The sequence below is a fragment of the Cibotium barometz genome, chromosome 37 (assembly GCF_041138505.1).
Source record: "Cibotium barometz isolate CiBa-2024 chromosome 37, ASM4113850v1, whole genome shotgun sequence".
Lineage (NCBI taxonomy): Eukaryota > Viridiplantae > Streptophyta > Polypodiopsida > Cyatheales > Cibotiaceae > Cibotium > Cibotium barometz.
The window spans coordinates 37,299,982-37,585,710 of NC_141082.1; the positions used below are offsets into that span (position 1 = coordinate 37,299,982).

General features: G+C 44.0%; 3 protein-coding genes and 1 non-coding gene across 13 annotated transcripts; 3 read left to right on the forward strand and 1 right to left on the reverse strand.

The window, feature by feature from the left end:
• The first annotated feature begins 1,405 nt into the window (after window positions 1-1,405).
• Window positions 1,406-39,017, forward strand: LOC147617244 (Endoplasmic reticulum vesicle transporter protein). Of its 2 annotated transcripts, XM_086776868.1 has the most exons (14): window positions 1,406-1,513; window positions 1,625-1,684; window positions 1,789-1,820; window positions 3,799-3,898; window positions 4,922-5,004; window positions 5,787-5,862; window positions 13,628-13,695; window positions 14,334-14,415; window positions 37,108-37,238; window positions 37,389-37,472; window positions 37,602-37,748; window positions 37,922-38,030; window positions 38,158-38,277; window positions 38,674-39,017. In XM_086776868.1, exons 4-14 carry the CDS (start codon window positions 3,808-3,810, stop codon window positions 38,742-38,744), a joined length of 1,062 nt encoding a protein of 353 aa, XP_086632994.1. In that variant the 5' UTR covers window positions 1,406-1,513; window positions 1,625-1,684; window positions 1,789-1,820; window positions 3,799-3,807; the 3' UTR covers window positions 38,745-39,017. The 2 variants fall into 2 exon arrangements, with proteins under 2 accessions (XP_086632994.1, XP_086632995.1); XM_086776869.1 differs by lacking the exon at window positions 1,789-1,820.
• Window positions 39,018-46,693: 7,676 nt separating this feature from the next.
• TRNAL-AAG (transfer RNA leucine (anticodon AAG)) lies at window positions 46,694-46,774 on the reverse strand. The gene has a single exon. It is a non-coding gene; the product is annotated as a tRNA-Leu (tRNA).
• Window positions 46,775-86,279: 39,505 nt separating this feature from the next.
• Window positions 86,280-119,456, forward strand: LOC147617246 (uncharacterized). 2 transcript variants are annotated; one of them, XM_086776867.1, is made up of 10 exons: window positions 86,280-86,494; window positions 86,573-86,677; window positions 115,894-115,955; window positions 116,144-116,227; window positions 116,329-116,360; window positions 116,455-116,536; window positions 116,651-116,879; window positions 116,959-117,186; window positions 117,707-118,239; window positions 118,384-118,540. In XM_086776867.1, the coding sequence occupies exons 1-9, from the start codon at window positions 86,459-86,461 to the stop codon at window positions 118,232-118,234; spliced, it is 1,386 nt and encodes a 461-aa protein (XP_086632993.1). In that variant the 5' UTR covers window positions 86,280-86,458; the 3' UTR covers window positions 118,235-118,239; window positions 118,384-118,540. The 2 variants fall into 2 exon arrangements, with proteins under 2 accessions (XP_086632993.1, XP_086632992.1); XM_086776866.1 differs by having other exon boundaries at window positions 117,707-119,456.
• Window positions 119,457-128,670: 9,214 nt separating this feature from the next.
• LOC147617247 (protein GAMETE EXPRESSED 3-like) lies at window positions 128,671-243,327 on the forward strand. 8 transcript variants are annotated; one of them, XM_086776871.1, is made up of 15 exons: window positions 128,671-129,008; window positions 129,251-129,385; window positions 129,520-129,684; window positions 129,879-130,163; window positions 130,562-130,675; window positions 130,772-130,880; window positions 175,728-175,894; window positions 204,402-204,758; window positions 204,846-205,095; window positions 205,222-205,512; window positions 211,666-211,752; window positions 222,976-223,008; window positions 223,211-223,273; window positions 242,117-242,280; window positions 242,397-243,327. In XM_086776871.1, the coding sequence occupies exons 6-15, from the start codon at window positions 130,772-130,774 to the stop codon at window positions 243,153-243,155; spliced, it is 2,280 nt and encodes a 759-aa protein (XP_086632997.1). In that variant the 5' UTR covers window positions 128,671-129,008; window positions 129,251-129,385; window positions 129,520-129,684; window positions 129,879-130,163; window positions 130,562-130,675; the 3' UTR covers window positions 243,156-243,327. The 8 variants fall into 8 exon arrangements, with proteins under 8 accessions (XP_086632997.1, XP_086632996.1, XP_086632998.1 ...); XM_086776870.1 differs by lacking the exon at window positions 129,879-130,163; XM_086776872.1 differs by lacking the exons at window positions 129,879-130,163; window positions 211,666-211,752.
• The last annotated feature ends 42,402 nt before the right edge of the window (window positions 243,328-285,729 follow it).

A 285,729-nucleotide genomic window follows, 5' to 3' on the forward strand; every position in this document is an offset into this window, starting at 1 on the left:
CAAGGTTCAAAAGCACCCCCTTCACAAAATGACGAGTAGCAACACCCAAAAACCTAGTGAAGTCCCTTGTTTTTTTTTCTCTAAGAAAATTTGAGGATAGCAATAAGGCATGGTATAATAGATATCTCACTCCAAGCCCCTACTTGTGTCTAGATTTTTGTCCTAATTGTAGAAAACCATACAACCCTAATACAATCGAGAAGTTGCATAAAACATCAAAAAACCCTTATCCGAGAGAGAGAGAGAGAGAGAGAGAGAGAGAGAGAGAGAGAGAGAGAGAGAGAGAGAGAGAGAGCATTCTATCAACAATTACGAAAGCAAGAAAGCCAATTTTAGAAGGCTCAAAGGAGGATTGAGAGACACCTACGTTTCATTGGCTATTTTGCACTTGGCCAATGAAGTCGAACCTAATTTGGTTGCCCACGAGCTCTGTGTTTAGGGTCACAATGTGGCAATCCTACTATTTTTTATGTTGTTCTTGGTGGTGGTGCCTACTTAACCATTTTCTTTCTATTGGTTGCTAGATGTTTAGCATGGCAGATATGCAGGGGCCGCTGTGTGCAACGGGCCTTAGATACATACACATATACATGTACATTCACACATATCTAAGGCCCTTTTTACATAGTATTGTCCAACTTTTTCCTTTGCCAATCAAAAGACTCCAATGCATATTTTGGGCACTCACCCTTTATTGACGAGGATGCCACCTAGAAGGTAATAGCTAAAAGTGGCTGGACATAGATGGGCATGCTAAGGCTGGGTTTAGACTGAATGGTAGCAACAACAAAAAGGCACAGGGCAAGGGCGTTGCATGTGAGTTGGTACATACAGGAAGATTGGAGAGATCCTCATCAACGGCACATCAAGGAGGACTGCTCGCCTCACCCCCCCGGCACTTCACCGGCCACAAGCAAGGTTCAACGCATCACACGGGGATGATCTCCCTCCCACTGCAAGAAGCCAAAATGAGTGTGGCACGTCTCGAATTTGCCATTCCACCTTACTAGAACTCACCAAGGAGGGCCGTTGCGTGTGAATTGGGAAGGGGCGGCATACTTGTGCTGAGAGCTGGCTGCCGCCACGAATGTTTGAACCCACCCTAAATCAACACAAAGCCCCCTTTTTGAAAAGAGGGTTCTATTGTCCCACTTTTTCTTAAGAGCATTTGGCTGTATATAAAGGGTGCCCAAATATATTTAAGGAGAATGATGCCTATGTATAAAAGGGAGAATGTGTTCGAGTCCAGGGACGGCTCCGGCCGCCCGTGCTATGTATAAAAGGGAGAATGATAGCTCTGTTCGAGTCCAGCGAGACGACGGCTCCGGCCGCCCGTGACCCCGACTCGAAAAACAAAAACAAAAGGAATGATAGCTGTGTGTAAACGGCCTAAAATACTTGGCTGAGTCTCCTACGATAAATATTTATTGAAGTTCAACCCTCTTTTGACCACTTCGCTTGGAAGTTTGCAATTAGCATTTTGCTTGAAGTATTTTGTGTTCCGCTTACAGAGGTTTGTGTCTTCCGATCTGCTAAGCCCACTTTCTGCACATAAATTTGAGAATTTGATTACAGTCTTAATTACGGTATTAAGCCCTGCCGATCCCCTATGTTCAATTTGCAGGTTCCTCTTCTGTTGCAGACCGTTTGGATTAACTGTCCGAGCGAAGTAATTAAGCAGCTGGTAAGTTCTAATCAAATCTTCTAAGTGGTCTTAATTGATTGAGTTAAGCTAAACCTAGATCAACTGCTTACCATCAAGCTAATATTCTGGGTTCTTGGCTGCAGCGTTTTTTAGGTCTTTTTGCCTACGAGAGACGGTATGGCTTATACCCTCAGTTGTTTGCACATGGTTTTTATTTGAATTATAAGCTTTTTTATTAATTTTTTTGCAAATTTCAATTCACCTTTTCAACACAACACAAGCAAAGCTGTGTTTGCTACCATAGAATTGTAAACCAATGAGCCTCATTAGATGCTTCAAATGATTTAGGATTTGCTACAAGCTAGACTGGTCAGTTGGAAGATTGACTTGTCCAAAGATTTTCACGTTGTTACCTTAGTGAAAGTGCAAATTGTTATTTATGTGGAAGGGAAGCTTTCACATGCATCAGCCCAAGGCAGAATGCATGTGCAATGGCTTTTGGTGAACTATGAGAGATAGGGTGAGGGTTTCATAGAGTGCTGGCCATTGTGAGTTTATTTGTAGGGATCACATGATAGATTTTGTGCAAAATCACGGTGGATCAAAGTTTAGGATTAAAAACGTGATTAAGACTAATGATGAAGATGAGAGTAATGAGGGAACGAAAAAACTAAAACTATCAACTCATTCCACTGATTCGAGACTTTTTGAAAAAAGACCTACATGATTTTATTCCCTTCCATGAAGGCTTCAAGAGCCCACACAATCCTCATGTGTCTAGCCGAATAAATGAGACTATGTTACTACACACACTACCCATGTGATTATCATACAACATTTGTCTAGCCCATGTGGCTTGTCTTTTACATTCATGAATCTCGCCAACAGTCTTTTCCAAAGTAACCGTTCGGTTCTCAACAATATATACACAAATACAAAGAGTTATGATTTCCCTTCATTCATATAGGATCACAAGATCAAATCTCTAATACTCTCCCTTAATCTAGTAATCCTAGATCCCTATTCTTTAACATAATTGTATTAGTGAAGGATTGATTTGAGGCCTCTAGCTCCTACACAATAACCTTGACCTACTAGTTTGGCATTTATACTTCTTACAAACAAGATAGGAGAACAATTCCATAAATACAAGAGGTTAAGAGCACTGCCTTTTGACATGGACTGAAAACAAATGCTAATCTTCTCTTTGATGAGATATGTCGGTGTTTTTAGCATGCATAGTATTTGCAGTGTGTTTATTTTTCTTTTTTGGTTTAACAATCTTGGACCCAATGTCCCATTTTTAAACAATAGATACATTTCTTGACATCCTTCTGGTTAGTACTTTGGAAGGTCTTCTCTGTGCTGATGTAGATTGCTCTTTGAGTCGCTTATCTTTCTTCATGCGAGAATTTTCAATTTCTTCAAGAGTAGGGTTGGGTAAATTCTTTAATGTAGTTGTAAGATTGCGAAATCCTTTTGGCATGCTTGAGAAGGATGTCAAGTGCAGTATCATTTGCCACGGGTGCACCAATGCTTCTAAGTCTAAGTTTCCTGTTTTTTTGGGGTCTTAAGTTAGTTGCATTCTTACCAGCTTATTAGTGAGCTGAAATCAGCATTTTTATAGATCTGAATAAGCCTCTGCTTAGTGAGCTAGCTTGTCGTGTGCATCAAGCCTCAGATGCATGTGTCATGACTACTGAGGCCATGCACAGGATAGTTCAGGAGGTATAGAAACCAATGATAAAGCACAAGGTCATTGAGTGAGTGATAGGTGAGGATTAGGGTTTGTACAGGGTCAATGCAGGATGTAAGGCCGTGAAGGGATATTCAGGACAAAGGTATGAGAATGAGCAGACTGGGAACAAAAAAGCAATAGAAGACATATGTTGGACATGTTTGGATAATAGTGTTACGACAATCCCAGTATATTTGCAGGGCAATTGGGGAGCATTAAGCAGTCACGCGGTCAGGAGCTGGCCATGGGGAAGTCCCTTATTAGGGACCCAGTGCCTTTGGGACCCTGTGATGGTGTCATACGTGGATCAATGCTTGCTGCCTAAATCAATTCAGTGCCTAAGTCTGTATGTTAAGATAATTATGTCCACCAGAGTATCTGACATAGCTTCTCCCTGTTTTGAGTCTTTTTGCAGGTCGTAAGAATGGCACTAAGACTTCAAGCATTGAAAAACTTTGATGCATTTCCACATGCCGAAGAACATTTGACATCGAAGACTAATTCTGGTGCCATAGGTGCGTAACAGTTGTTAGAAGTCTGAGTACCATCTTTGGTCAATATGTAGTGTCCATTATTTTTATGCCAAAGGTTTTGTTCTTGGGAGTGAAATAAAGTTGGCATGTCAGCTCATGCATAAATGCATGAAGAAGTGTTGATGCTTTGAATGTTGGGGTAGTAATTTTAAAAAAGTGAAGATTGTGGCTACCATGGCTTGCTTTCACATCATCTACTGCAGAGAGTAGAAAATTGAGGACCACACCATTAAGTTAGTGCGGGATGCTTAGCCTCACTGTAAGTTTTTGTCAGAGGTCAGATGTTTCTGGGCTCTAGAATTCCCTTAGTGGTGTATAAATCCCTGTGCATAACCATCCTCACTACACGTAGGGCTTCTGTCTTTTTATCAATAGGGCTCACAATGGCCTGCACTCTGCTAAACCCTAAACTTGGTGTGAATTAGTAGACATGGTACATAGGTTTTATGTCTAGGACTGATGCATAATGCTGGTTTGTTCTGTGTATTTGGAGTACACGTTGGTGCTGTAGCAAAATTCCATTTTTTCTGGTAAAGACCTTTAGCTTCCTTTTGTTGTCAAAGGCACTCGTTTGTCTACCACGAAGAAGGTAACAGAAGTGTGTTCGGATTAGATGTAATACAAGGATTATGGTCTTAATGATAATGTCTGCACGTGTTCATTAAAGAGAGAGAGGTGGAGTGCATAGAGTGGGAAGAAGGGGGTGGTTTTTTTTTTTTGGGGGGGGGGGGGGGAGGGGGGAGGTAGTGAAAGAGGAAGACAAAGTGTGGAGGAATGCACACCCCCCATCACCTCCACTCTGTATGCGGCACGGTACCCTGATTACTTATCCCTCATGATGTGTATCACCTCTTCTCACCCCCCTCCATGAGGCATGCCACCCCAACGAGCTACCATGTGTGTGCTTTAAAGAGCGTCCACATTTTTGGACTTTAAAAGTCAGTCTAGAGACATGACAGAAAACCAGGATTCTCATATTACACGTGTTCGGTGGTTATCCTGCAGTCTCCCTAGTTGGACTGGTCATTATGGTGACGCTGTTTGTACACGAATTAAAGTTCTATCTCACAACGGTAACAGTGCATCAGGTAGCTCCATAAGCCCAGCTTCTTTTTTATTTCTTGTTTTTGTGCGAGTTTTTATTTCAGTGTAATGTTTCTTATTAAAGTTGCATACTTACAATGCATACGTGCACACACACACACACACACACACACACACACACACACACACGAGTACTCTTACCTTCATTTTTTTCAACACTACACTCTTCCAGTGATGGCCAGCCTATGGGATTCTATATGCACATGTGCTGGTGTGCCATCTTGATAGCAGGGGTGGTGGCTCTGGGACATAATATATGAGGCTGGCTCTTAAGAGAAGGCGAGTGCTAGCAGATCTAAGTGGAAGAACACTGGAAAGTATGGTAAGCTCAATAAGGACATTTGACGGTTTGAGAGGGCAAGACTGGACTGTGGGCAGTAGAAACAGGGTGGCAGCGGCTGGGCCATGTTGTATCAAGGCAGGGCAGCAGCCAGCACCAGGCAGACCTGCCTACAGTGGTGAGCTGGCTGACAAGCCTGGTTGATTGGCTTGTTAGGCTGGTCATGAGGCATGACCGCTGTAGTTGGGCCAGCCCCAGCAGGTCGGCTTCTGGAGGCAGCTTGGGAGCTATTTTAAGCCTTGCCATTGAAGTGTGGGGGTCTCATGAGCGCACTGATGAAAAATTGCAGCCATTTTATTTAACTTAACACCATAATGATTTTGTTACTTTGTATGTATTACCATTTTTTCATGTGGATTTAATGGCTTTTTGTTTGTATTTGATTTTTATTCTTAGAGTTAATCAAGCCTTTTGCTCACTTGGTAGATGGCGGTTGATCACACACAAGGAGAGACTCTTCCAATTCACATCAACATGACATTTCCAGCACTTCCTTGCCAAAGTTTGTCTGCTTCTCTAATTTTTAATAGGAATTTTAGGAGCAACATGAGTTTTTTCAAAACATTTTATTAAGTTTTACATTATTGCCACCATTAAATAGCGTCATAAAGTCTTTTAAGCCTCTACTCTCTTACAGAAACAAGCACACCATTCACAGCAGAAGCCCTGAAAACATCCTAAAGGCAGGATCTTCAAAGTCATATCTTTTGTGCAAGAGAGAGAGAGAGAGAGAGAGAGAGAGAGAGAGAGAGAGTTCTATTAACTTTTACAAAAGACCAAGGGTCTATGAGACCAAAAGTGTTGCAATGTGTCCATGAAATGACAGAATCATGGAAAAAACGTGTTAAAAATACCAACTAGAGCTGAAAGAAAAAAGGGGAGAGAAGAAAGAAAGAAAGAAAGTCATATTAACGTCTCTGCGGAATGCCTTGAAGGCATATGGGACCAAAAGACATGACATCACAATCATTACAATCCACTTCGGGGTGCACTTAGGCGCAACTGCGCATAAGCACGAACATTGAAAATAAAAATAAAAAGCTAAGGGTCAACTACCATGTGTAATATGAATGCTTGTGGTACGTAGGAGAGAGCTAGTTAGTGGGGTTTAGGCTTCCGGAAGTCTTTAATTATTGCTCTTCCTTCGCGGAGAGAGAGAGAGTTCTATTGACGTCTACAAAAGATCAAAGGGTCTATGAGACCAAAAGCGTTGCAATGTTTTCAAAAGACCCTGCAGCCCTGTAAGAAAGAAAGTTTTATTAAACATCTTCAAAAGACCCTCCTCTATGCCCTCGTATCTCCTTGTCTCTATGCTCAAGATCTAGGATGATACCCAAATTTGACCAGTGGCTATCCTCATGGCATGTGACATGTGTTTCTATAGGTAGCTTGGTCTCTGTATGAATCCATCTGGTGTGAGCTTGCGGAAGTGCTCTTTGTAGAAGTGGGATTTTGGGGGTAGCTCCTACGGGCCCAACGATGTGGTGTCGGTGTCTAATCTAACCAAGTCTGTGTGCATGAGGTGATTGATCAAGAGGCATCGCATAATACTCCCCTTGTTAAAACCCTAAGATCTCTCTAGATAATTGTTATGCATAAACATGCATAAATCAGGCATAAACTCAACCACCCAACCACCCCCGAGTCCAAGGGATGCACACATGAATAATAATGAAATACATCATACCTCTACCTTGATGTCCCATACCATCAAGAGGTATAACACAATCCAATAGCATGTAGCTATGGTGTGAAATGGTAGGTGAGTAGATATGGACCTATACACAAGAGACCATAGCATAAGCCTCCAAGCCCCCAAGCCTCCTTGAGTGTGTCCCATGCCCCTAATATATAGGAGGGCCCTCAAGTGACTCGACTTTCCATTCCCCATGTGTGACCCTTGGATGCCTGACCCTAACCTTAATCCTTAAGGTTAGTCCTAACCCATGCTCCACTAGAGCTTGTTCCCATGCTCCCATGCTCACAAGCCTAATGTGGGTTAGCCTCCTAGTATATGCACACATTATGTGCATATAACATAGCACACATAATGTACATATAACATACTTCCCCTCTCTCAAAACATTGCACTCTTGCAATGAAAAGAAGGAGAACTACGCTGAACAATCTCAACCGACTCCCAAGTCGAATCCTCAATTTCCCTATCTTTTCACCTAATTTTAACCTCAGGGATTAGTCAACTAGAAAGTTTCCTTTCCCTGAATTCAAGAACCTTATCAGGTTCATGTGGAACACATAGGATAAATCTTCGACTTCAACGAGTTCTTGAAGAGTAACTGTGGTATCCTCACCTCCCAGTTTTCCTTTCAATCTATTAATATGAAAGACTGGATGAACTCTAACATGTGGAGGTAGTTTTAAGTTCAAACGCAACCGTGCCAATCCGATGTATAACTCGAAAATGGACCACAATATCTAGGAGATAAATTCGAGCGTTTTTCTATTGACAAAGTCTGAGAATCTTTAGGAACATTAAAATAAACCAACGCTCCTGGTTCAAAAGACCGAGATGAGCGTCCCCTATCAGCATAAAATCGTGCCCTATCTTGAGCACTCCTCCTGATAGAATCTCGAGCTTCGGTCAGCATTTCCTACATATCACGCAAGAAACCCCTCGATGCATCAAGCTCGATGTCCTTAAGACCGACATCAATAGGTGCCTTGGGTTGATACCCATACATAAGTATGCACGGACTAAAACCTGTAGCCGTATATTTAAAAGTGTTATAGGCAAATTCCATCATTGGAAGATATTTTCCCCAGTATGATGATTTTCTAGAGACATATGCACGAAGCATATACTCTACAATCTGATTCATACACTCTGTTTGCCCATCAGACTGCGGATGATCAGAGCAATTCACATTCAAAGTAACTTCCTCGTTGTAAACCATTCGGATAAAGTAGGAAAACATGGCATTATAACAGCAGAAACCAGGGATTCATCGGCGCCTCGACATACCCACATCTGCATATAGAATAATCGACGTCTCGAGTTACCCATATCAACATAGAGAGTCATCAACGTCTCGATGAGTCACATATGTCCATCCGTAAACAATCAGGTTGACTATATAAATCACCTAAAGTACGGAACTAGAGAAAGGAAGAATCCAAATTTCCTTATCCGAACACAACAAGATAAACTTGTTTGAACTCTAAAGAAAGAGAATTCAATAAGTGAAAATGCCGATGAGATTACCCTCATCAAAACATGCAAGCTATAGATAAAAGAAGTTTATCTAGAGAATGCCCACACTATAACTTCTAGTGAATTTAGAAAATGAGATTGTCTTTGAATGTTGAGAACAACATGCTAAGTGATGTAAGCAAAGCAACAATCTTGAGCCCAAATTATCCCATAAGATAATATATGTGAGGGATCACTAGCGTCCCATACCACCATGATACCACCCATACATACCTTAACAATTTGAAACTCCCTAGTATGCTGTCTAGGAAATATGAATAAAATCCTGTATAAAAAGAATAAGATGGCCTTATCCAGACTTTCACATACTAAACCTGTCTCTATATACTTGAGACTACATCAAGGAATAACTCCTTCTGAGTACATCATTAGAAAAGAAATTGAATTATTGACGCCTTTCTAATGATAACTACCCAAAACACAATAAAGTTAGGGTAGAAAAATAACTCACCTAGATACATAAGCAACTAGGTATCCGAATTGGAATATGTACAAGAGTACAAGGAATATAGTCTAAAATTACGTCCAAAAAATGAAGGCAAATGCTTCCTTTAAAGCATATGTAATTATTCAAAAGATCAAAAGATCCTTATAAAACCATGGATAAAAGCATAGAAGCTCCTCGAATCCATAAAGACCATAGTTGATCATAAAAATCAATGCATACCATCTAATGGACATTAATCATGCCAAAAGACGCATTAAAATTGATGGCCAACTCATCAATCCGGAGTATATGAACAGTGTGTCGTTCAAGCAAAACTCCAAAGTAAGCAAGTGAAACACATGTGTGTAACACTCAATAAAAAATTCCTAGACACAAGTGATCTAGGTAGAACCTGATGAGTCCATATAAAACTTGGAAAACATCCAATAAAAATTCACCAAAACAAACCGATCAACTAACCCATGATAGAATTTGTCTTAGGCTTAAGAAATTAAGCACAAATCACACTTAAATAAGTGCAAAATAAGTTATTATGGAAAAGTGGTGAAACACACTTTGAACGCAAATTATAGCCATCAAAAGAAATTAAGGAACATGTCCAAAAAGAATGGCTAAACAATGGTAAAAAATCATGAATATATCGTTTAGAATTAATCCAAACATAAATATCCATTAATACGAGATATAATCGTATTCATAATATGCGAATAACCCGCATCTATCTAATGTCAGCACGAGAAAACGTACCTCAACATTAAATAACCCTCGAAAATATTAAATTCTTGAGAAAAAGAATTATCATGATTTTTTTCTAATTTTTTCTAATTTTTTAGGACCTCAAAATATAATAATTTTAAATTCCACCAAACTTATCTTATGGCATTCTAAACCTATATTTTTTCAGAAAACTTTTAGCAATTAATTTTGCTAAAATATCATTGATATTTTAGAAATATCAACTTTTAGGATTTTTAAAAATAACATCTAGAATATTCCTAATTTTTCCTGAGAATCCCATCGTTCACGAAATTTTCAATTCCGCTCGACAATTCTTAAATCGAATGAAAATTTTTAATTTTAATGGATTTTTTAATTTTCTAGGTCAAAAAATATATTTTAAAGGAATTTGAATGGTCACGGGCGTCCGAATGGACACACCACATGCCAAATACCAACCCCACATTTTTTCGAAATTTAAAATAACCTTTGTCTAATTTTTCACTAATTTTCAAGAATTTTTTTGAAATTTTTAAATTACTCCGAACGCATCTTAGAATACGAACGGTCAAAAAATTTCCAAATTCTAACGGTTTTCCCGGAATACGGAAAGCCAAAAGTTTTGAGAAAATGAGAAGGCAAAAAAAATCGGAATGTGAAAGGTCAAAAGTTTCCGGAATACGGAAGGTCAAAAGATTTTCCGGAATTCGGAAAGCCAAAAGGTTTCGCGAAAATGGAAAGCCAAAGATTTTCCGAAAGATGAAAGCTAAAAAAGTTTCAAGAAGAAATTTTCAGAAATTTTTGAGAGATTTTTTCCTCAAATCCCATAATTTCTCACTATTTTTCAGGCTTTTTTTGAAATATTATCAAAAGCTTTTTTTTAAATATAAAAAACTTATTTTTAAAAAAAATTTAAAAAAAAGCTTAATTAGGCTTTTGTGGGTTTTGATTTTTTTTAGGCGGGAGGGGGGGGGGGGGGGGCGAATTTTTCGCCAGCGGGGGCGGCTGCACCTCTCCCCGCGTTGCGCCTGATGGAGGTGATGGAGAGGGAATCCTCCCTCTCTCCTCTCTTCTTTCTTTCTCCATCCAAAATACAATCCTCCTCTCCTCTCTCTCCTCTGTTAACCACAGGGAGATTAACTTTAATCTTTGATTAAAGTTTTTAATTAAACAATACTTAATCATAATCATTAATTATGATTAATGTTTAAAAAATCATTTTTAAGAGAATTTCTCACAGAAAAAAGAAGGAAAAATCAGATTTGAGAGGCGGAGAGAGTCCCATGCACACAGGAGAGCATTTCATGCATCAACACGTTGTCCCCTACTACTGAATTTCAGTTGAAAATCGACAGAAATTTGATCGCATATCTGTGGAAAAAACCCGCAAAAATGTGTAAAAAATACATTTTTAATCATAAAAATGCTCAAAAAATTAGGAAAAAACTCCTAAAAAATCCAGGAATTTAGGGAATCCATTCTACCAAAAATATCCACAATAAAATATGTGGTATTTTTGTAAAAATTTCCATTAATGCTTGATTTAAACCATAAAAAATAGGAAAAAATAGCATTAAACTCATGGAATTCCCCGCAACGTCGATTCGTCCATTGAATTGTAGTAACGCACGTTCCAATATATCGATGATCCACGTGCAATTCATCAACACAAATCAACAAAATAGCATTTTTATTAGTAAATATTAAAATTTACTTCAAAAAAAATCAACAACAAGAGATTGCTCTGATACAACTGTTAAAACCCTAAGATCTCTCTAGATAATTGTTATGCATAAACATGCATAAATCAGGCATAAACTCAACCACCCCCGAGCCCAAGGAATGCACACATGAATAACAATGAAATACATCATACCTCTACCTTGACGTCCCATACCATCAAGAGGTATAACACAATCCAATAGCATGTGGCTTTAGTGTGAAATGGTAGGTGAGTAGATATGGACCTCTACACAAGAGACCATAGCATAAGCCTCCAAGTCCCCAAGCCTCCTTGAGTGTGCCCCATGCCCCTATTATATAGGAGGGCCCTCAAGTGACTCTTGACTTTCCATTCCCCATGTGTGATCCTTGGATGCCTGACCCTAACTTTAATCCTTAAGGTTAGTCCTAACCCATGCTCCACTAGAGCTTGTTCCCATGCTCCCATGCTCACAAGCCTAATGTGGGTTAGCCTCCTAGTATATGTACACATAATGTGCATATAACATAGCACACATAATGTACATATAACACCCCTGAAGGCAAGTACCAAATGCCAAGCTGAACTGCATGTAATCCACATCAATGCTCTGTAACTGCACCAGTGATAAGCATAAGAAGAGGTAGCAGATATACGCATGTGTAAAGGCAACAGGATCGAGAAGTCATGCCTGTGAGACATGCAATGTAAGCTGCAAAAGTGAAACTCATCAATGGAGGATCCGATGAGGAAAAATCAGCAATGGGAAGAGCTGAAAATGGGGAGAAAAAGTGGGGGCTCGAGGCGGGCATCAGCCAATGCTATGAGAGGATAGGTAAACTCTCAGCGATGCCATAATGAGTGGCATGTATGGCAAGTGTAAAGATGCATAATCCCACAATGAATAATATACATGTAACATGTCAAAACCACGAGAGCAAGCCAACATTGGCCAAGTGTGTAGAAAGCACTCCCAGTTAACATCACATGTGAGAAAGTGACAATGTCAACACTGTAGAAACAATCCCGCTGCAAGGAAAAACAACATAAAAGGCATCTCCAGTAGACATCACATCAGAGAAAGCGTCTAGCATAGACCAGCATAAGGGTCAACAAGCATAAGTGACCATGAGGCATCACCAACTGCATGTGGGCAAGTAAAAACCCCCCTGAAATGCATCTGCCAGACAATGCATACCATGGAGTACAGACTATAAAGCATAGTCATCAAAAGCAATGGCATCAGAAGACATCTCTGCAGGTGATGAAGATGTAAGGGTCAAGGCTGACACATGTGTAGCCAAATTGGCTTGATTTGCACCTGTGGAAGAAGATGCCAGCTTCTGTTTTTCACTCTCAATACGCTTCCTGCATTCCTCTATGGTGTGCCCTGTTTTCGTGCAATAGTTACAACGCTTTTTCTTTTCAGGCTTGTCCTCTGTCTTGGGAGGATCCGATGGGCTAGGTTTAGGCCTAGATCTATTTCCACGAAAGGGAGCAGCCATTGCTGACTCAGCAGACATCATGTTCCTGTTGGAACGAGATTGCTCTTCACTGAGCAAGAGTGTCACAAGGTTGTCAAAAGTGGCCGCATTAAGTGCATTGCCAGCCAACAACCGCAAAGTGCCAACAACCGCAAAGTGGTGCCAAATGTCTGATAAGAGTCAGGCAAGTTGCGCAAAACTGTTTGAACAAGATAGCTATCTGTCAAGACCTCATTAGTGTTAATGAGCTGCTCTCGTAGGTCCTTCACATGTGTAAGGTACCGATAGAGTGCGGGAAGGCGGCTGCAGCCGACGTCGTATGGAGGGTGGCTGCGAGCTGTGTGGTAAGCTCATCAAGTGGGATGTGGGGGTCGAGGTTGGAGAGGATGCGGTAGACGTGATCAGAATAGATGGAATATATATATATATATATATATATATATATATAGAGAGAGAGAGAGAGAGAGAGAGAGAGAGAGAGGGAGAGATTTGCAAAAGGCCATTATGGCCACTCGGACCCTAAAAATACAGCATATACAATCTGTAGTAGGAGCTGTCTAGATCATTCCTCAAAATAAAGAAATGAAAATGTGATATGGTGCATGCTAGAAAAGCACTGGTAAGTACTAATGTGTCCTGACCATATGCTTCTCTACTAAGGCTGCGTTCTGATGTTGGCTGCAGTTTTAAGTGTTGATGCGATTGACATGTCAGGAAAGCATGAAGTCGATCTTGACACCAACATATGGAAAGTAAGTGTTGCTTCTTTATTCTAAAATTGTAGGAGTCATATTTCTTTTGCATATCAATCAATGCTTAGCCTGTACCTTTCATATGTTCTTGAAATAGAAGTGTAAATTTGTTTCACTTGTCTAGGTTTAGAAAGAATAATGCATTTCAAGTTGGTGTGTGAAATGGTGCTCAGTCCATTTTGGCATGAACTGTTGGCATGAACTGATGGTATCCAATTACATGTTTCCTCGTGGTGAAAAGAAGTTATGGGCATTCAATATTCTGATCCTCAAACCTCATCCACCAGTGTTCCATGTCCACCCAGGAAACTCATCTTTAAAGAGCTCATCCAATAGTGGGTTTCACAATCAACTTTTCCATCTTGATAACCTAGGCTAATACACCAACAATTTTTCTTTTTGGGGGGGATTTGGCTCCTATGCCCTTGTCCTATACCTTAAAGATTTACCTTGTGTTCCTCCTTGATGAGTAGCATTGCAGAGTTGAATTTGTGAGAAGGTAAGTAATGTGAATTTGAAGATGCAACCCTTGCTCGTGTTGAAACTTAAACTTCTTTGTTTGTGGTGTGCTACTTCTGACTTGTGAAAGACAATCCCCTAATACGTTGAAAATATTTTTGTTGTGATGATGTCCACAGCTCAGACTGCATAAGGATGGTTACATTCTTGGCTCTGAATATTTATCCGACTTGGTAGAGCAAGGACACAATGAGGGACATGGTACGCATGTGGAATGCACTTCATATGCTATACATGTAAATGTTTGTGGAAATATAGAAATCAAAGTAATTTGTTGTCTTTTTTATATAAAGGGGCTATGACACTATTCTATCCTTTGAGAGAAAGAAAGATATATTAAGCGTCTACTAAAGACCTAATGGGTCTATGAGACCAAAGTGATACAATACTGTCCATGGGCCTATGAGAGAGAGAGAGAGAGAAAGAAAGAAAGAAAGCTGTATTAACGTCTACTAGAGGCCGAACTTGACCTATGAGACAAATCAATGTACAACTGTCAATGTCTTTTGGATGTCCAGGAAAAAAAAAGGACAAAATGAACATGAAATAAAGTATGAAAGTACTAAGCTAGTGGGGGGGTGTGATGGATGGAGCACTACTGCTAGAGGCGCAGTATGCAACCTATATGTGTAGGGTATACAAGAATGCAATGCAGATCTGTCTAGCTCCAACCAGTACCATAATGGGGGTGTAATATGTGATACATAGGCGATGGCGAGGCAAAAATACCTCGGAGCATGATCTCCGGGTGTGAGTGTAAGTGAGCTAGCCGCTCTTGGATATGGTGCTGATGTCGAGCCCGTATCTCTGTGATCTTCCTCTGATGTAGTGTGGTAGCTTGGTGCTCTCGGTCTCCGTCTGGCTCGGAGGTCCGCAACGCGCTGAAGTGTAACCCCCTCTTGTGTCAAGGTAGGCACTAGGATAGATCTCTGGAAGAAATCAGTGAACTGGAGCTGTCGCCCACCTCTCCCTGTGGTATGAGTCCGTATCAGTGTCTCTGTGGCGCTGTCTCTCTAACAAGAACTAGCCAAATCTGCGCTGGTCTGCGGACTCCATGATCTGGCGGAGTGAGGGATGTCCACTGAAGATGGTGGTGTATCTCTCTCTAATGACACTATATGCTCTACATCTGCATACATAATGTTCCTCATTCTCAACCTCCTCCTGGCATAGTCTGCATATCCTCTCTGCTCTGGGGATCCGTGTTGCCCTACCTGCCTCAATCTCAAGCTAGTGTGATGATACTTTGAGCTGGCCAATCGCCACTCGGGCACTGTGAGGCATGTACACATCCATGTATCCAGGTCTTTGTATCAATCCATCCGCTGAGATACACATAAACTGATCTCTGTAGTATAGCATCTTTGGCGGTAGAGGCTGACTGGGTGTAATCAAAGTCTCTTGAGTGTATCGTTGCCATGAATCCTGCCGAAGGACTCTGTTCCTCTCACTGTGAGAGAGCTGGATGTGTGGTGCATGTATATCATACTGGAAAGGTGGCAAGTGATCTATGTCGAGACCATGCTGAGTGAGCCACTGTATTATCTGTGAATACCATGATCTCCTATCTCCACTCTCTGCGAGCTACCTGGACGCCGCAAAAGCTCTATGTGAGAGTCGATCTGATGGCATATCTCTGATCCTTTGTATGAAGCAGATCGTCTGGAAGAGGGCCTCTACTAGCATAGGAGGTGCGACAAACTCCGTCCGGACAATGTCATGTGGGACGGAGGGTTTGTTGCGGATCATCCGTGAGAGCATGAGAATCTGAGGCCTCTCTATCTGAGACCATGTGGAGGTGGCGAGCCCAGGTGCCCATACTGCTGCAGCATACATCAAAGCAGGGGTGACTAGTGTGTCAAACAACCACCCTTCGTGCGGGACTCTTGGAAGTGTGCCTGATGACACTGTCTCTCTAGCATGGCCAGAGCTGCATACCCTCGTGTGAGTCTATCCCTGGCTGCCTGTGCCATAGTAAATCTTCCTGGCGGAGTCGTAAATGTAATCCCCAGGTACACATATGAGTCTACCACCTCTGCCTGTCCTCTTGCTAGTGTGAGGATGGCCTGTCGTCGAACGAGCCCCGAGGTGTGGAAAATCATGGCCTTGGTTTTCCCAAGGTTCACTGTAAGCCCCCTCTAGAAGTCATCGAGTGCATGGAGATGGTGCTGAAGTCCCATCCGCGACTCAGAGACTAGAATAATATCATCTGCATATAGCATAATGTGGACTGTGGTACCTGAGATGTCTACCCCATCCCCACCACCGTGACCAATGAAGTTAGCCACCTCATCGATGTATAGCCCAAATAGTGTAGAGAGAGTGGGCATCCTTGCTTCACACCTATGGTGCTAGCAATAACATCAGATAGCCCCCCCGGGGCATCGTATGCGCCCGAGGACATGCTCATATAAAGCATAGATGCCCCAAACCATCTTTGATGGGATCCCCAATGACTGTAGGCGCTGGAAGAGTCTCTCTCGTGGCACTGTGTCAAATGCTTTGTGGAAATCCACAAAGCAGCAATATAATCTCTTATCCCGCGCCCTAGCCTAGTCAATCAGACATCTCAGAGTGAATATATGGTCAATAGTGGAGAAAGCTCGTCGGAATCCAGCTTGCCTTGTTGGTGCTCGCAGTCCCTCCTTCTCTGCATATGAGCTCAACTATGCCTCGAGCACTACGCCATAAAGTTTGGCCAACGTATGACCAATCATGATAGTCCTATAGTTGCTGGGGTCTAGCACGTCTCCCGCTTTGTGGAGAGGCACGATGGTGTGCATAGTCCACTCAGCTGGTAGGCCCTCCACTAGTGCCCTATTAAAGAGGTGAGCAACAAAGGGTCCCAGTGTGTCAGCTGCATAAATAAGATGCTCACTCTGTATACCTGTGTGGTCAGCCGATCTCCCATGCTGTAACTGGCGGATAGCTCTCTCTACCATTGAGGCAGTAAAGAAAGTAGAGGTGGTAGGGCGGGACTCCTGTGGTTGTGGTATGGGCGGCTGCTGAGGGATATGGTAGAGGCTCTTTGCATATGTGTGCCATGTGTGTGGATCCTCAATCGGGGTACGAGGGCGAGGCTCTCTCATCCTGCGCCATGTAGTGGCTGCATCTCTGCTCATGAGTAGGTGGTATATATCCCAATACTGTGCCTCCTCATATGCACGCTGTTGGGGTAAAGGCATAATGCCCACCCTTATAGTGTGTACAAGCCCATAAGTTATAGTACATAGTACACTTAGTACTTTTAATGTACTAAGTGCACTATGTGTACTAGTGCAATATACATGTGTGATAGGGGAGTCACACACTCATGCCTCATGAGTTGACTTATCCCCACAACTCTCTCTCTCTCTCTCCCTTGTGCTTCTCTGTGTAAATCTCCCACATAACCTAACCCTAATTCTCCCATCAACTGGTATCAGAGCTTTGGTCACCAGGTTCTCCTCCCTCTTCTGCTCTGCTGGCCGCCCCCCCTTTGTGCTGGTCGCCTGCTCTTGGGCCTTTTGATTCCTGGTCGCCCTGCTGATTCCTGGTCGCCCTGCTCCTTGCAGCACAAAAGGGGCTGGCCAACCAGCTGCCCCAGCCAGCATACGTGGCTGCCCACGACAGCCAACGCAGCCCAACAAGGGCTACCCAACCAGCTGCCCCAACCAACCAGGCTGCCCAGGACAACCCACGCAGCCAGCCCACGTGGCTGCCCAGGCTGCCCAACCAACATACGTGGCTGCCCAAACTGCACCTGGCACCGGGACTTCGCTACGTGACTTCGCTACAGGCTACTGTGCTGTACCCGACTGCCTTGTTGTACTCACCGTGCAAACGTGGCGAAGGCAGCGTGAGCAAAGGCATGCGTTGAATCAAGCGCACAGGCGGACGTCAACAGCGCGAATAGTGCCAGGCTGCGTACAAGAAAGCTCTCATACGCGTGTGGGTTTCGTTCATCTCCTTTGCGCTCTTTTGCTCGCTTTTAACAGTAGCGAAGCTGGGGTTTTGGAATCTCTTGAGGCTGTGCAGAAGAGGGGAAACCAGGAGTTTGTCACCCAGCCGTCCCTACCTGCACATCTGCAGGAGCATCAGCATCAGCATCAAGCATCAGCACCAAATTCGCCTGCAAATCAGAGAAAAATCAGAAAATTACAAGGTATTTTGCTTCAATTTTTTTTTGGGACTTGCAATTGAGCAGGTACAATTATCAATTGAGCAGGTACAGGTGCCCAATTGCTCAATTTTTGAGCAAAATTGGCAAAATTGGGTGACATTGGTCACAATCAGGATCAATTTGCAGGAAATTGGATGTCGAAATTTGGGGCTTTTGATGTAATTGTGCAATTAAGCACTCATACATGCTGTATGATGTGAAAAATCGCACATTTGGGCAAAATTGCAGCAAATTGCAGTGCAAATCAAGGGGCTTTTGTGCCGATTTGGTTGATTTGCATGCAGGCAATCGCATTTGATGCTGTGGATAATGTGTTGATGCCTTACAAGCACTCAATGTGCCTGTAAATCAAGGGGGTTTCATGTATTTGATGTATATGTGGCCAGGGGAAAGCATCGTGAACACTCTGGATGCCTTCATGTGCGTCAATGTACCATGTATGATCAGAAATTGATTTTAAATCAAGGGGCTTTTCAAGTTCGTATGCTTGTTGAGCTTGGCAAAGCAGCAGGCAAGACATTTATGCCTTGAATCCTCAAAAATCAGCTTGCAGTCAAGGGGCTTTTGCCCAATTTCTGTTCGGAACTGTTGTATGCAATGTTCGGGACTGTAAAAGTGTGATTTTCACTCATTTGGACAGCCAGGAGAGCATTTATTGCTACTGTACCTGCTGGTATAGATTTGGCACAGCTTTGTGCAAGTTTTGGCATGGCTGTACACTGATTTGAGTGAGGAAAAGGTTCAATTTCAGTTGCTGTACTTGCCGGTACAGGTTTGGTACATCATTGGTGAGCACTTGGTACTGCTGTATAGTACTTTGGAAGGGCAACAGAGCACATTTAAGGTGCTGTCCAAAATCTGCAGCAACCAGATTTTGGTGATTTCATCACATAAAGTGGGAGAAAAGTTGCATTCTTGCTTCCGCAGTGGGAGATAAAGCTTGGGAGAAAAAACTGTGAGCACTTTGTGTGCTTTTGGTGTAGTGTTTGCACATTTTGCAGGGAGTCAGGCATTGACAGGTTGCATTTTGCTATGGCAACCACAGGTGAGAGCTCTTCATTGCTTCACATCAAGAAGCTTGAAGGCTCACATAACTATGATATTTGGCAAACCCAATGCTACAATGTGTTGCTCCAGAAAAAGCAGCACAAGCCTATCAAAGAAAGGGGTGTAATGCCCGCTTCTCTTACTGCTGAAGAGTGGGAAGATATGGATGAGCTGGCAAGATCTACTATCATGTTGTCTGTGTCAGACTCATTACTTTTCAGCATTCGTGAAGAGAAGACAGCTTGGGGAATGTGGCAGAGATTGCAGGACTTGTATGCCCAACAAAGTGCCTCAAGCAAAGTGTATTGGTTGAAGAAACTCATAGGTCTTCAGATGAAGGAAGGGGCGTCTATGACAACCCATCTAAATGAGTTTAATGGTATTGTCAGCCAAGTTATAAATCAAAAGTTGGCGATGGACGATGAGTTCAAAGCCACTTTTCTGTTATGCACTTTGCCAGAGAGTTGGGACACATTCAGGACAGCCACTAGCAATTCGCATGCTATGCTGTCATATGCAGATGTTGAGGGTGCTCTTCTTCAAGAAGAGATGAACAGGAAAAACAACTCTGTTGGAAAGTCCAATGCAATGAATGCACGTGGGAGATCCCAGCAAAGGGGAAAAAGCCAAGAAAGGGGAAGGAGCAAGTCTCGCTCCAAAAAGGATTTGGAATGCCATTATTGTGGCAAGAAGGGACACATTAAAAAGCAATGCTACAAATGGAAAAATGATCAAAAGGAAAAGGGAAAAGGCAAAGACAAAGAGAAAGATGAAGCCAAAGATGTAAAGCCAAAGGGCAAAAGTGGAGTCAAGATTGAAGAAATCAATGTGTCACATGCAGGTGGCAGTGAGGATGAGGTCCTCTTTACTTCTTCACTTAATGCCCATTCACTTCTTACAGGTGGTCATGGTATGCACTCATGGATCATTGATTCAGGTGCCTCCTTTCATGTCACAGGTTGCAGAGACTTGTTTGTCAGGTATACTGCTGGCAATGAAGGAGTGGTTTATTTGGGTGATAACCATGCATGCAAGATTCTTGGCAGAGGTGATGTGAGGCTTGTATTTTCAGATGGCTCACAGCTTATGCTCCATGATGTCAGGCATGTGCCTGAGATCAAGAAGAATCTGCTTTCTACTGGACAGCTTGATGATGCTGATTATGTTACCACATTTGGTAGTGGAAAGTGGAAAATTAGTAAGGGCTCACTGGTTGTTGCCAGAGGCTCTAAGGTGGACACTCTTTATTTCATGCATGCAGGTGTTTGTCACCATGCTAATGTAAATGCAACTGAGCTGCCGGAAATTTCTATGTGGCATAGCCGGTTGGGACACATGAGTGTCAAGGGAATGGAGCAATTGTCTCGTTTGGGTTACTTGCCTTCTCTAAAGTTTTCAAGTTTTCAATTTTGTGAGCATTGTATATATGGTAGGCAACTACAGTGCCCCCACAAGAAAGCTCTTGGACAGAAAGATGCTCAGTTAGAGCTTGTGCATACAGATGTATGTGAGATGCCTCAGCTTTCTTTGGGAGGGGCAAAATATTTTGTGTCATTTATAGATGATGCCACACGCAAGGTGTGGGTTTATCCTCTTCGTTTGAAGAGTGATACATTCTCAGTGTTTGAGAAGTTTGTTGCTCTTGTTGAGAATCAAACTGGCAAAACACTGAAGGCTTTGCGTTCCGACAATGGTGGAGAGTACATGTCCAAACAGTTTCAGGACTTTTGTGATGCTAAAGGCATCAAGAGGGAGCTCTCTACTCCTTATGATCCTCCACAAAACGGGACAGCAGAGAGGATGAACAGGACCATTCAGGAGAAGGTCCGTTCTATGTTGTCACATGCTGCATTACCTCATGGTTTTTGGGCTGAAGCTGTTATGACAGCCGTTCACCTTATAAACAGGTCACCTAACACGAGGCTTGGTGGGAAAGTGCCAGAAGAAGTATGGACAGGGAAGCCTCCGTCATACAAGCACTTGAGAGTGTTTGGTTGCGTTGCGTACGTGCACATACGCAGGGAAATGCGCACCAAACTTGATCCTAAGTCTCACAAATGCATATTCCTAGGATATGGTGACAGAGGTGAAATGGGGTATAGACTTTGGGATCCCATGAATAGAAAGATCATACGCAGCAATGATGTCATTTTTGATGAAACATGCATGTATAAGGAGCCTGCAAGGCAACAGGAGCCTGGCAGAGTCATCTTTGATGATGATGGACATCATGGACAACAACAAAGGGCTGTAAATCAGCCATTACAGCAGGAAAACCAGCCCTTAAATGGTACTGAAAATGGTCCAAATGGACAGCCAGAGATGGCAGAAGATATCCCTATGGATATACCACAGTTAGAGGAGATACTGGGCATTATATTTCAGCCTTATGGCATGGAACAGGAGCCACCAATAGGTGATATGCAGGCTGGACAGCAACCTGCAAATGATGGTCATTGGGTACGGAGGTCCACAAGACCCTCCAGAGTCCCTGACAGGTTTGTTCCAGGGGTTGACTACTTGATGCTCACTGACTGTGGGGAGCCCTCATGTTATAAGGAGGCTTTACAGAGGGCAGACAAGGCTCTATGGGAGCGTGCCATGAAGTCAGAGATGGATTCTCTGCACAAAAATGGAACATGGAAGTTGGTGCATTTGCCTGCAGGCAAGAAGGTTTTGCCATGCAAGTGGGTATACAGGCTCAAAGTTGCACCAGATGCAAAGCCAAGATACAAAGCCAGGTTAGTGGCTAAGGGCTTCAAGCAGGAATATGGTGTGGACTTTGATGAGATCTTCTCTCCAGTGGTCAAAATGACCACACTTAGAGCTGTGTTGGCTTTGGTTGCGCATGATGATCTGGACTTGATTCAGATGGATGTGAAGACTGCTTTTCTTCACGGTGATCTCCATGAGGAGATATATATGCAGCAGCCAGAGGGTTATGCAGTGAGTGGAAAGGAGAAGCTTGTATGCAAGCTGAAAAAGAGTCTTTATGGGCTCAAACAGGCACCAAGAGAATGGTATCATAAATTTGATACATTCATGAAATCTCAGAAATTCAGGAGAAGTGACATAGATCACTGCTTGTACACCAAGAAAGCTTTGGATGGCAGTCTATTGATTCTCATTTTGTATGTTGATGATATGTTGATTGCCGGGAAATCTCGTAAAGAGATGGATGCCTTGAAGCAGAGGCTGCATCAAACCTTTGATATGAAGGATTTGGGTGATGCGAATCACATTTTGGGTATGCGGATACTTCGGGACAGAAATCAGCATGTGTTGTATTTGTCTCAGAAGGAATACATTGGCAAAGTCTTGCAGAGGTTCAATATGGACGGGGGGAAGAAGACTAGTACTCCTTTGCCTCCATATGTGAAACTCAGTGCTATGGACAGCCCACAGTCAGATAGAGACAGGGCTGATATGGCCAAGATTCCGTATGCTTCAGCTTGTGGCAGTCTCATGTATGCCATGGTTGCTACTAGGCCGGACATTGCATTTGCAGTGGGAGTGGTTTCTAGATACATGGCCAACCCTGGCAAGAAGCATTGGGAAGCAGTGCAAGGTGTCATGAGATACCTGAAGGGCACACAGGATATGTGCATTTGCTTTGGCAAACAGGATGCATTAGTGCATGGTTACACGGATTCGGATTATGCCGGTCATCCAGATAACCGGAAGTCTACTACCGGTTATGTATTTACATTCACAGGAGGTGCTGTGTCATGGATATCCAGGATGTAGAAGTGCACAGCCTTATCTACTACAGAGGCCGAGTATATTGCAGCCACAGAGGCTTGCAAGGAGGCATTATGGCTATCTCGGTTAGTGGTTGATTTGGGTTATACAGGGGATATTCCATTGTTGCATTGTGACAGTCAGAGTGCCATCCAGTTGGCAAAGAACCCTGTTTTTCATGCAAAGACGAAGCATGTGGATGTGAAGTATCACTTCATCAGAGAGGTGATAGAGAACAAGCAAATTCAGCTTGTTAAGGTTCATACGGATGACAACCCGGCTGATCTGTTGACGAAGAGTTTGCCTCCAGAGCGGTTTGCTCATTGCAGACACTTGATGGGCATTGGATGAGGCCAGTTTCAGCCTTGATATGGCCTTGTATATTATCATGTACATGCTGATTTTTCTTTTCCTTTATTTAAGGGCACTTTGCCTTTAAATGGGAGGTTGTTGGGGTAAAGGCATAATGCCCACCCTTATAGTGTGTACAAGCCCATAAGTTATAGTACATAGTACACTTAGTACTTTTAATGTACTAAGTGCACTATGTGTACTAGTGCAATATACATGTGTGATAGGGGAGTCACACACTCATGCCTCATGAGTTGACTTATCCCCACAACTCTCTCTCTCTCTCTCCCTTGTGCTTCTCTGTGTAAATCTCCCACATAACCTAACCCTAATTCTCCCATCACACGCCTCTTATGGCGTGTGAGGGTCCTCATCTGTCGGCTCGCTTGTCTCTGTGTAATGGTCCCCAGTGCTCTTTGGGCACAGAGGTGTCTATATAGCTCTCTGCACTCATCATCATACCACCGATTCTGGGGCATGCTCCCATATCTATATGTGTGCAATGTGTGTATGATGGGGGAAGCTGCGGGTGGCGGCCGTATGTAGTAGAGATGACAGCTGGGTGGTGAGTGTGTCTAGAGGTGATAGGGGATCCATCTGGAATAGCCCGTCATATACATGATGCTCATATATGTCTGCCAAGTCATGGGTGAAGTAGAAAGTTGTATGCGATGCCTGTGTGGGCTGTGTGGGTGCTGGTGTGGAGCTCGCCAGTGACAGTAAGAGGTACGTGTGATCCGCACCAATAGGACAGGGGGGGATGGTGAAAGATGTCATTGCCTGTGTGGTCTCCATGGACCCCATGATGTAGTCCACTCTGCTACCCCCCCCCCCCCCCCCCCCGCGATTGTGGAAAGCGTGTCAGTGCTCTTGAATCCTGCCACTGTCTCATCCCGTTATAAATAACGAGATGGTGTTGCACTCCCAGCTCAAGTAAGTGATGACCATATCTAGTGTTATCTAGCCCCATGTCCACTGACACCCTGCAAGCTCCCGTGTCCTCCACCTCTAGTGTGTGCATCACCTCGGGGTGCTTGAAATCATAAATGTCGCACTATCTCTGTGTCCGTGCATTGAAGTCCCCCATAAGGAGGAGTTTCTCCAGGTTGGAGTAGTGTATGATCTCATTTGAAAGGGCTGCATATGGTGACTCTCCCAATGGCCCTATGTCCTCCTCCTCCCCTCAACTCTCCTCCTCTGCTGTCATGGCATATCTCGATCCTCTAGGAGAGAAGTAGCATAACACCCTATCTGCTGAGAGCTGCAGTCTAATCCACATGTATCTAGCCTCCTAGTCACGTGCTACCATCTGTAGGCGCTCCTGTAGCTCTCGCTTGAAGAGTACCGCTATACCTCCAGATCCCCTCGATGTGCTCTGCTGTGTGGTCCCCCTGTATATAAACTCCCACTGATAGCCCTCTACATTGGGTAGCCCCCTCTTTGGGCTCTGGTGCGTCTGTGTAAGTAGTATGATGTCCCGTCCCTCCATAACCTCCTCCGTCCTCCTAGGATGTGTCCAAAGTGCTCCATTGCAGTTCCAAACTGCTGAGTGTATTTGTGAATCTGGATCCTCCATAGCCGATGTCCCATAGGCTGCCTGGCGCTAATCGGTGGCCTTGCCATCGATGATGACACGGCCATCGCGATAGAATGCTCTCTTGCCCTCTTTCCGGGCCTGTGGGACTCTCGGCATGCATTTTTTTCTAGTGTTCTATCTGCATCCTTGTAAGGTCGTCATCCAAATAGATGGGATCTCCCTATAATCCTCGTAGAATCCTCCTCTTCCTCATGAAGGTGACCCTGTCCGTCTCTCCTGCAAACTGTAGGATGAGGGCTCACTTGCATGTTGAGTCTTTCCCGGCTCTCCATGCTTTGGTGAAGGGGAGAGGGTCCTCTTCCCTGTAGCTAAGCTTCATGCATAGAAGTTGTCCATCTTTCTCGGGAGTGGAGTCGGGTGTCTCGGCTATACCTGTGACTCGAATGTTGAGGCGGCGGGCATGCCTCATCTTCTCCTCCTCAATGGTGGTGTGAATGATTTGGTGTTCTTCCCTTTGTCTCCTCCCTCACTTCTTTATGGATGTTCTTCTTTACCGCTTTAACCCATCCCGACTGCTTGGCTTCGAGTTTTCCCTCCATGTCCTTTGTGATCTCCTTGGAGATCTCTTCTTTGATGGCCGTGAGAGTTTTGTCATTGATCTCCCCTTCTTCCTTCTCGGTGTTCTTGACGGCCACCAGTTCCACTTTCAGTGCACTCACCTCCTCCTTGTGCCGTGTTCTCTTGTTCAAGGTTCGTGACCCGTGCTTCGAGGGCCATGATATGCCGGTGTAATTTGTTCTCCACCTCAATGAGGTTGGAATCAGATATCTTCTTGTTCTCCTTGATTAGTGCCTTCATTGCCGTCTCAAGGGCCTCGAGCTTCTTGGAGACTCGGAGCCATTCCTCGTGATTACTTTGCAGTGCTTCCCACAGGCAGGGAGTAGCGAGGGGGAGAGAGAGAGAGAGAGAGAGAGAGAGAGAGAGTTATGTTGTTGCTTGGGGGCATGAGGAGGGGTGGGTGGGATTAGAGAGGCAAAGGGACTAGCGCACAGGCGTGAGGAAGGGTGGCGCAAGAGAGAGAGAGAGGGGCTGCACACACAGAGGGGGCGAATGCAAGCGAACACAGGAGATGGCGAACAGGTGCGATGGGTGGGATTAGGGAGGCAAAGGGACTAGTAGGGTGCGCAAGAGAAAGAGAGAGGGGCTGCACACACAGAGGGGGCGAATGCAGGCGAACACAGGAGATGGTGAACAGGTGCGATGGAGAGAGAGAGAGTGTGTTTTTGACAGCGCGAGCACAGCAGCGCAGAATAGTAGGGGTGCGCAAGGGTGGGTGGGATTAGGGAGGCAAAGGGACTAGCAGGGTGCGCAAGAGAGAGAGAGAGAGGGGGGCTGCACACAGAGAGGGGGCGAATGCAGGCGAACACAGGAGATGCCGAACATGTGCGATGGGGAGAGAGAGAGAGAGAGAGAGAGAGAGAGAGAGAGAGATGAATGAAATGAAATGTTATATTAACGTCTTCAAAAGGCCAAAGTGACCTATGAGACCAAAGTTACAACCATGTGACATCTGATACACTGTCTGGAAAAGAAAAGAAAGAACTGAAGGTAAGTATCTAGCCCTACGATACATCAGTAGGGAGCATCCGGAAGCAGCAACTAGGGAGAGTGGGAAGCTAATGCTACTAGTCAAAATGGGGTACATGAGTACATGGATACATGAATACATGAATATGGGGGAGTACAAAAGTGACAGTGAGTATAACAGTATATGGCTGGAGTGGTAATCATCCTAGGAGCTCTAGCATGGGTCTCTGCCGGATGGCCTGGATATCTGCCATAGTGAGATGCCTGGTCGGACGAGCCCGATGCCTTGCAATGATGCTCTGAATCCTCCGGTGTAGGCACCGTCTCCGATGTGAGGATCCGCGAACCCTCGGGCGTTTGGATATGCCCAACTGGATAGCTCTCTCAACTAGAGTCCCACGGGGTGCCCACTGCTGGGCTGTCGGTTGTGTCCCCTCCCGGGTAGTCCCTCTAAAGAAGTGAGTAATCTGTCTCTGTGTGGACTCCGTGCCAGTTGGGCGTCTGCTCCTGATAATGGACTCTCTGAGCCTGCGGATCTCTAGGAGATAAAAACCCAAGCATCGCTGATCACAATAGTCCATGACTCTAGCCAGTGGTCCAAATCCCTCTCTGAAAAGGCAATGGTAGCGCCCTCGAATCTCATAATATGCTATGCAGCGACAAATGTAGTGCTCCTCCGTCTCTGGTTCTATCCAACAAATCTGACAAATCCTGTCCTCTGGAGGTATGCCTCTAAATCCGCCTGTCTCTATCTCTAACTGATGTGAAGAGGTGCGGATCTGCCCAATGGCACACCTCAATCCATGAGACAGATGGGTATCCATTTAGCTCGGTCTAAGTATAAAGCCATCCTCAGTGGTGCGGAGAAGATGGTCTCTATAGAAAGCCATCTTCGTCCCCAACTCTTGTGAGGGCTCTAGCCATGTCCTCCTAGTGTCCAACTGAATGAGGTCCTGTCTGATGACTCTACTAATCTCAGAATGTGTCAAGGTGAGATAGGGCGCCTCCAGAGAGTACTGGAAGGGTGGAAGTCTGTCTAAACTGAACCCGTGAAGCTCAAACCAGGATGCTATCTGCGCATACCAACATGAAGTGTCTCCCTCCATGGCTAGCTAATGAGAGGACTCTAAAGCAAGTCGTGCATACCGGTGTCGGGGAAGCTCCCAGGTGCTATGAATGAAGGACACTGATTTGGCAAGAGCCTCGACTACGGTCGGTGGTGATCCCATCTCGGCTCTGATAATCTCATGGGGTACCGAGGCCTTAGCCCGAATCATCCCGGAGATCATGGACACAAGTGGTCTCTCCATCGATCTCCATCCATCGTATGTGCGTCCTAGTTGACTGTGGCGATCTAGGCTAGGCCCCCAGATCTGTACTCCATATAGCATAGCCGATGTGATCAGCATGTCAAAAAGCCACAGCTTAGTGCGTGGCTCTTGAAACTATACCTGTGAGCACATCCTCTCTAGACCTCCTAGTGCTGCATATCCTGTAGTCAATCTGGCCTCTGCTGCCCCCCTCATGGAAAATGTGGGCCCAGTGAACACCACTCCAAGATATGTGTATGAGTCAACATACTCCACTGTCTCGTGCCCATATGTGAAAATAGGCGCTGATCTCCAGACCCACTGAGCTGTAGTGTTAAACACCATAACCTTGGTCTTACCAAGGTTAACTGAGAGCCCACTGTCCTGTGCATAAGCATGTAAAGTATCCAAGTGCCTTTGCATACCCTCTGGTGAGTCTGCTATAAGCACAATATCATCAGCATATAAGAGCAGAGGTATCCAAGTGCCAGCCAACTGGGCTCCTCTGTCCCCTCGTGTCCCAATATAATCAGAGATCTCATCAATGTATAGTCCAAATAGAGTCGGAGAGAGCGGGCAGCCCTGTTTCACCCCTATAGTGGAGTGTATTGGCTGGGAGAGATCCTCTGAAGTCCGCACCTGCCCAACTACTGTCTCATAAAGTGCCATAATACCCCAAATGAGCTCACATGGAACTCCAAGTCTTGCAGCCTGCGCATCAGTCTAGCTCTGGGCACTGTGTCAAAGGCCTTGCGGAAATCCACAAAGTCACAGTAGATCCTCCTCCCATGTGCTCTGCCCTCCTCAATGATAGCCCGGAGGGTAAAGATATGATCCAAAGTAGAGAATCTCCTCCTGAAACCGGCCTGTCCCTGAGCTCGGACCCCTTGTCTCTCTGCCCATCCGCTCAACTCCTGCTCAAGAATAGAGGCATATAGCTTGGCCAGCGAGTGACCAATCATAATGGTGCGGTAGTTAGTCGCCAGGCTCGGATCTCCAGACTTGAGTACCGGCACAATCGTGGAAGTACTCCAAGTCCCAGGAAACCCCTCACACATGGCTCTATTAAACATGAGAGCCAACAAGTCTGCAATCATATCTCTAGCATGTATGAAATGCTTGGCTACAATGCCCTCATGATCCTGTGCCCTCCCTGTATGCAATCTGTTGATGGCCCTCCTCACCATCTCTGCTCTGAAGAAGGTAGAAGTGGGTGGACAAGGCTCTGGAGGGTTCGGTAGTGGTGGCTGCTCTGGTACTGTGTAGAGGGAGGCTGCATACTCGCCCCATGTATTTGGAGAGGTAATGGCCAAAGGAGAGAGAGAGAGAGAGAGAGAGAGAGAGATATTAAGCGTCTACTAAAGACCCAATGGGCCTATGAGACCAAAGTGGTACAATAATGTCCATGGCATATCTCATCATGGAATGGAAAATAAAACAGAATGAAAACATAAATATAGCTATCTCACTGGGGTGATACAAAATTGTCCATGGAAACTCGTCATGGAATACTAAGAACATAAAAACATGGGAGCAACATCAGCTCCAAGTAGATGGTATACCACTCTCCAAAATGTCAAGCATGGGGTTCACGAGTATGGCCGAGAGGTCTCCCTCAGCTATGTCACGTGGAAAGGTAGCTTGATGGCGGTGGAGCATGTCCTGGATCTGGAGCTGATGAGGTGATCGTGGCCGACGGGGGGGTGTAGAGGCTCGGTCCGAGGTAACTCCTCTCGGGTGGGGTAGGTCCAGAGTAGCTCGTGGAGGGTCCACAAGATCCACTATTTCGGTGTCCTCCACCTCTTGGGTCCGGAAGAAACTGGTGATGGTTGGTTGCCGAGGGAGGGGGCGGGGTGGCTGGGGCTTGTGTCTCAAGAAGGTGTCCGTGTGTCTGCGGAGCTCAAGCAGGAAGAGGCTCAGGCAACGCTGGTCCTGGAAGTCAATGATCCTGGAGAGTGGACCGAATCCCTCACGAAATAGATAGTGAAACCTCCCGCGGATCTCATAGTATACTGGGCAGCGGCATATGCAATGCTCCTCCGTCTCAACCTCTGTGTGGCATAGTCGGCAGATCCTCTCCTCTCTGGGTGTCTGTACGAGCTTCCCGGCTCTAAAGATGCGCTCAGCTCTGCCTGTCAGCGTATTTTTGGCAGCGCGAGCACAGCAACGCAGTACATCAGGGTGTGCAGGGATTAGGGAGGCAAAGGGACTAGTGCACAGGCGTGAGGAAGGGTGGGTGGGATTAGGGAGGCAAAGGGATTAGCAGGGTGTGCAAGAGAGAGAGAGAGGGGCTGCACACACAGAGGGGGCGAATGCAAGTGAACACAGGAGATGGCGAACATGTGCAATGGAGAGAGAGAGAGAGAGTATTTCTGGCAGCGCGAGCACAGCAGGGGTGCGCAAGGATTAGGGAGGCAAAGGGACTAGCGCACAAGCGTGAGGAAGGGTGGGTGGGATTAGGGAGGCAAAGGGACTAGCAGGGTGCGCAAGAGAGAGACAGAGGGGCTGCACACAGAGAGGGGGCGAATGCAGGCGAACACAGGAGATGGCGAACATGTGCGATGGATGGAGAGAGAGAGAGAGAGAGAGAGAGAGAGAGAGAGAGTATTTCTGGCAGCGCGAGCACGGCACAGTACAACAGTGGTGCGCAGTGTAAGCAGGGCAGCTCGGGTGGGGTGGGTACGAAGGGCAGCGCCAGGCACAGCACAGCAAGGGTGCGCAGATCACCAGCGCGTAGCGTGAGACCACCAGCGCGAGCAGCGAGAGGGTGTTGAGACAACCAGCGTGCAGCACGAGCAGCGAGAGAGCAAAGACGTCACGCCATGGACAGCGCGAGCAGCTAGAGGGTAACCACTAGTGCGAAGAGAGAGAGAGAGAGAGAGAGAGAGAGAGAGAATTGTATTAACATCTACAAAAGGCCAAAATGACCCAGGAGACCAAAAGTTTACATCATGTCCATGAAATACATCATCATGGATACTAAAAATAAAAATCAAAGAAAGTAATAAGAGCTGAAATGTCAGATCTGATATGAGAGCTGCACACTTTTTGAGAGAGAGAGAGAGAGAGAGAGTTCTATTAATGTCTATGAAAGACCTAAGGGTCAATGAGACCAAAAGTGTTACAATGTATCCATGAAGTGACTGGATTATGGAAAAAAAATAAAGAAGAAAACCAACTAGAACTCAAGGAAAAACATCCATGCGAATGTGTATGCTACGGTGATATAATGGGGTGGGATCAATGTGGGTCCCCGGCATCAATGTCTGCATGGAGGGTCTCCACATCCACTATCTGAGGTGGGGCACTTCTGTGTCTCTAGAGGATCTTTCGGATCTGAAGCTGTCGAGTGGAGCATCTCCTCATACTAGTACTAGTGGGCCTGTGGTGTCTAGCTTGCTGGAGCTGGATCGACACCAGGGAGGCAGGGTGGTGCCGCTAAGGTGCACAGCTCGGAGAGAGGGAGAGAGAGAGAGAGAGAGAAAGAAAGAAAGATTTTATTAACGTCTTCCAAAAGACTGAACTCGGCCTATGAGACAAATCGGTGTACCTGTATGGGGTATCCTCTGTCATCCCAACAAAATGAAAAAGTACTGAACTAAAAAGCTGAATCTGGGTGTGCAATAAGTACAATGAGTGGGGGAGGGGATGGAGCTCTACTACTAGGAGAATGCCAAGCTATATGCATGGAGTATACAATCATGATATGCAACCTAGCTAGCTCCATCCTGTACCATACTGGGGGTATAAAATGGTATACATCAATGAAGGGGGTGTCCACAGCTCCGTGAAGAACATGCTTGGGTGTGCTCTGAAGCGAGCCAATCGCTCCGCACCCTCCCTGTGAAACTGAGCTCTGATCTCTGTCATCTCTCTTTGGTATAGGCGTGGTGTCCGAAAGCCAGGTGTCCTCTGTCTCCTGCGGGCTCTGAGTGTCTCTGCTCTCTGGAGAGTAATTCCCTGCCGTGTAGGGGCTGGGAGCGGGATGGATCTCTGAAAAAATGTAGTAATCTGTGTCTGTCGTCCCCCCTCTGGAGCTGTCTGAGCCTGTAATGATGTCTCTCTGTGGCGCTGTATGTCTAGAATGAATCTCCGCAGTATGCGCTGGTCTGCTGCCTCAAAGATCTGGCGTAGGGAATATGGCTCTCTGAATAAAATGGGATATCTCTCTCTGATGGCTGTATATGCTCTGCATCTGCATACATAATGCTCCTCACTCTCCACCTCCTCTCTGCACAATCTGCATACCCTCTCCTCTCGGGGGACCCGTGCTGCTCTAGAGGCCAGTCTCAATCTCCAATCGGTGTGATGAAACTCTAAGCTGACCAATAGCCACTCGGGAGCCATGTGGTAAAAAGCCCTCCATGTATCTAGGCCTCTCTATAAATCCATCATCAGTGATACTCATGAAGTGATCTCTGTAGTATAGCATCTTTGGTGGAAGAGGCTGTGTAGGCGATATCCATGTCTCTCGTGTATAGAGCTGCCATAGGTCGTGTCTCAATACTCTGTTCCTCTCACTATGAGAGAGACGGATATGTGGTGCATCCCTGTCATACTGGAATGGTGGTAGATGATCCATGTCTAGGCCATGCTGTGAGAACCAATGTGTGACCTGTGCATACCATGATCCTCTGTCTCCTGCCTCAGCCAGCTGTCTCAATGCCTCAAAAGCTCTGTATGACAATCTGTCCTGTGGCATCTCTCTGAATCTGTCTAGCAGGCATATAGTCTGAAATATGGCCTCTACCATCATAGGAGGCGCAGCAAACTCTGCTCGGATAATGTCATGAGGTACTGACGGTTTGCTGCGTATCATGCATGCCATCATGAGGGCCTGTGGTCTCTCTATCTGTGTCCACCAATGGGTAGCAAGGCCCGGCGCCCATACCGCTACTCCATACATCAATGCCCTTGTGACTAATGTGTCAAATAGCCACCCCTTCGTCCGGGGCTCCTGAAAATGCGCCTGGTGGCACTGTCTCTCTAACATAGCCAATGCTGCATATCCCTGTGTCAATCTAGCTCTGGCTACTGAACCCATGGTGAAGCGGGTGGCTGCTGCAAAGAAGGTAACCCCTAGGTACACGTATGATGTCACCACCTCCACTTGGCGTCCTGCGAGAGTGAATGTCAGCTGACTCCTGCCCTGTCTCGATGTATGAAAGACCATAACCTTGGTTTTCCCAAGGTTCACAGTAAGACCCCTCTGTGCGCAAAAATCATCGAGTGCATGTAGATGCTGCTGTAGACCACGTGGAGACTCAGACACTAATACAATATCATCAGCATAAAGCATAATCTGTACTGAGGTACGTGCTAAATCAACTCCATCTCCGCCTCCCCGTGTAATGAAGTCAGCCACCTCATCAATGTATAACCCAAATAGCGTGGGGGAAAGTGGGCATCCTTGCTTCACACCAATGGTGCTAGCAATAGTCTCGGACATACCTCCTGGACATCTGACTCGCCCAAAAACCTGATCATATAATGCATAGGTGCCCCATGTCATATCTGCTGGTATGCCAAGAGACTGCAGGCGCTGAAAGAGCCTCTCTCGTGGTACTGTGTCAAATGCCTTGCGGAAATCCACAAAGCAGCAATAGAGCTTTCTCTTCCTCACTCTAGCCTGATCAATCATACATCTCAAAGTGAATACATGGTCAGTGGTAGAGAAAGCTCTCCTGAAGCCTGCCTGCCCTGATGAGCGTAAACCTGCTCGCTCAGCATATAAGCTAAGCTCTTGCTCCAACACTGCACCATAGAGTTTGGCCAGCACGTGGCCAACCATAACCGTCCTGTAGTTGCTCGGATCAAGCATATCCCCTGTTTTGTGAATCAGCACAATGGTGTGCATCGTCCACTCCGCAGGCAAACCCTCTGCTAGTGCCCTGTTAAACAAGTGTGCAAGAAAAGGGGCCAAAGAATCTACTGCATATATGAGATGCTCACCCTGCAGGCCCATATGGTCGGCGGCCCGTCCATGCTGTAGGCGGCGGATAGCTTACTGTACCATCGAGTGGGTAAAGAAGCTAGTTGTGGTAGGTCGAGGCTCCTGTGGCTGAGGTATAGGTGGCTGCCGTGGGGCATGGTATAGGCCCTCTGCATATGTGTGCCATGTCTGTGGGTCTGCAATAGGTGTCGGTGTCCGAGGCTCTCTGAAGTGCTGCCATGAGACAGGGCTATCTCTACTCATGAAGAAATGAAAGATCTCTAGCTCCTGTATCTCTGCGAAGGCCCGCCTTTTGCGGCGAGTAAGTCTCCTCATCTCTCTCCTCGACTCCTGCTCTGTGATGGCTCCCAAGGCTCTCTGTATATGCGGAGCCGTGAGTATACGGCTCTGCACTCGTCATCATACCATCTGTTATGGGGCATAGTCCTAGATCTCGCAGGCTCTCCTGAGTGGTCACGATGTGGGAAGCTCTGTAATGAAGCGTGTGTAGGAGTGATGCCAGCTGGGCTGTAATGGTATCCATAGGTGCCAGGGGATCCATGAGTAGGAGCCCATCCTCTACTCTGCCAGTGTATATGTCTGCCATGTCATGTGTGAAGTAGATGGTAGTGTGTGGCGTCGGTATGTGGGGGGCTGGTGATACTGATGATCTGGCTAGTGAAAATGCCAAGTATGTATGATCTGCCCCAATAGGACGAGGTGGAATGGAGAATGAGGTGACAAGCTGTGATGCCTCCAAAGACCCCATAATGTAGTCTACCACCGTGCCTCCGGTCCGTGTATGACCCCCATGTGGGAAGCATGTCAGCCCTCCTGATCCAGGCCACTGTAGCATCCCGTTATAAATAATGAGACGATGCCTGGCTCCCATAATGTCCTCTGTCTGGTCCAGTGTCCTCTGATGTCCGACTAGCCCCTATCTCCTCTGGATCCACAGGGTGGAGGATCTCCATGTCATCATAGTCATACACCTCACACTGTCTGCTCTGTGTGTGGGCATTGAAGTCGCCCGAAAGAAATACTTCCCCTAGTGTAGAATAATGCATAATCTCCTCTGACAGACAAGTGTATGGCGAGGCTCCTGTCTCCTCTTCCTGTGGCATGTCCTCTGTAATGACATAGGAGGATCCTGATGGAGAAAAGTAACATAGAGCTATGTATATAACCCTGTCCTGTGAGAGCTGTAAGCTGATCCACATGTATCTGGCCTCTGGATCCTGTGCTACCACTCTCAATCTCCCCTGTAGCTCCCATCTGAATAGAACTGCTACTCCCCCCGACCCTCTCGAGGTACCCTGGCGTGTGGTCCTCCTGTATGCTGACTCCCACTGGAATCCCTCTACTCGAGGTAGCCCTCTCTCTGGGCTCTGATGTGAGGTCTGTGGGTCTTCAAAAGACCCAGTGGGTCTGTGAGACCAAAAGTGATACAATAGTGTCCATGTAATCTCATCATAGTACAAGAGAAAACAAAGACGAGAGCTATGAGCTCAGTATGTCAAATCCGAGCCATATGATACAAAGAGAGAGAGAGAGAGAGAGAGAGAGAGAGAGAGAAACTTGTTGAGCTGCCAAAATTCAATAGAATGGCTTGATTGGGACTAGTGAGAATTATGGATGCTTTGTTGCCATGTGTGTAGGGGCCGCTTATCGTCTTTTCGGAAAATCTGTCAATATTTTCGAGTTCCACGTGTGTATGTACAGTTATGGTAGAAGGTGAGGGCAAGACTTACACTGTTTGGTGATATTCCTCAGTTGGAGGATTAGCAACCTTAGTTAGATTGGGCATTTAGAACGCCACAGGACATTATCCAGTGTACAACAAATCAAGTGTATCATATGATGGTGAAAGATAAGCGTTGGATCAGTGAGAAGGCTAATAGGGTATGGAACATCAGGAAAAGTAGGGCCCGGTGGAAAGAAGTAATCTTACAGGGCTAGTCGTCTAAGATTCCATATCAAGGGAATATGTTCCTATGGCACATGCTAGTTGGAGGCCTACCATTGGGGGACGAGTTGCGAAAGAGGCGGATTGCTTTTGGTAATTGTGTTTTGTACTACATACTTGGAAACATGCTTGCATCTTTTCATTTCATGTCTAGTGGCAAAGAAGGTGTGGGATTTCCTTTCTCGCGTATGGATTCTGTTGGCAGATAGGCCCGTAAGGTTAAAGACTGGATTTTTGGCAAGATTCCGAATGGGCCGGATAACCAAAAACATTTAGTTTTCTTTCATTTTTTTAGGTGGACAGGTTTGTGGCATATCTGGTTAACTAGGAATGCCTTCATATTTGATGCTAAAGTTGCTATTACAGCTCACATAGGTGGTATAAAAGGGCTACTATTGTGGCAAGTCTCTTTCTTGCGGTCAGCTCATTTGGTAGAGAATGACATGGCTATATATTGGATGAGGGACCAGGGTACTTTGAGCTACACCTGTGGTTTGGAGTAATTAGTGAGGGAAAGCTAGTACATCACATGGTGGCCATGTGGCCATTTGTAAAGTAATTTTTGGTAATATATCTTCTATTACGAAGAGAGAGAGAGAGAGAGAGAGAGAAAGAGAGAGAGAGAGAGTTTATTAACATCTACAAAAGACCCAAAGGGTCTATGAGACCAAAAAGATGTTACATTTGATCCATGAGTAAACTGGATGTCAAGACACCATGAAAAAGAAAAACTAGATGCCAAAAATAAAACAGGGTCAAGGTACTATGCAGGCCTGAATCTTCATAGCCCTCAAGAAGGGCTCCTCTCCTGTAAGTAATACTGTATCGTTGAGTACCCTGCAGATATTTGCCAATCCAAAGAATGATTTTCTGGAGGTTGAGAGGAAAATTGACTCAGCATGACCAGTGCATAACTGATATCCTGTGTGGCACAGCTGGGTGAACAGACGGTTGGCAGATGCGTAAGGGGGCACAGCTGCAGGAGCAGATGATGGCGGATGGTGGGCTCCTGCACGAAGCGCAATGGGGACGGCTGAGAGAGAGAGAGAGAGAGATTTTATTAACGTCTTCTAAAGGCCAAAAAACGGCCTATGAGACAGAACCTGTGTACATCATCATCATGTCTCAATGGACATCAAATGGATACAAAAGAAAAAAAAAAGTAGAAAGTACTCTAATGTGGAGATAAATCACATACAGGGCTCTGGATATTGATTAGTGATTTTCTTTTTCTTACATGCTTGTTGGATTGGAGAGTAGCTAGTGATGAACATCACAAGGAAGGTGGTGGTGATGGCCACCAGCATTCTCATTCTCATACTTTCAACAAAGATCCAGAAAAGACAATTAAGGAGGTGAAACAAGCAATGCGGGATCAAGAAGGTTGCAGGGTAAGTTCATCTGGTAAATCTTTGCACTTCTAAAGTTTTCAAAGCTTTGACAGCCATGCCGATGTCAGGGCTTGTAATTTGAGTATGTTTTTGATAACATTGCAATGTTTTTAAGAGGTTTAGGTATACTGATGGAAGCGTTTCTGGCAGGTGTTTGGAGTTCTGGATGTGGAAAGAGTAGCTGGGAATTTCCACTTATCGATTCATGGTTTGAGCATTGTTGTGGCTCAACAGGTCCCTTTTTATGGCACCCTGACACTAATCATGACATTTTATACCTTTTTTTAAAAAATTGACGAAGTATATTCCGCCGACATTTGTGTACTAACCAAGCCAGACATATTTCTTTGAAACCGGGAGCAGATCTTTGAGAATGTTAAGCAAGTGAATGTGAGCCATGTAATCCATGATCTCTCATTTGGGCCCAAGTATCCTGGTATTCATAACCCTTTGGATGGGACTGTGCGCATTCTCCATGATGAAAGCGGCACCTTCAAATATTATCTTAAGGTTTGCACTTTGATCCCATGAATTTTTGTGGGCACACACAGGCACGCATGAGGTGCGCGCACACACAGACGCACAGATGCACGCGTGCATAGCATATACATGTGCATGCATGTATGTGTAGATTATCTCTTATCAGGGGTTATTTCAATTATCCTGTGTTTATTTGAAACCAGATTGTGCCCACTGAATATCGGTACCTCAAAGGTGACATCATGAACACCAATCAATTTTCTGTGACAGAATATTTTACACCACTAAAGAACTACGACCGAAATTGGCCAGGTTTTTGACTAAATACAGCTGATTTTACCATTTACAGCTTGATTTTATAGATGTGCCTCCTGTTTTTAACTGCAATTAGTTTTTCAGTCATTCTGGGTAAGAGCTTGTTGGTGATTTTTTGTTCCAGCTGTTTATTTCCTCTATGACCTTTCCCCCATCATTGTCACCATCAAGGAAGAGAGGCGGAGCTTCATGCACTTCATCACACGCCTTTGTGCAGTACTGGGTGGTACTTTCGCCCTCACAGGTATGTAACTTGAATTCTGCACAAACTAGCTGCTGGCTATGAGGGGGCAATGGGGACATTTTGTGAGGTAAAGGGTCGTTATGGCTAATTAACTCGGGGCATTGGGATAAGGTTGGGGACCCCAGGATGTACTCCACAACACTGAGCATTGGCCTGATTTTAGGGATATATGAGGGGGGCGGCCTTGATATCCTGTGAGAGAACCACCGTAACCACTGTCCACTTGGGTGACAGGAGTAGATGGTGAGGGGGGCAACCAGGACATCCTGTCTGCAGGCATTTCTGGCACTCGTTGACAGTAGCTCTGCAGTTGATGAAGCGTGTACACGTGTCCAATTTTGCTGCACGTGCTGAAGCACTGCATGGTTTAAATGGCTTATTTATTGTTATGGACAGGATTGTTGGACCGCTGGATGTATCGGCTTATCGAGATTGTAACGAAGTCTTCTAAAGGTCTTGTGAGGTGATGATATGACTGTCAATGGTGAGATATACCAAGTCACAAGGTTATGTTGCAACAGTTGATGTCATGCAAGCTAACAACATAGCTTTGCATTTACCCTTAGCTATGAATGAGCTTAAGGTTGTTGAATCTTTTCTTGGTCTTGAGCATCTGCATCTTGTAACTTTCAAGTGACAAATCTTCCACCTGTTGTTTTCCTCTTTAATCTTTACATCTGACAGTGGAAGGGTATGAATTGGCTTAATTGCAAGCCATAACCATAGTTCATTTCAACAAATCCCCACAGCCCTGGCCTTTTTCTCAGTATTTACTTGATTGTTCCGGAGTTTTGCACTCAAAGGCATAGATAGGTTAGCATAGGACAGGATTGGACTCATATTCCCCCATTATTTGTCAATCGTCCAAGAGTATCTTCCAGAACAACTGGTGTGTGTGTGTTGGGTGGGTGGGTGGGGGGTGGGATCGGGGTGTTTTTGAATGCAAGCATACAATGGTTAAGTGCAGTAGATCTTGCTTGAGAACCCTACTAGTGGCACAGCTAGTAGCCATTTTTAAGCAGCGATTTTCTAGCGCATTATGGCTTATATTTCACTCTTTCACAATATAGTAAGCTCTAACATATTGCGTTTGAGCTGGTGGTATTCAAGTAACCTTGAATGCTATCATAAAATACATTGCAACTCACTCCAATGCATAAGGATATAGAATAAGCCAAGGTCAGAGCAGCTTGTAAAGAAGGCAATTGAGTGTTGTATCGTGAAGGTAGAGCGCTCATTGAGGATTTTCGGAAATCCAAACAAAAACCAGAGCCAAAACCGACTTTGTTTTTTAGCAAAGGTGATTGTACTTGATATGTAGATCAATAGGATGTTTTCATGTAAGAATTCTTTTTTGGACTATAGGTTTAGCTCAAGACCTACATGGGCTTTTACTTACGTATTTGGCTCAAGACCTTTTGCAAACACTTTCTTGCTTTCTCATTGTACGACCACATTTTGTCATCATGTAGTATCATCAGAAGCATACTTTAGCTTGTCTCTCAAGACCTTTTGCAAACACTTTCTTGCTTTCTCATTGTACGACCACATTTTGTCATCATGTAGTATCATCAGAAGCATACTTTAGCTTGTCTAGCTAGTTTCACACAAATTTCCTTTTCCATGGATATACGATACTATCTTTTTGGTCTCATAGACCTTTTGGGTCTTTTGAAGATGTTAACACACACACACACACACATACATATACATGTGTGTACTTGCACATTAATATGTATATGTATCACGCATGCTCACACCCACATACATATACATACATGCGTATGAGCACACATGGGGATTGCTTTAATGGTCAAATCATGGGGTATGTGGATGGAATTTGAACATTTATTAAATATAGTTAATTTACATGCTTTCTTCAAGTTTGTGCTTCTAAGTTTCTTCAACAAGTTGTAAATATTTGAAATCCTTATCAATTTGGCCATCAAATTAAGAGTTGTGTATGCACATATACATACATGCCTATGAGCACGCATGGGGATTGCTTTAATGGTCAAATCATGGGGTGTGTGGATGGAATTTGATCATTTATTAAATATAGTTAATTTACATGCTTTCTTCAAGTTTGTGTTTCTAAGTTTCTTCCACAAGTAGATGATGTTTGAAATCCTAATCAATTTGGCCATCAAATTAAGCGTTGTGTATGCATAAATGTATGCTTTTTGAAGTCGTACGTAATGATACATCAATCAATGTGTGCTCTCATGGATTTTTTCCATGCACTTAATTCAATATATTTCATTGTTTTAGGTATATTTTTTGAAGGCTTGTTTGTTTTATGATAAGACTCATGAAGCACTATAGTGCATTAAACTTGAGAAAATCTTGCAAAGTCTTGAAAAAAGTATGTTGTAAAAAGAAGAAGAATGGTGTGTGGCATCTACTATGGGAGGTTTTGGTTGTATTGAGGATTACCGAAATCCCAGTAGCCAGAGGCTGTTGACTAAGCGTCAGCGGACTGAGTGGGTCTATTATTTCTTGAATCGTAAATTATTACAACATACTAATTTAACTAAAATTAGGTTAATATATTGAAGTTATCTTATCTGCAAACCAAGATGTCTACACCACATGATACTTAAAAATTTGCACCCGTAAAATGTTTACAAGGAATGTACTTCTCTTTTCTTGCCTCCTATCTCATGAAATCTTTACACACTTTTGGAAACTTAGAGATATGTGTTGCATATGTAACACCTTTGGCTTTGCACCTGTCTGTATAAACATGGAAAACATGCATCTCATTAGGCACAATCCCATCTTCTCTCAATACCTCTTCCTTCAATTGCATGGCTTGTGCCATTCTCTGCTTGAAGTCCTTGCCAATCTTGGGACGCCATTGCACGTCCATTTCTCCATGTGGGTTTGTCATTGCATGGTGGGCATATTGTTGATTCAATGCCTCCCTCCAACACAAACCCACATGCTCCAAGCATAGCGTACTTGTGTGGTTAATGTTCTCTTTGGCAGCCTTATAAGTTTCTGGAGCATATCTTTGCATACCTACTATTGATTTGTTTTCTTTCCATGAGTGATTGACATCAGTACCACAAAACCATACAAATTGTTGTGTTATGCTACCATTGCACTGCCATCTAGAGCACATGGAAGCTTGTAAACTACATCCCATCAAAATGCTTCTACAGGTGAACTATGAAGCTTCTACAGGTGAACTTACTATGGCTACACTTCAAAGTGCTCTATTACAATGCTTACTTGGCAGCAAGAAAGCATGTAGGATCTGGGCTATCTTTGGAAAAGATAAAGGAGTGCTTTCAATCAAGAGATGCAACAAAGTCAATTGCAAAAAACTACTTGATGTAGTTGTGAAAGTGGCAGGTATATCAACACCCGAAATGCAATGATGTGCAATTGAGAAGCGTAGTGTGCGTCAAAGAAGAAGATCAACAAACCCGTATCTGATTTTGGAGACGGACAGGCACATGCCTAAGTTTGAGATTGTTATAGTGGAAACACCACTCCAAAGAAACAAGCCCTGCAACAAAGATATAGATCAAGTGGTGGGTGTTGAGCATGAAGTCAATGATCTCAATTGAATAATTCAGCATACTCCACTAGGGAGCACAATCACATCTTTGGGTTTCTTGCAAATCAAAGGGCATGATGGGAGGTAATGATATCCCCTAGGGATAGAGGTGTAGTGATTGGGATTCCCACCCCGTGCTTTAAGGGACATTGTTTTTCTCTTCCTTTAGGCATGGAACGAAAATATGACAGTCATCCTTGGATAGAGTATGCTACATGCACAAAGGACAATTTCTTAGACACGATCAAGAGAGGTAGGTGTGGTGGACATCTTAGATGTAGCAATTTGGATTGCCCATACTTTGAGAGGATTGGACTAACTAACTAGAAACAGCGAAAATGAAAATTAAAGAAAGTCTCCTTTGTTGGAAGATAGTGATGGTACACTTGCATACAAATGCTAAGTTTAGGGGTTTCGTGTGGCAGATGAGGCAAGTGCTAATTGGTTGGTTACTCGTATAGTGTTCCGAATAGGATCATGAAAGGGAAAGAGAAATCATGTGCCTTCCATTGGGACCAAACCGTGGTTTTGCACATCAGAGGTTGAGTACCAAGAAGACCACAAACATCTTTGCAGGGAGTGGAGAACTGCATCATCACAGGTTGCATCTAAGTAATGCAAAGATACGCTCACTTCATGGTGGTTTTGCCTATGTTTAGAAGGATGAGATTCCTTCTTTGAAAACTTGGTTGGCTTGGTGGGATGTGAGTGGCAAAGTGGATGCCAAAGTAAGATGGGAAGAGTCTAATGTAAACCTTTCACAGAACAAGCTCTCACCATGAGAGCAATCCTACACCATAGTATGAGAAGCATGCAATGGACGTAGGAGGTTTGTATCCTACACCATAGTATGAGAAGCATGCAATGGACGTAGGAGGTTTGTAGACTATGTGGTACCTGTTTAAAGCCCACCTTGTAGCTTGTATTCAATGATTCCATCCTCTAATATTAGACTCACGAGGTACCATAACAAAAATTGCATCATCACAGTCATGTAGTAGATTAAAGTCTGTTTTACAAATCAAAATATGCTTGCCTTACAGCCTCGCTCACACACTAGCGATGGAGATTTGTGAGGAGGTGCAAAAGATGAAGCATGGCGATAATGCCATGTGCTGTATGAGCATGGCTCAATTGGCTATGAGCTCGAAGAAGAGGCAAGGACCCAGAAGGTTTTGGAGAAGTTTGCTTTAAAGTAAAAAGCTAGTAGGTGAACATGAGCTAATATACATAGGATTTCAATTGAGTTAATCAACCTAATCAAAATTAGTTAACTTAGTTAACCTAATTAGGGTTAGCTAATTTGATCTCTTTGCCGTTTCAATCAACCCTAAAGGGGTCTTTGGTTTAACAATTAAGTCCTTGTTTTGGCTTCCTTGTTCTTCTTGTCAACCCCAATATTGCTCAACTTGACTACTATAAACTTCATATAATGGGGTTCTAACATCACGACCTCCTCTCAATCCATCATATGCGATGGATGTTACATCATCTATTGAGCATAGGGAGGGGTGTTTATTGAGCATAGGGAGGGGTGTTGTGATGTCAAAAACCCTTTGTAAGGTCCCCGCCTTAGCTGGGTCAAAGGGATCCTTTTGATAAGTCTCGTGGTCCCCAATTAATGATACCTCGATCTCTCGAAAATATGAGGATAGGAGAAAACGGAGGGACCTAACTCTATCTCGAAGGGAAAACGTAGTCATTCTAAAAGGAATCTGTTCTTTAGATCGAACGGCACTCAATGTGCGTGATCGAGGATGGAACAAGTCCCGCACTTGGTTCATAGAAGCTGACGCCTTTTTCCTCTTTTCTTTATGAGACAATGCCCCTAGCTCATTCCTCTAAAATAGAACTTGTTTGGGGCCCTATTCTAACGATGATCGTAATAAATAAGTCGGTCGAAAAGTTACCCGACTCATCGGGTTCACCCATCCATAAGATGGTGCCGTCGGGGCATCCATCCACACAATTTTCACCCACTCACACGATTCATTTTTGTTATCTAATTAGATCTTACTACATTGTGAAACACATAAAGAAGATTCTTTAATTAAAGATATTTCATAATGTTCCTTGAGGACCATTACTGTACTAAAGTTGAAGCAACAATATTTACATTATAACAATACTTACTACAACAAAATATTTACAAAAGAGACCCTGAAACCGGGTTAGCAGCCATATCCAGGATTCCATATCCATGTTCATAAACATCTCTAAACCAAATTGAACCACCGATGATCAAGAATTTGGTCTTCTAGCCTCAATCTGTTGGCATACCCCGCGGACCATACTCCCTCATCGTCGGCCAGTCTCTCAACAACGAGGGCTGAGCCACCTTGTCGCTCTCTCAGGCGTCGCCGCTTGTACCAAACCCTTGCACTCCTGAAGGGGATAGCTACTAATGAGATGGTGGGCTAATTCACTACACTAGCCTAGGCCTGTAGTAGAACTAGGTAGCATCCATAATCAAAGGGAGAATTAGGCTTGGGTACAGCTAGCCATGCTGGGAGAGGCTAAGAGGGTGACTCTAAGTCATGATTCACATGGGGGGAGAAGAGTTGTAGGACGTGTCCCAAAGGGATACCTGTTAGGAGGGAGAGGAGGGGGTTTATATAGGTGCGGGGAAGAGGTGATTGCACATGGAGAGATTGCCAACAGGGGGCCAAGTGCATTCAGGTGGGGGTGCCATATGGACAAGGTGCATGGACGCTAGGTGCGTTGGGGAGGGAGTACCACTTGTCCAACAGGGGGGGAAGTGGTAAGGGAGGGATACGTGCACCAGCTAGAAGGGGTGTACATGGGCCAGGGGAGTGTGGCATGTGTCGGCGGGAGGAGTGCCCTAGGGGAGCATGGGCATTGTCCGGGGTGTTGTTGGACGGTGCGTCTGTGGATGTGCGTGCATAATTTGGCAAGAAATGACTCTCGGGTGTTTGGGGGAGGCATTTGTAGGTGTCATATGTCACTCGGACGGGTGTCGTGGGCGGGGCCCTACCACGTTTGTGCCCAAGGCCGTACGTCGGGCCGTCGAGTCCATGCAATGTTTTTATTTATGTAGGTTAAATTTAATTTTGTTAAATTGATTAACATGGAAATATGGATTGTTAAATGTGTTTGCTTCTTTTGAGAGAGATTCTAATCAATTAATCAAGTAAGGATTATATAAGATGGGAGATGGGGATTATATAAGATGGGAGATGGTGTCTATGATGCTAGATGCAGGTCATGTTGAGTGTGGTCCATGGAAAAACGCTATCCACATTGATTCTAATGCTGTTATTTGTTTCATGAGGCAATGTTGGCTAGACCTAAAGAGAATGTAGAAAGTGTGAGAGTGTATGTGTTCCCACTTAGTCCATGCTTGCTTGGTTTCTATCTCCACTCAGTACTTGCTTGCTCGGTGTTTTGACTGCCTTGGTCATATTGATGCAAAAGTAACATTGGATTGGTTTTTAAAGGAGCAACATTATACATTTGCAACATGGCCATGTGTTTCTTGTAGGTAACATGATCCTCGTGGAGCATACTCCAAAGGGATTGCAAAAGCTTATGTGCAATTTCATGAACATCAGGTTTTTAAAACATAGAAGTGGCATGGTTGTGAGTGCATACAAATTTTAAACTATCAATAAATCAAGACAAGACAACTCATGAAATATCATCAAAACACTTCACTTGTGCCAAGAAGGAAAATAATATGTTATGATGGGTGTATCCTCTAAAGATCTCCAACCACTGACATGAGCCTTTCATATGGCACATGCCTCCATTTGACTTTGATGCTCTACAAAATTTATGTTTGTCTAGTCAAAACATTATGTTGAATCACTTATATATATTTTCAAGCATTCCAATGAGCTACATGTTTGGTAGTTCTATATCAAGCTTGAGTTTCAAAACTCGAATATGCTACATCAAGTCATATGTTAAAGTACCAGTAGTATGTAGGCAATCAATCTTAGGTGGTTTTAGTCTATGATCCATGTATGAACAATAAATCTTGTCTTAGGCTAAACCTCGTTTAAAGTAAAAAACTCAATATATATATGCTTTTTGGTAATGTCCATTCCCTTGTTCCCTCCTTAAAAGGATCCCTTATCAAGGGACAAAAATCCCACATAATGTAATGGTATTGCTTAACAAACCATCAAATTTTCATTGCTTTTCTTGGCGTGGATGCACAAGGTGCAACTTGTATAAAGCTACATAAGTGTTAAGGTCCTAGTACTGAAACCTCATAAAGATATTGGAGTTAAACACTAGTAAAACAAGAAAAAAATGTTCTCAGAACAACCAAAAATACAAAGAGATTGAATGTTACTCTCATGATATTAACAAGCAACTTGTTTCACATGAGCAAGGAAAACCACACCAATAGATCAGAGAGGAGTAGTGTATCACTCTCCACTTGTTAAAGGAAGTCAAACCCTTTTGAAATGAAAGATTCCTAAGTTGTTTCATAGAAAAGACATTTAAACATAAATTGAGAGTAATGTCCTTAAAAGTGCACTTTCACTCCATACATTGAAGGTAACTAGCACAAATTGCGAGGGTTATTTTAGAGATGGAATTGACAAACCACATGCCATTAGGCATGCGGAAGAAAAGGGCAGGTATTGAACCCAGGCTGTCGCGGTGTAGGGCAAGAGCCCTTACTGTTAGAGCTCTAAAACCACTCACTTTTGATGTTATAAACATTGTGGCCAATAATGATTTAGTGATGTACATTAAATGTTCATTTTAGTAATAATCCTTGAATTGAGCTAGCAGTAATCTAAACTTTATGACTTCAATCTTATTTGATAAACTAAGAAAAAAATTGCGAGAACTACCAAAAGGAATTCAAAATGTCGAGAGTGGGATTTGAACCCACGCCCTTTCGGACCAGAACCTTAATCTGGCGCCTTAGACCAACTCGGCCATCTCGACTTGTGCACACGGAAGCGTCCAATTAATTTAGATTTTATTTTTTAAAATATATCTCCATAACTTACCCACCCATTCATAATAGAATAAACTACTCCTTGAAGAAAACAGGTTACTTAATCCGAAAAGAAAAAAAAATCCCCAAAAAGTTACACCAGAACCTAATGTCACATGTGCACGGTCTGAAATCAAATAAATATGAGACGCTACTTTTCTCTCTCCTGCATGCAAGCCTGATCTTGCATGGTATCATGGTTGTTCACATCCCAAAAGACCTATTTCTAAAGGTTATCTTCCATGCAAGCTTATCCTACTTCATGGGGCCTCTTTTCTATGCATGCTATGCATGATTGCATTTTCTATGCAATCATCAACAGACATTCAATGTTTAAAAAGGGAGTAATATATGATATCATGTATATGCATGAAATTGTGAGATATTCATTCATACATGTGTCCACACACAAACAATATGCAAATTATTAACACACACACACACACTGTGCACACACTATATAGTGTAGACGTATGCAGACACACTATATAGATTGATATCATCTTGTTCTTACCACTCTTATAAACTTGCGAAGTATTCAAAAAATTAGTGATGGATGCGTTATTGTTGAGGAGCAGCATGCACCTTTTGATTCATTATTGTTAGGATATGTTTTGTTTGTTGATGATTTAGGCAATTTAGGACATGATTGAGAGATCTTTGGAGTTGAATAGGATATAATTTTGGAGATATTTAAGGAGCTCATCTTGTACCTTTGCTATTTAATGACACATGGATGCTTTGTTGTTGAGGGGGAGCATGGGCCTTTGAGTCATTATTGTTAGGATGTGGTTAGGATATTAATGATTGAGGGAATTTAGGACATGGTTGAGAGATTTTTGAAGTTAATTAGGATATAATTATGGAGATATTTAATGAGCTAATCTTGTACTTTTGCCTATTTAAGGACACCTTGTTAATGGAAGAAAGAGTGATGTGTTCTTTAGAATAGATGGAGTTGCTATAGAGAGTACTAGTCTGGGCATGAGGAACCCATGTCTTTGGACCCTTGATCTCCATCTCATGAGAAGCCACTCAACCTCCTATTTATGCATGAAGCCTATATAAGTAGCAATACTAGAATATTAGAGGGTAATAACATCACCCACTTTGTGGACAAGATCTAGGTCCCCTTAGCTACTCCTAAGTGCGATAGAAACACTAGAAATGACATCAAAGGTTGATTGGTCTCTTCCCTATAGTAGCAGATGTGATGGGCTTCATAGCTAATCACATCTTAATAGTAGCAACAAATAATCCATCAATTTGACACAACATGTATGATACATATATATATGTTATATGTATATATGTATGCATGTATATATATATATATATATATATATATATATATATATATATATATATATATATATGTATGTATGTATGTATGTATGTATGTATGTATGTATGTATGTATGTATGTATGTATGTATACACACACACATATATGTATATGTGTGTGTGTGTGTGTGTGTGTGTAAATATATATATATATATATATGTATATATATGTATATGTATATATGTATATATATATATGTCATATACATATATATATATATATATACATGTATGTATGTATGTATGTATATACATACATACATACATACATACAAGACACTTACAACATGACACGTTTAAGACACAACATGACAAAAATGAATGTACAATATTACCATGACATAATGAAGACATCGAGATTATGATGAACATTGTGAATATGGATTGTTTGTTATAGATTCATGTTGATGGAGCACTCAATGTTAACCAAAGTGGTTAACATACCCCCTTCCTAAACTCACTCATGTCTGTGTGATCAATATAGAAGGTATCTTCCATGGGCAGGTGGCAATGTTGGAGAGGATGTAGGAGAAGTTATAGCACAATTGGTCTATTTCCCTCTAAAAGAGACATGGTGGAGATGTTTGTGATGAAGGAAAGAAGTTGTAATGAAATCGGATTAGTGGATTTCTTGTGAGAGTTTGCCATAGATTTATCTACTTGTGGGTAGGAAACCGATTTATAAAATTATGATACCCGTGTTTGAGAGGATTTTTCATCTTCTCTCTTCTTTTTTCTAGGTTGCCTCTGTGTTTTGTTATGCTTTTGCATTTTTTAATGCTTAGATTCTATTCTTTTGGAGCAATCAATCCACTGGCACTCTTACTATTATTGAAAGGACTAATAAAAGTGATGTTAGTAAATGTGGAGTTAGAAGCGATTAAAAAAACATTAGTAAAGCAAGTGGAAAGGGGGATATGGAGGAACAAGGATGTAACCATCAATACAAGAATGAAAGTTCTCGTTCCTCACATGGTTTGTTATTGTAAATTGCTACACTTGTGCTAGAAATCTTTGATTAGAGGTGGCGATGATTCTCCATGCTAAGATTGCTCTGGTTTTGCTTTTGTAGGTAATAGAATGTTCTCTCTCTCTCTCTCTCTCTCTCTCTCTCTCTCTCTCTCTCTCTCTCTCTCTCTCTCTCATTTTTTGGTATAAGATTTATGTACATGTTGACTTCTTATACTATCATAGCTCATGTGACTGGCTTCTTGTTGGTGCTCCTAGATATAGAGGTGCAAAACATTGCAGGATATGTAGGAGATTGGTTCCTTGAGTTATTGAGTAATGAGGATTTGATGGTGGGGGCAAAGTAGAAAAGTAACAATAATAAATAGACCAAAACGGCTAATTAAGGTGTGAGCATTGGGCTACTTAAAAATTCCTTTGAGAATTCCTTTGTAATAAGTTAGTGTGCAGTAAAAAAACTGACAACCTTTGGTTTAGAATCCTAGAAGATGCACAAAGGATAAATGGCACCATGTCACATGGGGCTAAATTGATGAAGAGGGTGATTATGGCTATGGTACCATGTCGCATGGTGCTAGGTTGATGAAGAGGGTGATTAGGGTTATGGTACCCTTGATGAGGATTTATGCACAGGGATTTTGGCTAACACAAAAATAATGAATTGAAGACAAAGTTAGCATACTAGGACATATTAACTCATTGTTAACTTGTTGGGGATGCTGGTAGCAAATAAGAGGAGCCCCCATGTAGTGGGGGTATGGGAAAAATCACAGACACTATCTTTTGGCCCACAAGTTTGTAATCTTTGTGGCTCACTAAGCATTGTTATACTTTTTAGTAAGCCTTGCACTATGGGAAGGATTACATGATGCTCTTACTCTTGGAATTTGACTTTACAGTCACTGTAAGAAAGGGACCACTACATGTCTTAGCAGACCATATGTCATGAATTTTAAATGGCGAACCCACCAAACTAGAATTGACGATGATCTCCTAGATGCATGCTTGTTTAAGATTGACATGGTGCTTAAGTGGAGTGATGAAATATCTCAATACCTTGCTTATGGTTTTCCACAAGATTGACCCTTGAATAAAGATAAGATGCGATGACTTATCAAGCTAGCAACACCATATCAACTGATACCAAACAACTATACAACCTGGGTAAAGATGATGCTTTACGAAGATGTGTTCAAGAAGATGAATTTGTGCATGTGTTGGAGGAGGCACACTTAGGAATTGTAGGAGGACACTTCACTAGGTTCTCTAGATAGGATTATGGTGGGTCCTAGTGGAGTGTCCTACAATTCCTAAGTGTGCCTCCTCCAACACATGCACAATTTCTCTAAACCGGATTATGGTGGACCAATATTGTTTGTGATGTGACTGAATTTGTCAAAGGTTGCAATGAACGTCAACGGTTTTCTATACTACAATAGATGGAAAGGATGCCCCCCTCACCCTAGTAATAGTCCAAAAATCCTTTGAAAAATAGGGCATTGATTTTGTAGGACTCATTAGTTCTTTTGTGCGTAAAACCCAAGCCCAATACATCATAGTGGCAACATATTATTTCACAAAGTGGGTAGAAGCCAAGGCTTGCCAAAAAGGCCAATGCTTGTACCTGTTGAGATATCGAGCTCATCTAGTGAGGCAGTGGACATTCATGACCCGCCTGGTGGATAGGCCCCACACTTACACCATTGGCATGATGGTTGGTGAGATCATGGGTGATATGCGGCGAGTGGGATGACAGGCTGTGTGACAGCCATTCTTGAGACTGGCATAGTTATAACGCCAGCTCATTTAGTTGGGTTCACACTATAGAGAACCCTAGTATGTATTTGGTTAAGTACCTTTTCATATTGTGTGTACTCTTATCTTTGTATATGGTGTGTTGATTGTTGTGTGAAGTAGAAAAAGATTTTCAGCCTCTCACCTTGTGTGTTCTCTTTTAGGGTTTTGTGAGTGTGTGTATGCTTACAAGAGCTCAAGCTCTCTTCTCCCCTGCATCTTTTCATGGTATCAGAGCCTGGTTCACGCTAAGGGCTAAGCTGCAAGCAAGAGAAGCACAGGAAGCGGTATGAGGGTAAGAGCTTCGTCTACTCTTTCCTATTTGTGTTGGCAACGACTACACCCTTGTCGGGAGCTCTACGGGAGGCACCGGCAAACGATCTCTGATTGAGGAGCTTTCTTCGTGGGAGTAAAGCTATAGGGAAACTATAGAGTCCTATTGGTCAGAGTTTTTCAGGCCAAAAACGCGTTTCAGGCACGTTAGGACCTCCGTTTTTCGGAAAGCAAGCGATTTCGAGCACTACAGCGGTAAGTCATCGATTCTATACAGAACTCTGTTTAAGAACTGTAGGAAGACAGATTGGTTGTGCAGACATAGTGTGTGGTGCAAGGAGATCAAACAGTTGCCATTGTATGTATGCACATTGAGGTCACTGGTTGTTTGTGACATTTGAGTGTAGTACAGTACCGCTGCAGAAAATACAGCAGTTTGCTGTTCTAGTAAATTTGTGTGTCTGGCAAGATGTCAAATGATGGCATAAACCAGATTGTTGTTGAGAAGCTTGACAAGAACAACTTCCATGCTTAGAGGTTCAGGTTAATAAATTTTTTGATGGAAAAGTGTTACTGGGACTACATAGAAGGTGAGCATGAAGAGGCATCGGAGATATCGGAGATCAATCCGACTGCTGTAGATGTGAAAGAGTTTAAGGATTAGAACCAAGAAGCCAGAACAGTTATGTATTGGCTCTATCAGTATACATGACACCATGATTGGGCACATACAGGATGCCAAGTCCCCCAAGGAGGCGTGGGACACCTTGGTAAACTCTATGAAATGAATACCAAGGCACGAAAGATACAGTTGAAGAATGAACTTCATACTGTGGAGAAAAAGAGTATGTCTGTGATGAATGACTGCATTGAAGATCAAGGGTATTGTGGAATCTTTTGCATCTATTAGTGTTTCAGTAGATGATGATGATAAGGTGGAAGTTTGTCTACATGGTCTCGGGCCACAATACAAGGCGTTCAAGACGTCTATTCAGACTCGAGAAAACGTTCCCAATTTCACAGATTTGGTGTCTATGTTGATTATAGAAGAGAAGAGCTTCGGTGAAGACCAACAGTCTTCACAAAACAAAAACAATTCAGAGCAACAGGCCTTCTACACAAGTTCAGGAGGAGGACGAGGTAGAGGAGGCCGTGGACGCGGTCAAGGAGGTGGCCGAACAGGTAATCAAAATTATGGCCACCAGCAGCAGCAACAACAGTCCCAAAATCCACAATAACAACAACACGCAGGTGGAAGAGGCCAATTCAGAGACAGGGGGAGTTAAAGAGGTCGTGGAAATTGGCAAAGGTAGTATAATGATACACGTGGATGCTTTTATTGTGGTAAGCCTAGACATGTGCAGGCAGATTGTTATAAGAAGCAGGCTGACATGCAAAATGGGAAATTGCAGCAAAACAACTATGCATCCTCGAGCAGAAACAATGAGGATAATGAAAGGTTGTTTGTTATGCAGCATGTCGTTAATGCCATGTCTGAAAATGTTGAAGCAGCACATAAAGATGATGTATGGTACGTTGATTCAGGTGCTTCGAACCACATGACAAGTCATGGGGAGTGGTTCAAGGAGATGAAAAACCTTGAAAGACCAGGTTTTGTGGAAACAAGGGATGACACTGCTCATCCAATTGCCCATGTTGGAGATGTGCCATTGTCTATGCAAGATGAGGAGTGGGGAGTGGTTCAAGTCATGGGGAGTGGTTCAAGGAGATGAAAAACCTTGAGGGAAAGACCAGGTTTTGTGGAAACAAGGGATGACACTGCTCATCCAATTGCCCATGTTGGAGATGTGCCATTGTCTATGCAAGATGACAAAGTGAAGTACCTTGCAGATGTCCTTCATGTTCCGAACATAACAAAGAATCTGGTTTCAGTTGGCCAGATGATTGAGCAGGGTTTGCAGGTTCGGGTTAACCCTGATGGTTGTTATGTTGAAGACTTTAAAGACAAGTGCAGGAGGTTGGTTGCAAAAGGCAACAAAGTGGGCAGAATGTTTACATTGAATGTAAACATGCCTGAAGTGAGTGCTGTGATGTTTGCAAATGGTTCGAGAATTGTTACAGACACAGACATTTGGCATAAAAGAATTGGACATGTGAATGTATAGACAATGAAGTCTATGCAGACTAAAGGAATTGTGACGCGGCTGCCAAAGTTTAAAGTTGAAGGTATGTAGAAAATATGTGAAGCATGCCAATTTGGAAAGCAAACAAAGCATGTATTTCCATGTGACAGAAATGTGAGCAGAAATGCCTTAGATGTTATGCATTCAGATGTATGTGGGATCCTACGAAGACCATTCTATGGGAGGCTACAGGTATTATGTGACATTTATTGATGACCACACAAGGAAAGTGTGGGTATACTTCATGAAGGAGAAGAGTGAGGTGTTCACTCATTTTCAGAATTTCAGAGTTATGGTTGAAAAGCAAACAGGAAAACATGTAAGTGCCTAAGGTCAGATGGAGGGGGAGAGTACTTCTCCAATGAGCTCTAAATTTTTGCAAAAGAATGGTATTCAAAGACAGTTTACATGCAGATACACTCCACAGCAAAATGGAGTTGCTGAGGGAAAAAACAGACACATTGCTGAGATTGCACGAGCATTGATGGGAGAGAAGAATATGCCACATAGCTATTGGGCTGAGGCTGTTTCTACAGTAGTTTACATCATGAACAGGACTCCAACTGTAGCCATACATGATGTAACTCCAGAGGAGAGGTTTACTGGCAGAAAACCTGATTTGTCTCATCTAAAAGTCTTTGGATACATTGCATATGTGCATGTGCCAGATGAGCTGAGAACTAAGCTGGATCCAAAAGCTGAAAAATGTGTGTTTATTGGGTATTCCCTTGAGCAGAACGGATACAGGTGTTATAACCCTGCTACACGTGAGTTGAGGGTAAGCAGGGATGTTGTTTTTTATGAGATGATGTTGGGGCTGATGTGAGTGGAAATGTGGTTGCACAGAATGCAAGTTAGCAATCACAGTCTTTGAGTGGACCAGGAGAGTCCTCATCTAGTGGTTCAGTTGATAGACCATGGAGTGGCAAGCTGCGTCATAATACCAGTCTTGCAAATGTGATTAGTACATCACATAAAGGCAAAGAGAAAGTGGTTGAGGCCCTTAGTATGCCTGACGTATGCCTGACATTTCTGTAGGGCATTCTCATGTTGATGGAGAGTCTAGTGGCTTAGAGATGAGCCTTGATGAGGATCTTGGGATACCAGCTATGAGAACACCTGGTGTAAAGAAGGCTATGGAAGCCATGAATGCAAAGCTGCGAAGATCTGGGAGAGTGAAGAATCCTGTGCAGCAGAGGTTTACCTATGATGGTTATGTGGCACATCACTATGCATACATGGCAAAAGTTGTGCAGGTTGTAGAGCCCACATGCATTGATGAGGCTATTGGAAATGTGTGTTGGGAGAAAGCTATGGAGGATAAGGAGATGGATGCACTATATGGAAATGAGACTTGGGATTTAGTGCAATTACGTGAAGGTAAGAAAACCATTAGATGCAAGTGGGTGTACAAAGTAAAACATAACAGTGATGGAAGCATAAGCAGGTACAAGGCTAGATTGGTAGCCAAAGGATATGCACATACATATGGCATTGATTATGAGAAAACTTTTAGCCCAGTTGCCAAGATGGCAACAGTGAGAGTTGTGATAGCAGTGGCTGCGTCAAAGCAATGGTCTTCACATTAGATGGATGTAAAGAATGCATTCTTGCATGGGGATTTACAAGAATAGATGTATATGTTGCAGCCACCTGGTTATGAGGATGTGAGTCACCTCGAGCATGTTTGCAGGTTGAAGAAAGCCTTGTATGGCTTAAAACAAGCACCAAGAGCATGGTCTGACAAGATTTTTGAATATCTTGTCACTATTGGCTTTCATGTAGCCAATGTAGATTTCTCGCTGTATGGCTGTATGTGAGACACAATGATAGAGGGGTTGTGCTTTTTGTCATCTATGTAGATGACTTGATCATTACAGGGGACTATGATGCAGAGATCTTTGATGTAAAGATCTTGCTAAGACAGTAGTTTGAGATGAAGGATCTGGGGGAGCTCAGATATTTCTTGGGCATTGAGGTGATTAGGTCACCACATGGTATTGGATTACTGCAGAGACAGTATGGCTTGGACATGTTGTCCAAGTATGGTATGACGACAGGCGGTAAGCCTATCTCAATGCCATTGGATCAGAATGGCAAGTTGAGTGTGCAAATTCAGGAGAGATTTTGGAGGATCCTACTATGTATAGGCGCATAGTAGGAAGCTTGATCTACATGACGATCACCAAGCCAGATTTGGCTATGCTATTGGTTGGTGAGTCAGTTTATACAGGTTCCTCGGAAGCCGCATTTGGATGCATTGAGATGCATACTGAGGTATGTGAGGTCTACTTTGCATGTGGACTATTTTATGAAACTGGGACAGAGATATGTGTACATGGGTACACAGATGCTGATTAGGCTGGTAGTATCTCAGATATGTGTACATGGGTACACAGATGCTGATTGGGCTGGTAGTATCTCAGATAGAAGATCTACTAGTGGCTTCATGTTTTCTTTGGGGAGTACTGCTGTGACTTGGAGCAGCAAGAAGCAGCCTACAGTTGCTCTATCTAGTACAGAGGCTGAGTACAAAGGTGCTGCTATGGCAGCATGTGAGGTAGCTTGGTTGAGAAAGCTACTTTTTGCAGATTTGGGTCTATCAGTGTGGATAGACAAGTTGTCATTTTGTGTGACAACATTAGCAGTATACAGTTGGCCAGGAACCTAGTTTTTTATGCTGGCACACGAAGCATATAGAGGTCCACTACCATTTTGTCAGAGAGAAGGTTTTGGTGGCAGGAGACGTTGACCTTGTTTATGTCAGCACACAGGATCAAGTCGCTGACATCTTCACCAAAGCATTGAGATGGAGTTGAGCTCTGGAGGGGAGTGTTGAGATATCAAGCTCATCTAATGAGGCAGTGGAAACTAATGACCTGCCTGGGAGATAGGCCCCACACTTACACCACTGGCATGGTTAGTGAGATCATGGGTGATATGCGTCCAGTGGGATGACATGCTGTGTGACAGCCATTCTTGAGACTGACATAGTTATAGCGCCAGCTCATTTAGTTGGGTTCACACTATAGAGAACCCTAGTATGTATTTGGTTGAGTACCTTTTCATATTGTGTGTACTCTTATCTTTGTATATGGTGTGTTGAGTGTTGTGTGAAGTAGAAGAAGATTTTCAGCCTCTCACCTTGTGTGTTCTCTTTTAGGGTTTTGTGAGTGTGTGTGTGCTTGCAAGAGCTCAAGCTCTCTTCTCCCCTGTATCTTTTCAGTACTATTACCAACTTCTTATATAAGCAAGTCATTTCTAGTTTTGGAGGCCCTTTGGATCTTGTGAGTGACCAAGGGTCACATTTCCTTACTGATTTGATTGATTGCCTCATGAAATACTTCATAATACTATCTAGGCTAGCATGCAGAGAGCATGAACAAAAATTTATGTGGCATTCTAATAAGAACAAAGATCATTCAAGCGAGTAGAATGGATTAGATACATAAAATTACAACTGTGCTATGGATATGCATACCAAACATCATACAAAGTAGCCAAGTTGATATACCCCATTTCGGTTAACCTATGGTTGATATTGTAATGCCCATGCAATATATAGTTCCTAGCTTGACAATTGTAATTAGTGAGAGGGTGACTAAAAATGATATGACTGAGAGGTTAATTGACCTGGAAAAACTAAAAGAGACCAGAATACTAGTCATACATGGACTAATGGTAGAGAATATTTGATGAAAAAAGTGGTTTAACCAAGATGTTAAGGGGACAAAGAATGAAACCTAGTGTTGTTATTCCAGAACAAGGAAAAATAAATTTAAAAAACTGAAACTCTAGGGATTGGGACCCTTTAGGATCACTGAAATTTCTCCACAAGGGGGTTAGTCAAAATTGAGATGCATGATAGCATCAAGACTGTTGGGTAAATCAATGGAAGTAAGTTGAAAAAATATTATGGACCCTTGACCCAAGATATGCTTATGTTGATAAACTATTATGGACCCTTGACCCAAGATATGCTTATGTTGATAAAGGGCAAAAAGAAGTAAAGCCAAGCAAGAACTCAATGACAAAAGGCAAAAGCATCAAGCTATGCCAAAGGAAATAAATGCCCATCTTGATGTAAAGAAATCAAAGTTCAAAAAAAATGTTAGAAATTCTAGCACATAGGGCAAAATCTAGGAGACTGAAGGAATAGGTACTAGGTATAAGCCAACAAGAAAAGCAATTACAGGACATCAAAGAGAATTATGAATAGAAATTACAAAAAGAGAGAAAAAACTATAGTGAGCTAAAGGCAAAGCTTCAACAAATAGAGGCATACTTTAAAGCTAGTAAGAAATTGGTTCCAGACTAGAGGCCTTCACTCTTAGATTTGCACCATACAGGCCCAAGTGGAGCCCCATTATCCAATTGTTCCAATTGGAACAAAAACCAAAGGAAACCTTATGCGACTACATAGCACCACACATTAAGTACCTCGATTCGCATTGCAAAGAAAGGGAATGATTGTGTGGTGACAAGCAATTATTGGATCGTTTCCTCTTGGGTTTTCATAATCCAAAGCTTCACGACCATCTATTAGTGTGAAGGACCCCTTGACATTTGATCAAGCGTGCAACAAATGGGTAATATTTCTCAATGATAGTATGTGAGAAAGCCACGCAATTGGCCACCGAGCCAATGACAACCCAAAGCTCATTTGTAACATTACCCTCATTTTCTCCCAAAGCACCATGCATTAATGGTGGTACTGACCCCAACCCCCCACTCGCACATAGCACCACCACAACTTTCTCCAGTGCCCATCTTGCTATTCCAACCATTACCTCTCAAGGCAAACCCCATTTATCATAGAAAGATTAAAACGTGGTCCATTCCTAAGCCCATGGAGCCTATCTACTCCAACACCCCTGAGGCACCCATTACACATCATCTTCCTTTGCTTGTGCCTTACATGGACCCTAAACCACTAGCACACACCATAGCTTCAACCACAAGGAAACCACCTCTTTAGTGTTTCATCTACCATGGACCCCATAGAGTGGTTGAATGCCTTGAGAAGAAAAGCCTGCCATTGACACCACAATGTCACGACTATGGGGATCGGCTATTACATCAAGGATTTCCCTCTGCAAATCAGTTTCTAACTCCATGGTCATCGAGGGTATGCCATCCCTCAACATGTTGAGCGTTTAACATGGGAATATATACATTGTCCCATTGATGGAGGCCAAACTCAAGAAGACCAAAGAACCAAAACAATCCAACACCTTAGCTACCGAATGTGCCACATCCAAAAAGAAACAACGTTTAAAGTGCATTGGCAAAGGTGAAGATTGGGTTACCACATCAAAAGTGGCTCAACAAAGACCACATCATCCTCCTCTGGGAGTGATGATCATGCAGCCCCAAGGAATCGAGCCACATTACCAAAGCGACTGGCCGCATATCCCAACCCCATCTTGGAGAATAAACGTCTTCAATAGGCCCAAGCACTAGTACGAGACTACCAAGCTCAACTCAAAGAACCGGCATTACCATAGCTAAACGTAGGCATATCCTTGGACAGGTAATTCCTTGTAGAACTATTTACTCCATGTCTGGGAAAAGAACCTGAACTTCACCAGGTAAGGTAGGAGCCCAAGCTTATGCTCGAGGCTGAGCAAGATGTGTTCGCCAACATGATGCTAAAACAAACAACGATCTTGCCCCACCAGTACCTCCTAACCCTCCACCATTACCTATTCCACATGCACCCAAGACCAAATCCCATGTTTACATCATCGAAGAACTTGATGTGGACTGAGACGTAGAGTCTGACAATGACTCACAAGGTACCCATACAAAATTTGTTGAAATACTTTTCCCTCCTACAGCACCCAAGTCTCAACCTAAAGCCCCGTCAAATAAGGAACAAATTGAACTTCCATATACCATTGCTGGTTCAACCTATGAACCAAGCCCTGAACATAAGGAAGCTCCGCATCAATGTGACCTTGCTGGCCTATCAGCTTTTCTTTCCTCCTAAATCCAAATGCCCATTTGAACCTTGTTACAAGGCAATCTGAATTTATGGAATGACCTCAAGGATTAGATGGAATGAAAACTACAAGATCCTATAGCAAAGATGGACAAATCAAATTCCTCACATGAATCTGAGCCCCATCATCCTGAATTCATTCATGAGAAAAACCAACAACCCAAAGGCGCAACAATTCGAGTAAATGTGTTGGGTCTCTACTTTGAAAGTGATGACACAAATGTAGCCTTACCCATTTCCTACTACAAAGGACATGCAATCACAACCATCCTAGATGGGGGTGTTGGCATAAGCATCATCACAAGGACCAACTGGGAAATCCGGGGACAACCACCCCTTGTTGATCACACTAAATTGATATTAAGGCTTTGTAGATCAGAAATCCGCAAAACCCCTTAGACTAGTGAAGGACCGCAAGATTAAAGTCAATGACATGAGCTTCAAATACACATTTGTAGTCATGGACTTTACTTGCAATAATTGCTATGACAGTATCATCGGAAGACCCTTCATGAGACTACCACGACTTGTCCATGACTGGGACACAAATCATGTCTACCTCCGTAATCGGGATTACACACTCAAAGTGAACTTATATACATCGAAGGCACATCCCATGATGAGAGGTCCCTTTTCCAAAGATTATGTGACCATAGACAAGACTAACGATCTCTTTGTTTGCAAAGCTTGTCATCAAATCCTTGATGATGCGCAGGAGCCATACACAGTCGCTTCTTCTATTAATGACAAAGAAGCCGACCATGATTGGATGAAAATCCCAGCCACACTTGATACACTCCCAAATCGCAAACCCGGAATGCGCCTTGGGTACTTTACCCAAACGGTACATACTGTCTCTAAGCCATTGGCTTGTAAGTTTTATGTGGTTACCACAAGTGAGACCAAAGAAGCAGTTATCGTTGGAGGGATCTGGGTCAAGAACGCCCCATGTATAGTTGACTCAGTTGACAACACAAGGGAAAGGCAACAATTATCCTCTAGGATGGGGAGTCCACTATATCCGATCCTATGCCAGTGCCAACTGTTTCCACAAAGGGCACTCTATCACCCACAAAAATTGGTAAGTCTTCCACCACCCCCAAACTACCAGAAGAACTAAACCCACCAAGAATATGGATTGGATTATCAACTGAGAATGGTCTACTATGGTGGCAACAAGCCCACATATATCCTTTGGTCCACACTAATCTCATATTCTTGGAGGCATGGAAAACTCTTGGAAAAACTCATACTTACACTTGAAAACACTTACGTTCAAATTTCACATGAAATGCATCTTATGAGTGTTGGGTATTTCATTCCTAAAATATCCATTGGAAATAACCAGTTGGAGTGCAGATCTCATTATAGATGCAAGAGCACTCCAAGGCTAGATAATTACTGGAAAAGAGTGGATCGTTGCCACTCACTGCCAAATCAATTGGCACAAAGAAATGGCCACCATGAAAGTCAACAGCAAAAAAGCCACAGTCCTCTTGTGTCCATAAGAAGAAATCATACACATAGCCTCACCCTCGATTGTCTTCCACATTCAAGTCCCATCCTCATCATCGGTAGTCTCACCTATTACCACACTCTGCGCCTCACCAAAACTCGTTAAAGGGCATTGTCGACGCCATCCACCAACATCCACCAACACTGACAATCAAGCCTCGTCATCAACAATCACCCTTTACATCCTCAACACTGACAATCAAGCCTCGTCATCAACAATCACCCTTTACATCCTCAACCATCCACACTGCAAGCAACCTGATATCTTACCACTATCATGACAATCAATGGTGGGTTCCCAAGAATCTTCTTACAACTCAAGAATTCTACGATGGCTACACAAAACTATGGATCCCAAAATGGCCATCTTGGAAACACAAGAGAAAACCGCAAACCAAGCCAATCAAAACCAACCCTACACCAAACCCCTGAAACATTGCCTAGTTCCCAACCACCTACTGAGAACACAAGGCTACTACGAAGGCAATGTTCACCTCTGGCTACCCAAGAATATAGCCTGTGCTTATCCACCATAACAACTCCCCAAGGAGCTATGAACAAAAATCCCAACGGTTAGGCAACCCCAAGCATAATGAAGCCAACAATGATGGATGCCCACCAATGTTCTCAAAGCGCAAGGCTTCCATGAAGGAAACACACACTTGTAGCTCCCAAAGCCACAATCAAAAGCTTGTCCTTAGCGTCGACCACCTACTCGTAGGTCAAAGCCTCATTGATAAACAACCAAGAAGCCTTGTCAACCGTGAAAACTCATCACTCAACAACGAGGGTGCCAAAACATCAAGTTAGAAGCCCAATGCCTCAATCATGGCAACTCTATCATTTGGGTCCCACAAAATACCCATCAAAGGTTTTCCCAATCCACACACACTGAGCCAATACATGTCCAATCCACATAGCTAGTTTAGCGGCCAATGAGAGGACACAAGTCCCCTCTTCATCAACCAAATCCCATGGACTTGACCACACATAAAGCATGGGCTCTCACAAGCTCTGTTTGCCCAATCCTTTTAACAACAAGAACTTGATCCTCAAAGCTCCAACCCGCCCCTCAACCTCATTGCCAAACCAAGGCAATACCACAAATGTGAGAGCTTATATAGCCACTCAAAGGCAACCTCAAGGGTAAGCTTATAAATCTAGCCAAATGGGCTAATCAATACAAAACCTTCTTTTGGGGTGCTAACCACTAAACACATGTAAGTCCTCACCCACGAGGAGGACCCAAAAAAGAAGAAGAAAAAGAAGAAGAAGAAGAAGAAGATCATCTCTAGGTGATTAGTAATGTCTAGGTGATTAGGACCACAAGCACACCTTTTGCCCTTGCCCATGCACAACACCTACAATTCTCACTGGGCTCTATCATTTGCATACACACTGCACAAAGCTTAACTAGCAATGGCCATCCAAGTACATCTCTGGATGGGGGGGACCATGGAGGGTGCAAGCCTGGTCAATGGTACAACCCATCGCCTGCTAGAACTTCTTAATCACCCTTGCTTCGCCCAAATAATTGTGCTTCATGCCTCATCAATCCTACCCATAACTTCTTCTTATGCTACCTTAGTTTTAGACTGCAAATAACCCAAAGTAGCTTCTACTTCCATACCCAAAAGCTACTACTCCCATGGATCCTCGCCCATCAACTACTACAACTCTCATCAACACATGATCCTAGTCCCATGAGCTACAATGAAAAAAGAAGGCAAACCACTAAAAGAGAAAGAGAGAACACCAACCCCCAATAGATCGAACATTAAGGTGTCTTGATGAAGATGCTATAGCTACATGTACATCGCCATCAACATACAGAATCTCAGAGCACAAGCAATTTCCATGCGAGTTACCTTGTTGTCCCTTCAGAATTCCCCTCACCCCTTGCTTACTAACACCATTGTTTTACTAACCCCTCATCAACACCACCACCTACCACTTGGATACTGGTCACCATTAAGTATTATGTGCTCGTCTACTTATTGAAGTACTTTGACTCCTTTTAAGAGGATGTCCAACCAGTAAAGATGAAAAAAAAAAAAAGAAAACAACAAAAACAAAATAGAGTACTACTAGTCACATACAAGAAAGCAATATTCATATACAAAAAGAGAAATTTTTGGCATGTTTGAAATAATGGATATTTTTATTTAATTTAAAAAAATAAAAATTTTAGATAAATTTAATTTATGCTAAAAGAGAAATTTCCATGACATTTGGAATTCAATCATTTAAATGCAAAAAGAGGAACTTTAAGCATATTCAAAAAATGGATATTTGTATTTAATTAAAAGAAGAATTTTTATGGTGTTTTAAGTAGAGAAAGGTTTAAATTAAATTTTGGTGACAAAAGAGGAATTTTTACCATAATTTCACTTAGAAAATTAGGGTTAATAATTAAATTGGTGGAAAGAATATTCTTAGATATTTTATGTGGATAAATCACCAAATTGATATTTAACCAAAATTAGATTATTGGAAGAAGAGTATTTTTATAAAAATCCAATATTCTCATATAGAACCATTTCTTAATCTATTATGGTTAGGAAGGAATGAAATTCATAAAGTTGGAATTTTCCTTACGGTTAGAAGTTCAGTAGATTTTTGAAGAAAATCCTTAAGAATAATTTTGGTTAGACCACGATTGCGAGAGGGGCGGCCAGTAAACTACTTGCCCATCTCTTGAATCTGAATCAAGCAAAAACCTCATGAGACCAATTCCAATTCTTGACACAAAGAATAGACTACCGTTGAATTAGCATAGTTTTTTCTTAACCGAAATCACCAAGAATCTAGTTGGAAATTCATTCAAATGATGGGTAGATTACCCTGATGTGAGAGATCAATGATTCTCATTAAGAAAATCTGGATTAAGGAAAAAGGGTTTTGTGGAACCAATCTCGAACCGGGAATTCTACTTGCATAGAACCTCTGTTTTCTTTTAAAGGATTGTTTTATGCCAAAATGCTAGAGGAAGCATTTGGTATGTGTTTAACTAAAGAGAGACTCGTTGCAATAGTTGGCGGGAAGAGGGACGTCGCTTGCAACAAAGCCTGCCGAGGTCTTGACTAGTCTCGATATGGTTAAAATGGTGCACTTTTGCCACGATAGGCGAGGACCGATGAAGCGGTCCCTAAGTGAAGTGCTAGGACACCTAAGTAGGATCCTAGAGGATTCTGACCAGGTGATGCACGGGCTCACTATTGTAGGACACCTATGCGTACGTCAAGGAAGATACGGATGAACCGAAAGAATGACTTTTATGAATGGAATTTTGATATTGGATCTCGTTTGGTTGACCAATTGGTCTTCATACAATGGAGAGTCTGGATGATATATTTTGTAAAACAATGGACTCAATATTTTGGAGGATTATGATCAGTAATACTATGATTTCATTGAAAGATTATTTTAAAGATAACCGAATCTGTTAAAATGGCAATTTCATATTGGGTGTGTAAGTGGTATGACTACCTTGAATTTTGCTTAAAATGCTAGCTAGGGGGACCTGGGAACTCTTTTTTCTCGATACCCGGGCAAAACAGAACCAAATTTTTATAAAGGAATCTAACCAATACAGTGGTTGGGCGGCTGGCTAACCCATGGGCCAGTTGGCCGGATCGAGGGATTCCTGCCATATACAAATAGTTACGATTAAGTTACGTTAGACTAAGTCCTACGAAGACCCTTGTTCTATGGGAGGGAATCAGTGGTTGTGCCTCGCTAAAGGAGGAAAAAAGCGGTGATTCTATGGACCAAATGCAAGTCTCTTATTTGATCTGACTATGTGACTTTCGGGTTCAGTCAGATCAGTTTGGTTAGTGGTGTAAGACTTTGACTCGTTAGATCAATTCTCCCATTAGATGATTTTCCTAGTGGAATCACCTGTGCTTTTCGGGCGAGGGAAGATTTTTTGGGTTCGGTTTCGGAGGAACCGCCAAGCTAGTCTCTTGTTCGAATATCCGTGGGACGAGGCCCCGAGTGTGGATCCCTGCCCCGCGCGAGAGACTGACGCCGTTTTCGTCACCATCGCCTTCAAAGGGGGCGGGGGTCTCACACACTAACTCCCATGTTGCATTTGTGTCCAATGCTACCATCTCCTCATTCATGGCATCTTCCCATTTCTTATTTCCAAGTGCCTGCTCAAAACAAGTGGGCTCTAATTCTTGTACTGCTTTAAACATGTAACCATAATAATGGGCTATATCCACATCATATTTCAACATGTCAACATGGTACCTAACCCTCGTAGACCTCCATACACTTGGATCACTGCCAGGTGTCCTCAAAATAGCTCTCATTCTCCTTACACCAGGAGTAACCACAAATTGAATTCCAAGCTCCTCATCAAGGCTCTACCTAGAGCCACTAGAGTCAACATCCACATATGAGTGACCTGCTGATAGATCAAGTTGTACCTACATCTATCCTCAACCTACCTAACCATGGGCTAACATTGGTGTTGAGATTACAAGCTCGATGATAGCTGGAGCCAGGCACGATATGTGCTGGCATGGTAGATAGTAGCATGTGTGTGGCAATAAATGGCCATGTCCAGATGGCCACTGTGTGTAGAAATTAGTTAGGGTTATTTGGTGTGTGAACACAACACATGTATTGTGTGGTTGTGTAGTCTTCTTCTGTTATGCATTGTGTGAGAGTGGATATGGCTTCCCTCTATGGTTAGGGTTACATCAATCTATTAGGGTTTGCTCTAGAGCTCCATACCTTGACCTAATGGAAATACCAACCAAATGACTGCCTAGTCTCACATAGCCCTCTCAAAGAGCCATGAAGGTGAGCCCTAATCTCAGTGAAGCAAGAGTTCACCTCCCCAATTTTACTCACCCCACCACTCGGTTTAGGCTACACTTTTGATACTTTATTTCTATATCAAAGATGTGCATCAACTCAGCCCACCATGCCTTCCTCCCCCTTAATTCTATCACAAATGTAGTTCATTGACTCATGGTTAGCTAGCATAACAAACATGGTTCCATAAAGATAATGTCGCCAAGTTTTCAAAGCATGTATAACTATATACAACTCCTTCTCGTCATAGTGTGCCATCTGACCTATGTATTGTCATGCCTCTTACTTTCAAATGCCACAGGTCAATCATCTTGGAACAATGCTACATCTACTGCAAAACCACCACCATAATCTTTTGACTAAATGGTTTGCTAGGATCCGACAAGTCTAATATAGGTGATTCCTTCACCTTAAGCTTGAGAGCTTGAAAAGCCTCATCAAGCTTCTCGTTCTAAGAAATCAGGCTATTGGACTTACATCCTTTTCCACGAAGGATGTTCATTGAAAGGTACTATTAATTATGAATAATAATCCCTCAATGACTTGTTGAGAAAGATGATGAATCCTAAAAAATATCCAAAGTTGCCTTATAGTCTGAGAAACCGGCCAATCCAACCTTCTCTATCCACTCAAGATCTATGCTCATCTCATCTCATCTTGAGAAATCTATGTCCTTAATATATGAGTTTTCTTTTGAAGAACTCACACTTCATACACTTGGCATATAACTTCTCTCGCCTTAAAATCCTGAAGATGATCTAGCGATGTTCAATGTGCTCTTCCAAAGTACGACTCTATATCAATATATCATCTAGAAACACTATCATAAATTTCCCTAAATAATCTCCAAAAACATCATTCATCACCTATTAAAAAGTAGCAGGAGCATTCATGAGCCAAAAGGTAATACAAAGAACTACCATAAATTTCCCTAGATAATCTCTAAAAATATCATTCATCATCTATTGAAAAGTAATAGGAGCATTCATGAGCCCAAAAGGTAACACAAAGAACTCGTAATTGGCCATACCACATGCGAATCCCATATTAAATATGTCTCTTCCTCAACTATCCGTATCTAGTGGTATAACCTATTAACAATCAAAACATCTGCTTTGGGAAGGGGATATCTATTCTTAATTGTAATCTTATTCAACTTTTATAGTTGAGACACATTCACCAACTTCCGTAACCTTATTCAACATCTACTCTGGGAAGGAGATATCTATTCTTCATCATCTTATTCAACTTTTATAGTTGACACACATTTGCCAACTTCCGTCCTTCTTGGGCTTCAAAAGTATCGGTACCCCCCCAAGGAGATTACTTTTATGAATATGTCCCATTCTGATATTTTTTGGCAACTATCGAGTAATCTCATCCTCTTCCAACTTGCTCATCCTATGAGGCACAATACTCACAAGTTGAGACCCTAGAACTAAATTAATCTTATGATCAAACGACAGACTAGGTAAAAGACCATAAGGTAACTCAGGAAAACATAAGGTAACTAGGCAGAAGACCATAAGGTAACTCAGTTGGGAAAACATAAACAAACTCTATCCTCATGTTCTCTAAAGCTTGTGTCTCCCATACATCAAGACTAATTGTGTTCTAGATACCCTTCCAATCTATCTGTACATCATGGTTATGAAGCCACTCTTTTCTTATAGTAATATCTACTCTATCTAGATTCATAATCATGAAATCTAATCTAATCTAATGCCTCCAAGTAGCACTAGATCGCTGTAGGCATCTGAGGCACCCGTCAATCCCAAAATTGTATGCCTAGATGACATGTCGATATACTACTGATCACTTGATTGTGTCTCTACTCCCAACTTATGCATAATCTTGGCATTCTTCATGAATCTGTGAATGAGTACTTCCAAGGTAAAAAATAATGTGTATAGTTTTCCCCACCATGACTGACCCATAATCTGTATTAGGCCGTATTATGTTCATGGGATTGGAAACTTTCGTGTTAAAGCTACAACCCTTGCAAGAACTATGATCTAAAATAGTAATTTTACCTTTAGCCTCCATCGCATGGGGCCCTTTGAATTTGACTTGCCCTTCAACTGTGGGCAGTTCGTCCTCATGTCCCCTTATCGACCCCACAATTAGGATTCTCGGACCATGTTGGATAAGCTATATAATAGAACCTTGAACAAATCACATGTGTAGGACCCTCGGACTTGCTGTTATGGGGATCCTTTTTGTACATCTTGAATAAATAATTAAATCCTCACAAATATACATCAATTATTAAAAGAGAGACTTGAAATTGAATTAAAAATCAATTAATGTGACTTGTTATCATTAAACAAAGAAAAATTAAATGCATAAAATAGCAACATCATCAAAAGTTATGATAGAGAGTACCACACAAAGAAGAATAGTAGACTGGGTGCAATCTTGTTGAGATATCGAGCTCTAGTGAGGCGGTGGACACTGATGACCCGCCTGGGGGATAGGCCCCGCACTTACACCACTGGCATGGTTGGTGAGATCTTGGGTGATATGCGGCCAGTGGGATGACAGGCTGTGTGACAGCCACTCTAGAGACTGGCATAGTTATAGCGCCAGCTCATTTAGTCGGGTTCACACTATAGAGAACCCGTGTATGTATTTGGTTGAGTACCTTTCATATTGTGTGTACTCTTATTCTTGTATATGGTGTGTTGAGTGTTGAGTAGTGAAGAAGAAGATTTTCAGCCTCTCACCTTGTGTGTTCTCTATTAGGGTTTTGTGAGTGTGTGTGTGTGTTTGCAAGAGCTCAAGCTCTCTTCCCCCCTGCATCTTTTCATGGTATCAGAGCCTGGTTCGTGCTAAGGGCTGAGCTGCAAGCAAGAGAACCACAAGAAGCGGTACGAGGGTAAGAGCTTCAACTACTCTTCCCTATTGTGTTGGTGACTACACCCTTGTCGGGAGCTCTACGGGAGGCACCGGCAAACGGTCTCTGATTGAGGAGCTTTCTTCGCGGGAGTAAAGCTACAGGGCAACTATAGAGTCCTTTGGACTAAAATTTCGGGCCGAAAACGCGTTTCAGGCGCGTCCGGACCTCCGTTTTTCAGAAAGCAGGCGATTTCGAGCACTGCGGGTAAGTCATCGATTCTCTGCAGAACTCTGTTTTAAGTACTGCAGGAAGACAGATTGACTGTGCAGACACTGTGGGTGCTGCAAAGAGGTCTACAGTTGCCATTGGGTGTATGTATGTGCATTGAGGTCACTGGTTGTGACATTTGAGTGGATTGCAGTACCGCTGTGCAGAAAATACAGCATTTGTGCAGAAAAACCAAAGTGCAGTTTCTGGTTAAATTGTGTGTTTAGCAAGATGTCTAATGATGGCATAACACAGATTGTGGCTGAGAAGCTGGACAAGAATAACTTCCATGCTTGGAGGTTCAGGTTGACGAATTTCCTGATGGGAAAAGGCTATTGGGACTACATAGAAGGTGAGCATGAAGAGGCACCGGAGATACCGGATATAAATCCGACTGCTGCAGATGTGAAAGAGTTTAAAGACTGGAACCAAGGAGCCAGGAAAGTAATGTATTGGCTTTCCATTAGTATACAGGACACCATGATTGGGCACATTCAGGATGCCAAGTCCCCCAAGGAGGCGTGGGACACCTTGGTAAAGCTTTATGAAACAAATACCAAGGCACGTAAGATACAGTTGAAGAATGAACTTCACACTGTGGAGAAAAAGAGCATGTCTGTGAATGACTATGCGCTGAAGATAAAGGGTATTGTGGAATCCCTTGCATCTATTGGTGTGTCAGTAAATGATGATGATAAGGTGGAGGTCTGTCTACGTGGTCTCGGGCCACAATACAAGGCGTTTAAGACGTCTATTCAGACTCGAGAAAACATTCCCAACTTTACAGATTTGATGTCTATGCTGATTATCGAAGAGAAGAACTTGGGTGAAGACCAACAGTCTTCACAAAGCAAAAACAGTTCAGAGCAACAGGCCTTCTACACGAGTTCAGGAAGAGGACGAGGTAGAGGAGGCCGTGGACGTGGTCAAGGAGGTGGCCGAACAGGTAATCAGAATTATGGCCAGCAGCAGCAGCAACAACAACAGTCCCAGAATCAACAACAACAACAACACGCAGGTGGAAGAGGCAGATTTAGAGGCAGGGGGAGTCAAAGAGGCCGTGGAAATTGGCAAAGGCAATATAATGATGCACGTGAATGCTATTATTGTGGTAAGCCTGGGCATGTGCAGTCAGAATGTTATAAGAAGCAGGCTGACATGCAAAATGGGAAAGTGCAGCAAAACAACTATGCATCCTCAAGTAGAAATAATGAGGATAATGAAAGGTTGTTTGTTATGCAGCATGTTGTGAATGCCATGTCTGAAAATGTTGATGCAGCACAAAAAGATAATGTATGGTATGTGGATTCAGGCGCTTCGAACCACATGATGAGTCATGGGGAGTGGTTCAAGGAGATGAAAAACCCGGAAAGACCAGGTTTTGTGGAAACAGGGGATGACACTGCTCATCCAATTGCCCACATTGGAGATGTGCCATTGTCTATGCAGGATGGCAAAGTGAAGTACCTTGCAGATGTACTTCATGTACCGAACATAACAAAGAATCTGGTTTCAGTTGGCCAGATGATTGAGCAGGGTTTGCAGGTTAGGTTTAACCCTGATGGGTGTTATGTTGAAGATTTTAAAGACAAGTGCAGGTTGGTTGCAAAAGGCAACAGAGTGGGCAGAATGTTTACGTTGAATGTAGACATGCCTGAAATGAGTGCTGCGATGTTTGCAAATGGTTCAGGAGTTGTTGCAGACACAGACATATGGCATAAAAGAATTGGACATGTGAATGTGCAGAGATTGAAGTCTATGCAGACAAAAGGAATTGTGACAGGGCTGCCAAAATTTAAAGTGGAAGGTATGCAGAAAATATGTGAAGCATGCCAATTTGGGAAGCAAACAAAGCATGTGTTTTCCTTGTAACAGATATGTGAGCAGAAATGCACTAGATCTTGTGCATTCAGATGTATGGGGTCCTACGAAGACCATATCTATGGGAGGCTGCAGGTATTATGTGACTTTCATTGATGACCACACAAGGAAAGTGTGGGTATTTTTCATGAAAGAGAAGAGTGAGGTGTTCACTCACTTTCAGAATTTCAGAGTTTTGGTTGAAAAGCAAACAGGGAAATATGTAAAGTGCCTAAGGTCAGATGGAGGGGGAGAGTACTTCTCCAATGAGTTCTCTGAATATTTGAAGAAGAATGGTATTCGGAGACAGTATACATGCAGATACACTCCGCAGCAAAATGGAGTTGCTGAACGGAAAAACAGGCACATTGCTGAGATTGCGCGAGCATTGATGGAAGAGAAGAATATGCCGCATTGCTATTGGGCTGAGGCTGTTTCTACAGCAGTATACATCATGAACAGGACTCCAACTGCAGCCATACATGATGTAACTCCAGAGGAGAGGTTTACTGGCAGAAAACCAGATTTGTCTCATCTAAAAGTCTTTGGATGCATTGCATATGTGCATGTGCCAGATGAGCTGAGAACTAAGCTGGCTCCGAAAGCTGAAAAATGTGTGTTTATTGGATATTCCCTTGAGCAAAAGGGATACAGGTGTTATAACCCTGCTACACGTGAGTTGAGGGTAAGCAGGGATGTTGTCTTTGATGAGATGAGCAGCTGGTATGCTGTTGAAAAAGAAGCTGTTGGGGCTGATGTGAGTGGAAGTGTGGTTGCACAGAATGCAGGTCAGCAATCACAGTCTTTGAGTGGACCAGGAGAGTCCTCATCTAGTGGGTCTATTGATAGACCGTGGAGTGGCAGGCTGCGTCATAATACCAGCCCTGCAAATGTGATTAGTACATCACGTAAAGGAAAAGAGAAAGTGGTTGAGCCCCTTGGTATGCCTGACATTTCTGCAGGGCATTCTCATGTTGATGGAGAGTCTAGTGGCTCAGATATGAGCCTTGATGAGGAGCTTGGGATCCCAGCTATGAGAACACCTGGTGTAAAGAAGGCTATGGAAGCCATGAATGAAAAGCTGCGAAGATCAGGGAGAGTGAAGAACCCTGTGTAGAGATTTACATATGATGGTTATGTGGCACATCACTATGCATATATGGCAAAGGTTGTGCAGGTTGTAGAGCCCACATGCATTGATGAGGCTGTTGGAAATGTGTGTTGGGAGAAAGCTATGGATGAGGAGATGGACGCACTATATGGAAATGAAACTTGGGACTTAGTGCAATTGCCTGAAGGCAAGAAAGCCATTGGATGCAAGTGGGTGTACAAAGTTAAACATAACAGTGATGGAAGCATAAACAGGTACAAGGCTAGATTGGTAGCCAAAGGATATGCACAGACATATGGGATTGATTATGAGGGAACTTTCAGCCCAGTTGCCAAGATGGCAACGGTGAGAGTTGTGATAGCAGTGGCTGCGTCAAAGCAATGGTCTTTACATCAGATGGATGTAAAGAATGCATTCTTGCATGGGGATTTGCAAGAAGAGGTGTATATGTTGCAGCCACCTGGTTATGAGGATGTGGGTCACCCCGAGCATGTTTGCAGGTTGAAGAAAGCCTTGTATGGCTTAAAGCAAGCACCAAGAGCATGGTCTGACAAGATTTCTGAATATCTTGTCACTATTGGCTTTCATGTAGCCAATGCAGATTTCTCATTGTATGTGAGACATGGTGATAGAGGACTTGTGCTTGTCGTCATCTATGTAGATGACTTGATCATTACGGGGGACCATGATGCAGAGATCTTTGATGTAAAGATCTTGCTAAGACAGAAGTTTGAGATGAAGGATCTGGGGGAGCTCAGATATTTCTTGGGCATTGAGGTGATTAGGTCACCACATGGTATTGGATTACTGCAGAGATAGTATGGTTTGGACATGTTGTCCAAGTATGGTATGACAGGCTGTAAGCCTATTTCTGTGCCATTGGATCAGAATGGCAAGTTGAGTGCAGATTCAGGAGAGATCTTGGAGGATCCTACTATGTACAGGAGCATAGTAGGAAGTTTGATCTACATGACGATCACCAGACCAGATTTGAGCTATGCTGTTGGGTTGGTGAGTCAGTTTATGCAGGTTCCACGGAAATCGCATTTGGATGCAGTGAGACGCATACTGAGGTATGTGAAGTCTACTCTGCATTGTGGACTATTCTATGAGACTGGGACAGAGATATGTGTACATGGGTACACAGATGCTGATTGGGCTGGTAGTATCTCAGATAGAAGATCTACCAATGGATTCATGTTTTCTTTGGGGAGTGTTGCTGTGACTTGGAGCAGCAAGAAGCAGCCTACGGTTACTCTATCGAGTACGGAGGCCGAGTACATAGGAGCTGCTATGGCAGCATGTGAGGTAGCTTGGTTGAGAAAGCTACTTGCAGATTTGGGTCTATCAGTGGATAGACAAGTTGTCATTTTCTGTGACAACATTAGCAGTATACAGTTGGCCAGGAACCCAGTCTTTCATGCTCGTACGAAGCACATAGAGGTCCACTACCACTTCGTCAGAGAGAAGGTCTTGGCAGGAGACCTTGACCTTGTTTATGTCAGCACAGAGGATCAGGTAGCTAACATCTTCACCACCACTCTAGAGACTGGCATAGTTATAGCGCCAGCTCATTTAGTCGGGTTCACACTATAGAGAACCCGTGTATGTATTTGGTTGAGTACCTTTCATATTGTGTGTACTCTTATTCTTGTATATGGTGTGTTGAGTGTTGAGTAGTGAAGAAGAAGATTTTTAGCCTCTCACCTTGTGTGTTCTCTATTAGGGTTTTGTGAGTGTGTGTGTGTGTTTGCAAGAGCTCAAGCTCTCTTCCCCCCTGCATCTTTTCAAATCTCCCCCCCGACGTGTGTGGCTCCACTCCCACACACTCGGTATTTAAATCATATTAATAAATTTAGCCCTTGGAGCCATAAATAGCATAGCTTTTCCAAAATTGGGCTATTTACAAAATTGAACCTTAGTTCAATGCTTTTAAAGCATCTCATCAAAAATAAACCTTGCCCAACTAAAATTGCTAATAGGCCTTGTTTTACATAAAATGACTATGTGCACATTTAAAACTATACATTAATGTCGTGCCCATTTGCATATTTCATTAAATTGAATCCTACACAAATTTAATTAAACATAATTTTGTAAAATTATAAATTCATCAAAAATATGAATAAATATATACCTGTGACACTTGCTATCCATTGTGCATTAGGATGGGATCAGGGTATGTCTTGGATACTAATATAGTCTACGATGGGACTTGGTTATATACAGCTCCCTACTTAGGCCCAAGTTTTCTCTTTGCTCAATACTTTTTGGCATGAGTGCAATAGGTAGAATCGTAGAGGCTTCTAGTTGAATTGTATGTATAAGTTCATTGTTACCCCAGAATGATTAGGCATATTGATTATAAAAGAGGATAAAGTTATACTTCTCAAATCATATGTATAGTTTATTGTTTCCCCACAGTGACTAGGCGAATTGATTACAAAAGAGGGGAAAGTTATACTTCTAATTGGCTCTGGATAGCTATGGCTCTACATGCTGGGATTCAGAGTCTCATGCTTGTGTGTGTCCCCTTATGTTTTGTGTGTGTGTGTGTGTGTGTGTGTGTGAACAACCCCTAAAAGGGTTAGTGTGCTAATACCGTGTAAACACACTCTAATGAGTGGATTAGCTTATTAGTGTTGTTATTTGCATTGGTCAAAAGATAAGGCTGCAACCCTACAAAAACATATACTTATGAAGGGTTTTACATATCAATCAATCTATCATTGGGTCATTCAATACTCTCTTTCTATAGTTTAACACACTCACTCTCTCTCTCTCTCTCTCTCTCTCTCTCTCTCTCTCTCTCTCTCTCTCTCTCTCTCTCATAGATAGACCTCCCAAATACCAACATGGGGTCTATGGGACCACACATCTGAGGATGGCAATCTAGAACTATAACAGGACTTTGTGGTTATATATTGAGGGATTCAGGAAGACTCACAGGGTGGGATATCATCCTCTCTAGCAAAACTAGGAGAGGGGACTATCACATGTATTGGGCATACTAGTGGGAGTTAGCTTACAGGGGGAGACTCGAACATCAAGAGGGGTGAGAGGATCAAGAGGAGTAGTGATTTTATTTAGGACACACTTATTACAGCTATGGTTAGCACAGTCATGAGGGATGAGAAGGCCCACTACATGTGGGTTTATTTATACATTATAGCCTCAAGATGCATTATGTGGCACTAGTATGCTAGCTATTTTGTCTTGGATTCTTCACAATATGCCCCATAGGATGGGAATCTCCATACATAGCTCTCTTTAAGGATATCACTGGCTTCTTGGGTGAGGTCCTTTTATGTGGGGACTTCAGTGCTAGGACCAAGAGTGAGAAAATACATATGTATGATTTTGAGGACCCTATCAGGTTGTAGATGATAGACTAGGATGACACCAGGCTACATTGGATCTCACAGGATGATGGAGACATCACTTTCTATGCAAGATGCCTCCTATAGCTTGGCTCATAACCTTGCTATCTGTAATGGGATAGCATGGTGGCTTGCATTAGGAGGGCTTACTAATTTTTGTATAAGGGGGGCTCCACCATAGTCGATTATCTTATATGATTGATGGAACTAACCTCATCGATACCTATCTTTACCATTCCACCATGCCTGCTTAGTGTGGACCATAGCTACTCCTCGTCTCTGTACACCACCTATACAAGCATCTGTATACCACCCAGATCCATTTCGCCCATGATTGTGATCTTATCTATACAAATCAACTTTATTGTCGTCTCTTAGATGCTAACTCTGCTCATCACCCTCACCCCGATGATAAGGTCATAATCACCCATGACTTTGATCTTATCTATGCAGATCACCTTTAGCACCGCCGTCTCTTGGATGATGACCTACCTCACCACCCTAACCTCATAGCTCACAACAATTATCCACACATTCACCATCAATGGTTTTCCACACCACCAAAGCCCGCACACGTACCATGCCTCAAAATTTTTGGTATGATGACGAGTGCCATATCACACACGCACATCTTTTGCGTGAGTTAGCTACCGGCCAAAATCTAAAAGCATGAAGTTAAACAGATTCACTATCCCCATAAAAGATGAATGGCCTAATAAAACATCAGGCATTATGAAAGGTTGGTCCACTTTCTCTTTTCCCTTATGTGATACATATGAATTTGCTAAATTTTGAGCACCTATAGTACCACCAAATGATGTATCGAAATTCGTGGCATTCTCAACCTTCATGACCAAGGTCTAGTAGTGGGTCTAACAATAGACCCACTACTAGGTCTACTATGCACATGTGATTTGCTGCTCTCCATTTGTTGTAGCCATGTGGTTTAAATCAGCCTCTATGAAATCCTTCATTAGAGTATACCAACTATTCATCTCATTTGTTGTAGCCATGTGGTTTAATCAACCTCTATGAAATCCTTCATTAGAGTATACCAACTATTCATCTCATTAAGAACAACATCCATGCTCACTTACATCTCACAAACAGTGAGGTTATAGCATCTACAGCCTTTTTATTTAAGGGAGCATCAAATAAAGATATAGTTTTCTAGCTTGGGATCCAATTTTCTCTTCACTTTATCTAGCACATGTAGGCAATGTAGCCAAAAACTTTCAAGTAAGCAAAATTTGGTTTTTTGCCATTAAACTTATGTTCAGGTGTCATACCATGAGCAACTATAGTTGGGGGGTTTTAATTCATAATATATATTTTAGTTGTTTGATATTGCTACCTACTGCTTCACCCCAAAAGTAATGAGAAATTCCTTTCTTATTCCACAATGCATGGGCAACTTTTGCAATATTTATGTTCTTCCTTTCTGCAACCCCATTTTTTGCAAGCTAACTAATCAATCCCCAAATGCTAAGCCCAAAGCTTTATGGAAAAGCTTCAAACTTCTCTTGTGAGAGCCTTTGTAAACATATATGCCACATTATCATGTCTAGAGACATAAGTTAAGCTAATCTCTCCTATAATAATAAGCCTCTCCTTGACATAATGATAATGTATAATGCACCTCAATGTGCTTTGTGCGAGCATGAAACATTGGGTTCCTCACAACAACAGTTAATGCCCTCTAGCTATCAATGAAGATGAAGGTGAGGAACTACTATCAACACCGAGATATGCCAAAAGGCGTTTGAGTTATACACATTCCAGAGTCGCTATAAAAGTCACCCTATACTCAGCTTCACAACTTGAAGTGGCCATTGCCATGCTACTTCTTGTTGAGCTATGATATACATGAATCACAAAGGTGAAAGCAAAAGCCACTAGCGTGAGCACTCACGTGTCATAACATTCCAGAGTCGCTATAAAAGTCACCCTATACTCAGCTTCACAACTTGAAGTGGCCATTGCCATGCTACTTCTTGTTGAGCTATGATATACATGAATCACAAAGGTGAAAGCAAAAGCCACTAGCGTGAGCACTCACGTGTCATAACATCCAGCCCAATCAAAATCACTAAAAGGATGCAACTAAATATCACTCCCCCTTATAGCATAGAATAAGCTAAGGGGCTAAGTGCCCTATAAGTATCTGAATACTTACTTGGTAGCCTACCAATGCTTACTTTTGAGATTGTGCATAAATCTACTTAACTGGGATACCCCAAACTAAATGTCTAGCCTTATATTCTATATATAGATGAGGCATCCAACAACTTGTTGGCTGATAAAGTGATGCATCAAATGGTTCACATGCATCTGGAGACTAAGCCTAGCAACTATCTCTATTGGTGTAGCAACAATAGGCTTACAGTTTTCAAGACCAAACCATGTAAGTAGCCTCTGTGTGTAATTTGACTGCAACATCACAATACCATCATCACATTGCATAAATTATACGCCCAAATAATAATGTAAGGAGCCCAAATCTATTATCTCAAATGAAACATTTAATTCAGTCTTAAAGGCTAAAATCTTCTCCTCATTTGGGCATGTGATGTCATCAACATATAAAACAATGAACACAAAAAAGACTTTACTCATCTTTACATAGAGGATACTCTTAGTTGGATTGTTACAAAAACTATTTGCAATCAACTATGTGTTTATCTTCTCATACCATGCTATGGGAGCCTGTTTAAGGCCATATAAAGCTCATACCATTTGTAACCAACTATGTCTTTATCTTCTCATACCATGCTCAAGGATCCTGCTTAAGGCCATGTCAAGCTTTTCTTAACCTACATACTTTAGATTCTTGCCCCTTCTCAACAAAACCATGAGGTTGAGATACATAAACCTCCTCATGTATGTCACTATTTAAGAAGGCAATCTTGATATCCAGCTGATGTACATTCCAATCATGATGCATTGTGAATGCAATATTACATTTGATCATAGTCATATGAGACGTGGGTGTAAAGATCTCATCATAATCGATGTAAAGACGTGGGTGTAAAGATCTCATCATAATCTATGTCCTTCTCTTGAGCATAATCCTTTGCAATAAGCCTTGCCTTGTAGCGATCAACCCACTTCATACCAATGGCTTTTTTACCATAAGGCAAATCTACTAAATAACAAGTGTCATTTTTGCAAATTGAGTCATACTCATCTTACATGGCATGCATCCAATGATCATTTTCTTGTGCTTGCTCAAAGGAAACATTACATATACTGGTAATGAGAGCACGATCCACCAAAAAGAATAAGATGCATGATGAGAACTTTCATGTGTCCTACTAGGTAAAGGAGTAGCTAATTTGTTGTCTTGCAATGCCTACACTAGCCATTTTTGCATACACTTATAGGCTGATTTTTTGCAGCACCTTTTTGAGCGTTCATTTGCAACACCTTTTTGAGCATCGTTTGCTCCACATATGGTTGCCCAACATTGTATAAAGGTAAAAGTGTATCAAAGATGTCCTATGAGCATACATTTTATTGTTTTTTACATAAAAGCATGGGCTGACTTAAGTTCTCAACAAAGACATCGCTGCTCTCACCAAAATCCACTTTATGGTTGAATGGTAGAGTCTATACCCCCCCTTTGCTTTCTAAGCTATATCCTATAAAAATACATTTTACTACCTTATTGCATTGTTTCTCAAGCACAAGAGTATAACCAAGACAACCCAAAACGCACAAATGCCATAGGATATTGCTTCATAAGGGGTAATTAATTGTCCGCAAGGCCTTGGTGGGGCATCTATTTAGCACATAAGTGAGTCTATACCCCCATTTGCTTTCTGAGCTATATCCTATAAAAATATATTTTACTACCTTATTGCATTTTACTACCTTATTGCATTGTTGCTCAAGCACAAGAGCATAACCAAGACAACCCAAAACACACAAATGTTAGAGAACATTAGAAGCTTCATAAGGGGTAATTGTCAGCAAGGCCTTGGTAGGGCATCTGTTTAGCACATAAGTGACACACATAGCTACCTTTAATTAAAAAACATGAGGAAAATCCTAACTAGAGGTAATTATGTGCTAAACATAACTGCCTCTAGTTATGTTTAGCACATAACTACCTCTAACTAAAAAACATGGGGTAAATCCTAGCCTTTAACCACGTAATGTGCCATCTCCATGAGAGATCTATTCTTCCTCTCATCCACGCCATTTTACTGAGGTGTATAAGTATGCTTCTTTCAACTATATATGCATGAAACTCCTTTGATATATACTCCCCCCTCAATCTGTACAAAGGGTGCTAACTTTACATGTACATTTTTAACCATAAAAACAAAGTGTTTAAAGCATGTAAAAACCTTTGACTTTACCTTCAATGGATACATTCAGGTGTGCCTAGAGTAGTCATCAATAATAGTCACAAAGAAGAGATATCTCTTGATTGATGGTGTCCTAATGGTGGGATCCCATACATCACTATGTATAAGCTATAATTTCTCCACAGCGCTAATTGATCCATATTTTAGGAATGATGCCCATTGCATCTTGCCCAAAATGCACCCCTCGCATATATGTTTGACAAGGGCATTAAGCTTTGGTAGCTATGACACCATTTCTTGCCTTTTAAGGTGCAACAAACTCCCAAAATTCAAGTGACCAAAGTGGACATGCCATAGTTTCGCCTCACTCATAGCATGTGTGGTAGTTGAATAAGTATTATGTGTTAATCTCTCATACATATCCAACTTGTAAAGCCCATGGATTAGAGTGCTAGATACCATAGTGATGTCTCCATCACTTCGATCACCATGAACTTTACACCTGTCATCATCAACAAATCTAACAACTATGCCTACCCTAGTTAGCAATGGTAGAGACTAACAATAAGTTCTTTTTTATGCCTAGTACAAATAAGACTTCTGAGAAAGTGATTGTCCCACAATTTGCAACAATGAGAACAACCTTACCAAGTCCTCTTACTAGATATGAGGATTTTTTTACACATTTGACTATTCCTCCTTAAGGAGCAAACTCAAGTGAGAAAAATAAATCACACTAAGAAGTAATGTGCTTGTTAGCACCACTAGCAAATTACTACACATGCTAATCTATCCCTGAGATGCATACATCATGGTTGGAAGGATCATAACTACAGTGCACAATGAATGCCCAATCATCTTGTGCATACCTCAAAGCAAGAAGAGATAGATGGAAGCACAACACTGAAAGTAGATTGATAAGAATGAGTGAAGTACAAGTGAATTGATAAGAATGAGATATAATAAGATCACTTACACACACTCATAAGAGTGCATACATATGCTTGAAGGGAGAAACCTCCTAAAGAGGGAAAAATGCCTTGGCCCATTATTAGCCTACATCCACACATCACTACCATATAAATGGCTACAATTCTATGCGCCTTCTTCTTTTGGACACCCTTTGGGCTTCTTCTTTGGGCTTCCAAATTCTCCTTCACTTTTACGTATCTTGTGGACTTTTGAACCTTAGTCCCATGGTTAGTATAATTGCTACTACATTTGAGGGTCACATAACACTACCCCTTGCTCCTAACATTTCACTCAACATCACTTGCTATTTTCAACACTCCCCCTTAAGTGATGAACTCCTAATACCATACATATATTGGATCTACACTCTAGTCATTTGCTAGAGTGGACTATCACAAGTGCCTCTTTGGTTATAATTTTGCCTTAGGGCTTGAAGTTTACACAAGGGTAGGTATATTGAGTGTGTTAAACCTCAAGGTGAGAGAGGTGACATCTTGCATTATTTAAAAGAGAGATTTCAATGACTAGCCTCGCCCCTTTCATTGGTTCTTCTCTTTCCTTGATCATTATATTTTCTTGAGTGTTCTCTTGAGTCTTATTTTCTTTCCTTTTTAAGAGATATTTCAATGACTAGCCTCCATCTTGGGAAGCCCCTTTCATTGGCTCTTCTCTTTCTTTGATCATTATATTTTCTTGAGTGTTCTCTTGAGTCTTATTTTCTTTCCAAAAGAGATATTTCGATGACTAGTCTCCATCTTGGGAAGCCCCTTTCATTGGTTCTTCTCTTTCTTTGATCATTATATTTTCTTGAGTGTTCGCTTGAGTCTTATTTTTTTGCCCAGCAACCTTTCTCCATCTGGCCTAGTTTGCTACAAAGTTGCACTTTACTTTGGCTCTCTTGGTCTTTTGGGTGAATGATGCTTTCTCCTCATGTGATGAAGATCCACGTGCTTTGATTTTGAGTATTTTCTCCTCTTCAAGCAAGCCTGCTTTTAAATGCTAGCAAAAGTAGGACCGGGTAGAAAATTTAAGGTAGCCACCAATGGGCTAAATGCTTCCAAGGTCAATATCTTCAAGAGGATTATGATGGCATCCTCCTCCACTGGAGCTCCAACATATGCAAGTTGCTGCATGACACTTTTCAATTTTTTCTTTAAGTGACTCACTTTCTTTTATGTCTAATCCAAAAAATTAAAATTGATTTTTGAGCTCTTTTGTGTGGCATGAGATAATTTCTCTACTCGTGCTCCTTTTTAATTTTCTCTTGATGTAATATGTTGGATTAAACTTTCTCCTAGCCCTAATGCAATGATGGCTAGGGTTCTCTCGACTCCTCTATAGAAAAAACTTTTCTCTTCTCCTTCCAATCAGGACACTTCTCTCTTCCACTCATAATCCCCCAAAATCCATCCTCCATGAGTACAAATTTAAGATGTATGGAAACCATCACCATTAAATTCTTCAACTATTTGTGGAGTGTTCATTATTTCTATATGAGAATGGGAAGGTATTTAGTCTCTTATAAAGAGAGAGATATTTTGTGCTTAACAAAGTGACATATATTTTCTCCAAATGATATATGATGAAGCCATGTCACACTCAACCTTTTTAGAGATGATTAAAAGGAACAACTCTACTAGAAATTTGGCCTCACCACTTTGTAGGGTGACTTTTGAAGCTTCAAATTGATCACTGCCCCCCTCCTTTGATACCTTGAAGCTACTGAAGATGTTGTAGATGCACCAAGTGAAGCCAAGCACCTTGATTTTTTGTGATTTAAGAGCTTGGAAAAAAATGATTAATGGCTAATTAGGATGCTAATGATTTATCTAACTAGAGTTGTCCTAGGATACATAGATGATCGATTGTTGGCCCTGATGCCAACTTAAATTTATGCCTAGTTGGCTCTGATACCAATTGCATAAATTTATGCCTAGAAAGGAATATGTGGGTAGAAATGGATTAGGATTAGCATTTTGACATAACAAAAATGAAAGAATGTGATTAAAGTAAATGAAAAAACTATAGCATAATGAGAAGATAAGAGATTAGACAAACACTTATGTACGATTGCATTAGATACTCGAGTACATCTCCCTTGGCCACTTAATGTGACTCATAGAATTAATTAAGCCATCCCCTAATCTTGCCTAGATTTGAGGACCATCTCCCTTGAAGTGAGCACCCACTTGGGGCCTCTTCTCACCTAAATCTAGGCACCTTATTTTAGGCACCCTTTGGGGTACTGGACATTCCACATTCTCCTTCACTTTTACATTTCTTTTGGACCTTTGAACCTTAGTCCTATGACTAGTACAATCGCTACTTCATTTGAGGGTCACATAACGCTCCCCCTTGGGTACACACTCCTTCTTAGTGCCCTCCCCTTTGCTAGGATTGAAGGCCTAGTGGATTTAAGGAAGTGTGGTTTGATGCACTACACTAATAGTAACTGTATTATTGTTTCCAACAATTACTCCAAATTGAGTTCGCATCAAGGTCCTTAGTGCTTCTAGTGTAGGTCTGAAAATGGTTTCAAACACTTTTGCCTAACTAGGCTCACGTCTATAGGTTCACATCTATAGGCTCACGTGTCTAGGTTCATGCCTCTAAACTCACGTATGCAAGCTATGTCTATAGGTTCACATGTCTAGGCTCATGTCTCTCTGCAATCTCATGTGTCCATACTCATGTCTCTGCAATCTCATGTGTCCATACTCATGTCTCTAGGCCCATGCCTTTAGGCTTACGTCTACCTACTCATGTGTCCAAGTTCATTCCTCTAGACTTACATATCTAGGCTCACATCTATAGACTTACGTCTCTAAGCTCACATAAAAAATAGACTTATGTCTATTTTTTATGAACTTGACTTTCCTTATATGAAATAAGTTGACCGAGGATACGAAAATCTAGGAAGGAGTATACACACACTGGACATTTCCTGAACATAGAGGAACATGCTTGTAAAAGAAGCACTTTATGTTCCTAGAACTCTCCATTGCCAAAGAGTCCTTTAAAAAAGCCCTAATTGTCCTTTCCAATAAAGTCTATTTATAACATTTGAATGGGCATGGAACAAAATTCAAGAAAACATAATAGACACAATTTAAAGCACTAAATTGCAACATGTGCACTGCGAGGATAGGGTTAATCCTTGAATTTCAGACAAGGTATATACGTATAATTTACACGAACCATGTGCTATATATGGAACAATATGCTCTTATATATGGTTGGCTTAAATCCATGGTTGAACTTTCAAAATTTCCCAAATCATAGGCATTAGATCTTTTTTATGCATACATGAATTAGATCTCCCTTATGCATACATAAGGGAGCTTTATGCATGCATATTCACACATCATCACTTGCTATTTTCAACACTCTCCCTCAAGTGATGAACTCCTATCACCATACATACACTCTTAGTCATTTGCTAGAGTGAAGTGCCCCTATAATGTTGGCTAATGGATCTACACTCTTAGTCATTTGCTAGAGTGAAGTGCCCCTATAATGTTGGCTTAGGGCTTGAAGTTTTACACAAGGGTAGATATACAATATGCTACATGGGTTTAAATACAAGAGAAATACAATATGTTACATGGGTTTAAATACAAGAGAAATACAAGGTGGGAGAGGAGAGATATCGATGATTGGCCTCCGTCTTAGGAAGCCCCTTTCATTGATTCTTCTCTTTCTTTGATTACTATGTTTTCTTGAGTGTTTTATTTTTTTGTCACAACAATCTTTCTCCATGTGGCCTAGTTTGCCACAAAAGTTACTTTACGCTTCTTTGGCTTTAATGTTGGCTTAGGGCTTGAAGTTTTATAAAAAGGTAGGTAGACAATATAGTGAGTGAGTTTAATTACAAGGTGGGAGAGGTGCCCTCTTCCATCATCTAAAAGAGATATTTTAATGATTAGCTTCTATCTTGGGAATCCCCATCCATTACTTCTTCTCTTTCTTTGATCATTATGTTTTCTTGACTATTGGCTTAAGTCTTCTTTTTGTGCCAACAATCTTTCTCCATGTGACCTAGTTTTCCACAAAAGTTGCACTTTACTTTGGCTCTTGGTCCTTTAGTGATGAATGCTTTCTCCTCATGTGATGAAGGTCCACCCTCTTTGATTTGAATCTTTTCTCCTTTTCAATCAAGGCTGCTTCAATGCCAATGACGGTAGGGTCATGTAGATTTTTCAAGCTAGCCACCACCAATGTGCCTAAGCACCTTGAATTTTAATGACACGAGAGCTTGGAAAATAGGGAAAAAACATAGTAATGGCAATATAGGATACTAATGATTTACATAACTAGAGTTGTCCTAATGATTTACCTAGCTAGAGTTATCCTAGGATGCATAGATGATCAAGGGATGATGATTGGCTTTGATACGAACTTGAATTTATGCCAAGAGAGGGTTAGGGTGTGTAGAAGTGGGTTAGAATAAACATTTTGACATAACAAGAAATGCAAGAATGTGATTGAGGTAAACGACAAAACTATGCCATAATGACAAGATAAGAGACTACAAAAACCCATTTATGATTCCATTAGATAGATACATTTATATAGGCTTGAGTACATCTCAATTAGCCACTAATTGTGACTCATAAACTTGATCAAGCCATCCCCTAATCCTGCTTAGATTTGAGGACCATCTCCCTTGAATCACCCACTTGGGACCTCTTCTCACCTTATTCTAGGTGCCTTCTTTTGGGCACCCTTTAGGCTGGACATTCCACATTCTCTTTCATTTTTACATTCTCTTTTAGACCTTTGAACCTTAGTTCTTGGGGCACCCTTTGGGCTGGACATTCCACATTCTCTTTCACTTTTACATCTCTTTTATAACTTTGAACCTTAGTCCTATGATAAGTACAATTACTACTTTATTTAAGGGCCTTATAATAGTTCCAACTACTCCTAACATTCCCAACATCACTTGCTATTTCTAACACTCCCCCTTAAGTGATGAACTCCTACCACCATATGTACATTGGGGATCTACCCTCTTAGTCATTTGCTAGAGTGGACTATCACAAGTGCCTCTTTGGCTATAATGTTAGCTTAGGGCTTGAAGTTTTACCCAAGGGTAGGTAGTGGGTTTAAACACAAGGTGGGAGAGGTGCCCTCTTCCATCGTTTACAAGAGATATTGTGATGATTGGCCTCTACCTTGGGAAGCCCCTTCCATTGGTTCTACTATTTCTTTGCTTGAGTCTTCTTTTTGTGCTAACAATCAAGCTATCCCCTAATCTTGCATAGATTTGAGGACCATCGCCCTTGAAGTGAGAGCTACCACTCGAGGCCTCTTCTCACTTAATTCTAGGCACCTTGTTTTGGGTACCCTTTGGGCTGGATGTTCCTTATTCTCCTTCACTTTTACATCTCTTTTGGACCTTTTGAACCTTAGTCCTATGACTAGTACGATTGCTTCTTCATTTGAGGGTCACCTACTAGCACTCCTCCTTTCTCCTCACCTTCATCCAACGTCACCTATTTTCAACAAGGGGTGGTAGCGAGAAAGAACCAACCCCACTATTTGGTGGTGGGGTTGTGAAGTCCTATTTAGCACACCCCATCAGATAGTCCATTATGCTTGATCCTTCTCCACAGGCTAGATTTTGACGGGCATCCTTGCCCTCCGAAATTGACAGGTTTGGTGATATATAGCAAGATTTTCTTGTATTTGAGTGATTTTTTTGACGGTCATTTTAAAATTTTGCAAGTATGTTACGACCAAAATCCTCAAAAACGGGTGTCGCCCGTTTTGACAGGCGTGATGTGACGTATGTCAAAAAGCAGTATGCTCCTCCATAGGAAACATGTGAGGCCAGCCACCGAGACATGCCATTATAAATGGCCATATCATGCAGCTAGCCTGCAGTTTTAATTTTACAAAGGAGTAGGCTTGCGATGCTCGTCTGAACTCACCCACCCTCACGTATGAACCCACCTGGTGTGAATTGTGCCAGTGACTCTTACCCGTGACTCTGAAGAGTTGAACTCAGTGCTCTGATGGCTGAGAACACGAACGATTCGTTGCTTCAAGCGGTAATTATTCAATCCCTTGTGTGCACTCCAGACATCCGAATTGCACATTTCTTTCCTCTCAAAGATTGTCTTGTGCAGGATCCCTCGGATAGCACCAAAGCAAACCTGGAAAGAATCAAGAAGCAGTTGACCGCTTCTGGGCGGTTTCTGCTGCAAGGCTCTCTTCTTAAGAGATCGGAGACTGTAAGCCATCACTTTTGCAATCGTGGGGGCTAGTATTGATCTTCTAACACGTAGAAATCGAATCAATGCTAACCTAGGTAGACATTAGGGTTTTATATATGGCAGGAGCTTTGCAGGTGCAGACACACACACTTTTCGTTTTATGCCAGATAAACTAAAGGGCAATGCATGATACGCTAACACTATATAGACATGGTGGGCTGTTTAAATAGGGATGTATGCGTGTGCTTTTATGTCTTTTGTTCTACAGTTTGGGCGAAAAATATATACTCTTGAAGTATGCAAAGGGTGCTCTGTCATGGTTTGACTTCCTAAAGACTAGAGGGAAACCTTGTTTGCACAGCACTCAAAACAGGATGCATAAACCATTCGTGGTTTCAGGAGTACCAGAATGCAAAGTAGGCAATAGGGCCACCTACATGATGAGCGAGCTAGAGACCTCCTACAAGCATTCGGGGTAAACTAGATGCTTTATACAAAGGGCAGATGGCACTCTACACTTGCCAGTTGGCCAGCACAGATCATGCTTAGAGGGAAACCTTGTTTGCACAGCAACATGAAAGCCCCAAGAAGCACTTACAACAGGATCCACAATTCATTCGTGGTTTCAGGAGCTACAGCCAGTCAGACGCAAAGGCTTAGTAGACTCAGCAGCTGATGATCAGCAACATGACCAGAATGCAAAGCAGGCAATAGGATCACCAACATGACGAGAGAGAGAGAGACCTCCTATAAGCATTAGGGAGTCAACTAGATGGTTTGTCTTGCTGATGAGATCTTGATGAAGTCGAAAGGAGTGGGGAACGGGCCCTAGCCAGCCATTGCTAGTTGGAACAGGAGAGGTGAGTAGGCTTTCTCATTTCTCTGAATATTTGGCAAGGCTTAACCTCGGGCATTTTTGGTGGAGCTGCAGGAGTTTCCTTGGATACATGTGTTAGTAGTCATCTCCTGTCTGTACAATACACACTAGGGCCTCTGTTGTGGGTGTGCTCGCCCATTAGGTGTTTCTCCATTTTCCCCCTGTTTCTTCCATGTATTTTTCCCCTGTTTTCTGCGGTCGTGGGGCAGGAGTATGTTGCCACCTATTTTCTGGTCTGGCCGACTTTGATGACCTGGCCGACTTGAATTTTCTTTGGCCGACTCCTGTTTTCTGATCGTGAGCAGTTAGGACTGCTGTTGGCCTGTTTTGGGCTGGCCGACCAGCAGCCCTGAACCATATATATTGAGGGGTTGCCCCCCACACCTCATGTATTGGGTATCATATTCGGGATTTTCTTGTTATATAGAGCAGAGTTACACAGCTTCTCTCTCCCTCTCTTATCTGCGTTTTGCTCTCTATAGGAGTTGTCTTCATTTCCGTTGTGCATTTTGACATGGTATCAGAGCCCCAGGTGGCTTAAAGGTTGGAGACTTTGGAGAGCTTGCGGGACTGTTTCTTGAAGATCTTGGAGCTTGTGGGAGATTTGAAGAGCTTGCGGGATTGTTGGTTTTTTGGTGTTGATTGGAGATCTCTTGGGTTGTTCGGGACTTGGAGATTGGGTAGAAGGAGGCCATCACCGTTGGACAACCACCTTGCATAGTTGCAGCCTCTTCTTCATTTTTTTTCCCACCCACCCTCCCTTCACAAAACCGAAGTAACCCCCCTGAGATGGCAGACTTGCTTGAGATGGCTAAGAAGCACGCGAAGATCCCTACTCTTCCCACGTTCTTGGTGGTTATGATGGAGTCTGTATTGGAGTCTTATGACTTGGCTGATTTCATTATTTTTGGTGTTTCACGGCCAGAGTTGGAGGATGGGGAGTTGTTACTACTCGGAAAGAACGGGAGACTTAGGCACAGTTGTGGGATCGTATCAATGCTTGTGTGCGTTCTTTCATCTTCCTTAATTGCACACCACAGGTGATTAATCATATCAAACATATGACGCTAGCCATAGGGATTTGGTAGCATTTGGCTTCTCTGTATAACAGGGTATCACCCATGAAGCGGATTTCCTTGGAAGTGCGGATGCGGGTGATGGATCCTGGAAAGTCTTCGATGATGCGGGAGCACATCAACAAGTTGCAAGTTGCAGGCTCTTCAGCAAGAGGTTCTTCAGGCTGGGAAGGAAATATCTTTAGAGGACATGGCCATTACTTTGCTGTCTCATCTGTCAGCTTTCTACTCCTCCTTGATCACTAGTGGTAGGCTAAGCACCATCACATAGGAGGAACTTGTGCCTATGGTCTTGGACCAGGAAGAGTGTTTTACAAACCCTCCACAGGGTGGAGGTTCCGAGGCCTTGACTGGCCAGCGGTTGCAAGTTTGCAGTAAGGGCAATGGAAAGTCTTCACAGGAGAAGTTTTTCGAGCAGGAGCTCGACTTGGATCGTGATGCCCTGAAGGCAAAGAGGACCTATAACAATTGTAGTGAGAAAGGCCATTATTGGAGAAAATGTCCTAAGCAGAGCAGCGAGCATGGTGTAGATTTCTCACAGCAATAATCGTGAAGACTCCGACTTTTGTGCACTTGGTGATTATGAACACCGGCGTTTCATCTTCTTTGAGCAAGGAGGCGGTTGGACTCACTCGGGATTGGATTCTAGACAGTGGTGCTTCCAGGTACATGACTCCTTCCTGAGAGTTATTGCAGGATCTTCAGAGGCACGCAAGTCACATCTTGATTGGTGACGAGTCAACTATCCCTATTCACAGCGAGGGCAGGTTAGAGATTGTTCTCGATGGCAGAGGGGGGAAGCATTCCTCCAAGGTTCTTTTTGTCCCATCTCTTGGTTTTCATTTGTTGTCAGTGCATGAGGTTTGCAAGATTGGTGTACGGGTGGAGTTTGAGGAGCATTTTGTTACTCTCTGGGACAAAGCGACAGCTGAGGTTGTATGGAAAGGCGGAGTGGAGAATGGGATTTATAAAACACTCTCTTACAGGTTCTCAGTTAGGTGACGTGTGGCAGTTTTGTCATGAATACTTGAATGTGGATACGTTGCACAGGCTTTCCGAGACTAGATGGTGGATGGCTTGCTAGATGTTGGTAGCAGTAGGCAGGAACACTCCAGTTCTTGCATTCATTAGTCAGAGGAGCCTTTACAGGTAAACTATGCTTTGATGTCTTGTTTCATTCAAGACGAAGAGTCTCTTGTAGTTGAGGAAGCTCTTTCCTAGTGGACTGGTAGGAAAGCCATGCAAGTGGCATATGGTGACTTGCAGGAGGAGGTGGATATTGAGTAGCCTCTAGGCTTTGAGGTTCCGGGTTCAGAGGGGATTGTTTACAGGTTCTGGAAGGCCTTGTATGGTCTTCAACAGGTTCCAGGACTTGGCATACCAAAGTTACAGTTGATGATCCTTGTAAGCAGGTTGATGCCTCTTTTTGGAAGCGGTTTGGTTCATTGATTTGGTTGCTGAACACCAGATTGGACTTGAGCTTCCCGGTGGGGCTGTTAAGCTCATTCATGCAGATGCCTTTGAAGACTCATTGGGATGCAGGATTGCGGATCTTGTGGTTTCTGCAGTGTACGAAGGATCCTGGACTCTTCTATGATACTAGAGGGGGACGACGGATGGAGTCAGTCTCCACGGTTGGAGTGACTCAGATTGGGGAGGAGATCCAGACATGAGATTTACATCTAGCTATGGTTTTACGCTCGGCTCAGGAGCTGTTTCATGGAGCAGCAAGAGGCAGCCAACTATTGCCTTGTCGTCTACAGAGGCAGAGTACCGGGCTGTTTGTGGTGCTGCTTGCGAGGTGGTAAGGTTGCAGAGGTTACTTGGCAGGATTGGGTTTCCACTCGGAACTGTTATTTGCGTTTTTGGGACAGCAGCCCTCTCTGCTCCTTCGGAGTCTCATATAGAGCTCCTGTATTGGATTTCATCATTTATATACACATCCCCATTGCATGCTGTGTGATTTGCTCTGATCTCTCATATATTTGGTCCTTTGGTCTCTTTGCCCTCACATGGTATCAAAGCTATCGTGAGCAAAAGGATTGAAGACCTTGAGAGCACACAGCATGGATCGTCTACCCACGATTCCGGAGGATCAGCCTTTCATACTAGATATTGATTCTCCTTATTCAGATATAGATCACACGGAGGATGGGACTCCTCTTTCACTGGAGAGCCCTGTTCGAGGTCTTTCATTGGGAGACGACTAACCTATTTTTACCTACTCACCCTCTACACCCTTGGCATATGGTTTTTCTTCTCTGAGCTCATCAACCATTACTTCTAGAGGAGAATACATGCGCACAGCCAGTGTGCCAGTATTAGACCCAGGTATTCAGCCTCATTTGGAGAGCCCTGCTTCTCATTCTAGCTGACAAACTGGACTTCGGTATGGGACTTTTTCTCAAGGAGGACACGTACCACCTCGGTCGTTCGGAGATCCATCATCATCAACCTTGTCGGTGACCGCGACAAGTTCGTATGTGCCTTTTAGTACGTATGTTCCTAACTCTACCTGGGTATCTTCTTCTGTAGCACAGGTTCAACAAACGGTACCAGTAACTACCCTCGATCCCTGGCATTTTGTGAACCCAAACAGAGGAGGGTCTAGGAGTACAATTCACTCTCAGACTTGTGGTGTTCAAGGAGGTAACACTGTTTTCTCCTCTGGTTCATGTCATGTGCACAGATGCCCATGGACAAGTTCCTCAGCTAGTCCAGAAAAGGCAGCCAGAAAAAGGACCATTAGAACCAAAAAATGGAGCACAGAGAGTTGTTGGCAGTGTAGATTGGAGCAGGGCTTGGAGAGCAAGAGGAAAAGCCTGTCGGCTGTACCAAAAGGGAGTCGGCTGTACCAGAGGTGGAGGCGGCTGAACCAAGTTGAAGGGGGCTGCAGGCGCATCATCGAAACAAGCATTAATGACCAGTCGGCTGAGTTAAATAAACTTTAATGAAATTATGACTGGCCGACCAGCAGTCGGCCAGCATAAAGGGGGTCCAAGACCCATATAAAAAGGCCCTCTACTCTCTACTCTCTCTCTATATCTGCGTTTTGCATCCGAAGGTTTCCAAGAGTGTTTAGGGCTGAAAGAAGACTCCCAGAGCTTCCTCAATCCCTGGCATTTTGTGAAGCCAAATAGAGGAGGGTCTAGGAGTACAATTCACTCTCAGACTTCTGGTGTTCAAGGAGGTAACATTGTTTTCTCCTTTGGTTCACTTTTTGTTCCTTCTCCTAATGTGTTATGAAATACTGCTCAACTTCAAGCACAAAACCCTCCCACCCAACCCATATCCTTTCCTAGTTGGCGTGCAGTCATCACCGCATGCACCTCCTTTGGGTCTTGCATATGGGTTCTACCCATCCTAGGTATCCTTCAGCACCATGCCCTCTTGCACTGCGGTGCCACCCAGAATTCCGAGGTACCAGGTGGTTTACCAACCCATCTCTGCCATTGGTGTTTTTCCTAATTATGTGCCCTCTCAAGGATTTGTGCCTCAACCAGGTATTCCACCTATGTTGAGTGCCCAAACCTATATTCCATCTTATGGAGCACCCTTGACAGGTCCCACACCTATGCTTGGTCCTGGTGGATTTTCTGGTTTTCCTCCTCAAACCTTACACTCTGGATATGGGCACCAGCCATCCTGGACTCCCCCACCATCTTCCTTTCATGTTTCTATGTCCAGAAATGCTTTCACAGAAAAGACTCGTTTTAACCGGTCTAATTATACCACCTGGGCTAATCTTATGAAACAAGTTTTTACTTCCCAAGGTTCCTGGAACCTAGTAAAGGGATTTGAACCAAACCCCATCCTTCCCTAGCACCTCGTGAAGTCATCAGCCATTGGGAAGCTAGGAATGCCACTGCTATAGTGGAGCTCATGCAAGGCCTTCTGCCGGAGTTTCATTCTCAACTCCAGCAGTTTCCCTATGTCTCTGACAGATGGGCACACCTTGCAGAGAGAGATGCTGCACGTGATCGCACACATCGCATTGATCTTGAGCATCAAATTCAAATTTTCTCTATCAAAGAAGGGGATGACCTGACCGTCAAAGTTGCTGAATATCGGCGCCTTAACACCGACGAGTATGTACTATGCCACCATTGGTTCTACCAAGTCAGAGGAAGACGAGGTTATCACTTCACTAAACAAGTTGCCACCTAGTTTCTTTACTTTTGTCACACAGACCATTAGTTTAGAACCTATGCCTAACCTATATGAGTGTGAGTGCCAACTCTTGTGCTTCGCTCAGTTGAATGACTAATTTCATCCCAAGAAGTCATCCTCTTTCTCCTCCCCTCAAGAGGGGACCCTTGTGTCCAATACCACCTCTACTCAAAAAGGAGGACAAGGGAAGGGGAACAGCAACTCAAGAAATCAAGGCAAACCTCCCGGCAACAATATTGATTCCAAAAACCCTACCTCAACACCCATTCCCCACTGGCAAAATATTCCCAAAAAGAATAGATTTTGCACTTATTGCCAAATGCCTGGACATTTTGATGATGAGTGTGTTTTTAAAGCTAAGGAAAATAAAAGCAACCCCAATTACCCCACTACCTCCACCCGCCAAAACAACCAAGGTGGTAGCAATGCCCCAAATTGGAGATCAAGAGGGGGTAGTAATCTAGCACCTACTCTGTCGGGCTCCCCGCCAAGGAAAATAAAGGCAACCCCAGTTACCCCTCTACCTCCACCTGCCAAAACAACCAAGGTGGTAGCAATGCCCCAAATTGGAGATCAAGAGGGGGTAGTAATCCAGCACTCTGTCGGGCTCCCCGCCAAGGAAATAGCAACAAGGCAATGGTTCGACTTGGTCATGTTCCTCTCAGTGGCGATCCATTGGTCAGGTTGCTCAAGCCCCACCCTCCTAGTCAGTTTCTTTCACCACCCTTGAAGAGATGTCTCACTGGTCTTCCCTTACACCTCATCCCGGCCCCTCGGCCAATATCGCTGAGGTCACATTTAAGGTTCACTCTGGCCACTCCTCCAGAAAGAAGAAGAAACAAAGGCCCACATGAGGCTATCCGCGGGGGAAAGCCTTTGCCTTCATTCAGATCTGTCAGTTACCTGACAATCCTTCTGTGCCCATCATTGAGAACCATCCAACTCTTCCCTCTGGTCATCCAGTCACTTGGGTAGTTGACAGTGGAGCCACTCACCATATGGCATGCAATGCTGACATTTTCATCTCTCAGTGTCGCGCCAAGGGAGAAGTTCGATGTGGCAACAACACAATGATGCCCATCAAATCCATTGGCACCATCTTATTTGACACCAACACTGGCCCCAACCAGGCTACCTTGGACAATGTCTATCTTGTCCCTCATTTAGGTCTCAACTTACTTTCTATATCCCAACTGACCCAACTCGATCATGGAGCTTACTTCAACAAACGAGTTGGTGAGGTAATTGATGAGACTACCGATCTTGTTGTTGCCAGAGGTCAAGCTCAGAAGGATGGTTTGTACCGGATGTCTACTTTTTTAACTCAGCCATCTTCTACTGGTTGAGAGTTTCATCGGGTTCGTGCCTATGTGACCCAAGCTCCATCTGACATTGAACGACTATGGCACTATCGCTATGGTCATCTACCCTATGCTACACTCTACGAGCTATCTCGAGACCAGTTAGTTGAAGGCATACCCAGCCTCAAACTGACAAAGGATGTCTGTCAGCCGTGTCAAATGGGTAAGTAGCATCGCTCCCCATTCCCACAACATGCTACTCATCGTGCTTCGGAAATCCTCAAGTTGATTCATTTCGACTTGAGTGGCCAATCCCCAACCCCTTCCTTGAATGGATCTCTCTACTACATGCTGTTTTGGGATGCTCTGCTACCGGTCACATTCTTTAGGCCCGTGTCACTAGTTGGGCAGATAGAGACTTATTGCTGTGGCTTACCCAAGGAGCTTCGAGATTATTGCATCAAAACAAAGGTCATTAATATGACTCAGATGATAGAAAATGCTTAGATTGGATATGCCATGCTTATTGGTCAGATGTCAGGATTCAAGGATCAATGACTCTTCTCCAAGAAAGCATCAAAGGAGTCGAAAGAGACCAAAAACACTGAACCACGAGAGAGGAGGCAATCCAAGAAGAGTAAATTTCAACCCTTACCTCAAAGGACAGATGAAGAAAGGAAAGAGCTTATAGCTGGCAACAAATGTTTCTCTTGTGGAGAAGCAGGGCATCGGTACTATAGGTGTCCGAAGAGATCACCTAAAAACGCAGATGATTCACAGGAAGAGCCTAAAACAAAGAAATAGAAACCGTCTGCTGGACTAGTACCGGCTTGATAGGGATGAAGCAAGGGGATGCATCTTCAGAGTTATGTAGAGCATGGGGAAGACTTCGAGATCAGGAGGTTTTGATCTTTTTTGATCCTGGGGCTCGTGCAAACTTCATCACCCCCAAGCTTGTAGCAAAGTTGGGTATCAAACCAGAGGAGATGGGTGTGTTACATGAGGCTACTTTGGCTTGTCTTGGACATTCGGTTGAGGTTACACCGATCATTGGGAAACTGCGTCTCCGTGTGCAGACTGACACAGACAGAGAGGATAATTTCTTCATTATGCCTTTGGAGGGTTGTGATGTTTTGTTGGGTATGCCTTGGTGCCATAAGGTTAAAGCGGTAGTAGATACTTTCAATATGCATCTCAGTGTGCAGACTTACACAGACAGAGAGGATAATTTCTTCATTATGCCTTTGGAGGGTTGTGATGTTTTGTTGGGCATGCCTTGGTGCCATAAGGTTAAAGTGGTAGTAGATACTTTCAATAGGAAAATCTCTCACTAATAAGAATAAGGAACACACTCTTGATGTAAAGCTTAAAGGGGAATCTATTCCTGTTGTATCGGCCTTGACCATTTCTCGTCTAATAAAGAAACATCTTTCTGTTTACTTACTGTTTGTCAAAGAGAATCAAGATACCACAGATTCTAACCTATCAGAGTTGGATAAGGAAAGATTGGATTTTCTCAAAAGTTTTCAAGATTATTTTTTAGAGGCTTTGCCAGGGGAATTGCTGCCTGCTAGGCCTGAGGATCATGGGATTGATTTGATTCCTGGAAGTTCACCACCGAATAAGCCACCCTATAGGGTGAGTGCAGCCCAACAAGAAGAGATTATGAGCCAAGTGCGTGATCTGTTGGACAAAGAGTTGATTCAGTTGAGTTCTTCGCCCTATTGTTCACCAGTGCTTTTGGTACAAAAGAAAGATGGTTCTTGGCGGATGTGCATTGATTACAGGAGGGCACTGAACAAGATTACCATCAAGAACAGATTCCCTATACCTCGAATCGATGATATTTTGGATCGATTACAGGGAGCAGCTTACTTCAGTCGCATTGATCTGACGAGTGGATATCATCAAATTCACATCAGGTGAGAAGATGTGCACAAGATAGCTTTAAGGACAACATTTGGACTCTGAGTTTCTGGTCATGCCTTTTGGTCTTACGAATGCTCCAGCAACTTTTAACAGGATGATGGATCGGATTTTTCGACCCCATCGTGCTTTTGTGGGCACTTTCTTTGATGATATGATTGTGTTTTCTCACTCAGAGAAGGAGCATCGGGAGCATTTGACCAAAGTCTTTGAGGAACTCAAAAAGCATAGGTTGGTTGTCGATGGAAAGAAGAGTGAATTCTTCATGCAGGAGATTCACTTTCTTGGGGCACATAGTGTCTAAGGATGGTGTCAGGACGGATCCAACAAAAGTCGAAGCGATAAAGAATTGGCCGGATTTGCAGACCATACATGATGTGAGAAGTTTCTTAGGACTTTGTTCATATTATAGGAGGTTTATCCGATTCTTTGCGGAAATTGCTTCGCCTTTACATCATCTGACCAAGAAGGATGTAAAATTCCGATGGACAGTAAAGGAAGTGGAAGTCTTCAACAAGCTTAAGGAAAAGCTAACCACTCGTCCAGTTTTGGTTTTACCGGATCTTCATAAACATTTTGTGGTACAGTGTGATGCATGCGGGAATAGCATTGGAGCTGTTCTTATGCAGGAAGGACATGTTATTGCTTATGAGAGTAGAACTCTGTCACACCAGTAGAAAGGAATCTACAAGTATATGAGAAGGAGCTTCTTGCGATTATTCATGCTCTTTCTACTTGGAAGCATTACCTTCTTGGGGCTGATTTCATTGTTCCGAGTGATCATCAGAGTCAAACGAAGCTTTCCGAGAAGTATATGAGATGGGCAAACTTTTTGTCCATGTTTCACTTTCAGATTGTTCATGTAGATGGCAAAACGAATGTGGTAGCTTGTCTAGGAAACCACATGTGGCCGCCGTCTCCATTATCTTTCATCATGAACTTGATGATATGCGAGAACAGTATGTTCATGACTCAGATTTTGAGCGTATTTTTGATCGTTTGACCGAAGGAGAGCGAGTTGATCATTATTCTCTCAAGGAAGGATTTTTTATGATGCATGACAAATTGTGTGTCACATCTTAATTGAGGCAGAAGGTTTTGACAGAATGCCGTGCTCTGCCTTATGCAGGCCATCGTGGTATTGAGGCTACAGTGAAGGCTTTGGAGGCATTCTTTTATTGGCCTACTATGCGCAGGGATGCTGATGCTTTTGTTCGTGATTGTATCATTTGTCAGAAGGTGAAGTATGACCGTCAAAAGACACCTGGGTTACTTCAACCTTAATTTTTTCCTAATTCTAAAGAAAATTTTAGAGCATTTTTATGGTAAAAAATATTTTTTAATGCATTTTTCCAAGTTTTCCGTGGATATTCTATCCATTTTCTGGTGAAATGCGGTAGGGGCAACATGTTGATGGTGTGCGTGGGACTCTCTTCATCTCTCAATTCTGAATTTTTCTTCTATTTCTTCTCTCGCCCGTGTGAATGCCTCTTAATAGGCACATTTTTATTAACTATTAATCATAATTAATTTAGATCGTTTCAGCAAGCAGGCTCATTTCATTCCAGTCAGGAAGAAGATTAATGCAGAGCAAATGGTGAGGATATTTTTGACGAATATCTTCAAGTACCATTGGGATGCCCACATCTATTGTCAGTGACCGAGATCCTTGAATGACGAGTTTATTTTGGAGAGCATTGTTCGAGAACATGAAGATTTCGTTGAAGTTCTCATCGTCTTTTCATCCACAAACAGATGGGCAATCAGAAATTGCCAACTCAGTTGTATTGGATCTTCTAAAATGTTATGTTTCGGATCATAAGGAACAGTGGGAAAAGTATCTTCCTTTGGTGGAGTTTGCTTACAACAACACCATTCACCATTCACACTTCGATAGGTAAGGCACCTTTTGAGATTGTGGAAGGCGGGAAGAAAGTACCTCCTATCCTGCATACAAAAGATAAGATCTTCGAGGCAGATCATTTTGTGGAGAATATGGATGAGGCTTACAAAAAGGTCAAAGTGGTGTTAGAAGTGATGTCCTGTCCAGTTTTATACACCAGGGCCTTTGTTGTGGGTGTGCCCGCCCTTATGAGGTGTTTTATCATTTTTTCCCACTCTCCGCATTTTTCCCCTATTTTTTTCATTTTTTCTATGGCTTGGGAGGCAGTTCTGAGTTGGCAGGAGCATTGAGTAGCTGGCCGACTGACCTATCAGCAGCAGACAGGTGACTGGCCAACTGCCCAATAGCAGTGGTGGACCTCTGTACTGCTGGCCGACTGGGCATATACAGTCGTGGACTTCATTCAGTGCTGGCCGACTTACATGCCTACTTCTCTCTCTCTCTTGTGCTGTTTTTTTGCTGCATGCGTTTTTGCTCTTGTGTTCCCAGATCTGGTCATCATCTCCGCTGCGTATTGTGACATGGTATCAGAGCCCTAGGCTCTAGATAGGTCTTGGGATTTGTGTGAGCAAGAGGGGGCTGTTTTGTGGCTGATTGGTGGACTGTTTTGGGCTGTTCGGGAAGAGGAGAAGCAAGAGGAAGGTGGGCTGATTTGTTGGACAGCCACTTGCAGGTTCTAGTTTTTCTTTGTTCCCACCCACCCACCCTTTTTAGAGTACATCCCCGCAACGGCAGATCTGTTAGAGATGGCCGAGAGACATGTGAAGATCCCGACACTCCCCACGTTCCCGGTGGACCGTCAGTTGGACGGGAGCAACTACGGCATATGGAAGGTTATGATGGAATCTGTTTTGGAGTCCTACGACCTCGCAGATTTCGTCGTTGTTGGGGTTCCACGGCCGGAAGTAGAGGAAGGGGAGTTACCGTCGACCCGAAAGGACCGGGAGGCTCAGACACAGATGTGGGATCGTGTCAACGCCAGGGTCCGTTCGTTCATCTTTCTCAACTGCACACCGTAGGTAATCAACCATGTAAAGCATATGACGCTGGCCAGAGGTATATGGCAGCATTTGGCTTCTCTTTACAACAGGGTATCGCCCATGAAGAGGATTTCCTTGGAAGTGCAGATGCGGGTTATGAACGGTGCAAAGTCGTCGACGATGCGGGAGCATATTAACAAGCTACAAGCTCTTCAGCAGGAAGTTCTTCAGGCTGGGAAGGAGATATCGTGAGAGGACATGGCCATAACGTTGCTGTCACACTTGCCCTCTTCGTACTCAGCATTCTACTCGTCGTTGATTACCAGTGGCAGGCTCAACACCATCATGTGGGAGAAGCTTGTGCCCATGGTCCTGGACCAGGAGGAACGATTCACGAACCCTCCTCAGGGTGGAGGTTCGGAGGCCTTAACTGGCCAACGGTCGAAAGGCCGTAACTCGGGCAAAGGGAAGGCTTCATCGGAGAAGTCTTCTGAGAAGAAGTCCGACGCTGACGGCGAGAAATTGAAGGTAGAGAGGACTTGTAATGATTGTGGCGAGAAAGACCACTATTGGAGGTAGTGTCCCAAGTGGAAGACCGAGAAGGGTGAAGATTCCTCAGCAGCAATCATGAAGACTCCGGCTTTTGTGCACCTGGAGGTGATGGACACCGATGTTTCATTTTCTTCAGGCAGGGAGGAGATTGGAGGATTCTCCGCAACGGATACTAGGGAGTGGATTCTCGATAGTGGTGCTTCCAGGCAAAAACGCGAAGGCAGCAAAACGTGAAGGAAAGCAAACGCGAGGAAAAGCGCCGGGAAGCGAAAAAAATAAAATAAAATCAACGTGGATTTCTTTTTTTTTGAAAACGCTCAAGTGCCATGTATTTTCTTTATTATTTTTATAAAAAAAAAGAAGAGAAGAGCTTTTCGATAGTCTTTTTGAGAAAAGCTCTTCTAGTAGATTTTTCTAAGGGAGAAAAGCATCGCTTTTTCTCCCAAACTTGTATAAATAGAGGCCAAGGCCCTTGTATCACACAACACACCTTGGGTGAAAGCTTGAAGGAGATCTCCTCCCCGTGGATCAAGGAGGAATCTTCTCGGGAATCGTGCAAGGGCTACGCAGGCTTTGAATTATAAATAAATACCTACGGGGGCGCCGCGCTTTGGGGCCAATTGGTCTTTTGTGTAGGAGCACTCTAGCTCCACTTAATTATTTTCTTCTTCTTCCAAATTTATTATTCCAGTTCATAAAGTGATTAAGTGTGTTTACCGCCCGTCAAGTTGCTGAAGGCCGGTTTCAGCAAGAACGGAACTGTGATGGATGTGGCACGCTTCATGCTTTTTGCAGCTGAGTTGCCTGAACGCCTTTGGTCAGAATCGGTCAACACTACGGTGTACCTTCTGAACTATTGCCCCACAGTCGATGTTCCCCACAGGACTCCGTTTGAGGCATTTTTTGGCGAATAGCCAACCCTTTTCCATTTCCGTGTCTTTGGGTGTCCTGCATACACTCACACTCTAAATGACACAAGGAGCAAGCTTGAGCCAAGGAGTGAGTTGCTCATTTTTGTGGGCCACTCTTCTGAATCAAAGGCTTACAAAGTTTTTGATCCAAGATCAAACAAAGTTTTCGTTCGTCGAGACGTTTTTGAGCGAGATTTACTTCGCCTTCCGCTACCCATACCAACTGAACAAGAATCTCAAACTGAGCCACATGAACCCCATCAATCACCTACAACTTCACCTCTTGAGGAGGCTTCCTCCTCCCGACAGCCACCCAAGGACCCTTTACCTCGTTGGTATCAACAAACCATGCGTGATGAGCCAACATCGTGGAAAGATGCTATCAAACTTCCATCCTAGAAATAGGCTATGGAACTAGAACTCGAAAGCATTGATCATAATGGCACGTGGTCCCTTGTGGATCACCCTTGTCATAAGAAGGTCATTGGAACCAAATGGATATTCCGCACCAACTTTAAAGCTGATGGTACCTTGGACAAATACAAAGCCCGGCTTGTTGTGCAAGGCTTTCGCTAGAAAGAAGGCATTGATTTCGACGAGACCTTTGCACCCACTACTCGAATGACGACAATCCGTCTTTTACTCAATTTGGCTGCTCACCACAAATGGCCAATCTATCAGATGGGATGTTAAGAGTACCTTTTTAAATGGCATTCTCGAAGAGGTGGTCTACACTGACCAGCCTCCGGGCTTCCCGCTCCCCGCTCCCCGGGTTTGAGGACAAAGTCTTTCACTTGCATAAAGCACTTTATGGGCTTAAGCAAGCCCCTTGAGTGTGGTATCATCGCATCGACGAATTTTTTTGCAGCCAAGGTTTTCAACCATCTCATTATGACCCCAATATCTATATTCACACTGATCAAGGGATGGTTTGCTACCTAGTGCTGTATGTCGATGACCTCATTATTTCTGGTTCACATCAAGCCAAAATGGTTGATATCATGGCACAGCTCAGACGAACTTTTGAGATGACTGCTCTCGGTCTTCTCTCATATTTCCTTGGCATGGAGGTGGTCCAACATCCTGATGGTATTTTTGTGTCTCAAGAGAAGTATTGTCTCCAACTCATTACTTCCTACTTTCCTAATGGTGCTATCTCTGTGGCTACTCCATTGGATCCCACCGTCAAACTATCAAAGGAAGTGGACTCACCTCCACATGAAGAGCGAGCCTACCGCCAAGTGGTTGGGAAACTTATCTGGCTCACAAATTCTCGTCCTGATATCTCCTATTGCACATCCATTTTAAGTCAGTATTTCAATGCTCCTAAGGGGCCACATTGGAGTTTAGCTTTTCATCTCTCGATCTGAATCAAGCAAAAACCTCGTGACCGATTCCAGTTATTAATACAAAGAATAGACTACCGTTGAATTAACTAGTTTTCCCTTGACCGAAATCACCAAGAATCTAGTTGGACAGTCAGTCAAATGATGGGTAGATTACCCTGATGAGAGATCAAGGATTCTCATTATGAAATTGTGGATTAAGGAAAAAGGGTTTTGTGGAACCAATCTCATGAAAGAATGGTTGTAAAACAGAAAAACAGCAAATAGATCTTGCAAAGAAGCACATGTGCAAAAGAATTGAAGTAGAAAACTTGTTATCTGCTGAAGTAGAGCACGAGGGCTGCACGTAGGTGCATACAACCAACAGCAATGGCTGAATAATGAAGTGCTAAAGAATGGTTGTAAAACAGAAAAACAGCAAATAGATCTTGCAAAGAAGCACATGTGCAAAAGAATTGAAGTAGAAAACTTGTTATCTGCTGAAGTAGAGCATGAGGGCTGCACGTAGGTGCATACAACCAACAGCAATGGCTGAATAATGAAGTGCTAATGATGCAAACCCAATCCACCTATATATAGGTTGGACAAGAGCTGGTCGGCCAGTATACAAACAGTGGGCTGGCCGACTATGCAAAAAATACTAAAATAATGTCTAAAAAATAGTCAAAAATAGCAGAAAAATATCTAAAATAAGATGAATGCATGGCCTCATAAATCTGGCCAGATACAGCATGAAATATGCACATATATGCCCAATCTGGAGATGATAATGCCAACACCTCCTCAGCGCCAGATGGGCGGACCAACGCCAGCATGCTGAAGAAAGGCCTCCAAAGAGTCTGAAGGAACAACCTCCTCATAAAAGGCACAAAGCTTGCGAAGATATGGTACATCTGAATACCGAGAAAGTCTTCGGAAGAAGCCACGAGAAGATCGAGAAGATATCGAAGACGAAACAATAGGATCAATTTGAAGAGAGAAGCCCTCAGGAGATGGAACCATAGATGGTACCTCCTCTGCATCTGCAACAAGTATCGGGACTGAAGTAGACTCCTCCTCTGAAGAAGAAGGAAATGAAACAACCACTGGAACAAACTGATCATCAGTGATAGCAGAAGTTGCCAGGTTCAAAGTAGGGAAATCTTGCCTAGTAGAAGAACCACTATCCTCCTCTGAAAGAGACGAGAGAAAATCTGCAATAATAGCATCAGCATGACACAGCACAAGGGAAGGGAGATACTCATCCAAAGGGATTAGAGGAACGGATAAGGTCTCTATCAGAAACTCCTGTAAATAATCCTCTGTTGCGGATAGGGCACTGACTTCTGAATCAGAAGTCTCCTGTGTGACCACCAGGATGGACTCATCCTGCTCCTGTGAAGATGAAAGAACAGGGGGATCATAGACAGCAAGAAAAGGCATCTTAGCATGAGACTTCGTACCCTTCTCTATCGTTGGCGAAGTATCTGAACCATTTGTCGTGGGTGAAGTGTCTAAGCCATCGAAGGAGGACTCTTGTTTTGCTTTAGCTTTGACTTTAGCTTTGACTTTAGCAGCTTGTCTGGCAAAACATTTGGCCTCAGAATGACCAAGTCGGCCACAAAACTCACAAGATTCCTTCATCCTGGAACCCTTGTTGCTGTCAGAATCGTTGTCGTCAGAAGATGACTTTGTGGTGACTTTCTGCTTGTTGTTGTTCCCTTTTCCGCCTTTGCCTTTGCCCTTGTTAGAAGCAACAAAAGCAGACTCTGACTTACCTTTTTCGCGAAGCATGCACTTGTCGTGGAGATAACTCACGACTTTCTCAAAAGGGGGGAGAGGCTCACGGAAGTAGATGTGATCTTTGAAAGAGTCAAAGGATGATGGCAACTTACCAAGTAGTTTATGGGCCGGATTGTTGATTGAGCTCCCATACTCCTCAAGCTACCTCTTGATCCTTGTAAATTCCCCAATCTTATCAATGAAATTATCTGAGTCACTGATGGTAATCTTCTCAAGATCTGCCTCCAACTTATCAATCTTCACGAAAGATACTCTCCCGAACCTCCTCTGAATCTCATTCCACATCTGACTAGCATCAGTCCCAGAAGATATGAATTGTGCCTGGATAGATGGTGTCATACAATGGATGATGATGAGACGGGTCCGTGCATCCAGAACTCCACGAAACAAGGGATCCACCAAGTGAGGAGTGGTGACAGAGGGTCACACACCTGCTCCTTCAAGAAGCAATTGCGTATAAAACGACCAAGTATGGTAGTTGGTAGCAGTCAGCTTCATGGAATCACTCACTTGAGGGGGTGAATAGGATGGCACATGGGAAGGGGTTGGGATGAGGGTTTGTGGGAGGGGGGAAACAAGAAAAGTGGTGGTGGTGGGGAATATGGAAGGAAAAGAAGCAAGAATCTGGGAATCATGTAGAGAAACAGGAAGTTGGGAAGAAGCAGCTTGTGAAGTTGGGGCTTGGGATCGGGGAGAAGAAAAGAGAATCCCCGAGAGAGAAGAATGACTATGACCAGAAGCCTCCGATAACGCAGGAGAATCCTCCTCTTCAACAAAGCTGATCAGAAAATCAGCAAACTCCTCCTCGAAAGCTGAGTGCAGCCAAGAGAAAGGAAGGAGAAGAAGGGATGGGAGGGTGGGAAACCAAAAGGAGAGGTAAGAAATGACTCCCCTGGGTTAAAACCCTGTTGTAGCACCAAAATACGGGGCTGAGATCTCAAAACGCAGATCTCAGGCTGAAAACGCAGCACCACTGTGGAAAACGCAGCTCCTCAATGGAAAACGCAGGTCCACAGCAGAAAACGCAGCTCCTCAGTGTATGTAGATGCGGTGGATCTTTGCCTACAGCAGTAGATGTAGAAAACGCATGTCCTCTACTGTCTTGATGTATGCCTCCAGATCTTGTAGATTCATTGTGGCTATTTCCCCCTAGTTGTTGCCTTGGGGGCCTGAGCAAGGGTGCAATGGTATCTTGCTTTTTGCTAGACCAAGAGAAAGGGGCAGATCCAAGGGAGTACAAATAACCACCATGAGAACGTCGGGAATTGAAATCACCAGCCCAGTTGGAGTCCGTGTAACCACGCAGGGTGATCCCATGACTGTAGTGAAGTCCATACAAATAGGTACCTGGCTAGATAGCGAACAACCCTCATTATTTTAACCGTACCGAGGCTGGTCAAGATCTCGGCAGGCTTGCCGCGAGTGACGTCCCTCGACAACTCCTCGCTAGCTGTTGCAACGAGCCTCTACAGAGTCATCCACATTGCTGTGTGTCCTTTTGCACTATGCCAGTCACCGTACTTACCATTATATGGGGATATTATGGAGTTCTCACAGTTGGGGGAAGTCGTCCTACTTAGGGATTTCAACGCCAAGACAGCAAGTCAGCAGGTCCCACTACTCGATCTGGATGACCCTATCAGACTACAGGAGCTGGACATCATTGACACAGGGCTATAGAGATCATCACATGACCGTGAGGAGGTCATGGTGTATGGGAGATTTCTTAGAGCTGGGAGTTGCACATGATCTCGTTATCTATAACAGGATGTCTCAATGGCCCTCCTCTGACGCCCTCACCTCCTTCCCTCACTCAGGAGGTACTAGCACAGTGGACTACCTTATGGGATCTCCGTCTTTGGCACACCTTCTCCCCGACTTCTCCATCCCCCCCCCCTTTGAGGCTGACCTGTCAGAATACGTAGCGGAGATGATGACCAGATCTGGGAACACAAGAGCAAAACGCAGTGCAGAAAATCAGAGCACAAGAGAGAGAGAGATAGAGGCGTGTAACTCTGCTCTATATACACAAGAAGATCCCGAGAATAGTACAAAATGGAGTGGGGGACTGGGGGTTATATGGCCCCCCAACAGCAGTCGGCCTGCTGTAGGGCAGTCGACAGGACATCCACGACCTGCAACAGCAATCGGCCAGCATTGAGGGTCCACGACTTGTTAAGTTCAGTCGGCCAGCTCCAAAACTGAATCCTCTTGCCAACTTAGGGCTGCCTCCCAAGCCACATAAAAATGGGAAAAAATACGGAGAGTGGGGAAAAATGAGAAAACACCTCATAAGGGTGGGCACACCCACAACAAAGGCCCTGGTGTATAAAAATAGACAGGAGATGACTTCTAACACCCCCTCTCAGTCTCAGCTCCTGGCTGTGAAACCATCCACAGGGAGCTGGGGTGCCGCCTGAGCAAATCGTGAGATAGCGACTTCGTGAAGAGGTCCATCGTACTGTCCTCCGTCAAACAGAACTCTAGCAAGATGTCATCAGCAACGATCTGTTCACGAACAAAGTGCCTCTGGATGACCATGGGTTCCTCCAGTGGAAGCCCAAACCTGCAATGCAACCTCTGCATCCTCACCACCTCACAAGCAGCATCACAAGTAGCCCGATACTCTGCCTCTGTCCTCGACAAGGCAAAAGATGATTGTCTCAAACTGCTCCAAAAAACTGCTCCTGGGCCTGAAGTAGATCTCCTCGTGTCTGAATCTCCTCCCCAAACTTAGTCACTCCAACCGTGGAGTCAGACTCCATCCAACAATCCCCCTCCTATGTACAAGAGTCCATGATCCTTCGCATGCCGCAGAAACCACAGGAAACGCAATCCTGCCTACCAAAGAGTCATCCGCAACCATGAGCTCAACTGCCTCATCAAGAAGCTCCCGTCCAATTTGGTGTCCATCAACCAGATCAATGAACCATTCCGCTTCTGAGTCAAAGAGGCATCACACTGCTCACAAGGATCAACACCTGTTACGGTGCAAAACCAAGTCCTGGAAACCTGCTGAAAACCACGCAAGGCCTTCTGAAACCTGTCAACCACCCCCTCTGAATCCGGAACCACAAAGCCTGGAGAAACCACCTCCTTCTGCAAGTAATCAACTGCCACCTGCCACCTGCCTAGCTTTCCAAAAGGTCCCCGTGGAAAGAACACCCTCATCTACAGGAGTTTCTTTGTCCCGAATACTACGAGACATCAGAGCATAAGTTACCTGTTGAGTTTCCTCTGACTGACGAACACAAAAACTACCAACATCAGTACTGGAGAGCTCCTGCCAATTGCTGCCATCTATTGGCAAGCTATCCACCATCTGGTCCCGGAAAGCCTGCACCTGCAGCGTATCCACACTTAAGTGGCCATTACCAGACTGCCGAGGCCTTCCCAAACTACCTGGCCTGTTGCTTTGTCCCGGAGAGCAACAAAGTGCTCATCAAACTCCACCCGTACGCCTGTCTTGCAAACCTGATACACTGACAACAGATGAAAACCAAGTGACGGAACATACAACACCTGGGAGGAAAGCTTCCCCCCTCTTCCATTGGGAACTATCTCCATCCTGCCCTCACTGTGAATTGGGATAGTGGATGTATCCCTAGTAAGAATGTGACCAGAAAGCCTGCAGAGATCCTGTAAACTGGAATGGGAAGGAGTCATGTGCCTGGAAGTACCACTATCTAGAATCCACTCCCGAGTATCCGCTGCGGAGAGTCCTCCAATCTCCTCCCTGCCTGAAGAAAATGAAACATCGGTGTCCACCACCTCCAGGTGCACAAAAGCTGGAGTCTTCATGATTGCTGCTGAGGAATCTTCACCCTTCTCGGTCTTCCGCTTGGGACACTACCTCCAATAGTGACCTTTCTCGCCACAATCATTACAGGTCCTCTCTGCCTTTAGTTTCTTGCGGTCAGTAACGGACTTCTTCGCAGAAGACTTCTCCGACGAAGCCTTCCCTTTGCCCGTGTTACGGCCTTTCGACCGTTCGCCATATAAGGCCTCCGAACCTCCACCCTGAGGAGGGTTCGTGAATCGTTCCTCCTGGTCCAGGACCATGGGCACAAGCTCCTCCCACGTGATGGTGCTGAGCCTGCCACTGGTAATCAAAGACGAGTAAAATGCTGAGTATTGAGAGGGCAAGTGCGACAGCAACGTTATGGTCATGTCCTCTGACGAGATCTCCTTCCGAGCCTGAAGAACTTCCTGCTGAAGAGCCTGCAGCTTGTTAATATGCTCCCGCATCGTCGACGACTTTGCAGGGCTCATAACCCGCATCTGTACTTCCAAGGAAATCCTCTTCATGGGCGATACCCTGTTGTAAAGAGAGGCCAAATGCTGCCATATACCTCTGGCCAGCGTCATATGCTTTACATGCAATAGGGATGGTATCTCCCTTTTGAAACTGTAGTCTCTTCCTCTCAAGAGAGTTCAAATCTTTTACTGAGTCTTTACTCTTATTCTTTACAAAGATCATATACGCGAAGGTGGAAGATTTTATTGCTTTGGAAATAGATACATGGGATACAATAGGGATGGTATCTCCCTTCTTCTTTGCTACATTAGTGATATCCTTATTCTTATGCTTAAAAGAAATGGTCCTCTCGGGAATGTGGATAATAGCACTCTTCCTATGGAACCATGGCATTCCCAAGACGACATCCAAGTGCTTCAAAGGTGAAATATAGAAATCCTCATAGTCCACATAACCCTGGACATGAATCCTCAATTTAGCAATGATAGGCGTTACCGCCACAGTGCCACTGCATCACCATGAAATACTTGTTCCGCATGCAGGGTCGGTCCCATCTCCTTGGGTTTGATACCCAGCTGTTCTGCAAGCTCTATGGAAATGAAATTATCTATGAAGGCAAACAAAGCAATGTCCAAGAAGGCATGAGAACTTGACCCTGCGCAGGAAATATGAGCCATTCACTCGAGCAATCACAAGGTGATGGGGGAGGTTCTTTTGGAAAGAAATCAGCACTCGTAGAGTTGGGAGCATAGTTGCATTCCGTACCCGTACTCATCCGATGAGTACCTTCGGTACTTTCCGTACCACTCCATACGTACTGTACCTCGTACGGATAAGATCTTCGTACCAATATGAGGTTCAACGTACAGCACTTATTTGGCCTGTTTTTTAATTATTTTAGTCAGTGGTTATTGCTCGGTATGGATGCTAGATGTTTCTTATTTCACACACACACACACACACACACACACACACACATAAACGTGAACGTACTTAAAGTACTTATCTTGATGCGTACTTTATGTACTTGTACCATACACGTACCATACCGCACCGTACCTAAAGTACTCAACCACTATGGTTGGGAGACTTGCTGCTTGAGCTACGACTGGTGTTGCTGCCATCTAGGGAGTCTCAAGCACCTTGCCTGATCACTAGGAGACGTTCGTGTTACTCTTTTCCATAATGTGGTCTGGACGCGAGCCACAGATGTAGTAGGTTACCAATTGAAATGCAAAATGGTGTAGTGTAGTGAAAATCATCTTTTTCCAGCTGGATATGTCTATGGTGGCTTAGAAATGAAGAGAAATGGAGAAAAATCAAAGTTTTTAGCCTCCAAAAACTTGCTTGAAGCTCAAACTTGTCCAAGAGATAACTCTCTCATGTCCAAATAAGCAAGAAAATGCTACAATGCCATGTGTAGAGCTAAATTGACAAGTGTGAGGACACTTGTCTCACTTTTATCCTCTTATCTCCCAAATCCAAAGGTCAAAAATTCCACAACCTTCAGCTCTAAAAATATCCCAGATGATAGCTAATTTCACATTGGCACTTTGGCAATACTCGATCTCTACCGAATCCAGAGGTAATGATGCGAACGTAAATTCTATCGGAGATTGCCAAAAATAGCGACTTTTCATAAAATTTAGGAGAATGATCTCTTTGTGTTCCACCACATGAGAAATACATGTAAGCACCATGTAGAAACCTGTTTCATTGCTCGATCTTCCCCAAGTCCTCAAGAGTTCGCCATACATACTTTCCACTTGACACTTGATCTTCAAAACCCATTTCTATGTCCAAGAAACCGTCTCAAGTGCCTGGACTATACTACGAACACTTGGTCCTCTATATTGGATAATCCCCCATTCCCAACATGAATTTTGGAGATGCCCAATATGGTGACAATTTGATCATCGCAACTCTTTCACGAGGCAGCATTATCAAGAGCTTTAGGAAAAAGATGCAAATTTGAAGATGTACCGCGAAGACACTCATGTGAGGACAGTTATGGAAAGCAAAAGGATTGGAGTCCAGTGCTACAGATGTTTTCCTAGAGTTGGCATCAATGTCGGAAATGAATCCCAGGAAATTGGCTTTTCAGGAAGGTGATATTGTCCTTGATGCATGGGGCAAGTATCAAGTAAAGCCGGATCTGGGGTTGGTTGAACCTCATCAGTCATTGGTTGCTGAGGAAGCTTCCAAATATTCTTCTAGAAAGAGAAAGACGGCTATTGTTCCAAATCTACCTATTGTTCGAGGAGGAGACATACATTCTTTTAGGGAAGCGATGGCTCAGAAGATGCCTCGGACAGAGTATAACGAACGAAAGATGCAAGCTCCTTTGGTGGAAGATGGACCAATGGGTTGTTCCAAGCTCGATTGTTTTGGGAGCCAGTGTTCCTACTACAAAAAGAACGAAGTTTCGGAGGAAATTTAGACACTATTTTTGGTGTTGAAAATTTTGGTTCTCCTCGATATTTATGGGATGTTGTCTCAGAAATTTTGATTGTATATAAAAAATATTGGCGACAAGATTTTTATCGAGATAAGTATTTATGTTTACTGCTTTTCTTTTGCCAATTTTTGGAATTTTGTACATGTTGAACTCCCTTGCTGACTCAAGTGGAGATTGTGTCTGATGTCTATCTTGAGATGTGTTTCAGGGAAAATTCTTTTTTTGAAAGGCATTTTCGTTGGAAAACATTCTGATTCTAGAAAAGGCTTCTCTATGGATTTGATGAATAGTTTATGCTTTTGGTCTTGTGTACTGGAGGCTCCTAGTAGTATGGGATGCTAGAATTGTGGCCTACACAAGGATCTCATATGGGGAGTATTCTAGTGGTACGGGATGCTAGAATATGTCTCATATGCGGTTACAAAACTATGAATTATTTATAGTATCATGGTTTGGTTGATTCTAGTCTATTAACTGTTTTGAAGCCAACATGACAAGTATTCTGTGCTTTTATGGTTGGTCGAAGATATGCAGGGTTGTCCTGGACAACAGTGTGCCGGTTGAGCTTCCCTGACTTTTTGTGTGAACATGTGCTTGTTTTGGTGGTTTTGCGGAGAAGGATTTCTCACATCGAGCATGCCATGACATCCCTTTTGCTTGTATGTGGATGGATCCCCAGGAAAGACTCTGGTGTGAACCCACTGACATGTTAATAGGAATTTATGTCTTTTGCAGGTATGTGGATGGATCCCCAGGAAGGACTCTGGTATGAGTCCACTAACATGGCAAAATAACATGTATGGCTTATGAAGCTTGACATGACAGAACATGTGTGGTTTCTGAGGCGTGACATGACAAAACATGTGTGGCTTATGAAGCCTGACATGACGGGACATGTGTGGCTTATGAACCTTGACATGACAGAACATGGTGGCTTATGCAGCCTGACATGGTAAATACAGCCTAACATGGTGTGTTTTTCTTACAGTACATGTATGGCAGATGCAACCTTTTTGGGAAGTTTTCGAAAGGACTCGAGATCCCTACACATTCAGAAAAGCGACAACTTTGCCGAGTATTCTATGGTTACAGTGGATTTGGAATTATGGTTTTAATAATCATATTATGGCAGTCCATCTTCAATACTTGAAGGGTATTTTTCCACTCGTACTAGGACCTAGGTTTATATAGTTGCGGACAATTGTCTTATAAGACAGAGGGGATGTCACCAGTTTGGTTCCTTCACGAGTCTTGATTGGTATTTCACACATTGATTGGAACCAAAGTGTGAATGGGGATTTTCCACAGAAGAAAGCTGGAGCATTTACTAGCAAAGTTTGGCCTGAAAGATGGCTTCTGAGCGAAATCAGCATGATATTTTTAGCATATAAAGTGACTTATAATGTCTATAAGTTTGTTCACACATCATTAAAGACGGGCTGGACTTATTATTATTTTGGGCATGTATATGTGGACAGAAGGAGGCGCCTAAAGCAAACTTGGCCAACAAGCTTGGGAAAAGCATAAAACTGGTATTTTTGGCACATCAGCTTTTTTTGGCCAAAAAGGGAAAAAAGCATAGCTATTCTTGGGCTGGTCGATTCCTTTAAAAGCAGAGGAAGGAAGCGCTTGAGGGGACAGGTAGCAGGCAGCAGATCTCTCTCTCTCTTGGCGGGCAGCAGTGCTTTTCTTCTCTCTCTTACTTTGAGCGTTGGCCGTACAGCAGCAGGACCCTCTCTTTCTTTGAACGCTGTCCGTACATCATCAGCAGGGCGACCTGTTATCTCCAGTGCGGTGGTCCTTTTTCCTGTCTTCCCTTGTGTTGGCCTTGCAGTGGGTGGCTGAGCGCTGGTCGTACAGCAAAGTTGCAAACAGCAGGGGTTCTTTCCCTGTGCTGTCCGTACGACAGCCGTACAGCAGCTTCTGTTCTCTCTCTCTCTCTCTCTCTCTCTCTCTCTCTCTCTCTCCCCCCGCTGGCCGTACAGGTGGACAGCAGCCTGTTTTCCTCTATTCAGTGCTGGCCGTATGGTAGGGCAGCAGCGCACTCCCTCTCACTTGATTTGCTGATTGTACAACAGTTCTTCTTCTCCTGAGAGCTGGTTGTACAGCAGGACATCATCTTCTCTCTTGTTTTGTTGCCATTAAATAGGCGCCCTTTTTCCTATTGTCTGGCCACCTTGGAGATGCTGAGGAGGCTGTGCTGACCTGCCTGGGTGCTGGCCGACAGGCTGTTCAAGGCCATAAGGGCTGGTCGATGTGGCCCCTAGCCCTTCTAGGCCTGGCCGCCTTGCTGCCCAGGCCCTCTAGGCCTGGCCAACAACATGCCCAGCCACATGGTGGCTGTTGGGCTTGGCCATGAGCCTCCTTGGACCCTGGAAGGGCTACCTCCTTTGTAGGCAAGGGTCTTAAACTCTTTCTGGGGTGGCCCACAGTGCTGGCCGATCTGGCATAGTCACAGGGAATGGGCATTTTTAGACTCGGGAATGTTGGGGATGGCAGCATCTTCCCGTTCCCATTCCCGTCCCATGTCACTCTATAGTCACAGGGAATGGCTATTCTCAATCTTTTCTGTCCCTGTTCCTTGTCCCCATTTTGCATCCCATGTGACTATGTGACCTGGCCCCTAGCCCTTCTAGACCTGGTCGCCTTGCTGCCTAGGCCCTCCAGGCTTGGTTGACAGCATGCCCAGCCACATGGTGGTTGTTGGGCTTGGCCATGGGCCTTCTTGGCCCCTAGGGTGGCCCACAGGGGTACCTCCTTTCTAGGCAAGGGTCTTAAACCCTTTCTAGGGTGGCCCACAGGGCTGCCCCTTCTATCTATCTCATGCAACTACATGCTATTCCTCGGATGCATGGTGTTTGGCTACAAGCTGAACACACAGAACACCTGTCATCATTCCAGAGGGTGACTCGCAGTACGGACTGGCACTGCTTCATGTGCGGGACTTGCACACCTGACCAAGACCACGTATGGGGACCTTGGACGCATAGAGTGGAATCCTGGTTGACTCGGATTGGGGCTCACAAGGGACCGGTTTCCACTCCAGGTCCTGCACGTGCTTGTATAGATATGTCCATGTGACACCTACCATGTATTGCTAACATTGAAGTATATACAATGCTGAATAGAGATACTTACGGCATCATTGCTCCTGAGTTCTCAATGACTCAATGATGACTGACTGATCAATGAATGAATATTAGACTCCTATTTATAGTGTCTAATGTTGGTGAGTTGGCTACCAACTCTAGCAACCCTAATAATAATGTCCAACTAAGTGTGTTCACGCAATAATCCAATAACTATGTCCACACTTGGCTGCTCATTGGGCGCTTGGACAATACTACGACTTGGCACAATAGCCCTTGCAAACACATGAATCACCATGTACTCGATTTCTGAGCTAGCCAGTGGGTAGAAGTATGTCCACGTCACAATTTGGGAGTATGTATGTGATAGAATCTTTCACCTTAGAGGAGTGGTGGTTGCTTCAATTTCGAGGTTCGTACATGAGGACACTTATCACATGCTGTTTTGTGTTGGGTGGAGTTTCTTTATTGTTTGGTGTCATGGCGGCACCACAAGAGGACATATAACCAGATTTGTCTTCACCTCGGGAAGATATATCAATTGGTGTGTCTTCATAGTGCACATATTTCTTGAAGACTATACCGACAACAACTGGAGTTTTTGTTTCGGTGTATTAACGGAGGTATTTCTTGGAGTATTTTCCATAGGGAGATGGCGGTCTTGACATACAAGAGCCAAACATTATGAAGGATATAGATTTGATGCCAGCCTTCTAGGGAGTCTTGTTCTTGGTTCTGTTTTCTTCCTTCATGGTGCATTAGAGTTGGTGCAAGGAGGTATTGTGATCCATTTGAGTCGATGCATTAGTGGTTGGAAGGGTGACAACGGAGGTTTGCCAGGCCTTTCTTTGGAATGTGCTTTCTGTGAGCTACCAGAGGATACTCGATGGCTTGCACTGTTTCTTAATGAATGGTTGGACACACGAAAAGTGCTAGATCAGCCAAGAGTTGGTCATTCGCAAGTTTCTTCTTAGGTCTTGTGTTGATGTGGTGAGGACGGAATGTAAGCCTGTGCAGCTGCAATGCAAGTGTGGAAGAATTAAACATGTACATATTGTACCCAATATATGTTCCAACCATTGGTACACTTCTAGGCGACTATTGGGCTGCCAAAACTGCTACAATCTGCCCATTGACCTTTTAAGTGGCTGCAGTGAATAGTCATTTCTACGTGGCACCGGGTTAAGGTGTGCACGTAACACTCTCTTATCAAGAGCATCCATTGCCTTATTCCATTGTGGGATGCCTTTAGTCTGCTCAAAATCATCTGGCTCGAGTTGTTTCTAATACTTTTCCACCATGTATGCATGATGTTCAGCCGTATTCCCATCATATATTAACCTTTCCATAGGGTATATGCTTGGACACATGCTATCTAGAAAGTTGCTGTGTTTTTGGGACAGTTTGACCAGGGTTTTGGACCGAGCCTTTGGCCTGTCCTTACTGACGTGGCATGCACCACTCCCCCCCCTCCCCGCCCCCCGTGTGGCCCTCCTACTGGTGAAGGAGCCACTACCAAAACCAGCTCATCAATTAAGGGTGAAAAGCTGGTTTTCTAGGGCTGTTTTCATGGCTGCATGTAACCAGCTTCTGCTGCCAACTACTTGGCTCCCCCTTTTCCTTGTCCAACTTGCCCAGACACTCTCAGACTTAGTATCAACTTCCTAGGCCATAGAGAGACTTGTGTTGATCTTCCACTCTTGCAGGCCTGGTTTTAGCTCTACTGTGCATTTGAAATCACATCCACGTCAGCTCCAAGCTTATACCTACGAGCGGCCTTGGATAGGGATGCTACATTTGTTAGTGTGTAAGGGCTTTTTAAAAATTTATAATAAGTATGCTTCCTTGCTTTTTTATATCCCTTACCCTATATAAATGAGTTATAGGATCATGAGTGCATATCCTCACAGAGAGGACTCCCGAGGGATCAAGACCCAAGAGAGGCTTTGGCCATGGTGCTAGCCATACGCTTGCATAGTAGACTCCGGTGGTATGGGTCGTTGGGTTTGGGTGACAAGCATGTTTGTGGCATTGGTCTAGCCTCTAGCTCCAGGTGCTCTGGATGGAGCGATGGTTGGGAGGTGAGCCGCCGGTCACCATACCCGTTGGTTTGAATGTGTCAGTTTGTCTTGCACGAGTTTCTCAGGAGTAAAGGGACTCTTTAGTATCACAGCAAGAATTCATGCTCTAAGGATATGGAAGCACATGTTTTAGGGGTTGATTCTAGGGTGAGATCAATTATGAAAGCCTATGGTACTTTGCCACACTGATGGTTGTTGTTTGAGGAGCATATTGGGAGGGCATGTTTTCTTTTATGTCCGTTTTCATATTTTTCACACCCCTGGCAAAAAGAATGTGGTCACTGGTTTCCTTGCACTCCCTAGAAGGCCACATGTACACGTTCTCTTTCTTTCTCTTTATGTAATTGTTTTCTCAGAATGTATCACAAAAACATTTTTTTTTCAAATCAGTCAAAATATATGGGAACATATAACTTTATATAATTTAATAATAGAAAGAGTTAGGAGTAAGTATTTTATTGACATAAAACTCAGCAATTGTGTTTTAAAGTATGGGAACTGATACATTACTCTCAAACTTCTAGCTACGCAAATGGAATCAACGTTGGTTTACTTTGGATCCCACAACCGGCAAGATGGAGTATAGGTTAGCTTGAGGCTCTAAACGATTACATTGCATGCTTTGTCTGCCAATCATCTTGCCAATTTGTTCACATATTTAGCTGGCTAGCTACCTTATGTATGTCTATGTGCAAACAAGCATGCATGCATGTGTGTTTTTTCCAATATGTGTTGCTTGTTTTGTGCTTATGCTTCTACCTTGTTGCATCCAAGGATTGAGAGGGGCGACATTGCACCCAAGGGATTGATCAATTTCGATGCCAGCAGCTCTATTATTGTCTCCCCGATAAATCTTCAGTAAGTTGGGAACTTGATTTTTAGCTCTCTTGTAGGAGAGTTGTGTTGTCTTTGCACTTATAATGACCTATACCTGGATTGTACCTTTTTGCTCTCTGCAGGGGGTCACTAAAGTATGATGGATGCTGTATTTGTATCCTTGGATGGTCATGTTTGATTTCTGCTCCCTGTTGGTTACTTTATGTTTTTTTCTTTTCTCTGGCGTCTTTAACCTTGTGGCATGTCAGATATTCAAACCTTGGCAAAAAAGGAATACTTTCTCTGTGCAGAGACACCAGGGGCTGCACGGGCTTGGGTTTCCACTCTCCAGTAAGTTTTAAGGATTCATACTCCTTTCTCTTACATGCTTAGATTCTTGAGCAGAAGCTATTCTTGTCATCAGTCCTGAGAGTTCAACAGTCTCCCATGATATTTTTTGAACAGGGCGGCACAATTGGTTTTGAAGGCTCACAAAGAAGCGGTGAGTTCTTTGGGTAGAAACGGGTCCTCCACACTTGGGACAGTTGCGGCTGTTGTTGCAGCAGCGAATGCAACTGCTAAAGAAGCAGCCAAGGAGGTTGCTGCTGCCTTGCAATCATCAGCAATGGGGCTTTTGAAACCCAATGTTGCTGAAGGATGTGACGGATTTATGGATAATCTCAGTATCATGAAGGTTTGAATTTCTGAATTCAAATGTAATTTCTCTACTATTAGATCAAGCTGTGGCCTAATGTACATTTATATGAATTCAGGAAACTCTCAAGGTGAAGGATGAAGAATTACATCAGATGGCAAAGGACATGCGAGCCAAGGATGCCACTATTAAAGAGCTTGCTGAACGGCTATCTGAAACAGCAGAGGCAGCTGAAGCTGCTGCTTCGGCTGCCCATATCATGGACAAGGAACGGAAAGTGGTCAGAACTGAGATTGCCAAGTTACGTAGGGAGCTGGATGAGAAGCTCCAGTTCAGCTCCCATGCAGTAAGTTTTTTTATGCGTTTGTATGTGTTTTTCATGTGACTCTCAGTAAGAGGGCATGTTTACATAGGTTGTCCACATACACACATAGTGGTCTTTCCTCCAGGGTCCCATGGGACCCTGCATGCATGCATATATCAACTGTTGCGTGTAAAGATGTATGCATGCGTGCATATATCAACCGTTGCGTGTAAAGATGTATGCATGCATGTAAAGATATATGCACGCATGCATACATCTTTACATGCAACCATGCATACATTATATGCACGCATGCATTCATCTTTACATGCAACCATGCATACATCCATGTGTGTGTATGCATACATGCAGACAAGCCATCTGACTCTCAGTAAGAGGGCTTATTATACTATGTTTTACATAGGCTGGTCACATGATGCTATTGTGTATGCTGTTCCAGTGGGGATAGGTGAGTTGATATAGTTTGTGGCCTTCATGAAAAGGTTGGCTAGCCTGGATTTGTCATAACAAGTTTGCTATTATGTTTGCATTTGGCATGAAGCTCAAGGCTGTGGAGGAGAAACTATTAGCTGCTGAGAAAGCTAGACATGAGGCCTTGCAAGAAGCTCATTTATGGCGAGTTGAACTTGCGAAGGCAAGAGAACACGCTGTAGTTATGGAAGCGGCATTGGTTCGTGCAGAAGAGAGTGCAAGACAAGTTGCTGCAGTTTCTGAAATGAAAGTAAAAGCTTGTCTGGGTAGAGAGGCTGCTGCTCTTTCTGCTACAGATGCAGTTGAAAAGGAATTGGGAGACACTGTTTCTTATAGTGAAGAGGCTGAGTTGGAGGTTCCTGTAGTTGTAGCAAGCTCAGTACAAAGTGGCATTGATGGACAGCTACTTGATTTTGAGATTGTAGAGAACACGGCTGCCTTTGAACAAGAAAGAATTGAGGTGACTTCAGTATTTGAAAACAAGGAATTGAAAGGTTTGATGGAAGGGGCCAATACCTCAGTATTTGAAAACAAGGAATCGAAAGGTTTGATGGAAGGGGCCAATACTCAGGATGCACTTGCGGATGAATCTCATTAAACAAGGTAGGGAGGGATAAGAGGTATATCTAATTCTATGATTTCCCTGATTGAAGTCCAATCACTGCTTTAATGCTTGTAGGCCAAATGAATCTTGTCCCTCTCCTTTTCCTGACCTAAACTTCTACTATTGGTATATCTGCCTTATAGTGGACATGCAGAGTGCTATTCAAGCTGTTTGCAAGATCTTCGTGCACATTTAGAAGTGGTGCATTGCAAGCTGCCTTCGATCGGATCTGTATGAGCTTCTTTTAGAGGAAGGTTGCAATAAGAAATAATAGTGACAAGCTCTCTGCTCAGTGCTCAATCTTCTCTTTTTTTTGTTGAGAGATTTTTTGGTTACATTGACCTGCCCAGCTCTTTATTTATCATGTTTCACCCAGCTGCAGCAAGTGGGGTTGACCAAACCCACGACCTCCGCATTGGGACTAAGACTTCTTAACCATTCTCACATCTGGAGACAGCATTGAAGCTGTCTTTTTAATGACAATGGTTTGCGACTAGTGTTTTTAGACGTGATTCTTGTCCCCCTCTTCACCTAAATTGTGCTCTTCAAGTTGCTTGCAAGATCGCCATGAACATCTGCCTGTATGAGCTTCTTTTAGAGCAAGGATGCAATAAGAAACAGTAAGGACAAGCTCTCCGTTCAGTACTTAAGAAAAAGTGTTTTTGTTTTGGTTAGAGCCCGGCCCTTCATTCATTATGTCTGGCTGCAGTGAGCAGGGGTCGAACCCACAACTTCTGTGTTGGGATTCGACTTTTAACCACTCTCACAGCAGGAGACAAAGTGCTTACCTTCAAAGTGGCTGAAGCTGTCTTTTTAATGGGAATGGTTTGTGACAAGTGTGTTTAGAAATGAAGGCTATTGCCTAAAGCTGGTTTTCTTGGGCTCTTGTGACATAATTATGGTATATGGTTGAAGGTGCATTCCGAACCATCCGAGCGCACCAGTTGGCTCAAACGGCAAGTAGCTCTAATGTTTCAGCAGTAGAGTCTCTTTATAAAGAATAGTCAAAATGAATTTACAAGATACCATAGGTTTGGTAACCTGATAGTTATCACATACAATATGAAGCAAGGCAGATAAACTTTTTTGAAGATAAAACAATATATGTTGTGTGCAAGGCTCATCTAAACATTGCCTGCCTTGTGGTAGTTGGCAAGCTGGCAGCTCCATCTTTGCCAATCGTGTGGAAGCATAATATCTTTTCAAAGGGAGTGTTCATATGTTGCACCATCCCTTTGTCTCCTTGTTATGGGTAAAAACTTTTGAACTTAAGCTGACGCAAAAGTAGAGCAACATGTTACTGAGTGCTATGGTTCCATCCACCATGTCGTGAGGTGAGTTCTTAATTGATACTGTATTGCAGATCACCACTTGCTCTACCTCAAGGCTTTCATAGTTTTGTCTTCCAGATTGTTTGAAATGCTCTTGCCATGCAAGGATTATAATCTTCCAAAAAATGGAGAAGGTGCTCTTATGATAAAAAGTAAGCTTATTGTAGGGAATGGAATCAATCAAAGCTATTAACCAAAGGTGAAGCTCATTGTGTAGTGAGCATGCCTAGGGCGGGTTACTTGAGGCAATTGCTAGTTGTAAAAGTTGGGGTGCAAATGCATGTCCAAGATTAGCAAGCAAGGCTAGGTGGTTGGTTGGGCAATGCAAAAATGGCTAATTGGATTATGGATCTATTTGCATTATGATTTTGTTGTTTATAAGGAGGGTCCATTTGTGAGTTTGGAGGAGTGAGGACCACAAAAGCTCATGCATGGAGATTAAGGATGATAGAGGGATAAGGATATTTACGAAGTTTCACAATCTCTCAATAGGTTTTTTGTGTAGCTATGGCCATGGACAAGGAAGAGTCCCCATCCATGAGCTTGAGCATGAGCCATCTCCCCCAAAACTCAAGATCTTTCACACTTTAAAGGGGTTTTATGGTCCAACCCCAAATTTGCAATCCCCCTAAGATTTGGAGTTTCTAAGGATTACAAATAACGTGTGGGAGGTGGTCGAGTGTGTTTTTTGTATCCACCTATCCAAAACACATAGAGATGAGTACATCTAGTGAATAGGATGTAAATGTTAAGCTATGTATGGATGTAAGTAACAATAGAAATACCCTTTGTCCGTTCATTGATTTAAAGGAAGCATTATGAGTAAGTGTCTATACACATTCAATTGTGCTTTGCTATTCCATTCTAACATGGGGTATGTCCAATGATAAGCTGTCAAAAGATTGTTGTTAACTCCAATTGGTTCATTGTAGGGAAACTAAGATGGTTCATTGACTAGAGATATCTTGTAAATAGTTTCTTTAGATGAGGGCAAACGCGAGTACAAAAGATAATTCTAATTTTGATTTTGACTTACAATGATCAATTCGATCGGCAAAAGAGGTCTCCCGTTTCTAGTTCCTTTTGTTTCAAGTTATTGTCAAACTAACGTTTCTTCATAATTTTTTTAGCATAAGACCATGTGATGGAATTAGTCGGGTGGTCTTCCGTTTCTAGTTCCTTTTGTTTCAAGTTATTGTCAAACCAACGTTTTTTCGTAATTTTTTTACCATAAGACCATGTGATGCAATTAGTCAGGTTTCATCAAGTTTTTCGAAGTCAACTAGCCTTTCGGCTAATGCATTCTTAGTCAATCATTCTTGCACTGCAATTCTCAGGCTTGGAACAAGGTACTCCATAGGCATTATCGCTTCAACCCCATAAGCTAGATGGAAGGGAGTATGTCGCGTCGCTACCTTATACGATGTTTGATATGCCCATAGAGCTACCATTAGCTTATGTTCCCAATATGTTCGACTTGCTTCTAATGGTTTTGTCAAGATAGTACACAAAATCTTGTTTGTACTCTCCGCTTGACCATTAGCCTTTGGATAATAAGGGGATGACTTCCAGTGGACTACAAGGAATCCAGCAAGAAAGTGATCAATCACCTCATTAATGAAGTGTGAACCGTGATCACTAACTAATTCTAATGGGAAGTCGAACTTGAAATGATTTGCTTATATAATAACTTAGCTGTTGTTCATGCACATCAGCTTGCTTAGAGGCTCTGGCCTCTGCCCATTTCGTGAAATAGTCTATGGCCATGATCACATATTGGGCTTGTGATGGATGTGCAATTAGACTAATAGGTCCAATAAAATCAATTTTTTATTTCTCAAAAGGTTGTCTTACAATAACAGGGTAAGTGTGGCATCTTATCCCTTTGTTCGGAATAGCAAATTGCTTGATACTCTTCACATCTTTTAACAAACTCCATTGCGTCCCTGAATAACGTAGGCCACCATAGTCCTGCTTGAAGCACCTTGCGACTTGTAATTTCCCCAACAAAATGTCCTCTAGTTATCCCTGAGTGTGCTTCATATAATATTGTGACAAATTTGTCTTCCCACACATGTCTCCTTAAGACATTGTCCTTATCTAGCTTGTATAGTTCTCTAGCTATTAATTGATAAGGTGTAGCTAGCTTAACAAGCCGACACATTTTATCTTTGTTCAAGGGTTGTTCTTGTTGTTGCGGAATACCATAAACTAGATAATTTGATATTTCTTCACTGCATTCGGGCACCATGTCTAGTTTGAACAAAAAAGGATCTGGGAGGTCATCATCAATACTAGTTGCCGGTTCCCCATTTGGAATTCTCGACATATGATCGACCAACACATTGTGTTCCCTTTCTTACCGTGACCTTAAAGTTAAATTCCAATAGTAAGAACAAGCAGCGCGTGATTCTTCCTGTGGTGCAAGGCTTGTTCACCAAGTATAATAAGGCGTGATGGTCCACAAAGAATACAAATTTGTTGGCCAATAGGTAATGTCGATACTTCTTGATAACATAAACCATGGCCAACCCTACTCGTTTTGTGGTGGTATAATTCACCTCTGCATCATTCAATTGGCGACTAGTGAAGTAGATTGGGTAGTCCAGTTTGAACTCACTAGGCTGTGCCAATATGCATCTACTAATAGCGAATTTCAAGGCATCAATGTACACATGAAATATAAGGTTCCAGTTAGGTGGTCTCAAAATTGGCACATTGGCCAGTGCTTGCTTCAATCTATCATATGCTTCCTGGCATTCTTCACTCCATTCAAAGACAATGAGTATAGCTTATATAATGGTCTGGTAATTTCAGGATAAAATATTATGAAGCAGCGATAATACCCAACGTGGCCCATAAGTCTCTACACACCTTTGTAATTAGTGGGTGGAGGCAATTCCAAGATCAACCTGACTTTGCCTTCGTCAGTGGAGATACCGTTCTTAGAGACAATGTGTCCTAATATCACATTGTATTAGACCCAAAATTGGCACTTTTTAAAGCGTTTAAGGATATACGATACAATCGACATCGCTCAAAAACTTTTCTCAAGAAAGCCAAATGGTCTATCCATCGAGAGTGCACACAAATCATCAATGAATATCTCCAACCACTTTTGCAAGTAGTCTTTATAAGTTGTGCACATTAATCGTTGGAATGTTGCTGGGGCATTGGTGAGACTAAAAGGGACAACTTTGCAAACGTCCCCCACATTGTATTAAAAGCTGTCTTATGCTGGTCTTCAGGCGCTATAGACACCTGATTGTAACCTGAAAAATCCGTCTAAGAAGATGTAAGCTTCTTCACTAGCTACTCTCTCCAAAACGTGTTCTGTATAAAGCAGTTGGGTAATGGTCCTTCCTAGTAGCTGCATTGGCCTTTTTGAGATCGACACAGACCCTAAGTTTCCCATTCTTCTTTGGTACTATTACGATTGGTGATAACTAATCCGTATGTTCTATCTCATAGATGAAGTCCGCAGGGCAAGGAGTTTATCAATTTTCTACTTTACTATTACTGCATTTTGAGGATTCATCTTGTATGGTTTCTGCCTGGTTGGTCTTGATCTGTCCATGATTGGGATCATGTGTTGCACCACTTCAAGTGGTACACCCTTCATCTCTTTGTAGTTCATGGGGGCAAAACAATCCTTAAACTCCTTAAGGAGAGCACCAAGCTCCTTTTCTTGAGCCGGAATCAAGTCCTTAGCGATATAAATAGGTTTGGTTTCCTCTTTTGGTTATGTAATATCAACTTCCTTGACTTCAGTTGTGATGTGGATAAACCATCCTCCTTAACCATTTTTGCTGTCAATCGGACCACTTTTCGTTCGTCAATTGTATATTTTTTGAAATGGTCCAACATTGAAAGTGGGTCTGGTTTATCCTCATCCTCACTTTTTGTTTTAGCCATCACCTTCTTAGCCTCACGCTCGGCTTTCGCCGAAGCTTTGTTTCATTTTCGACGCCCAGCTTTAGTATGATTAGGCGTTTTCGATTCTCGAAGGGTGACTTCCTCCCTATGTTTCCCTTCAAGGGATATTGCTCAATTCCCCCCCCCAATTCTTAGAAAACTCATCATGTACCTTAGTAGATTGGAGGTATCCCAACCACTGGCATCTGTGGGTTTTCTTCGTAGCAGGGCAATTTGTCGAGCAATATACCGTTTCTGCTTCCACCATGTTCTAAGGCATTGGACACTGGTACGACCTTGTGAGTGATCGAGTCCTTTTTATGCTTGAAACTTCCTCCTCTGATTCCTCTTCAATGGGTTTCCAATTGACTATATAGACATAGGTAGTGGGAACAGTCCCAGATTCAACATATTGGGTTCCTCCGGGTTGCATGACATCTATGGTGGCTAGCACATGCATCCAATTTTCATTGAAATCTAGAGGAGGAAGTGATGCATACATTTCCTCTTCCTCTTCCTCTTCCTCTTTTGAAGCTTCCACCATGGGCTGGCATATTTGTACGGATATGGTTCACTAGGTTGTGACCAAATTATTACCAAACAGTTGCTTTCCATGGGGTGTGCTTTCCATGTTCGTAGATCTATCTTTAGAATTTGTGAGTCCCTTCAAAAATACACATAGTCTAATGCCCAATCGTGCACCAATTTGGATTCCCTCATGAGGGTCTCCCCAAGATTATGACATATGAGTCTAGTTGGCATAGAAAGTCCATTACCACAAATGTATGATAGTAGCGGAACGTAAAGAGTTTAAGTCACACATTCTTAAAGCCGTGAGCTGGGCTAAAATCGTGAGACTGCAGGGTGTGAAACTCGTGAGACTATTATTCCGTGAACTAGTTAAACACGTGAAACAGCTTTTCCGTGAGATAGGTTAAAGCCGTGAGATGGGCTAAAACCATGAAAATGCAGGGTGTGAAACCCGTGAGTCAGTTTGGAACCGTGAGACTGCAGGGTGTAAAACCCGTGAGACTGTTGGTGTATGTACCTGTTTTTTGTATTTTTTGAGAGTTAATTGGTGAGTGTAGGTTTATGTCGTATTTAGGGCAAAGGAACAAAACACTCGTATACAACAATCAAACTTCGTGAAACTATAGAACTCTGAGAGTGCAGGGTGCGAGTTACAAATGTGATTGTGGGGTTTTGTGAAATGATGAGAATGTAGGTTTATGTAGACAAGGGAAGCAAACACACACATGCAATTAAATAAACTCGTGTACTTATATGACTTTCCCATCATGCAATTTTGATTATGTTTAAGAAGGAAAGAAATGAAAAAACAAAAAAGAAAACATGAAGACAAGGCACAAGCTCCCACACCTTAACTTGGATATGTTGATTGTGCAAGCAGATGATCAGTTCCAGAAATCGAGCACGTGGAGATGCAAGCTCGAGGGATATCACACGATGCAGAATGACGAACGCAGAATGCACAAAAAAGAAAAAAAATGATTTTATGGTGCGGTTGTCAGACTGGGTGGTTGCCTTAATAGAGTATGCCATGTGGCCTCCCATGATTGGTCAAAGAAAAAGTGACCGTTTCGCGCCGTGAACCATTTAGAACCAGTTCATGGCGTGAAATGCTATGCACTTGTTGGATGGTCTGATTCAGACTGGGCTGGAGATCCAGATACTCGACGTTTGACCACTGGTTTTGTTTTTACACTTGGGTCAGGAGCCATTTCTTGGAGCAGTAAAAAGCAGCCTACTGTGGCGCTTTCCACTACCGAGGCATAGTACCGTGCAGTTTGTTATGCTGCATGTGAGGCGATATGGTTACGGAGATTATTGGAAGAGCTCGGCTGTCCTCCTACAAGATCTACTCTTCTTTGGTGTGACAATCAGAGTTGCATCGCCATCGCCAACAAGAACCCTATGTTTCATGCTCATCACTATGTTCGTGAACGGGTTCTTGCTGGAGATTTATGTTTGGAGTATTGTCCTTTCGCGGAGAATGCTACAGATTTGTTCACCAAGCTGGTTTCTTAGGCTTCCTTGGCTCCTCATCTTCGGATTCCCCTTGCTTGTGGGCTGGCCACCCCTTTTTCTAGTATTTTTTTTGGGATTTTTCCCAGCATTTCTAACATTTTTCGATTGGCATGTCGTCCAGTAGCTCCAGTTGGCCATATTTGCAGCTCGAGTCAGCCAGCTTACCTCTACTATAAATAGTGGGTGCTGGCCTCTCATCATTCATTCAGTCTTGTACATATTTTGCTCCCTTAATTATGAGACTTGTAGTGTCTCTTGCTTGGGATTGTTTTGCTTCAGTATATTTAGCATAGACTGCTCCATATCTCTCTCTCTCTTGCACTCTCTGTTCAGCACATTCTAGTGCCACCTTGCTTTCACTCTATGGACTCCCACGTTCTTCTCATGGTATCAGAGCAGTGGTTTGTGTGAAGAGCTTAAGATACAAGCAAGAGGCAAGCAAAGGAAGCGATACACGGGTAAGGATAATTCTCTCTCTTTCCTTCATTGGTTTTAGAGCATGTAGCTATAAAAGCTACATGTAGACAGGGAAGTCACTATCTCAGATTGAGGCATCCTCTTGGGTAAAGGAAGAAGATCCTAGTTAACTTTGTTAGCAAAATTTTAGCGCGTTTCATGCTTGCTCCACATATATTCCTTATTAACATAGCTTGTTCATTCACTGTGAGTTACTCCCTAGCTTCTACTAGCATACAATCTCCATCTTAGAAGTCCAGACTAGCCATTGAAGCTCCCTTGAGACAGGAGCAAATAGGTGTGGGGCTTTCCATAGTATATAATATTCTTCTCTATCTCTATTGTTGTGTAATTTGAGTTTTAAAGTCTTATATGTGAAAGGCCCTACTTCTCCATACATAGCACATTGTATCCTCTTACACCCATTTGCTATAATGCACAATTTTCATAAGAAGACAGTCATTAACAAAAATTCTAACCAATGGATGAGCATAATAATTAGCCAAAAGAAAGCAAGATTCTAGGGGGTAATATCCCTACCACTCTAAAGATCAACCTATTAAACATGCTTATTATGATGAGATTCTTTGGATGCATGATTGTATAATTAGTCACCATTGTGGTACCTTCAATAACTTTTCTTGCATCTTCCAAAACTACTTCTTTAGGTTGGATCTCGCTTCGAAATTCTTCCAGCCACTTGCCCTATCCTCTCAAGAATTGTCATCCCATTTGAATTCTTGCATCATAGTGATTATATATTTGATCGTGTTGTTCCAAGTCTATAACTCACACACTAGGAGTAGGTCTTTAACTTGAGACCATATGCTGTCTACCATGAAGAAAAAAAGCAAATTCTTTTTTTTTTCATGGAAAAGAGACTTATATAAAGTATGAAAAAATATACTAAAGGGAGATTTCAAACTGAGCAAGGGGAAAAATGTAGATTTGGAAGCCTAATACCTAGACAGAGACTTTCCTAAACTCTCCCTCCTATGTTTGAGAATCTAAGCTATATGGCGTTCATGAGTCCCTAGAAAAGACCTATGCTTCGATACTAATAAAACGTGCATACGGCAGCATGCTAAATCAACATTATTCGAACGTTGGTTTATAGGCTAATTAATGCTAAATCAACATTATTCGAACGTTGGTTTATAGGTTGATTAATGCTTATCACTTAATGCTAAAATTACAAAAAAGAAAAGTTAAATAGACCTAATCTACTATACATATTACAAATCATAAATATGTACATTATTAGCTTGGATCTAACACAAACCTTGACTCCTATCATGCTAGTGTTAATGCTAATGCATGAATAAAAGGTGTTTGATGCTCCAAAGCTATATAGGGCTGGAACTTGTTGTGTTGTCGTGCTCCACGCACTTCCATTGCTGCTCTTGACTTTGACTTATGAGACTTGACACTGAATGCTCTCATATGACCCTCACTGAATGTTTATAAGTTGGTTGGCTGATAAGGATTTATTGGTTGTTGGCTACCAATTGTGCCAACTCTTTCGCCCTTAAACATGCTAAACATGTCCTCGTGGCACTCACACAAGTGATGTGCATGTGACAAAGGAACATGTACCAAGGTTGTAGTATAGATTGTCTCATGAATAGTAGATGGGGTACAATATGCTAGATTATGCTTGCAAAATTATTAGCTCGTGAATTAGTGAGACGTGTAATAACTTCCAATTTAATATAATATAGGCCTTCCCTGATATGAGTGCTAAACATTATGATCCTAGGCCATACTCTATGGGTCTTTATGTATCCCCATGGTCTTTGATGGTGTAGCATATATGGGACAATTGGAGTTTGCTACCATCACTAATCTTTACTGGTAGCTATCAGCCAGAAAAACAGTGTTACCTTCAGGTTTCTACTACAACTTCATAGCACCCTCGAAAAGAAAGCCTGCATGGCTCAAGTAACATTCTCCCTACCTATGATGTCTCCTAGTATATAACAATCATTAGATTATTAATAGACCACCGAGTGATTTAATGATATGGATTTAATCAGCTTGGACACAAATAAAGAGGCATCCAATAGGGGCGTGACATTTGTAATAAATGGAAATTCATTACATTAGTTTAGAAGTCTCAAATAAAACCTTAATCAAGATTTATATTTTAGTAGCCTTATCATACCTTTATATAAATGAAGTATCAAACATCGACTCTCGTTTCATTTGACAAGAAATGATTGGGCCTTGGCAGTGGGATTATGCGCAAATTGAAACAGATAGGCAATGGAGTTTATAGTTAATCAAAACGGATGGGCAATGGAGTATATAGTTGCATGCTAGGAGAGAGAAACGGTTGCTAGGCCTCGACATTTTGAGGTTGTTTGTACACATCAAACACATTTCAGAGGCCTTAGTATAAACGTAGAATCTTAGTGTTTGCTAGGGCTTATAACAAGAAAAATGAAAGGAGGCTTTGGGGCCAGCCCTTAAAGTTTCTCAAAAAACTTAAAAACGGCATTAAGGCTTATGAGAAAACACAAGCATTAATAGAGCCCTACAATGAGTAAAAAATAAAAAAAGACTAATTAGGTGGTGTGAGGATATTCAACTTTTTAGCGAAAATATTTGAAAACAAATGTTTTCTAAAACCTTAATGAGACAGTTGAACGGCTACCTACGCACCTTTTCTCGCAAAAGGTAGTCATTCAACCACCAATACATGGTGACTGCAAAATTGATCGCTCGTTTGCCAAGCCTAGCCTCCTAGAGTAAATCAATCACTCCTCTGCTTCCGCTGTTGACTGCAAATCAAGGAGCAGCCTCCGAGCGCCTGTATATTACGCTCAGCCTATGACCGCGTGGGGCCAAAATTGAAAACACAGGTGCGATTTCTGTCTACATTGCAACCCATTATAGAGACATGCACTTAGCAGTTATGGAGGATTTGGCCTTGGGAGAGCCGGTGAGGACGTTGAAGAGGGAGAGCTTGACGAAGGCGGAGGAGAAGGTGGGAGAGGAAGTTTAATACCATGAAGGTGGGATTTTCTCTCTCTCATCCAGTCATTCATCTCTCTCTCTCTCTCTCTCTCTCTCTCTCTCTATTCTGTCGATTATGTCTGTGGCTACATCTTGTTCTGTGTGATGATGTCTAGTGTTCTCTCTGAGCGACCTATTGCCTAGCAACCTGCCACCACCCTACCACCTTGCTTATTCATGGAAGCCTGGGAAATTTCTGTGGGCTTGGCCAAAATTTGATGAGTTTACCCGTTTGATTCAGCATATATGTGTCGATACATGTGGGTGCAAATCCTGCACGATCTCCATGCAATTCTCTCCCCAGCTTGCCGCCTTGAGGAGATGCCTGTATTGGCAAAGTTGAGGACATGTCTCTATGCAAATCAAAGCAGATAAGGTCTTGAGAGCTTCTTGTATGTTTCTCTAAATTTTGAATCCATAGCAATTTTTGTCATCACAAATAAAAAAATATGTATGGCTTTATTTTTGTCTTCCTCTTTCTAAATTGAGAGATGTTTTTTTTAAAAACAGATTAGAGGCATTAGGCATTAGGAGACATTGCAGTCCCCTTCTGGCCAAGCGTGGATTAACAATGATTAGTATTAACTATGAAGATTTTAGGCATTAGGAGACATTGCAGTCCCCTTCTGGCCGAGCGTGGATTAACAATGATTAGTATTAACTATGAAGATTAAGGTGCGTTGATCCCTCCAGTCCAATAAATAATTGGTTTGTGTAGAAAAGCTTATATCAATCCATTGTTGGTTTGCGCAAATATTGTGGCCCCCTATTATGCATATACAGTTCTCTTCCCACGATTAATTCAAAGATCTCCTATTCTATATATTCCTCTCTCTCTCTCTCTCATGGGTGGTATGATGCACTCACAGGGTTTCACCTCCATGGGGAAAAGGAGTCTTGGATGGATCTCTGCACACAAAATGCAGAGGGGTTTCCATCGCCTCACCCGCAGGAAGAAGCATGCATTCTTGGCAGAGCGGGAGTCAGAATCGTATCAACTCTTTCAGAGCGCCAACACACATTACTACACCACCCGTTTAAAGCATTTTAGATGAGAGAAGAAAACATACATCAACCCATATGCTCTTAAGGCCTTAGTATAAGATCTGCAGACCAGCCCAGTCGGTCGCTCGCGATCAAGCAGAGAAAGAGAGGTGACGTAACCTCGCAAGGGGAGAGAGAGAGAGAGAGAGAGAGAGAGAGAGAGAGAGGCGAGTTGCCTCGACACCATAGTTGAAGAGAAAGAGAAGGATAATAAGCAGACGGGCAGAGTTGAAGAGGCGATGCAAAGAGAGAGAGGCGATGTTACCTTAGTTGAAGAGGAAGCTAAGGGAGAATAAGGAGAGAGGGGCGGTTGATAATGAAACGAGAAACGTCTGGAGAAATCCCACCATCTTCATTCTTTCTGAAGCATAGTAAAGTTGTTTTTTTGTCCCAACATATATAGAGAGAGAGAGGTTTGATGGGCAATGTGGGTAGTAGAAGTCTTCTTCTTTCTGTCACTTCGCTCTTTGTTTTGTTTTCAATGGTTGATATGGAAAGGGGTTTGCAGAGATATCAAGAAAGGTGAAACGGTGTTGCTGAGAGTATGGTGCAGGAAATGTGCTCCTGAAGAGAATGGGAGAGATCGTACAGTTACCGAAAAGCACGTCGTTTCATCCTCTAGGTTTCATAACCTTAATTCATAAGGTGTTTTAATGCTTATTAAGGTCTTGTCTCCCAATCAATTATTGATTATGGATTTTTTCACAAATGTTGATAGATGCAGATCAGGAGTAGGAGCTTGGAAGAGCTATGCTACGGTGATAGCAACTGGATAATAGCCACTGCCATATTCTTCTTGCTGCTGTCTGCTCTGGGCTTCTCTTTTGGTATGCCCGAATCTCATATGCATTTAGGTTAATCTTAGAAAAAAGAAGAAGAACTTTCCCTTTGGTTAGAGCGGTCAGTTGAAAAGAAACCATCTATCAAATTAAAGAGAAAGTTTATGCACAGATGATTCGTGTTCAGATTTTGTCAATGCCATGTATCTTGTCCCCTCCCCCCTTCACGGCTAGAAGCTGGAACAAAAATTCCTCGTCCCAAAATTGATCTCAACCAATTTGGGGCATAAAGGTGCCAAGAGAGTCATCTGGGGGTTGATGAGAAAAAGATCCCTTGATCCCACTCCCTCATGAAAACATTGCGCTTTGCTTGCGCGTATGTGGATGGCCCTTGTATATGAGCCCACGTAGCTTGGTTGAGAATACGGATAGCCAACTGTTGCAGCTTAGGCCCATTTGAACCATTAGTCCTCCCACCGCAAAGCAGCCCCAACCTTCAACCTATTCTTCTATGCATCCGAATAACCAAAACCACTACAAAAGGATTTGTATGTAGCAAGCTGGTCTCTAATTTTGCGCCCGATGCCTCCATCCGGCACTAGATAATCCAAGATGCGCCTCCAGCCATCACTTACCTCTCTATTACTCTCCTGTCAATTACCCTAAAACTCAAGGTCCACCATATATGTGGCTGCAGCATAGGAGAGGTATAGAAGATCCACGTCGTCACACATAGGGAATGAATCTCATTGTATCTGTCCTCATTGGGCTCTAACTCTTGCAACTTCTCTATCATTCTATCCATTGCCTCATACACCTTCCCGATGCATGGCTGCGTAGCATCTACAAGCCTCAATAAATGGACGATAGACTTCACCATAGCATCAATGCATTTCACATCCTCCCAAAAGGAAGTGTCCTCTGCATGCTCCTTGCATAATTTGCCTATGGCTATTGAAGCCAATGTGGAAATGGTGAACTCGTCTCGTTGATGAAGAGTTGCCTCAATGCACCACTGTACTTCCTCAAGCGGCCCAGCATCAAGAAGTTGTAGGTAAATCGGGTGCTTGAGTATTTGAGAAGTGTGAGTCTTGATTTCTTGGAGAACTCGTGGCGGAGGAACTCATGATTCAAGACAAAAGTTACCATTTGATAAGCTCAATCTATGACATCTTTCCAATATCTTTCAATAGATTGTTCAAACAATGTGCCATACAAATTTACAATATGACACAGTCATGTGTCCCTCAATGATAGCTCTAGCTGCCCTATTTGCAGTCTCACCATTTGTTACAAAACCCACCACACATTCTGGGCCAATGAGCTCAATGCCACTTGCCCACTCCGTTGCAAGCGACTCCGCACTCTTTCGTGCCCGTGAAGCATCATGTGAAGCAATAAAGTACATCTCGCCATGAGAATATGCAATGAGGCCATGGATGGACCGCTTTCGTGTGTCACTCCATCCATCCGCAATGAGTGACACTCCATTCTTTGCCCATAGCCGCTTTGTGTTCTCTGCAACTTGCTCGACAACGCGCTTCTCCGCGTTGAGCAATGTGGTGTGCAAAGACTTCGATGATGGGGCGTGTAGTTTGGACCATACTCCCCAATCCTCTTCACCATAGCGTGAAAGTACCCGGATTTGATCACAAAAACCAACAAGTGTCAACTTTCAAGAATGAAACTTAGAAAAATCATGTGAGTCGTGACATGGACAAGAGGGAAGAGTATTGAGAGCAATATGGTCATGGAAAAGGAAGCGAGCCACAGCCATATCAACCTCTTCCTTCTTCTTAGGATCCCAAGTCCCCTCAAGTGTACTTTGTCATCGTGCGGGTGTGGGCATCGTAAAGGAACATCGGGCATGTGGCCGTGGTGTAGACGATGTAGATGCACCCCTCGACACCGAAACAAACCCCTCCTGCAGTGTCACAAATGCTGCAGGATCCACAACCACACGTGCCAGCCTGGCAGTCCTCGAAGCTTCATGCCCGGCAATGCGCTCAAGAGCTCCCTTCTCTTCTCTTACGTGATTCTTGTGCAAAATCCAACCTTGTGTAGAAGGTGGGCTCTCACTTTGTTTGACCCACTCGTCCGCCTATAGGGGCCAAGTGTCACCAGCCTGTGGGAACTGTTGGGATTGGGAGAAAGGATTGCCAGAACTATGGAGAACCAGCTTTTCTGTCACCATGGTTTGTGCTCTTGAATGGCACCAGTTTGTGTGCATAGCACATGTTTCTGTGTGAGGCACTAGTTTGGCACTTATATAAGTGTCTTAGCACCTGGTTGGTGATTTTCATTGGCATATGATTATCTCATTGATATTGGTGATTGAGACACAATTGGCTCTTGTGCCTATGTCTAGCATATCTTCCATGGAATTCTCGCCCATTTATCTTGGGACATGATTTTGATATTGGTATTATGGAAGACTTATTTAGTCTCACCCATTTCTTTGGGACATGGATTCTTCAATTATATTAGATTTTTGAGACTGTCTCGTCTCGCCCACTTGATAAGACATGATTATATCTTGAATATATGGCTTGAAGCTTAAAGTTGCCTGGACATTTCCCAGTATAAAGGAGTCTGGTGGACTCCAGGATGTCTAAATATTTGGAAAGTACAAGCTTTGGGTGAAACTCGCGGCTGGTGCCCGGGGGACTAGGACCTTTGACACACTTGTTGATACCATCAATGCATATTAAAACACTTAAACATGGCCATAGCCTTAACACATATCACTTTGCATAAAACATAAAGCTGGACAAAACATCCACAAATGCTGAAAATGGAGCTTGCACACGTGACACCACATAGAGGCTGGAATGGGCCGACCCCCCCTCCCCCCCTTTGGAGTATTTTATTACCCAAGGAGAATAATATCATGTACAAGCTTTGAGGGCCTTACTCTCCCCATGGGAGATGCCGGATTATCCATATACAAATGCCATAACACAGCCCAACACGAGGCTACCAAGCCGGAACACAGGCTGTAGAAATGCCGAGCCGACAACATAATCCATATACCTCCGTGTCGGTACTGATTCTTCTCCAAAAACCACGGGTCTTCATGCAATAGAGCTGGTACAGCAAGTACAACTCTCCATTCAGTCAGTACAGCAGGTACAGTGGTTGGTACAGCCGGTATGGTGGTTGGTACAGCAGGTACAGCAAGTACAACATGTATAGTGATTAGTACAGTAGGTATAGTGGTTGGTACAACAAGTACGGAAGCTGGTACAGCAGGTACAATGGTTGGTACAGTCGGTACGGTGGTTGGTACAACAGGTACAACAAATATAAATGCTGGTACAGCAAGTACAGTGGCTAGAAATCATAATAAATGATTAAATATCCTTGCCTTCAGTATTTCTTCGTGATGGATACCAGCATTTGTACTTACTGTACTTGCTGTACCAACCATTGTACTTGTTGTACCAGCCACTGTACCGATTGTACCAGCCATTGTACCTGCTGTACCGACTGAATGGAGAGTTGTACTTGTTGTACTAGCTCTATTGCATGAAGACCCGTGGTTTTTGGGGAAGAATCAGTACCCACACGGAGGTATATGGATTATGTTGTTGGCTCGGCATTTCTACAGCCTATGTTCCGGCTTGGTTGCCTCATGTTGGGCTGTGTTATGGCATTTGTATATGGATAATCCGGCATCTCCCGTGGGGAGAGTAAGGCCCTCAAAGCTTGTACATGATATTATTCTCCTTGGGTAATAAAATACTCCAAGGGGGGGGAGGGGGGGGGGTCGGCCCATTCCGACCTCTATGCGGTGTCACACGTGCAAGCTCCATTTTCAGCATTTGTGGATGTTTTATCGCTTTTATGTTTTATGCAAAGTGATGATGGATATGTGTTAAGGCTGTGGCTATGTTTAAATGTTTTAATATGCATTGATGGTATCAACAAGTGTGTCAAAGGCCCTAGTCCCCCGGGCACCGCCCACCGCTTGCGAGTTTTGTGAGTTTCACAAAGCTTGCAAGACCATGGGCGTGAACCTCCTCCACTTCTAAGACGGTTGGCATTAACCTCTTCCCACCATGACCAGCCGTCGGTTCTAAAAGAGTGCACAGAGCAGAAGCAAGATGAGCACTAGAGTGTGCTGATCTGAGATGCGCAAGAGAGAGATATATATAAAGCTAATAAGCTGAATATACTGCAATGAAAGCAATCTCGAGCAATAGTATAGTCTCATAAGTGAAGGATACAAAAGGTGAGAGTGTGTCAACGCATCAACTACACCTCAACCAAAAACACTGAATGAAAAGGGGAGAGGCCAGCACGCCTATATACAGGTCATATGGGATTGGCCGACTGGAGCAATAGACCTGGCCGACTGGACAAATAATTTGGCCGACTAGAAGAATATCAAAAAATGGAAAAAAAACAAGAGAAAATAAGGGTGGCCAACCCACAGCCAAGAGTCATAAAAGGGATCAAATATGGGCACACAATACATGGGCACAATATGGGGATGAATATGCTAACAACCCCTTTCAGCACTAGATGCTGAACAAACTCTGAGAAGCCGAAGATGAGGAGCCAAGGCTTGGTGAACGAACCTTCATTCTCTGTTGAAGGACAATACTCCAAATGCAAATCTCTAGCAAGAAACCCTTCATGAACATAGCGATATTGAATCTCAATGTGTTTCGTACGAGCATGAAACACAAGGTTCTTGGTGATGGCGATGCAACTCTGATTGTCACACCAAAGAAGAGTAGATTCGGTAAGAGGAAAGCTAAGTTCTCCCAATAATCTCTGCAACCAAATCGCCTCACAGGTAGCATAACAGACTCCACGATACTCTGCCTCTGTAGAGGAAAGTGCCATAGTAGGCAGCTTTTTACTGCACCATGAAATGGCTCCCAACTCAAGTGAAAAAACACAACCAGTGGTCGATCATCGAGTATCTAGATCTCCAGCCCAATCCGAATCAGATCATCCAAGAAGAGTGATTCTCGGCCATAGAAGATGCCAAAGTCCACAGTACCACGCAAGTACCGAAGGACCCTGAGAGCACACCGCGAATGCTGTTGATGGGGTTTAGACGTGAAAGAACTCAATAAGCTGACTGCGAAACAAATGTCCAATTGGGAGTAGATCAACCATACCAAACAACTGACGAGAATCTGATATTGTCCGTGATCAATCCTTGGAGAAGCATCAAGAAGAGAAAACTTCACACTAGTACCCATAGGAGAAGATACTGGTCTACACCCAATCATCTGAAACCTGTGAAGAATCTCCATGTGTACTTCTGTTGTTGCTGAGAGAGAAGAAAATACCCTGAGGACTCTGCGAAATCTCAAAGCCAAGAAAATAATGTAGAAGGCCAAGATCCGTCATCTCAAACTCAGTCTCCAAAGCATCCATGACTGAACGGATCCTCACAGAATAAGACTTGTAAAGATGAGGTCATCAACATAGACCACAATGATAACAACTAACCCCCTCTCAAGGAGGATATAAAGGTTCGAATCCGCATGGGAATGGTGCAGGCCAAGCTTCTCGAAGAACTCATCAATCTGTTGGTACCAAGCCCGCGGAGCTTGCTTTAGACCGTACAAAGCTTTCTTCAGCCGATACACCTAGTCTTGTTTGCCTGGAACCTCAAATCCCGGCGGCTGATCAACATACACTTCTTGTGTAAGCTCTCCATTCAGGAAATCCGACTTGACGTCCATCTGGAATATGGGCCATCTATAATGTCCTACGGTTCGAATGGTAGTCATTCGGGCTGTTGGAGCGAAGGTCTCATCGAAGTCGACTTTAGGGCGTTGAGCATAGCCCTTGGCAACAACCCTCGCCTTGTGCTTGTCCAAGCTGCCATCAGCTCGGTACTTCATTTTGAAGATCCACTGCACACCAATCACATTACGTTGCTATGGCCTAGTCACCAAAATCCAAGTGCCATTCCGTTCAATAGCATCCAGCTCTACTTGCATAGGCGATGCCAAGGCTCATGCGAAAGAGCCTTGTCCACAGAAGTGGGATCAGAAGGACCATGATAGAGGACATAAGAGCATAGTCAACAAACATGTTGCCCTCATGAACTTGTTTCCCTGTAACTCTGGAAGATCGCCTTAGAGAACCGCGCGGAGGAGCAGAAAGAAGCTCTCGTAACCCAGAATTACGAACTGTCTGAAAGTACCATCTAGACACCGGTTTGCTCGAGCTCGCTGGAGGAGCAGAGTCATCATCATCATTTGACTGAGAACCCTCCACTGGAGGTGTAAGAGAAGCAGGGGGAGGAGGAGGATGTAACTCGCGGCGGTGCTTGGGGGACTAGGGCCTTTGACACACTTGTTGATACCATAAATGCATATTAAAACATTTAAACATGGCCACAGCTTTAACATATATCCATCATCACTTTGCATAAAACATAAAGCTGGACAAAACATCCACAAATGCTGAAAATGGAGCTTGCACACGTGACACCACATAGAGGCCGGAATGGGTCGACCCCCCCCCCCCCCCCCCCCCCCCCTTGGAGTATTTTATTACCCAAGGAGAATAATATCATGTACAAGCTTTGAGGGCCTTACTCTCCCCACGGGAGATGCCGGATTATCCATATACAAATGCCATAACACAGCCCAACACGAGGCTACCAAGCCGGAACACAGGCTGTAGAAATGCCGAGCCAACAATATAATCCATATACCTCTGTGTGGGTACTGATTCTTCACCAAAAACCACGGGTCTTCATGCAATAGAGCTGGTACAACAGGTTCAGCTCTCCATTCAGCCGGTACAATAGGTACAGTGGCCGGTACAGTAGGTACAGTACAGCCGGTACAAGGGCTGGTACAGCCAGAACAGTGGCTGGTACAGCAGGTACAGTGGTTGGTGCAGCAGTTACGGCAAGTACAAGGGCTGATACAGCCAATAGTGGCTGGTACAGCAAGTACAAGGGCTGGTACAACAAGTACAATGGCTAAAAATCACAGTAAATGATTAAATACCCTTGCCTTCAGTATTTATTTGCGATGGAAGCCTCCAAAACAGTCCCCAACAGCCGGTATTCTTCATGGGCAGCCTAAGAGAGAGAGAGAAAGAGAGTAGCCATCCTTAGGGCAGCCTGTAACGGTGGTAGAGGCTAGTGTACACCAAGAGAGCCTCTATTAATGAAGAGAGAGGGCTCCAATTTATAGATTTGGGCCTCCCATGAGCTAAAATGGCAAGAGAAGGCTACAATGACAAGTGGAGAGCCACACAATAGTTGAAGTGACAAGTGTGAGGCCACTTGTCTCACTTTGATCCACTTTCTAACAAGTGTCGGGCACTTGTCTCACTTTGGTTCACTTTCTTGCCACATGTCCCAATCTAAGAGATGGGTCCTTCCATAATCTTTACCTCTAAAAATATCCCAACTAGTAGACATTCTATCATAGGTACTTTGCTAACTCTTGGTATCTGTCAATTCCAGATGCAAGGACGCGAACAAAATTTCCATCGGAGTCAGACCAAAAATAGCAACTCTCCTAAATTTTAGGAGTGTGGTCCTTTGTATTCTAGGATAATCCCCCATTTCCAAAGCTTGTACTTTCCAAATATTTAGACATCCTGGAGTCCACTAGATCCCTTTCATACTGGGAAATGTCTAGGCTAGTGACAGAGGAGGAGGCGGAGGAAGAAGAAGCTCACCACTCCCCTCAGAAGATGCGGGAGTCTTGTCGAACACCACATCATAGCTCACAACTTTGCCAGCCTGCTGATTATATAGACGATATGCCCTGGACATAGAGCTATATCCGAGAAAAGTCATGCGCGAGACTTCGAGTCCAACTTGGAGCAATGCTCCTTAGGCACATGTACATACGCCGAACAACCAAATACTCGCAAATGAACAACAAAGGGCTTCTCACCATGGAAAGCCTCATATGGAGTTTTATCTGGAAGAGCAGCAATAGGAGACCTATTCTGAATATAGATAGTAGTAGAAGTTGGCTCAGCCCAGAAACGTCGAGGTAAAGAGGAGTGCTCAAGCATAGCACGTGCCATCTCCGTAATAGTCCTATTCTTCCTCTCTGCAACTCCATTCTGTGATGGAGTATATGTTGTAGTAAGCTGTCTCCAAATGCCATGATTCTTGCAATATTGCTGAAACTCCTGGGATGTAAACTCACTCCTTCTTTCAGTCCTGCGAACCTTGACTGAAGAACTGGTCTCTTTTTCCACCTCAACCCTCCAATCACAAAAGTGCTGAAAAGCCTCATCCTCAAAAAGAAAACCCAAGTAAATTTGGAGAAGTCATCCACCATCTCATGAGCATGTACAACGCCTTACTCAAAGACGCGATACTCATAGGACCACATAAGTGTGCATGAACAAGAGCAAGTGATGTCGAAGATCTGTGTCGCCTCCTTCGGAAAGGTACCTCGGTGTTGCTTCCCTTGTAAACAAGAGGAACAAACAAAAGTTGGAGCCTTGATGGTCGGTGAACCCTCAACCAACCCATCCTTTGAAGCTCGCTGTATAAGCTGATAGCTCAAATGGCCAAACCGAGCATGCCAAAGTAGTGAAGAAGAACCAGTAGAGAACAAAGCGGTCATCTTGTACAAGCCACTATCTTGGACTCCCTGAGCTAAGATGCTGCCAGTCTCCTTATCACGAATAGTAATATTGTGACGCGAGGAGATCACCTCCGCACCTTGAGCTGTAAGAACACTCGTTGACAAAAGGTTAAATGCCAAATCTGGAATGTACAGAACGTCAGAGAAGTACCTCTTGTCCTTGGAGGAGCGGAAGATGGCGATGGTGCCACGTCCATGAACTGGCGCGGAAGAAGAATCACCCAAAGTGATATTGCCTGTTGTGGCAATAAAGTCCTCGAACCAATCCCGATGAGGTGTCATGTGAGCAGTAGCATTGTTCTCCACAATCCAAGACTGCGACTGAGAAGTCACAAGAGCGGGTATAGGACGAGCACCGGCTAATAAAAGAAAACTATCATCCTTCTCGGTTTGGGACACCGCTGTAGAGGTAGAGTCCTTTGCTTCTTCATCCCGCTTCTTGTAACATTGGGACTGTTTATGACCCTTCTTGCCACAGTAATGACACTCCATGTCCTTATTTTTAGAAGATTTAGTTTTGTCTTTGTCATTGTCCTTGGAATTCTTGTCAGAATCCCCTTTCCCTTTCTTTTGTCGATTCTTCCCTTTATCTCGAGTAGCCAAAGCTCCATGAGAACCACCAGAGGTGCCAGTCTGCTCCTCAAAGCGAAACTCAATCTGCATTATGGAGGGGAGAACTTCCTCCCAAGTGATTGGAACAGGACGAGGAGAAGAAACAAGAGACTTAAAGAAAGCATCAAACCTCTCTGGAAGCTTGGAGAGGTCGAATAGCCATATCTTGTGTAGAGATATCCTTGCCACATATAGCAAGCTCGTCTTGGAGATCTTTCATCCTCGTGATGAAAGCAAATAAAGATGGAAAGGCAGAAACTGAAAGATTCATAAGCTGCTTGTCCAAAGCTAAAATCCGACCCAGAGACTTAAGCTCGTAAAGATCTGCAAATGCCTTCCAAACTTCATGTGCAACATCTGCTGTACGCACATGAGAGAGAACAGAATCTTGACAATTCAACATCAGAAAGGAGAAAACACGACAATCATTCGCCTGCCAAACATCAATCTGTGCGTGAGTCACACCAATGGTAGAAAGGGTAGGAGGGGTGGCATTGGCAGCTATAACAAGCCAGTCCCAGAGATCCACTCCACGCAAGGCAGATTTCACCTTCACCTTCTATAAAGTATAGTTGGAGCCATCCAACTTTGCACACTCAGAGAACATATGAAGAGTAGTCGGGGCAGCCATCACTAAAACTCGGGTTGAGTTAGAAGAAAAAAACGCACAAGAAGAGAGAAGTGTACACCACACGTACCAAGGTTGCCACCAAAGCCAAGATCACCACAAGACTCCCTATGCAATAGATAGTGTCCACTGGAGAAGAAAACACAACCAAACAGGGGCTGCAGACCTGAAAATGCAGGCTGACCAGTTCCACACTTCTGTAGAGAAAAATGCTGATGAGAATATACTGGTAGGCTGTATGCGATGAAGCCTAGAAGAAGGTAGAGCAATCAGCAGTAATCGTCCAGAAAATGCAGCAATCCAGAGGGCTGTGATTCTGAAAAACGCAGAGGTGAAGGGGCTGTAGATAGGGCAAAAACTGGGGCAGCAGAGAAAACTCTGAACCTAGAGCGATGATACCATGAAAGAGTGCACAGAGTGGAAGCAAGATGAGCACTAGAGTGTGCCGATCTGAGATGTGCCACACAGAGAGAGAGAGAGAGAGAGAGAGAGAGAGAGAGAGAGAGAGAGATGAAGCTAATAAGCTGAATATACTGCAATAAAAGCAATCCCGAGCAAGAGACAGTATAGTCTCATAAGTGAAGGATATAAAAGGTGAGAGTGTGTCAACACATGAACCACACCTCAAGCACAAACAGTGAAGGAAAAGGACAGAGGCCAGCCCACCTATATATAGGTCATATGGGGCTGGCCGACTGGACCAACAGACCTGGCCGACTGCACAAATAATCTGGTAGGCTGTAAGCGATGAAGCCTAGAAGAAGGTAGAGCAATCAGCAGTAATCGTCCAGAAAATGCAGCAATCCAGAGGGCTGTGATTTTGAAAAACGCAGAGGTGAAGGGGCTGTAGATAGGGCAAAAACTGGGGCAGCAGAGAAAACTCTGAACCTAGAGCGATGATACCATGAAAGAGTGCACAGAGCAGAAGCAAGATGAGCACTAGAGTGTGCCAATCTGAGATGTGCGAGAGAGAGAGAGAGAGAGAGAGAGAGAGAGAGAGAGAGAGAGAGAGAGAGATGAAGCTAATAAGCTGAATATATTGCAATGAAAGCAATCCCGAGCAAGAGACAGTATAGTCTCATAAGTGAAGGATACAAAAGGTGAGAGTGTGTCAACACATGAACCACACCTCAAGCAAAAACACTGAATGAAAAGGGGAGAGGCTAGCCCACCTATATATAGGTCATATGGGGCTGGCCGACTGGACCACCAACAGACCTGGCCGACTGCACAAATAATCTGGCCGATTGGAAAAATACCAAAAAAATGGGAAAAAAACAAGAGAAAATAAGGGTGGCCAATCCACAACCAAGGGCCATAAAAGGGATTAAATATGGGCACAATACATGGGCACAATATGGGGATAAATATGCTAATAGGTTCTTCTAGCACTACCACGACGTGCGGAGGGTGCTTGTGAAGAAGATGCCATGAGAGAGGGTGAAAGTTAAGAGAGAGAGAGAGAGAGAGAGAGAGAGAGAGAGAGAGAGAGAGAGAGATTTTATTAACGTCTTCCAAAAGACCAAACTCGGCCTATGAGACAAATCGGTGTACCTATATGGGGTATCCTCTGTCATCCCAACAAAATGAAAAAGTACTGAACTAAAAAGCTGAATCTGGGTGTGCAATAAGTACATTGAGTGGGGGAGAGAGAAGGAGCTTAACCCGCTTGAGAGAGAGAGAGAGAGAGAGAGAGAGAGAGACAGAGAGAGTCCAGGACTCTAGAGATGAGGCTTGAGTCTTGAGAGTGCTTGAGAAAAGAAAGAAAGAAAGAAAGTTATATTAACGCCTATGGAAGACCCCAAGGGCCTATGAGACCAAAAGTAATACAATTGTACCATGGATATACTGAGCCATGGAAAACTGAAAGAAAAAGTAAAATGAAAACATCTGACAGTACATGTGATCAACAGATGATCCTATGTAGAGTGAGATATGCTGTGATCAGCTAATGTCGATACCTGCCTCAGCCAGAACCGATCTGATGGTGGAGTGAATGTCAGGCCTCTGTTGTGGGAGCGTGACATGTCGGCAGAGAACCTCACGAATCCGTCTTTGTGTGGTAGAGGGTGTTGGAAATAAGTGCACACTAGGTGTACTATTTCTCTAGTCTAGTTTCAGTTGAGTCTTTGTGTCTTGAGTGTAGTGCCATGTGGCACCTCTACATTTATCCCATAAGTCAGTCTACTCAATCTTGTACTTCTCACCTATATATTGTGGGTGTCACATCAATGAAAGTATCAATCTTGTGTCTTGTCTACACTCATCTCAAGGTAACTCTTTGTCTTTCATTTGTTCTTGTTTCATTTCTAGTTTTGCTCTTGCTTTCATATTTTCAACATGGTATCAGAGCAGGCTGCTTCTGCCCTGTATTGCCTGCCATAGCTTCTCCCTAGCTGCACTCAGCCTGTAGGACCAGCCTATTCACATTCTGCACAGGCTGCGCCGACCTGAACAGCCTATTCACATTCTGTCCACCCTGCGCTGACCTGAATCTTCTGTCCGCCAGTTTTTTTTTTTTGGCTGTCCGCCATGCGCCGGCCTGATTTCAGTAGCTGCTGCTGCCCGCCGTACTGTTGCAGCTCTTCTTTGGCTGCCTTCTTCATCAACTCAAGGGTGCGTATCATCTCAAGGAAGCTGCAGATCGACTGTCCTCCTAAACGAGCTATTTTGCTGCATTCAGTTCTGCCATTGCTTCCTCTTGAAGAGTCTACAAGGTACTGTGCATTGTCTCCATCAGTTTGCTGGTTAGTCCTTTTCTTATCCTCATATCTGCAAACTGCTAGTTCCTCATGCTTCGATGGGCTGTCAAATGCTATGGCCTTGACAAGTGGTGAGAGAGCCGGCTTCTAAAAACAGTTTGGATCTCTTCTTTCATTCATTTCTGCAATCTTGTAAGGGAATAGACACTGCCCTTGCATTTTAGCAAGAGGTAAGACCTTCCCACATGGCCTCTTCTACTCATTCTCTCATGTCTATCGACAAATTCAATGGGTCCAACTTTCATACTTGGCAAATCAAAATCAAGTGCCATCTTATGAAAGAAAGTCTTTGGGACGTTGTTCATCCTGCTGCTCCCGAAGATTCCGACATTGAGCAAGTTATCACTTATGCTCCCACTGCCAAGAATGACAAAGCCTAGGCTATCATCTTGCTCGGTCTTGGAGATGATTACATTCATCACATCTCCGACATACAGTCTGCTTCTCGAGCATGGATCACTTTGGATACCCTTTTTGGACCCCGCTCTAAAAATTCTAAGATTGCACTTATGATCTCATTCTTTGATCTATATATGCAGGAGGGAGCTACTATAGCCTCTCATGTCAATTATTTTCGCAGTCTTATGGTTCAGCTTGCATCAGTGAAGTCCCCCATCTCCGAAGATATTGCTATTGCTGTGCTTCTCAAAAGCTTACCTGACACCTATGCTACTCTTGTCACTACCTTCAAGTATCACAATAATCCTACTCTTGAAGGTATCATCAATGCTCTCCAAGAAGAGGAAAGAACAAAACAACAAAAGGTAACTGACACTGCATTTTTAGCAAAGAAAGGAGGTTCTAAGGTAAGAAAGCCTTGCACCCATTGTGGAAAAACTAATCATACGGAGAAGGACTGCTTCAAGGCTCATCCATGCACCATTTGTGGCCGTGATAATCACCGGGAGAAGGACTGCTACTCTAAAACCTCTACATCAGCCCCTGCATCTACCTCAGCCCATGTTGCTGCAGCATCTACATCAGCAGATCTTGCTGCTCACATGATGAGGAATGGGCTTTCTGATTACTTCACCTTTCTTGTCTACCACTTTGACCACCGATGATGTAGGTCAAGGGGTTCTAGTGTCTTACTCATTATGCTTTTTGACCTCTCTCTTGTCCCTACCCAAGAGGCAGAGATTGCCCTTGAGGAGGGGATGTCTTCAAGGTCCATCTGTTTGTCTACAATCAGTCTTCTGTCTATCTAGTCTTGTCTGTCTGTCTATCTGTTGTCTGTCTATCTGTCTGACTGTGTCTTGTTTTAAGATCCATCTTGTCCCTATCTTTGTGGACCCATATGAGGATATCACTTGAGGAGGGGTGTCTCAGGATCTTTTGTCTCTCAGTTTATCAGTCTTTATGTCTGTCTTCTAGTCTTGTCCATCTTGTCTTCTAGCTTGTCTCTCAATCCTTATCTAGTCTCTCTGTCTTGGTTTTATCTTTTGTCATGTTATAGTCTTGTCCTTTTGTCTTCCTCCTAGTGTCCACTTAAGGAGGGTGTTGGAAATAAGTGCACACTAGGTGTACTATTTCTCTAGTCTAGTTTCAGTTGAGTCTTTGTGTCTTGAGTCTAGTGCCATGTGGCACCTCTACATTTATCCCATAAGTCAGTCTACTCAATCTTGTACTTCTCACCTATCATCTCAAGGTAACTCTTTGTCTTTCATTTGTTCTTGTTTCATTTCTAGTTTTGCTCTTGCTTTCATATTTTCAACAGAGGGTCATGATGCTCTGGGTCGGGGACGTCTGGCTCGCAGAATGGATTGAGCTCTCTCACTAAGAACTCCTCTGGGGCGTGGGTACGAGTGGTGGGCTTTGATGTCGTAGTAGAGGAATTGTTGTGGGTAGTAGATTCCGATGTGGATGAATGTACCACAAAGAAATCTGTGATGGCTCTCTATGAGGTGTCTTGTCGGAGCCGGGGCTGTCTCTCAGCATGTTGCCTCAACACTACATCTGTGTGTCGTCTGAGCTCCATCAAGTACATGCCCAAGCACCTCTGATCCTCAAACTGTATCACCTGTGTGAGTGGTCCGAATCCCTCTCGGAAGAGGCAATGGAATCTCCCCCGTATCTCATAGTAGGCTGAGCAACTGAGCATATAATGGGCCTCATGCTCTACTGCTCATGTGATGCATTCTGTGCATGTCCTCTCCTCATGTGGGATATCCTCAGCTCTGCCAGTCTCTACTCTAAGGCGGTGGGAGGATACCATGCGCTGGCCGATCGTGATACGTATGGCATGTGACATGTGTCTCTGTATGTATCCCGGGATCTCAAAGAATCCATCCTCGGAGAGTCTCAAGAAGTGATCTTTGTAGAACCACACTTCTTACCAATCTGTGACGGAGACACCCAAGTAGATCTAACCGGATGATCCGGTTGATCTCCTGAGGTGAGAGATCAAGGTATGGGGAATTCAGGCTATACTGAAACGGGGGGAGACGGTCCATTTGTATGCCATGTGCATGAAACCACACGACTACCACAGAGTACCATGCATGTGTCGGTAATGGTAGTGGCCGTGTCGCTGAGGAGGAGGGCAGTCCAGTTCATCTCAATCGCTCCCTCTCCCTAGGGAAAAAAGCGGTGATTCTATGACCCAAGTGCTGTCGTATAATTACATAGAGGACTCTAGTGCTAGTCGTGGGAGGCGATCTCTGTCAAGCGTGTATACATGCTGAATATAAGTGACAGTCTGAAAAAGGGCATTTGTAACCAGTGGGGCCATCCCAAACTCTGCATGTAGAATACCCCAAACTTTGCATGTAGAATGTCATGTGCTGAGATCAAGACAATGTCGTCAGCATTTAGCAATACGGGCACTACTGTTTGAGCCAATGGTGAACCTCTACCTCCGAAACTATCCACAAATACTGTGATCTCATCAATATATAGGCCAAAGAGTGTAGGTGAGAGTGGGCAGCCCTGCTTAACCCCAATTGTGCTACATATATCTCCGGAGGTCCCATTGGGTGCACGTACTCGGCCGAGTACTGCCTCATATAGTGCCATCACACCCCATATCATCTCATGTGAGAACAGGAGCTCTTGTAAGCGTCCTATCAGACGAGATCGAGGGACGGAGTCAAAGGCTTTGCGGAAATCCACACGTCTCTTTGAGGACCTCGTGTCCTCTATGATAGTTCGTAAAGATTTGGTCCAGTGTGGAGAAGTTTCTCCTAAAGCCTGCTTGGCATGATGCTGTGTTACCCATCCTCTCTGCCATAGAGCTTGTCATGTCCTCTAGTACTGTCCCATAGATTTTGGCCATTGTGTGACCAATCATGATAGTCCTGTAGTTACTTGGGTCTGTGGGATCTCTTGCTTTGTGGATGGGGACAATGGTGTTGGTGGTCCAGGAGGGTGGGAAGCCTTCACAGAGTGTTCTGTTAAAAAGACTGGCAAGAATGGGACGTGGTGCCCGTGGGCGAAATGTTCTGCGTGTAGATCTTCATGATCTTTTGCTCTCCCATTATGCAACTTGTTAAGAGCCCTAGTGACATTGGGGGAATCAAAGAGATAATATGATGTAGGCCTAGGGATGTGTGACATTGTTGGTATTGGTTGGTTTGGCACATCATACAGTTGTCATGCATAGGCTTTCCAAAGGCTAGGATCTGTGATAGGTGTAGGTGCTCTTTTTTCTTCCAGAATGCGTCAAGCTTCTGAGTTGTCCTCGCTCAAAAAGAGCTGGTATAACTCTTGTTCTCGTCTAGCAAGAAATGCCCGTTTCTTTCGGCGAGTGAATGCACGGAAGATGCGTTGCATTTTATGTGCTGAAATCAGCCCATGTTCCCTCTCGCATAAGAGGCGAAGCCTGGTGGTTTTGCACTCTTCATCATACCATCCATTCTGGGGTTGGGTTCCCATTGGCAAACTTGCTGTGGAGCATGTGGTGTAGGGGAAGCTGGCGTGGGCGGAGTCATGGATGATGGAGGAAAGTTGGGATGTGATGGTGGAGATAGGGAGGGATAAGTCGAAAGCTGAAATGTGGTGGGAGAGGTGGTCCTCATAGATGTGGTCAAGATCATGATGGAAATGAATCCGGGTGAAGGTGGTGACAGGGGGTGTGGGTGTGGGCGGTACGATGGGCATGAGATCGTGAAAGAAAGTAATGCGTTGATGGCATGGAAGCGGTAAGCTGTTTACGCCTTTATAGGGTGCCACACTTCCACACGCGCATGCAAGCACACCAGAACACCAGACCAAAGAGCATGAACAAGACTTATATTTCAGAAGAGACCTTCATCTATACAGAGTTGGATATCCCAGATATCCTCAGAACCAACTTTTGTTGGAAATAAGTGCTCACTAGGAGTACTTTTAGTCTTGGTCATCTCAGTGTATGCCACGTGGCACTCAGGGATTTATCCCATATGCACTCATGCTCTATCTTGTACTTCTCACCTATATATTGTAGGTGTCACATCAATGAAAGCATCAATCTTGTGTCTTGTCTACACTCATCTCAAGGTATGTCTAAGCTTTGTGTTTCCTTTTAGTCTTGCTCTCATTTCAGTTTCAGTTTTAGCTTTGTCTTTCCCCCATTTTTCCTACATGGTATCAGAGCAGGCCGCCGCTTTTGCTGTTGGCCGTCCAAATGCATGCCACAGCGAAGCTCGCTTCTGCGCCATCTCTCTCCTCTTCATCTCCTTCACCTCCCATATCTCGTTCTTCTTCTGTCTCTCTGCCTCGGTTCGCAGGCTTGAAAACCTACCCTGTTTCTACACAGACGCCATATTCTGCTTCTTTCTCTGCGCATCGTTTCAGCTATGGCCCTGTTTAGCCCTCAACTCCTGTGTATATGTGCCCCTCTCTCTCTCTCTCTCTCTCTCCCTCTCTTTCTGTCTCAGTTTCGAACATTCTCTTTCTTATGCACTGCGCACCGGCCTCCCCCTCATCAATCGCCTTTCAACCAGCTCATCTTCGCCTGGCCTTCGCCTCATTTGGGACCGTGCGGAATCTACTCTTCCCAATTCAGTCCTCTCCTCGTTGCCATGGTGGGATACACGCTCACGACAGCAGACTTGCCGCAGAAGCCAGAGTGGCTAGAAGCTTTGCTTTCCGAGAAGTTCTTTGCAGCTTGCGTTAACGATCACCTTCATCTGAAGAAAAATAAGAGGAATATCTCCTGCGTGGATTGCAGCGTGGGCATCTGCCAACACCGCCTTCTGCAGACCTGCTGCTACGTATACCACGATGTCATCAGATTGCACGATATACAGAAGCTCTGTGGCCTCCTTGCAGCTTGGGTCTTTGCCTACCTCATCAAAACCTACATGGTAAGCCAATGTCGGATCTATTCTCATCTCTGCTGCCATGTTAGGGTTTGCAATCATCTGCATCCATGCCACTCTCTTCTTCGTCAACATGTGGGTTAGCTGTCCATTGGACCAGCCAGACCTACAGCAGTAAATTTAAAGCAGAAATCAAGTGTCTGTCTACTCTCTATCTCTTGAAAAATTTAAAAAAAAATCAAAAAAAAATCTCAATACTGAATTTCATTTACTTCTCTATCTTGTACGGGATTAGACACTGCCAAATCTGGTAAGACCTTCCCATCTCTCTCATAATTATCTATGTTTTTCATGCTATCTACCACCATTGATCACCAATGATGTAGATCATGGGGTAATATCATGTTTATTTGTCTACATGGACTTATCTTGTCCCTATCCAAGAGGCACCCTTGCATTACCCACTCTAGCAGGAGGATTGCCCTTGAGGAGGGATTATCTATCAAGGTCCATCTCTCTGTCTATCTACAATCAGTCAGTCTCTCTGTCTATGTGTCTATCTTGTGTGATCTTACAGTCACATGTCTCTGACACTCTGTCTATCAGTCTATATGCCTCTCTTTTGTGGATTAGCTACCCATATTCTCTTGGCATTTTTCTGTCTCTGTCCCCATTTATCTTCTATTTGTCAGTCTCTCTCATGTCTATCTGAAAGTCTCTCTCTCTGTGGGACCACTCTACTGGCTGATTGTCTCTCTCTCTCTCTGTCTATGATCCACTCTTGTCCGTACCCTTGTGGACCCATATGAGGATATCACTTGAGGAGGGGTGTCTCAGGATCTTTGTCTGTCATGTCTTGTCTCTCAGTCTATCAGTCTTTATGTCTGTCTTCTGTCTTCTAGTCTTGTCCATCTTGTCTTCTAGCTTGTTTCTCAATCCTTGTCTAGTCTCTCTGTCTTGGTCTTATCTTTTGTCATGTCATAGTCTTGTCTTTTTGTCTTCCTCCTAGTGTCCACTTAAGGAGGGTGTTGGAAATAAGTGCTCACTAGGAGTACTTTTAGTCTTGGTCATCTCAGTGTATGCCACGTGGCACTCAGGGATTTATCCCATATGCACTCATGCTCTATCTTGTACTTCTCACCTATATATTGTAGGTGTCACATCAATGAAAGCATCAATCTTGTGTCTTGTCTACACTCATCTCAAGGTATGTCTAAGCTTTGTGTTTCCTTTTAGTCTTGCTCTCATTTCAGTTTCAGTTTTAGCTTTGTCTTTCCCCCATTTTTCCTACAGCTTTATCTGGCATCCACTCGCAATCAGCCCTCTCCAGCTCCTGGTCGCTCCAAATCCCTTCACTCTTTTGCTTCTCTACAGCCGACCTCTTCGTTCTCTGCTCTGCACCTCAGCTGAAGACCACTCTCTCCTACACCACCAGCACACTGCCAGTCCTCAAGCAAAGACCCGGTCATCATCTAACTTTGTCACCAACCCAACAACCAGCCCACATCCAGTCCAAGCCACAGCACCAAGGTGGCTCCCTCTTCTCGTCTTCTCTATCTACCACTGCCAGCCACCAGAAAACCGATCCCCAGGGCTCTCCAGCCAGTCGCCAGCTCTTCTGGGTCCTTCCAAATCCCTTCTCTATCTCCTCAGGCGGCAACCCTCTGATGTCGGCACCAACCTTCCTCACTTTCTCTTGTAGTCCCAGCTTGTTAACGTCTCACTTTTGCAGATGACCCAGCCTCTGTAGAGCAGCCCCGCCAGCCCACTGTTCGCTGGCCAAAACTCTCTCTACTGCCAAAGACACCCCAAGCAACGTCGTGCAAAACCAACAAAAACTCCCAATTCTCTCTTTCGCATTCTTCCCTTGGCTACCATCGGCCACCAACCTCCCTTGCGGCTCCTTCTTTTGTTCGCTACTAGCCACACTCGCCCATCAGCAACAGCCGCATGCTTGTCACCACACTAAGTCCAGATTTTCTGACATTGACCAGCCTCCGCAGCAACCCGCCTTGCTCGCCCGGCTCTACTCTGTCAGTTGACACCCTCTTCGTTGACATACCTGTTAGAAATCTAGCATGGTATCACACAAAACTAGAACATGGGAAAAGTGCAAGAGGGATGAAGCAAACTGAGATAATTCCATTGATGTGACCCCTTGAATATATAGGGGAAAGTACAAGAGCTGAGCATGAGTGCATATGGGATAAATCCCTGAGTGCCACGTGGCATACACTGAGATGACCAAGACTAAAAGTACTCCTAGTGAGCACTTATTTCCAACACCCTCCTTAAGTGGACACTAGGAGGAAGACAAAAGACAAGATTATAACATGACAAAAGATAAGACCAAGACAGAGAGACTAGACAAGGATTGAGAGACAAGCTAGAAGACAAGATGGACAAGACTAGAAGACAGACATAGAGACTGATAGACTGAGAGACAAGACATAAGAGACAAAAGATCCTGAGACACCCTTCCTCAAGTGATATCCTCATATGGGTCCACAAGGGTAGGGACAAGAGTGGATCATAGACAGAGAGAGAGAGAGACAATCAGCCAGTAGAGTGGTCCCACAGAGAGAGAGACTTTTAGATAGACATGAGAGAGACTGACAAATAGAAGATAAATGGGGACATAGACAAAATGCCAAAGACATGTGGGTAACTAATCCACAAAAGATAGGCATATAGACTGATAGACAGAGTGTCAGAGATATATGACTGTAAGATCACACAAGATAGACACATAGACAGAGAGACTGACTGACTGTAGATAGACAGAGAGATGGACCTTGATAGATAATCCCTCCTCAAGGTCAATCCTCCTGCTAGAGTGAGTGATGCAGGGGTGCCTCTTGGATAGGGACAAAGATAAGTCCATGTAGACATGACATTACCCCATGATCTACATCATTGGTGATCAATGGTGGTATATAGACAAATATGAGAGAGATGGGAAGGTAAGTCCAGAACAGGGTCCTCTTTGGCCTACATCATGTGGTGACCAAAGTAGGAGAGAGAGAAAAAATCCTTTTATGCAGAGAGCAAGGGCAGAGTACCCAAGAAGAGATGCCAAAGATAAATAAATGAGAGACAGCATCAGAAATGAGAAGGTCTTACCCCTATTTTGATGGGCAGTGTCTGTTCTCTTACAAGATAAAATTCAGTGCTGAAAATTAAATTTTAAGAGTAAAATAGAACTGAGAATATTGCAGCATACAAAGGATAATCCATTTTAGTTTTTACCTCAGGTCTTCCACCCTTTCAAGCCCATGTGACAGACATGCTATCCAGGGGGTAACCCGAGAGAAAGGGAGCTGCAAACAGAGATTTCTTAAGAGGAAATGTTGCTGCAGAGAGAGAGGCATACGGGCCTGTCAGAAGCAAAGGAGCACCAACTCATACCTTGTTTTGATATAGGAGTGGAGCAGCTAGTAGAGAATATGTCTTGAACAGAGAATGGGGGCTGCCCATATTGAAAACGAGTTGTTGTTGCAGCACCAGCAGCAAGAAAGGTGTCGACAGAAGCGGCCTGCTACTGTAGCATAATGGAGAAAATGGAGACGACCCCAGGGAAAGAGAGCAGGTCGGCTTGCTTGTTGCTGAACAGAAGCGGTGGCACTCGGCACAGAAGAGAGACGAAGAGGAGAGCCCTCTGATTGAGCTTGGCGAAGTCGACGCGGCCTGTTTCAGCAGTATAGAGAAAGGCGACACTATAGCGGGCTGCGCTGCCTCCGCTATCTCCGGCACCACCATCGCCGCTGCAACCGCCAACGCTAATGCCGTCGCACCGGCAGCCCTTTTCTCCACATTGAAGACCTTCGCCTCCCCATCACCGGCGATCATGGTGAAGCGACAGCATCGAGGATGATGAGCCGGAAGGAGAGGTTTACTAGACGGCGAAGAGAGTGAGCTATTCAGAAGGGAAGACTTGGCATGGGCGCATGGAGAGACAACGGTAGAGAAACTGAGAGAGGCAGCTTGTGGCAGATCAGCAACACCTCAAAGAATAGGAGAGGAGAGTAGCTAGAGCTGGATCTAAGACCCCTATGGGGCAAAGCTAAAAAGGAAGCTAGACCTAGAGAAAATCTATGGCTAGATCTAGACTAAAGGGCTGAGGAGAAGAGGAATCTACATGGCTCTGATACCATGTTAGAAATCTAGCATGGTATCACACAAAACTAGAACATGGGAAAAGTGCAAGAGGGATGAAGCAAACTGAGATAATTCCATTGATGTGACCCCTTGAATATATAGGGGAAAGTACAAGAGCTGAGCATGAGTGCATATGGGATAAATCCTTGAGTGCCACGTGGCATACACTGAGATGACCAAGACTAAAAGTACTCCTAGTGAGCACTTATTTCCAACAATACCCAGCCACAGCAGCCGTCAAGACCAAAATGAGGCCACTACTCTATCATCCCTTGCGCACCCCCAGAGGCTTACACCCTTTCTTTCTTTTAATCGCTCCAGTCACCAGCCGCAGAACCTCCCGTTTCTGCATCCAGAGGCGGCCATCCCTTCCTCTCTCTCACTCTCACAGAGGCGGTTCCTTCTTTAGTCGCTAGCCACCCACCAGCCTTCTGCGCCTATGGCTGCACACGCCCCAGCGCCTGCAGTTCCTTTGTTTCCCTTGGCTCTGTCCTCTGGCTACGCCAGCGAGCCCCCCTCTAACAACACGGCGGCCTCCTCAGCCCACGCTTCTCTGCGCCTGTGGCTGCAGCTAGCCACCCAAAAACACACGGGCCTCTTACTGTCTTGCGCTCCCCACTTTCAAAAGCGGCTACTCCATGCAAGGCGTCTTCGCCAGCTTCCAGAACGTCGTGCTGGCAGCCATTCAAAGCTCCACGCAGCTGGCCACGTTCATCCTCATTTTATTTTATTTATTTTGAAAAAGGGCCACCATGTTATTCCTTTTCACACCAAAGCAAAGGCAACTTTGGTCCCTTATCACCTTTTTCTGCCCATGCCCTCCACCTACTTCAATTGCAACCTCGAGTGCCCGTTGTACTTGGGACGCCCACACATTTGAGGCCAAGTAACTGATACCACCTTCAGCAGACTACGCTCCGGACAAGCTGTGCTTCCAGAATTTAATCATTTTTTCTTGCACATACACTTCCATCAAAGCTCCTAGCTTGATTGCCGCATCCACGATGCCCACGCTGAGTCAATGGGTGCTCCCATGACTTTACCACAACACGAACATCACTCATGTACACATGTACAAGTTGAGTTTGAGGTTCCCCAAAAACTTCACACATATTTAGCAACCCCCTTTTTTCTGCTGAGACATTTATGTCCAGCAGCTGCACAACCAGAAACCATTTATCCCCCTGGATCAAACAGAAATCTTGGTGCATCTACCTTCCAATCCTTCAAGCATTTTCCTCTGTCAAACAACCATTGATACACCCTGTCATGGTCTTCCATTTTCAGCAACCCCCTTGGCTCTTTATATATGGCCTCATTACCATCTACTGTTGCACTTCCTCCTCCATACCAGCTCACATAACCTTGTGATGGAGACAACCACTCCTCACCTCTACTCTCTTCTGACACATTTGATTCCCACTCATAGTCATATACCGAAATAACAAACATCTGATCATTAACTTCCACCTCACGGTCATCCAATCTGCAGCCCACATCATTGGCTTCCAACTCTCCCTCTGGACAAACTACCAGACTAGGACTATAGCCAAACCACTCATCCATATGCTGGGCATCAACATGTGGTGTGTCCACCATAAACCCATTTCCCTTCAACCCATCAACACCAAACACAGCAACTTCATGCACTGCAGACTCATCATTGTCACTTTCTTGTAGTTTCTCCAGCTTCAAGACCATTGGTGATCCTTCAAGATTCTCCACATCTTGCACAGGCATCCCTACCAAGTCTAAGCTCCCTAAACTCCCAAGCAAAGCATCTCGGTCCCCCTGACCAACAACAATAGCCTCACATGCATTCCCACTACTCACAACCGACTCATTCTCTTGGGCATGACAAGGAACACACACCTTATGATCAGCAACCGCACCTGCAAAATCTATCACGTCATCATCCGAAATAGCATCCAACTCATCATCAGTCACACCATCACTCTCTCCCTGCACAATTGGTATGCAAGCATTTGTTTCCTTCTCCAAGGAAACCAATTCCAACAGATCATCCAATGCATTATCAAGAACACAGTCCAGCTCATCATCCACATTCTCACAAGTTGCAATATCCAACTCATCACCCAGATCATCCACTTTTACTACATCCATAGCATCTTCATTGGTGACATTTTGATCATCACACTCCACCTTGACTGGCCGAAGTACTGACACCTGCAAGTCATTACTCATTTCTGAATCAAAGAGATCATCCAAGCCATATCCATACTCAAACACATCAGGCTCCTCAGCTTTAGCATCACTTTCACAATCCACAGCACCATCAATACTTCCATCCTCCTCCTCCTCACCTTCTGAAAGCTCTTCAGGGCTGATTCCAGAAACCTCACCCTTCTCCATTCCCAACAGATTAATCTGTCCCATATCCTGCTCTGCAAATGTGACCTTACAGACTTCATGAACATTGGGCTAGATTACATCCTTCATCTGCATACTAGGGCCAATCACCCTATCACTCATTCCCAAAGACAATTGATATATGCCACCATTAGCTTTGGCTGGTCTCTCACATTGCGGACTGATATGATCCCACTCACCGCAGTTCCGGCATTGCACATCACTCGGATACCCTCTCCCTCTTCCAATATCTGCTGAATTTCCTCCAGAACCAGATGATGCATCAGTCTTCCTTCCCATAACACCTATGCCTTTTCCTCTTCCTGCAGACTCTATCCAATTCACGCTTAAAGACTTCATGAGCTCCACTACATCATGAACCTCCCTCTTCAAAGAATCCTCCTGTTTAGGAACAACAGCAACTTTTCTTCCAGGATGCATACCCTCAATCCCTAGTATCTTCACAAACCTCTTTGGCTCTTCCTGCATTCCCATCCGCCTCAGACGCTTCACCTTCCACTCCTTCTCACGAGCAACTCTGACAGCCTCCTCAAAGCTATCCAGGTTCTTCAGCTCCACCTTCAATCAGAGGGTTGGCTCCAGACCAGCCACAAACCGCTCTCTCTTTATCATCTGCGGGGGTACTTCAGGAATTAAAGCCTCACACCATAGACTCCACAGTCTACCAAACTCAATCAAATACTGATCCACATCCTGACCGTCCTTCTGCTGAATGTTACACAACTCCTTCCACACTTCATTCGGACTCCTCACACGGGCAAACTGTGCCAAAAATGCAGCTCTGACTACACGGTACTCAGGATCCTGTTGATGAACATTCCTGTATGCAGTCACAAACATCCGTAGCCATGCTTTTGCATCACCCTGCAAGCAATAAGTCAAAATCTGAGAAAGGATCTCCGGGGTTGCCCTGTCTTTCATCAAGGCTGTAAACTCCATCTTCTCCAGAAACCTGACTGCACTCTCCTGTGGCAATCCCCAATACTCCGGAAAATCTTGAGCCATTCTTCCAAATCTTGCTTCACACAGCCCCTGTCTTCTTTCACAAACCAGAGGAAACTGCTCCTCTGTGGGGGCACCAAAAAGTGATGGCACGGAAGCGGTAAGCTGTTTACGCCTTTATAGGGTGCCACACTTCCACACACGCATGCAAGCACACCAGAACACCAGACCAAAGAGCATGAACAAGACTTATATTTCAGAAGAGACCTTCATCTATACAGAGTCGGATATCCCAGATATCCTCAGAACCAGCTTTATCTGGCATCCACTCGCAATCAGCCCTCTCCAGCTCCTGGTCGCTCCAAATCCCTTCGCTCTTTTGCTTCTCTGCAGCCGACCTCTTCGTTCTCTGCTTTGCACCTCAGCTGAAGACCACTCTCTCCTACACCACCAGCACACTGCCTGTCCTCAAGCAAAGACCCGGTCATCATCTAACTTTGTCACCAACCCAACAACCAGCCCACATCTAGTCCAAGCCACAGCACCAAGGTGGCTCCCTCTTCTCGTCTTCTCTATCTACCACTGCCAGCCACCAGAAAACCGATTCCCAGGGCTCTCCAGCCAGTCGCCAGCTCTTCTGGGTCCTTCCAAATCGCTTCTCTATCTCCTCAGGCGGCAACCCTCTGATGTCGGCACCAACCTTCCTCACTTTCTCTTGTAGTCCCAGCTTGTTAACGTCTCACTGTTGCAGATGACCCAGCCTCTGTAGCAGCCCCGCCAGCCCACTGTTCGCTGTCCAAAAGTCTCTCTACTGCCAAAGCCACCCCAAGCAACGTCGTGCAAAACCAACAAAAACTCCCAATTCTCTCTTTCGCATTCTTCCCTTGGCTACCATCGGCCACCAACCTCCCTTGCGGCTCCTTCTTTTGTTCGCTACTAGCCACACTCACCCATCAGCAACAGCCGCATGCTTGTCACCACACTAAGTCCAGATTTTCTGACGTCGACCAGCCTCCGCAGCAACCCGCCTTGCTCGCTCGGCTCTACTCTGTCAGTTGACGCCCTCTTTGTTGACATACCCAGCCACAACAGCCGTCAAGACCAAAATGAGGCCACTACTCTATCATCCCTTGCGCACCCCCAGAGGCTTACACCCTTTCTTTCTTTTAATCGCTCCAGTCACCAGCCGCAGAACCTCCCGTTTCTACATCCAGAGGCGGCCATCCCTTCCTCTCTCTCACTCTCACAGAGGCGGTTCCTTCTTTAGTCGCCAGCCACCCACCAGCCTTCTGCGCCTATGGCTGCACACGCCCCAGCGCCTGCAGTTCCTTTGTTTCCCTTGGCTCTGTCCTATGGCTACGCTAGCGAGCCCCCCTCTAACAACACGGCGGCCTCCTCAGCCCACGCTTCTCTGCGCCTGTGGCTGCAGCTAGCCACCCAAAAACACACGGGCCTCTTACTGTCTTGCGCTCCCCACTTTCAAAAGCGGCTACTCCACGCAAGGCGTCTTTGCCAGCTTCCAGAACGTCGTGCTGGCAGCCATTCAAAGCTCCACGCAGCTGGCCACGTTCATCCTCATTTTATTTTATTTATTTTGAAAAAGGGCCACCATGTTATTCCTTTTCACACCAAAGCAAAGGCAACTTTGGTCCCTTATCACCTTTTTCTGCCCATGCCCTCCACCTACTTCAATTGCAACCTCGAGTGCCCGTTGTACTTGGGACGCCCACACATTCGAGGCCAAGTAACTGATACCACCTTCAGCAGACTACACTCCGGACAAGCTGTGCTTCCAGAATTTCATCATTTTTTCCTGCACATACACTTCCATCAAAGCTCCTAGCTTGATTGCCGCATCCACGATGCCCACGTTGAGTCAATGGGTGCCCCCATGACTTTACCACAACACGAACATCACTCATGTACACATGTACAAGTTGAGTTTGAGGTTCCCCAAAAACTTCACACAGCGTGGTCAGCTAGTATGGGGGGAGAAGGGATGGTGAAGTGTGAGATGTGTGGTATAAGAGCGGGGGATCCCATGAGGTAATCCACCGTACCAGTGCCTCCCCCATGCGGAAAAGATGTAAGGCTGTCCGACTGCGGCCATCTGGACAACCCTTTATTATAACAAGTTCATGCATAGCCCCCATCTGCAAGAATTGTCTACCATATGATGTTGCATTCCCCGTATCGTGGTTGGCCCTCTGGAGGCCCATCTCAACAAAGTCAATTTCTAACAACATAATGGCATCTCCCTAGAAGTCATATGTCTACCCTTGTTCCCCTGTTGTCCGTGCATTAAAGTCTCCTAATAGGAGGACCTCTCCTTGCTGGGAGAACTCTGCAATGTCTGCAAATAATGGCGCATAGGGAGTCTCCCCTTTCTCTGTCAACCTGCATGCATATTCTGATTTCTCTGGTGGGAAGTAGCATACTGCAACATGCATCACTCTCAAGCCAGGCTTGGCTAATCGCATCCACATAAAATGAACCTCCTCATCGTGTCTAACCATTGTGAGCATGTCTCTCAAATGAGGGTGAAACAAGCATGCCACTCCTCTAGAGCCACGCACCCCTCCAATGGTGCGTGTTTGTCCTCTGAAAGCTGATTCCCATGTATAACCCTCCACTTTGGGTAGCCCTGTCTCACAAGACTTTGATGCCTTTCTGCGTAGAAGATAATATCCCTATCTGTGTAAGTCTTTGTGAAGCCTCCTGTGTCTGACCATAGAGTTCCATTGCAATTCCATATTCCCATCCTCAATGCATCTATGGTCTCATAGGCCCCGCACTGTCATGTGGGGCGTTTATCCGTGATGATGACTTGGTCATCACGATAAACAGCCCATTTTCTTGCCTTGTGGGCTTCCATAACTTGAACCATCCCGGCTTTCTTGTGTTCCACCTGTGGGGGGGTGAGGTCATCTCCAAGGTATATTTTGGTGGTTTGGAGGGTGGCCCTCTTCTTCAAGAAAGCCAAATGGGACCCCGTATCTTTGAACTTGAGGAGGAGAGGCCTCCCCCTCGTCAAGTCCTTCTCGGCTCGCCAAGCATCTACAAAAGGTGTGTCAGTTACGCCCATCTGTCTACATAAAGTCTCACCATCCTCTTTTGGTGAGTTGCCCGCTTGCAAGCTTGTTACTCACACATGTAGAGCCCTGGATTGGCGACGCTTCTCTTCCTCAAGCTTGGCTGTCATGATGGATGTGGCATTCGGGGTGTGGATTGTTTTCTGCTTTTTCACAACCTCAACCCATTTAGAGGTTTCTCCAACCTCTTCTTTGGTTGCCTCCATGTCTTTTCGGAGGCATGCATGCTCCTCCCGGAATCCTGATTTGGCCTCTTGAATCTCTGTTGTGATTGCCTTCTTAGCCTTCTGTAGTTCCGCCTCAAGTTTGGCATTGGCGTCTCGTAATTGGGGAATCTCCACAGCAAGAGCTTCTTGTGTGGCTAGCTCTCCTTCCTCTTTGCCATACTTGTGCATCTCTTCCTTGCATAATTCCATACATTTCTCCATGCATGCAGCCAGGCATGCATCCTTCTAGGCTTCCATCTCTTGTTGCATATATGCTTGCAGTTGTTTGTACATTTCGTCTTTGCCCTAAATCTCAGTCTTAACAGCATGAATCTCCTTTTGATGCTGGTTCAATGTCCTGTCTATTAGTTTCTTTTGGTCTAAAAGGGCCTTTTGAGCCTGTTCTTCGATCTTGTTCACTCTGTCTTCAAGAGGTCGAAGGCGGCAGTTGCGCACAGAGGCGGCGAGCAAGGCGAAGGCGAACAACGACGAAACAGGGACACGGAGAGAGAGAGAGAAAGAAAGAAAGAAAGATATATTAAGTGTCTACTAAAGACCCAATGGGCCTATGAGACCAAAGTGATACAATAATGTCCACGACATATCTCATCATGGAATGGAAAATAAAACAGAATGAAAACATAAATATAGCTATCTCACTGGGGTGATACAAAACTGTCCATGGAAACTCGTCATGGAAAACTAAGAACATAAAAACATGGGAGCAATTGTAGAAAAACATGAAAGCAAGAGCAAAACTAGAAATGAAACAGGAACAAATGAAAGACAGAGAGTTACCTTGAGATGAGTGTAGACAAGACACAAGATTGATACTTTCATTGATGTGACACCTACAATATATAGGTGAGAAGTACAAGATTGAGTAGACTGACTTATGGGATAAATGTAGAGGTGCCACATGGCACTAGACTCAAGACACAAAGACTCAACTTAGACTAGAGAAATAGTACACCTAGTGTGCACTTATTTCCAACACCCTCCTTAAGTGGACACTAGGAGGAAGACAAAAAGACAAGACTATGACATGACAAAAGATAAGACCAAGACAGAGAGACTAGACAAGGATTGAGAGACAAGCTAGAAGACAAGATGGACAATACTAGAAGACAGATATAAAGACTGATAGACTGAGAGACAAGACATGAGAGAGAAAAGATCCTGAGACACCCCTCCTCAAGGGATATCCTCATATGGGTCCACAAGGATAGGGACAAGATGGATCTTAAAACAAGACACAGTCAGACAGATAGACAGATAACAGATAGACAGACAGACAAGACTAGATAGACAGAAGACTGACTGTAGACAAACAGATGGACCTTGAAGACATCCCCTCCTCAAGGGCAATCTCTGCCTCTTGGGTAGGGACAAGAGGTCAAAAAGCATAATGAGTAAGACACTAGAACCCCTTGACCTACATCATCAGTGGTCAAAGTGGTAGACAAGAAAGGTGAAGTAATCAGAAAGCCCATTCCTCATCATGTGAGGAATGAACAGCAAGATCTGTTGATGTAGATGCTGCAGCAACATTGGCTGAGGTAGATGCAGGGGCTGATGTAGAGGTTTTAGAGTACCAGTCCTTCTCCCGGTGATTATCACGGCCACAAATGGTGCATGGATGAGCCTTGAAGCAGTCCTTCTCCATATGATTAGTTTTTCCACAATGGGTGCAAGGCTTTCTTACCTTAGAACCTCCTTTCTTTGCTAAAAATGCAGTGTCAGTTACCTTTTGTTGTTTTGTTCTTTCCTCTTCTTGGAGAGCATTGATGATACCTTCAAGAGTGGGATTATTGTGATACTTGAAGGTAGTGACAAGAGTAGCATAGGTGTCAGGTAAGCTTTTGAGAAGCACAGCAATAGCAATATCTTCGGAGATGGGGGACTTCACTGATGCAAGCTGAACCATAAGACTGCGAAAATAATTGACATGAGAGGCTATAGTAGCTCCCTCCTGCATATATAGATCAAAGAATGAGATCATAAGTGCAATCTTAGAGTTTTTAGAGCGGGGTCCAAAAAGGGTATCCAAAGTGATCCATGCTCGAGAAGCAGACTGTATGTCGGAGATGTGATGAATGTAATCATCTCCAAGACCGAGCAAGATGATAGCATATGCTTTGTCATTCTTGGCAGTGGGAGCATAAGTGATAACTTGCTCAATGTCGGAATCTTCGGGAGCAGCATGGTGAACAACGTCCCAAAGACCTTCTTTCATAAGATGGCACTTGATTTTGATTTGCCAAGTATGAAAGTTGGAGCCATTGAATTTGTCGATAGACATGAGAGAATGAGTAGAAGAGGCCATGTGGGAAGGTCTTACCTCTTGCTAAAATGCAAGGGCAGTGTCTATTCCCTTACAAGATTGCAAAAATGAATGAAGAAGAGATCCAAACTGTTTTTAGAAGCCGGCTCTCTCACCACTTGTCAAGGCCATAGCATGTGACAGCCCATCAAAGCATGAGGAACTAGCAGTTTGCAGATATGAGGATAAGAAAAGGACTGACCAACAAACTGAAGGAGACAATGCACAGTACCTTGTAGATTCTTCAAGAGGAAGCGATGGCAGAACTGAACTGCCTTTAGATGATGCGTAGACTGTAGATGAAGAAACGCCGCCTCCAGCAGATAGACGTAGACTGCTGCAGAAGTGTAATAAAGCTCGTGTGAATAAGCAGTACAAGTGCTGCTCATCCAGGAGGCCGACAGTAGCTGCAGGTATGGAGTGATGCGCAACCTGTAGAGGATGAAGCGCCAGCAGCAGCAACTGGAAAACAGGCCGGCGGACAGCAAAAAGATGGCGGACAGAAGGTTCAGGCCAGCGCAGGGTGGTTCAGAATGTGAATAGGCTGGGCAGCACGTGCAGCTATAAGAGGCGACGTTGGACAACTTGGAGAGAATGGCGAAAGCTCATAGGAAAAACAGGGAAACCCTAAAAACTTGCTCTGATACCATGTAGAAAAACATGAAAGCAAGAGCAAAACTAGAAATGAAACAGGAACAAATGAAAGACAAAGAGTTACCTTGAGATGAGTGTAGACAAGACACAAGATTGATACTTTCATTGATGTGACACCTACAATATATAGGTGAGAAGTACAAGATTGAGTAGACTGACTTATGGGATAAATGTAGAGGTGCCACATGGCACTAGACTCAAGACACAAAGACTCAACTTAGACTAGAGAAATAGTACACCTAGTGTGCACTTATTTCCAACAGCAACATCAGCTCCGACTAGATGGTATACCACTCTCCAAAACGTCAAGCATGGGGTTGACGAGTATGGCCAAGAGGTCTCCCTCATCTATGTCACGTGGAAAGGTAGCTCGATGGCGGTGGAGCATGTCCTGGACCTGGAGCTGATGAGGTGATCGTGACCAACGGGGGGTCGAGGGTGTTGGGCATGCTGGAGTGCAGAGGCTTGGTCCGAGGTAACTCCTCTCGGGCGAGGTAGGTCCAGAGCAGCTCGTGGAGGGTCCACAAGATCCACTATGTCGGTGTCCTCCACCTCCTGGGTTTGGAAGAAATTGGTGATGGTTGGTTACGGAGGGAGGGCCCGGCTGGGGCTGTCTCTCAAGAAGGTGTCCCTATGTCTGGGGAGCTCAAGCAGGGAGAGAGAGAGAGAGAGAGAAAGAAAGAAAGAAAGATTTTATTAACGTCTTCCAAAAGACCGAACTCGGCCTATGAGACAAATCGGAGTACATGTATGGGGTATCCTCTGTCATCCCAACAAAATGAAAAAGTACTGAATAAAAAAGCTGAATCTGGGTGTGCAGGGGATGCAGCTCTATTACTAGGAGAATGCAAAGCTATATGCATGGAGTATACAATCATGATATGCAATCTAGCTAGCTCCATCCTGTACCATACTGGGGGTATAAAATGGTATACATCAGTGAAGGGGGTGTCCACAGCTCCCTGAAGAACATGCCTGGGTGTGCTCTGAAGCGAGCCAGTCGCTCCGCACCCTCTCTGTGAAACTGAGCTCTGATCTCTGTCATCTCTCTCTGGTATAGGCGTGGTGTCCGAAAGCCAGGTGTCCTCTGTCTCCTGCGGGCTCTAAGTGTCTCTGCTCTCTGGAGAGTAATTCCCTGCCGTGTAGGGGCTGGGAGGGGTATGGATCTTTGAAAAAATGTAGTAATCTGTGTCTGTCGCCCCCCCTCTGGAGCTGTCTGAGCCTGTAATAATGTCTCTCTGTGGCGCTGTATGTCTAGAATGTATCTCCCCAGTATGCGCTGGTCTACTGCCTCAAAGATCTGGCATAGGGAATGTGGCTCTCTGAATAAAATGGGATATCTCTCTCTGATGGCTGTATATGCTCTGCATCTGCATACATAATGCTCCTCACTCTCCACCTCCTCTCTGCACAATCTGCATACCCTCTCCTCTCGGGGGATCCGTGCTGCTCTGCCAGTCTCAATCTCCAATCGGTGTGATGAAACTCTGAGCTGACCAATAGCCACTCGGGAGCCGTGTGGTAAAAAGCCCTCCATGTATCTAGGCCTCTCTATAAATCCATCATCAGTGATACTCATGAAGTGATCTCTGTAGTATAGCATCTTCGGTGGAAGAGGCTGTGTAGGCGATATCCATGTCTCTCGTGTATAGAGCTGCCATAGATCCTGTCTCAATACTCTGTTCCTCTCACTATGAGAGAGACGGATATGTGGTGCATCCCTGTCATACTGGAATGGTGGTAGATGATCCATGTCTAGGCCATGCTGTGAGAACCAATGTGTGACCTGTGCATACCATGATCCTCTGTCTCCTGCCTCAGCCAACTGTCTAGACGCCTGAAAAGCTCTGTATGATAATCTGTCCTGTGGCATCTCTCTGAATCTGTGTAGCAGGCATATAGTCTGAAATATGGCCTCTACCATCATAGGAGGCGCAGCAAACTCTGCTCGGATAATGTCATGAGGTACTGACGGTTTGCTGCGTATCATGCGTGCCATCATGAGGGCCTATGGTCTCTCTATCTGTGTCCACCAATGGGTAGCAAGGCCTGGCGCCCATACTGCTGCTCCATACATCAATGCCGGTGTGACTAATGTGTCAAATAGCCACCCCTTCGTCCGGGGCTCCTGAAAATGCGCCTGGTGGCACTGTCTCTCTAGCATAGCCAATGCTGCATATCCCCGTGTCAATCTAGCTCTGGCTGCTGAACCCATGGTAAAGCGTGTGGCTGCTGCAGAGAAGGTAACCCCTAGGTACACGTATGATGTCACCACCTCCACCTGGCATCCTGCGAGAGTGAATGTCAGCTGACTCCTGCCCTGTCTCGATGTATGAAAGACCATAACCTTGGTTTTCCCAAGGTTCACAGTAAGACCCCTCTGTGTGCAGAAATCATGGAGTGCATGTAGATGCTGCTGTAGACCACCTGGGGACTCAGACACTAATACAATATCATCAGCATAGAGCATAATATGTACTGAGGTACCTGCTAAATCAACTCCATCTCCGCCTCCCCGTGTAATGAAGTCAGCCACCTCAGAGAGATGAAATGAAATGAAATGTTATATTAACGTCTTCAAAAGGCCATAATGACCTATGAGACCAAAAAGTTACATCATGTGGATCTGATACAATGTCTGGATAAAAAACCAGAAAATGAAAAATAAAGATGATACTACTGGCACCTAGAAAATAAAACTGGAACTGGAAGGTAAACAGAAACCCTTATAGGGTGTGAATATAGTGAAGGGGGGGGGGGGTACGCTATGGAGGTGAGTGGAGTACAGTGAGGGGATACAATATCATGTGGGACGGGGGGGGTACACTATGGAGGTGCCTCCATCTCATAATATGTGCCGCATCGGACGCTGGCGGATCTTCTCAATGATGAGGCTAAGAGAGTGTGATACTTTGAGAAACAAAGATATATTAAGCGTCTACTAAAGACCCAATGGGCCTATGAGATCAAAGTGATATAATAATGTCCATGGCATAGCTCATCATGGAATGGAAAATAAAACAGAAAGAAAACATAAACATAGCTATCTCACTGGGGTGATACAAAGCTGTCCATGGAAACTCATCATGGAATACTAAGAACATAAAAACATGAGAGCAACATAGCAGCTTCGAGTAGATGGTATACCACTCTCCAAAATATCAAGCATGGGGCTAATGAGTATGGCCGAGAGGTTTCCCTCAGCTATGTCACATGGAAAGGTAGCTCGATGGCGGTGGAGCATGTTCTGGATCTGGAGCTGATGAGGTGATCGTGGTTGACAAGGGGCCGAGGGCGTCGGGCACGCTGGAGTACAGAGGCTTGATCCGAGGTAACTCCTCTCGGGCGAGGTAGGTCGAGAGCAGCTCGTGGAGGGTCCACAAGATCCACTTTGTCGGTGTCCACCTCCTCGGTCCGGAAGAAACTGGTGATTGTTGGCTAGTGAGGGAGGGGGCGGGATGGTTGGGGCCGAAGCTCTCTCAAGAAGGTGTCCCTGTGTTTGCGAAGCTCAAGCAGAGAGAGAGAGAGAGAGAGAGAGAGAGAGAGAGAGAGAGAGAGAGAGAGAGAGATGAGGCTAAGAGAGAGTAATACTTTGAGAAACAAAGATATATTAAGCGTCTACTAAAGACCCAATGGGCCTATGAGGCCAAAGTGATATAATAATGTCTATGTCATATCTCATCATGGAATGGAAAATAAAACAGAAAGAAAACATAAACATAGCTATCTCACTGGGGTGATACAAAACTGTCCATGGAAACTCATCATGGAATACTAAGAACATAAAAACATGAGAGCAACACAGCAGCTCTGAGTAGATGGTACGCCACTCTCCAAAATATCAAGCATGGGGCTAATGAGTATGGCCGAGGATGTCTTGGATCTGGAGCTGATGAGGTGATCGTGGTCGACGGGGGGGCCGAGGGCGTCGGGCACGCTGGAGTGCAGAGGCTCGGTCCGAGGTAACTCCTCTCGGGTGAGGTAGGTCCAGAGCAGCTTGTGGAGGGTCCACTCCACCTCTTGGGTCCGGAAGAAACTGGTGATTGTTGGCTGGCGAGGGAGGGGGCGGGGTGGTTGGGGCCGAAGCTCTCTCAAGGTGTCCCTGTGTCTGCGGAGCTCAAGCAGGGAGAGAGAGAGAAAGAAAGAAAGATTTTGTTAACGTCTTCCAAAAGACCGAACTCGGCCTAAGAGTCAAATCAGTGTACTTGTGTGGGGTATCCTCTGTCATCCCAACAAAATGAAAAAGTACTAAACTAAAAAGCTAAATCTGGGTGTGCAATAAGTACAATGAGTGGGGGAGGGGATCCTTACCGATTGTGTTGTGGTGTTAAACACCATCACCTTGGTTTTACCAAGGTTAACAGACAATCCACTGTCCTGTGCAAACGTGTGTAATGCATCCAAGTGACGCTGCATCCCCTCTGGAGAATCTGAGATCAGCACAATATCATCAGCATACAATAACAGCAGAATCCATGTCCCTGCTAGCTGTGCTCCTCTGTCACCCTCCCGCTCTACATAGTCCGAAAGGTGGGAGAAAGGGGGCAGCCCTGTTTCACCCCAATAGTGGAGTGAACCATCTCAGACATACCCCGAGTAGTACGTACCTGCCCCACAACTATCTTGTATAAAGCCATGATTCCCCAAATCAGCTCTGTGGGCACTCCGATCTCCTGTAGTCTGCGCATCAGTCTGGCTCTCGGTATTGTGTCAAAAGCTTTGCGGAAATCCACAAAGCAACAATAAATCCTCGTGCCATATGATTTGTCCTCCTCAATAATAGCTTTGAGTGTCAAGATATGCTCAAGAGTGGAGAAACCTCTCCTGAACCCTGCCAGCCTTGATGCACGTATGCCCTCTCTCTCTCTGCCCATCTACTCAACTCCTGCTCAAGAATAGATGCATATAATCTAGCCAATGTGTGACCAATCATGATGGTACGATAATTCCCAGTATGGGATCCCCTGACTTGAAGATAGGCACAATTGTGGACATATTCCAAGTCTCAGGAAAACCCTCACACATGGCTCGGTTAAACATCATAGCAATAAGCTCTGCAAGCATATCTCTGGTATGAATAAAGTGCTGTGCTACCAAACCATCATGATCATATGCTCTCCCAGTCCTCATCCTGTCAATAGCTTTCCTTACCATCTCAGCAGTAAAGAAAGCACATGTCTCTGGGCATAGCTCTGATGGGTCTGCCAGGGGCGGCTATCCTGGTGCTATGTATAGGGATGGTGCTGTGTACAGGGATGCTGCATACTCACCCCAAATCTCTGTGGAGGTAATGGCTGGTGATGGTGAATGCTCATGGAGTAGTCTCCATGCCTCGCCTGAGTCCTGACTCATAAATAACTAATACAAATCCCTCTCTAACTGAGCAAGATAAGCCCCTCTTCTTCCGTCGCACTAGGCGCCGGAAGGTAATCTGTGACTGTCTGTGGGTGGTAACACCCATGAGCACCTCTCTCTGTAATCTGATCCTCATCTCTCTGCACTCATCATACCAGCTGTTTTGGGGCGTGTTCCCAGATCGTCTCCGTGTAGGCTGACTATGGGGATATGCCTCTGATGCTGCAGCATGAAGTGTCTCTATCACTATCTTAGTGAGCTCATCTAATGGCCGTCCCGGCTCCTCGGCACATAAGCGTCTGTATATCTCATCCGTGTACACGGTGTCAGTCTCCCTCGTAAAGGTATAACGAGTGTGTGTGGAGACCTGTCCCAATGGAGCTGTGCTGAACTGAAATGTGAGAGTGAAGGACAAGATAGCATGATCCATTGCTACTCCAACCGGCCTAGTGCCCACCATAAAATCGTGAAAAGAGGGAATGAGACTGGGCTGAGCCATAACATAGCCCATTGTACTAGCACCATGCCGATGTGGAAAGCTAGTGAAAGCGCCTGCTGTCGGGAATCTCTGTAGGCCATTTAGGATGGCCAATCCATGTGTAGTTCCCATGTCTATCAAATACTCAGTGTGTTCCTCATCCTCTGAGAGTCTAGATAGGCGCATATCCCTAACATCAAGCTCTTTCAACATCTCCTCTGAGGTATCATAAAATAGTGTCTAGTTATGGGCGGTCCTGGCATTGAAGTCCCCCAGGAGAATGATGTCACCATCCCTGGAGAACTCCCAAATGTCATCATCCAAAATAGAAAAGGGGGACTGCCCGCTAGGTGATGCATACACTGATGTACTAGGAGCAAAATAGCATATAGCAATGTAGAGATATCTGCCCGTCTCTGCCCTCAGTCTAACCCACATGTACCTAGCCTGCTCATCTCTGCGGACTATATGTATTAGTGGTTGCAGCTCCTCCCTAAACAATATTGCCACTCCTCTTGAGCCCCGTCCTCTATGCTTTGAACGAGTCTCCTGTCTACAAGCTGTCTCCCATCGATATCCACTAACATGTGTCATGGATTGTCTAGGAGCCTAATGCGTCTCACAGTAGAAGATGATGTCCCTCCGCCTCGTCCATCTTCTTTTGAGAAACAAAGATATATTAAGCGTCTACTAAAGACCCAATGGGCCTATGAGACCAAAGTGATATAATAATGTCCATGTCATATCTCATCATGGAATGGAAAATAAAACAGAAAGAAAACATAAACATAGCTATCTCACTGGGGTGATACAAAACTGTCCATGGAAACTCATCATGGAATACTAAGAACATAAAAACCTGAGAGCAACATAGCAGCTCCGAGTAGATGGTATACCACTCTCCAAAATATCAAGCATGGGGCTAATGAGTATGGCCGAGCATGTCTTGGATCTGGGGCTAATGAGTATGGCCGAGCATGTCTTGGATCTGGAGCTGATGAGGTGATCGTGGTCGACGGGGGGCCCGAGGGCGTCCGGCACGCTGGAGTGCAGAGGCTCGGTCCGAGGTGACTCCTCTCGGGCGAGGTAGGTCCAAAGCAACTCGTGGAGGGTCCACAAGATCCACTATGTCGGTGTCCTCCACCTCTTGGGTCCGGAAGAAACTGGTGATTGTTGGCTGGCGAGGGAGGGGGCGGGGTGGTTGGGGCCGAAGCTCTCTCTCTCTCTCTCTCTCTCTCTCGATTTTATTAACGTCTTCCAAAAGACCGAACTCGGCCTATGAGACAAATCGGTGTACCTGTATGGGGTATCCTCTGTCATCCCAACAAAATGAAAAAGTACTAAACTAAAAAGCTGAATTTGGGTGTGCAATAAATACAATGAGTGGGGGGAGGGGATGGAGCTCTACTACTAGGAGAATGCAAAGCTATATGCATGGAGTATACAATCATGATATGCAACCTAGCTAGCTCCATCCTGTACCATACTGGGGGTATAAAATGGTATACATCAATGAAGGGGGTGTCTACAGCTCCCTGAAGAACATGCCTGGGTGTGCTCTGAAGCGAGCTAGTCGCTCCGCACCCTCTCTGTGAAACTGAGCTCTAATCTTTGTCATCTCTCTCTGGTATAGGCGTGGTGTCTGAAAGCCAGGTGTCCTCTGTCTCCTGCGGGCTCCGAGTGTCTTTGCTCTATGGAGAATAATTCCCTGCCGTGTAGGGGCTGGGAGTGGGATGGATCTCTGAAAAAATGTAGTAATCTGTGTCTGTCGTCCCCAGCTGTCTGAGCCTGTAATGATCTCTCTGTGGCGCTGCATGTCTAGAATGAATCTCCCCAGTATGCGTTGGTCTGCTGCCTCGAAGATCTGGCATAGGGAATGTGGCTCTTTGAATAAAATGGGATATCTCTCTCTCATGGCTGTATATGCTCTGCATCTGCATACATAATGCTCCTCACTCTCCACCTCCTCTCTGCACAATCTGCATACCCTCTCCTCTCGGGGGATCCGTGCTGCTCTGCCAGTCTCAATCTCCAATCGGTGTGATGAAACTCTAAGCTGACCAATAGCCACTCGGGAGCCGTGTGGTAAAAAGCCCTCCATGTATCTAGGCCTCTCTATAAATCCATCATCAGTGATACTCATGAAGTGATCTCTGTAGTATAGCATCTTCGGTGGAAGAGGCTGTGTAGGCGATATCCATGTCTCTCGTGTATAGAGCTGCCATAGGTCCTGTCTCAATACTCTGTTCCTCTCATTATGAGAGAGACAGATATGTGGTGCATCCCTGTCATACTGGAATGGTGGTAGATGATCCATGTCTAGGCCATGCTGTGAGAACCAATGTGTGACCTGTGCATACCATGATCCTCTGTCTCCTACCTCAGCCAGCTGTCTAGATGCCTCAAAAGCTCTGTATGACAATCTGTCCTGTGGCATCTCTCTGAATCTGTCTAGCAGGCATATGGTCTGAAATATGGCCTCTACCATCATAGGAGGCGCAACAAACTATGAGAGAGAGAGTGTGATACTTTGAGAAACAAAGATATATTAAGCGTCTACTAAAGACCCAATGGGCGTATGAGACCAAAGTGATATAATAATGTCCATGGCATAGCTCATCATGGAATGGAAAATAAAATAGAAAGAAAACATAAACATAGCTATCTCACTGGGGTGATACAAAGCTGTCCATGGAAACTCATCATGGAATACTAAGAACATAAAAACATGAGAGCAACATAGCAGCTTCGAGTAGATGGTATACCACTCTCCAAAATATCAAGCATGGGGCTAATGAGTATGGCCGAGAGGTCTCTCTCAGCTATGTCACGTGGAAAGGTAGCTCGATGGCGGTGGAGCATGTTCTGGATCTGGAGCTGATGAGGTGATCGTGGTCGACAAGGGGGCCGAGGGCGTCGGGCACGTTGGAGTGTAGAGGCTCGGTCCGAGGTAACTCCTCTTGGGCGAGGTAGGTTGAGAGCAGCTCGTGGAGGGTCGACAAGATCCACTATGTCGGTGTCCTCCACCTCCTGGGTCCGGAAGAAACTGGTGATTGTTGGCTGGCGAGGGAGGGGACAGGGTGGTTGGGGCCGAAGCTCTCTCAAGAAGGTGTCCCTATGTCTGTGGAGCTCAAGCAGGAGGAGGCCTAGGCAACGCTGGTCCTGGAAGTCAATGATCTTGGAGAGTGGACCAAGTCCCTCGTGAAATAGACAGTGAAACCTCCCGCGGATCTCATAGTATACTGGGCAGCGGTATATGTAATGCTTCTCCGTCTCAACCTCTGTGTGGCATAGTCGGCAGATCCTCTCCTCTCTGGGTCTCCGTATGAGCTTCCCGGCTCTGAAGATGCGCTCAGCTCTATTTGTCTCCACTCTGAGGCGGTTGGATGAAACCCGTATCTGGCCAATCGCAATCAACATGGCATGGGACGAGAGGGCCATTCTACATTACTGGGACCAGATAGAACAGTAGGTTGACTCAGGATAGCGCTCAGTCCTCGACAACAGCAGAGGTATTGTTTGTGGAGCCATCTGTGGGGCAGGTTGATCTGATGCCCACCAGTGTGGGGTTGGAATCATAGTCCGGTTGAGGAGGTAAGCGCTTTCTATGGCAATTCTGAAGATGGCACACCAGAGCGCATTTAAGCCGCACTCCTTGGCTAGATGGCTGTGATTCTGACATCTCGCACACCAAGTTCCCGATCGGATTTCTTGAGGGGTCTTTGCCCTGTCACTAGACAACTAAGCCAAACGCGTTTTTTTGGGGAGCAATTTCCAATGAGTGAATCTTCCTTTTTGGTGAGCACTTTTTTCCTCTCTCTCTCTCTACTCTCTTTGTAGTATGTATCTCTCTCCCTCACTCACATTCTCTCCTCTCCATACCCAATCCCTACACTCCCTCTCTCTCTATTGTCCCACTCTATCTCTCTCTCACTCCCTAATTTACACTCTCCCTTTCCCCCTCTCTCCAACACACCACCTCTCTCTCCCCGTCACTTATTCTTCCACACCCTTATAACAAAATGTTAGTACAACGATCCAGAAGCCACAAACTGAAGGAGTGCTGAAGTGACGTGAACCTGCGCTGCTGCCCCCTGCCCTCTGTTGCCTCTGCCTGCTCCTTTGCTGCTCCCGCCTACCTCTGCTGCCTTCGCCTGCCCTTCTGCAACCCCCCGCTTGTCCCTCTGCAGCAGCAGCCTTCGCTAGCCTTTCCTCAATCCTCACCAGCCCTTTGCTAGCCTTTTAGTCCCCGCCTGCCCTTCAGCTGCCCCCACCAACCCCTTTGCTGCCCCCTGCCTACCCTTCAGCTGCCCTCGCTAGCCCCTGTATTGCCCCCTGCTTGCCTTCACCTGCCCCCTTTGCTGCCCCCACCAGCCCCCCTTTTGCTGCTCTGCCTCCCCCTTTGCTGCCCGCTGCCCCTTGCCTTCTTCAGTCCCCGCGTTTGCTCCTCTGATGGCCCCGCCTGCCCCTCTGTTCCCACCGCGCAATGAATTCATGGGTGCTAGCAGCGGAAGTAGCACTTCTTACTACGCGGGGCAGGGTCGTTCACTCGGGGCCTCACCCACGGATATCCGGACAAGAGACTAATCCCTCGGTTCTTCCAAAACCAAACCCGGAAAAACTTCCCTCGCCCAGAAAGCACGGGCGATTCCTCCAGGATAATTTTACTCTAACGTAGTCACGAAAAACTCTGGAACGTCCCCGCCGTCCCTACCCCGTTTCGGATCGAATTCGCGTCTCGGGACAGCGGTTCCGCATCCCGGCCTGCCGTCCCCTCCGTCCCTTGTGACTATGATGCAAGGTTGGGTCACACCTTTGATGTCATGTGCATGACATGTACATGCTGGTCCCTGAGCTAATCCTTGAAGGGCAGCAAAATAAACAGAAATTTAGGGCATGAGCCAGGCTCAAATGTATGCAAGAGAACCCCGAAAAGGAGTAGAGGGCTGTTGGCTCCAACTACTGTAGCTGGCCAACATAGATACTGGACAGCAGGTCGGCCAGGCCTCTTGCATGTGGTGAGCCTATAAAAGGCTAAGCCAAGATCGTAGCTAGACATTCAGTCCCCTAGGGATTGAATCAGAAGGATGGGACTCTTTTTGAGTCAAGAACACCTTTTGAAGGGGCAGCATATGGCTAGCCAGATTGTACACGTTTTTGTACTAAATTGAATATATGGAAACTTAGCTCTCTCTCTCTTCTCTCCATCTCTTGGTTGCGTTTTGCGTCAGCATGTTCCCGGAAGGTGTTTAGGGCCGAAAGAAGACTCCCAGAGCTTCCGCATGTGACATTGGTATCAGAGCTTCAGGCTATTTCTGAGATATTGTTGCAGCCCATGTCCCACCCACCCTTATTGCATCGTGCATGGATGAAACCGTTGCCGGTGTCTTGATCTTTTGGTGGTTTGGTGACTAGGTAACATTGTATCAGTATCAGGTTCGGCAAGGCTAAACATTGATGGTGTCCCAAATGAAGGTGCACAGTCCAAGGAGAGTAACACAAGACATGGAAGAAGTTCCAAGGAGGTTGGTTGGTGGTGTTCCACAAGACCCACGGGGAATGGTAGTCCTGTGAGTCGGATGCCACTTGGGGCATATTAGGAAGGGCTTTCAAGCAATGGTTCCAAGGGAGGATGATCTCTAAGGAGTGGAGTGAGAGTGCCAGACTCAATACTCAGGAAAAGAAGACCAAAGAAAGTGTTCAGGGACAGGGCAAGAAGGCAAGGAGACAAGGTGGAACAGATGCACTGATCTTTGTCAGATTTGGAGTGGATTTGGAGATGGAGCAGAGTTTTCAGTGAAAAGGTTGCCCCAGGAAGGGAAGGATGACAGGTTTGGGAATCCATGACGAGACAAGGGGATGATGACAGTCATTCAGGGTTAGAAATTGGATCCCATCATCAAGCTTAGGAAGGGGGGGGGGGGGGGGGGGGGGATGACATGTACATGCTAATCCCTGAAGGGCAGCATAATAAACAGAAATTTAGGGCATGAGCCAGGCTCACATGTGTGCAGGAGAGCTCTGAAAAGGACTAGAGGGCTGTTGGCCTGCAGCTACTATAGATGGCAGACAGGAGGTCGGCCAGGCCTCTTGCATGTGGTGACTCAGTCCCCTAGGGATTGACTCAGTAGGATATGACTCTTTTTGAGTCAAGAACACCTTTTGAAGGCGTAGCCTATGGCTAGCCAGATTGTACACCTTTTTGTACTATATTGAATATACGGAAACTCATCTATCTCTTTCTCTTCTCTTCATCTCTTGCTTGTGTTTTGCATCAGCATGTTTCAGGAAGGTGTTTAGGACTGAAAGAAGACTCTCAAAGCTTCTGCATGTGATATCTGCATATCATAAATGTGGTGTCCAGATCCCTGCCCTCAAAAAGTATTTGTGGACCAGACTGAGTGAGCCAAGCAATAGCACCCCAAGTAACATAAATGGTCTCTCTCCTCAATTTGCTTATAAGGTGAGCTATAGAGCTCCAAATCCTTTGAGCAGCTCTACACCTCCATATGCAATGTTGTATTGGGCAAGAGGGGTGTGCTCCAAAAATAGCCCTCCACTGATTAATGGGGAGGGTCACCTTGTAAGAATAACCAAAAGAAGTGGGAGATCTGGCTCCTCGTGTATGAGTGCCAACGTTTGTTCCAGAGTCTATTTTGAAGCGATGGGGTGTTGTCATAACTCTCCCAATGCGGCCTGAGTGTAGTTGTCCTCTGAATGTGTCCAAGTAGAAGGAGCCTAGCATTATAGGTTGTATCTGAAAAAAGGCTGACTTCATAAGATTGGCTGCATCAATCTACTCCCACTCACCTTGATCCCATTGAAGATATCTGATAGAATATCAAGTGGAGGGTCAACATGCCAATGCTTTCCTGAGTGACTAAGTACTCTCACTCGATGAAGGGCAATGCCAGGAATAGTCTCCTTCGTGTCGCATTTCATCAATCTCCATCTTGGCTGGATAGAATAAAAACACGATTACCCTACTCATCTTGATCTAGTAAGGCTAATACCTGTAATGACACTTGTCCAAGAGAAAACACTGAGCTACCTAGGATGATGTTGATCGTGAAATGTGTCAGTAATCCACTCATGAGGTATAGCTGTATCGATTTGATCGATCCGTCTAAGACTCCCATTGAGGTGTTGGGTGGATGCAAGTCTTTGATCCATAGGAAGACTTTTAAAAGTCTTCCAAGCAATAACTGTCGAAGCACATCTCTCCCATCAATCGTGATTGATCACCCTTAGATTGAAGTTTGTTTTGGTTTGTGGTTGCTTTTTATATGTTATTGCTAATTTCATTCTAGAGTTGGTTGTGTATAGCTTGTGTGCATCACATTGGAAAGTCCTCTAATTGTTCAAAAAAAATTCACCTCCTCAACTATTTTTAAAAAATAAAATAAAAATAAAAGGACCTGAGTTCCTAATAACAAGTTTAATTATTTCAGGAAGCCCACAGCTTTCTATTCCTACAATTGGGAGTGATCAATTGATTTATGCTTGTGCAAATAATGAGGTGGTTGCTTTTTGGGGGAATGGGACTTTGGCATGGAGTGCTGTCATGAATCAAACCTGCCAAACAGGAGTCACTCCAGTGATTGATTATGAAGGAAGGGTAGGTCATTTTTTGAGCGAGCTTTTTCTTAAAGATTTTATAAGAACATTATAAAGAATGAAGGCACGTACCACCTTTTAAATCAGTAATGCTCTACTCAATATTCTTTTGTGTATTATACATGACTATATCGGACACACATACACACACATGGACATGGATTCTAGTAATAGCGAATGACCTTTCTTTGCATTAAAACTAGTTGTTTTTAGTTGATTTTTTCTCAAGGTGACGAATAGGAGAGGGTATGCGTTGTATCAGACTGGATGAAGGAAAGGGTATTTGTATGATATGTGTGAGTGCTTTCAATAGCCTCTGTAGATTTGGCTCTCCAAATTATTCGAACTCTCAAACTCCCTATATTCTCTTAAGCGGAGCGGAGTCTAATGCAGATGATGTGCTCTGAAGGGAGAATAAGGATGTAACATGTGCGCGCGCATGAGCATGCTCGGTTTTTTTTTTCCCCTTTCAGAAAGAGACTTCTATTAAGTATGAGAAAAACATACAACAATCATAGCTATAAGTCGGAAAAGAATAGAATCACCCCAATATGTAAGGTGATTTCAACCACTGAGGAGCATCTATGATGCCATGTAAGACCTGTGGTACTAGAGGAAAAGAAGATGCCATGGTCCCATTCCCGCATAAATATCACACGCTTTGCCTGCGCAGAACGAGAGGGCCCCTAAATGCGAGCCCAAGTAGCCATAAGAGTGTGGATGATATCACCCCATATAGTACTAATGCACTGAGACCCAAAAATCTCGACACCCTCAATAGTCTCCGTGCATCTAGCTCTCCAGATCTGCCATGCTGTAATACTGGCAATAATCTCCCAACTGGTGTCAATCCTCTGTCTAGGGGGTGTATAATCAGAGTGAGGAACATCCTGCAATAAACCATGCTGGGCAATACCTCTACGAATGAAAAAGCAGAATTTGTACCACTGCCCTCATAAAAAAACTGCGGACCGGACTGGGAGAGCCAAGCAACTGCCCCCCAAGTCACCTGCATGGCTCGGCCACTCAGCTTTCCCATAAGTTGGGCTATAGGACCCCAAATCTGCTGTGCAATGCTGCATCCCCATAGACAATGTTGTACGGACTCCGAATCTAGCGCACATCTAGGACAGGAAGGTGCTACACCGAAAATTGATCTCCACTGATTGGTGGGGAGACCACGATGTAAGAATAACCAAAAGAAATGAGAGATCTGGCTCCTTCTGTATGAGTGCCAAAGTCTATGCCAATATCTGCGCTGTATCACTGGAGAAATCTCTCGAGTGAGGAGAAGCCTGGCATTCCGAACAGTGAAATTGAAAAAAGGAAGGCTTTTCAAAGGATCGAAGGCATCAATCCACTCCCACACTCCTGGATCCCACTGAAGATATCTGATAGGACTGCCACCATATAGCCACAAACACCAAGAGCCATGAGTCACTATCTGAGGAGAAGGGTCAATATACGAGTGCTTCCCCGAGCGACCAACAATCCTCACTGGACTAAGCCTAGTATTTGGGATGATCTCCTCCATACTACATCTCCTCAATCTCCCACCACGCATGATAGAATAAATGAGGCAACCTCTATTCTCCTAGCGTGGGATAGCAATGACCTGCATAGGTATGCCTATCCTCGAAAAAACTCCCAGCCAACTCGGATGAGAGTCTCCGTGAAAGGTCCCAGAAAGCCACTCATGTGGAATAGCTGCATCAATCTGATCAATACAAATGCAAGAGCCCCTAAGATGCTGAGTGGATGCAACTCTCCGATCCTCCGGAAGACTCTTAAAGGTCTTCCAAGCAAGAACTGTGTATGCGCATCTCTCCCAACCTGACCATTGCATATAACGAGATGCACCAAGTGGCCGACCAGCCTCATCCCTAATGAACTCGTTCCACATAATAGGTTGTCGGTCAGCCTCGTCCAAAGACCTAGGAAGCCTTTGTCGCAAAAAATATATCATGCTTCTCCATGCTCTGACAGGCTGCAATAAGAGGGGAAGATGGTGCCCTAATATCAGCCTCTGTGAACAAAAAAACGTGTGCTGGGCATCCAGTCTCTCCCGACCCTGGGTGTACATCTAGAAATTTGAAACAAGAAAAAATCCTTCCAAGGCTCAGTGCCTGGTAGGAAACCTCTGACCACAAGTTTGCAAAGCAACATCCTGCACTGAACATCCGGATCGATAATATTCAAGCCCCCCTCTCTTTTGGGCTGAATAAGTGTGAGCCAAGCTACCCTGGCACGAGTGTCTGAGGTGCCATCCAAGCCCGACCAGAGAAAATTGCGGATCAATCTCCGCAATTGGCCAATGCACGCACGAGAGAAGCACCAACAAGAAGAGGCAATAAACCAAGCTGAGGCAAGCAAAACCTGATTAGCCACCAAAGCTCTGGAGGCTAAATCTAATCTCTTGGAGCTCCAATGGAGGAGCTTCTTTCGGATACTCATAAGTACCGGAGCAAACTGCTGTGCAGGAGAAATATCAATCCCAACTTGGCATCCCAAATATCTAGCAGTGCATCCTCTGCTGATCCAAGTAAAACCAAGCTCTGCACCCCAATCAACTCTCGGTGAATCACTAACCCAAAAACCAACAGATTTGAGTCTGGCACTCTCACTCCACCCCTTGGAGGATCATCCTCCCTTGAAGTTGTTTCTTGAAAGCCTTTCCTGGTGTGCCCCAAGTGGCACCTGATTCACAGGATTGCCAATCTCCTTGGGTCTTGTGGAACACCACCGTTGAATGAATCAACTAATGAGCAAGTCATGTCTTATATAGGCCCTTGAATCCCTTATGGACTGGCTGAATTGGTAATAGGAAAAAAGAAGAAAGTTGGAAATGGGAAGGAAGCCCTTGAAAATCCAACATCTACAAAACCAAAACGTGGTAACTAACATCTAGTACACCATTACTTTGCATTCCTCTTCTTTCTTATATACTAAACTTTAAAATGCATTGGTTATTTATAGAAATGGAACCAGGCAAATCTTTCAGAAGTTCCCTTAATCTCCAAGGCACTGAACTTAAAGAAGGTAGAAACCTACATTTTTTTCGTACTATTTTGCTTAATTAGTGATCATATTACCTAATAGAGAGTGTTTTTCCTTGTCTAGATAAAAAGTCAAGTGATATGCTATTATTTGATTTTTTGCAAAGAAGTAAAACTGACAGGAGTTCCATGTTTTCCATGATATGTTCAATAAACCCCTAGATTATGCAAAGATAATTGATCAGCACAGTGATTTCCTAGGGGAATGTCTTCATGTTTTCAAGAATCTTACATGTGAAGGAAGTATATACATTGGAGATAGAGGCTTTGTGCATATCACACATATGTAGAGAAGGGAGAGAAAATAATGGTGAATAAGAAGTATGATATTTTTCAAGAGAGTGAAGGCAAAATGTGGCCTTCATCCAAGGAGTTGCAAGATTTTAGAGGAGAACCTTGCTTTTGTAATTTTTCTTTGGTGCGATGAAAATTTCAAAAAAGTAAAAGCTTTGCGACTAATCTTCTTTTCTTTTGTAGACTCTTGAGCTCTGAGAGTAGCTTGTACGGTTCTCTGAATTTGATCACCGTCGAGATCTGAAGATGTAGCACTGACATGTCTATACCTCTTTTTGTGAGATAAGATGTCTTCTAAATCTATCCTCAACTTCTTCTCAGCAAGAATTTGCTTTTGAAGTGACTAAAGTTGTTCTTGAATGGTTGGGGGTAGAGGATAGTTTACCATTGTAGAAGAAGGAAGAAAAATAATATGAAAGTGCAGAAATAAAATAGGAAAAGTAACAAACTTATTTGAGTGTGGCTGTGCACTGCCGCTTCAATACTTCCCCGATTGTCTGGCCGTTGCCCAGCACACCATTGCCATGTTTTTAGCCAATTGTACTTTGTATCAAAAACGAAAAAAGGGGATAGGACACTGTTGTAGTACTTGAGGAGAACCTACATCAAATCAACAAAATCAACCAGCAGAAGGTATTTATCAGAGAAATTTTTGGGGTTTTTAAAATTTTTGCAAATCCAAATTAGCATTAATCCTAAATCCCCCATCATTTTTCGAAATTGAGGGCATACATCAAACATTAAAGGGTTGCGACAATCTCCTATAGCATCATTTTCAAAAAGCCCTAATTTTTGGAAAACCCTAATTTCAAAAAGTTCTAATTTTTGAAACCCTAATTTTTGGAAACACTAATTTTTGGGGCAATATATGCATGGGACTAGACATAGACATTGGATAAATTCCTCTATTAAGGCCTTTCCAATTTTAAAGCATATCATGGCTTCCCACTTGTTGCAGAGAAGGAGTGCAAAGAAGTGGTGTAAACATTGTGGGAAAAACAACCACAATGAAAAGAACTACCTTCACAAAAAGACAGATATCAGTGAGGAGAAAGAGCTTCCCATAGAGGAAGCAAACTATTATTATAATGATTGGGCTTTTTAAGTCCAAGATATGTGTTGTTTTTTGTTGAGGTGTGTGTTGTTTTCAATCGTATGTGTGTGAGCTTATCCTTGTTTGACCTTACCCATGGGATCCCCCATAATTAGCCTGTGAAACTAAAGCCATGTGATGTATCCTTGACCAGGAAAATTGGCATGAGAAACCATGTGTCTAGATTTGACACAAGTATGAGATAATTCCTTGAGGGGGGGTTTGTTGGGAATCAAGGTCTTACTTGTGTGTGAACTCACTCTTATCAGTGAGGTAGTGTGTGTGTGAACCACCCCTTAGAGAGGGTATCAATAATATCTAGATATTTGTGTGCTATGACATAAGCAGTGATGTCAGGAGGAGAACCTTTCTAACCTACAACGGTACTTAAACTTCATTGAATCAATCAATCAATAGTCACATCATTGAGTTGTGTACTTCTCTCTCTTTCTAAGAGTTTTGTTCTCTTTTAACTCTCTCTCCTTCATTGTTTGCTGTTTACACTCCATAGCCATGTATCTCTTCGACCCTCGATAGCGACAGGTTTACCTTGAAATTCAACAAAACTTTCTATTATATGGCTGCAAATTGTTGATTTCAGGCACTTCAACTAGCATTGAATGCTCTCATTTGACCCTCATCTACCTAGTTATAGGTTCCTTTAGGGCTGGTTGGCTGATTAGGGTTGGTCGGCAACTATACCAATGAAGGAACTCAGCTGTTAGGGTTAGGGTTTGGAAGGTACTTCAGCAAAAACGTAAGAGGCAGATAGAGGAACACGACTACTCTTGTATTCAGTAGTGATAAAAGTGAAGTACAATAGCCACATAAAGAAGTGACCTAATAGATGTGTTCACATGGTCCGGCCATAAAGTGTGCCAAGTGGACCAAATCACTTATAAACTATTATAAGTGAAACTAAGCTAAAACTGGGAGAAAAAACCTCCACTAACTGAAGTAAAAAGTGCCCGAGTAACCTACTGATGACCACTAGCACTCCTCTGGGTGCATACACAGCATAAAACCCAACAAACCCCCCCTGGAGTGATATTCATCCACTAGAAGGAAACAAATTTAAAGCAGTGCGGAATGCTTCGAATTTCGGACGTGGTAATGCCTTGGTGAAGATGTTTGTCACATTTTGATCTGTAGGACAGTAGATCAGACTGATATCACCTGCCTGGAGTCTCTCCCGAACAAAATGATAGTGAATCTCAATGTGTTTCGTGCGAGCATGAAACACAAGATTCCTGGCCACGGCAATGGCACTCTGACTATCAGTATAGATAGGTGTAGGCTCCTCCACTGAAATATCCATATCAGTCATGAGACGACGCACCCAGACACACTCAACAGTAGTAGTGTAGGCTGCTCTGTACTCTGCCTCACAAGACGAAGTGGCCACTGTGGTCTGTTTCTTGCTTAGGCAAGAAATACATGAAGAGCCAAGAAAGAAACAATTGCCACTAGTGGAATGTTTGGTATCGAAATCACCAGCCCAATCTGAATCGCTGTAAGCATATAACTGCATGTCACCCCCCTCAGGATAAAGCAATCCAAGAGACAAGGTACCCTCCAAATACCGGAATACACGCTTCACAGCTTGCCAATGTGACAATCGCGGGCTGTGCATGAATCTGCTCAACTGAGATACGGCATACTGAATATCTGGCCGTGTAGTACACAAGTAAATAAGGCACCCAACAGCCTGAGCATATGTAGTGGCATCAAAAGAAATACTGTCATCTTGTAGTGACAGTTTCATCCCAGGCTCCATAGGAGTGCTAATAGGCTTGCAATCCTGAAATTTAAACTACTCCAGAAGTTTAGCAACATACCGAGATTGCAACAACCCAATGCCTCTGTTATCCTGCACAAACTGTATGCCCAAACAGTAGTGTACGAGCCACAAATCAGACATGTCAAATGTCTGTTTTGCAGTCTCTCTTTAAAAGCTGCAATTTTGTCATCTTTTGATCCCATGAGCAAAAGATCATCTACATAAAGACTGATGACCAGCAGATGTTTCTCTTCTTTCTTTACATACAAAGTGGCTTTTGATGGACTGTTCACAAAGCCTTGAGTGAGGAGGAAAGCATCTATCTTTGCATACCAAGCTCGTGGAGCTTGTTTCAAACCATACAAGGCCTTTTTCAGCCTGCATACTTTCCCTTCATGACCATGTTCTGCAAAACCTATGGGCTGATGTACATAAACTTCCTCCTCGAGGTCCCCATGTAGAAAAGCAGTCTTGATGTCCAACTAGTGAACAACCCAACCACGATATGCAGCCAATGCAATGACACACCTAAGTGTCGACATACGGGATGTAGGAGCAAATGTCTCCTCATAATCAATGCCCTTCTTCTGTGCATAGCCCTTTGCAACTAGACGGGCTTTGTACCTGTCAATGGATCCATCTACATGTCTTTTCAACTTATAGACCCACTTAGTACCAATGGCTTTCTTGCCTTTGGGCAGATCAACTAAATCCCATGTTTGATTCCTTTTAATAGAATCAAGCTCATCCTGCATGGCTTTATTCCAATGCACATTGTCTCGTGCATCCACAAATGAATCAGGCTCATCATCATCCTGTAAACTGGCTGCCATAACCATATTCAAATCCATGATGTGTGCATGCTCATTGGTCCGGGTCTCCCTACGAGTACGACCAGCAAGAGGACCCTCTAGATGGCTGTCCTGTAATGTCCTCAATTATCATCTGGGTATGTGTCTGACCTGTGGTGCCTGCTGCCCCATATTTGGCTCAACTTCTGGCTCAATTTGCTGCTGAATTTCTGCACCACCTTCATGATTGGCTGGCTGTCCTGTACCCTCATGGGTTGGATCACCAACTGTGGAATGAAACTCCATAGGTAGTAGACCTTCACACACATCATTTTCAGCCTGATTTACATCATAACCAGTGATGGATATTTCTGATTTTTCATCAAAAATCACTTCCCGACTAGTGAATATCTTCTTGGATAGTGGGTCATATAACCGGTAGCCCTTGCTCTCACGGCTGTACCCAACAAAAATGCATTTTGTGGCTTTATCATCCAACTTCCTCCTCAACTCTTTGGGTATGTGTGCATATGCAAGACACCCAAAAGTACGAAAATGTGATACCGAAGGCTTGCGGCCATGCCAAGCCTCAAAAGGAGTAATCGAAACCAATGCCTTTGTGGGACATCGATTCAAAATATGACAAGCACACATAACAGCTTCCACCCAAAAGATATGTGGTAGCTTCTTTGCCTTTAACATACATCTGGCCATCTCCATGAGTGACCGATTCTTCCTTTCTGCAACCCCATTCTGCTGTGGAGTAGAAGGAGTAGTATACTGATGTTTGATACCTCTACTCTCAAGAAAGGAATTCAACATGTGTGACATATATTCCCCCCCTCTGTCAGAACGGAGAGTCTTAACCTTGCATCCTGACTCTGTTTCAGCAAGTGCTACAAAGGCCAAAAATGCATCATATACCTGTGATTTCTGTGTCAACGGATAGACCCAGCATATACGAGAGAAGTCATCAATAAATGTAGCAAAATAGAAGCAACCTCCTAATGACTTCGTCTGCATGGAACCACAAAGATCACTATGTATAAGCTGCAACTTTGCGGTTGCTCGTAGAGCCTGATCACGTGGGAAGGAAAAACCGATGCATTTTTCGCAAAATACATCCTTCACATATGTGGTCTGGAGGCTTCTCCATAAGAGGTAGGTCTGTGAACATGTTATGTCGCTGCATAAGCATAAGACTACCAAAATTTACATGCCCCATGCGAGCATGCCATAACTCCGCATCAACCATAGCTGGAGTAAGAGTGAATGCATTATAAGCAGACTGATCCATTGGCTGAAATGCATCCAACTGATAAAGTCCATGACATAATGTACTAGTAAGCATCAAGGTCAAAGCATTAGCTTTGTCTCTGACCATGCATTTGTCATCATCAAAGTGGACTTGCATACCACAGTGTGCTAAAGAAGAAATGGACAACAAATTCTTCTTTATCCCTGGTACATATAAGGCATCTGTAAGGCGAAGAATAGAGCCATCAATGGCTGTGAGCTAAATCTCCCCAATGCCACGAACTGGATATGAAGCATTATTGGCACACTGAACAGTTTTGCCAACAGGGGCAGGGCCTACATGACAAAACAAATCCCTGCGAGATGTGATATGCTTTGAAGCACCACTATCAAAATACCAAGTACATGCATGCTCTGTCACACTGAGTGCCTGTGAAGACCAAGAGGCATCAAGCTGCATGTGTAGAAATAGTAATCCCTGTCCTCAACAAAAGAAGCAGTCTCCGGAGGAGCTTTAGAGGCATCATTTACAGACATCCCAGATTCCTTTGCCTTCTCTTTGGCAATCCTCTTTCTACACTCTGTGTGTAGGGACCTGGCTTCTTACAGTAATGGCATTTTCCCTTCTTCTTGGGCTGTCCATCACCTTTCTTGGTATCCTGAGATGAACCACCATCTCTTGAATTCTGATTTGAACTCTTTGGCTGAGATTTGCCTTTCCCTTTTTGACCTGTAGTAAATGCTTGTTCAGCACTTGTGTTCATATTTATATTCTTTCTGATCTGCTCTTCTTGTAGCAAGAGAGCAAGAAGTTCCTGATACTTAAGGGGTTCAACAGCATTCCTCATGCTGAGGTTCAAAGAGGTATGAAAAGCCAAGTAAGACCTTGGCAAAGAGTTCAATATGGTGGGGACAAGCTGTGTCTCAGGAATAATCTCATCCAGATTGATGAGTTGCTCTCTCAAATCCTACAGCTTGTTCAAGTGGCTAGACATATCATCTCCTTCATGCATTTTCTGATTTTCCAGCTCTCTTTTCAAAAACGAGATCCGAGCCTCATTATGAGCAGCATACATCTGCTCCAAAGTCACCCATGCATTCCGTGAAGAGCCAGCTGAACGAATATGAGGTATAATAGACCTCTGTACTGACAATGCAATAAGTGACAAGGCTTGTGCATCTCTGGCATCCCATGTCTTTTGAGCATTTGTTCTTTGAACAGGCAATGGCTGACCTGGTGCCTGTACCTGTTGTCCTCGTCCACGAGCACCCCCTTGGGGAGGAGTCTCTGGAGCCAATGGACCTGGACGTGGTTCATCACCACTAACAAAATCCCAAAGACCTTTTGCCACGAGCACATTTCTCAGCATAAAACTCCACAAGGAGTAGTTCATGCCATCCAACTTGTCTTCCTTAGACAAATACGTGAATACATCACTCTGCTGTTGATTTGCCATTATGCCAATGCACAATGTTGTACCTGTGTATCAAAAAACCCAATAGCAACAATCCTGAAAGCAACTGTACTCCACTGAATACAGCTAACCCAAATATGCCTGCACTCTCAATCCTCTGAATGTGCAAAACAATGCACCACTTACTGAGTAGAGCAGCAAAAATGGCTTACACAGTGCCAAAATGCCCAAAAATGCCCAAAGTTACTGCACCCAAAACCTTGCAAAAAACCTGTAGAGATTTCTTTGCAAGAAAATCTGCCTGTATCTGCCAGAAAATTTTCACAGAGAAAATGCCCAAATTTCAAAACTTGTAAAGCTTACCACAACTGTGATTTTTGCAGGTACAAGTCGACTGTAGGTAAACAACAGTTCGAAGCAGGCGGCGCAGCAGGTTCTGGTTTGCTGTACGGAGCAGGTACAGTCGACTGTATTGTGCAGGTACACGCAGCAGGTACTGTACGGAAACAACAGTCGATTGGTTGGCTTCAGGTATGCGCAACAGGTACTGGACTGTTGTACGGTGCAGGTACGGATGACTGTACAGCTACAGTACTGTACGGTGACTGTACGGAGCAGACTGCTGTACAGAGCAGTGTACGGAGCAGAAGCGGTTGCTGGTCGACTGTAGACTGTACGGAACAGCAGCAGGTACAGGTCGACTGCAGGTTGTACAAGACAGCAGTACGGAAACAGTCGGCTGGCTGCGCAGGACTGTACGGGCAGTTGACGGCGAGGGCAGCTGGTGGCGTGGAACAGTACGGGCAGGGCAGGCCAACCTGGAGGCTCTGATACCAAATGAAGGAACTCAGCTGTTAGGATTACGGTTTGGAAGGTACTTAAGCAAAAACGTAAGAGCCAGAGAGAGGAACACGAGTACTCTTGTATTCAATAGTGATAAAAGTGAAGTACAATAGCCACATAAAGAAGTGACCTAATAGATGTGTTCACATGGTCCGGCCATATAGTGTGCCAGGTGGACCAAATCACTTATAAACTATTATAAGTGAAACTAAGCTAAAACTGGGGGAAAAAAACCTCCACTAACTGAAGTAAAAAGTGCCCCAGTAACCTACTGATGATCACTAGCACTCCTCTTGGTGCATACACAGCATAAAACCCAACAACCTGTAGGAAATATGAAAGCAAGAGCAAAACTAGAAATGAAACAAAACAAATGGAAGACAAAGAGTTACCTTGAGATGAGTGTAGACAAGACACAAGATTGATACTTTCATTGATGTGACACCTACAATATATAGGTGAGAAGTACAAGATTGAGTAGACTGACTTATGGGATAAATGTAGAGGTGCCACATGGCACTAGACTCAAGACACAAAGACTTAAGTGAAACTAGACTAGAAATAGTACACCTAGTGTGCACTTATTTCCAACACCCTCCTTAAGTGGACACTAGGAGGAAGACAAAAAAGACAAGACTAGAAGATAGACATAAAGACTGATAGACTGAGAGACAAGACATGAGAGACAAAAGATCCTGAGACACCCCTCCTCAAGTGATATCCTCATATGGGTCCACAAGGGTAGGGACAAGATGGATCTAAAACAAGACACAGTCAGATTGATAGACAGATAGACAGACAACAGATAGATAGACAGACAAGACTAGATAGACAGAAGACTGACTGTAGACAAACAGATGGACCTTGAAGACAACCCCTCCTCAAGGGCAATCGCTGCCTCTTGGGTAGGGACAAGAGAGAGGTCAAAAAGCATGATGAGTAAGAGACTAGAACCCCTTGACCTACATCATCGGTGGTCAAAGTGGTAGACAAGAAAGGTGAAGTAATCAGAAAGCCCATTCCTCATCATGTGAGGAATGAACAGCAAGATCTGCTGTTGTAGATGCTGCAGCAACATGTGCTGAGGCAGATGCAGGGGCTGATGTAGAGGTTTTAGAGTAGCAGTCCTTCTCCCGGTGATTATCACGGCCACAAATGGTGCATGGATGAGCCTTGAAGCAGTCCTTCTCCATATGATTAGTTTTTCCACAATGGGGGCAAGGCTTTCTTACCTTAGAACCTCCTTTCTTTGCTAAAAATGCAGTGTCAGTTACCTTCTGTTGTTTTGTTCTTTCCTCTTCTTGGAGAGCATTGATGATACCTTCAAGAGTAGGATTATTGTGATACTTGAAGGTAGTGACAAGAGTAGCATAGGTGTCAGGTAAGCTTTTGAGAAGCACAGCAATAGCAATATCTTCGGAGATGGGGGACTTCACTGATGCAAGCTGAACCATAAGACTGCGAAAATAATTGACATGAGAGGCTATAGTAGCTCCCTCCTGCATATATAGATCAAAGAATGAGATCATAAGTGCAATCTTAGAGTTTTTAGAGCGGGGTCCAAACAGGGTATCCAAAGTGATCCATGCTCGAGAAGCAGACTGTATGTCGGAGATGTGGTGAATGTAATCATCTCCAAGACCGAGCAAGATGATAGCATAGGCTTTGTCATTCTTGGCAGTGGGAGCATAAGTGATAACTTGCTCAATGTCGGAATCTTCGGGAGTAGCATGATGAACAACATCCCACAGGGCTTCTTTCATAAGATGGCACTTGATTTTGATTTGCCAAGTATGAAAGTTGGACCCATTGAATTTGTCGATAGACATGAGAGAATGGGTAGAAGATGCCATGTGGGAAGGTCTTACCTCTTGCTAATGATGCAAGGGCAGTGTCTATTCCCTTACAAGAGAGAGTTCAGTTTTGAATTATTTTTGAAGAAAAATAGAACTGAAAATATTGAAGCATACCACTTTGGTTTTTTTCTCAGGTCTTCCACCCTTTCAGGGGTAACCCGAGAGAGAGAGAAAGAGAGAGAGAGCTGCGAACAGAGATTTTTGCAAATAGAGAAAGATGTAGTACAGGGCCACGATACCTAGAGAGACCGGAGAGCAGAGGTGGAGACTTTGTTGCAGAACCTCGGGCAGCTCCTGGAGAAGTGCAGCCTGTTGAAGAAGATGGTGCAGAATTCAGGAGCAGTACGGGGGGCAGGAGCAGATGTCGGGGCAACACAAGTGCTGCTCATCCATGTATAGCTGCAGGTATGGAGTGATGCGCAGCCTGTAGAGGGTGAAGCGCAGGCAGCAGCAACTGTAAACAGGCCAACGCAGGCAGCAAAAACTGGCGCAGAAAATGGCGTCTTCCAGAGCAGCTGCGCAGGTCCAACCTTGATGAAGAGAGCAGCTCTTGATGAAGAGAGCAGCTGCGCAGGTCCAACCTTGATGAAGAAGTATAGAAAAGGGGGGGCAGCAGATGTAGAGGCTTGCGCAGCAAATGGCGGGGCAGAAATGGGAGTGGCAAGACTAGAGGAGCAAACCTAGCTCTGATACCATGTAGGAAATATGAAAGCAAGAGCAAAACTAGAAATGAAACAAAACAAATGGAAGACAAAGAGTTACCTTGAGATGAGTGTAGACAAGACACAAGATTGATACTTTCATTGATGTGACACCTACAATATATAGGTGAGAAGTACAAGATTGAGTAGACTGACTTATGGGATAAATGTAGAGGTGCCACATGGCACTAGACTCAAGACACAGACTTAAGTGAAACTAGACTAGAAATAGTACACCTAGTGTGCACTTATTTCCAACACAACCAACTATGCCCAACCTTACACATAGGCGATTAGTCTTGGGGTTTCTGGAGGAACTCATGGGCCTTCTGAATGGTGCCTATCCAGCCCCCAAACCTACCTTTGAACCCGATGACCATGTGCACATGGCACTCACGTAAGTGATGCATGTGACAATCTCCTCTTGGTTATCTTGGAGCACAAGGGAACATGATTACACCTTTTGTCTAGTTCAATAGGAGGCTCAATGGTGACTCCTGTAAGTGCTATAACATGGGCAACTCCTTTGGATGAGGACTCACATCATGCTCCATTACATTGAACTCGAAGAATGAAACTAGATGACTTTGGGCTATGGGTGCTTCCACCAACTCTAGGTTATATTGTGTGTCTTTGGAGACTTGTGTTGGGTTTGCAGAATCTAACAACTGCACCTCTTGGTTGACCTTGGGGATTGTCCCATGTGTCGTTGGAATCCTTGTGCCTTGGTCTTCCGCTTGCTCAATCTTCTTCGAGGAAACTCCTTACTACTAAGTTTTAACCTCTGGTGAAGTCGCCATTGTGGTACCTTCAACAACTTTGATTGCATTTTCCAAAACTGCTTCTCTGGGTTGGATCTCACTTTGACATTCTTCCAGCTGCTTGTCCTTATACTCTCGGAAATCGTCATCCCATCTAAATTTTTACATCATGGAGATTATATCTTTGATCGTGTTGTTCCAAGTCTCTAACTCACACTAGGAGTAGGTTTTCAACTTGAGACCATATGCTCTCTGCCATGAAGAAAAAAAACCAGATTCTTTTTTTTTTTTCTCGAAAAAGAGACTTCTATCAAGTATGAAAAAATATACAAAAGGGAGATTTCAAACCAAACAAGGGGGAAAAATGTACATTTGGAAGCCTAGTACCTAGATGTAGACTTGCATAGACTCTCCCTCCTATGGTTGAGAATCTAAGCTACATGCATGCATGAGTCCCAAGCAAAGACCTATGCTTTGATACCAATATAACATGCGTGTGGAAGCGTGCTAGAGAAACGCTATTTGAATGTTGGTTAAGTTGATTAATGCTTATCACTTAATGCTACAATTACACAAAAAATAAGTCAAATAGACCTAATCTACTATACATATTGCAAATCATGAAGATGTACTTTGTTAGCTTGGATCTAACTCAAATCTTGACTCCTATCATGCTAGTGTTAATGCTACATGCATGAACAAAAGGTATTTGATGCTCCAAAGCTGTATAGGGCTGGAGCTTGTTGTGTTGTGGCTGCAAACTGGTGATCCAGGCACTTCCACTTCCGCTCTTGAATTAGACCTACCAGACTTGGCACTGAATGCTCTCGTATGACCCCCACTGAATATTTATACGTTGGTTGGCTGATTAGGGTGGGTTGGTTGGCTGCCAATTGTGCCATCGCTTTCCACACTTGAGGTGCTTGGTCTTGGGTGTCTTGACACTGGGACAGCTCATGGGCCTTTTGAATGGTGCCTATGTCTCATGAAGCAGATGGGGTACAATATGCTGGATTAAGCTTACAAAAATTCTTAGGTCCTGAGTTAGTGAGATGTGCAATAACTTCCAATGTAATATAATATGGGCCTTTGTCATATTTCTGACTATACACTTGTGGAGGAACATCATGGAAGGGTAGGTATATACTATAGACCTTGGTGTGTGTTCCAGACATGGTTTAGTACATGTGGAAGGACTCCATGGAAGGATTGAGATGCTGGTGTCTGGGGTAGTCATGGGAACTTGGAAAAGGAAAACAAACAGGGGAGCTAGAATGCTCCTGCAAATAGTACAAGGACACCGATTGGCCCCAAAACGCAGTGGCGCCCCTTGCGGTATTTCTTTACTTGATCAAATATGAGTACAAAGTACAACTTGTCGAATCCTTTACCAATAGGATCCCTTTTAGCTTTTCACCCAGGACTTTCCAAATAAGAACTCTTGTTATCACAGCGAAGCATTCCATAGACAAGGCACACCTATACAACACATCCCTGCTAGAAAAGGTCTTCCCCCTCTCTACCATGGATCCCACAACCCTTTCCCAATCAGCAGTAGTGTTGAACCAAACCACATGTCCTTCCTATAGTCACAGCTTGCATGTAACCTCGAGAAAACTAGAACCTGTTCACATGAATCCAGAGACATGCTTTCCACATGAAACCAAAGACCTGTATCTGATAAACCGTAGACTTGTATCCATAAACCATAGGACTGTTTCCTCGATACCAAAGTCTTGTTTCTTCTTGAAAGACCAATGTCTTGTTTCCATGACAGATAAATCCACATATACACCATCCAATCACGATGCCAAAAACCTAGAGAGAGAAAGATAGAGGATGTGTCAAGCCATCCCTGAATACACATATGTTCAAGACGAAGAGCAACACACATCTCTTCTAAGAACATCATCCTATGCATCTTAACTTGATCCTCTGTATCCAAATCTCGTAAACAAAACCTGCTTGTGAAGAGAGAGAGAGAGACCCCTTGGCTGTTATCCCCTCGGTGCCTCCTTCACCTCACCTTCTTCAAGAGAGATAGAGAGAGATCCACGCTGACTGCTTCCACACATGCAGCCACCTAGCGTAGAGGGCCTCCCATCTGACACTCGTCTGGCTGCCCAACTATCTGCAGAGAAATTCCTGCTTGACGCTTGCCTGGCTGCCCATTGCTGGTTGCCCATGGATGTAGTCGCCTGGTCGCTTTTTACTTGGTAGTAGCCCATGCTCAACCACCTAATCACCTGCCTAGCTGCCCATGTGTAGGAGGGCCCTGCTGTAGGCCATGTGCATCAGCACCTTGTTAGCGCCCAACAGCAGCAACTTCCGGCAGTAGCACTTGACGGCGGCGGCAGCAGCAGCACCCAGCGGCCAACAGCAGCGGTAGCAAGAGCATCAGCACGTCAACAACAGCCAACAGTAGCGGAAGTGATGATTGGCGGCGGCGGCGGCGGCGGCGGCTAGCGTAGCAGCGCTTGGCGGTCAGCAGCACTGCTGGCGGCGACAGCAGCTCCTGGTGGCGGCTGCAGCAGCAGTCGCCTGGCTCCTGTGGAGCAGCACCACCCGCCACCTGTAGCCATGAGTACAGCAGCGCCATCCCCTGAGGATCCATACCACGACCTCCACACGGCGACCTATTACGAATCTCCGCCACCTTCCTTATATAAAGAAACGATATGCTTTTTCTCAAAAACCCCAAAAGCCAAGGTTTAAAAATGCATGCTTTTCAAAATAAAAATAAAAATATTTTTAAGCATCAAAGGTTTAAAAACCTTATAAACAATATAATTCCCTTTTGTCTCCTTTCACACTTGGGTTGGCCACACTTATGAGTTTCCTTTTCACATTCAACTGATGCCTGTTCACACTTGTCCATCCGGTGCCCGTGCTCGTGCCCACCTGCTTGTTGTCCAGAGGGAAAAACACAGGGTCGTAACAGTTTTACAGTCTAAGAGCAATACAGATAGCAATGTTTTCGAGGCCATAGCTGCCTAGTTGGGGTATCCGAATCCCAAGGAATTGGCCTTGTCTTACTTGCTGGCAAAAGGAGAGATGAAGAAGAATGTGTCTCATCATGCCACTCATGCATATAGGAAAAATGGGGGAAAGACAAAGCTAAAACTGAAACTGAAATGAGAGCAAGACTAAAAAGAAACACAAAGCTTAGACATACCTTGAGATGAGTGTAGACAAGACACAAGATTGATGCTTTCATTGATGTGACACCTACAATATATAGGTGAGAAGTACAAGATAGAGCATGAGTGCATATGGGATAAATCCCTGAGTGCCACGTGGCATACACTGAGATGACCAAGACTAAAAGTACTCCTAGTGAGCACTTATTTCCAACACCCTCCTTAAGTGGACACTAGGAGGAAGACAAAAAGACAAGACTATGACATGACAAAAGATAAGACCAAGACAGAGAGACTAGACAAGGATTGAGAAACAAGCCAGAAGACAAGATGGACAAGACTAGAAGACAGAAGACAGACATAAAGACTGATAGACTGAGAGACAAGACATGACAGACAAAGATCCTGAGACACCCCTCCTCAAGTGATATCCTCATATGGGTCCACAAGGGTAGGGACAAGAGTGGATCATAGACAGACAGAGAGAGAGACAATCAGCCAGTAGAGTGGTCCCACAGAGAGAGAGACTTTCAGATAGATATGAGAGAGACTGACAAATAGAAGATAAATGGGGACATAGACAGAAAAATGCCAAGAGAATATGGGTAGCTAATCCACAAAAGAGAGGCATATAGACTGATAGACAGAGTGTCAGAGACATGTGACTTTAAGATCACACAAGATAGACACATAGACAGAGAGACTGACTGATTGTAGATAGACAGAGAGATGGACCTTGATAGATAATCCCTCCTCAAGGGCAATCCTCCTGCTAGAGTGGGTAATGCAGGGGTGCCTCTTGGATAGGGACAAGATAAGTCCATGTAGACAAATAAACATGATATTACCCCATGATCTACATCATTGGTGATCAATGGTGGTAGATAGCATGAAAAACATAGATAATTATGAGAGAGATGGGAAGGTCTTACCAGATTTGGCAGTGTCTAATCCCGTACAAGATAGAGAAGTAAATGAAATTCAGTATTGAGATTTTTTTTTTATTTTTTTTTTAATTTTTCAAGAGATAGGGAGTAGACAGACACTTGATTTCTGCTTTAAATTTACTGCTGTAGGTCTGGCTGGTCCAATGGACAGCTAACCCACATGATGAAGAAGAGAGTGGCATGGATGCAGATGATTGCAAACCCTAACATGGCAGCAGAGATGAGAATAGATCCGACATTGGCTTACCATGTAGGTTCTGATGAGGTAGGCGAAGACCCAAGCTGCAAGGAGGCCACAGAGCTTCTGTATATCGTGCAATCTGATGACATCGTGGTATACGTAGCAGCGGGTCTGCAGAAGGCGGTGTTGGCAGATGCCCACGCTGCAATCCACGCAGGAGATATTCCTCTTATTTTTCTTCAGATGAAGGTGATCGTTAACGCAAGCTGCAAAGAACTTCTCGGAAAGCAAAGCTTCTAGCCACTCTAGCTTCTGCGGCAAGTCGGCTGTCGTGAGCGTGTATCCCACCATGGCAACAAGGAGAGGACTGAATTGGGAAGAGTAGATTCCGCACGGTCCCAAATGAGGCGAAGGCCAGGCGAAGATGAGCTGGTTGAAAAACGATTGATGAGGGGGAGGCCGGTGCGCAGTGCATAAGAAAGAGAATGTTCGAAACTGAGACAGAAAGAGAGGGAGAGAGAGAGAGAGGGGCACATATACACAGGAGTTGAGGGCTAAACAGGGCCATAGCTGAAACGATGCGCAGAGAAAGAAGAAGCAGAATATGGCGTCTGTGTAGAAACAGGGTAGGTTTTCAAGCCTGCGAAGCGAGGCAGAGAGACAGAAGAAGAACGAGATATGGGAGGTGAAGGAGATGAAGAGGAGAGAGATGGCGCAGAAGCGAGCTTTGCTGTGGCATGCATTTGGACGGCCAACAGCAAAAGCGGCGGCCTGCTCTGATACCATATAGGAAAAATGGGGGAAAGACAAAGCTAAAACTGAAACTGAAATGAGAGCAAGACTAAAAGGAAACACAAAGCTTAGACATACCTTGAGATGAGTGTAGACAAGACACAAGATTGATGCTTTCATTGATGTGACACCTACAATATATAGGTGAGAAGTACAAGATAGAGCATGAGTGCATATGGGATAAATCCCTGAGTGCCACGTGGCATACACTGAGATGACCAAGACTAAAAGTACTCCTAGTGAGCACTTATTTCCAACAATGCAAAGGAGTCTGATGATGCCTCCTCTCATTCTCGTTATGCCTCTCGAAAACGAGAATACTCCAAGTATGAAGGCTCTTCTCATTCCCGGGGTAAGAGATACAGATTTGATTCCCCCGCCAGGTCACGTAGTAGGAAGAAGACCCGAGAATTTAAATAGGGAGATCAGGACATTAAGTTGGAAAATTTCCATGGAAAGATGGATTCTACGAAGGCTCTTTCATTTGTCAGGCAATTTGAGATAGCCTTTTGTGATGTAGACTTCACAGAGAAGTCTAAGCTGCGACATGTGGGCATACACTTGAAAGATACGGCTAGTGATTGGTGGATGGCCAAATTGTTGGATGGCACTGCAGCTCTTTCATGGACTGATTTTAAGAGGCAGTTTTGTGCACAGTTTTTGTAACTTGGTTGAACACAATGCTAATCAATACACTTAAATACACTAAGATTTGAAGGACACTTGCTCAAATACAAGAAGTAAAATTGCTGAATTGACAAGAGACACAATGAGCCGGAACGGCCGACCCCTACCTTGAGTAAATTGTATTACTATTGGAGAAATTCAATACATAGCTTCACGGGCATCCATTGCCAAATCCTCCATGCCAATGCATATGAAATTCAGCATTTAGAAAACAATGGTATGTCGATGTAGATCACCAAGGAGCTGCCTTGATGTCCCGCCCGACTTCAGTGCCCATATTCTCTACCATTGGCTCTATGTTCTACCAAGCAAGGTAGCAACATCTTCAAGAGCACATAGGACAAGAGAAATACTACACAGGGCGGCTAAACAAGGAGTCTTGCCCTTCTACTGAATAAGTAATGACAACATATTGTCCAATTAACTTACCAGTCTTCATAGAAGTTGTTGCAAGCGGAAGCCTTTGCGTTAGAAGCTTTAGAAGTGTTGATATCTTCGATTCGCCGCAATCCTTGGCGACAAAAGTCTTCAAGAGGATGAAGGGAACCTTGGGAAAGCTTCCCCTATGGTTCAATTTGAGAAAGGAAGGCTGAAATTAGGGTTTTCAGCAAAAAGACCAGAAATTACAGCGAAAATGAGAGCTGTTTTGCTGAATTTCAGTCATTGGGAGTGAGTAGGAGAGTGATTAGCACTTGGAAACACTCTTGGAAGCTTGGAAAACACCCTAGCAAGTTGGGTATGGCTATGGAGAGCTTGGAAATGGAGAGAAATGGTGGAAAAACAGAGTTTTGAACCTCCAAAAATCCTCATGAAGAGAAAACACGAATTTTCTCTTAATAAGTAAGTGAATTGGGGTCCAATAAGGTGAAGGGGACATGGGGAGATGCCCATTTATGAGTAAAAAGGGAGGATCAGGTCCTAGACATTAAGCCTTGTCCGCCTCAGGACTTCAGTGAGTGTGAACTTGGAAGCGGTCATAATTTATAAGTAACTTTTGGGTGCCCAAACTTTAATGAAGTGGGAACGCACTCACTTATAAATATTGGCTAAGTCCTAAGGGCTATTTGAGCTTGGATTGGGTAATACTTACCACCTGTTCACATGCCACACAACCATGTCAGCAGACAGTTTCAGAAGCACGGTTCACGGGCGAGGGCGTCCCCTAGCCCGGAACTACACATAGGTCATGCAGGCATGAAAACAGCATGCAATATCATTTGCAGGCAAGCACATAAAGATACTATGCAATGCAGCATTGGCATGAGTAATTTCCGTTCATGAAACCATATAAGATCAGGTGTTTCCAGGCAAGTATATGCGATACCAAACCCAGTGGAAAGCCAATCCTCCAGGCGTTTCCGGGCATGTACACAAAGGCACAAGTCCCAGCGGAAAGCCAAGTCCTCCAGATATTCCGGGCATGATAACGTCAAGTCCCAGTGGAATATCATATCCAACTATACAGCATGACACGTGTCAATCACATGCATAGGCACATTCCATAAGCCATGGACACCAATCCAATATGTACATAGTGTGAAAGCAAGAGTGAACCATTCGGGTGGCCAAATGGTGATAGTTTTTGCCACCAAACTTTGCTAAGAATGTGAAGTAAGGAATGGGATTGGCTTAAGCAGGAAGAGGGAGAGGTTGTGCAGACTTATGTGGTCAAATTTTGGAAGGTGCTGCTGAAGGTAACTCTCTTCATGTCTCTTGATGAAGAAGAGAAGAAAAGAAAATTTGAAGCTGGCTTACAGTCTATAATACAGGACACCCTTGTAGATTCTTTGATCATGGGCTGTCCAAACAGCAGAGGCTTGGTTACATACAAGATGGAAAATGTTTTGGATGCGGCAGTAAGAACCACTTCTATCCTAAGTGTCCAAAGAATCCCAAGATTGCAGGCGACAAGGTTGAGACGTCTAATGTGAATGTGATTCTTGATGTGCAGGGAAATACTGGACAACCTGCTGAGAGTAGAACCATATGCAAGGCTTGGGGGCAACTGAAGGAACAACTCACTCTTTTCCTTTTTGACAATGTATCCACAGATAATTTCATCTCTGAAGAGATGGCTGCAGCTATTGGATTAAATTTATCAGATTATGGTATGCAAATGAATGTTGATGCTGCTTTTGCTGGTAAAGGGGTTAATGTAACTCCTATCATTGGGAAACTTTGCATTCATATCTAGGGCTATCTAGATCATGAGAGCTTTTTGGTTGCTTCACTCACGAGATGTGATGTATTGTTGGAAATGCCTTGGCATGCTCGTATGGAGCCGAAGAAGGACTAAAAGTCTAAGAAAATTACCTTTTTACATAGAGGTAGGGAAGTGGTTATAGATGCTGGTGCTCCAGGAAGCACCATACCTATTGTCAGTCATGTACAAATTCTCTAAGTAATGAAAAAGTCTACTTGTTCTTACTTGGTTTTTGTCAGAGATGAAGTTGAACATTCTCAAAGTAATGTAAACGTGGATCATTTCACTCAAGAAAGGTTAAAGTTCTTACATGGTTTTAGAGATTGCTTTCGCGATGCTTTGCCTGGTGAGTTACCACTAGAGAGACCCGAAGATCATCGCATTGATCTGATTCCGGGTAGTTCTCCTCCTAATAGGCCACCTTATTGAGTAAGTGCCAGCTAGCAAGAGGAGATTATGACGCAAGTTAACGACTTGCTTGAGAAAGGGTTGGTACGTCCTAACTTTTCTCCCTATTGTTCGCCAATTTTATTGGTACAGCAGAAGGATGGTTCGTATCGCATGTGTGGATTATTGTGCCTTGAATAAAATCATGATTAAGAACAGGTTTCCTATTCCACGCATAGATGATATTTTGGATAAATTGGGAGGAGCTGCTTGTTTTAGCTGCATTGATCTTAAAAGTGGCTACCATCATCGACCATTTCTCTAGAAATGTCTGCTTGTAGCGCGACGCGCTGCTTCAATGGTTTAATATAGAATACGACCCGCTAAACAACTTTTAATGCCATATTCTCCGAAACTAAGTCATGTATCGTCCGTTTTGCAAAATCAGTGGCATCTTAGGATGTCCATAAGACGGCTTTTCGAACCGCTTTTGGGCTATATGAGTTTTTGGTAGTGCCTTTTGGCCTTACTTATGCTCCTGCCACTTTTAATCGAATGATGGACCGCATATTCCAAAAACACGAGAAATGTACTGACACATTCTTTGATGACATCATTGTCTTCTCAAAGAACGAGGAAGAGCATAGAGAACATTTGACGATAGTTTTTGAAGAGCTTAGACAACATAAGGTCTACATAAATGGTAAGAAGAGTGAATTCTTTTTATCTGAGATTTATTATCTTGGTCATATCGTATCCAAGGATGGGCTACGCATGGATCCAAGCAAAATATAGGCTATCCAGGATTGGCCAAAGTTGAAGTCAAGTCAGAAGTCTTCTTGGGTTATGTGCATATTACCAGGAGGTTTACCAGACACTTCTCTGAGATTGCCTCACCTTTGCATGATCTCACTAAGAAGAAAGCTGTCTTTAAGTGGAATGATGTAGAGAAGGAAGCCTTCCATAAGCTGAAAGCTGGTATCGTATTAGGGCCGGTATTGATTATTTCGGATTTACATAAACCCTTTTCAGTTGAGTGTGATGCATGTGGAGACAGCATTGGAGCTGTTCTGAATCAAGGTGGTCATGCCATAGCTTTTGAAAGCGGGCGGCTTCAACATGCAGAGCTTCACTTGCAGGTTTATAAAAAAGAGTTATTGGCAGTGATTCATGCTCTTACTGTGTGGAAGCATTATCTTCTTGGGGCTGAATTTGTTATCAAAACGGATCACTAGAGTTTGCGGTACTTTTTGATGCAAACTAAATTCTCATAGAAGCATATGAGATGGGCGAATTTCCTCTCTATGTTTCATTTTTAGATTTTGCATACACCTAGTAAAAATAATGTAGTGGAAGATGCTCTTTCTAGAAATAAGGCCGTAGGTACATGCTATCACTCTTGCCTATCATCAGGATCTTTTCAACATACGAAATTCGTATGATACGAATGATAATTTTCAGCTTGTATGGGCTGATTTACAGTAGGGCATTTCATCCCCGAACTATTGCATACGGGATGGATATCTGATGATGCAAAATCACTTGTGTGCATAAGGATTTATGGGTTAAGGTGATGGATGAATGCCATGCACCGCCGTATGTAGGACATAGAGGAATTCTCGCCACTACACAGGCTTTGGAGAAGTACTTTTTCTAGCCGAGAATGCGCAAAGACATAGATGTTTATGTGCGCGGATGTATGATTTGCCAGAAAGTGAAGTTTGACAGGCATAAGGCATCGAGTTTGCTTCAATTGTTACCTATTTCGGATCGGCCATGGGACTTCATCGCCATGGATTTGCCTAAAACACAAGGAAATGATGCCATATGGACCATCATTGACAGGTTTAGTAAGCATGCTCATTTCATTCTTGTGCGAAAGAATATTAAGCCTGAGCACATGGCGATAATATTCTTGGCCCAGATTTTCAAGCATCATGGTATGCCCAAGACTATTGTGGGTAATCGGGATCCGAGAACCCCAAGTTTGTTTTGGCGGGCTTTATTTGATAATATGGGCACACAGCTGAATTTTTCATCAGCATATCATCCTTAGACGGATGGGTAGAGTGAAATTGCAAATTCAGCTGTACTTGATCTGCTCAAATGCTGTGGCTGAGTAGAAATCAGATTGGGAGAAGTACTTGCCTCTTGTGGAGTTTGCTTATAACAATATGGTGCACACCTCCACTGGGAAAGCACCCTTTGAGATTGTTTATGGTGGCAGGGTGGTGCTTCCACCTATCCTTCGCACGAAGGATGAAATCTTTGTTGTGGATGAGTATGTTAGAGATTTGGATACATTTTTCTCATAGAGACAGACAGCCATACAAAGAACTCAGGAAAAGCATAAGAAAGCTCAAGATAACATCGCAGACATGTCGACTTCAAAGAGGGTGATTGGGTGCTTCTCAAGTTTGAGAAGGCACGCCTTCGGAAGCGACTGGAAAGGAAGGCAAGTGCTTAAAATTGTCTCCCAGGTACTATGGGCCATTCCAAGTGTTGGAACGGATTAATGAGGTGGCTTTCAGGCTTGCTTTGCCTGAGAACTGGCGCATACATAATGCTTTTCATGTTAGCCTCAAGAAATATGTGGGTCATGAGCTGCTTAAGCCGGTTATTGAGGACCAACCCGAAATCGATGAGCTTGAAAAAGTACTTCAACCGGAACAGATTGTGTTTCATAAGGAACGAAGAGTTGTTGGTGGCAAGCTTATCCGCAGGTTTCTTGTGAAGTTTAAGAACTACCCTTCTCTGGATGTGAAATGGGTAGATGAAGACTACCCAGGAATTATCTGGATCTTCTACAGGTTTATTTGGTCGTTTTTCAGTTGCAGACAACTATTTAGAAACCGGGGAGAATGTCATATTTCTGACTATTCACATGTGGAGGAACACCATGGGAGGGTAGGTATAGACCTTGGTGTGTGTTCCAGGCATGGTGTAGTACATGTGGAAGCCATGGAAGGATTGAGATCTTGGCATGGTTTGTTACATGCGGAAGGACTCCATGGAAGGATTGAGCTCCTGGCATGATTTGTTACATGTGGAAGGGCTCCATGGAAGCATTGATATCTTGGTGTGAGTTCCCGGCATGGCTCCATACATGTGGAAGGGCTTCATGGAAGGGTACATACCCTGGTGAGAGTTCTTGGCATGCTGATGAAGTCTCGTGGAAGGGTGGACACCCTAGTGAGCATTCTTTATACCTATATGGGCAGTGCTTGAGACAGGTTGTGTACAAGATGAATAAGTTGTGAGATGGAATCTAGAATATTATGCATAAAGCATCTGTGTGTGTTTTGACATGCATGAATGACTTGTCTTAGCTGCTTGGACAATGCCTGGTATTTCTACTTGTGATTGTCCATGGGCTCCGGGAACGTTGGCAACCTTGTGGACACATTTGTTTGGGACTGAGGCAGTGGTCTTATGTGTTTTGTAGGTGGTAAGTGATCCCAAACTCAATGTACAGCTTATATTTTATTATACTAAGGTTTATGAGTGCAGGTGTTCACATACACTTAAATTTGGGCAGACAAATTATAAAGTGTTTACATACACTTAAGTTTGGGCGGACAATTTATAAAGCGTTTACATCAAGTGGATCAGTTTTAAATGAAACTTGGCCATTACTCAAGGTGGGCAGCCCATCATGCAATAATAGCTCCACGAGTTGCTATTCTGGGAGGTGGAGAAGCCAAAAGCAGCTAGGCGCCCCTTCAGGTGCCAGCCTGTAGAGTGTTTACTCTCTAGCACCCGTTCTCTTGTACTGGAACACAAAAGAAACCTAAGGGGGGGGCCGGCCCAACTTCAGCCCCTAGTGTTGTGTCTTGTGCAAGTTTCTCATATTGCTATTTCAGTGGTTTTTAAAGCACGTTTCTCACATTTTTGTGTACACGCTTCCGTATTTGTGACAGCCTCCTGTGATATGAGTCCTAAACAATATGATCCTAGGGCATACCATAGTTGGCAGGGGTTTTTTGAAACGTGTTTCAAAAACGTTTCTTTCAAATCCCAGATGTTTCAAACAAGGGGAGGGGGTACAGGTCCCAAAATTTATATGTAACTTTGTAATATGCAAGAAATATGTTGCCTGCAAAACAATATTAAACATGGATCATTTACACGTTAAACCATGTTTACAAGTTAAAAATAAAGATTTAGGGTGTCAATGGGAACCCGACTGACCAATTGACATAATAAATAAACTGGTAACATCAAGAATCAAAATCCGGATTCCATCATCAATAATGGCAACTGCGCAAAACTCAAGAAAGAATATATTAAGTAGGCAAGAGTGACATAGTCCACTAAGCACTCAAAGTGATCACAAAAAGTCATTAAAATTAAATGTTGTTTGAACAAGTTTTGTTAGGCAAAATATCACACCCTGTTACCTTCATTAAGTAAGGCCATCAGGACGGTGACTTTTTCCCATGATTATCCTGACCGTGGTCTCACATTTTGGAGGAGCTAGTGAAGGTCATCTGGGGTTGAGGAAAACTGGGAGCAAAGCTGATTCAGGAGCACCAGGTATTGCTCCCTCCGCGGTGTTTCACCTTGCCAGGCGTTAGTACGGGCGTGCCTGTTGGTGCACGGTCCCGGAAGACCTGTAAGGGCATGTGTTCACCCAGTGAAGGTGGGAGATTACTGTGACTTGGTCTACTCCGACACAACTGATTCTTCACCGACAACAACTCATTGTTTACCAGTTGTATTCACTCCTTGTTATGGAGAAATTTGGCCTAGGGCCCATGAACACTTGTACATATAAATACTCTAAGAAATACAACAGTATTGAGGGGGGGGGGGGGGGGGTGCGGCCTTTTCCGGCCCCAGTGATGGTGTCAAGTGTTCTTTGTTATTTTCAGTTTTAATGTTGCAAGTGTTGTCCTTTGTTTGACTTAGTTAAGTGATCTAAAATATGTGTATTTTATCTTCCGATTTGTCAGGCCTCCTGTAGAGAGCAGTTACACCCAAAGACTTTGAAACGTTTCGTTTCATAAAAAATGAATGAAACGCGTTTCTTTGCTACTATGGGCCATACTTTATGGGCCTCTATGTATCCCCATGGTCTTTGATGGTGTAGGGCATCTGGGACATATGGAGGCTGCTACCGTCTCTAATCTTTACTGGTGGCTATCAGCCAGAAAAACAGTGTTACCTTTTGGTTTCTACTACAAGTTCACAACGTCCTCGAAAAAAAAGCCTGCATGGTTCAAGTAACATGGTGATTCTCCCTATAACGTCTCCAAGTGTATAACAATCATTAGATTGTTGATAGGCTGCCCTTTGGTGATTTGGTGATATGGATTTGACCAGCTTTGACACAAATAAAGAGGTATCCATTATCTACAAGGAAGCATTGTGGATAGATGCGTTGATGTATGTTTTCTTCTCTCGTCTAATATGCTAATGATTAAGCAACAAAAACATAAGATTGTTACGTGTCTACTCGGAACCTCTATGAATACATGGAATAAGTCCAAGAAGCAAGCACCTGAAGTTAGATCACATGGTGTCTGTAGTGGCTAGGGCATTTCAAGTTGAAGCACTTGTGGCACGGTTAGGGTTTAGAGGGAGAAATCAGTAAAACCAAGGATTGATGCAACATGTTATCGGAAAAACAGATCGGATGCGTATCAATCATGATTACCTAAATGAGCCAAAAATTTGAAACTTCATTACGGTTGATACCCGAGAATTAGTGGAGGCTATATCCCCGCCGTTTTGTCACCAAACTCTTAATGTTCACTGATGGCAACCCAGAAGATTGAACCAAGAACTTTACATTGCAGAACATGTGCAGTCAATTTTAGTCAATCTTTCAGCCAGGACAGTAAGGAACTCAGTCAGCATTGATACTAATTGTAGGAAAATATTGGTTCTCCATTTGGTGAGGTTGCTTTTGGCAGCAGAGATTGGTATTATTTGGAACCATGAAACTAGACTTGTGGGGAGCAAGAAGTGGCATGTGATGGCCCATGAGGCTTCTACAGTTCGGTTGCCTTCTAGGTATGAATTATGTTGAAAGATGTCAAAAGGAAAAAAAACTGGTTCAACAAGGTAGAGAAGTTGCAAGCACGGGGACCTGGAGAATGCCTCAAACAAGTGGAGTTAAACAAAAAGAATATTTTTCTTGTTAGTAAACCTTAGAAGCAATGTAGGCTGCCAAGTTTGTTTTAATGAGCTTCGAGATATATAAGAGCAATTCTCATATCAAATGTAACAAGTATAGCATCCTAAAGATTAATATTAGAATACTATTCTGATTATATTATTTTTGTTATAAAGAATCACAATATTTCATCTACTGGCCAGGTTTATGCAGCAGCTGACCAGACTGTGGTGGTTGTTACTCCTCCATCCTCGGAGTTGACAAGACCTTCTGCAGCTGATTTTTTTAGTATGGTTCCAGCCATTAGCTTGAAGTCTATTGGCAATTTTTCTTCTGTAACAGGACTTGCAGTGACATCTTGGAGCTCAGTCCTTTACATCAATACGGGGACAGGCATTCACGCTTTCTTGTTGGATGGCACACCTCTGTGGAGCACACTTGTGCAGTTCAACGACAGTGTAATGAAGTCTCCAGAATCAATGGGGTCATGTGCACATAATGTGACAGATTGCATTTTTTTTCCATCTTTGGCTGTGGACCAATGCGATGGAAGCATTTATGTGAGTTTGCACAGAAAGACAGATTCTGCATGATTTTAAAATTATCCTGTTTATTTATATTTTTCATCTTTTTATGGACTTTCTCAGGTAGCACGATCAGATGGTTGGTTGTATTCGTATGCAACTTGGCAACCATTTCTGAGATGGCGTTATGCTCTAAGTGTTGATGTGCCATCATCGGTCAAAGTAATCTCTGGAAATAACGGACGCGTTTATGCAGCAATGGCCAATCATGATAGGGTGTATGCTTTATCCACCAACTTGGGGACCCTGGTTTGGCAAGCGAAAGTTGGACCTCTTGGTGAAACAAGCTGTATCCCAGTGGTTGACTTGTCAGGTGCAACATCACTTGACCCTAAGAAACAGAATTGAAAAGCATCATATTATTACGTCAGTTTCAGCAGGATTATGGTAATCTGTTTCGCCTATGCTAGAGGTATGATTTCTGTATGTAACAACTCAGGTTTTGTATCAATTGGCTCTTTAGATGGATTTCTATACGTTATTTCTCCAGATGGAACACAGATAAACAAATATTTGGCAGATGATATCTCATCTCCAGTGAGCATACAAACATCACCCATTCTTGATTGCTCAAATGAAGCAATATATGTAGCTCAAACTAGAGTTCAGTCCAAATCCATACAGCAGGTGGATGGAACCAAGGTTGTTTCCTTCACACAATCATGGGGCATGAACATATGGATGCTTGTTCCGTCTAGTGGACAGGTTCTGTGGAGCACGTGGTACCCAGGTACACACTCTCTAGTATGACATGTAATGTCGCACTAGTTTTTTTTTTTTTTTTTCGTTTGCCATGACATGAAGAAAATAATTTAAACTACTAGCAACAGATTGACATAGGGATGTTGCCAAGCCCATTCTCTTGGATCCAAGGGATCAACTCTCCATAACCCTATGCAAGACCATGTTCCATAATGGATGTCGGGCAAAGATCAGGCTATCCACCCAATGGCTGGAGTATCTACTATGAGGGAAATCGCCCCCTTGAGTGGACTAAGAGCAAGAGAGCCTCCATGCTTTCCCGTATCCTCCTCCAGGAAGGGCCAATCCACTCTAATGTATGCCTTCTGGAAGTTGAGAAGCAAAACTGCAAGATCCTCCCCCTGAATCTAGCTGTGGTGGTTGCCTCATTATCCAAGATGGTGCGATCCCAAATAAAGGCCGTCTGTGTAGCATGGATCAAGTATGGGAGTGCTGGGTGAAGGCATAAGCTGATCGCCTTGGCGAGGATCTTGTACATTATCCCTAAGAGAGTGATGGCCTCCACTGGTGGATCTCGGGGCATTCACCACCCTCTTTCGGGATGAGGTAAATTAGACCCTTGGTCAGGTGCTCGGGAAAGCAGCCTGAAAACCCGCTCCCATGAGATCCGAAAAGCGAAGGAAGAGGGATACTGGCAGGCCATCCTCTCCGGGGCACTTCCGGCGGGGGAGGGTCTTAAGTGCCTTGGCTAGCTCCAGCCAAAGGACTCTGAAACAGAGGGCTGAATATGCCTCCAAACTTGCCAGCGGGCCTCCGCTCTTTGTTAGGAATCCGGCTTGGTGGTGAGGGGAGAGAACTGTAGAAGGCCGAGGCTACCTCTTTGACCTGCTGAGGCTCTGAGGCAATGGATCCATCTGGTTGGCGGAGAGTCCTGATCCCCTCCCGACGAAAATGGGGTCCTGAAGCGGTAAAGAACTTTTGGGAGACACGATCCCCAGCCCCTGGGTCCAGAATGTATATGTACTCAATCCTGTGCTTCTCCAGACTCTCTAAAGCAGTGTGGGTGGCCTCTACATGGCCACTAACCCAGGTGCTCTCTGCAGTGAGGCGAGGCTGCGGCGGAGGCTCCTCTCCTGCTGTCAGAAGGCCCTGAGTCTCCCCTGTCCAGGTGTCTTGAAATAATCAGCTAATTTGAATAGTGCGGCATCAAGCTCAATCTCCACACTCCCTAAAAGAAAATGTGGGAGGCCCAGATCTCCTCAATGTGGGTGGAAACAACTGGATCTTGAGGGAGGCGATGTAGAATCCGTGCAGACTGCTGGCTATCATCTTGGCCAGGCTCCACTAAGGTGAGAATCATGGGGGCAGGTCTGAGAAGGTCATGCTGGCTAGGATGCCTACCATGCCTCCTCTGTCACAGCCCCACTTATCCACCTAGAAGTGGTCCAGGTGTGAGAAGGTGGCCCTCTCCGCGTGTTGATGTCGATCTGAATGGAAGAAGGCGAGGCTGCCCTACTTGCGACCAAACTCCAGTAGGTGTTGGTGTCCTGCCCCCGGATATGGAAGAGCAGCTTCCAACTGGATGTTAGAACACCTGTGAATTAGGGTTAGGGTTTGCAACTGCAAAGCACACACATAGGGATGAACAGGATAGAGAGAGTGAGAGGCACACAACTTAATGTTGATTGAATGGTTGGGAGATGTGCACAAGTACAAAGATAAAGTACACCTCATAAGTGGATAAGAGGGTGTACACATGCAGGGGGGGGAAAAGCCTCCTAGTGAGGGAAAAAGTGCCCCGGCCAATAAAGTGTGTTCACACACATCACTGCTTGTGACATAAATGTCTACAAACCGCCCTAGAGTGATGATGTGAACATGTACAAGGACAATCAATAAAAAGAAACAAGCGCAAAGCTTTGCGAAAAGCTATGAACTTCTCACGAGGAAGAGCTTTCGTGAACGAATCTGCCATGTTGTCATGTGTAGGCACATAGACCAAACTGATCTCTCGTGCAGAGAGCCTCTCCCTAACATAATGATGGTGCACCTCAATGTGCTTAGTGCAAGCATGAAATATTGGGTTCCTCGCAACTGCCAATGCACTCTAACTATCAGTAAAGGTACAAGTGGAGGACACCTATCCAACACTCAAATTACCCAAAAGGCATCTGAGCCATACACACTTGACTGTTGCTGTAAAAGCTGCCCTATACTCAGCTTCATAGCTCTAAGTGGCCAGTGTTGGCTGCTTCTTGCTAAGCCATGATACACATGAATCACCAAGATGGAAGCAAAAACCGCTAGTGGACACCTTGGTACCATAACATTTTACCCACTCCGAATCATTGAAAGTGTGGAGTTGTGTCTCACCCCCCTAGGATATATCAATCCAAGGAACTGGGCACCCTATAAGTAGCGGAAAACCCGCTTGATAGCTTGCCAATGCTTGGTACCTGGGCAATGCATAAATCTATTCAACTGTGACACCCCAACCAAATATCGGTGCCAAACCCAATTTTAAACACAGTGCCATAGAAATCCCTAGATGCTTGTAGCTCCAAGAAGATAATACCCTCAAAAGAAATAGAGTCCATCAGCTCCAACTCTGTACCAAGAGTAGCCAAATGCTGTACAATAGCATCCTCCTCGAAGGTCGGCATTGCCAAATGTAAAAACTCAACTGCCCCCCTTGAAAATTGATGTCGGGACTCCACAAGCCCAACCAAATCCACCGGGAGCAATGATACCATGAAAGAGTGCACGGAGCGGAAGCAAAAGAGCACTAGAGTGTGTTGAATAGAGAGTGCAAGAGAGAGAGAGAGATATGGAGCAACTATGTTGAATACAGTGAAGTCCCAAGCAAGAGACAGAAGTAGTCTCATAAGTGAGGGAGCAAAAGATAGACTAGGCAAGATACAAAAGTGAGAGGCCAGCCCACCTATTTATAGGTGGGAAGAGCTGGCCGACTGGAACTGCAGAAGTTGGCCGACTGGGAAAAAAGGCATCCAGGCTGGGAAAAATCCCAGAAAAATATATAAAATAAGGGTGGCCAGCCCACAATCAAGGGCCATGCAAAAGGGACCAAAAGGACACCAGACATGGGCAGAAACTGGGGATGAATGTGCTAACAATCTGCCTTATGCTTGAGCTTGTAAACCCACTTTGTACCAATGGCTTTCTTGCCATGGGGCAAGTCAGACAAATACCAAGTGTCAATCTTGAGAATCGAGTTGTACTCATCCTGCATGACATGCATCCATTTAGCTTCCTCCTATGCTTCCTTGAAGGAAACAGGTTCCTCGTCATTGCAAGTGGTAATGATAACCTGCACGTGTCTTTTTGGATAGAGGACATGTGATCTTGATATCACAGAGTGTATCCAACAACCATCTTGGCACCCGTTTGGACGTCTGAATGGCTGTTAGTTCCTCATTCACTGCGTTATCCACCATAGCTTCATCTAAGGCATGATCTGTGGGCTGTAAAATGGGCTGAATCTTAGCCAAAGCATTGCAGCTATTGGAGGCTGAATTTCAGCACCCTGTTGAGCACCATAATGCAAAACCACATCTTTGCCTTCGCCTTTGCCATCGGCATCAAAAGCTTGATCACCAACCCTTATACCACACCTATTTGTCCTAGACTGTTCCTCTTGCAGAAGCAAGGGAACAAGCTCATCAAATGAAAGCATTTGCATTGCCTTTCATGAGCAATCTGAGAGTGTTAGTGAAGCCCTAAAATAGTTTTGGTAATGCATTGAGAATAAAAGTGACAAGAGAGCTGTTCAGAATGCTCTCATCAATGTTGGCAAGCTGTCCAGAATGATCTCATGAATGTTAGCAAGCTGTTCTCGAAGGCCTTCTGATCCGACCTGTGCACCATCTTCTCCCTCTCTTTCTGCTGGCCAATGTTGAACTGCTGCTTCCTATATCGGTTTCTTTGGCTCACCTGAGGACCTATCTGATCCCCCACAAACATGCCTACTCTGTGTGACTGTAGGCTTTGTGCTTACAGTCCTACATAGGGCACATATGATCTTGTGGAGAAGCAACATACACATAAGCCGTGGGTTTCTCAAGATGTCTACACACAGATCTCAACACACAACCCAAGGCCCTGGTTCTTGCATATCCAGAATTTGGCACTCTCCCTCTCCCTCATGCTTTCTTCTCACCCTCAGAGCCATACGTGATAGAAGACCGTAAAAGCACCACTAATCAAACCATAAAAACAACATCAAGATGAATACCTGGGCTTCACAACACAATTTCCTATGATTCAAAAGACATGCAAACCTTGCTTTGCTTCCGCCTCTACAATTAGGATGGCTTTGATACCAAGTGTAAGATCCTACCGTAGATCAACCCTAATACACAGGCCAAACAAGATTAGTATAAACCAAATAGAAGGGGTACATGCAAGCTCACCACCCTACCATAGGTTTGCGACTGCGAACCATCCCCAAGCTAGGGGCTAAGGTTCCACTCCCACAGGTCCATGCCAGTCAGCCCTGGCATCCCATACCACCAGTGCCTGCCTATAGGGGCCCTCGGCAATACTACCCATGATCCACCATGTCCATGTGGTAGGAGTTAGCCTCTTGGTCCATATCTAGACCACATTGAATCAATAATAACCCAAGGCTCACTTGTATAGTGTTTATTGCTGCTATAAATAACCGTCCGCTCAACTTGCTCCGACCAATAAAATGGTCCTAGGGAGCATGAGCAGAAGCTTCCAGAAACGTTCTAGGTAGTTGGTTACTTGCTCACCCTGCCTCTAGGAAAGCACTCCCATCAAGGTAATAGTCCACAAGAATAAATTGCTTCAAGACCGCCTTGCAACAATCATCTTAGTGATTTACGGAGTGATGCTTAAGGTGGTCTTTCCACCACAAGAGGGCAGCATTTGTCATAGCTGTGCCCTCTTGTCAGTGATGTGACGGCGTCTCTCTGTCGACAACGCGTAGATGTAGCATGATGATTGTCGGACTAGGAGCGAAGCTCGTCTGGTACATAGGAGTGATAAATCCTCCTCTTGAAAGTTTCACCACTGTGTCCTTGGTATTGTCATGCCCCTTACAAGCCTTGATAGAATCCAAATCTTTAACATGAGGCGATGGGGGTGCCGACTCTATCCGATCGAGACAGTTAGACATGGCCTCCAAGCTTGCGTTGAGACCGTGAAGTAAATCTGCAAGCTCTGCAAGATCCATAACAAGTCGCTTGAAACCAAGGGTAAAGAATGGTGGTGAAGGATGAAAGCCTTTCACACTGAGAAAGGTGGGGTCTATACACCGTAGATACTAAAACCCAAATAATGACTTTTCCCAAACCCGGACTTGTGCCACTCCCGCAGCCTAGGGACTCTATCCTATCCAAGCAATCAATGAGCACAGGTGCCAGAAAAGAAGAAAAATTTGTAGGTTCACTAGGGTTTGATACCAACTGTAGAACACTTGTGCCTATGTGCTAGGGTTTTCAAAGATAGAAAGAAGAGTGCGGCGGAATCACACGCAGCACACACGACGTATATATGTGCATCAATGCTACTGGTTGGTTAGTACACGTTATGGGCGTGTTGTCCATGACCTGCCACATGTCATCGCCGCCACATCATCATTGCCACGTGGCACTTGTGCCTGCCCATGGACTTGTACATGCTATCCTCTGTGTAAACAGAGGTGAGGTGTGTGGGATAAGCATATCATGAATAGGACACTGGGTGACTACTATAGGCCCCAACAAGCTGAGGCAGAACAAGGTTGGGCTGGTAAGTGCAATGCTCAAGGTGAGATGTAGTCCAATTTGATTCAGGTTAACAAGGCCGTGAAAAACTTCTACAGCTTGCTTCTTTCTACTGAACATAGCAGCACATTTGGGTCCTTACACGTTAGATGGTTATGGCTGCTGCCACGTGGAGGTTGCAGCATATGGGCAGCCCTCACAGCTATAGTTTCTATAGATTGCCGTGGGAGAGATTAGGTCCTGGGCTGTTCCTTCCTAGAATGAGTTGAGCAGTTCCAGGAAAGACTGAAGTTAACTAGAGAAACTTGGTGCAGAATTTTTACCTCACTTCAAGCCATGCCTCTGACTTAAGTTAGAAAATTAGCGTTTTTATTTTATTGTTTTTAATGTGAGCTTGCTATGCTAACTAGTGAAACAGGTTGTTTGAACAGGTCTTTTTCCTGCAGCAATACTGCTGAGGGACTTAAGCTCATACAATATCGATTCCAATTGGTTAATTGCACTTACAGCTGCTGCAAGTATTCTTTCAAACCTTCAACTAGTAATTTATCATATAATTTTAAAATGCTTCAAAAATAATTTTGCATTGTTTGCATCATCAAATCTCTTTCTCAATGAAGAGTCTCAATATTAAACTGGCACATTTTTTTTGGGGGGGGAAGAAGATCCTTGTATTAGTTACCAAAAAAAAGCTATAATGGCTAGGTACAAACTCGTGCCCAAATGGGAAGTGAGAGTCAAGAAGCATAAAGGGGAGTCTTCTCCTCCGGCTGGCCGCTCTAGGAGGTGAACGCTATCTCATACAATAGGGGGAGTGGGAAACAACCACATAGGTGGTCTATAGTGCCAAGTGGGCTTGCCACCACCACTGTCAATAAGAAAGGGACTGTGATGCCAGATCTCATACAATGGGGGAGGGGGAAACAACCACAAAGGTGGTCTATAGTGCCAAGTGGGCTCACCACCATTGTCAGTAAGAAAGGGACTGCCCTCTTGGTGCTTCTGCATGCGGTCTGAGCCACCCTAAAGCTTCCCCCACTGACCACGGAGGGTATGAATGATATTGAGCCACATGCTCTGGATGGACTCCACTAGCAGGCTGAGGGTGCCTTCGATGGCTTCGTTGCATCGAGCTCTCTAGATGTGCCACGCAGCAATACTGCCGCGGATCTCCCATCTCTAGCTAGAACCTGGAGTCTAGTGACATGTAGGTGGAGCTAGAACTGACATTGCAGAAGTACGAAGGTGAGAGACTTGAAGGCTAGTCCCCCACCCTCCTCCTCATATGATGGTACTGCTAGCGTTTGCTGTCGGAGTGCCCTCAAACTCTGGCATTTGAATCCTACATCCCAGCCATGCACTGTATGTAAAAAAGGGGGTGCCAGGCATCCCCTTACTGTCCTCTGGATCATGCCATGTCCACTCTCCCGGGTTCCACTGGAGAAGCGTGAGAGGCCGGCCATCTCAAATCCACAAATGCCGGAGTCCCTCTCTGCCCACCTTGGCCAGTGGAGGGTCAATGTGCCACTCATGTGCATGGAAAAACCAATCACCCTCCCCCTTTGCAAGGTGCATCCTCTAAGATCCCCCAAGGGGGTCACAACACTCTCCAGTCTGCCATGAGGTTCGATAGAGAAGGTGAGTAAGGCGGAACTCTCATCCGTGCCATGAACTGCTAGGGTATAACATGCCTGGTGAACACTCCTAGCCACTGCCCGCGGGGGGGGGGGGGGGGGGGGGGGGGGGGTGGTTTTCAAGTATCGAGGCCAACCACTCCGGAGGGATGGAGGAGTCGATGTCGAGTCTAAGTCTGTTCGTGCCCCAGATCCCAGTAAGGCCCCTCCTGGGCCTCTAGGGCCAGCTGTGTGAATGTAAGCCAATCTCCAAGTGATCTGGTGGGGCCCGTGCTCAAAGCTTGCAATGATATGTGCAGAGACGAGCCTAAAGCATGTGACCACTAGGCAGGCGGACCATAGGGTTCCATATCAGAGGCTGTCGGAGATGCTCCTTGGAGGCTACTATAGCTGACTATTGAAGGGTTGGCATGAGATGATCCCAAGCATGCAAGCGACCTACTGCAAATCTGTCCTCAAATGCAGGGCTAAGCCACAAGCCCACATCTCTGTGAAAATCCATCTCATGCTCTGAGGCCAAGGGCTTGCCAGAATTGGGGTGTGGGCGGAGATCCTAGCCAAGAGGAAGTCCTTCCAAGGCTCACCACCCAAAAGAAGGCCTTGAACAATCAACTTGCCCAAAAGGGCATGGCTCTGAATAGAGGGGTCGAGCATGCCCAAGCCCCACTCTCCAGGCCACCTTGGTCCGTGTAGGCCTCCAGTCACTGCCAGCCCACAGAAAGTTGCGGATCAAGCGTTAAACTTGACCAATACAAGCTCGGGAGAAAGGCCAGTAGGAGGTGATGTCCCACATGGTGGCACAAGAAGAACTTGGTTCGCCAGCACAACCTGGCTGGCTAAAGAAAGCCTAGTGGAACTCCAATATAGGAGCTTCATCCAAATGCTCAGAAAAAGAGGGGATAGCTGCTGCTCAAGAGGGAGATCAATGCCAACCTGGCATCCAAGATAACGAAACACATTGGACCCACTCCTCTGGAAATCCCATCTTGCACATTGTTCCCTCTAGAAAGCCCCAATCTACTCTGTGAGAGGCTCTCTCAAAATCAAGGAGGAGAACAATAAAATCCTGTTGATGCATCTCGGCCGAGGCGGTCTCCTCCTAGAAGGTGAAGATGTTGTCTAGAATGCTCTGATCATGAATGAAACCGGTCTTTGTACCATGTATCAAGCTAGGGAGGAAGGGTAGTTGTGGGTTGATGGCCTTGCCCAGAATTTTGTAGGCAACCCCTAGAAGGGTGATGGGTCTCCACTGTCGAATCTCCAATCTGTCATCACTCTCCTTGGAAATCAAGTGGATAAATTCCTTTGACAACCTCTCTGGCATGGCTCCCATAACCATCATCTCATTAAAAACAGCTCTAAGGCTGCCTTCCATGAGATTCCAATGACGGAGAAATAAGGAGACTGGAAACCCATTCTCTCCTGGGCATTTGCCCCCTAGGTAGTGCCGTCATAGCTTCTGCCAACTCCTCTGATGTGAAGGGGGTCAGGAGGAAGGTCCGGAGAGCGTGAGGGACCACCTCTCTCGTATGTCACCAAACCCGCTCATGCGCATCTAGCATGTGTGAGGATATGGGGGCACCCTTGAGAAGAGAGCTTAAGAAATTTGTGGCAATGGCTCTCACATGTGGGGGGGGGGGGAGGTAACAATGGAACCATCGTGGCCTCCTAGCCTGCGGATACTATCTCTCCGCCTGTGTGGGCTTGCAATCTCAAAGAAATCTCCAGTGACCTTGTCTCCCAATTGTGTCCAGAAGGAGGCTTTGGCATGGTATCTGTACTCGACCCTCTGCTCCTCTATGGATTTGAGCTGTGTACGGGGGGTGGTAGCCAATTGACTCTCAATCCACGGGCTATGTGGTGCACTCTCTTGAAGCCACTGTAGATAAGCTAGGCCTTGGCGAATGCTCCTCTCGTGCTCTCAGAAGCTAGCCAATCTGCTCTGCGTTTCCTCTTGCAGTAGACTATGAAACCGGCCTTCAATAAAAATCAAAGGGCAATGATCAATCTGTCGCGCAAACACACATGCTTAAGTTGTAAATGCAGTAAAGAAAGCAAACACAAGGGAGCTAGAGTGCTCCTGCAAACAGTACACGAACACCGATTGTTGGCCCCAATACGCAGTGGCGCCCCTTGCAGTATTTCTTTAATTGATTAGAAGAGCTCTGATTACAATATGGCTGGGAACTCAGCCAGCACAGAAGAACACTTTAGGCTTGCCAGGAACTTGTAAACTCAAGCCAAGGAGAAAGGAACCAATACCATAGCCAAACTCCTCCATGAGCACCCATCCAGTTCCTGTACCATGTGCTCATGTTCCCTCGGCATCCACAAAACAGTTCTAGCCATTGTCCACATCAAAAGACTCTCACACATTGAGTCCTGCATATAGAAGCTTTCTCCCATGATCAGGGCTGCCACAACTACCCATAGTCTCTCACCCTATGAGCAACACAAAACAGTTCTAGCCATTGTCCACATCAAAAGACTCTCACACATTGAGTCCTGCATATAGAAGCTTTCTCCCACGATCAGGGCTGCCACAACTACCCATAGTCTCTCACCCTATGAGCAACACACATCCCGATACTTCCAATGCTCCTGTCTCACAACAAAGACTCCAATCTGTTTCCAAAAGAGCTCTCTCGTTATTACAACACATCATACCATAGAGAAGGCACACCTGTAGAGCACCTCCGTGCTTTCCAAAGTTCTTCTCCATCTCTACCATTGATCCCTCGACCCCTTTCCCAAACAGCAGTAGGGCTGTACCAAACCACATGTCCTTCCCTATAACCACAGCTTGCATGTAACTAATCTCTTCGATAAAACTAAGACTTGTATCCCATAAGCCATAGGCTTGTTTCCTCGAAACCAAAGTCCTGTTCCCATGAGAAACCCACAGATACACTATCCAAGCACGGTGCCAAAATCAGGGCTGTTTTCCACAGCAACACCCTGTGCTTTTTCCATAACCTAGAGAGAGAAAGATAGAGGATGTGTCAAGCAACCCCTGGATACACATAAGTTCGAGACGAAGAGGAACAACACATCTCTTCCATGAACATCATCCTGTGCATCCTTAGCTTGATCTCCCGTATCCAAATCTCTTCAGCTGTCCTGGCACTTCCAAGTTGAACGATCTTTGATCAGCCCCAAAGAACAATCCAACTGTCGAGTCATACTGCTTTCCTTCTTCCATACTAAGAGTTTCATGTCTCTCTCTCTCACAAGAGACCAGGTAAATCAGCCTACGAACCGAGAAGAAGAAGAGCCAAGTGAGAGAGAGAGAGAGAGAGAGAGAGAGAGAGAGAGAGAGAGAGCAATACCACACGCCAGGGCCTGCTGGGCTGTGCACCGCCTGCAGTTTCTTCTTTTTTGGCAGACTGACATATCTCCAGTGATAGATGTTGTAGATGCAATAGCAACAGTAGCATCATCAGTATCACCATCATCCAAAGCATTGGAGGGGGCTTGAATACCAGTCCGCAGCCAGTCAGACCCAGTCGGCAGCCAACAAGGCTTCAAGGCACCAGGCGTCTAAGCTTTAGGCAATGGCCAGTACAGGGGGGACATCGTGTAGTAAGCATGGATGACATGCAAAGTCCGTTACGCATCTTCTTTGGCATTGCACGGAGTCCAGGATTTTCTTGCAAGCATTGACTTGTAATCTCCAAAGACGTTTTGCATCCTTCTAAGGAGGAAAACTCTTTTGGATTTTTGTTGTTTTGCCATCTTGCACGATTGGATTTGACACTTTCATGATCTAGATGAGATACTCGGCACTCTAGACTATTTGGAAGGCTAGAAACCATATTATGTTTCGATAGCCTTCTCTAGATGCTTATGCTTTCTTTCGTGCCAATCTTTGCTGGTCCCTACCTGACTGTCGACAGTTGGAGGCTATTGATACCCTACAGTTTGACGTCTTTTTCCACTGTTTCTAGCTTTCTTCCTTGGATGACTCTCTCTGAAGTACATTCCATGTATATTTCTCCTTGGTAATAGTGTACGATACGGGGGCTAGGTAGGAAGGGGGTGGGAGCCAGCAGGGCAATGGTGGCAACAGAGAGCTATACAGGTGGAATGCCAGTGATGCAAGTGTTGGAACGATGATGGAGGACAGGACTTTCCAGTGGACCAATGTGGTGAGTGATGAACGCTGAAGTCAGTTGCTGACCAATGGGCATTGTTGGAAAGTTGGTGATCAGGGTGGCACAAAGGGAGGCGTCCATCGCAGGCAAAGTTGGGATGTAGGCCAGACCTGTTAAGCCCAAGGTGGTGAGTTGAGCTTGTCTGAACAAAGTGGGAAGCTGAGCAAGGTGGAAGGGAGACGGGCCGATGAAATTGATGGTGAAGGGAGTGGTGTGGGAGGTGGATGTGGGGAACAAGTGAAAATGTTGTACAGAGACAAGGTTGGAAGCAGATGGGGGGTGGTCGAGGTGGTGGGGAGTAGGTGGGGCAGAAGCCACCATTTTCATACTGGCAAATGCAGAAGGTGATGGTTGCACTGTGGAACCAGCCCCTGATGCGTGGGGGGGGGGGGGGGGGGGGGGGGGGGGGGGGGGGGGAGAGTCACGATTGCAGAATGAAGCAGCTGGGTAGTCAGGGTCGACCATGTTGCTGGTGGACGCTCCACGGCGAGGAGGAGTAGGTGGGAGGTGAGTGTAAGGAAGGCTGCACGGAGGAGAAAGCAGTGGGGGGCAAGGAGGAAGCAGTATGAGGTGAGGAGATGGAAGTGGGGAGGTGAATAGGAGGGTTACTAAAAGTGGTGGTGACTAATGTAGGAGCTGAGTAGGAAGGGGATGCGCAGGGAAGGCAACTATGAATGATGTGCAGGAGACGAGGGTATTAAAAGGGCGGCAAGGGGAAGTTAGCCGGAAAAACTGAAGAGGTCAAGGGGTGCAGGAGGCGTGCACGGGTTTCAAGTAGGAGGCGGGAGGTGAGACGGCCGAGTTGGGGGCGATTAAGTAAGTGCCAGCCAGGGAGGTGGCGAGGATGAAGACGGTTGGACTAAAAAACAGAGTGAGTGTGATGGCGGGCATGAAGGCACCTGGGTGATGAAGAGAAAGATGCCAAGGAAAAGCGAATAGGCCACAAAAAGACTGAAGAATCCGAGTTGGATGTTGAGGCAGATGGGAAAGTTATCAAAAAAAGCAGAGGCAGAGTATGACAGAGGGTATGGGGCGAGTATTGAGCAGTTGAGTGTGAGGCAGACGAGAAGGATGGATGGCCTTGGGGGGCGGGAAAGTTGGGCAAGGGAAGGCGATAGGAAAGGAGCGGGGGGTGTGTCGAGTATGAAATGAAATGTTATATTAACGTCTTCAAAAGGCCATAATGACCTATGAGACCAAAAAGTTACATCATGGTGGATCTAATACAATGTCTGGATAAAAAACCAGAAAATGGAAAAGAAAAATAAAGATGATACTATTGGCACCTAGAAAATGAAACTCGAACTGGAAGGTAAACAGAAACCCTTATAGGGTGTGAATATAGTGAGGGGGGGCTACGCTATGGAGGTGAGTGGAGTATAGTGAGGGGATACAATATCATGTGGGACGGGGGGGTACACTATGGAGGTGCCTCCATCTCATAATATGTGCCGCATCGGACGCTGGTGGATCTCCTCAATATCCTCTGTGGTCAGCACCCTGACTGGGTGTCCCGCATGTCTCGTAAGAATAATCCGAATCCGCCGCTGCAACCTCCGTCTATGCTGGGATGCCCTCCTCCGTAGTCGTGGGCGTCTGGACCACCCAAGCTCAATCGCACGATCAATCAGTGTACCGCTGGTGTGGGCGGTATCCATGTCCTGCTGCTGCTGTGGTCCATCTGGTGCAGTGATGGCTGGACTAAAGAAGTCTATAATGTGCCTCTGAGTCTGGCTCTCTGTGCGCCTAAGCAGGCTATCTCTATATCTCCACAGCTCAAGCAAGAACAATCCCAAACACCTCTGGTCCTGGTACCCCATGACTCTGGAAAGTGGTCCAAAACCCTCTCTGAATAAACAGTGAAAACGACCACGTATCTCATAGTATGCAGTACAATGGCATATATAATGCAGCTCTGTCTCTGGCTCCCCATGGCATACGCGGCATATCCTGGTCTCAGCTGGTATACCTCTATATCGGCCAATCTCAATCTCAAGCTGGTGTGAGGATGTGCGAATCTGACCAATAGCACATCGTACTGCATGAGACAAGTGTACATCCATGTAACTGGGCCTGATCACAAAACCATCTGCTGTGAGCTGAAGAAAATGCTCTCTGTAGAAAGCCATCTTCGTGCCCAGCTCCTCAGTCGGCTGTATCCATGTCCCCCTAATGTCCAGCTAAACTAAATCCTGACGGATGAGTCTGGTAATCTCTATCCGTGTGAGAGTGAGAGAGGGTGTCTCTAGAGAATACTGGAAGGGAGGCAATCTGTCCATGCTAAAACCATGTGCCTGGAACCAAGATGTCATCTGTCCATACCAACAAGCCGTGTCTCCCTGTAAAGCTAACTGTCGGGAGGACTCAAGGGCGAGGCGTGTATATCTGTCATGGGGGAGATCCCACAAGCCATGTATGTAGGAGACTGATCTCGTAAGAGCCTCAATCACCAGAGGGGCAGCCGCCAGCTCTGCTCGAATAATCTCATGAGGTACCACGGCCTTGGCTCTAATAATCCTAGCAATCATAGATACCAAAGGCTTCTCCATACCTCTCCACCCGCCTGCGCTGTGATGGCCCACTGAAGGTCCCCATATCTGCACTCCATAAAGCATAGCTAATGTCACTAGAGTGTTAAAAAGCCAAAGTTTCGTTCGAGGTTCCTGAAACTGAACCTGCGAACACATCCTCTCCAAACCACCCAAGGCTGCATGTGCTCTAGTCAATGTAGTCTCTGCTGCTCTCCTCATCGAAAACACTGGCCCACTGAATACTACTCCAAGATATGTATATGCATCTGTATACTCCACAATCTCCTGCCCATATGTAAATGTGGGAGCTGATCGCCTAACCCACTGTGGCGTGGTGTTAAACACCATAACCTTGGTTTTGCCAAGGTTGACAGACAGTCCACTATCATGTGCAAACTCATGTAAAGCATCCAGATGACGCTGCATACCCTCAGGGGAGTCAGAGATCAACACAATATCATCAGCATATAACAATAGTGGGATCCATGTACCTGCTAGCTGGACTCCTCTGTCCCCCAATCTCTCAATGTAGTCAGAAGCCTCATCCACATACATACCAAACAATGAAGGAGATAACGGGCAACCTTGCTTCACTCCTATAGTGGAGTGAACCAAAGTAGAGACCCCCTCTGGGGTGCGTACCTGTCCTCCTGCAAACAACTGATCTATATAAAGCCATAATCCCCCATATGAGCTCTGTGGGTACCCCCATCTCTTGTAATCGCCTCATCAATCTGGCTCTGGGCCTATCAAATGCTTTGCGGAAGTCCACAAAGCTACAATAAATCCGTCGCCCATGCGACCTGCCCTCCTCAATAATGGCCCGCAGAGTCAAGATGTGGTCAAGAGTAGAGAAACCTCTCCTGAACCCTGCCTGTCCCTTTGCTCGAATGCCCTCTCTCTCTGCCCATCTACTCAACTGCTGCTCAAGAATGGATGCATACAATCGTGCTAGTGTGTGACCAATCATAATAGTGCGATAATTCCCTGGCTCTATAGGGTCCCTTGACTTGAAGATAGGCACGATGGTGGACATACTCCAAGTCTCGGGTAAGCCTTCACACATAGCACGATTGAACATCACTGCTAGAAGCTCTGCCAGCATGTCCCTCGCATGAATAAAGTGCTCAGCGGCCAATCCATCATGATCATATGCTCTCCCAGTCTTCATCCTATCAATGGCCTTCCTTACCATCTCTGCGGCGGTGAAGAAAGTACATGTCTGTGGGCATGGTACTGGCGGGTCTGGAAAAGGTGTCTGTATAGGAAATGTATATAGAGATGCTGCATAACTACCCCAGACCTCTGTAGAAGTGATGGCCGAAGCAGGGGAGGACTCATGAAACAAACGCCAAGCCTCCCTCGAATCCTGGCTCAAGAACAGCTGGTATAATTCCTACTCTAGCTGAGCAAGGAAGGCCCGCTTCTTCCTTCGCACAAGGCACCGGAAGGCAATACATGACTGTCGGTGAGAGTAGTGACTCCCAAAGCAACCTCCTGCTGCAGTCGGGCTCTCGTCTCTCTGCACTCCTCATCATACCAGCTGTTCTGGGGCATACACCCAACGCACGCTGTCTCTGTCCAGGCTGAGTATGTGGATATGCCTCTCTCGCTGCATCCTGTAAAGTCTCTGTCAGTATATGGGTCAGCTCCTCCAAAGGTCTCCCTGACTCCTCTGTGTACAGACGTCTATAAATCCCATCTGTGTAGACAGCATCAGTCTCTGAAGTAAAAGTATATCGAGTGTGATCTGCCCCTCGTGTCCTCTGAGCTGTGGTAAAGTGAAAAGAGATGGTCAATGTCAACAATGCATGATCCACTACTACCCTAATGGGCCGAGATCCAACTGTGAAGTCCTCAATGCATGAAATAAAGCTCGGCATAGCCATAACATAATCCACTGTGCTAGCACCATGTCTATGTGGAAAGCAAGTAAATCCAGCTGCTGAGACGGAAACCTCTGCTACTTCCACCCATGAGGAAGTCTTTGCTTCGTGTTGCTTCTCTTCTTCCTTAATTGCCCGTACTTGTTCCTTGATAACCTTGAGCTCTTCTATCATGGATGGCTGAATTTCACCTTCTTCAAGTCCACCATTTGCCTTAGCCTCTGCAAGCTCCCTCTGAAGAGCTGAAATTACGCCTTTGAGCGTGTTGACTTTCCCGTGAAGGTCTTTGACTTCTGCTATGAGGTCCTCCTTCTCCTCTTTCCACCACTTACCCTCATTGAATACCATTTGGAGAAAGTTGGCTTTCTCCTTCCACCATCCCTCCATTTCCGCTTTCCATTCTTTCATCTCCTTTTCCACATTTGTTATCCTCTTGTTTGTGACCATAAAGGTCGCCTTCGTCGGGTTGCGCAAGGGGGAAGCCATGGAAGAAGCGAGAGAGAGAGAGAGTTATGTTGCCAGCGGTACTGTGCGGCTAACAGAGAGAGCGGCGAACAGGGCAGACAACGGGAGGGAGGCGACCAGTTCGAAGAGAGGGAGGGAGGCGACAGGTCAGCAGGCGGGAGGGAGGGCGGCGGAATCGAACAGCAGGGGGCGAGAGAGGGGCTGGGCAGGCAGGCAGCGAAGCGGGGTGGGCGCAAAGACCAGTTGACCTTCCTCGAACTGGGTCCTCCGGAGAGGGCGATCATGCCATGCCTTTGTCTGTTTTGTTCGACCTCCACTGCTTGGGCAGCCAATGCTTGGTTTTAATCTAGGACAGTCAGCACAGTGGCATGGTGTGAAACATCATCGTGGTGGGTGTGGGGCTGGTTTCTGGGCCTGAAGTTCTTCACTGTCGACTTGAGCTTAATTTTTTCTAATAATTTGATCTGTCTAAACATCACAGCGGTCACTTATCCCCAACCTGCAGAGTACCTTGATTAAAGGATATAGCATGAGGATGTTTCCACATAAATGCCCCAAGTGCAGGGCAGGGAGCAGACCCAACATGGGCAGTGCAGGTGGGATGGTTCTTACAGATACGTCCACCAGTCAGAAGGGTGTGTGCTCCCACCCCTTTCTGTAGATATTACTACCCGTCAGAAGAAGGCTAGTTTTTGCAAAATTTTACCCCCTGTTTACTTTCACCAGCAGGGGGTTTACTGGTTGGTGACAAAGTCATCATTGTCTCCTACAAGCGGATTGGTTTGCAACTACCCACTTAGGCCTAGGAAGGGGAGCTAATGGCCGTTGTCCTGTGACTGTGACGGAGAGCCCAAAGTCAGGCAGCCAGATAGGATGCTGTGAGTGCAGCTTTGATTATGTTTTGTTATCACAGATGATTTATCGAAAGCTAATGTTAAAATCAAAATATTGTCAATGCTCCCAGCCGTATGCTTAAATTTTAGTTTTCCTTTATATTAGTAACTGCATAAGAACATAGGAGTATGTATTTGGCAAAAAGATGTGTTCTGACACAGGTGGTATCCTTTACAGATCTTTCAAGTAAGAGTTTATGCCAAACACAACGTAAGTAGACTCTGCAGGTTAATCCATGTCAAATAACCTGACGTGTTGCTCAAATTCAAACTCAAAGAGAATCTTTTTTTGTTTTTGTTTTTTGGGGTGGAAGAGGGGGAGGGGAGGAGTCTCTTAAGAATAAAAGGGGACATGAAGGACAAGAATAAAAAAGTGTACTAGTCTCACATCCTCAACTTCTGTTTGATTTCAGAAAAGGTTCACAAAATAAGCTGCTCACAGTTCTTGTTCACAACCACAAAAATACAATATCCAGGTTTCTCTCTCTCTCTCTCTCTCTCTCTCTCTCTCTCTCTCTCTCACACACACACACACACACACACACACACATTTTTTATTTATTTTTTTGTTGGGGTGAAAACCACTGTTTCATTATAAATACAATGTACATTGATAGCTGCCCCAACATGGAGCAGCTACTATGGAAAACTAGAAACAATGATAAAACACTTCCAACTGGGCTGTGGAAAGGTCTCCAAGAAAGGGGCATCTTGGAAAGACTGGAGCAAGGAAAATATGAAAAAGGCGAAGACATTCACCTAAGTGTGCCCAAACAACTGAGTGTTGCGGGAATGGTATAAACTCCATAACGCCCAATAACGGCTCCACGAAAAAAAGACAGCATAATCGGGGGTAGAGGGATATCTACCAAAAAGCCAAAAGTGCCTGCCAAAGGAAAGCCTGGGAAACCGGGCATGGAGAAGAGTTGTCAAACGAGCCAGGAAATCTCGAGCGGTAGGACAAGCCCAAAGAAGATGTAGAACTGTCTCGCGCGGATGGGAAGAAGTAGGGCAAACCGAGGAGAGAATACGCCGAGCAGCCAAAAGGACACCCACTGGAAGGGCCCCCACCAGACATCGCCACAGAAAGACCCTTTGCTTGAGGGAAAGCTTACTTTTCCATATACGGAAGACATGTTTTCCACCACCTCAAGCGGCCTATCCAAATGCCAGAAACGGTTGCCATGCTCCTGAATCCATGGTTGTGGAATAAGAAGATGGTAGGCTTTTTTGGTAGACAGATCAGCAAAAGAGAAAGTGGAATAACGTGGTAGCCCCCGATCAAACTTCCAATCAAGCAGTGGAAGAGGAGAAAACATGCAAGGCACTTGCTGGAAAGACTGTAGCAAATCAGCGATAGCATGCGATATAGGCCGGTGATGATCTGGGTGTGCAATAAGTACAATGAGTGGTGAAGGGGATGGAGCTCTACTACTAGGAGAATGCAAAGCTATATGCATGGAGTATACAATCATGATATGCAACCTAGCTAGCTCCATCCTGTACCATACTGGGGGTATAAAATGGTATACATCAGTGAAGGGGGTGTCCACAGCTCCCTGAAGAACATGCCTGGGTGTGCTCTGAAGCGAGCCAGTCGCTCCGCACCCTCTCTGTGAAACTGAGCTCTGATCTCTGTCATCTCTCTCTGGTATAGGCGTGGTGTGAGAGAGAGAGAGAGAGAAAGAAAGAAAGAAAGAAAGATATATTAACGTCTACGAGAGGCCAAAGTCGGCCTATGAGACAAAAAAATAATACAACTGTGTTCTTCCGGTCATCGGAAGAAAAGAAAGAAAAGAAAAAGTGTGCAACTGTGAATCATCATGGATCGGTCGAGCCCATATACAAACAATATAAAGGGGGGTGGGGATGTGGATGGAGTGCTAAGGCAAGATGCATCTCTATATGCTGAAGGGGTAGTACAAGCATGCTATGCAGATCTATGGCTAACTCCATCCAGTGCCATAAGAGGGATATAAGATATCATACATCGCCGATGCTGAGGCTGTGAATGGCGTGAACATGTACCCTGAGTCTGAATGTGTCTCCATCTGGTGTCTCATTCGGATAGCTGCTATCTCTCGGTGACGGAGTCGGGGTGCTCTATGTCTAGTCTGTCTAGGTCTCCTCCTGGCTCTCAATTCCTCTGCTCTCTGTGCGGTCACCCCACGTGGTACATTAGCTGGCACTGGCATAGCTCTCTGGAAGAAATCTGAGCTGGGACTGTCTCCCACCCCTAGTGGGAGCGGGTGTCGAGAGGAGTCTCTCTCGAGAACTATGAAGCTCGGCGGGATAATCTCTCCGTGGGCATCTCCCTCATCCTATATATAAAGGAGATCGTTTGGAACAATGCCTCCACTGCCATAGGTGGTGCAGCAAACTCAGCTCGAACAATGTCATGCGGGACGGATGATTTGCTGCGTATCATCCTCGAGAGCATCAAGATCTGTGGTCTCTCCAGCTGTACCCATGTGGAGGCTGGAAGCCCTGGTGCCCAAACCGCTGCTGCATACATCAAGGCTGGTGTCACTAATGTATCAAAGAGCCACTCCTTCGTGCGGGGTTCCTGAAAATGTGCCTGATGACACTGACGCTCAAGGCCAGCAAGAGCTGCATACCCCGGGTCACTCTGCCTCGGACTGCCTGAGCACTCCAAGAGACTCAATCTACATAGATCCTACAAGATCTGCATGTATAAGCTCCAGTCTTCGGGTTACTCGATGAGTGGCCTTGATTCTCTATTAGCAGTGAACCCCCCGATCAATCAATTGGTCCACCAAGAGGAGAAGAGCAACTCCAAAAGTTGTTGTAGAGAGAGAGAGCTCCAAGCTCCCAAGAGAGGAAAATTTAAGAGATAATAGAAAATATGATTATTTTAATATAATACTAGCATGGTATAGCTCCAATATTCTTTTACAGAAGACTAAGGGTCTATTTATAGGTGAGGGAGGCCACTAACCAAGTCCAAATAGGTTCTAGAATTTTCTAAGTTCAGTTTTGGACAAGATTTGGACCAGTTTGGCTCCCTTTTTTATTTGGTTTGATCCAAGAGAGAGAGAGATAAAAATATAAGCGTCTAGCTGAGCTAGTAAATGTGATGCCAAGGTAAACATAAGAGCTCACCACCTCGACCCGCCCTCCTGCTAATGTGAGAGTAGTGTGGCTCCTGACTGTGGGTGAGGTGTGGAAGATCATAACCTTGGTTTTCCCAAGGTTCACTGTGAGCCCCTGCTGTGCGCAGAAGTCATCAAGAGCCACAAGGTGTCTTTGAAGCCCAACCTGCGTGTCGGATACCAAGACGATGTCATCAGCATAAAGCATAACATGGACAGTAATACCTGATAGCTCAACCCCAGAGCCTCCTCCCTGTGTGATGTAATCGACCACCTCATCAATATAGAGCCCAAAGAGCGTGGGGGAGAGCGGGCACCCCTGCTTCACACCAATGGTGCTAGCAACTGTGTCGAACAAGCCTCCTGGGCATTGGACTCTCCCAAAGACCTGCTCATATAGCCTGTATATGCCCCACATCATGTCTGAAGGTGTGCCTAGTGTTTGTAGTCGCCGAAAGAGGCGCTCTCTAGGCACAGTATCAAATGCCCTGCGGAAAACCACAAAGCAACAATAGAGCCGTTGCCTCCGTGTCTTGGCCTGATCAATCAGGCACCTCAATGTAAAAATGTGGTCGATGGTCGAGAAGGCTTGCCTGCCTGGCCTGCTGCTCTCAATCCCCCAACCTCTGCATGAGTGCTTCCAAAACTGCCCCGTATAGTTTGGCCAATATATGGCCAATCATGATGGTCCTGTAGTTCCCGGGGTCTAGTACATCTCCCGCTTTATGGATCGGCACAATAGTGTGCATCGTCCACTCAGCCGGAAACCCCTCTGACAGAGCTCTGTTGAAGAGATGAGCAAGAAATGGTGCCAATGTATCAATAGCATAGATGAGATGCTCTCCCTGTAATCCTGTATGGTCTGTCGCCTGTCCATGTTGGAGTCGGCATATGGCCCTCCTAACCATAGGTGGAGTGAAGAAGGTGGAGACTGTGGAGCATGGCTTTGTGGGCTGTGGTGGGGGCTGTGCAGGCACATCATAAAGTCTCTTTGCATATGTCTACCAGGTCTGAGGATCGGCAATAGGTGTGGGAGGACGGGGCTCTCTGAGTCTCCTCCAAGCAGCAGCAGCAGCAGCATCTCTGTTCATGAGCATGTGATATGTGTCCCATGTTATAGGTGTACATCCATGTACGCCGGGCGGGTGATAAAATCATCCGGTGAGAGGTGTAGAAAATGGCTCTTGTAATGAGCCATTTTCGTGCCCAAGGGCTCAAGGGGGCTAGTCCATGTCCTCTCTGTGTCCACTCTGATGATATCCATCCTGATCACGCGGTTTTGCTCTGAGTGGGTGAGATCCAAAAATGGACAATCCAGACTGTACTGAAAGGGTGGTAGTGCCTCTATCCGCAAACCATGTAGGTCAAACCATGATCTCATCTGAGTGTACCAAAAATGAGTATCTCCATCCTCTTCCAACTGTATGGATGAGGTCAATGCCAATCGGCAGTACCTCTGCTGAGGGAGCTCCCATAGCCGTTGTAAAAAGGTAGCTGCCTAGAATAGGGCCTCGGTTACTGCTAGTGGGGCACCCAGCTCAGCCCGAACAATCTCATGTGGTACTGATGATTTGCTTTGAATCATGCGGGCAATCATCATAATCAGTGATCTCTCCATTTGCCTCCATCCCTCATCTGTCCCTCTGTGAGATCTGTGATGTATACTGGGTCCCCAAATTGGAGCTTCGTATAGGAGGGTCGGTGTGACAAGCGTATCAAATAGCCACAATTTGGTGCGTGGCTCCTGAAACTGTGTGTGTGCACACTGCCTCTCAAGTGCCCCCAAGGCTGCATGCCCTCGAGCTAATCTAGCTGCTGCTGCCTCCTTCAGGGAGAAACGCGGTCCTGTGAAAGTAACTCCCAAGTAGACATATGACCTAACGTACTCTACCGGCTCCGCTCGGAAAGTGAACTGAGGCTCTGATCTCGTCACCCATGCCTGTGTGGTGTTAAACACCATAACCTTGGTTTTCCCAAGGTTCACTTGTAGATCTCTATCCGCACAGAAAGCCTGTAATGCATCTAGGTGTCTCTGTAATCCCTCCGGAGAGTCTGAGATTAGAACAATATCATCAGCATATAACAAGATGGGTATCAACACCCTTGCCAGGCATGCCCCTGGGCCTCCCAATCTGTCTACATAATCAGAGATCGCATCAATGTACAGTCCAAAGAGGGTGGGCGATAGCGGGCATCCCTGCTTCACCCCCATCGTGCTGGTCACCCTATCAGATAGTCCGCCTGGAGCTCGGACTCTGCCGGTCACAGACTCGTACAAAGCATATATCCCTCATTGCATATCCTCGGGTACCTCAATGTCATGCAATTTGTGCATAAGCCTGGCACGTGGTACGGTATCGAAGGCTTTGCGGAAGTCCACAAGCCAGTAGTATATCCTTCTCTTCTGTGCCCTGCCCTCTTCAATAAGTGCCCGAAGTGTCAGTATCTAATCCAAGGTAGTAAATCCTCTCCTGAAGCTAGCCTGTCCATGTGCTCGATGACTATGCCTCTCTGCCCATCGGCTCAGCTCCGACTCCAATATAGAGCCATATAGTTTGGCCAAGTAATGACCAATCATGATCATCCTGTAGTTGCCTGGTACCATGGGGTCCCCACTCTTAAAGAGTGGTACAATGATATGCTCTGTCCAGCTTGTCAGGAAACCCTCACAAATGGCACGATTAAACACATGTACGATGAGCGGAGCCAAAGTGTCTCGTGCATATGAGAAGTGCTATCCAACTAGCCCATCATGATCCTGTGGCCTTTCCATTATGTAACCTGTCTATCGCATCTAGCACCATCCGCATAGTAAAAAAGGTGCTGCTAGCCGGTCTAGCTCCCAGTGGAGGGGGGGTGGGGGGCTGTCCTGGTGCATCATATAGCTCTCTAGCATAATTATGCCATGCCTCGGGTGCAGTAATCGGAGTACCAGGCTGTTCTCTCCTGAAACATTTCATACCCTCTTGCTGTCCTTTCCCAGGAAGAGTTGGTAGATCTCCTCCTCTAGCTTAGCCAGATAGGCTGGTTTCTTCCTCCGCACAAGGCGCCGAAAGTCACTCATCACTTTAGTCTGGAAGAAGTCGTTGAGAGCTCTTTGTACTAGTCCTTTGATGGGTACCGCTAGTCTAGGCCACAAAAGGGACTCCCTGTGTCTATGAAGCTCCACGAGGAAAAGTCCCAAACATCTCTGGTCTAGGAAATTTATGATCTTGGAAAGTGGTCCAAATCCATCTCGGAAGAGGCGGTGGAACCTCCCCCTAATCTCATAGTATACTGGGCATATGCACACACAGAGAGAGAGAGAGAGAGAGAGAGAGAGAGAGAGAGAGAGAGAGAGATGTGGGATATGGCTGTTAGGGTTAGGGTTTTGGAAGGCACATCAGCAGGAGGCGTGAGTGGAATGTCTGGTATCAAAATCACCAGCCCAATCTGAATCGTTGTAAGCATAAAGCTGCATGTCACCCCCCTCAGGATAAAGCAATCCAAGAGACAAGGTACCCTGCAAATACCGAAATACACGCTTCACAGCTTGCCAATGTGACAATCGCGGGCTGTGCATGAATCTGCTCAACTGAGATACGGCATACTGAATATCTGGCCGTGTAGTACACAAGTAGATAAGGCACCCAACAGCCTGAGCATATATAGTGGCATCAAAGAAAATACTGTCATCCTGTAGTGACAGTTTCATCCCAGGCTCCATAGGAGTGCTAATAGGCTTGCAATCCTGAAATTTGAACTTCTCTAGAAGTTTAGCAACATACCGAGATTGCAACAACCCAATGCCTCTGTTATCCTACACAAACTGTATGCCCAAATAGTAGTGTATGAGCCCCAAATCAGACATGGCAAATGTCTGTTTGCAGTATCTCTTTAAAAGCTGCAATTTTGTCATCATTTGATCCCATGAGCAAAAGATCATCTACATAAAGACTGATGACCAACAGATCTTTCTCTTCTTTCTTTACATACAAAGTGGCTTCTGATGGACTGTTCACAAAGCCTTGAGTGAGGAGGAAAGCATCTATCTTTGCATACCAAGCTCGTGGAGCTTGTTTCAAACCATACAAGGCCTTTTTCAGCCTGCATACTTTCCCTTCATGACCATGTTCTGCAAAACCTATGGGCTGATGTACATAAACTTCCTCCTCGAGGTCCCCATGTAGGAAAGCAGTCTTGATGTCCAACTGATGAACAACCCAACCACGATGTGCAGCCAATGCAATGACACTCCTAAGTGTCGACATACGGGATGTAGGAGCAAATGTCTCCTCATAATCAATGCCCTTCTTCTGTGCATAGCCCTTTGCAACTAGACGGGCTTTGTACCTGTCAATGGATCCATCTACATGTCTTTTCAACTTATAGACCCACTTAGTACCAATGGCTTTCTTGCCTTTGGGCAGATCAACCAAATCCCATGTTTGATTCTTTTTAATAGAATCAAGTTCATCCTGCATGGCTTTGTTCCAATGCACATTGTCTCGTGCATCCACAAATGAATCAGGCTCATCATCATCCTGTAAACTAGCTGCCATAACCATATTTAAATCCATGATGTGTGCATGCTCATTGGTCCGTGTCTCCCTACGAATACGGCCAGCAAGAGGAGTCTCTAGATGGCTGTCCTGTAATGTCCTCAAATACCATCTAGATATATGTCTGACCTGTGGAGCCTGTTGCCCCATATTTGGCTCAACTTCTCGCTCAATCTCCTGCTGAATTTCTGCACCACCTTCATGATTAGCTGGCTGCCCTGCACCCTCATGGGTTGGATCACCAACTGTGGAATGAAACTCCATAGGCAGTAGACCTTCAAACATATCATTTTCAGCCTGTGGATAATTCTGATTTTTCATCAAAAATCACATCGCGACTAGTGAATATCTTCTTGGACAGTGGGTCATATAACCGGTAGCCTTTGCTCTCACGGCTATACCCAACAAAAATACATTTTGTGGCTTTATCATCCAACTTCCTCCTAAACTCTTTGGGTATGTGTGCATATGCAAGACACCCAAAAGTACGAAAGTGTGATACCGAAGGCTTGCGGCCATGCCAAGCCTCAAAAGGAGTAATGGAAACCAATGCCTTTGTGGGACATCGATTCAAAATATGACAAGCACACATAACAGCTTCCACCCAAAAGACATGTGGTAGCTTCTTTGCCTTTAGCATACATCTGGCCATCTCCATGATTGACCGATTCTTCCTTTCTGCAACCCCATTTTGCTGTGGAGTATAAGGAGTAGTATATTGATGCTTGATACCTCTACTCTCAAGAAAGGAATTCAACACGTGTGACACATATTCCCCCCCTCGGTCAGAACGGAGAGTCTTAACCGTGCATCCTGACTCTGTTTCAGCAAGTGCTACAAAGGCCAAAAATGCATCATATACCTGTGATTTCTGTGTCAACGGATAGACCCAGCATATACAAGAGAAGTCATCAATAAATGTGGCAAAATAGAAGCAACCTCCTAATGACTTCGTCTGCATGGGACCACAAAGATCACTGTGTATAAGCTGCAACTTTGCAGTTGCTCGTAGAGCCTGATCACGTGGAAAGGAAAACCGATGCATTTTTCCCAAACTACATCCTTCACATATGTGATCTGGAGGCTTCTCCATAAGAGGTAGGTCTGTCAACATATTATGTCGCTGCATAAGCATAAGACTACTAAAATTTACATGCCCCATGCAAATATGCCATAACTCCGCATCAACCATAGCTGGAGTAAGAGTGAATGCATGATAAGCAGACTGATCCACTGGCTGAAATGTATCCAACTGATAGAGTCCATGACATAATGTACCAGTAAGCATCAAGGTCAAAGCATTAGCTTTGTCTCTGACCATGCATTTGTCATCATCAAAGTTAACTTGCATACCACACTGTGCTAAAGAAGAAATGGACAACAGATTCTTCTTTATCCCTAGTACATATAAGGTATCTGTAAGGCGAAGAATAGAGCCATCAATGGCTGTGAGCTGAATCTCCCCAATGCCACGAACTGGATATGAAGCATTATTGGCACACTGAACGGTCTTGCCAACAGGGGCAGGGCATACATTACAAAACAAATCCCTGCGAGATGTGATATGCTTTGAAGCACCACTATCAAAATACTAAGTACATGCATGCTCAGTCACACTGAGTGCCTGTGAAGACCAAGAGGCATCATAACTGCATGTGTAGAAACAGTAATCCCTGTCTTCAACAAATGAAGCAGTCTCTGGAGGACCTTTAGAGGTATCTTTTATAGACAACCCAGACTCCTTCTCCTTCTCTCTGGCAATCCTCTTCCTACACTCTGTGATGTAGTGACCTGGCTTCTTACAATAATGGCATTTGCCCTTCTTCTCGGGCTGTCCATCACCTTTCTTGGTATCCTGAGATGAACCACCATCACTTGAATTCTGATTTGAACTCTTTGGCTGAGACTTGCCTTTCCCTTTTTGACCTGTCACAAATGCTTGTTCAGCACTTGTGTTCATGTTCATGTTCATGTTCTTCCTGATTTGCTCTTCCTGTAACAAGAGAGCAACAAGTTCCTGATACTTTAGGGGCTCAATAGCATTCCTCATGCTGAGGTTCAAAGAGGTATGAAAAGCCAAGTAGGATCTTGGCAAAGAGTTTAAGATGGTGGATACAAGCTGTGTCTCAGGAATAATCTCATCCACATTGATGAGTTGCTCTCTCAAATCCTGCAGCTTGTTCAAGTGGCTAGACATATTATCTCCTTCATGCATCTTCTGATTTTCCAGCTCTCTTTTCAGAAATGAGATCTGTGCCTCATTACGAGCAGCATACATCTGCTCCAAAGTCACCCATGCATTCCGTGAAGAGCCAGCTGAACGAATATGAGGTATAATAGACCTCTTTGTACTGACAATGCAATAAGTGATAAAGCTTGTGCATCTTTGGCATCCCATGTCTTCTGGGCATTTGTTCTTTGAACAGGCTATGGCTGAACTGGTGCCTGTGCTTGTTGTCCTCTTCCACGAGCACCCCCTTGAGGAGGAGTCTCTGGAGCCAATGGACCTGGACGTGGTTCATCACCACTAACAAAATCCCAAAGACCTTTTGCCACGAGCACATTTCTCAGCATGAAACTCCACAAGGAGTAATTCATGCCATCCAGCTTGTCTTCCTTAGACAAGTACGTGAACACATCACTCTGGTGTTGATTTGCCATTATGCCAGTGCACAATGTTGTACCTGTGTATCAAAAAACCCAAAAACAACAACCCTGAAAGCAACTGTACTCCACAACTAACCCAAATATGCTTGCACTCTCAATCCTCTGAATGTGCAAAACAATGCACCACTGACTGAGTAGAGCAACAAAAGTGGCTCACACAGTGCCAAAATGCCCAAAATTTCTACACCCAAAGCCTTGCAAAATCCTGTAGAGGTTTCTTTGCAAGAAAACCTCCCTGTATCTGCCAGAAAAACTTTCACAGAGAAAATGCCCAAATTCCAAAACATGTAAAGCTGTAAATTTTTACCCATGTGATTTTGCAGGTACTGGTCGGCTGTAGGCTGTATGGAATTGCTGTCAGGAGCAGACTGGTCAGAATATCTGTACGGAAACAGCCGGCACGTGCTGTACGGAATAGCTGTACGGAAACAGTCGGCGCCTGTATGGACTGACAGCAAGGCGGAATATCTGTACAAAAACAGCAGTCGGCGAGGGCCTGTACGTGCAGCTGACGGCGAGCTGTACGAACAGTTGTAGGGTACGGAACAACTGTCGGCGAGGGCCTGTACGTGCAGCTGACGGCGAGCTGTATGGACAGCTGCAGGGTACGGAACAGCTGATGGTGAGCTGCAGCTGTATGGGCAGGACAAGCGAAGGCAGCTGATGGCGTGGAACTGTACGGGCAGGGCAGGCGAACCTGCTCTGATACCAAAATGTGGGATATGGCTGTTAGGGTTAGGGTTTTGGAAGGCACATCAGCAGGAGGGGTGAGAGAGAGAGAGAGAGGAACACGCTTGCTCATATATTGATGATGATAAAATGAAGTACAATAGCCACATAAAAGATGTGACCTAATAGTGTGTTCACATGGTCCGGTCATAAATAGTGCCAGGTGGACCAAATCACTTATAAACCTTTATAAGTGAGACTAAGCTAAACTGGGGGAAAAAACCTCCACTAACTGAAGTAAAAAGTGCCCCAGTAACCTACTGATGATCACACTAGCACTCCCCTGGGTGCATACACAGCATAAAACCCAACGAGAGAGAGAGAGAGAGAGAGAGAGAGAGAGAGGTAGAGGTATGTATGTATATGCATAGTCAAGCTTGATACAAGGGCTTAACCACACATGACTGTACCTACATCGGTCTACCCAAAGATAACCTCCCTGGCTCTAAACAGGGTATGATACGACAACGAGGCCTTTTGTAACATTAAGGCATTACAAAATGAAAAATACACAGATTATTTAATTCATTTTTTTGGGATTTCTTGGGCATAGAACCCATGACTCATACTCATAGAACAACTCAGAAGGCCCAATCATAATCTTCGTCATTGAGAGAGATTATCCATTGCCGTGAATGCTTTGTTTGCTTTTGCTATGGAAGCTTCCGTTGCATCTTCATCTTCTTCTTCTTGGACAAGGTTGGCATGTGTCTTCTCTTGTTTTTTGGCCATCTTTTTGAAGCATCGGTCCTTTGTGTGTCCGAGCTTTTTACAAAAGCTACACCTGGTTGTTTTTCCTTTCCCTTTCTTTTTACCTTTTGTGAACATGGCATTCTCTGGTTGGAATGCAGCTTTTTCTTATTCCATTAGGTGGTGGTCTTCATCCATAAGGACGGTTACCATTTCATCATATGAAATTTCACGAGTCACCCTTAGTAAAGTCAAGGTTTCAGAGTATTTTGAAACCCCTTCTATGGTGGATAAGAGCACTGCTTCTTCATCAATGTTTGCCTTTAGATTGGCATTGAGCCTAGATTACTCGATTGTTCTCCCTAGGTAGTGCTTTCATGTTAAAACCCTAAAGATCTCTCTAGCTAATCACTATGCATAAACATGTGACTCTTGACTCTCCATTTCCATGTGTGACCCTTTGTTGCCTGACCCTAACCTCAACCCAAGGTTAGACATAACCCTTGCCCCACTAGAGTATGTTCCCATGCTCCCATGCTCGCATGCCTAGGGCAGGTTAGCCTCTTAGTATATACACATATAATGTGCACATAACATACTTCCCCTCTCTCAAAACATTGCACTCTTGCAATGAAAAGAAGGAAGCCTGCGTTGAACGTTCTCAACTGACTTCCAAGTCGAATCCTCAATTTTCCTATCTTTCCACATAATTTTAAGCTCAGGGATTAAGCGATTACGAAGTTTCCTTTCTCTAAATTCAAGTACCTTTCCAGGTTCATGTGGAACATAGGATAAATCCTCAACTTCAACGAGTTCTTGAGGAGTAATTGTGTTACCCTCACCTCCCAGCTTCTCTTTCAGTCTATTGACATAAAACACTGGATGAACTCTAACATGTGGAGGTAGTTTTAGCTCATTAGCAAACGTGTCAATCCGACGTATAATTTGGAATGGACCACAGTATCTAGGAGATAATTTTGAGCACTTCCATGCTGACAAAGTTTGAGAATCTTTAGGAACTTTCAAATAAACCAACGGTCCTGGCTCAAAAGACCGAGGTGAGCATCCCCTATCAACATAAAACTGTGCTCTATCTTGAGCACTCCTGATAGAATCCTGAGCTTGGGTCAGTATTTCTTGCATATTACGCAAGAAATCCCTCGATGCATCAAGCTCAATGTCCTTAAGACTGACATCAACATGTGCCCTGGGTTGATACCCATACATAAGCATGAACGGACTATAGCCAGTAGCCGTATGCTTATAACTGTTATAGGCAAATTTCATCATTGGAAGATATGTTTCCCAACTCAATGGTTTTCCAGAGACATGTGCACGAAGCATATCCTCTACAATCTCATTCACACGCTTTGTTTGCCTATCAGACTGCGGGTGATCAAAGAAACTCATACTCAAAGTAGTTTCCAATTTCTTGAAAACTTCCTGCTTGCCAAAAATGAGCTGTGTACTTAAAGTCCCGATCCCTCACAATATTAGAAGGTAGACTATATAGTGTAAACAGTTGCTCGACAAATTGGCAAGCCAATTCCAACGCTTTGACTGTTGTTTTTGTAAGTAAAAACCTAGCCATCTTTGTCAATCTATCCACGACTACCCAAATGGCATCATGACCCCTGGTACATGGAAGTCTCGTAGTGAAATCCATGGAAATACTTTTCCACTTTCGAGACGAAATATCCAAAGGATTTAATAACCCAACAGATTTAAGGCACTCTGCCTTATTAATATGACACTGATGACACTTGACCACATAATTTTGAACAAAATCTTTCATTTTTTGCCAAATAAAAGTCCTAACCAAAGCCAAGATACATTGTATGCCAGGATGTCATGTCGACGGTGCATCATGGCACTCAAATAGGATCCTCGGTTGAATTTCCGGCACATCGGGTACGCAAACCTTATCATTCCGGAATAAAAGATCATTCCGAATAAAAAATTGGTTGGCTTTTTCTTCATTCACTAGGTTTTGATCTACCTCAAAGTTGGACCCTGATTTTGCCAAATTCCAATATTTTCCAAAGAAAATATATATATTGTTTTTTCCCCTGAGTGAATCGTACAAGTTAGAAGTACCTTTCGGGAAGCTAAGTTCATTAACTTCACCAATTCAACTCAACGCATCAGCAATGCGATTTAAGCTACCTTTCTTGTATTTAATCATGAAATCAAACTTTTGCATAAACTCAGCCCATCTGGTCTTTCTATCTTTCAAGTTCGGTTGATCACAAATGAACTGCAAAGACTGGTGATCTATCAAGACCATAAATTAAGACCCGTAGAAATACTGTCTCCATGCCTTTAAAGCATAAATGGTCGCATACAACTCTCTCTTGAAGTGGGTACCTAGTCTGCGCATCATTGAGTTTCTTACTCTCGAAGGCCACAGGCTTCCCATCCTAGAACAAAGCTGCGCCTATCGCAAAAGCACTAGCATCAATCTCAATGATGTAAGGTTTGCTAGGATCCGGCAAGACTAACACAAGAGCATCTCGAACTTTATTTTTCAAAGTATCGTAAGTTTCTTGTAGCTTCTCATTCCATTCAATCGGAGAATTGGACTTATATTTTTACCCTCATGAAGGTTTGGTAAAAGACATTGTCAACTTCGAATAATGCTTGACAAATTTTTGAAGAAATACCACGAAACATAAGAAAGATCTTAAATGCTTGACCGTACGCGGAACTGGCCATTTCAAAACCTTTTGGATCTGATCCAAATCTATACTTAAGCCATCTCAAGAGATCTTATGACCTAAGTATAACAATTCCTTCTTGAAGAAATCACACTTAGATAATTTACAATACAGTTTCTCCTTCTTGAGCCTTCCTAGAACCTCTTTAAGATGATCCTCATGCTCAGCGAAAGTTTTGCTGTATATCAAAATATCATCTAGAGAACCACCACGTATTTTCTTGATAGATCCCGAAATAAATCATTCATCATCTGTTGAAAAGTTGGTGGTGCATTAGTGAGACCAAAGGGTAACACTAAAAATTCATAATGGACATAACGTGTCCTAAAAGCAGTTTTAGGAACATCTTCCTCTACAATACGGATCTGATGATAACCGGTTCACAAATCAAGCTTTGTGAAATACTTAGCTCCTTGCAACCTATCAATAAGATCGTCTGATCTAGGCAATGGATATTATGTTCTTAATTGTAACCTTGTTAAGACGTTTGTAATCAATACACATCTGCCAGGTACCTTGATCTTTTTTCTTAACTAGGAGAACTGGTGCATCCCAAGGAGATTTACTTAGTCTAATATGATCCATCCTCAAGTATTCAGCTAGTTACTTGGCTACCTCATCTTCCTCAGTCTTACTAAGCCGATATGGAGAAATACTAACAGGTTCTGTACCTGACACTAGCTCAATTTTATGGTCCACCTCTCGTTTAGGAGGTAATCCATGAGGTAACTCATTAGAAAATATATCCTGAAATTCGTTGTTAATGGAATTTAACACTTTACTTTCCCAAACATCTAAAGAAACAGTGATGACATCAAAATGAATACATGAAGACACTAGATTCATAACCAATTGGAAAAGTTCGTTGTTAAAAAGGTTTTCCATTAACTCAAGCTCATTAATGAAAGTTTCCTTGGATACAACAATGTTTCTCTTAAGAGTAACAAGGTTTCCATTGTGATGATGGAAAGACATCAAATGTTTGACCCAATCAACAGAAAATTCCTTATTTTTTCGATGAAACCATTCCATCCTTAAAATGATGTCTACATGACCTAAGTTCATGACATGAAAATAAAGTCTATCTGAGTACAACTGGATATTTAACGGTAGTTTTGACACCACCTTGTCCCAGAATTGGACTTGTCTTCCAGCCATCTTGACCTTGTACATGTGATCATTCTATGTGGTTTCTAGCTTCATCCTCAGTACCACAATGTTGTCAATAAAATTGTGAGTACTACCACGATCAAACAAAATATGAACCTGATATTCATTTATTGATTCATAAACAGGAAAAATAATTTGTTTGGACCAAAAACGTCTTTATTGAAAGTATAATTTGGACATTGGCTTTCTTCAAGATGCGTAATATTGACTTCAGAAAATTTACCTTGAAGTTCTGTAATATGCATAGATTTATTTGGTATAAACTTCTTTGGTGTCACCTTTTGTCCAAGCGTCGAAGGTGTTGAAGCTCCATTCAAAGGACATAATTTCTTCGCGTGTCTCTTTTCTTTGCATTTGAAACATATGAGATTATCCCTACTCACAAATTTCGGCTTCTTGTTGGTGTTGTCAGAATTTTTTGGTTTGGTGAAAAAACTATCTTTCTTTTTTGTCCATTCTTTGAAAAAGTGAACGTGGATTTATTTTCATTGGACCATGGTTTTGAAGTGTTGGCGTCGACCATAGTCTTATGAAAAACTTGAGTTGACTCAATAGCATCCTCAGTCGTTTCGATCTTGTATTTTTTTAACCTCGTACCAATAGTCACAAGTTAGACCATTGATGAAAATCCCACATAAAGGTATGATCATTTGACTAGGCTTTGGTAGCCAATTGTCTAAAATTTTGCACATAATTGTCAAATGATTGATTCCCCATGCTATTTTTAACAAGCTTAGCAATTATCCCGAATTCATTCTCTGGTTGGACAAACTCTTTTTTGAAAGATTCTTCGAAATTCTGCCAAGTGGTAGGAATGGAATCTTCTTTGAGATCCTTCCACCAAGTCAATGCCTTCCCTTTTAATAGCCTCCGTGCTATCTGCAGCTTCTGCGCATCGGTAAATGGATGAAAGGCAAAGTGTGTAGTCCACCTATTGAGCCACCGTATCTACACATTCTTGAGTCTTCTCTTTTTTCTCACCGGCGTACACCTTTGGTGTAAACAACGGAGCAACTGCTTTGGCAAGAGTAGGAGGCACCGCCAAAAGAGCCTTTTGCAGAGTCAAGATCTGCATCTTCAATGACTCCATCTCGTCATGGCATTTGTCAATAGTTGCTTCTAGATGCTTTGTCACTTCCATAAATTCACTCTTTCCAACAGCCTCCTCTTGTTCAACTTGGAATTTAAGATCTTCCCTTCCTGAGTCAGGATGATCAGCAAAAGCATCACTTTTTGGCAAAACGCAAGGCTTCCCCAAGTATAAAAGAAGCATGAGCCTCTCTTGAGCATCATGAAGGAGATCATGGAGTGTGTGGGCATCATTATGATCATGGAGAGCTTGTTCTTTGCCATCAACACCTTCTCCAACTTGCTTTTCAGATGTACGCTCAGTCCTAGACTTGTATGGGCATATGCATGGGCGATACTAATGCATGTACAGAGCCGTATGGATCTGTACGGAGTCTACGGATTGAAATTGCTCAAAAAACCCTTAAAATTGCTTTTTGGAGGTTTTTATCGCCATAAAACCATTAAAACAGGTTTTATATGAGTTTTCTTGCCAGAAAAAGTTTTTCCAAGGTTTTCTTCATCGACAAGGCTATACGAGTTGTGGACATTATTTACAGGATAAGCGAGTGGATTTAGAACTTGGACTATGACTTAGATTGAAACTAGAACTTGGATTTGGATTTGGACTTGGATTCATTGGATTTGGACTTGGATTTCGATCTAGATATTGGATCTGGTACTAGCCCGGTGAGAGATACTTGTGGGACATCCCCGTGGTGTGCTCGGCATCAGAGATCTCATGCCTCAACATCGACATCGACTTGGATATCCTACATCAGCATATCTGTTTGTTTTGTATTCATAGATTGTATTGATCCTGGCCAGTGTGCCCGTGGATTGTTCCTAAATAAATTCCTGAAAGGGGGCGGGCCATGTTCCCTGCTCAGTGTGGTGTACTGTGCAAGATCCCCATTCCCTTTTCTCTCTCCCCTCTCTCTCTTTATATCTTTATCTCTTGGACACGTGGTTGAGTCTGCCACTGCACTCCCCGCTAGGCTTACAAATGTCACCTGATTCATGGAAGCCCCCAATTACTGTTGAACTCAATGACTAGAATTTCCAGGTACGAATGTGTTCGAGGGAGCTGTTGCTGAAAGTGCTGGAGGCAGCAGCAAAGGGTGCCACTTGGACTCTTGCCACCACACATGGTAGAGAACAAAACGAGCAGAAGAGCGGAGATGAGCTGGCTGCTCTGCACTAGAAGCGTCCATGCAACCACCACAGCTGGTGCTGGTTGGCTGAGTACTCACACCATGCCATGGGGCTGGCTAGAGCGCAGAGAAGAGCAGTGCAGACAAGCGGGCTTTCTAGGCACAGAAAAGAGCAGCTGGTGGTGATGAAAGAGGAGCAGTTGGTGTTGGTGGAGGCAAGGAGGTGGTCAATGCTGAACGCCTGCTATGTTGAGCGAGAGAGAGAGAGAGAGAAGAGATAGAAAGAAAGAAAGAAAGATATATTAAGCGTCTACTTAAGACCCAATGGGCCTATGAGACCAAAGTGATACGATAATGTCCATGGCATATCTCATCATGGAATGGAAAATAAAACAGAAACAAAACATAAGCAAAGCTATCTCACTGGGGTGATACAAAACTGTCCATGGAAACTCATCATGGAATACTAGGAACATAGAAACATGAGAGCAACATCAGCTCCCCATAGATGGTATACCACTCCAAAATATCAAGCATAGGGCTAATGAGTATGGCCAAGAGGTCTCCCTCGGCTATGTCATGTGGAAAGGTAGCTCGATGGCGGTGGAGCATGTCCTGGATCTTGAGCTGATGAGGGGGTCGAGGCTGACGGCCGGGGGGCGAGGGGCGTCAGGCATGCTGGAGTGCGGAGGCCCGGTCGCCAAGGGGGGGCGGCGGCGGCGGGGAGAGAAAGAAAGAAAGATATATTAACGTCTGCAAAAGACCACTAGGGTCTATGAAGCCAAAAATATGTTACGAAGTATCCATGGGTTAGAGAGAGAGAGAGAGAGAGAGAGAGAGAGAGAGAATTATATTAACGTCTTCAAAAGACCACTAGGGTCTATGAGGCCAAAATTTTTTTACTAAGTATCCATGGGTTAGAATGTTCCTTGTAAATAACATAAATGAAAAAGAACCTAAAACTAACAGCATCAGCTGCATACAAGTAGTGGCCATAGCCTGTACAACTAGAGAGCCTGGGGCTCCTGGGCTGGTGGCATCCTAGCGAGTGTAGACCCATCCTAGAGGGTGGGGGGAGACCAAAAGTTGTTACATATGATCCATGAGTAAACTGGATATCCGGGCAATATGAAAGATAAAACTCAGCCTGCCAAAAGCAAAACAGGCCCTTTGTACAATGATATCGGCATAAAAATCTCATGTGTTCAGACGTGTCTTGTGTCATCCTCTCCTATGAGTCATGACTCTGTACATGGAAACAATGCCCACCATTCGTTTGGGAGCTGCTTGGTGGTGCTTGAGGATGTCATGGATCTGAAGCTGAGTAGAGGGTCTGTGCTTCTTGGAGTGGGGGGGGGGTGGCTCTCTGAAGTGCCTTTGCTCCCTCGCGCGCTGGAGAGAGAGAGAGAGAGAGAGAGAGAGGGAGAGCGTGTTCTGATGTTAGAATGTGTTTGGGTTTCCAATGGCTAGGTAATAATAGGCAGATCATTACCTTTTCCATTTCTATTCTGATCATCTTTCTCTTACTATCAATCTTGAGCATGCTTCTATATTGTTATTGGAGAAAAAGGCAAGCAGTACACAGTTACAGACTTTGCCAACTGCTGAAGCAAGAGAGGTTTCGGCATCCTCAAGTAAGTGAACGAAGTTTTGAAAACTCCGTAAAATATTGTCCAAGGTTAAAATATCATAATTGAGAACTGTAATTCTGTAACATCACGCTTGAAAGGGTTTTCAACTTGAAATCCAGGGGCTGCTTCTGAAGAGACGAAGGGCATATGAACAAATCATTGAGTATGCGCAGGCAAAACTTGAGCTTGAACCTAGATCTCCCAAAATTCTGGAGCAATTAAAAGCTGCTCTGGAAGGGCTTCATTTTATTAACAGATACTTGGCACTATTTCCATCAGACACAGTGCTACATGATGATCATCATCTAGACCGGCTGCTAAGGGATCCAATCCCCTTGCCTGAATCTGCCTCTAGCAGAACACAAGCTGGAACACCAGTTTGTTTCCTCAGAGTGTTGCTAAATTCTGTTCTCCAGAGAATGTTTGGACCACCAGAGCCAGAGGACTTCACCGAGGAGATGCGCCTATTTTCCTCTTTTAATGATTGGCCTGCCACAGCTCCTGGCACTGAATTTTTTTCTCAGGAGATAAGACCCCAAATCCAGCAAAACAAGTTTGGGGCACAACAATCAGTGTGTGCCCGGGAGACTCTTTCCAACTCAGAGTACTCCAATGCAGCCCCTGACGAGATCTGTATTTGTGAGTACAGAAACCCCCTGTATAATCAAAGCCGGATTGTGGATCCAAGCACCACCCGAAAAAGAACTGTAACATTCTCACCTGTTGATGAGGTTTTTGGGGGAAGTGATCAGCATTCATCTTGTGTATTTGATGACGCTAGTGCCAGCTCAGAGCATAGCACAGAAAATCTCGTCAACCCTAGCACAGATCATGTTTGTGATGAAATTTTAGCAGAGGACATATGTTCTGATACTTGAAACCTGGTTGATGAGGTGGTTGTCAAGTGTTATTTCAACACGTGGATGTGAAGTAGCTTTCCTGGTGGCACCTCAAGAAGGGTATATAGGGGTCGAGTCCCTGTCTACTGTATATATATTAGCCAGCTTAATTTGATTAAATGTATATTAGTCATTGCCATGCTGTGTAAAATGTGAGTCAAATGCCTGTCTCCTTCGATAATTTGTTTCCTATGCTATGGAGTTTTATGACACATCTATCTACAAGTGCTACCCCCTCCCCCTCCTGCTCCCCCACCCCTCCCCCTCCCCCTCCCCCTCCCTCCCTCTCTCTTTTATGACATGCTGTAATGATAGTTCTACGGGATGCCCTTGCATCTCCTATCACAAGCTGTTTATACATTGTTCTATTTTGGTCTCATAGGCCACTTGGCCTTCAGCATACACAAATAAATCTGAATGCAGTTCAGAAAAACTATCAACAGCCAGTTAACAACATTATGGAAAGCAAGGGTCTAGAGGAAAGGGAAGCTCCAGAGGTAGGGACAGTTTTTCTGCCTTCATTAATTAAGGAGGTGCTCTACTGTTGAGAAACATTGCAAGGCATTAACACCTAGGCACCTACTTTTTTTCGTACTTTTATGCACATCAGTCCTCGTCGCTTTGTGAAACAGTCCATGTCTGATCGGGTCTCATAGGCTCTGTTTGGCCTGGGAAGACGTTAATACACTCTCTCTCTCTCACACACAAGCAGAGCCCTAGAGTGATCCCTTCTCCGAAAACCCACATTAGGTTAGCACCACGCACCTGGGAAGTCCTTCAAGAGACTATAATCCCTCTAGAGAGCTAGACATCCCCGGGAAGTCCTTCAAGAGACTATAATCCCTCTAGAGAGCTAAACCCTAAACCCTTAACCCTAAACCCTTACCGCTCGCTTGCCAGCCTGAGATGCGGGACTTTATTCAGCGACACAAAGAGGCAGCCTCACATTGAGACCGTGTAGTAAGTCCATGAGGAGGACGACGTGTTGAGTTTAGACACATTGTTTCTATACACACGGCCTATATGTAGTACTTTGATACTTCGATCCTGTAATTTATTTTGGCAGCTAGTTTTTCATTTATCATGTTGCCTTTAATATCTTTTTGGTCTCATAGACTATTCGAGTCTTTCCTAGATGAAATTCCCGTGGTGTGGTTGAGCAACACCACCTTGTTACACACTTAAACTATCAATAGACTATTCGAGTCTTTCGTTCCCGTGGTGTGGTTGAGCAACACCACCTTGTTACACACTTAAACTATCAATACCAATACACTGTGAAATAAACAAGATAACAATGTTGAAATTCAAATCACATGGGCACAATAGGACCGGAAAAGGCCGACCCCCCTTATGTATTATCAAGGATTTCTTGAGATACAAGCTTCATGGGCAGCTCATGCGAAATTTTAATGACATTATGCAATGGAAACATATTTCAAATTTGTTTGTGTCAATGAGAATGTCGAAATCCAAGCTTTAGTCATGTAGATCCTCACCCTCCAATCCCTAGTGGCTTGTCAGAAGGAGTTATGCTCAACTCGCATCCATACATATACATGTGGGTGCCATGCCTCGAGATATAGGAGACCTTAATGGCCAAGTATGTGGATATCGATCAAGAAAATGAAATAATAGAAGCTCTTACCAATAAACACAATCCAATTTGTTAGTTTGAATTAGTAAGTACTCAGAATGTGGACAATAGAATGCATTGAAGCACTCTCAACAAATACAAGGATTTTGTATATTAAGATTTCTTTTGAATTAAGGCTTTTAAACAAAATTAGGGTTTTAGTTGAACTAGGATTTCTACAACTTTCGGGTTTTTGCAACATTAGGATGCACTCTTTTGTACTTGTAATAGGCATGGAGAGGAAGAGACAGAGAGAGTTGTGTAGCTCCAAAGGGAAGGTAGTGGTGGCCAATTGGTCCATCTCAAATGAGGCCACATCTCTCCCAGAAGTGAAGAGGGTGTCCATGTATGTGTCCACCCATATAATAAAGTGGGAGCCTTCAAGTTAACCACTCCATCCTTCAACACGGTTTTACTTGCTTGTCCTTATTTTACCCACATATAACAGGAACTATGATTTGTAAGGCAACATATGGACTTTATGAAGTGACCTTACCGTATGCTTAATGCCCAAATAGGGAAGTCACATACTTCATGTATATACTTGCAAGGCTAGAACTAGTGGCTCTGGATCATTTAAGTTATGGCCGGCCAATTGTGAACACTACTGAGATTCCCTTGCAATATAATACTTGTGAGCTCTCCCTCTTCCCCACTCTTGCTTTCTTGTATTTCTTGTATTGTGCTAAATTCTTGCATGCTAGGTGGTTGCTTGCTTGAATAGGTTTGATTGTAGGCTTCTATCTCTTATTAGCTTCTTTTCCATCTACCTTTTGTAATAGAGTACCGCTCTGAAAGCTTTCTCCTTGGCTACAACTAGGCAAACGAAGCTCTACCTTTACTCCCTTAGTAAAGGAAGCTTTTTGTTGTGACAACAGAGTGAGGATGCGACAGAAGTTACATTTGCGGCTCAAGAATTCATTCTTTCGATGCCAAAGCGAACCCTAGCTCCGGTGAACCCTAGCTCCACTATCCATACCAAAATGCCCCTCAATTGGTTGCTAATCATAACTTCTTATCAAGAGGTATATCATTGATGCCATATCCAAGTTTATCATTGTCAATAAGGACTTGGTGACTTCGACAGTAGATTGAGAATTTGCTGGCATGAGACCAATGAGTCATCTGAGCAATACGATTTATATAAAACAACATTCAGTTGATGTCTCTCGCTAGGCAAAGGAAGCTCTATCTTCACTTGGTAAAGGATCCATTTCGGTGTGACAACGGAGTGAGGATGCGGTGAACGAGATAGTGCACCTACATGGGAAGTTGCATTTATGACTCTATGACAAAGTACCAAAGGATACTTGATTCAACAAGGTTGAGGTAAGTTCTTGACTTGAACATATATGGCGTTGTATGCAACTAACTATTTTCACACTAGGCTAGTCAAACTTAAAAATGGTCCAACCTCTATTACTAATGTTAAGCAAGTATATATACTAAGTCCTTAGACTTTTCCTATTTGACATTAAGCTCAAGGTAAGGATGCTTTATATTTTGCAGCATCGCCTTACAAAAGATAAGTGCATATTCAAGTGGGTAATAAGATGACAAAGCGTCTTACTTATATACAAGTGACTAGTTTTCACACTAGGTTGGCAAAACCACATTGGTTGACATTACTCCATGCACAGTAACTTCTTCAAGACCTATTTTTATACCGTACTATATACTTCATGTAAAAGATTATGGGAAATCTCCAAGCTTATGACTTGGGTAATGTTAAAAAATAGTCAAATACCAAGATTACGACTTGTGTAATATCGGTTATATTCATTCACGCTAGGGAATCAACCTAGACTAGCGTATTAGGTCTCTGCACATTAGTTGATCGGACGAGCATTGTACAAGTAAGTATTGTATATAAGATATTTTAACTAATGAGAAAACACATAATCCCATTCTCATAATTGAGTTTGAGCCTTCTTGTTGAATTTCTTGTATGCTTTGCTCTTCTTCTTTGTTGCATGCATGCTTAAGGATTGTGTGGGTGAGTGATGGTGTTGATGTATGCTTCTTTCTCTCTTTCTTCTTCTCTTGTCCACTCTCTTATGCTCTCACTCACCTTGGCATAGAAGTAGAGGTTAAGCTTTCTCTTTGCTCAACCATCTAGTCATGTGCAAAACTCCTTTGTGGTGATAATAAAGGAGGCTAGCTCTTCACAAGAGAGAGTTACTCTACCTAGAGTAGCTTGAGGTGCACGTCGGCATGACCCTTACATTCTCCTCTCCTCTCTATCTTGCAAGACTTTGCATTTGGAGTATTGATATAGCCTAGTTGGAGTGCAAATCTACCAGTTTTAACCTTTGTTTATTGATGTTTTGTGGTTTACTTTACTTATCTTAATGTAATGGAGCAATCCCTCGGGCTCAAGCTGCATGGCTACAAGTTTTTAATCCTATTTTTTAATCTTGATTGATTTCTTTTTACATTAGCAATTTTTTATATTTTAGTTCATTTTAGAGCTTAATTATATCATGAATCTTTGTATAAATACTACTATATTATATTGTGCACATCATTAGGTAGGTTAGAAAAAGTAAAAGCATGTTATCAAATTAAAAAATCCAAAAATATACACCATTAAGGAGTAATTAGAGAGAGAATTTAGATTTTTAGACCAAAACGCATAAAATCGCTGTCTGGTTTATATACGTATGTGCTTGACTGGACCTAGATACGCACATTTCCAAGTCCAAATGCACATTTACAAGTCTGATAGAGAAAATTGCACAACATTCTCATTAAGGAAGAGGTCATAAAATATTCTTTGATGGGTTTTCACAACCGATTTCTCTGAATGTTGTGACTAGAATGTAGAATAGGAGGAGACTGCTACTCATGAAGCTAAATAGGCTTCGGATCGTAGTATTCAAAAGTCGGCTGGAGTTCTACTAGTCGATGAAGTTTTGGAACAAGCTAGAATTTTCCCTAAGACCATAAGACGAAGAACCAAGACGATAAGACAAGGGGAGGACCAAGTGACTATTCAAGAGGGATCAAGTGAGGACACAATTTCCAATGTCTCTTCATTCTCTTCGGAGGAAGAAACTAATCTCCAACCCGTTAGAGTCTTGGAGGAAGAAGTCATAGACCCTAGTAACCTACCGAAGAAGCTAGTAGAGTATCCCAATTCTATTGAGGAAAAAAGCAAGCTTGAAGAAGCCCAACAACTTGTAAGAGCATGCCAAGCTCAAATGGAGGCTGAATCTCTAATGGTCCCCACCATTAGAGAGGACGCTAATGGAGAAACTAGTTTTACCTTGCTCAAGAGGAGACCAAGGGAAAAACCAATCCATCCTATGACCAAAGAAAAGTCGAAACATGGATTAGGGGGGACGAGGACAAAAGCTTCAAGGCCATGGCCTCCAAAACTCTAGGGGATGGTGACCGAAGAGTGCCACGCTCAAGAGGGCCCATACATATTTCTTACACCATTACCAACCCCAAAAGCTATATAAGAAATAATGAAAAGACACCTAGAGACATAGATGGACTCTCTTTCTTCCTTTTCTCCCTAGTGCGAATTTCAATTGGTTCCTTACTCCAAGGAAGTCTAAGGCTATGGAAGGACTTAAAGGATTGGACGGATGGAAAGTTAAAAGTAGGAATTCAAGACTCCTAGGATGAATTAGAAAATGATGAACACGCTAAGAAAAAGGTCGTTCTCACCAAGCCTTCCTAAATAAGCTGGTCCACTACTTTGAAAGTGATGACATGAATGCCACCCTCTTTGTGAAGGAAAGCCAAGTCACCACCATCTAGATGGAAAGGTAGACTTCAACATCATTACTAAGCAATGCTGGGAGAAGTGGGATCAACCCTCCCTAGACACTACCAGTCTAACAGTCAAGCTCGCTAATGGAGCCATAACAAAACCCATGGAGTTATTGTAAAACATATGAATTAATACATTTGACCTAATAATGTGAAAATTCAGAGTTTGCCTCACTTTCAGAGCTAAAAGACTCAAAAAATTGGATGCACATTCTTGTAACTATGGACATTCCTCCAACTAGAACATGCACAAGATATGTCATGGCAGATGGCAAGGAAATCACTTTTGTATACATGTTGAGCGCTGCAGGCAATGCAACGAGTACAAAAATTTAAAAGTGATCTCTCCGTGACCAAGAGTTGGTAGCTTGGGGCCCAAAAAGATAAAAAAGGGATGACCCTAAGCAAGGTAATGGCCAGAGAGAGAGAGAGAGAGAGAGAGAGAGAGAGAGAGAGAGAGAGAGAGAGAGAGAACCCCACAAGGTCGGAGTGAGTTTGTAAAAGTCTCTCGCTCTACAAGAAGGGCAAAGAATAGTGCACCCTATAAGAAAGTGCCTACACGAAAGACCTTAAATAGGTGCCTGAGTATTTCAAGGCATACACTGTGGGTGACGGCTTCGTACACTTTGAAAAGGCAAAGAAAACCCCTTACGGGAAGCATGGGACATCTTACATTGGACCAGCTGAGATTAAAGAGGTCAACTTAGCAAGACCGTATGAGGATTCCAAACTTATATACATTGGGAAGTGCCTATCTCCTAAAGAAGAAAGACCTCATTAACCTACTCACAGAATTCCAAGACTAGTTTGCTTGGAAATATACGGACATGAAGGGTGTACCCCTAGAGGTGGTTAAGTAAACCATTTCAACTGTGGAAGGGGCACGGCCATCATCTAGGCATAGAGCTTGCCAAATGAATCCAAAGTATTCTAGAATAGTCAAGAATGAGGTTGACAAACTTATTGAAGTTGGATTCATTTATGAGATAGAGCACACGAAATGGCTATCCCCAATAGTAGTAGTACCTAATAAAAATGGGAAGATCTAGGTTTGCGTTAACCTCAAAAAGTTATGCAGCCAGAATAAAGGACCATTACTGACTAACATTTATTGAGCATGTGTTGGAACGAGTAGTAGGAAAGGAGGCCTATAACTTCCTTGATGGGTTCTCATGCTATAATCAAGTGGAAATAGACCCGAAGGATCAACATAAGATTGCATTTGCCACATACAGGGGCACTTACACATATAGAGTTATGCCATTTAGCCTTTCTAACGCCCTAGGAACTTTCTAAAGACTTATGTGCACAACATACAAGGAATACCTTAGGGAGTTTCTTGAAGTTTTCATGGATGACCTTTATGTCAATTCCAAATGAAAAGCACATCTCGATGCAGAGTATATCGAATATCCCTCAACCCACTCAAGTGCTCATTTTAGGTGAGGCACAGAATAATACTCAACCACATTGTTTCCAAATATGGCATCTCCACTGATGACAACAAGGTGAAACTAATTCTTGAGCTTCCACCACTCACTAACTTAAGGGTGTCTAGCGTTTCATGGGATATATCGGATACTATAAAAGATTTATAAACTTAAATGCTGACATAGGGAGACCCTTGTATAGGCTACTTGTCATCTTTGAGTGGACGAATGAGTGTCAAAATACTTATGACAATCACTAGAGAAGAAGCATGAGAGAACAAGTGATTAGCACTAATCACTCCCAAACCCTAATCCTAAGCACACCACACAAGCTAGATTAGAGTTGCAAGAGAGAGGGAGAGAGAGAACACTCCACATCTATTGTTCCATTGTAGAAATGGGAGAATGAGTTACAAACAAGAGAATTTGGATTTTATAGTTATATGTTAACCAATATGTGGTTAGCATACTTCCCTTCTAAAACTTGATTGTGTTCTTGTGATTGGTAAGAGGTTGCCGCCAAGGGATGTTGGGAAGTGTCGCACTTGTTTGGTTTGCCCGTCTCTTCGGAAATGAGAGGGGGTGGGGGAGCTAGTAAGATGGAAGAAGTTAGTGGAGTATTGGCGTTTAAGTGTCCAGGTAATCACATGGGCTCTTATGAGTTTGCTTTCTTGTATGAGACCAATAGTACTCTTTATTTTTTTTTTGGGTGTTTTTCTTTATTGTCACCTTTGTGGCTGGACATCCTCTTATAATAAGAGGAGTCAGAGTACTTGAATGAGTAGACTAGCATGGAATACTTAATGAACAGTATCCAAGTGGTAGGTGGTGGCGTGAATGAGGGGTTAATAAAACAATGGTGTTAGTAAGCAATCGGCGATGGGGGAAGTTTGGAGGGACAAGGAGGTAACTCGTGTGGATATTAATTGCGCTTTGAGATGCTGTATTTGATGGCGATGTACCTGAAGCTCTAGCATCTTCATCAAGACATCGTGATGGGTATCTTGGTTCTCCGGGGTGTTGAGTTATCGGGGTGTGGTATTCTTTCTTTTTCTTTTAGTGATATGTCTTCTTCTGTCATTGTAGCTCATGGAGCTGGGATCCAGTGTTGATAAGAGTGTAGTTGATGGCAAGGATCGAGAGATGTTGAGTATAAGAAGAAGTTATGGCTAGGATTTATGTGGCATGAAGCATAGTTATTCGGGTGAAGTGGGGATGATTAGGATAATCCAGGCGATGGGTCGTACCATTGACCAGGCTTGCGCCCACCATGGTCCCCTAATCCAGAGATGTACCCGGATGGCTGTTGATGAGATGAAGCTTTGTGCGGTGTGTGCGCATAGGACAGAGCCTTGTGAAAACTGAAGGTGTTGTGCATGGGTGAGGGCAAAAGGTGTACCCGTGGTCCTAATCACCTAGATATTCCTAATCACTTAGAGACTCTTTTTTTCTTGGTCCTCATGTGGGTGAGGACTTATATGTGTTTATTGTTCAGCACTCCTAAAGAGGGTTTTGTACTGATTAGCCCATTTGGCTAGATTTATGAGCCTACCCTTGAGTTTATCTTTGAGTGGTTGGATAAGCTCTAACATTTGTAGCACTTCCCCGCCTTGGTTTGGTGTGGACGAAGTCAAGGGTCACGGTTGAGCATCGTGGATGAGGCTCCTTTGGTTGAAAGGGCTCGGCGAATCGAGCTTTTAAGTGCCCATGGGTGGGATGTGGGCAAGTCCATAGAATTTAGTTGATAAAGAGGAGACTTGCTTGCCTGTTGGCCACCAAACCATCTTTGTCGAGTGGCCATGGGCTCTGGCTTGGTGGGTGTGGTTTGGGCCAACTCTTAAAGGGGTATGCCTTGGGTCCAAATGATGGAGTTGCCATCATAGAAGCCTTGAGCATCTAAGAGACGTTTGGGCACCCATCGTTGTCGAGTGATGGAGGTCTGCGGTTGACGAGACTTCTAGGTTTTTTCTTAACAAGGCTTTGAGCGATGATTAGGTTGTCGAACGTTGAGGACATGCTTTTGATTGTGGCTTTAGGAGCCAGAGGTTGGTGCTGCCTTCATGGAAGCCTTGAGCTTTGAGCACGTTGGTAGGCACACATCATTGTGCTTGGGGTTGCCTACTCTTTGGCCATTGGGCCTCGTGTCATAGCTCCTTGGGGAGTTGTTATGGTGGATAAGCACAAGTGGCGTTCTTGGGTACCCATAGGTGAGTGTTGCCTCCATAGTAGCCTTGTGCTCTTATTAGCAGGCAGTTAAGGACTAGCTAATGTTGAAGCTTTGGCTTGGGGTTGGTGTTTGTTAGCTTAGTTTGCTTCTTGCACTTGAGTTTCGGGGATGGCCACTTTGAGATCCGAAGTTCTATGTAGCCATTGTAGAATCCTTGAGCTGCAAGAAGATTCTTGGATATCCACCATTATCATGATAAAGGTAAGAGGTTAGGGTGCTTGCAGTGTGGGTGGTCGAAGATGTAGAGTTGCAGGGGATTGTCGATACGAGGTTGGGGTGCTTGCAGTGTGGGTGGTCGAAGATGTAGAGTTGCAGGGGATTGTCGATATGAGGCTTGATTGTCATTGTTGGAGGGTGTCGACATTGCCCTTTTTACTGGATTTAGTGAGGCATGGGGTGGGGGAATAGGGGAGACTATCGGAGATGAGGATAGGACATGAGGGGGGAAGGGCAGTCGAGGGTGAGGGTGTGTGTATGATTTCCTCTTGGGGACACAAGAGGACTGTGGTGGCTGTTTTGTCGTTGGCTTCCATGATCGCCGTTTCATCACGCCAATTGATTTGGCAGTGAGAGTGGCATCAATCTACTCTTTTCCAGTGATAATCCGACCTTGGAGTGCTCCTGCATCTATGACATTAAATTTGCACTCCAACTGGTTATTTCTTATATAAATTTTAGGAATGAAATACCCAACACTCATTAAATGCATTTCATGTGAAATTTGAATGTAAGCGTTTTCCTGTGTAAGTGGGGGTTTTCCAAGAGTTTTCCATGCCTCCAAGGATAAGAGATTGGTGTGGACCATAGGGTAGATGTGGGCTCACCATTGGAAACCATCCTCTGTCGCTCGGGAGTCCAATCCATATTCTAGGTGAGGTTTAGTTCTAGTGGAAGTTCGGGAGTGGTGGAAGACTTACCAGTTATTGTTAGAATTTATGAGTCCCTTTGAACATACACATGGTCTAATGCCTAATCGTGCACCAATTTGAATTCCCTCATGAAGGGTCTCCCCAAGATTATGTCATATAGGGCTGGTTGGCGCAGAAAGTCCATTACCACAAATGTATGATAGTAGTAGCGGAAAGTAAAGAGTTTAAGTCGCACATTCTCTAGAATCCCAATGGGTCTTGAAAATGTTTCGTTTGCCATTTTAACGATAAGATCTTCTCTTTTCAGATCAGGCTTTCCCTAATTTTTTCAACATCGTTTTGTGATGTGATGCTGACTCTCACCCCACCATCTAGGATAGCCAGTGCTTGGTATCCGTTATGATGAATTGGGATTGTAGTGTTCCCCTAGGTAAATAGGATGCATTTGGATGCCCTATAGCTGCAATTTGTTGCACAGGTGGTGCTGGTAAAGCCATTGGTGCTCTGGGTGCCGGCAGTTGTGCTACGGTTTAGAACCTCGGATACCTGCACATGGAGGTGTCATGATTCCCTAATTTTACACAATGAGCACAATAGAGTAATGGCCTTGCTCTTAACTGTGGGCATTCAGTGGTAGTGTGATTCAATCTGCACATAGAACACCATACCAAATCTCTACGAGGGTAAAGATGGGTTTGCCCATGCCCAGATGTTTCTCTTCCATCCTTCACCTTCAATTTGTCCACTATGGCATTATTGAGTCGTCCATAGTCATGTTCCCAACTTGCTTGCTCCGAGTTCTTGTTTCTTGGTGACTCGAAACTCGTGAAGTCTTGCTGCCAAAGATATTTTGACATCTTTAGGTTGTGGCAATTCTAGCATATTGTCTTCATATTCGATTGTCAACTTACAGCATGCATCCAGAGTAGCCGGTCGGCGGGCTAATACTAGATAATCATGTCTTTTGTGGTCTCAGACTCCTCTCCGGAAGCATGGCAATAATTGATAATCAGTTAGCCTCTCCTGTAGTTTACATCTTGAATTCAAGTGCTTTAGCCAGGACACATAGACTCAATTTCTTTCTGTTTAGAGTTTACATCAAGCATCAAATCCCATTGATTTCTCCATGATTCACTCCCAGAATATCTCCACCTAGTTGTGCCACAGGACTCCATGTGTCACCACTTCGGGCTCACTGTGAGTGGCCTGAACCAACATTCTTTTGATAGGAAGATCCTGGGTAATTTGATGCACTGTCGTCTCTTGGGAGTGAGGTCATCTCTGATGAGATTTCCAGACCTCAAGTGCATGTGAATGTAATTTGATAAGCTAATTTGCTACCCCAATTGAATTTTGGTAAGGTAATGCCAATATGATTTTCTTTGTTTTCTATGGCCATGAGACTGCAGATAACAGTTCCCGGTGTGAGATGTCAAAGAATCGTTCATGTCATGAAATGGTAAGTAGTTCACGTCGTAAACTAATTTCTATACTTTCACGTGCTCCAATAATTACTTCGGACTCACAAGTCAGTGTTACCTTGATCTAATTTTACTAGTCTCAATGTACTCAATCAAGGAACTTCCTTAGCCTTTATCTCACAATACTAGGTTCATGAACTAGATCTAGTTACGTCGTGAAACAGTTCACGTCGTGAGATCCTATGTAGTTCACGTCATGAGATGTAATTGGTTCACATCGTGAGATGTCTAAGAACCGTTCACATCATGAACTACATAGTGTTTCACGTCATGAAGCATTCTCTTCTAGTTCACGGACTACAATTTTGTCGGACCCGTGGTGTTAGAGATGTCAAGACAAGATGACCTATTTTTAGCAAGGTGATTTCCTATGATTTGCGGCACTGATTGTGGCGCTGATTACGGGAGTGGTTCATGTCGTGAGATAGCAGGAAGTAGTTCACGTCACTGAACTTTTTTCCTGCACTTTTCATGTGTGAAGTTCCCACATCGAGAGAGAGGAGTTTGGGTGCAAATTACCTATCCAGATGCTCCAAAATGATTGTGCTAGACATAAGGAATTAAATGTGAGTTCAAAACACAACCAATGGCTCCTTATTTTTGTGGCTTTTTTAAAAGAAAAAAAATAGAGTATCACCTTGCTCGTTCACGTTCACGAATTTGGTGATACAAACATCAAAATTGAAAGGAAAAAATAGTGGAGCTTTCCTCTAAGGTCACTCCAGTACACACCCACACAACAAAAATGAACAATTTCTCACAAACCCTCACTTCCACTCAAACCTTATCCATTCATTCTATACACAATGCACTACCAGAATGCAAAGGCAATGATGAAACTTCTGTAGTGGGAGTTGAAACTCCAAGAGGATGGAAGAAACAAAGGTGTTTCCTCAGCACTAGCGCCAAAAATGTTATGGGCTACCAGACCTCCAAGAAGGAAATCTATGCATTCACCTTTGGAAGAAGCAATAGAACACAACTGTTGTAGGAAAATTGCTAATGCTTCGAGCTCGTGTCCCTTGAGGTCTCTAAGCTCACTTGAGAAGCTCCAATCCTCCAAGCTTCACCTCCACGCTGTCATTGTAGAGTCGCTTTCGCCCCACCACACAAGGGAATCACTCTCTCTCACCTCTCCACACAAGCATACAAGTATAGAGAAGGCACATGTGCTCTCACTCTCTCTCTCAAGACAAAAGCAAGAACTCTCTCAAGACAAAAGCAAGAACTCTCATAACATAAATGGGGATTATGTCCATTTATTATGAGAAAATACCTTATATACAATTGGCCCTTATTCACACTTGGGCACCCAAAACTTACTAACTAAGGCCTTGGGTGGCAAATATCTCATAATGTTACAACTTTTATAGTGCCTTTGCATGACACTTATTAATGCCTCCAATTGGAGGAGCACAATTGTTAATCCTAGCTGCGATTAACACCTCCTCCTGGGTTCAAAAGAAGCTGGTGATGGTTGGCTATGGAGGGGTCGAGGTGGTTGGGGCCAAAACTCTCTCAAGAAAGTGTCCATGCGTTTGCAAAGCTCAAGCAAGAAGAGCCCTAAGAAACGCTAGTCGGGGAAGTCCATGATCCTAGAAAGTGGGGTAAATCCCTCATGGAACATACAATGAAACCTCCCACGGATCTCACAATATCCTAGGCACAACGACATATGGAATGCTCCTCTATCTCAACCTTTGTTTGGCATAGCCGGTAGATCGTCTCCTTCATAGGTCTCTGTATGATCTCCCCAGCTCTGAAGATACGCTTAGCACTCCTTGTCTCCAACTCTAAGGCAATGGGATGAAACCCATATCTGGCCAATCACAATTTGCATGGCATGGGACATGTGAACAATCAGGTAGTGTGGTTACTTGATGAATCTATAACCACATTAGCTAATATTACTCCATGGGCGGCAACTTCTTTAAGCCATATTTTTATACCATGCAAGCGCTTCATGTAAAAAATGGTTATGGAAAATCTCCGTGCTTATGACATGTGTAATGTCGGGAGATAGTCAAACACCGAGCTTACAACTTGTGTAATGCTGGTGATGTACATTTATGCTACAAAAATAGCCTAGACTAGCTTATTGGGCCATCGAACATTAGTTGGGTGGCTAGGCATTATGTAAATGAGGATTGTATATAAGATATTTTGACTAATGAGAAAACACATAATCCCATTCTCACAATTGAGTTTGAGTTTTCTTGCTCTTGTGATTGAGGTGCTTGTATGCTTTTCTCTTCTTCCTTGTTGCTTGCATGCTTAGGGATTGTGTGCATGACTGATGGTGTTGATGTGTGCTCTTTTCTTCCTCTCTCCTTCTCTTGTCTACTCTCATGCTTTCACTCACCATGGCATCAAATTAGAGGTTGAGCTTTCATAGCTCTCTCTCTCTCTCTCTCTTTGCTCCCCACCATTTGCAAAGCTCCTTTGTGGCAACAAAGGAGGCAACGTTGAGGACCCTAGCTCTCCGAAAGCCTGAGAGTTACTCTACAAAGAGTAGCTTGAGGTGCAAACCACTATGAGCCTTGCATTCTCCTCTCCTTCTATCATGCAAGGCTTGAGTGTTCTCTCACGTGAACATCTTCGGCGCGTTGTCGGGCAAGTGCCTTGGCTTAGGTCTCCTTACTATACTTTACATTTTGAGTATTAATATAGCCCGGTTTTGGAGTGCAAATCCACCATTTTTAAGTCTTCTTTATTATTATTTTATGGTTTATTTTGCTTACCTTGATGTAATGGAGCATGGAGCAACCCTTCGATCTCAAGTTGTATAGATACAAGTAAGTGATCAATTCATTTTCCTTTGATTTTCGCTAGTTTCTTCTTGCACCATTAAGGAGAAATCAGAGGGCAAAATCTAGATTTTTAGGCAAAGACACAAAACATTGCTCTCTGATTTGCCTACGTAGGTGCTCGATTGGGCCTCAGTATGCATGTTTGCAAGTCTAAATGCACGTTCACAAGTTTGACAAGGAAAATCTGCACAATATTCTCATTAATGGTCAAAAAATATTATTCACATAAATGCTCATAATGATAAAAAAATGGTTGAAAATTGACCATCACATGGCCCTGATTTTCACCATTGTAGGTGCAAACTGTTAGAATTATGTGCATACGTGCCAAAGTGAGCATATACATTCCTAACTTTCCTAGCCATGCACATTCCCAACTCGAAATGAACGTTCACAACAACTCACCATCACATGGCCCTAATTTCCACCACTATAGGTGCAGAGTGTTAGAATTCTATGCATACGTGCCAAAGTGAGCATGCACATTCCTAACTTTCCTATCCATACACGTTCCCAACTCGAAATGAATGTTCACAACTCCACATATTTCACTTGGCCATGCATGGACTTTGGTTTTCCATGCACACTCCAAACATTCGCAAGTCTAACTAGGACCTAGCCACATGCACATTCCCAACTCACTTAGCCACACACGTATCTACTCAAAATGCACGTACTCAACTTGTGAACATATGTTTACAAGTCCAATAGAGATAAAAATTTAAAAAATTCAATTAAATCCAGAATATCTAGGACCATTGCTGGACTTATGTCAGTAGGAGGAGTGCTCTAAGTTGATCACCCTTTCACAAACATGAGGTTAGGTAGGATTTTTGCACTTAATTCCACACTTGAGAAGAGTGGCTCGAACGATGGTGGATCAAGAGCATCTTCTCAAGAGGATCTCTGCATGCCACAATCCTTGGAACCCAAAGCTAAGCGACCCTAGAAACTGAGCATTGGAGCAATAGCGACGAGGACGTTAGCTTGAGTGAGGCATGTTCTTAGGAACCCATTTCTTCAGAGATGCATATGGACCAAGAAGTTGGAGTGTGTGACTCCCCTATAACTACTCAAAGGAGCTTTTTAGACGTCATCTAAATATCATCACAGGCAATCCAACTAAGGATTGGGAGTCAACAACTCATCAAACTGACTAGCACAATTGAGAGATTGCCTGATATAGAAAGACCAAGCAAGGAGGCCTCCAATCCCGATATGGACCCTAACCAGTTTGGCTTAGGAACGAGAAGCATCAACCTTGTAGAGGAAGAGTAATCCTTCCTAGAACTACAATTGGAATAGTCATTGAGACAATGGTTGGATCCACAGCTTTTGGTTCAACCAACTCATAGAACACAAACCTTGGCATGTTTGGAATAGCCTGGAGACCTACCGTTCCTTCTAGCTTTGCTCCATTAGACCTCGGTATGAGCAGTGTAGGGGGATTTAGGATCAACATGACTACAGAGGCCACAACAACCACTCAAGCCACAATCTAGCACTCCTAGTGAGTTATCACCACCAATGCAAGATTCATGGATGCTAACATGATGTAAATTGTTGGAAGAAGAACAATAGAGCACTCCTAGTAGGGAGATATCATTGGTGGCTATAGATAAGGAATGACTTATTTCCACACCCAATGTAAAGAAAGAGAGTGAGGTATATAGAGGTGAACCGAGGTAGAGAGATAATGCTCACTAAAATTTGAATTTTCTTGTGGAGAAGTGCTTGCAAAAGAAGTAACCTCCCCTGCCTCTCAGAAAAAAACATCAAACTATCATAGGTATGATTAGTTAGGGTTAAGTCTCATGAATTCATGGAACTAAATTTTCTATTTTAATCAAGATAGACAAAAACTTGCTTAAAGATCCTCCAATATAGCACTTTACATGCATGAATATTTAAGAGGGCACAATTAGAAATTTGGCATGCATGAATGTAAGGGGTCGTAATTTGTAATTTGGAATGCATGAAATCTGCATGACCCCTAGGCCTAGCACATGATCTCAAGATAAGGGTCTATGACATAACCGTTAAACTCACATTTGTAGTCATGGACTTTTGTAATGGCACCTACGATAACATCCTGGGTAGACCTTTCATGCGACAAACACGACTAATCCATGACTGGGACACACATCGTGTTTACCTCCACAAAAAGGGACTCAAACGCTCAAAGTAAACTTACATACCTGGCACTAACATCCCATGGTTAGAGGTCCCTTTATCGACGATTCACTACTAGAAGCAACGATCTCTTTATTTGCGATGCTTTCATCAAACCCTTGATGACGTGCGGGTGCCATACACACGCTTCTATCAAAGTCGACCACGACTCGATAAAAATCATGGCTACACTTGATGCCATCCTAGATTGCAAACTTGGCATGCAATTCATGCTCCAAACAACTGGCAAGTACCTTCATGCACTCTACAAGGCCCTTGCCTCACTTAACACCTTGAGTGTAAGTGTAGCTCCCCAACACAAAATGACCACCCTTCGAGTATGACTAGATTTTCCCTTTGGCAAAAATATGCAATGAAAGTGTGCCTTGATGTCTCCCACAGCTAACCACAATCTTTTGCCATGGGAAACATAGGTCTCCCTAGGCAAACCATCTCTTCACATTGCCTATGCCAAAATTCATTTGCCTTCTAGCAGACAACGTATATAAAGCCTTGGGTCTTTTACACAAACTGTACATACTGTCTCTAATCCGTTGTCTTGTAAGTTTTATGTGGTTCCCATCAGTGTGAGACAAATGAAGTAGTTATCCTTGGAGGAAGCCAGGTCTAGAACGCTACAAATACAATCAACTCGGCTAACAACATGGCTATCCTCAAGCTTCCCTATGGCACGATAATGATGATCCTCTAGGATGGGGAGTGCATCGAATTTGATCCTCTGTCCACACCAATTGGTTCCACAAGGGTACTCTCTCATCCCCACATAGATCTGTGAACATGGAAAGCACACCCCATGGAAGGGAAATTGTTTGGTAATAATTTGGTCACAACCGAATGAACCACATCCGTACAAATTTGTCATCCCATAGTAAAAGCTTCAAAAGAGGAAGAGGAAGTGACAATGTATGCATCACTTCCTCCTCTAGATTTTAGTGAAAATTGGATGCATGTGCTAGCCACCATAGATGTGATGCAACCCTGAGGAACCCAATACGTTGAATCTAGGACTGTTCCCACTACCTATGTCTGTATGGTTAGTTGGCAACCCATTGAACAGGAATCAGAGGAGGAAGTTTCAAGCATAGAAGGGACTGGATCATAAAGAAGTACTAGTGCCCAACGCCTTAGAAGATGGTGAAAGCAGAAACGGTATATCACTCGACGAAATGCCCTGCTACAAAGAAAACCCACAGATGCCCAGTGGTGGCTGAGATACCTCGAAGCTACTAAGGTACACGCGAGTTTTCTAAGAATTGGGGGGAGAAATTGAACAAGATATTCCTTGAAGGGAAACATAGGGAGGAAGTCGCCCTTCGAGAATCGGAAATGCCTAAGCATACAAAAGCTAGGCGTCAAAAACAAAACAAATCTTTGGCAGAAGCTAAGTGCGATGCTAAGAAGGTGATGGCTAAAATAGAAAGTGAGGATGAGGATAAACCAGACCCACTTTCAATGCCGGACCATTCCAAAACATACACAATTGACGAACGAAAAGTGGTCCGATTGACGGCAAAAAGGGTTAAGGATGATGGTTTATCCACATCATATGATGGCCCAGTTGAAGTCAAGGAAGTTGATATTACAGAACCAGAAGAGGAAACCAAACTTGCTTATATCCCCCTAAGGACTGTGGCTGAAGAAAAGGAACTTGTTACTCTCCTTAAGGAGTTTAAGGATTGTTTCGCCCCATGAACTACAAAGAGATGAAGGGTGTACCACCTGAAGTGGTGCAACACATGACCCCAATAATGGATGGATCACGACCAACCAGGCAAAAACCATACCAAATGAATCCTAAATATACAGCAATTGTAAAGGAGGAAATTGATAAACTCATTGTTGCTGCGGACTTCATCTACGAGATAGAACATATGGATTGGTTGTCACCAATCATAATAGTGCCAAAGAAGAATGGGAAACTTAGGGTCTGTGTTGATCTCAAAAAAGTCAATGCAGTTACTAGGAAAGGACCATTACCCACTTCCTTATACGGAACACATTTTGGAGAGAGTAGCTAGTCAAGAAGCTTACAACTTCTTAGACGGATTTCTCAGGTTACAATCAGGTGTCTATAGCGCCTGAAGACTAGCATGAGACAGCTTTCAATACAATGTGGGGGGCGTTTTCTTACAAAGTCATGCCTTTCAGTCTCACCAATGCCCTAGCAACATTCCGATTAATGTGCACAGCCTTCAAAGACTACTTGCAAAAGTGGTTGGAGATATTCATTGATGATCTGCGTGCACACTCTCGATGGATAGACCATTTTGCTTGCCTGAGAAAAGTGTTTGAGTAATGTCGATTGTATCGTATATCCTTAAACCCTTTAAAGTGCCAATTTTGGGTCAAACACCCACTATGCATAGATTTATGGGCCACATTGTGTTGAAATGAGTGATGCGAGAGTGATGCTTGGCATGTTATATTTCCATTTGGAGCTTTATCCTACTACGGTGGATTTTTCCTACTTATTAATAGAAGTCTTTTTTCTAAAGAAAAAAAGGAAATGAGTGATGCTAGAGTGCCAAGTCACCTAGCCAAGTTATCCAACATGAGCTATCATAGCTTTGTTGTACTCTCCTCATATAAAAGGAGGACATTTCAAGCATTGGAATACAAGCACAACATCTCAAGTCTTTTTATGAGTACAAGTTTCCATCTTGTAACCTAACTGAACTTGAGTCTAAATTTAATTAGCACATACTCATCACCATGAGTATTGTTCATTTTTATCCACCTTAGATTAGTGTTGTAATTAGATTAGGATTAAGATCTAATTAGATAGTTGATTATTGTTAGAGAGCTTGATCCATGAATATCATTATGGTATCAGAGCTTGGTTTAATCTCCCCATTAGCTTAGCTTTAATTCATATTAGTATAATCTCTTTATTAATCACTTAATTAGCTACTAATCTTGTGAGATCCCTGCCCTCTCTGCACACCGAACTCTGGAGTGCTGGCAACAAAAGTAGCAACCTCACACGCAGGGCAGAGCTTCCCACTTGGGGCCTCACCCACTAATGTTCGGACAAGAGACTAATCCGGCGGCTCTTCTAAAACCTAATCCGAAAAAAAACTTCCCTTGCCCAGAAAGCATAGGCGATTTCTCCAGGAAAATCTTCTAACATAGTCAAGGGCCTTATCTATCCTTTGTATTTCGGCCAAACCCGTGGGTCACATGGCCAAATCAAAGGAGAAACTTGCACTTGGTTCATAGAGACCAACGTTTTTCCCCCATCAAAAAAGGCACAACCGTTGATTCTTTTCCATAGAATAAGAATTATCTTGTGACTTACTTCAACTATCATAAATTGAACAGAATTGAATTTTATTATAGGAATCCATCAATCCAGCCTAACCCCATCCAATCCCATGGGTTAGTCAACCGCCCAACCACTGTATTGATAGGATCCATTATAAAAATTTGGTTATGTTTTGTCCCGGGTACCAGGGAGGAAAAGATTTCCCAGGTCCCCTAGCCAGCTCTCATGCAAAAATTAAATAGACACACCACTTACACACCCAATATGAGATTGCCTTTTCTTAGATTCACTATTTCCAAATAGAATTGCATAAAACCATAGTGTTTTCATCATAATCCTCAATATTCCATTTTCAGGGTCCAAGTTCCAACTTTTCCAATTTCCAATTCCATTCATTTCTCCCTCGGTGAACCTATGAAATCATTGAACCAGAATGCTTACCACCTAGTTAGTCCCTCTAGGCTCACCTAGTACTTCACTCATGGGCCTTTTCAATAGTTCCTAGCCCATGGTACCCAGGAATATAATCAAGATTTTTTCATAAAATCCATATTCCATTCATTCCTTCCTTAGCGTACCTATGGCAACATTGGCAACCAGAACGCTTGCCACCTGCTCACTCAGGGGCCTTTTCAATAGTTCCTAGAGCTCATAGTACCTAGGAGTATAATCTCATAAAATCCATATGGACTCTCCGTTGAAGATCAGCTAGATCAACCCAACAAGATCCATTTAAAAGAGCCATGAACTCATCCGTTGAAGACTAGCAAGGCCAATCAACCTGATCCATGCCCATGTTTAGAAAACAACTCTAACTCATTTTCTTCCTCGATGGCACGCGTGGGTATCCTGGGCGACCCAGAGACCGAGCACCATATGGTCAGCACCCTTTAGGCTCCTTCGTAGGTGACCTAGCGCTTCACTCATAGGCCGCTTCCTTGGTCCCTCATCCACCATACCAAAAGCTCACCATTTTAACTGCCGACCGAGGCTGGTCAAGACCTCGGCCGATCTTGCCACCACGCGAGACATCCTTCTTTGACTCTCCGTCAGCTGTTGCAACATTTTCCACTTAGGTCCCCACGACCTCATTCCATAAGATAGCCAAAATGCTTCCCCCAGCATTCTTGACGTAAAACAATCTTTAAAAATAGGTTTCACATACAAATACAGTTTCCAAGCAAAATTTCCACCATTCCACACACGTCATTCCTCATCATTTCACATCATTCCTCATCGTTTCTCATCATTCCACATCATTCCTCGTCATTCCACGTCATTCCACATCATTCCACGTCATTTCTCATTATTTTATATTTTTTCACATTAATTCACATCACATCATTCCACATTAATTCACATCATCCCACATTAATTCACATCACATCATTCCACATTAATTCACATCATCCCACATCATTCCCACATTCATTCACATCATCCCACATCCATTCACATCATCCCACATCATTCCCACATCAATCCACACATCGCACACATCACTCCACATCAATCCATATCAATCCACACATTCCACATCACCCACATCAATTCCAATTTCTACGAACAAGATGGTCTCTTTTTGCTTTGAGCGAATCAGGTTTGATTATCAACTTTCCTTGATCTAGTCATCAGAATCTTTGTTCCACAATCAACCAGGTTAAAAGTACAGCTACTCTACTTTTCATACTGACAGAACTTTCTAAGTCTCGGCCATTACTTGGCTCAGTAACTTTTTTTCGACTCAATTCAATTAAGTCTAAATTTTCTTTCTCCTTTTGGATCCTTGATCCTTTCAAGAATTCCATATTCCTTTTGGGAATCTAGGAATAAGTCAGTAAGTATTTACATTCATCCAACTAAGCGTGTTTTTGGTCTTTTTCTGGGAAATCCCTTTTCTCATTCAGAATGTACTCACAAGATTCCATTTTTCGAGAGCCTAAACGTATACTTCATGATTCCAAAAGTTAATATGTTTATGATTCCTCTTTCTAACTAAAAATTTATCCATGTTTTCTTGATGCATTCATGTCAATATCTTTTCTCTATTTTGACAAAATAAAATATCATGGAAATCCCTCTTTTAGCATAAAATATTTATGCACACCTACTAATCCATTTTTATCTAAATGAATTATATTCATAATCATTTTCATAATTCTCATAAATTGAATGAATCTAGAAAATTTATGCATAACCTTCTTTATTTTTCTAGGAAATGAATAATGCTCAAAACTCCACTTTTAGCATAAAATTTATTATGCGTAAATTCATTTCCTAATGATAAAAATTTTACCATAGCTTCTCCGCATTTCTAATGAAATGATAATGCTCAAAATTACACTTTTAATATAAAAATTATTTATGCATAAATTCATATTCTAATGATAAAAAGTTTACCATAGTTTTTTCGCATTTTCTACTCAAATTTCCACTTTTAATATAAAGATTAGTTTATGCATAAACCTAAGCATAAACATAAACATAAACATTAATTCATCTAAACAATAACATATATCAAGAAAAGCATGGTTTTAAGAGGAAAACCATGAAATTAAATGCTTCCCAAGCGTAAGGGAGGTTAGGAAGAAGATTAACATCAAAAAGAGAGAATAAACTTCATTGTTTAGGTTTACCCTTGGTTTTCTTGATTCTTTATCTTGCAAAATTTGTGTAGCCCCAAGGAAGAGGCTTAGACACCAAGGGAAAAGGGTAATCTTCAAGAGAAGAAGAGGTTTAGTGAAGCACCAAAGTTTCACAATGGAGGGCCAATGAAGAGGGAAGAGGAACTAAATTGAAAATTACACTAGCATGTAAATACACTAAGATGAAAATACAAAGAAATGGGGGTCTATTCATAGGTGAGGGAGGCCACCAACCAAGTCCAACTAGGATCTAGAGGCTTCCAGCTTCAGTTTAATCCAATTTGGTCAAGTTTTAGACCAGTTAGGCCCACTTTTCTGATCTAGTTGAAGGAGGTGAGAGGAGAGATGAAATATCTCATTTTTTTGATTAAAAAATTAGGGTAATGATGGAGATTCTAGGCGCCTCCTTCATGAGCTCCACTCACCCTCTTGAGGTGTCAAAATTTACATTTTTTTACTATTAAGTGCCAGTACTAGTCAACTCTTCATCTTATGTGAGAATTTACTCATTTTTGGGGGATTTTCTTTTATTCTTGCATTTTTCTTATTCAAACACTTGGGTTAATCCTATAGGCCCTTTTGAACACTCTTTGGACCTTAATCAAAATTTTTTGAAATTATGTACCCCTAGGCTAAGGTGTTCAGTACACATTTTCAATTAATTTCTAATGCAAACTCTTTTTGAACTTCTGTTTCAGGGAAATTCATCTTAAGATAAAAGTGCAACTTTGTATCCAAAAATATCTCAAAATTATATTCTCTCTCTAGAATATTTTCTCTCTCGGCCATTACTTGGCTCAGTAACTTTCAACCAGGATTCAAAAATCATCATCCTTCAATCAGAATCCAAATCAATTCATCCATTTTCAACCAAAATTTTAAAATCATATCAACCATCATTCAAAAAATCATCATCTAAGATAGCATTTTCGCTCATAACCTCAAGGTCTTAGGTTCACTCATATATATTGTCAGTATAGAGCTGCAATTATACCCATGGTATATACAGGTATTCACGGCTCTTGGTGTTATAATGCAAATACCATCATATCTAGGCCAAGTCACCTAGCCAAGTTATCCCACATGAGCTATCATAGCTTTATTGTACTCTCCTCATATAAAAGGAGGACATTTTAAGCATTGGAATAAACAAGCACAACATCTCAAGTCTTTTTATGAGTACAAGTTTCCATCTTGTAACTTAACTGAACTTGAGTCTAAACTTAATTAGTACACACTCATCACCATGAGTATTGTTCATTTTTATCCACCTTAGATTAGTGTTGTAATTAAATTAGGATTAGGATCTAATTAGATAGTTGATTTTTATCGTTAGGGAGCTTAATCTATGAATATCAACATATCGCCATTTCATAATATTTTATGCTGAAATTGCCATAACATTATATAAGCTACTCATTGTCTTTGAATGGATTGAAGAATGCCAGGAAGTATATGATAGATTCAAGCAAGCAGTGGCCAGTGTGGTAATGCCTATGGAGTACCTAGTTCCAAGCGTGAGAATTGCGGTGCAAGAACGATTGACTAAGAATGCATTAGCTGAAAGGCTAGTTGACTTAGAAAAACTTGATGAAACCCGACTAATTGCATCACATGGTCTTATGGTCAAAAAATTACAAAGAAAACGTTGGTTTGACAATAACTTGAAACAAAAGAAACTAGAAATGGGAGACCTTGTCCTCGTGTATGGTGTGGGAAGCACTAGAAAAAAGAAAATCAAGTACAGAGGATTATGACCTGTCCGAAATCACACCTCAAGGGTCCGTTAGAATTGAAACAATTGAGGGCATACAAATGGAGGGTTACGTCAATGGAAGCAAGCTTTAAAAATATTTTGGACCACTGACCCAAGAGATACTCATGCAAGAGCATCTTTTAAAACAACAGAAGGAGCTAGCAAAAGAAAAAATTAAGCAAGCTCAGGAAGAAGCTAATGCAAGAGACGCCAAGGCCAAACAAATACTCCAAAAGAGAGTATTGCATTATGAAAATCGCTTCACTAACCCTCCTTGATGAGGATGAACTGGACATTGAGCCAGCCCGACTCAGGGTGAAAGTCTCTATGCCTAAAAGTCATACGATGAGCATTGCATTAATAGATACGGGATCGAGTCATAATCTAATCTCTTTTTAGACATGGGTAGCTCTAAACAAACCACACCTTAAGGCCACTAATGCACAAGTACGACGTGTGCACTTGTCAATTACGAAAGCTAAGGGATCTTTAAGTGTTAATGTTTCCATAAAAAATAATCCCTTGGTTGGAAAGGTGTTTGTTATGCCTACAAGATCTATGGAGGAAGAAATGATCTTGGATTTGCGTACCAGTAATTGTAATATCTAGTGGGAAAAGAGAATGGCACAACTAGATGAGGGCAATAATGTCATTAGCATGCCCTTACGGAGCCCAATAAACAAAGGGAAGCAAGCTATGATTGATGGTATGGAAACACCAAGGACAGTAATAGCAACTCACGTACCAAAGAAGACATTAACCCCATAATCCATACGCAAAAAATGGCCAAAGTCACCAGGTACTCAGTATAGTGGGTGCCTAAGGATCAACTCAAAAACCAGCTATACAATGATGTGAAGGGAGTAATTAAGGAATCAGGGAAAAATGTTCAAATTACAGACAAGGGACAGGGATGGCCTTCAGATGTTGCCGGAAGTATTCTAAATGAAGCCGCAATCCACAAGGCACTCGTAATCAATGGAAACGAAGGGAATTACTAGCAGCCCAAGGGTATTACCAGGGATATATAACAATATGGGTGCCAAAATCCCACCCAAAGTCCATCATTGCAAATACCTTTAGAAACAAAGAAAGGGATAGTAAGAGCAACCAAAGCCAAATCCCGGCTAAAATAAATGCTAGGAATGCACAAACATTGGTGTGGAGAAAGAAGCCAATTCAACAGGATGAACTAAAGATAGCAATCATGCCACTTGCACCCAGCAAAATAGAGGAGTTGGGCAATGTTATTGAGAAGGAAAAAGAAAAGGTGCAACAAATGGAGACAAAGACAAATCACAATCAACAAGATTCAGTAGAGGCACTCTTCAGTTGGATGGAAGGAAAGATCAAGCACTCTCACATGTAGTTAAAATGATTGCAAAACAACAAATGCTCAAAAGTGCCAAAGTACCACCTTGGTTTCCATGGCAATAAACAAAAAGGAAGTACAAAGGTATCCATTACTCAAAAGTGGATACAAGGTAAAAATGGTTTAAAATGAAACATGATCATTCACTTCATTCAATCAGCATTTGATTGTGTAATCCAGTGTTTGAGCATGAAAGGAATGATGGGTATCAACCTTGCACGCACTCGATACCAAACTATTCACATCATGAACTGGTTCCAAAAAGTTCACATCATGAACTAGTTCCAAACAGTTCACATCGTGATTCCAAAACAATTCATGTTGTGAGACTTGGCCATAGAAGATGCCAAAGTCCAGAGTGCCACGCAAATACCGAAGAACTCTGAGAGCACATCGCCAATGCTGTTGTGGGTGACGGGGTTTGGATGAGAAAGAAAGAAAATAAACTGACTGCGAAGCATATGTCCAATCGGGAGTAGGTCAACCACACCAAACAACCGACGAGAACCCGATACTGTCCCTGATCAGTCCCTGGAGAAGCATCAAGTGAAAAAAGCTTCTCACCATATCCATAGGAGAAGATACTGGTTTGCACCTAGTCATCTGAATTTTGTCGAGAATCTCCCGAGTGTACTTCTACTGAGAGAAGAAAATGCCCTTCGAGGTCTGCCAAATCTCAAAGCCAAGAAAATAATGCAAGAGGCCAAGATCCGTCATCTCAAACTCTGTCTCCAAAGCATCCATAACAGAATGGATCCGCACAGAATAAGAACCTGTAAAGATGAGGTCATCAACATAGACCACAGTGATAACAATCAACCCCCTCTCAAACAAGGAGGATATAAACGTTCGAATCTACGTGAGAATGGCGCAGGCCGAGCTTCTAAAAGAACTCATGAATCCGCCGGTACCAAGCCCGCGGAGCCTGCTTCAGACCATATAAAGCCTTCTTCAGCCGGTAGACATGATCCTGTTTGCCTGGAACAACAAATCCCGGTGGCTAATCAACATAAACCTCCTGTGTAGCTCTCCATTCAGGAAAGCTGACTTGACGTCCATCTGGAAAACGGGCCATCTATGATGTCCTGCAAGTGCAAGAATGGTGCGAATGGTAGTCATCCAGGCCGTTGGAGCGAAGGTCTCATCAAAGTCGACTTCAGGGCGCTCAGCATAACCCTTGGCAACCAACCTCGCCTTATGCTTGTCCAAGTTGCCACCATCAGCTCCGAACTTTGATTTGAAGATCCAACACACGCCAATCACCTTCTTTACGCTACAGTGGCCGAGGCACCAAAATCCAAGTGCCATTCCGTTCAATGGTATCCAGCTCTGCCTGCATAGCACGATGCCAAGGCTCATGTGAAAGAGCCTCGTCTACAGAAGTGGGATCAGAAGGACCATTAAAATGATAGTAGACATAAGAGCATAACTAACAAACATGTTGCCCTCATGAACTTGTTTCCCTGTAACTCTGGAAGAACGCCGGAGAGAACCAGGCGGAGGAGCAAAAGGAAGCTCACGTAACACAGAATCACAAACTGTCTCATAATACCATCCAGGTACAGATCTGCTCAAAGTCGCCGGAGGAGGAGCAAGGTCATGATCATCTGACTGAGAATCCTTAGCTAGAGGTGTAACAGAAGTAGCAGGAGGAGGAGCAAGGTCATGATCATCTGACTGAGAATCCTCGGCTAGAGGTGTAACAGAAGTAGCAAGAGGAGGAGAAGGAGGCGGAGGCGGAGGTGAGGAAGAAGAAGCTCACCACCCCCCTCTAAAGATGTAGGAGTCTCGTCGAACACCACATCACGGCTCACAACAACTTTGCCGCCCTGAGGATCATAAAGATGATATGCCTTGGACACAGTGTTGTATCCGAGACAAGTCATGCACTGAGACATCAAGTCCAACTTGGAGCGATGCTCCTTAGGCACATGAACATATGTTATACACCCAAATATCCGAAAATGAACAACGGAGGGCTTCTCACCATGGAAAGCCTCATATGGAGTTTTATCTGGAAGAGCAGCAGTAGGAGACCTGTTCTGAATGTAGATAGTAGTGGAAGCCACCTCAGCCCAGAAACGTCGAGGTAGTGAAGAATGCTCAAGCATAGCACGGGCCATCTCCATAATGGTCCTACTCTTCCTCTCTGTAACTCCATTCTGTGATGGGGTATATGATGTAGTAAGCTATCTCTAAATGCCATGTGTCTTGCAATATTGCTTAAACTCCTGGGATGTGAACTCACCCCCTCGAGAGCCTTGACCGAGTGACCGGTCTCTTTTTCCACCTCAGCTCTCCGATCACAGCAGTGCTGAAAAGCCTCATCCTTGGTCTTCAGAAAGAAAACCCAGTATATCTGGTAAAATCATCCACCATCATTCACGAGCATGTACGCCTTACTCAAAGACATGGTACTCATAGGACCACATAAGTCTGCATGAATGAGATCAAGTGAGTTGAAGATCTATGTGTCGCCTCGGAAAGGCGGCTCGGTGTTGCTTCCCCTGTAGACAAGAGGAACAAGTAGAAGACGGAGCCTTGATGGTCGGTAATTCCTCAACCAACCCATCCTTCGAAGCTCACTGCAGAAGCTGATAGCTCAAATGGCCAAACCGAGCATGCCAAAGAGCAGAAGAAGCACCAGAAGAAAGCAGAGCGGTCAACTTGTAGAGTCCACTATCTTGGACTCCTTGATCCAAGATGCTACCAGTCGTCTTGTCACGAATCATAATCTCGAACCAATCTCGATGGGGTGTCATATGAGAAGTAGCACCGCTATCAACAATCCAAGACCGTGACTGAGAAGTCACAAGAGCAAGTATACACCGAGTACCTACTAAGAGAAGGATGCCATCATCCTTCTTGGGTTGAGACACCGCCATAGAAGAAGAGTTCTTTGCCGCTTCATCACGCTTCTTCTTGTGACATTGGGGTGACTTATGACCCTTCTTGCCACACAATAATCACATTCAATGTCCTTATTCTTTGAAGATTTGTCTTTATCCTTGTCGGAACCCTTGGAGTTTTTGTCAGAACCCCCTTTCCCTTTCTTTTGCTGATTCTTCCATTTATCTCGCACTACCAAAGCTCCATCAGGGCCACCAGAGGTGCCAATCCGCTCCTCAAAGCGAGACTCAATTTGCATAACGGAGGGGAGAACTTCCTCCCAAGTAACTGGAACAGGACGAGGAGAAGAAACAAGAGACTGAAAGTAAGCATCAAACCTCTTTGGAAGCTTGGAGAGTAGCCGAATAGCAATGTCCTCTGTGGAGATATCCTTGCCACAAACAGCAAGCTCATCCCGAAGATCTTTCATCTTCGAGATGAAAGCAGATAAAGATGGAAAGGCAAAAACTGATAAGTTCATAAGTTGCCTTTCAATGCCAAAATCCGACTCGGAGACTTAATCTCATAGAGATCCGCAAAAGCCTTCCAAACTTCATGTTGCAGCATCTGTTGTATGCACATGAGAGAGAACAGAATCTTGATAGCTCAACATCAGAAAGGAGAAAACGCGTCGATCATTCGACTACCATATATCAATCTGTGCCTGAGTCGCACCACCGGAAGCAAGGGTGGGAGGGGTGGCATCGGCCGGTGTAACAAGCCAATCCCAGAGATCCATGCCACGCAAGGCTGATTTCACCTTCACCTTCCATAGGGTGTAGTTGGAACCATCCAACTTGGCAGACTCAGCAAACATATGAAGAGAAGTCGATGCAGCCATCACAAAAGCTTGGGGTCAATCTCAAGAGAAAAAAACACACAAACTCTGAAGTAGAAGTGTCCTCCATAGGTATCAAGAGTGCACCAAAGCCTGCAACACCAAAGACCCTCTCTGCAAAGGAGCAAGCCCACTAGAGAGGAAAGCACAGCACAAAAAGATGCTGTCCTGAAAAAAACAGGCCTCCTATGTCCCAAACTCCACGTGGAAAAGAAAACGTTGGTCAAGCAGTTACTAATGGGACTGAGTTGATGAAGTCAAACTGAAAGGCAAAGCGACCAGCAGGTTCAGTCTAGAAAACGCAGCATGAAAGGGCTGCAGATCTGTGAGAAAACACAGAGGAGAAGGTGCTGAAAATAGTGCTGAATCTGGGGCAGTAAAGAGGTTGCTAAACCGGGAGCGATGATACCATGAAAGAGTGCATAGAACGGAAGCAAAGTGGCACTAGAACGTGCTGAACAGAGAGTGCAAGAGAGATTGAGATATGGAGCACTCTATGCTGAATATACTGAAGCAAAACAGTCCCAAGCAAGAGACACTACAAGTCTCATAAGTGAGGGAGCAAAATATGTACAAGACTAAATGAATGATGAGAGGCCAGCACCCACTATTTATAGTAGAGGTAAGCTGGACAACTAGAGGTGCAAATATGGCCGACTAGAGCTACTGGACAAGCCGACTAGAAAATACCAGAAATGCTAGGAAAAATCCAAAAAAAACTAAAAAAAGGGGGTGGCCAGCCCACGAGCAAGGGCCATGCAAAAGGGACCAAATGGGCACCATAAATGAGCAGAATCTGGGGATGAATGTGCTAACAATGACTGCGTAGCATCTACAACCCTCAATAAGTGGACGATAGGCTTCAACATAGCATCAATGCGTTTCACATCCTCCCAAAAGGAAGTGCCCTCCGCATGCTCCTTGCATAATCTACCTATGGCTATCGAAGCCAATGTGGAAGTGGTGAACTCGTCGTTTGATGAAGAGCTGCCTCAATGCACCACTGTACTCCCTCAAGCTGCCTAGCATCAAGAAGTTGAAGGCAAATCGGGTGTTTGAGTATTTGAGAAGTGTGAGCCTTGATTTCTTGGAGAACTTGTGTTGAGTGGCAAAGGAACTGATGATTCAAGACAAAAGTTACCATTTGATTAGCCTCCTGAATGATAAGCTCAATCCATGACAACTTTCCAATATCCTTTAATAGATTGTTCAAACAATGTGCCATACAATCAATGGTAGCTCTAGCTGCCCTATTTGCAGTCTCACCATTTGCAACAAAACCCACCACACATTCTGGGCCAATGAGCTCAACGTCACTTGCCCAGTCCGTTGCAAGCACGTCCGCACTCTTCCGTGCCCCTGAAGCATCATGTGAAGCAATAAAGTACATCTCACCACCACGGGAATATGCAATGAGGCCATGGATGGACCGCTTTTGTATGTCACTCCATCCATCTGCAATGAGTGACACTCCATTCTTTGCCCATAGCCACTTTGTGTTCTCTGCAGCTTGCTCAACAAGGCGCTTCTCCTTGTTGAGCAATGTGGTGTGCAAAGACTCTGATGATGGGGCGTGTAGTTTGGACCATACTCCCCAAATCCTCTTCACCATAGCCTGAAAGTACCCGGATTTGATTAAAAAAACCAACAAGTGTCAACTTTCAAGAATGAAACTTAGAAAAATCATTTGAGTCGTGACATGGACAAGAGGGAAGAGTAAAGGCTTACCAGCAGTATTGAAAGTAATATGGTCGAAGAAGAAGCGAGCTACATCCATATTAACCTCTTCCTTCTTCTTAGGATCCCAAGTCCCCTCAAGTGTACTCTGTCATCATGCGGGTGTGGGCATCGTAAAGGAACATCGAGTATGTGGCCGTGGTGTGTGTAGACAATGTAGATGCACCCCTCGACGTCGAAACAAACCCCTCGAGAAGTGTCACAAATGCTGCAGGATCCACAGCCACACGTATCAGCCTTGTAGTCCTTGAAGCCTCATGCCTGACAATGCGCTCAAGAGCTCCCTTCTCTTCTCTGACGTGATTCCTTTGCAAAATCGAACCTCGTGTTCGGACTCGTGTAGAAGGTGGGCTCTCACTTTGTTTGACCCACTCGTCCGCCTATAGGAGCAAAGCTTGCAGACCATGGGCATGAACCTCCTCCACTTCTAGGATGGTTGGCATTAACCTCTTCCCACCATAACCAGCCGTCGGCTCTGAAAGAGTGCACAGAGCAGAAGCAAGATGAGCACTAGAGTGTGCTGATCTGAGATGCGCAAGAGAGAGAGATATATGAAGCTAATAAGCTGAATATACTGCAATGAAAGCAATCTCGAGCAAGAGACAATATAGTCTCATAAGTGAAGGATACAAAAGGTGAGAGTGTGTCAACACATCAACTACACCTCAAGCAAAAACACTGAATGAAAAGGGGAGAGGCCAGCCCCGCCTATATACAGGTCATATGGGATAGGCCGACTAGAGCAATAGACCTGGCCGACTGGACAAATAATTTGGCCAACTAGAAGAATACCAAAAAATGGGAAAAAAACAGGAGAAAATAAGGGTGGCCAACCCACAAAGAAGAGCCATAAAAGGGATCAAATATGGGCACAATACATGGGCAAAATATGGGGATGAATATGCTAACAACCCCTTTGAATACTAGACGCTGAAAAAACTCTGAGAAGTCGAAGATGAGGAGCCAAGGAAGCCTAAGACACCGGCTTAGTGAACAAACCTACTTCATTTTCTATTGAAGGACAATAGTCCAAACAAATCTCTAGCAAGAAACAGTTAATGAACATAGTGATACTGAATCTCAATGTGTTTCGTACGAGCATGAAACACAAGGTTCTTGGCGATGGTGATGCAACTCTGACTGTCACATCAAAGAAGAGTAGATCCGGTAGGAGGAAAGCTAAATTCTCCCAATAATCTCTGCAACCAAATCGCCTCACAGGTAGCATAACAGACTGCACGATACTCCGCCTCTGTAGAGGAAAGCGCCACAATAGGCAGCTTTTTACTGCACCATGAAATGGCTCCCGACTCAAGTGAAAAAACACAACCAGTGGTCAAACGTTGAGTATCTAGATCTCCAGCCCAATCTGAATCAGATCATCCAAGAAGAGTGCATCCTTGGCCATAGAAGATGTCAAAGTCCATAGTACCACACAAGTATCGAAGGACCCTGAGAGCACACCGCCAATGCTGTTGATGGGGTTTGGACGTGAAAGAACTCAATAAGCTATGAAGAATCTCCGTGTGTACTTCTGCTGAGAGAAGAAAATACCCTGAGGACTCTACCAAATCTCAAAGCCAAGAAAATAATGCAGAAGGCCAAGATCGATCATCTCAACCTCAGTCTCCAAAGCATCCATGACTGAACGGATCCTCACAGAATAAGACTTGTAAAGATGAGGTCATCAACATAGACCACAATGATAAAAACTAACCCCCTCTCAAGGAGGATATAAAGGTTCGAACTTGCATGGGAACGGTGCAGGCCAAAAGCTTCTCAAAGAACTCATCAAACCGGTGGTACCAAGCCCACGGAGCTTGCTTCAAACTATACAAAGCTTTCTTCAGCCGATACACCTAGTCTTGTTTGCCTGGAACCTCACATCCCAGTGGTTGATCAGCATACACTTCTTGTGTAAGCTCTCCATTCAAGAAAGCCAATTTTACGTCCATCTGGAATATGGGCCATCTATGATGTCCTACAGTTCAAATGGTAGTCATTCGGGCTGTTGGAGTGAAGGTCTAATCGAAGTCGACTCTAGGGCGTTAAGCATAGCCCTTGGCAACCAACCTCGCCTTGTGCTTGTCCAAGCTACCATCAACGCGATACTTCATTTTGAAGACCACTGCACACCAATCACCTTACACTGCTGTGGCCTAGGCACCAAAATCCAAGTGCCATTCTGTTCAATAGCATCCAGCTCTGCTTGCATAGCACAACGCCAAGGCTCATGTCAAAGAGCCTTGTCACAGATCGCCTTAGAGAACCACGTGGAGGAGCAGAAAGAAGCTCTCGTAACCCAAAATTATGAACTGTTTAAAAGTACCATCCAGACACCGGTTTGCTCGAGCTCGCTGGAGGAGGAGCAGAGTCATCATTCATCATCATTTGATTGAGAATCCTCCACTGGAGGTGTAAGAGAAGAAGGGGGAGAAGAAGGAGGAAGCGGAGGAAGAAGAAACTCACCACCCCCCTCAGAAGATGCGGGAGTCTCATCGAACACCACATCATAGCTCACAACAACTTTGCCAGCCTGCTAATCATACAGACGATACGCCTTGGACATAGAGCTATATCCGAGAAAAGTCATGCGTTGAGACTTCGAGTCCAACTTGGAGTGATGCTCCTTAGGCACATGTACATACACCGAACAACCACCAAATACTCGAAAATGAACAACAAAGGGCTTCTCACCATGGAAAGCATCATATGGAGTTTTATCTGGAAGAGTAACAGTAGGAGACCTGTTCTGAATATAGATAGTAGTAGAAGCTGCCTCAGCCCAGAAACGTCAAGGTAAAGAGGAGTACTCAAGCATAGCACGGGCCATCTCCGTAATAGTCTTATTCTTCCTCTCTGCAACTCCATTCTGTGATGGAGTATATGTTGTAGTAAGCTATCTCCAAATGCCATGATCCTTGCAATATTGTTGAAACTCTTGGGATGTAAACTCACTCCTTCTATCAGTCGTCCTGAGAACCTTGACCGAAGAACTGGTCTCTTTTTCCACCTCAACCCTCCAATCACAAAAGTGCTGAAAAGCCTCATCCTTGGACTTCAAAAAGAAAACCCAAGTAAATCTGGAGAAGTCATCCACCATCATGAGCATGTACAATGCCTTATTAAAAGACGCGATACTCATAGGACCACATAAGTGTGCATGAACAAGAGCAAGTGATGTCAAAGATCTGTGTGTCGCCTCCTTTGGAAAGGTAGCTTGGTATTGCTTCCCTTGTAAACAAGAGGAACAAACAGAAGTTGGAGCCTTGATGGTCGGTAAAACCTCAACCAACCCATCCTTTGAAGCTTGCTGTATAAGTTGATAGCTCAAATGGCGAAACCGAGCATGCCAAAGTGCTGAAGAAGAACCAATAGAAAACAAAGCGGTCAACTTGTACAAGCCACTATCTTGGACTCCTTGAGTTAAGATGCTGCCAGTCTCCTTATCACAAATAGTACTATTGTGACATGAGGAGATCACCTCCGCACCCTGAGCTGTAAGAGCACTCACTGACAAAAGGTTAAATGCCAAATCTGGAATGTACAGAACGTCAGAGAAATACCTCTTGTCCTTGGAGGAGCGGAAGATGGGGATGGTGCCACGTCCATGAACTGGCGCTGCGGAAGAAGAATCACCCAAAGTGATATTGCCTGTCCTGGCAGTATAGTCCTCAAACCAATCCCGATGAGGTGTCATGTGAGCAGTAGCACTGCTCTCCACAATCCAAGACCGCAACTGAGAAGTCACAAGAGCCGGTATATAACGAGCACTGGCTAATAAAAGAATACTATCATCCTTCTTGGTTTGGGACACCGCTGTAGAGGTAGAGTCCTTTGCTTCTTCATCCCGCTTCTTGTAACATTGGGACTGTTTATGACCCTTCTTGCCACAGTAGTGATACTCCACGTCCTTGTTTTTAGAAGATTTAGTTTTGTCTTTATCGTTGTCCTTAGAATTCTTGTCAGAATCCCCTTTCCCTTTCTTTTGTTGATTCTTCCCTTTATCTCGAGTAGCCAAAGCTCCATTAGAACCACCAGAGGTGCCAGTTTGCTCCTCAAAGAAGCGAAACTCAATCTGCATAATGGAGGGGAGAACTTCCTCCCAAGTGACTGGAATAGGACGAGGAGAAGAAACAAGAGACTTAAAGAAAGCATCAAACCTCTCTGAAAGCTTGGAGAGAAGTCGAATAGCCATATCTTGTGTAGAGATATCCTTGCCACATATAGCAATCTCATCTTGGAGATCTTTCATCCTCATGAGATGAAAGCAGATAAAGATGGAAAGGCATAAACTGAAAGATTAATAAGCTGATTGTCCAAAGCTACATCAGAAAGGAGAAAACACGACAATCATTCGCCTACCAAACATCAATCTGTGCCTGAGTCACACCAACAGTAAAAAGGGTAGGAGGGGTGGCATTGGCAGCTATAACAAGCCAGTCCCAGAGATCCACTCCACACAAGGCAGATTTCACCTTCACCTTCCATAAAGTATAGTTGGAGCCATCCAACTTTGCAGACTCAGAGAACATATGAAGAGTAGTCGGGGCAGCCAGCACTAAAACTCGAGTTCAGTTAGAAGAAAAAAACACACAAGAAGAGAGAAGTGTACACCACAAGTACCAAGGTTGCCACCAAAGCCAAGATCACCACAAGACCCCCTATGCAATAGATAGCATCCACTAGAGAAGAAAACGCAGCCAAATAGGGGGTTGCAGACCTGAAAATGCAGGCTGACCACTTCCACACTTCTGTAGAGAAAAATGTTGATGAGAATATACTGGTAGGCTGTAAGCGATGAAGCCTAGAAGAAGGTAGAGCAATTAGTAGTAATCGTCCAAAAAATGCAGCAATCCAGAGGGCTGTGATTCTGAAAAATGCATAGGTGAAGGGGCTGTAAATAGGGCAAAAACTGGGGCAGCAGAGAAAACTCTGAACCTAGAGCGATGATACCATGAAAGAGTGCACAAAGTAGTATACTTACTACTGAACAAGACATCTACAGCAACAGCTATTCATGAGAGTACACCAGAGATGCGGATAATGCCTTCCAAACTTCATGTGCAACATCTACTGTACGCACATGAGAGAGAACACAATCTTGACAATTCAACATCAGAAAGGAGAAAACACGACAATCATTCGCCTACCAAACATCAATCTGTGCCTGAGTCACACCAACAGTAAAAAGGGTAGGAGGGGTGGCATTGGCAGCTATAACAAGCCAGTCCCAGAGATCCACTCCACACAAGGCAGATTTCACCTTCACCTTCCATAAAGTATAGTTGGAGCCATCCAACTTTGTAGACTCAGAGAACATATGAAGAGTAGTCGGGGCAGCTAGCACTAAAACTCGAGTTCAGTTAGAAGAAAAAAACACACAAGAAGAGAGAAGTGTACACCACAGGTACCAATATTGCCACCAAAGCCAAGATCACCACAAGACCCCCTATGCAATAGATAGCATCCACTGGAGAAGAAAACGCAGCCAAATAGGGGGTTGCAGACCTGAAAATGCAGGCTGACCACTTCCACACTTCTGTAGAGAAAAATGTTGATGAGAATATACTAGTAGGCTGTAAGCGATGAAGCCTAGAAGAAGGTAGAGCAATCAGTAGTAATCGTCCAAAAAATGCAGCAATCCAGAGGGCTTTGATTCTGAAAAATGCATAGGTGAAGGGGCTGTAAATAGGGCAAAAACTGGGGCAGCAGAGAAAACTCTGAACCTAGAGCGATGATACCATGAAAGAGTGCACAAAGCAATATACTTACTACTGAACAAGACATCTACACCAACAGCTATTCATGAGAGTACACCAGAGATGCGGATAATGCCTTCCAAACTTCATGTGCAACATCTGTTGTACGCACATGAGAGAGAACAAAATCTTGACAATTCAACATCAGAAACGAGAAAACACGACAATCATTCGCCTACCAAACATCAATCTGTGCCTGAGTCACACCAACAGTAAAAAGGGTAGGAGGGGTGGCATTGGCAGCTATAACAAGTCAGTCCCAGAGATCCACTCCACACAAGGCAGATTTCACCTTCACCTTCCATAAAGTATAGTTGGAGCCATCCAACTTTGCAGACTCAGAGAACATATGAAGAGTAGTCGGGGCAGCCAGCACTAAAACTCGAGTTCAGTTAGAAGAAAAAAACACACAAGAAGAGAGAAGTGTACACCACAGGTACCAAGGTTGCCACCAAAGCCAAGATCACCACAAGACCCCCTATGCAATAGATAGCATCCACTGGAGAAGAAAACGCAGCCAAATAGGGGGTTGCAGACCTGAAAATGCAGGCTGACCACTTCCACACTTCTGTAGAGAAAAATGTTGATGAGAATATACTGGTAGGCTGTAAGCGATGAAGCCTAGAAGAAGGTAGAGCAATCAGTAGTAATCGTCCAAAAAATGCAGCAATCCAGAGGGCAGCAATCCAGAGGGCTGTGATTCTGAAAAATGCATAGGTGAAGGGGCTGTAAATAGGGCAAAAACTGGGGCAGTAGAGAAAACTCTGAATCTAGAGCGATGATACCATGAAAGAGTGCACAAAGCAGTATACTTACTGAACAAGACATCTACAGCAACAGCTATTCATGAGAGTACACCAGAGATGCGGATGACAGTTGAAAGTTTTTGGTTGTGTGGCTTATGTACATGTGGTTGATGAGAAGAGAAGGAAATTAGATCCAAAGGCAAAAAATTGTACATTCATTGGGTATGCACAAGACAAGAAAGTTACAATCTAGTGAAAAAACACATCCTCATTAATCATGATATGATATTTGACGAGATGGCTAGTTGGTATAAGGAAAGTGAGAGTGTCATGGTGATTGATGACATTGATGCCAATGTGGATGTTGACTTGCCATTGGACAAGTCTCCTAGTATGTCTGGGCCACATGAGATATCCAATAGTGATAATGTGAGTCTATGGTCAGGGAGATTGAGACATGATGTAAACACTGAGAGTAGTGCATTACATAAAGGAAAGAAGAAGGTTAAATGCATTGGCATTGGAAATGCACATATCTATTCTCAACAATTTTGTTGTAAGTTTAAGCGCTATGTTTTAGTAATGAAGTTACATACATTTTCGTCTATTGAGATATAGCTAGAAATGTCACTTGTTAAGTCGAGCAATCACCAACAACACTTCTCCTTCGTGATGTGTGGAAACATCCAATAGGGTATCCTTGACAAATGGATGTCTTGAACTATCATGTATGAATGCTACATTGAAACTGTTTCAATACGCAAAGCTATGCTCTATGCACGGTGTCAGGCGTTTTTCTGTAAAGGTGTTTTGAGTCCGTGTACATATGGGATGCATGGTGTGCAATAAAACTTTGCCCTGAATGCCCTTGCAAGTGTACAGACTGAATGGCTTTGGAGTGAGTTAGTGTATGCATTTTTCTTTGGAGCAGCTGGAGACTTGAAGTTTTATATTGTATGAGCTTTTTATTCGTCAAAAAGGTGTTTTGGATGTGTGTAAATAAGAGGTGGATGAGCATGAGGATGTCAATGATTGGGGCTTTGATGAACCTCTGGTGGAAATGGATGTAGATATGCTGGTTATGTGGAGAGAGCCCAATTCAGACTGTAAATATTGAAATTTACAAGGGACGCCAGCAAAATATGAATTGCTCTTATGCTTGAGTTTGGAGGGTCTTTCAGGTTTGGAATGGCCGTATGTCTCCACATTGCTGAGGGTTTGGGCATAATAGCCATGGTGATGAGGCGTGGTATTTGTGTGGATTCTGGTGTTTAAAAAGATCTTGATGAAGGCCTTGATAGGCATTGAAGTATGGCTAAGAAATGGCCGTGTTTTGGGGATGATGTCAGCTGTTTGGCAGCTCTGAATGTGTGGGCGTCCCAAGAAAAGAGTGAGCTTTCGCAGGTTGTATTCAAGTGTGTGGAGAGCGTGGGGAGCAATGATCATTGAAAGGGCCAATGTTACCTTGTATATAGTGAAATGGGGGAGAGAGAGCGGCTACATGTGGATAGTAATGGCTCAAAATTATTGGTGTGAAAAGGTATTTGGGGTGGCCATCTTAGGCAAAATAAAAATATATAATATTAAGTGGGCAAAAAAGCAAAGAGGAAGTGGAGGTTCTGGAGGCGGCCAGCACATATTCTCGAAAGTTGGCGAAGAAGATTGGAGCGTGTTGGGAGGCCGCCGGGTAGAGTGGGAAGAAGATCGTCTGGCTGGGGGGGATTAAGCAAGAGACAGACGAGAGGAGTGAGGGGTGTGTTGCTCTGTATGAAAGAAGTGGTGAATCGCAGTGAGAGGCCTATAGCGAAGACTGGAGCGTGCTGGGAGGCCGCCTGTGAAGTGTTGGCATAACACAGGAAGAGCGATGTGCAGTTGCAAGTGCAGCTGAGTGCGCAAGTCGAAGCGAGACGAGTTGGCGAAGAGGGCACCGCCTGTGGGAAAGAGCAGCGGAGCCTGGAGTGGAGCAGCCGCCTTCTACGAGTGTAGAGTGGCCGCCTTGGTGCGAAGAGCTATAGAAGTGGTGAAGGTAGAGCTGGCCGGAGAAGTTGGTCGCCTGGGGAGTGGGTCTGGTAGCAGCCGCCTCGTTGAAAGCAAGCTTGGAGAGGTTCTCTGCTGGCGTTAGCTAGAGGAGCCCGGGTGTGAGCGAAGGGAAAGGCGAGTAGAGGAACCGCCCTGTGAGCAGCGGCCTGGAGCGAAGGCAGTGCAGAGAGAAGAAGGCCACCTTGAAGTGGTAACGTAGCAGCTGGCGTGGAGACATAGATAGCTGCCTTGTGAGCCTTGGTGCGAAGAGCTGCAGAGGTGGTGAAGCTAAAAGTGGCCGCCTGGACAGTGGGAGAAAGACGGGCTGGTGAATCAGATGAGACTGGCAGCTGTAGAGAAGCTGAACGACACCGAGACTAGGAGCAGAGAAAGAGATGTGGTAGCTGCCTTGGTTCGAGGCCCCTGGTGTGAGACCAAGATGAAGTTTTGGGCAGTGTGTGTGAGTTGTTTGCTGTGAGTGTGTGATAAAGGAGAGTGCGACGAAGAGTGGTTGAACCTTGTCAATTTATAAAATTTATGTGTGATGGATGACCCCTTGTAAATGGACAACAGGGATTGTGTTGATGATATATGAGTGGCTTAGCCTTGGTGACAGATAAAAGGCTTTGATAATGAGATATGTGAGCTGTTGAAACTGCCTTTCTTTGGGTATGTCTGTGTGGTATTTATAGAAATTTCTGTTTCCAGCATTGTGGTGGTGGTGCCCCTTGTGTTTGTATTGTCTTCCAAGGCTGCTGGGTAGATAGCTGTAGAGGCATTCCTTCTTTTTCCAGCCTCCCGACACACGATACCAGAAACTTATAACAACACTATACCTCTTTTGATTTCTTCCATCCAAGCACGTGATTGGTGATTGCCATCCCAAATGTAAAACATTTTTCGATATAAGAACTCCCACTCCATCCCTTTGATTTGGTCTTCAAACTCTTGGTTCAAGAAGGGCACACATGGGCGTCCCCGATATAAAATAAGAAATATAATTTCTAAATTAAGAGTATTTCTCATAACACCACTGCCACATGTCAAGATAAAAAAGAAACATTTCTAAGGTTTTCACTTTTCCCATCACTCACCTATACTAAAGTTCAAAAAAGCTTCTAAACTAATCAATGCACAAAAAATATTTGGAACCCATATTTGTAGTGTTTAACAATACCCCTAATATAACTCAAATAAATAGAAATCTAGTAAACAATATTTCAAGTTAACCTAATAAAAAAACCATCTCCAATGCAATCAAGTATATCATCCATTTTCTTTAATAAGGGCACACCATAATGTCCTCGCATCTACTTATATCCATCTTAATCCTTAGATTTCAATGTTCTAAGAACAAACAACACCACCGTGTCCTTGTATCTACTCCTAATCATCTTAATCCATCTAATGTAAACCATGTTTCAATATTTCATACTTCAAAGAACAAACAATATAAATTATTTTTCTTCTAAGAACAAACAACATAAAGTAGTTTTCTTTAAGGTTATAGCTTACACAAAACATGGATAAGGCACTAGCTACAACCTAATAGAATGTAGCACTAATTGGATTTGAAGACGATCAATCTTGAACATGAAATAAGATATGTATCAACAAATAATGATGTTTAATTTTAAAGCATCCAAGATGTTATTGACATCCTTTCAAGATAAAGTTAACAATTTTTCCTTGCACCATGCAGCTTCAAAAGATCAAGACATAAACACTTATTTCTTCAACAAATATTGAACTTCAATAAAAAAGATAGATAAAAATTGTTTCAAGAAGGAAATGGTACGTGTAATTTGATATTATGGTTGCCTGTTTCTCATGACAGCTTTGGGATTAAATAATGTGTACAATTAATTGTTTAATTGATGCATTCAATTGATTGCTTAACTAATGTGGATTATGTTTATGAGTATAGGTACCGAGATCTGCGAGGGTATTGATTGAGGTGTTGCACTATACGAGGGTACCGATTGAGGTGTCATATGGAATGAGATGTGTAAGGGTACCAATTGAGGTGTCATATAGATGGTGGATTAAGCGGTGGTGTGTGAAGATGAAGATCATGTGCCAATCATGTATTAGAATTTCATTAATCATTTGTAGCCTTTCATGTGGCTATATTATTTTATGTGCGAATGTGCACAAGGTTATTTTATGTGTGAGTATGTACAATATTATTTTATGTGTAAAGGCCTATTGGGCAAAGGTTTTGATATGCATAAACCTTAGAAACCTTAACAAGATTATTTATATGTAAAGTAAAAGCCCAAAAGTGGAAAAGCAAGCCCAAAATTATACACACAACTATTAATAGCTCTTTGGGCTATATATTGAATACAATTCTCAAAAATACTCATGTCGTGGAAGTGGGAGCTACACGCTTGAGGGGTGAGATTGCACCCAATACTTGTCTTTTGTGTGGTGAAGAATATATTGTCTACTCTATCTCATGTTTTTATTTTATTTTATGCTCGATCTTTCAATTTGGTTCAATTCAATGGTTTAATTCTTGATGTATATATGAGTTTTGATTAATTCTTCAAAAAGTATTTGAGGTTTTGTGTCATTGGTATCATAGCTATGGGTACTTGCACTTGAAGAATAGGGAGAAGCTCAGAAAACTATTGAGGATAAAGAAGATAAAAGCGTATATAATTTTAGAAAGTCTCTAAAGCACATGGATTCTCTAGAGCAACCTGCCACCAAATAAGTACCAACTCTAATACGACAAAGAGGAGGCTTATGTAGATCTTTTGGGTAAAACAAAGGGGAGGTCTAAAAACCTTTGGACATAAGGGTTTATAGGCTTTATACTTTAGGAAAAGGGATTAAAAGCCTTGGATTCTTAAAGCTTTAAGCCTTGGCCTACTGCATAATGGTGAAGGTTGCAAAACAGCAAAGAGCTTCCTGCAAAACGGCACTACATTCACGAATAATAGAAAATATTATGGTGCACTAAAGCTAGATTTGATCGTACCAATGCTATCGACGTGGAACAAAGCTTGAGGTTTCAAATTTGGTTTTGTTAGCTATAAAGGGAATGTAAATCCATAATGAACAAATGTGGAATTCTCTTCTCTTCT

Excerpts from the sequence above, each read along its gene's own strand:
- LOC147617244 (XM_086776868.1), top strand. The coding sequence starts at position 3,808 with ATGGCACTAAGACTTCAAGCATTGAAAAACTTTGATGCATTTCCACAT. Across the intron at positions 3,899-4,921 it reads GACTAATTCTGGTGCCATAG|TCTCCCTAGTTGGACTGGTC; the intron begins GTGCGTAACAGT and ends GTTATCCTGCAG. Across the intron at positions 14,416-37,107 it reads AGGACACAATGAGGGACATG|CTAGTGATGAACATCACAAG; the intron begins GTACGCATGTGG and ends ATTGGAGAGTAG.
- LOC147617246 (XM_086776866.1), top strand. The coding sequence starts at position 86,459 with ATGGCTGAGAACACGAACGATTCGTTGCTTCAAGCG. Across the intron at positions 116,361-116,454 it reads GTATGATGGATGCTGTATTT|ATATTCAAACCTTGGCAAAA; the intron begins GTATCCTTGGAT and ends GTGGCATGTCAG. Across the intron at positions 117,187-117,706 it reads TCCAGTTCAGCTCCCATGCA|CTCAAGGCTGTGGAGGAGAA; the intron begins GTAAGTTTTTTT and ends TTTGGCATGAAG.
- LOC147617247 (XM_086776871.1), top strand. The coding sequence starts at position 130,772 with ATGCAGATCAGGAGTAGGAGCTTGGAAGAGCTATGCTACGGTGATAGC. Across the intron at positions 211,753-222,975 it reads TGCACTTACAGCTGCTGCAA|ATCTTTCAAGTAAGAGTTTA; the intron begins GTATTCTTTCAA and ends TATCCTTTACAG. Across the intron at positions 242,281-242,396 it reads AGAGGTTTCGGCATCCTCAA|GGGCTGCTTCTGAAGAGACG; the intron begins GTAAGTGAACGA and ends CTTGAAATCCAG.